The sequence below is a fragment of the Odocoileus virginianus genome, chromosome 4 (genome assembly GCF_023699985.2).
Source record: "Odocoileus virginianus isolate 20LAN1187 ecotype Illinois chromosome 4, Ovbor_1.2, whole genome shotgun sequence".
NCBI lineage: Eukaryota > Metazoa > Chordata > Mammalia > Artiodactyla > Cervidae > Odocoileus > Odocoileus virginianus.
In genome coordinates this window covers 65,765,116-65,985,010 of record NC_069677.1, presented here as the reverse complement: position 1 = coordinate 65,985,010, position 219,895 = coordinate 65,765,116, and the positions used below count along the sequence as shown (strand labels likewise).

Genomic DNA, 219,895 nt, shown 5'->3' with positions numbered 1-219,895 from the left:
CTTGTGGTAAGGAGCAGAATTGAGGGTAGGAAGCAATGGGAGGAAGACCAGGGCCCAGTCCTTCTTGTGCTGTCTTGTTCCAGCCTGAAACGATAAAGAAACAGGAACTGCTAATTCAAACCTGACCTTTCAGGTTGTTAGGAGAGTGTGTTTGTCAAGAGAAGAGAATAGAGTGTGTTTAATTAAGTGCTTGTTAGGTTGATTTATAACTTTAAATATTTTGATATGTAGACCTCCTTTAATTATTTCACAAAGACCCCCTTGAGTCTCTGGTTTTTCTGAAGGACCTTCTGGGGAAGCCAGCTCATCATGCAGCTTCCAGATGCCCTCACAAGGCATTTCATAGAGTCCACTCTCGGGAGCTGTGATAGTCTGACTGAGTCTTCCCAGCCCTCTCCCCATCCCCAACCCTCATCCCACATCTGTCCTTCAGGTGTGGTGGATGGCCTTTCCTGCTGAGTTCTTTTCTGTTTTTAGAGTTAAAGCGTCTGAATTTCCTTTAGAAACCACCCCTTAATCCCTCATTCCTCAATCCTGCATTCAAACCATGGGAGTGGGATGGGGTGAGGGGGGACATGGCCTGGATGGGTGGGAAACACAAGATTTGGTTTCTGGCACACTGTATTTCTGGACTTCCCAGGTGGTACTGATGGTAAAGAACCTGCCTGCCAATGCAGGGGACGAAAGAGATGTGCACTCAACCACTGGGTCAGGAAGATCCCCTGGAGAAGGGCATGGCAACCCACTCCAGTATTCTTGCCTGGAGAAGCTCATGGACAGAGGAGCCTGGTGGGCTACAGTAGTCTATAGGGTCTCAAAGAGTTGGACATGACTGAGCGACTTGGCATGCAGGCACACTGTATTTCTACATCTCAACATAAGAACAAGAAAACTGAGTCAACTGCCCTATCCAATTGCCAGTTGGATTTTCTCAATTGCCATAGACAGAATACTTGGCTTTAAGCAAAACTTGATCCAAGGGCTCAAGCGAAATGATATTCTTGCTCTTCCACTCCTCTCACTCTTTCCTGTTTCACCCTTTTCTCTCTGCTCTGCCTTCCTCTGGCTTTAGTCTCAGGCTGGTTCTCTGTGATTAATGGCAAAGATGTCCATGCTGAATGGAATAAGGTTTTCCTCCCCCTAAAAAAGTCTTCAAAAAGAACAAAGGCATTGAGGGGAGATGGAAGGGGCTGGAGTCATTTTGAGTACCAGCAAGTTGATATCCATCGGAGCTCCAGGAACTGCCAGCAATCTGGGTTCTCATGTTCTGTGTGGATTCTCATCACTCAGAGAGGTGACAGCTTTGGACTTGGACCTTTCAATTCAGTTCAGTCGCTCAGCCGTGTCTGACGCTTTGCGAACCCATGAACCGCAGCACTCCAGGCCTCCCTATCCTTCACCAACTTCTGGAGTCCACCCAAACCCATGTCCATTGAGTCAGTGATGCCATCCAACCATCTCATCCTCTGTTGTCCCCTTCTCCTCCTGCCCTCAATCTTTACCAGCATCAGGGTCTTTTCAAATGAGTCAGTTCTTCGTGTGAGGTGGCCATAGTTTTGGAGTTTAAGCTTCAGCATCAGTCCTTTCAATGAACACCCTGGACTGATCTCCTTTAGGATGGACTGGTTGGATCTCCTTGCAGTCCAAGGGACTCTCAAGAGTCTTCTCCAATATCACAGTTCAAAAGCATCAATTCTTCGGTGCTCAGCTTTCTTTATAGTCCAACTTTCACATCCATATATGACCACTGGAAAAACCATAGCCTTGACTAGATGGACCTTTGTTGGCAAAGTAATGTCTCTGCTTTTTAATATGCTGTCTAGGTTGGTCATAACTTTCCTTCCAAGGAGTAAGCATCTTTTAATTTCATTTCTGCAGTCACTGTCTGCAGAGATTTTGGTGACAGCTTTGGACTTGGACCTTTTGCATCTATTAAATGATGAAAAAATACCTTCTTTTCAGCTTCTTCTGAGGAATAGAGACGAAAGCATATGGCACAGTCACCAGCTCAGTCTTAGCTGAACGCTGTGTGTTTCATGGTCCTTTTGACTGACTCTTCTACAGTATGTCCTAGAAGGAGGTGCGTAGTCTCTACTAGTAGAGATTGAGTGTCAACCATGATGCTGGAAATTCCTGCTTTGAAACCAAGAGAAGCTACCACAATGAATGCTGACGCACCGCAACTCAAGAGTAGCCCCCACTTCCCACAATCAGAGAAAAGGCTGCACAGCAAGAAAAACCCAGGCCAGCCATAAATAAATAAATAAGTAAATGAAATTACTTAAAAAAAGAGAAGATTTTTAAATATATATATATATATCATGGAGAAACTTCCATGGGGGGACATACGGGTCTGTCTTATTCTTTTAAGGCCTGCATGGTACTCTTCCCCTACATGAATCCCTAACCAGTCTCCTGATAGACATTTAAGTTATTTCCAATCTTTTCTTTACACATGAATTTTAGGCAGATTTTTATAACAAAGGTTAGAGACACACAGAAAAGGAGTTTTTTGCTTACCTCTCATTTACCTGGAAAATCCAATTAATAAGAGACCTCATTCTGTCCTAAGGGTTCCTGGTAGTTTGAATCAACATAATTCAAATTCCGGGCTCTCAAGCAAAAGTTTTCAGAATTATTTTGCTCTGAATTGATTGCAAATTAAACAGAAGCGCACGTGTCTTACAGGTCTTTTGTTGTTTAAACAAAATGGTACGTGGGAGAAAGACAAAGGTATAAGACAAAGGTATAAGACAAAGGTATAAGACAGAATTGAAGGGAGGATGGATGAAAACTGTAATCAGGAAGTAGAAGCCTTCTCTCTCTCCTTGTCGCCCTGTATCTGTGCCTGCTTCAGTTCACCTTTATTAAGTCCTCTCTAAGCTGGCTGGCCTTCTCTGCCTCTCTCTGACTGGAGTGGCAGATGCTGGCCATCTATGCAGGACAGGCAGAGTCTCCATCAGAGACTGTCTGCTGTGCCTGTGTTCTCATTGCCAATTTCTGGAAATGGAATCTGATTCCAACCCTCCCCTGCTCCCCACTGAAGGGCTTGGTTCACCTCCTCAGTTAACTTTTGATGGAATGAACTCTGGTTAAAGGGATGGAGTTCTATTAGAAGATGGCTGCAGAGATCCAACCCTGAGAGTAAACCATGATCCGTAGTCAGAGAAAGTGGGCTGACTGGGAGGGGCCCTCAAGTGCCCAGCTTGTCCCGTGGGGACAAGAGCTGCTTACTCCATCACTGTATCAGTGTATCTCACAAAGACATATCATGGGGACCTCCCTGGTGGTCCAGAGGCTAAGGCTCCAAGGTCCCAGTGTAAATGGCCTGGGTTCAATCCTTGGTCAGGGAACTAGACCCTGCATGCCACAACTAAGACCCAGTGCAGCCAAATAAATAAATAATAATTTTTAAAAAAACTGTCATGATTGCTTCAACTTTGCTGCCCAGCTTTTTTTTTTTTTGCTAACAATTTTTTGTTGAGATATAATTGCTGTGTAAGATTGTATATGCTTAAGGTATACAATGTGTTAGTTTGATACATTTATATACTGCAATATGATCATCACTGTAGCATTAGCTAGCACCTCTATTATATTATTATATTTCTTTTTTGTGGTGAGAACAACTAAGACCTACTCTCTTGGCAACTTTGAGGTTTCTAATTCAGAATTGTCTATATAATCATTATACTGTGCATTAAATCTCCAGAACTTATCTATTAGTTGAAAGTTTGTACTCTAAACAACATCTCCCCACTTACTACCATCCCAATCCCTGGTGAACCCATTCTACTCTGTTTTTTATGTTAATTTATGAGACTGCATCGGGTCTTAGCATGCAGCACACAGGCTCATTATTGCTTTGGATCTTCTGTTGTGGCGTGGATTCTCTAGTTGTGGTGCACAGGCTCTGGAGCTCGAGGGCTCTGGAGAGCGCGGACTCAGTAGTTTTAGCATGCAGGCTTAGTTGCTCCACAGCATGTGAGATTTAGTTCCCTGACCAGAGATCAGACCTGCATCCCCTGCATCATGAGGCACATTCTTAACCTCTGGGCCACCAGAGAAGTCCTTCTACTCTCAAGTATGAGTTCTTATGAGTTTGCTGCCCAGCTCTCTACTCCAGTCTCCCAATATAGATATACAGTTATTAAAATGTCAGCTTGGCTAGAGGTAGGCTCAGGCCTCATCCAGCAGTAGCATTTCACAGGTCTTTGTGGGTGAGATGACACATGGCAAGGTGAAGTGTGGGATTTGATGGAGGTGTTTGTAAAAGATGCCTTTCTTTACCTAAAAAAGTGAACTTATTTTGACAAGAGTGTTTTCACCTCACTTTGTCAAATGCAAACATGTTATTCTTAAGACATTTTATACACTTTTTAATGTGGAACTTGTGTTTTTAATAGGTTGTTTTGGGGGAAGGTATTTTTTTAAACACAACACATCTTTTATTTGTCAATCAATAAATATGTATGCTACACCAAAATATTTAGACAATCAAGACTGCATTAGTAATGCATGTGTATGGTGAATGAAACTGCACCAATTTGAATGTTTTGCAAATAGCATAATCATTGAATAATACATCTTGAATGTACAGTTGTCCCTCATTATACATGGGGGATTGGTTCCAAGATTTCCCCCGCTCCACCCCTAGGATACCAAAATCTGCGGATGCTCAAGTCCCTTATATAAAATGGTATGGTTTTGCATATAACCTATGCATATCCTCCCACATACTTTAAATCTCTAGATTACTTATAATACCTGTGTATGCATTCTCAGTCACATCTGACTCTTTGTGACCCCATGGACTATACAGCCTGCCAGGCTCTACTGTCCCTGAGACTCTCCAAAAAAAATACTGGAGTGAGGAAAAGTATTTTACAAAAAGAAAACATGCTTATATCTGGAAAATGAGTTGTGTAAATAAGCCAACCTCATCAGAGAAAGTTGATGGAAGCAGGATAGGATCTGTGTTTAAATTCCTGACTGTGTCACCTCCGACCCACTAGTAAAAGTTTTAGCATGAAAGCCCAGTCTACCCTACCCACTCTAAGATCAATCTTGCAGCACCTCTTTGAACACTGAACCAGACACACAGACCTGAAGGAGATGCTAACACCGTGAGGACCAGAGAGGAAAATCCTACCAGCAGAGGTCACTGATGCTCCAGCTGCAACTCTGGCAAGACAGCACACTCCAATAATGCTGTGCCTGCCCCTCCTACAGCCCCTGTCCGTTAACCTGCTCCCTGCTTAGTCTATTGAAGGGAATAAATGTTGCTGGTGTGCCCCAAGTGTGTGCATGCTAGCAGCAACTTTTCTCAGTAGTACCTCCCTTGATATCCTGAATCTCAGAGGTTTTAGATTAACATTAATACAGTCTGCTTACCAGGTGGTGCAGTGGTAAAGAATTCACCTGCCAATGCAGAAGATGCAAGAGATGCGGGTTCTATATCTGAGTCAGGAAGATCCCCTGGAGAAGGAAATGGCAACCCACACCAGTACTGTTACCTGGAGAATCCCAGGGACAGAGGAGCCTGGCAGAATGAGACAAACAATAACAGGACATCAGGTTCCGCTTCAACCTTGGGTTGTACTTGACCAAGTGTTTCCCATTCTAGAAACAAGTTATACTTACTTCTTACCTGGAATACTGGGAGGTGACCCCACCGCACACATGCACATACACACACACACACACACACACACACACACACACACACACAGACATACACACACACAGGGTGAGGTTACATGCAAAAACCCCTATAGCAAGGCTAGACGCCATGGTGTGGTATGGCATGGTACTCCCAGAAGGGTAAAAAGAGAGGTGTTTGTGGATGGCCTGCAAAGAATGAGAAGCATCTATGAACCACATGTGGGCCAAAAGCTAGCCATGGACAGTTAGTTGCTACAGACCATGGACCAACTTGCCTGCATTCTTAAGTGGCCACCCATAGAACAAAGAGATGCTCCCAAGGTTCATCGACCCATAAAGGGTGGAAAGGAAGAAACTGTATCTGCAGGATCGGGGAGGAAGGAATGTAGCACCTGAAAACCACTGAATTGCTAAACGGTAGAACCTACTTTGCATACTGGGCTTCCCAGGTGGCGACAGAGTTAAAGAACTCCACCTGCCAATGCAGACAATGTAAGAGATGCAAGTTCAATCCCTGGTCAGGAAGATACCCTGGAAGAAAGCATAGCAACCCACTCCAGTATTCTTGCCTGGAGAATCCAATGGACAGAGGAGCCTGGCCTCCTATGGTCCATAGGGTCACGAAGAATCAGACATGCATGTTGCATACTGGCCAAGGGTAAGATGCTGCCAGCCTCTGAGGCCAGGTGAGAATACCAGCTTTGTAAGCCATTAAGATATGTGGTCTGTTTCCCATGCAGGCAGTCTGGTAATTGCACCTCACAGTCACTGGGCAATTGATGTGTGATGGTCCCATGAAGCCAGAAGGAAATATAGAGGTGCCTGTGGCAGTAGGAAGCCTTAAGGGAATGGGAGGAAGCTGTCCATTTGGAAAGAGTTCAAAGGAAGAAGCACATGAGCTAGGCCTATGCCAATCAATGCATTGCATTTTCATGGTCACAGTGATTGGATCAGCAATGTGCACACAACCCACTCAGAGCCAGTGAGACTTAGTGACTCCTGGAAATGCTGTAAATGAGAAGAGGTGATTCTCTCCTGACTGGACTTGGAGCTGAGGAGATAGAATCTGGAGATACTGCCTCCTCCTGGCCTGGAGCTGAGTGTGGCCACCTTGAGCTCCTGAGATCATGACTGTCTCAACGGAAGAACCTCAAGATGGAGGGAAATTGAGTCCTGATGACATTGTTTGAGCCCTGAGTCTAGCCACACCAGAAGTCAGTGCTACTCCTGGGTTTCCAGCGAGGCAATGAACTCCCCTTGTACCCATTAGGACTGCACTCCTGTTTCTCCTGGTGTGGGCAAGAGGAGACGGGTGTTCTCTGAGCAAGTTCTGACATCTAAGGATTCCTGATATGCAGGTGGAACTGAGATAAATCCAGGCAGCTGAGGCAAGCTGTTCAGGCTTGAAAAGTCACTGGAAGTTGTTCTCTTACAAACATCCATGCCATTCTCAATCTTGATCAATATCCCTGACCCCAGAGTGGGAGCCAGCAACTTCAAGGTATGAATTTGAACTCTAAGATCAATACCAAGATACCAGCATTTCTATTGAGTATCTCCCACAGAAAACAGCCTATATTTAGAAGCATCTCACTGAAACTGAAATGGAAACTTCAGCTCAAGATTTAGAAGAGCTTCCAGCTGGAGACAAATGATAAATTAATTGGATCACTCCCATGATTACTAATTTAAATGTGTAAAGTCTCACACATTTAAAAAAAATGTGTGAGGGAAAGTCTCTGGTTTTCCCATTATTCAAAATTCTGTCTTTATCCCTTTCTTTGAGTGGTGGTTAAAAAAAATACATATGGAGGGTCATTTTTTTCTTCTGTTCTTTTCTGCTTTTTTTTTTTTAAAAGAAAAAACATACAAAAACTAAAGTGCAAATTTCAAGTGTACAGTAGCTTGATGGATTTAACATGTAAAACAAGCAACTCCTCCTCTCTTGTTCTGTGTCCTCTTCTAGAGAAAGTGAGGGAGTGTTTCCTAAGTCTCTCCTCAGAGACCTCTTCCAAGCCAGTGACACCCGTTCTCCATGCAACAGCACCTCTATCTTGATGGCACTATGTCTTTCACCCCACACCTGATGCAGGGGCCCTGTGTGATTGGCCCCAGATAAATCTCTGTTACGGTGAGTTCCCCCCAAGGGCCACCTTGACACTCCCTCCAGAAGAGCCCAGCTTCGGGAGCAGGAGCCTGTTGACCAAAAAGCCCTTGGCCCATAGGACTGCCACACTTGTCATAGTGCACACAGCGCCTGGCTAAGGGGGGCCAGGTACCCCAGTCACAGCCACGCTAGCAAATGCTCACACACAAATTTAATAGATAATTACCAGGTGGATGGATGAATCTCTGTTCCAAATCCTTCAGGGAGAGGAAAAGGACTAAACAAAGAAGAAAGACCGTCCTGAGGTAAGCAGGCTGTTGTCTTGATAGGAAAGGGATTCCCTAGCCGTCTAACCTGATGTTTATTTTCAAATCAATTTCCAGTTCCTCTGCAGTTTGTAACTGTGCAATCAAACTCCCTGGAAATTCTCTGGAGTCCAGCATCTTGCTTTAAGCCATAATGAAACCAGAGTGTTTATAAATTGTTTGCTGAAGGGTTTGCTTTATGCCTAATAATGTTGGCTCTCTTGTGGTGGGGGGATATATGTCAGTTAAGATGCTTTGGAAAGCTATCTACAGAAAAACCAACTTAACAAGAAATTCTGAAACTTGGTTGTGTCAACAAGGACTCAGGTCTTGATTCACATCTGTCAGCACTGTAGTGTGTACCCTCACAGAGAGAAGACGGCCAAAGCCAGTGCAAGCATCGGGCCCTTACACCAAGAGCCAGAAGAAAGGGCAGCGTGACAGGGCCTTTCTCCCTTCTTCAAGTCTCTCAGTAGTCCACAAATTAGACTAATCCTTGGTAAAGAGGAAACAGATGGTTGTTATAAGTGTTATCCTGCAAACTGGACTCATGGTCACCAAATGGCTGCAGGAAACCTGGGCTCTTTGAGCACAGAAGGAGAAGAAATGAGTTATGAGTGAGCAACCAACCTGTTTGCCACAGCACAGCCACATGGCAGTTGTTGGCGATCATCCAGATCAAGCCAAATCGAACTAAATAAATTATTTTTTAACTTTAAATAATCCATTTCCATAGTAAAATTGGATAACAGCCAATGGACCAGGCATCCAAAGGCTCTGTGCAAAATGCCCTGGTGGCTTCTGAAGGCCTTCAGTGACAATGAGGGCCTTCTTGCTCTGTTTACCACAGATCGTCTCCAGCAAATGCAGAGACTCAGTAAGTGTGCTTGGCCTCTTCCTGGGTAAAGGTCACAACTCTGGGAGAAAGCCGCTCATTGTATGGCCTCACAGAACAGTCATCATTTGTTCCTTCTCAGTGAAACTCAGCAGCCTGGGAACAGAGTGGAGCGCCCTTCAACTTCCCTGGTGAGCTCTGCCTCAAGAGCACACCCACAGGAGCCGGGATAAATGGCCCCATGAAGGAGGCATGGGGGTGGGGTGGGCAATGACCCTGGGAGGGCCAGAGGTTGAGGGCAAGGGGTGATTTCCCGGGAAGTACCCAAAATGTCACCTAAGAGGCTCATGTAATAACAATTCGCCTTTTATTTCCACCGTTTCTCTGCAGTTATGGAGGCAGGACCAAGGCTACTCTGACTGCAGTGTGTGTGTGTGTGTGTGTGTGTGTGTGTGTGTGTCTTAGAGATCAGGAGCTGGGTATGTGTGTGTGAGTGGGAGGGAGGTAAGCAGGACCAGAGGGCCAGAGAGCAAGTGGCACCTGTTGTAATTAACCCACTCCACCCGCTGGGATCACCCTGGGTCCACAGGGTACCACACTTTATCCTGCTTCCCAGGGTTGGGAGGAGCCCATGAGATCATCTGGGCAGAAGAACAGGTACATGCAGGATCATGGATCATTGTTGTGTGCTCTCTGTGCCTCTTTTTAAACTTTGTCCACTTCCTGCTTCTACTCTCATCCTTTCTCCTTGTTTCTAGACATGGCTGCAGAAGTCAGGAGCCCACTTCCTCCAAAAACAGGATATAACCACTAGAGGCACCCAAGATTATTTCAGCATAAATGGACATTTTGTGGTTTAATAGACATGCATTTGTAAAACGTTTTCAGTCAGTTCAGTCACTCATTCATGTCTGACTCCACGATGCCAGGCTTCCCAGTCCATCACCAACTCCCAGAGCTTGCTCAAACTCATGTCCATCAAGTTGATGATGCCATCCAACCATCTCATCTGTCATCCCCTTCTCCTCCTGCCTTCAATCTTTCCCAGCATCAGGGTCTTTTCCAAGGAGTCAGTTCTTTGCATCAGGTGGCCAATGTATTGGAGCTTCAGCTTCAGCATCAGTCCTTCCAATGAATATTCAGGACTGATTTTTTTTAGGATCGATTGGTTTGCTCTCCTTGCAGTCCAAGGGACTCTCCAGAGTCTTCTCCAACACCTCAGTTCAAAAGGGTCAATTCTTCAGCACTCAGCTTTCTTTATGGTCCAACTCTCACATCCATACATGACTACTGGAAAACCATAGCTTTGACTAGATGGACCTCTGTTGGCAAAGTAAAAACTAAAACTTTTTACTACAAAAAAAAATTGTGAGTTGTATGGTGGTCATGAGATTTCCTTTGGTTCTTGAATTATTCCTTCAGGAAAAGAATGTTGAACTCCCCATAGTGCTAGAGGAAAATGAGACCTGGATGAAGGGACTTTGAATGGATGCCAACTTGGAAATAAAAGTAGTGATTTCAGTATTAAAAAATCAAGTCTTCAGGCTCCTCCATATCATATTCCTATTACATATATGTCTCATCTGGAGCACTTTCTCTTTGTACATTAACAAAAATCCTCCTGTAAATTACTCAATGGAAATAGCTGCTTTTTGGGGAACAATATAGGGAGTTGATAATTTTTTGATTGTACCCTGATTCCTTTTTTTTTAATCTCTCAAGTTTTTATAAAATGTGCAAAATACAAACCTCATTTGCCCACAGGCACAACTTACACCTGGTATTCACCGTTGCTAAGAGAGAAGAGATCTATACCCTACGTACTCACGCACACGTGCAATCGTACATAAGTGTACCCTGATTTCTAATTCTACTTTCATCTAAGTCTTTTAATAAACCTCTAAATATCTTTCTTTTTATTTCTTCATCTAGGAAATTATAGAACATTTCTGATGTTTCAATGAGTGTTTAGTTAAGAATTTTAAAGGTAATGACTATAGTCTTTCAAGGGCTTCTCTGGTGGCTCAATAGCAAAGAATCTGCCTGCCAAGCAGGAGACCTGAGTTCAATCCCTAGGTTGGGAAGATCACCTGGAGAAGGAAATGGCAGCCCACTCTAGTATTCTTGCCTGGGAAATGCCATGGACAGAGGAGCCTAGAGGGCTACAGTCTATGGGATCACAAGAGTTGGACATGACTTAGCAACTAAACAATAGCAATATAGTCTTTCAAAGAAAGTTTAACTGAAATTAAATTTCAGTACCCTAGAGTCTTCCCTGGTGGTTCAGTGGTTACTGCTCCACACTTCCATTGCCGAGGGCATGGGTTCAATCCCTGGTTGTGGGAACTAAGACCCCACATGACATGTGGCCAAAAAAAAATTTTAGTACCCCAAATAAGAAGCTACCTCATATACAAGATTACATAGCTCACATTTCTGTGCCATTCTTTTTAATAAATTCTTCTTTTCTTGTTACAGACTCAATGTAACTGAGACATCTCCTGTCCAATCCTAATAAAAAACAAATTTCAACTGATTTTGGGTTTAAAGAATTCACCTAGTCAGTTTTATACCTGTGAATAAAACTGTTTTTCCCCTACCCTGCCCTAATCTTGGAAAACCTCTTCATGGTGCTTCCTGGACTTAATACTTTCCCAGATGAAAAATATTTTCATATCACAGAAGCTCAAGAAATGTTTCCTATATTTAGTGTTCTTATTCTAATGAGTATTGCCATCTCCTCAGTCCCACTTCATTGTCCTCCCACTTTTAGGACAAATGTCTCAGATAGAAAATGCCTCTCAGGTGTTCCCTGGCAGTCCAGTAAGGACTCTTCCACTGTGGTGGTCCTGGGGCCTGGGTTCAATCCCTGGTCAGGGAAATAAGATCCCATAAGCCTCGTGCCTCAGCCTTTAAAAAAAAGAAAGAAAGAAAGAGACAAAGGAGAGAAAATGCCTATCTTCTTCAATGGAGTTTGAACCTAGGGTCACATCTTGTTTTCTGGACCTCCAGTCACTAAGAATGTGCATATAAGCTTAAGGTATTTAAATTACTGTACACAAACATACAAAACTAATATCTATTTTCATATCATGATAACTTTTTAAAATGAACTATATCTTAAATATGAGAGCAAAAGCAACAAAGGAGAAAAATAGATAAATTGGACATTATGAAAATGAAAAACTTTTTGCTTCAAAGGACATCATTTGAAAATGAAATACACCCCTCAAAATGGTAGAAAACATTTGAAAATCATTTATCTGGTAACAGACTTATATCCAGAATATATAAAATACAATGATAACTCAATAATAAAAAGATAAATAACCCAATTTAAAAATAGGAAAATGATCTAAATAGACATTTTCTCAAAGAAGGGACACAAATGGCTGGCAAGTACATGAAAAGATGCTCAATACCATTAATCATCAGGGAAATGCAAATCAAAACCACAATACAGTACCACTTCACACCCAGTAGAGTAGCTATTATAAAGAAAGAAAGATAACAGCAAGTGTTAGAAAGAAGGATGAGAAACTGGAACTCCCATACACAGTTTGTGACAGTGTGAAATGCTGCAGCCTCTTTGAAAGCAATCTGGTGATTCCTCAAAAGATTAAACATAGAACTACTATATAACCCAGTAATTCCACTCCTAGGTATGTACCCAAAGAAATGAAAGTATATGTCTACATAGACTTGTACACGAGTGTTCATAGCAGCATCTGGCCATTCATAATGTCCACAAGGTATAAACAACCTAAATATCCATCAACTGATGAAAGGATAACTAAAATGTGGTATATCCACACTGTGGAATATTATTTGGCCACAAGGAGGAATGAAGTACTAATACATACTACAACATGTATGAACCTTAAAAACATACTAATAAGTTTAAAAAAATCCAGACACAGAAGATCCCATGCTACATGACTCCATTTATATAAAATTTCCAGAATAGACAAATCTATAAAGATATAGATTATCCATAATCACTGAGGGCTGGCTGGAGGGAAGTGGAGAGTGACTCCTCATAGGCTTGGAGCTTCTTTTTGGGGTGAGGAAAATATGGTAAAATTAATTGTGATGATGGTTGTATGAGTCTGTGAATATATTAAAAACCATTGAGATGTACACTTTCAATGAGTGAATGGTATGATGTGTGAATTTCACTGTTACTAAAAAGTGAATTATAAGTAGTAACACATTTTAAATAATCAGTGAAAAGATTTTCCCCTCTTTACAGCTGCCTTAATTGTCTTGTGTTCAAGTATTCTGAAAGACCTTGATGAATAATATGAAAGGAGATACCCTTTAAAATATTTAAAGCATCTTGCAAACATATGGAAGTACACTTAAATGTTGATGCCATTGTTATTTCGCCAATATGTATCAGTTCCTTCATATCAATGCTCAATAAATACTCGTTGAATAGGATGGAAAGGGGTGGATCAAAGTTCTAAAGTTGTATTTGGGGAAAGAGGAAGATCATTTGAATAGTTCATTCGGAAGAGAAAACAAGAATAGGTAATCACAATTCCACAGGGAATAGTAATAGAGATTTAGATGTTGAAAGTTATTAGTTATTGGGAGTTAAATATGTGTGGTGTTGACATAATAATTGACAAACTGCTTGAAGAAACAGAAATAAGTCACAAACTGATTTTTACCTATAAGATTATGCAGTTTATAATAAAAGAAGGAACAGAAACCAATGAAAAGAAATTGGCCTGTTAAACAAATGGTGTTGAGATTATTGCCTATTTGGAAGAAATATGTAAAACTTGGCTCAAACGATACACTCAATGCAAATGAATTAAGGAGTGCAATGAAAAATATAAAATCAGAAAAAACAGGGCATCCCTGGTGGCTCAGTGGTAAAGAATCTGCCTGCCGATGCAGGAGACATGGGTTTGGTCCAGGAAGACCCCATATGCCATGGAGCAACTACGCGCATGTACCACCACTACTGAAGTCTGCATGCCCTAGAGCCTGTGCTCCACAACAAGAGAAGCCACTGCAATTAGAAGCCCACGCACTGCAACTAGTGAGTAGCCCCTGCTCGCTGCAACTAGAGAAAACCTGCGCACAGCAACGACAACCCAGCACAATCAAAAATAAATAAATAAAACTTTTAAAAAATAAATCAGAAAAACAAAATAAAAACTAAATGCATATATATCTAGTCTCTGGACAGGAAAGATATTCTGAGCACAAAAGTGGTGATAAAAATTATCACAAAGGAAAAGATTGAATTTGGATCCATAAAAATTGACAATTTCTATGAAAATGTTACAGAGAAGGCTATACACGCACTCATACACACGAACACACACACACACAGACTAGGAGAAAATAGCAGCACATCACATATACATATAAATGGTTCGTATTGTGGCAGTCCAAGCATTGGTTAGAAAAGAATTTCCAGACACAGAGTATTTCAGAAAAGGGTGAGTTTATTAAGAGCAGGGAGCAGAGATAATGAGGGCACTGCAAATGCAGCGGGCTGACCTCCTGATAGGCCAGGGAGAGCCAACCATTAAAACAGCAGGCTGGCTTAAGGGAGAGCCAGCCCCTTTTGTGTGTTTGTAGCCAATTTTTATAGCCTCCAGACAAAGAAAATTACTGCTGAAAGGATGGCATCAGGTGATTTGTTAGGGTGCTGTATGGTGAGTACCTGGGTGGGCATTTTTGCCCAATTTAGGGTCAGGAAACTGGCTGGTAAGGGTTGAGGGGCTTTTGGCCACAGTTACAATGGGGCTCAATCAGTTCCAGAGGTGACTGGGCTCTGCATCTGTGGCCTTAGTACAAGGGCTCACACCTGGGACCTTGGGATAGGACTCCACAGTTCTGTTGTATACATAGTTTAGATCTGTTGTATATAACTATTTTCTAGAAATCAGTGAGAAGAAAACATGCTTCTCCTCCCACCTCCCCAAATAAAAGAATCATAAGGAGGTTCCACTTCTGATATGGAACCTGGAAACAGGAAAGCAAATAAAAGATAAAATGTTGTTGTTCAGTTGCTCAGTCATGTCTGACTCTTTGCAACCCCACAGACTGCAGCATGCCAAGCTTCTCTGTCCATCACCAACTCCCGGAGCTTGCTCAAACTCATGTCCATTGAGGCGGTGATGCCATTCAACCATCTCATCCTCTGTTATCCCCTTCTCCTCCTGCCTTCAATCTTTCCCAGCATCAGGGGCCTTTTCCAATGAGTCAGCTCTTCACATCAGAGGGCCAAAGTATTGGAGCTTTGACTTCAGCATCAGTCTTCCCAGTGAATATCAGGGTTGATTTTCTTTAGATTGACTGCTTTGATCTCCTTGCAGACCAAGGGACTCTCAAGAGTCTTCTCCAGCATCAGTTCGAAGGCATCATTTCTTTGGTGCTCAGCCTCTTTTATTGTCCAGCTCTCACATCCATACATGACTACTGAAAAAACTTTGACTAGACAGACTTTTGTAGGAAAAGTAATGTCTCTGCTTTTTAATACACTGTCTAGGTTTAATACACTAATACAATGTCTAATACATTGCTTTCCTTCCAAGGAGCATCTTTTGATTTCATGGCTTCAGTCATCATCCACAGTGATTTTGGAGCCCAAGAAAATAAAGTCTGTCACTGTTTCCATTGTTTCCCCATCTATTTGCCATGAAGTGATGGGACCAGATGTCATGATCTTTGTTTTTTGAATGTTGAGTTTTAAGCTAACTTTTTCACTCTCCTCTTTCACCTTCATCAAGAAGCTCTTTAATTCCTCTTTAGTTTCTGCCATAAGTGTGATGTCATCTGCATACCTGAGGTTATTGATATTTCTCCCCACAAGTTTGATTCCAGTTTGTGCTCGGTCCATGGGAGAAGGGAATGGCAAAACATTTCAGCATTCTTCCCTTGAGAACCCTGTGAAAATTATGAAAAAGCAAAAGAAAAAGATAAAATATCAAATACCAAAACACTGGACTTTAAAAGAGAATTAGGATATCTGTCCAGACTGGCAAGTGAACATTTCCTCTTAAACACTGACGTGATAAAACCACTGACAGGAGACCCTGGGAACTCAGCATCATTTAAGTCATACATTTCTCCTAAAACGGACAAATAGGCCAAGATGTGCATATGTGTTTGACATATAATGTTTGAAAATATATGTATCCCTGTAAAGTATAATTAGTAACATCTTTGTTTGGAATTCCGTTAACTATTATGTTTGTGCTGTTCCAGTTTAATAACAGGTGTTTATAATAATGACCAAGGCACTGCATGTTCTTGAAGTTTCCTTTCAATAATCCTTCATCAACAAAAGTGCTGTCACACCATTGTCCTAGAATGTATTGCTATCACAGATATCTGTGTCTTAAAGTCACTAATGCATGCACTGTTTTTTCTACTATACACTCCTTATGTGTAGTGGAAATTTTACTATTTACTATAGAAGATTTCTTTCTCTGAAATGTGGTGAATGGAATTAAACAGAGCTACTATTTAATAGAGAAAGAGTTAAAAATGTTAAGTTTTGCTGAGGAAATGAAGCCAAATTTCTTAAATGTATAAGAAGAAAATGTAAATGACAGAGAAGATCCTCAATCAGCAATAATTAGATGAGACTTCAATGTGTTTATTTTAAAGAAATAAAATGATTGAGCAAAAAACTAGACTTTTTGTTTTCTCCAACAGGTGGCACTACTCTAGCACCCTGCCGCCTGAACGCAGGCTGGGGAAAGGCCACCAGAAACCACCAAGCCCATTTCCTGTAGCGGCGATCATGGGATCCATTATTTACGTTTGACTGTGGCCCTCAAGAACCTCCTTCTGTCATAAAGCATAACCTAGCACAGGCCCACACATAGCAAGTCTCTTCATAAGTGTATTTGTGTATTTGTGGAGGATGATTCCAATCATTCTTCCTAAATTCACTGATTTGTTCACTCATTTACATAGTGAATAAATATTTATTGTGTGCCTCTCAAATATCAGGTGGGCCCTATGCCTAGGGCTGGAGATATAATTATGAAGAAAATACATGGACCCTATTCCTATGGTTTCGTGGAGGACACAGACATTACTGAAATGCTCACTTTAATGAAATCATCACAATTATGATAAGTGATCCAAAGGAAAAGTACAAGTCATATAACAGTACAGACACCAGAATAAGACGAATTAAGGCAGAAAGGCTGCACAAATATGGATGAAATTCTGTACAGAATGAAACAGGAATTGTTTAAAATGTTCAAATCTATCCTGTGATGATCTATTAAGTTATATGAGTATAAATAGCACTCTTCAGAATCATCCACCACCCTTGCCATGGTAACCAGTAGACACAATAACCAACAGGCACAGAAAACTGTCCTGTTCATCTCCCACTAAAGACTGCACTTCAGCCAAAGTCTGGGATAGTTCCATATCAGTATCAGTTCAGTCACTCAGTCGTGTCCGACTCTTTACAACCCCATGAACCACAGCACCCCAGGCCTCCCTGTCCATCACAAACTCCCGGAGCCCACCCAAACCCATGTCCATCGAGTCAGTGATGCCATCCAAACATCTCATCCTCTGTTGTCCCCTTCTCCTCCTGCCCTCAATCTTTCCCAGCATCAGGGTCTTTTCAAAAGAGTTAGCTCTTCACATCAGGTGGCCAAAGTATTGGAGTTTCAGCTTCAGCATCAGTCCTCCCAATGAACACCCAGGACTGATCTCCTGTAGGATGGACTGATTGGATCTCCTTGCAGTCCAAGGGACTCTCAAGAGTCTTCTCCAGCACCACAGTTCAAAAGCATCAATTCCTCAGAGCTCAGCTTTCTTTATAGTCCAACTCTCACATCCATACATGACCACTGGAAAAACCATAGCCTTGACTAGATGGACCTCTGTTGGCAAAGTAATGTCTCTGCTTTTTAATATGCTGTCTAGGTTGGTCATAACTTTCCTTCCAAGGAGTAAGTGTCTTTTAATTTCATTGCTGCAATCACCAACTGCAGTGATTTTGGAGCCCAGAAAAATAAAGTCAGCCACTATTTCCACTGTTTCCCCATCTATTTGCCATAAAGTGATGGGACCAGATGCCATGATCTTAGTTTTCTGAGTGTTGAGCTTTAAGCCAATTTTTTCACTCTCCTCTTTCACTTTCATCAAGAGGCTCTTTAGTTCTTCTTCACCTTCTGCTATAAGGGTGGTATCATCTGCATATCTGAGGTTATTGATATTTCTCTGGGCAATCTTGATTCCAGCTTGTGCTTCCTCCAGCTCAACGTTTCTCATGAGTTCCATGTTTTCTCCTAAATGGCTTTCCTTCCTCTAGCTTCTCTCCTTTCAAATATAGTAATTCCATCAGAGGCTACGCATAACCTGCAACTTAAATTTCCCCAACGTGGTTTTCTTAATATTGGTTCTCTTCTCATGAAAGAGTCAAAAGCTCTGACTCCCTCAAAGCTGACATTCCAGTTTTTCATCACTTCACAGAAGGATCTCCATGACATGCTCTAACTTCCCATTGGTCTGCTTCCATTGGTCCCTCTACAAATCTTGTGGGCATTTCTTAGTATATCTACCACCGTGGAATAGACATTGCCTCTCTCTGTCCCCCACCTCTGTTCCATGCCTTTGCTCCATACCATTCCAGGCATCTCTGTAGTTTTCTTTCTTATCGATAAATGATGTCTTCCTTAAAATAAAACCACTGGCTTTTTAGGTGTTGAAAGTCCTTTTTAAAAAGAAATAAATAGACATTGGAGTAGAAAATGGCAACCCACTCCAATATTCTTGCCTGGACAATTACATGGACAAAAGAGCCTGGTGGGCTACAGTCCATGGGGTCACAAAGAGTCAAACACAACTTGGCAAGCACACAATGTACAATATATAATTTTTACTATTGTGTAAAGCAAATAAAGATCTTTCTCAAAATATTATAACTTAATACAAAATCTTGAACACACACACACAAAAAGAAGGAAAGAAGCATGATGATAGGAATAGGGGGTTTGTTTTAAACATACTTGCTTGGCAAAGAACAAGTTGATAACTCACATTGGAATCTAAATATGACACAAACAAACCTATCTATGAAACAGAAACAGACTTACAGATATAAAGAACAGAATTATGGTTGCCAAAGGGGAGGCAGAGAGGAAAGGGATGGATCGCAAGTTTGGGGTTAGCAGATGTAAATTTTTATATACAAGATGGATAAACAACAAGTTCCTACTGTATAACACAGGGAACTATATTCAATATCCTGTGATAAACAATAATGGAAAAGAACTTGAAAAAGAATGTGTATATATGTATACTTGAGTCACTTTTCTATACAGTAGAAATTAACCCAACATAATAAATCAACTATATTTCAACAAATATATTTTTTAATTGGTAACTCTATGCTAGTCCTCTCATTAAAAATATTTTATTACACTGATCTTTTGAATTGTAGAGTCTGGGAAGCACAGCCCGTTAAAGAAGTCTCCCTTGGCAGGCTCTGGCCCGATTTCATCTGGGAGAGAAAATCATCTCACACATGGGAGAACTGTCCTAGTCCTGAGGCCCTGTGATTCCAGGCCAAGAGAACTTACGGATGGTAAACAGATCTCCTTTCTGTTAAGATTTGCCCTCAGAGTTCTGGTTTCCTGTCTGAGGACCTACATCTTCTTCCCGCCACTCACTGGACAGACGCGGTCTACCCACAGGCTGCGGTCTTGGCCTTGCAGGCCTCTATGGAACAACCACATTAGAACATGACATGTGATAGAAAAAATTATCAAGTTCATAATGGTGATAATTCCATTTTGCAATATCCAAATATACTGATTCTTTTTTTTAAATTTCCTTACACTGCCCTTCCTCCTGCCTCATATTTCCAGTGGTTTGTACTTGCCTCAGGGAGGTTTAGGGTTGTTACAGGAGGGAACAAAGAGAAAGAGACAAAAAAAAAAAGTTAAGTATCAACTTCCAAATAGGATTTTAGGATTTTTCCACCAGATAATCTTGAAAGCTAGGTTTCATAAGAGAAAGAAAAGATGTTCTAGATTCCTCGATTTCTCTTGTTGGCATAGCTTGCAAGGCCTCCTCTGTCCGTGTAGGCTCTGAGGTCCTGAGAGCCACCTATCCCAAAGCCTTCTTGGGAATCAGCCCTGGGCCCCAGCCTGAGATGGGAATTCGCCAGTGCTGGTGGAGCCTGAGCGTTGAAGCTCTCAGGTGAAGAGAACAGATCTGTGCTGGTGCAGACAGTGCTGAAGCTCTCAGGGTGAGAGCAGATCTGAGGAAATGACCACTGTTGGCTGTTCAGATAGCACAGAGGAGACAGGAGTGAGGGGCTCCATGGCCAGGAATACCCCTAGAGGAAGCATGGTCTGCCTAGGAAATGAGGTTCCAGTGCTGAGTGACACATAAGGGGTGGGGCCGCCACCACCCCTGCACACCAGACCCTGCCTCCACAGGCTCTGGAAGGGGACTCCCACCAGAGCAAGCGAGCCCCAGGTTGCTGCAACTGCCTGCGGCTCTCTGCTGCCACAGACGCTTTGTGCATACCCCAGTGTGGCCACCGTACCCCTCCCTGGCCTGAGTGAGCAAGTGTGTCCCAGCCGGCCACTTCTTTTACTCCCTCTCGCCTGGGCAAAGAACAGATTCCTGAGGGTGGCACATACACAGAAGTGAGGCTGAAACCAAAGCCGAGCCCCAGGGGCAGTGCAACTAGGGAAGAGGAATGGAAATCTCTCTGCGCAGCTGCACACACTGTGGATTAAATCCCCGCCATCAGCATGCCAAGTCCTGCGTCTGGAATATCTGAATAGACAGCAAGCATTCCCACAACTGAGAATGGTCTAGCTTCAGCAGGAGTGGACTTTATGAGCAAGTACACACAGGAGTTGGACCAGCTCAGAGTCTGATCTGGCCCCACAGTGCCCACTTCAGGTCCAGATACCTACCTTGAGGGTCTTCTGGGGAGGCAGGGGTTGGCTATGACTCACTGTGGGAGCGTGGACACTGATAGCAGAGGCCCCAGGAAAATACTCTTATTACAATTCTTTTTGTTTTGTTTTGCTTTGCTTTGTTCAGTTGTTAATGTTGTTTTTATTATTTTGCTTTTATTTTTAAAATATTTTTTATTTTTCTATTTTAACTTTACTTTATGGCTGTTTTTGTTTTTATTCTTGTCTTTGCACTTTTTATTATTATTTTTATGAGTTTGTCTTATGTTTTGTTTGATTTTTTTTTTTTTGGTTTGCTTTCTGCTTTTGTTCTCTTTTTCATTTTTGTGTTTTTATTAGTTTAGTCTTTATTGATTATTTCCACTTTTTAAATTATTTGTTCTAGTGTTTTTCCTTTTTTAAATTTTCTTTGTGTGTTTTTGTTGTTTATTGTTTTTGCTATTTGTCTTGGGTTTTATTTGTTTGGGTTTTTTTTCCTCTTTTTTTTTTTTTTCTTTTTTCTCTGGCTGCACTGTGTAGTCTCTTGATTCCCCAGCCAGAAAGAGGTCAGGCCTGGGCCACTGGAGGGGGAGTGCCAAGTCCAGGACATTGGACTGCCAGAGAACTCCTAGATCCAGGGAATATTAACTGATGTGCACATTCCTGGAGGTATTCATCTCAGTACCAAGAACTGGCTCCTCCAAACTGACTACCGGCCCCAATGCTGGACATCTCATACCAAACAACTAGCAAGAAAGGAATACAGCCCCACTCATCAGCACACAGGCTGCCTAAAGTCATACTAAGCTCACAGACACCCCAAAATACCCAATCTGACACAGCCCTGCCCATCAGAAGGAAGACTCAGCTCTACCCACCAGAGCATAGGCACCAGTCCCTCTCACCAGAAATCCTACACAAGCCCCTGGACCAAATTCACTCACCAGAGGATAGACAACAAAAGCAAGAGGAACCATAGTTCCTGCAGCCTGGGGAAAGGAGATCATAAGCACAGTAAATTAGACAAAATGAGATGAAAGAACTATGCTGCAGATGAAGGAGCAAGGTGAAAAAAAACAAAACAAAACACACAAGACCAAATGAAAAGCAAATAGGTAAACTACCTGAAAATAATTCAGAGTAATGTTAGCAAAGATGATCCAAGATCTTGGAAATAGAATGGAGGCATAGACTGAGAAATACAAGAAATGTGTAACAAGGACATGGAAGAACTAAAGAACAAACAAGGAGTGATGGATGGCACACTAACTGGACTGAAAAACACCTTAGAAGAAACCAACAGTGGAATAACAGAGGCAGAAGAATGGATAAGTGAGCTAAAAGATAGAATGGTGGAAATAAATGCTGTGGAGCAGAATAAAGGGAAAAGAATTAAAAAAAAAAAAAAAAAAAGAGGACAACCCCAGAGACCTCTGGGGCAACATTAATGGTACCAATGCTCAAATTACAGAGGTCCCAGAAGCAGAAGGAGAGCAAGAGGAAGGGGTCTGAGAAAAAATTTGAAGAGATTATAGTCGAAAATTCCCCTAATACGGGAAAGGAAATAGTCAACCAAATCCAGGAAGTGCAGAGTCCGATACAGGATACACACAAGAAGAATCATGCCAAGACACATGTTAATCAAACTAACAAAAATTGAATACAAAGAAAAATATTAAAAAACAAAGGGAAAAGCAACAAATAATATAAAAGGGAATCCCCATAAGGTTATCTGCTGATTTTTCAGCAGAAACTCTGCATGCCAGGAGGAAGTGGCAGGATATATTTAAAATGATGAAAGGGGGAAACCTACAACCAAGATGACTCTTGCAAGGATCTCACTCAGATTTGACAGATAAATCAAAAGCCTTACAGAAAAGCAAAAGCTGCGAGAATTCAGCATCACCAAATCAGCTTTACAACAAATGCAAAGGGAATTTTTTTAGGCAGGAAGCACAAGAGAAGAAAAAGAAGTAAAAAAACAAACTCAAAACAATTAAACTGGTAATATGACATAACATATCAATAGTTACCTTAAATGTAAATGGATTGAATGTTCCAACCAAAAGACATAGACTGACTGAATGGATACAAAAACAATAACTTACATATGCTGCCTACCTAGGATACATACAGACTGAAAATGAGGGGATGGAAAAAGATACTTCATGCAGATGTAAATAAAAATAAAGCTGGAGCAGCAATAATTACATCAGACAAAATAAACTTAAAATAAACAAGAGACAAAGAAGGACACAACATAATGATCAAGGGATCAATCCAAGAAGAAGACACAACAATTGTAAATATTTATGCACCCAACATAGAAGCACCTGAATATGTCAGGTAAATGCTAACACCTGTAAAAGGGGAAATCAATAGTAACACAATAACACTCCACTTATACCAATGTATAAATAATCAAAAGAGAAAATTAATAAGGAAACACAAGCCTTAAATGACACATTGAACCAGAGAGACTTAATTGATATTTATAGGATATTCCATCTGAAAGCAACAGAATACACTTTCTTCTCAAGTGTACATAGAACATTCTCCAGGGTAGATCACATCTTTGGTCACAAATCAAACCTTGATAAATTTAAGAAAATTGAAATCATATCAAACATCTTTTCTGACCACAATGCTAAGAGGTTAGGCATCAGTTACAGGGGAAAAAAACTGTAAAAAAACCCACAAACACATGGAGGCTAAAAAATATGCTATTAAATAACCAACTGATTACTGAAGAAATCAACATGGAAATTTTAAAAAAACCTAGAGACAAATGACAATGAAAACACAGTGACCAAAAACCTATGGGATGCAGCAAAAGCAGTTCTAAAAGGGAACTTTATAGCAATAGAATCCTACCTTAAGAAACAAGAAAAATCTCAAACAAATAACCTCATCTTACACCTAAAGCAAATAGAGAAAGAACAAAGAAAATGCCAAAGTTAGTAGGAGGAAATAACTCATAAACATCAGAGCAGAAATAAATGAAATGGAAACAAAGAAAATAATAGCAAAGATCAGTGAAACTAAAAGCTGGTTCTTCGAGAAACTAAAATTGATAGACCTTTAGCCAGATTCATCAAGGAAAGAAGGAAGATGATTCAAATCAATAAAATTAAAAAGAAGTTACAACAGACATTGCAGAAATACAAAGGATCATAAGAAACTACTACAACCATATGCCAATAAAATGGAAAACCTGGAAGTACAGACTCAGAAAAGCACAAACTTCCAATACCGAACCAAGATGAAACAGAAAACATGAAGAGACCGATCAAAGTAATGAAAGTGAAATACAAAACCCCCATCAAACAAAAGGTCAGGACCAAATGGCTACACAAGTGAAGTCTATCAAACATTTAGTGACCAGCTAACACCTATCCTTCTCAAGCTCTTCCAAAAACCTGCAGAAGAAGGAACACTTCCAAGCTTATTTTAAGAAGCTACCATCACCTTGATATCAAAACCAAACAAAGATACTGCAAAAAAAGAAAATTACAGGCCAATATCACTGATGAAAATAGACACAAATATCCTCAACAAAATACCAGCAAACTGAATCCAGCAATACCTTAAAAGGATTATAATCAAGTGGGATTTATCCCAGGATTTATGCCAGGATTCTTCAATACATGCAAATCAGTCAATGTGATAGAACACCTCAACAAATTGAAGAATAAAAACCATATGATTGGGTCTTCCCTCGTGGTTCAGCGGTAGAGAATCCACCTGCCAATGCAGGGGACATGGGTTCAATCACTGGTCCAGGAAGATCCCACATGCCATGAAGCAACTAAGCCCATGTACCACAACTACTGAGCCTGTGCTCTAAAGCCCAGAAGCCACAACTACTGAAGGCCATGTGTGGAGTCCATGCCCTGCAAAAGAAAGGCCACTGAAATGAGAAGCCCACATGCCCCAGTTAGAGAGTAGGCTCCAGTGACTCCAACTAGAAAAAAGCCTACACAGCAACTAAGACCCAGCACGGCCAAAAATATAAGGTAAATCATTTTTTTAAGTGTATCTGTTTAAAAAACCATATGATCATCTCAGTAGATACAGAAAAGCTTTTGACAAAATTCAACACCCATTTATGGTAAAAACAAAAACAAACAAACAAAAAAAAACCCTCTCCAAAAAATGGGCACAGAGTATAATAAAGGTCATATATGACAAACCTACAGCAAATATCATTTTCAATGGTGAAAAACTGAAAGCATTTACTCTAAGATCAGGAGCAAGACAAGAGTGTCCTCTCTTAACACTATTATTCAACATAGTTTTGGAAGTCCTTGCCATGGTAATCAGAGAAGAAAAAGAAATAAAAGGAATCCAAATTGGAAAAGAAGTAAAGCTGTCACTGTTTTCAGATGACATGATACTATACATTGAAAATCCTAAAAAGGCCACCAGAAAACTAATCGATGAATTTAGTAAAGTTTCAGGATACAAAATTAATATACAGGAATCTCTTGCATTCTTATGCACTAACAACAAAAGATCAGAAAGAGAAATTAAGGAAACAATCTCATCGACCATTGCAACAAAAGGATAAAATACCTAAGAATAAACCTGTCTGAGGAAAAAGACCCATATGCAGAAAACTATAAGCTGCTGATGAAAGAAAATAAAGACAGCACAAACAGATGGAGAGATACACCATGCTCTTCGACAGGAAGAATCAATATTGTGAAAATGACTATATTACCAAAAGCAATCTACAGACTCAATGCAATCCCTAACAAATTACCAATGGCATTTTTCACAAAGTTAGAATAAACATTATACAATTTGTATGAAAACACAAAAGACCCTGAATAGCCAAAGCAATCTTGAGAAAGAAAAATGGAGCTGGAGGAAACAAGTTCCCTGGCTTCCAAATATACTACAAAACTACAGTAATCAAGACAGTATGGTACTGGCACAAATATAGAAATATAGATCAATGGAGCAGGATAGAAAGTTCTGAGATGAACCCACTCACCTATGGTCACCTAGTCTATGACAAAGTAGGCAAGAATATACAATGGAGAAAAGACAGTCTCTTCATTAAGAGGCATTGGGAAAACTGGATAGCTACATGTAAAAGAATGAAATTAGAACACTCCCTAACACCATACACAAAAATAAACTTGAAATGGATTAAAGACATAAATGTAAGGCCAGACACTATAAAACCCTTAAACAAAAACATAGGCAGAACACTCTTTAACATATATTGCAGCAAGATCCCTTTTTACTCACTTTCTAGACTAATAAATATAAAAACAAAAATTAACAAATGGGACCTAATTAAATTTAAAACTTTTGCACAGCAAAAGAAACCATAAACAATATAAGACAATTCTCAGAATGGGGGAAAATATTTGCAAACAAAATCACTGGTAAAAGGTTAGTCTCCAAAATATACAAACAGTCCATGCAGCTCAATACCAAAGAAACAAATAACCTAATCAAAAATGGGTGGAAGACCTAAATAGATATTTGTCCAAAGAATTCATACAGATGGCCAATGAACATAGGAAAAGATGCTCAGCATCACTAATTACCAAAGAAATGCAAATCAAAACTATAATGAGGTATTACCTCACCCCAGTCAGAATGGCCATTATCAAAAAATCTACAAACAATAAATACCGGACAGGGTGTGGAGAAAAGGGAACCCTCTTACACTGTTGATGGGAATGTAAATTGATACAGTCACTATGGAGAACAGTATGGAGTTTCCTTAAAAAACTAAAAATAGAACTACCATATGACCCAACAATTCCACTACTGGATATATGCCCAGTGAAAGTGAAAGTGAAAGTCGTTCAGTTGTGTCCGACTCTTTGCAACCTCATAGACTGAATAGTCCATGGAATTCTCCAGGCCAGAATACTGCAGTGGATAGCCTTTCCCTTTTCCAGGGGATCTTCCAAATCCTGAGACTGAACCCAGGTCTTCTGCATTGCAGGAAGATTCTTTACCAACTGAGCTATGAGGGAAGCCCAGAGTAAACAATAATTCAAAAAGATATATACACCCCAATGTTTATTGCAGCACCATTTACAACAGCCAGGACATGGAAGCAACCAAAATGTCCATTAACAAAGGAATAGATAAAGAAGATGTGGTGCATATATACAATGGAACATTACTCAGCCATAAAAAGGGACAAAAGTGTGTCATTTGCAGAGAAATGGATGGACCTAGAGACTGTCATACAGAGTAAAGTAAGTCAGAAAGAGGAAAACAAATAATCATATATTAGCTCGGTTGGTAAAGAATCTGCCTGCAATGCAGGAGACCCCAGTTCGATTCCTGGTTCTGCTGGAGAAGAGATCAGCTACCCACGTCCATATTCCTGGGCTTCCCTTGTGGCTCAGCTGGTAACGAATCCACCTGCAACATGTGAGAGACCTGGTTTCAATCCCTGGCTTGGGAAGATCCCCTGGAGAAGGGAAAGGCTACTCATTCTAACATTCTGGCCTGGAGAAATCCATGGACTGTATAGTCCATGGAGTCACAAAGAGTCAGACCCAACTGAGCAACTTTCACTTTCACTTCCACTTTTCAGTGCATGACTAATGTATTAATCTAGAAATCTAGAAAAATGTGGAATCTAGAAAAATGGTAAAGATGATCTTATTTGCAAAGCAGAAATAGAGACACAGAGGTAGAGAACAAACGTATGGATACCAAGTGGGAAAGGGTGGGGGGAATGAATTGGGAGATTGGAATTGACATATATACTACTATGGGGATTCCCAGGTGGTGAGTGGCAAAGAATTTGCCTGTCAATGCGGGAGATGCAGAAGACACGGGTTTGATCCCTGGGTCACGAAGATTCCCTAGAATGGCAAACAGCAATCCACTCCAGTATTCTAGTCTGGAAAATTCAATGGGCAGAGAAGCCTGGTGGGCTACATGGGGTCGAAAAGAATCAGACACAACTGAGCACACACACATATGTAGAACAGATAACCAGTGAGAACCTACTGTGGAGCACAGGGAACTCTGCTCGCTGCTCTGTGGTGGCCTAAATGGGAAGGAACAAAAAAAGGTGACACATGCATATGCATAGCTGATTCACTGCTGTGAATCAGAAATTGACACAACAGTGTAAAGCAACTATACTCCGATAAAAAAAAAACAAAGAAAAGTAAAGGGGACATGACTCATTCCCTATAAGATCATACAAAATTGAGTTGGTCAAATAAATAGGAATAGGCACAGAAAAAATGTCCTCTGATGCTTCACACATAACATGCCCAACTTTTTTGTACTTTGCATATTTCCTCTAGTGACATGGTGGCTTATTCCTTTAGCACATTTTTCTCTTGGAGTTTTGAATCTGTAAGTGACTGATACCATAAAGATATGTTTTTGCCTACCGGCTTAAAAAAAAAATAGACTTGTGGTTGTTAAGGGGGAGGGAGATGGGGGAGGGATAGAAAGGGACAGATTAGGAGTTGGGAATTAGCAGATGCAAACTATTACATATAGAATGGATAAACAAGGTCCCACAGGGAACTATATTCAATACCCTATGATAAACCATAATGGAAAAGAATATGAAAAAGAAAATATATATATATGTAAAACTGTGTCACTTTGCTGTGTAACAGAACCTAACACAACATTGTAAATCAACTTATACTTCATTAAAATAAATTAAATAAAACAAAACAAAAACAAAAGTCAACTTGATCATAGAGCTTTACTCGGGGAAGTAGAGAAGGAAAAGAAAGAGGAGCCCCTACCTCCCCACCCTCCACCCCATAAGTACTAGGTTGTCAGAGATGACTCTAATCTCCCTTTCCCTGATTTCACCCAAAGTGGGCAGGTTTGTTAAGTAGGTGGGGGAAAGGCTGAGGGCATCTGAAGTCTTCCTCTTTGGGGCTCTGGGAGGGGCTCACCTTGCATGTTGGCTGCTGCAAACCTGGGAGTGGCTACATCCCAAGTGAACTCAGTAGCATGGCATGATTCTGCAGGGAGAGAGGCAGAATCTAATTTCCTGGGCTGCCCCCAGGTATAAATTGGGTGAAGGAGCTTCTATCTGGTCCAGAGAAGAGGTCTGAGGAGTAACTGAGATGAGAGCCAAGAGACCACACCTCAACCCTCATGAAGGGAAGGTGAGTCAGCAGCAAGACCCAGGGTGAACATTCTCAGCAAGAGCCAGGTGGAGGATGAGGGGTCTGCAGCAGCAGCAGCCAGAGCAGAGACAGAGTCATCAGTGAGCTTCCAAGCCAGGAGGATTCAGACCACCGCTACTGTAAACACAGCCTCAGCAGCAAGTCCTCACTGAACTCCCAGGGATGGGTTAGATACAACCCAGGAAAGTCCAGACCCCTGCCCCCTACAATGGAAATCAGCAAGGAAGCAGAAGATGCTACATGGGTCTGAGGTTTCCATGTTCTTCTCTCTGTCTCTCCAGGGTTGTCGGCCATAATTCTACCCAAAACCCAGACACCATCTCAAAAAGAGAAAAAGGAAAATGCAGTTGCCTGAGAGACATGGCATTTTTTAACACCTTAAAAGATGATAATACCTGTAGGTAAATACCATGTACCTAAAATGTCGATTTAAATTGTGCCAGAATATTTCTCCTTCTACTTAGTGGTTGGAAGCTCGTAGGAAAGATGAGAACAATTTTGGAGAAATGAAATGCTACGTCTTCTTTGCACATTTGTGAGTAGGGTGAAAAACTCTGCAACTCTTCACACATGTGCATCCAGCCAGCTCTCCCTCTCCTCCTGGCTGCTAAATTTGGTACAGCCTGAGCCTCTCAGTCCCTCCCATCCACCCACATCCAACTGTGAAGAAGAGCTGGGAAGGTCCGGATTAGATCACTGGAGAATCAGGGGAAAGGCAGAGGGATAGAGTACAAGTCACAGGGGTGGATTCTAAGGGGGGATGGAGAGTGGGGGCATGACTGTTTATCAGAGGCAACAAGTGGAAGTGGGCGGGGGCCGCAGGCAGATGTAGAGAGAGAATGGGTGGGTGACAGCTGCTAATCTGGGGAGAGAGAGTGAGGAATGGAGAGTTGGATATTAGAGAAAAAGAAAGATATTTTAATAAAACTGCTCTAGATTCCATACTGGGGCCTCATTTATATTCCTTGTGATAGGGGCCTCCTTGGTGGGACAGTGGATAAGCATCCACCTGCCAATGCAGGAGACAGATTTGATCCCTGATTGGGAAAGATACCACAGGCTGTGGAGAAACTAAGCCCGTGTGCCTCAAGTACTGAGCCCACACTCTAGAGCCAAGGGGCTGCAACTACAGAGCTCACACTGCACCTACTGAAGGCTTGGTGCCCTAGAGCCCTCGCTGGGCAACAAGATAAGCCACACGATGAGAAAACTGTGTGCCACAATTAGAGAAAAAGGCCGTACAGTAACAAAGACCTCATGCAGCCATAAATATGAATACATGTATATTATATATATATATATATATATTGCTTAGTCGCTCAGTTGTCTCCTACTCTTTGCGACCCCATGGACTGCAGCCTTCCAGTCTCCTCTATACATGGGGATTTTCCAGGCAAGAATACTGGAGTGGGTTGCCGTGCCCTCCTCCAGGGAATCTTCCCAACCAAGGGATCAAACCCAGGTCTCCTGCATTGCAAGCAGATTCTTTACTGTCTGAGCCACCAGGACATATATATATATATATATATTCCTTGAGATGAAATGTGTAAATCCTATCAGGACTTTGCTTCCTGGAACCCCACCTACTTAGGGCCTAGATCATGTGGATATCTCAGTTTTGACAGGTCTCTGACTTACACACACAGTGACCCTGCTACTATATAAAAGATGCATTAATATAGAGCAGAGGATGATTTTGCCTCCCAAATGTCATTTGGTGACGTCTGAAGACATTTTTGACAATCACAACTGAGAAGATGCTAGTGGCATCTAGCCAGACATGCCATTAAACATCCTACAATGTGCAGGACAGTGCCCCCCTCCCCCAGCAAAAAATGCTCTCAGCCAAAATGTCAATAGAGCCACAGCTGAAAAAACCCAATACAGAAAAATGGAGGAAAGGGGCCATTGTTTCCTTTCCTCTTCTCTTCCCAAAGACCAAGTGAAAGACAGCTTTTCTTTTTCATTTTAAACATTTTGTGATATTAATTATTAACATGCACTATTTACTCACAGTTATGCCAGCCAAATCATAGAATTCAGGTTTATGAAATATTTAGGATGGGAGAGGGTCCACTGAAGAATTTCACACCCTATGGAAAAATAGAGTTGAATATAAAGGTTTCTAGAAAGTTCATGAAAAGTCTTTATACATTTTTTATTCTTTATATAAAAATATAAAACTAGCACACCAGATTAAATAACTATCACGTTTTAGATGTGATCAATATGAGTAGTCATGGTTACTCTCCATCTTTTGCTCACTACTAGTGAATCCTAAAGGTAATTAACCCTGAATATTCACTGGAAGGACTATTACTGAAGCTGAAACTCCAATACTTTGGCCACCTGATGGGGAGAGCTGACTCATTGGAAAAGACCCTGATGCTGGGAAAGACTGAAAGCAAAAGGAGAAGGAGGTGGCAGAGGATGAGATGGTTAGACAGCATCACTATTTAATGGACCTGAATTTGAGTAAACTCTGGGAGATAGTGGAGGACAGAGGAGCCTGGCATGCTATAGTCCATGAGGTCACAAAGAGTCAGACATGATTTAGTGACTGAACAACAACAAAACTGAATCCTCAGAATCTAGCTCTTCTCCCATCCCTCCCCTCAGGACACTCACTGAGATCCTAATAAATTTCTTTTATGTCATTGCAGATAAGACATCTATTAAAATGGATTATTGCGGGTAAGGAGGTAATCACAAGCTGATAAAGCCCTCTGGAGATCTGACCATAGTAACCAAGTATGAAAACAACTTGAAACTTTGAAATTAATTTTCCAGCTTCTACAACAATCCACAAAAAATAGAAGATGGTTAGATCTAGCCAACTACTAGACAACAGTTCATGACCCATGAGCTTCTGCTCTCCTCTGCTACCTCTACCAAAAATGAAAAAATTAGCTGCTTGTGAAATACACAGCCTCAGCTCAGGGGAAGGATTGCAAACCCCAGACCCTGCCTCCTTCCCTTCTGCCTTCCTCATCTGACTTCTGAGATGTTGCCTTTTCTTTGCACCTAAACTTTCTGCAAAGCTGCTCAGCCCAGCATGGTTATGTGGTCTGATTGGTTTCCTTTGTGGGCTTTAAATTCAGAATTTTAAGCTCATTTGTTAACAGCTTCTCTGAACAGACTATCTCATTCATTTGCTCATTCATTCATTCATTCATTCATTATTCAGCAATCATTGAATAACTGCCTTCAGTGTTGTCCCATGTTTTCTATGCTTAAAAGAGGCAAAGACAAATGAAATATTGTCCAGTCCTAATAGGAAAAAACAAACCTGACTCAATATTGGAACAGTTTCTTTAACTTTAACCTTTCTATTCTGTGTTCTTATAGTCTGAAATATACAGGATAGCCTATCTCAAGGCTCTGACCTTTAACAGTGTAACATTTTTCTATTCATACAGAGATGAAAGGCTGCAGAGCAGAGAATAACCTTTGTGTTGTTGCAGGTTTACAGGCACATCCTAGCCTAACCTCTGGTGGACAGCTGCAAGAACAAAGGAGACTGACACCAAAAAGCTTGCAACAACCAACTACACCTCCTCCCCTCTTAGTATAAAAGAAGCCTGGATTCAAACTCCAGTAATATGGAGTTTGGGACACTAGTCCACCTTATTCTCTGTCTGCTGGCTTTCTGAACAAAGTTGCTATTCTTTGCCCCAAACTTAGATGTGGTAACACACACACACACACTTAGATGTGGTAACACAAGTCTTTGAGAATCTTACATAGAGGTGAACAATAGGAAAGGTCAATGTGTTTTGGGCATTACAGTGAATGTACACAGTGTACTACAGTGGAACCAAGAAAGAAGAGGCCAGTTCTACAGGGCAATCCAGATGAATCCCAGGTTTCTATGTATTATAGAAATATTTTCAGTTGAACCTATTATTGAAAGATAAGTAGTTATGTTGGTATGATGCACAGAACTGGTTGCCTGTTCTGAGCCTATTTCTCCTCCTTATTTTGTCATAACACTGATTTTGTTCAGGTCTCGGGGTCTCAGGCAGAAATGAACTTCGGGAAGGAGAGTCCATCTCTAGATTCAGGGATATTACTGTTGACTAGACTAAGACAGTTATACATTCATCATGAGATGCTGAGAGAAGAAACCTGTTCAGCGTCCAAGGGAGTATGGTGGGGATGACTTTCAAAAACAAAAAAAAATCTGGGAAGGGTTTTCCCCTCTAATAAAAAATAAAAATTACACTTTAGGAGAAAATGCTCATTCCTGTCATTGGTTATGAGATTATCTGGGGCTGCAGCACTCATCTTGTGCCCATGAGCTGAAAGTAAGAAAAAGGCAAAGAAGATAACTCAGAACCTTGACATTGTTGTGTTGATAAATTAATCATCCTGAGGCTGTGTACCTGACTATCCCCCCACCCCAATTTTTATTGGAGTAAAATACACATAACATAAAATTTACCATAGATTTGATTGTACAATTCAGTGCTTTAAGTATAGTCACACTGATGTGCAACCGTCACCTCTATCCATCTCCCAAACTCCTTTCACCTTGCAAAACTGAAACTCTGTACCCATCAAACAATGACTCTCCATATCTCTCTCCCCTCAGTCCTTGGCAACCACCATTCTACTTTATGTCTCTAGGATTTTGACTACTCTTGGTTCCACATAAAAGTGGAATCATACAGTTTATGTATTCTTATGACCAGCTTATTTCACTTCACATAACAGCCTCAAGGTTCAGCCATGTTGTAACATGTCAGATTTATCTTCCTTTTTGAGACTGAATAGTATTCCATTATCTGTATATATCACATTTTGCTTATTCATTCACCAAATGTCCATTCATCAGTGGACATTTAGGTTGCTTCCACCTTTTCACTATTGTGACTAATGCTGCCATGAACATAGGTATACAGATCTCTTTGAGACTCTGCTTTCAGTTCTTTGGGGTATATACCCAGAAGTGGAATTGCTGGATCATGTAGTAATTCTCTTTTAAAATTTTTGAGGACCCATAGGACTCCTTTTTTATGGATAAAATAACCTGTAATTGTTTAAGCCATTTTCTGACAGTTTTTCTGTTACTTGCAGCCAAACACCTCCTACTTAGTCTGATGGAAGGAGGGAGGGAATACTGGACAAAGAGTGCAGTTGAGTACAGCAGATCTGCACAGAACCACCTGGCACATTTAGGAAACGGCAAAGAGTTTGACATATCAGCACATAAAGTGCAGGAATGTGTCAGATTTATTTGTTGTAGAAAAAAACAGAGCCCACTCTAGCTACTTTAAGCAGGAAACAAATGCATTGAAAGTACCTGGTAACTAAGAATCTCTTGCAGGGTCAAAGAGTAAAGCTGGAAAGCTTTTCACCTAATCACTCAATACCCAAGTAATCACAATCCCCAAGTCACACATCTGGTAAACACACACAGGCACTGTGGTTTGCACAGGATGCAGTAACCCAGGCTTCTACCTTTACTGCCTGAGGTCTTTTGCCACCTTCATCAGCAATGTCCTCTTCTTCCTCATATTTCTCTCCTCTGAATTAAATTCTCTCATGGCTAAAGCTTGGAGAAGGAAATGGCAAACCACTCCAGTATTCTTGCCTGGGGAACTCCATGGACAGAGGAACCTGGCAGGCTACAGTCCATGAGGTCACAAAGAGGGTTGGACAAGACTAAATGACTAACACACATGGCTAAAGCTCCCTGGGAGAAACTGCATCCCAGTTTCAAAGGAGACTTTGACTTTGAGAAGGTGGGACACAATGTTCTGAGCTCATTCAAATTCAGTAGGAAAGAGGGACTTCCCTGGTAGTCCAGTGGTTAAGACTCCACACTTCTACCTCAGGGAGGACAGGTTTGACCCCTGGTGGGGGAATTACAATCCCACAGGTCCCACAGGGCAGCCAAAATAACCCTCAACCAACAAAACAAAACAAAAAAACCAAAACACCAAATTCTATAGGAAAGAGTGCTCTGAATGAGTATGCCATGGGTATGAGAGAGGGAAATATGGGAGCTTATTATGGACTGAGAGTTTCCCAGGTGGCACAGTGGTAAAGAATCTGCCTGCCAATTTAGGAGACGCAAGAGATGCAGATTCGATCCCTGGGTCAGGAAGATCCCCTAGAGAAGGAAATGGCAACCCACTCCAATACTTTTGCTTGGAAAATCCCATGGACAGAAGAGCCCGGTGGGCTACAGTCTATGGGGTTGCAAAGAGTCGGACACAATTGAGCACACACATGCACATATGGATGGAACATCTGTGTCTCCCTGAAATTCATATTGAAGCTCTAACATATACATGATGGAGTGTGGCTATGTTTGGAGATGGGGCCTTTAAGGAAGTAATTAAGGTCAAATGAGGTCATAAGAGAAGGGTCCTGATCCAATAGGATTTGTGACTTCTAACAAGAAGGGACACCAGAAAGCTCATTCTGTTTCCCCATGTGCAAGCATCAAAGAAAGGCTATGTGAGGACAGAGCAAGAAGGCACCATCTGAAAGCCAGGAAGAGTGCTCTTGACAGAAATAGAGTTGACCACAATCTTGATCTTGAACTTCTGGCCTCCAGAACTGTGAGAAAATAAATTTGTGCTATTTAAGCCACCCAGTCTGTGGTATTTTGTTATGGTACAGAGTTGCAATACATGTGTCACATGGTTCCCATCAATGCCTGAAAACCTCCAGTTTGCGAGTACTTCGTTGAGGATTTTTAAGTAGGAAAATGCAAATTGGCATTTTTGAAAGACAGCTCTGGTGGTAAAGCAGGTAGGATGGGAGAGCGATAGGAAGTAAAGAGCCCACTTAGGGGTGTCTCAGTAACTGAAGGGAAAGATGATGAGAAGCTGAGCTAAACAGCTGCAGTGGAAATGGAAAAGACTACCAATTTGAGAGTAATTAAAGGGGCAGCTTCTACAGAATCTGGTTACTGAATACAAAAGACAAGGAAGAGGAAAGTGATGACTGTCTAGTTTCTAGCTTGGGCAGTTGGCCAAGTGAAGATGTAATTCATCCATGCAGAATATGTAAGGAGGAATATGTGTGGGGAGAAAAAGAAATTCACTTTTATTGAATCCCAAGTATCAACCCATCAGATACTTATTCATGACATGGAAACAGAGTGTCTCACAGAGGACAAACCTGGCAGACACCACCTTAACCAAGAGATCAAAAAGTTAATGTCACCAGTAGTGGGATGGGTAGTCACCAGGAGCTTCCCAAAAAGATGTACTGAAAAGAACTCAGCATTGCTTATGTAGTATTCCTGCCAAAAACGCATAGCACAAACCGGGGGAATAGTCTGTAAAGTAACTGACTGGCCTGTATTAATAAAAAAATGTCAAGGTTGTGAAAGACAAAGTAAAATCAAAGAACCTTCCCAGATTAAAGACATGTAACAGTTGAATGCAACTTGTGATCCAGGATTTTCTTTTTCTATAAAGATCATCATTTGGACAGTTGGTGAAATTTGAATGCATTAGTCACTCAGTCGTGTCTGACTCTTTGTGACCCCATGGACTTTAGCCCACCAGGCTCCTATGTCCTTGGAATTCTCCAAGCAAGAATACTGGATTGAGTTGCCATTTCCTTCTCCAATAACATATATATATGTGTGTGTGTGTGTGTGTGTGTGTGTGTGTATGGTATTGTTAATTTCCTGACTTTGATCATTGCACTAACTCATAGAAGAGAACCCTTGTGTTTTAGGGTATATACATGCAAATATTTAGGGGTAGAGGCACTACACATACTCCAAAATTGTTGCAAGAGATGGGGAAGAGGGAGGGAGGGATAGAAGAGAGGTGGGGAGAGAGAGATTCAGAGAGAATGGCAAAGCCAAAAAGCATATATTTTAAAATGGCTGGCCTGTATTAATGTTAACTGTATTAACATTTGGATGTATGCCCAGGTGGCTCAAGTCGTAAAGAATCCTGTTGCCAATGAAGGAGAGGCAGGAGACACAGGTTCAATCCCTGGGTCGGGAAGACCCCCTGGAGAAGGGAATGACTACCCATTCTAGTATTCTTGTGTGGAGAATTCCATGGACAGAGGAGCCTGGTGGGCCACAGTCCATGTGGTCACAAAGAGTCAGACATGACTGAATAACTTTCACCCTCACTTTCATCTATGAGCCTAAAATGATATCTAAAGACAAAGTGTTTTATAAGAATACATTTTTTGACTCAACAAATTAGATGTAGGTGCTTGCAGTTCAGAGTTTTGTGCATTTTTTATTGAGTAAGCATCCTTCATTCCTGGAGAGTGAGCCCTTAGCAAACCTTCACCTCCTGGGTTCACGTCATCTATCCTTCTCCCCCCACGCCCCTTTGCAGTTTCCCTGGAAGATATATACTTTCAGGCCTTCACTCTGCTTTCCCCAGGAACAGCCAGTCATTCAGATTCTGAAACTCCATGTGCCCTTGGGCTAAGAGTCCCCCGGACCTACAGCCTTCTGGAGGGAGCATCCTTTACCTGCTGTCTTCCTGGGTCAGTCTCAGAGTTCCAGCCTCATCAAGCTAATCATCCCTGTGTCCCATCCTTTCAGACTATCCTCCTCATAAGAAGTCAGAGAGAGTCTCTGGACCACTCCCTCACAAGAACTGGGAGACCATCCCCAGCCAGTACCCTTAAAGGCCCATCACTTTCTTTTGGGCCTTGGGGGTGATGAGTGGCATGATTAGTCTCTCTTATCTCACTTTCCTGGTGTGACAGAGCAATACTATGGGTACCTCCTCACATCCTTATATGAGAGGCCAGATCTGTGCAGGATCCACAAGTGTCTAGGAGACCCATTCATTCTGCAGGCAGGCCTTGGCTGTCTCCACATTCTAGCCTATAACAACAAGAGGTTGGAAAAGTCTACCAGAAAGAGTTGTTTCTGGCCTATGGCATTTCTCCATGCCCTTCTTGGGGGCAAAGATAAGGAGGGCATTTCTTATTAAGACAAGGGAAAGTGACCTCCAAGTGATGCCTCATTGCACCTGGGGGATGCAATGTGACAGATCTGAGAAATCTAAAGGCAAGAGGCTGAGGCTACTGCCCTAAGGTTGGAGAGCGAGAGAGAAGGAGGGAACTGGGATGAGGTGCAGTGGGAGGGAGCTTCTATCTACTGAGAGGGCACACGATTCCCAGGAGGGATTGACTGGAAACATCTCTTGAGGGATTCATCCAAGGTGGGGGGGTGCCAGAGGGATTGACCCAGCAGAGAGGGGGAATGAGAAAATCTAGGGGCCAAATGTTTGGAGTTGTCAGCTGGAGGAGACATGGCTAGAGTTGAGATTCAGAACAGAATCTCCAAGAAAGTCACCTAAGTGGTCCATGAAAAAAAGAGGCTGCTTTGAGCATCATCAGGCTCAGAGAGCCACAATGCCACATCATGTCAGGACAGGTCATCTAAGACTGTGTCATTCTCCATCCCCCTTCTCCTGGACCCTGCCTATCCCTAAGGAGTCAGCAACCACACTGAGTGCAGAAGGAGCTCAGGTAAAAGGCAAGAAGTCAAACTAATCTTCCCTCCTCTTGACAACCTTCTAGCCTGTTGTCATTCAGTCACTAGGCCAACTCTTTGCCACCTTGTAGACTGTAGCACACCAGGCTCTTTTGTCCTCTACCATCTCCCAGAGTTTGCTCAAATTCATGTCCATTGAGTCTGTGATGTTACCTAATCAACTCATTCTCTGTTGCCCCCTTCTCTTTTTGCCTTTAATCTTTCCCAGCATCCGGGTCTTTTCCAGTGAGTCCACTCTTCACATCCAGCATGGGGCAGGTCTAAATCAAGGCAGAGGAGAAGGCTTGATACTGAAGTGAGAAGTTTTGATTATTAGTTTGAACTAAACACTTAAATTACTGTCATGAGACATTTTGGGTCACTTAAAGTGACTAGACAAGCAACAGAACCTGTCTGACACTTCACCCAGGGCTGAAAGAGAAGGAGAACAGAGCAGGGAGAAAAAGCACTTGGAATCAGAAATAAAATTATTTTGTACACACAGTAGTCAGCTTATGCAATAAAATGGTCAGTGCAGGCAGGAATTGCTAGCTCCTATTCCTCCAGTCTGGAGAAGGAAATGGCAACCCACTCCAGTACTTTTATCTGGAAAATCCCATGGATGGAGAAGCCTGGTGGGCTACAGTCCTTGGGGGTCTCAAAGAGTTGGACACGACTGAGCGACGTCACATCACATCATATCACATTCTTGCACTTGGGCTTCCCAGGTGGCACTAGTGGTAAAGAACCTGCCTGCCGATGCAAAAGATATGAGATGCAGGTTCTTTCCCTGGGTTGGGAAAATCCTCTGGAAGAGGGCATGGCAACCCACTCCAATATTCTTGCTTGGAGAATCCCATGGACAAGAGAGTCTGGTGGGCTATGGTCCATAGGGTCACACAGAGTTGGACACGACTAAAGCAACTTAGCATGCATGCACTCCTCCAGTCAAGTCCTTTCTTTCTGGAGTCATTTTTGTCTCCTGTTCCCTTCTTTGTTCAGATAAGATTCTCCTAAGGGTTCTTTTCTGGAGCTGGTGTTGCTGCTTTGGGATTAGATGCCCAAATAGCTTTTTCACCTCCAAAACACATGGAAGCTGCTCACAAGTTACTCTCACCATCAGGAGTGACTGACTGCCTTTCAGAACCAGGGTCTCCCAAACTTTCACCACTGAGAAAACTGCCCAGTGGGAGATGTATCTTCTGCGGATGGCCCTGGAGTGGTGTGACTGGGAACGCGCACTGTGGTCAGAGCTGCATCAGTTCCTGCCCCAGGTATCCTATTTACTAGCTGTCTGACCTGCGGGACTTTTTAAACCATTCTGTGCTGAGAGATGCACAGTAACTACAACTACAAAAGCAATGATAAGCAACAATCATATCAACCTGTGTGGGTTCATATGAAGCGTCTGGCTCACTACAGGGCACTATTAGTTCCTGTGTTTTGCCAGAAGATAGAGATATTTTTCAGAAGAGTTCCTTTGTTATTGAATCTCTCCACCACCGAGCTTTGCTGCCAGAGGAAGCTTTGGGCCAGTTCTGTAGCCAGCTCCTTTCTGGGCATGCGTGCTCAGTCGCTTCAGTCATGCCCGCCTCTTTGTGATCCCATGGACTATAGCCCACCAGGCTCCTCGGTCCATGGGGATTCTCCAGGCAAGAATACTGGAGTGGGTTGCCAGGCTCTTCTCCACAGCTCCTTTCTATTGCCACCCAAGTCTCCTTTTCTCCTTTCTCAGGGTTTGGAAGAACTCAAGGGTATCATGTACCCAAGCTTCACTGCATTATTCTCCCACAGCCCTGGGGAGGGATGAGCCAGCAGGTGACATGTCGATCTTTAACCTGCCATGAGTAGAGACCAATGGGTCTCCAGCCATGTCCTTTTTGTGTTTTTTTTTAGTTTAAATGCATTTTATTTTTAAACAACCTACATGATATGAGTTTTTTCCCTTCAAAAACAGTGCCTCCTCTCCAAATAAATCAACTTTCAAAACAAATGAAGAGCTTAAGATGACATCAGTCTCCTTTGTCTAAGTCCTGGTGTTATGTGGATGAAAAGCAGCAGTCAGCCAGTTATGATCATGGTGAGAGATCCAAAGTCACTGTCAAATTTGTTAACATTTTCCATTTCTAGGCCATTTTTAAAGAAAATCATCTATGGGGTCACAGCATTCTCAGGGTAGTCCATCAGAGCAACCCTGCCATCTGGATCATTTTCACCAATAAAGAACTGATAGTGTTTGAAATCAGCAAGGATGTGCTTGACTTGTTCTGCAGTCCTTGTCATAAAAGGTTTTACTCCTTCTGGTCTCTGTTCTTCAAATTTCCCTTTGACTGACTTCATGTAATCTTTGATGGCCTTCTTGTAGGCTTCCTAGAAGCTGGTTTCCTAGAAGTGATGGCTCATGACAATCATTGACACCAGTGATTACTTACTGTATTTTTGGTTTTGTTGCCCTCTGGGCCTTCAGCAGAGGCATTTCCACCAATGAGTGAGTCATCAATGTTACCCTCTGTCCTACTCACCATCTTCCCCACCCCTCCAGACACAGCCTGTCCGTGACTTCCCAGATCTTGTAGATGTCTGGAAAACATCTTGTCATGGCTGATGAGGTCCTGGTAGATTGTCATGGTAGCAACTGGAGGGACACATCGGTGGTGCTAGCTTAGCAGGAGCACGGAGCTCAGAGCTAGCGCAGCGCTGCTGGAGAAACACTGGAGTGAGATGGGGGGCAGCAGCAGAGTGGGCGGAAAAGTCTTGTCCTTCTTTGATGACCACTGGAGGTACAAACTCAAATGTGTACCAAGCAGGCAAATGACAAAGTTCTTGGCCTCAGAAAACCTTAGCTATGTCTTCAGAGCATGAAAATCAGCTGGGCCCTGCTCTGGTTCCTGCCAACTGGATAGAGCATGCTTCCAGTGTTCAGAGTGAATGGACAAATACACCCAGACAAATATAGAAATTTCTTGAGTACAGAATAGGAGATGAGACAAGTGCATGATTGTCCAACTTTCCAGTTTTGTTTTCAGACCCATTATTGTATCAGTCTAAAGTCGGAAGGGACTTCCCTGGCAGTCCCATATTTAAGACTTGGCCTTCCAATGCCGGGGACTCAGGTTCGATCCTTGTTGGGAAGTTAAGATCCCACATGCCTCCTGGCCACAAAATCCAAAACATTAAAAAAAAAAAAAGAAGAAGATAATGTAAAAAATTCAGTAAAGACTTTGTAAAAGATAAAATGACAAGAAAAGTCACTGTCCACAGTTCAGGCGAAGTGGATATACCATCACAGTTTAAAAGGTAGGAGGCTAAGAAATGACTGAAGTCAGGCAGGCTTAAGGGCATAGACTGTGCCATGCTCCAACATTCTGACCTTCAAGGTCCTGTTCTGGAAGCTGGGCAAACACGAGAATATTTTTAATGGAGGAGCCAGAGGCTTTGGGATAAAAATTGGCATGTGTTTTTGAACATATCCCTGTTATGGCCCTGTTTGATCTTGAGGTAAACTGTTAAAAGTACATTTTGAATATTCTGCAAAATATTCTGAATGTTAAAGGTATTGCTTCACCTTTCACCACTGTAACTTATCAAAAAGAAAAAGGCCAGTTGCATTTAGAGGCAAGTTGTACAATGTAACCGAGTGCATAATACTTGAGATACAAGTGAGATGAATGGTAAAGCAAGTCATCAATGACCAAAGGAATTTGCCTCTCCACTAATTCTGCCTCATGAGCGTACAGCTCTATGGAAATGATCTACATTTCAATATTAAAAACAAGCACATTTCTCTTCCCCATGACTCACCAGAAAGAATGCAAATAAATAACTCAGGGCCAGCAGGTAACCCTTATATTGCTCTTATGGGTTGGTGGGTGCCGACTCAAAACATTCTTCTATTTGGAGACTAGTTCCTAGCTGCAGGGCATATTCTTAATGAGTTCCCCTACTTTAGCTACCATAATGCCAGCCAACTTATGGCGAAATGACTGAATGGGTTAAAAACTTGTGAAGAAATAGGAAAGGGCAGAGTAGTGAATGGAGGGGGTAGAGATAGGAGTGAGGGCCTTTAAACACATTCATTAATAATATGAGGAAGGAAGTGAAGGGCAAGTTTGTGTATGATGCAATATTGTTCCAGTTACTAAACATCATGAAGAAATGAGAGGAACTGTAGTTGAATTTAAAACACAATGCAAGGGCCATTAAGGGAGGGGGATACAACAGGCTTCTTGTCATAGTGAGTAAACCTTTTGAGTCTTGACAGAACCTTATTTCCCAAATATTTTACATTAAGGAAACACTGACTCTGCTAAAAATCTCTGCAAAAGAGATTTCCAGTGCTAGCAAAAGAATATTAAAGTCCTTAAATGTTTATTCAGAAATAGAGTAATTTAGGAATACTTCCAGATGGGGAAAAAAAAATGGAGTTTCTAAGTTTTAGTGAAATAGTATGATAATTCTGAAATCTGCAACAAGAAGTCTGCCTGGGAGGGAAAGAGGGTAATTGTACACTTTATGTAAAATTGTTTTCAAACAGTTTAGTGATAGAGCTATGCACTTGGGGTTAAACTAGAGGAAAGACAGAAAATTAAGAGAATCTGTACAGATAATATTTTTTTTTCATTTATTTTTATTAGTTGGAGGCTAATTACTTTACAATATTGTAGTGGTTTTTGTCATACATTGACATGAATTAGCCATGGAGTTACATGTATTCCCCATTCCGATCCCCCCTCCCACCTCCCTCTCGACCCAATCCCTTTGGCTCTTCCCAGTGCACCAGGTCCGAGCACTTGTCTCATGCATCCAACCTGGGCTGGTGATGTTTCACCCTAGATAATATACATGTTTCGATACTGTTCTCTTGAAACATCCCACCCTCGCCTTCTCCCACAGAGTCCAAAAATCTGTTCTGTACTTCTGTGTCTCTTTTTCTGTTTTGCATATAGGGTTATTGTTACCATCTTTCTAAATTCCATATATATGTGTTAGTATACTGTAATGGTCTTTATCTTTCTGGCTTACTTCACTCTGCATAATGGGCTCCAGTTTCATCCATCTCATTAGAACCGATTCAAATGAATTCTTTTTAATGACTGAGTAATATTCCATGGTGTATATGTACCACAGCTTCCTTATCCATTCATCTGCTGTTGGGCATCTAGGTTCCTTCCATGTCTTGGCTATTATAAACAGTGCTGCGATGAACATTGGGGTGCACGTGTCTCTTTCAGATCTGGTTTCCTCAGTGTGTATGCCCAGAAGTGGGATTGCTGGGTCATATGGCAGTTCTATTTCCAGTTTTTAAAGAAATCTCCACACTGTTTTCCATAGCAGCTGTACAGATAATATTTCAAAGAAAGGAAGAAACCCTGAAAAACTAGCCTTCAATTTAAAATTACAGGTTGTTATTAAGGTGTCCCATTCTTAACTATTTGGACAGGTATGAAAAGGAATAATAAATACAAATCAGAATTTCCCAAACAGGAACATTTCAAGTCTGCAGAGTGGAGGAATAAGTGAGCTAATATGATTCAAATCATTCATTCAAAAGATACTTATTGGGAGAGTTAAAAAAAATGAACCTAGAAGAAGAGATAAACAAGTACACAGGTAACAAAACACCAGGTAGAAAACGATCAATGCCACAGACAGGTACAAATCAGAACCTCTGTCCAAGAGAACCTCTTTCTGAGAGAAAAAAAGAGATAGATGGGGCAGCATTTGGTCGAGGAGGAGGAAGAACTGTACTAAAAGAGTCAGGCTGGTTGGAAAAGTGGCTCAGTGTGGTGAGAGATGCAGAGTCAGGTAGGCCAGGTCCAGGACCAACCCTGAAGACTCGCCCAAGGAATTTGAACTTTACTCTTCATCATTTCTAGTACTCTTTATGACCTGTAGTGTAGCTTGCTGCAGGCTGAAGGGATGAATAAAGCCACTGATGGTTTTTTGAGCAGACATGTGACAAACTCCAATTTTTGTTTTAAAAAGATTAAGAGGTGTGTAGGAGGGAGGAGAAGGATGGGAGATCAATTCTAAAAGTTTACTGAGTTAATCATACTTCGTGCCCAGCATTCCATTAGATGCTTCACACACACATTCTCAATAATGATTTAATCCTGAGAATCACCCTTTGAAGAAGGAAGAATAAGTATAGAAATTCCCATTTTACTGTTAAAAAACAGGTTCAGAAAGGTTGCATAACTTTCCAAATGTCGCATATGTAAAAGTGATAGAATTAATCTCCAACCCAAGTTTGTCTCATAAGCTCCTGCTTTTTGAAAACACACACAAACTCTGTAACACGTTGACACTACTCAAATGAGGACAGGATGGTTTTAATAAGGACAATGACAGGGAATGGAAAGGAAGGAAGAGAGAGAAGAGATTTCAGCAGAGTCAGAAGTATGTGGCAACTGCAAACTGTATGGGGACAGGGGAGTCAAAAAAGAGTCTTAGTTTCCAGTCCAGATAACACAATATGGCTGTGAACTCAGATCTGCAAATGAAGATAGGGAATTAAGTTTAGGGTCTATTGTTTGAAATGACAGAAAAACATTCATACAAGAGGAGGCAGGTTCATTTTCTCCAACATGCGTAAAAATCACATAGAGGCCACTGGGAACCCACGCAGAATTTAAAGTGTCACTCCTAGGCCACAGACGCATACCAAGGCCATTCTCTCTGGCTGTCCAGCCTTTGCACAGGTGGCCTCTGCTCCTTGGCAGCTTTCTGCCTCTCCCTGTCTTCAGTTCATCCCTCAGCCCATTTCCCAGGACAGCCTTCCCTGACTCCTCAGTTTAATCATCTTAATTCTTTTCTCTCAGTGCCTCTGCCCTTCTCTGTGTCTCCTCCCAGACTGAGCAGCTGGAGGGCTGGGGCTGTCTTCACCTTGACATTGTGCAGTCTCTGAAGGTATCTATTGTTAAAGTCTGACCCTCAAAAAATATTAGTTGGCAGCCTGACTGATTGCTATTGTTGCCCTAGAAAACAACCGTACCCTGCCCTGTTAAGTCACAGTTTCTTCCTTCTTAGGACAGTGGAGTTAACCTCAAGCCTAGGAAATTATCTTCCTCCTCACATACCAGGCTATTATTCATGCAGTTTACTCACTGCAAAAAAGTTCCCTTGGAAAAAAAGCTAACAACTAGTCAAAGATTTACGAGCTTCCTAGTGTCAGTCAACTTTTCAAACAGATCACTTCTGGGCTGGGGTGTGGGGAATGGAACCCTTCTTTGCTCTTTGTTTTCAAAATACCCAAGTGGTGGTAGAGGCTCTTCAAAATTCCTCTTTGGAAGGGTCTCAGGCGCTGCACTCAGGCTGTGATTGGGAGTATGTACCTGTTTTTGAATCAGTTTTCGCAGAGCAAACGTAAAAGTAAGAATTTCTCTCTGTGTAGTCTAGCTTGAGGTTGAGGGCATGTGGATATCACTGGGGAAGTGGCGGAGTCTCTAAGGCACCTCGGCTCCTTTTGAAAAAGGTAGCTTTGAGGTCCACTGGCAACTGTCAAATTCCATTGTGTTCCTTCCGCAGGGAGTTCCCTTGAGCGTTAGATGTATAAATCCGCTGATGGGGCGGAGGGGGGGCGGGGTACGGAAACTAATTCCCAGAAGGGTTTGGGAATCTTGGGAGGGCTGGGGTTTTCTCAGTAGGGTTTTAAGGTTGCTCACAGCCACGACTTGGAGCCACACTTGGCTAGAGTGTGGGCTTCTACAAGGCTAAGTCGAGGAAACGCACGAGGTGGGTTCGCGCCGAGCTGCCCGGGCTCGGCGGAGCGAGGGCGGTGACTGTGGGGCCGCGGGTGGGGCGGGGGCGGGGCGGGGCGGGGCTAACCAGGCCGAGGTCCGGGGCGGAGCCAGGCGCGCGGCTCGTCCTCGCGGAGACCGCGGGCTGGGCTCCGCCTCGCCGGGCTACGCAGGCGGCGGGGCTGCGGCACAGGCCGGGCGGCACCATGGCGGCGGCGGCGCCTGATGCTCCTGCGGGTTTTTCCGAGGCGCCGGCTCCGACTGCGACGGCAGAGCCAGAGGCCGGGGGCGAGGACAGTCGTGAGGTCCGAGTGCTGCAGAGCCTGCGGGGCAAGATCTGTAAGCGGGGGCTGGGGTGAGGGAACCGACCCGGCTGCGACGGCGGCCGTGGGGCTGAGGGGGCGGCGGACGCGCGGGGGTGGTGGCGCCGGGACCGCGGGGCCGAGAGGGGCCTGGCCGGGGCCGTCCGAGGCGCGCGGGGAGGGCCGGCACGAGAGTCTGGAAGTGAGGGTGTGTTGGAGGGAGGCGTCGCTCAGACGGGGCGGCGTGGGCTGAGGCTGCCCCTGTGCGGGGAATTTGCCGGGGACGGGATGGAGGGGGGCTGCTGGGGGCAGCGCCCGCGCGAGGGGCTTGGCTTTGGGGCGCGGCCTGGACATGGGGACGCCCCCGCCCGGGGTGCGGCCGGGGGCGCGGGCCGGGGGCGTGAGGAGCTTCCGGCTGTCCTCCGACGCAGGCCTCCAGGCGACTGAGGGCGTCGGGAGCCGCACCGTGGTGGGAGCCAGGCAGTAATTACCGGGGGGCGCGGCCGGAGGAGGGCGTGGAAGGGGGGCTGACCCGAGGGGAGGGGGCTGCCTGTTTTTCTGCGTTCTCGAGGTTGGAGAAGGCGCCCAGAGCTGGAGGAAGAGAGACGCCTCGGGACTCGAGCGGCCGCACGGCTGCTCGTGAGTGAGCGCGCCGGGAGGGGTTGGGGCCGGACACCTGTACTCGCCCCACCTCGCTGCGGCGGGGACTTGAATCGAGAGACAGCGTGACTGACAGGGACTTGAGGCAGGATGTAGTGGCTTCCTGTGAGCAGGTCTCAAAACACAGTCATCCAGCCCGCACTTAACCCACTTAATTCCTTTCTTTCTCATGCATTTAATTGTTTGTGAGTAAGCCAACCTACTTGCCTTCACATTTTTACTCAGAGGCCCCGAGTATTTCTATAGACAGACTATTTGAGTTCAGTCATTTGGACATTTATTTTTTTTTTTTTTAAATGACCCTTCGACTTTCGATTGCCATTTTTTTTTTCATAGACTACTATGAAATAATACTACTATTATTCAGAAGAAACGCTTTGGGGGGGGGCTATTTGTAATTTATATCAAATACAGCTTATTTTTGCTTTGGTCGATAATTAGCTTTGCTTCCTTGATTCTGTATCCTCAGATTGGAACATGCTTCATATTTCATGTAAATAGCCCTTAGTCATGAGTACTTTTTACCTTGAAGAAAATCAGATTGCTTTAATATGGTTAACAACGCTCTTTCTTGCACAGGGTGTAAAATTTTCCTCTTTCCTAATAGTGATACTATTAATTGAAATTAAATTACCCCACTTTCCTTTTTTCAAGTTGCTCCCCCTTTCAAGAATTTGGGATTTTATTAAACCTCAGAAGCAGACACCTCAAATTCTCTCACCTTTTTATTTCCACAAGTAGTCCTGGGGTTCTTAAGAGAGTACAGTTCTTAAAACCTGGAAAAAATGACAGCAGAGAAGATCTTGTCAGTATCCGAGTTCCCAACATAACCTTCTAGGATATAAAATGTTTTCAGTATTCAAATTAAGTATTATGCTTAATATTTCATAAATCTAATATTTGGGAAAACTATGAATGAGTAGAGCACCTCTCGATCTAGTTTTTCAGATTTTCACTGCTTTATCTTTTAGTGGCACTCAGTGTTAGGCAACATCTATTGGAGCCTTGCTGATTTATATAGCTGCTGGTTATACCGTGGAACTACATATACACATGTCTTGGAGTTGAGAGAGTTGGGCCCTTTTCCAGGAGTTAGCTTCCCCACACCCGATTCTCACCTTCTCCATGGCAAAGGTAGCACAGTAAATGATAACATTGTGAGTGAAACTGTAGCCTACAAATGAAAAAACACAACTTTGTTTCTATGAGAGAGAGCAGCTCCACTCCCCAGACTTGGAGATTGAACATCTTATTGCCCAGAATGCTATTACCTCTTTAGCCGTAGTTAAAGTATTACATCTGTTATCTCAAGTCAGTTTCTTGCTTTTTGAATTGCTCAGCTTATAGCTCAGGTCATGGAATGTCTGAAAAAGGTATTAAGATACTTATTTGCGAAGGTTCTCTTTATTTCCCTCTCTGTTTTCTTTGCCCTCTTTTTAGCTGGTCAGTTGACCTTCAGAACCTGTGAAGAGATGCAGTTTTCTGTTTCCCTGAAACTGACATGTGGGTTTTGCAGGTTGGGGGCTGGGGGGCTGGAAGAGTCATTATTAGCAGGTGCTAAAGTCACAGAAATGGGATGATAGTGGTTCTGACAATGCAGATATTAAGCGGCTTGGGGGTGGGGGCGAGCTTGTCAGCTCTCCTCTTCACAGTGCCGGGAGACCTTGGAGCCACTGGCCTGGAGATGTGCTGGCAGATTGCAAACTGCCTCTGACTTGGGGAATTAGAGATTCACAGGTCTGAAAGTGAGCCTGAAAGGAAATGTCCTGTTTTCTGGACTTGGACCCTTCAACTCCAAATTGTGCCAGCATAAAGTGAGGAGGAATGGGTTTATATATATATATATATATACATAAATATATACATAGGTATGTATATATTTATGGGGCTTCCCCGGTGACAGCAATTCCTGTGAATTGCTCCTGCAATTCAGGAGATGCTGGTTCCATCCCTGGGTCAGGAAGATCCCCTGGAGGAGGGCATGCTAACCTACTCCATTATTCTTGCCTGGAAAATTCCATGGATCTTTAGACATTTCATTCCAGTATTTATTAATTTTCCCACATCCCATATAATTTTCACATACATTTCCCACATATTCCTCAAGGTGAAATGACATTTTGTGGTCACTCCCCAACAGTCAACTTTTATTTGCAAATCCAGGGTTGCTATAGTATTTGAGCTTATATGCTGATCCCCAGTTCCCTGAGGTCATATTAGTGCAGTAGGAAACCACGGTAGCTCCAAATATTAATAATAAGGGGGCAGGTTTGATTGTTGGATGTCCAAGTTGTCGTATGAACCTTTGATACAGGAAAGTTAAGGTTGTACTCCATACTCCATCCTTTCATCTGAACTCCTGTGCAGTGAGTGTACTAGTATGTTAGACTTCTAGAACCACTTTGGCCCCAGCCCTCTAAAAACAGCATACATAAGTGAAAGATAGGGATTAGGGCTTTCTCCTTTATACTCTCAGGTTTCTTGCTCTTATTGTGTGATGTTCTCCTTTTTGGTTAGTGCTTTTTGTTAAGTTTGCTCTGATCCAGTTAAATCACGTTGTAAAAATGTTGCTCAAAGAGACCATGCTGCCTGATACATGGATTTACCTGCTCAAGGGAGACCAGATTGATAAGGGAGCCAATGAGGATTTGTGTGAATGTTGAGATGTGTGGTACAGTATGAGATCTGTGGGACCGTGATGTGTCCCAGAACTTACATGTTCTCCCTGGTATCTTCAGATGAAGAATGACCAAGACTGTTTGACAAAGTAGGATGTGTAGGGTCTGGTTAAGTGCTTGAGTTTTCTTGGTCAGGTGAGTCGCCTAGGTTTGATTCTTCACTTAATTTCTGACTTTTGTTAACTCTGTGTGTCTCTGTATTCTTGTGTGTAAAGTGGGGGTAATAAAACACCTCTATCTCACAGGGTTGATTTGAGGATTAAATAAAACCCCTTCTCTGATCATTTCTCTTTCTCCTCCCAAGGAGATGAATCAGACTTGGACCATCTCTTAGGAAGGAGTAAAGTAGTAAATAAAAACTAATGTTTGTATACTTGTCCAACATGTGCTGGCATTTCCTGGTGTACAAAGCTGATTAAAATCAATAGTCCTGAATTCTGTTTCATACATTGTTAATTATTATTCATGTGACTTTGGGCAGCTCACTTACCTTTGTCATCTTTAAAATGGGAATAAATGCCTCATCACTAGGCATTTTTACTTGTTGTTCCTTTTGCTTGGGAGTGCCTTTTCCTTTCTTCCATCCCATATTTATGTCAGGGAACCCCTGTTCATCTTTCAAAAGCTTTCTCCATGTGATCTCCTAACCAGAGCCTTTTGGGGGACCATTGGTACCTTCATTCCTGGAGAGACTGTGTTAGGCCTTTGTACTGCTGGGGGATCACAGTTTGTTGTTGATTTCCTTATTACAGCACATTTTATAGATATTATTTATTATACTGTGAATTCTTCCAAGATAGAATTCATCCTTGTTCATGTTCTTTTTTTTTTAAATATCCAGGTGTCAGCATGGTGCCTAGAACAAAATCAGCCTTTAGAAAATGCCTTACTTCTCTATATTATCCTGAGGGAGATTTTAGATACATGCTAGACGTGAAAGTGTTCTGTAAAGTTTACAGCTAAGCAAACTGGAAGATTATTGAAAGAAAACTACATGGACCTGTGACAGGAAGTTCATCCCTTTCAAAATCACAGTGCCAGGTGACCTTAGGTTTGAACTGTTGCCAAAGTAACCTCATTAGGAAAAGTATTAAATTTTTCTAAATGCTCAGATTGCTTGTTATTAGGGGGTTGAATATTGTTACCTGACTGTATTCCATGAATATTGTTACTAGTTGGTCCTGAGCCTGTAAAAGAAAAATCTCAGAATCCCACCTTACACATTAGATGTTTTTGTCATGGCAGGTTTAATTTTTTTGGTAATAAAATGCAAAACTAAGACAATTTATTGACCATGCAATAGAATTGAGGAGAGATTAAAAAGAGTATATTCATGCTGAGAATTTATTATTATCAGATATTTGAAATGAGATGAGTTATTTAATGTTAGTAGAGAGAGGTTAAAAAGGGTTTGTTCATGCCAAGAACTCATTATTGCCAGAAATTTGAAATGAGATGATGAGTTATTTACGATGGAGGAAGAATCCATCTTTCAGATGGATAGAAATGAGAGAAAAGGGTTCTTTGTAAAAGTTCACAGCGCAGTCTGCTAATCATTTGCTCTGAGGAAGACAGGAGGTAAACCTCAATGAGTTCATAGAATTTTTTTAGGACTCTTTGAATAGACTCGTAAGAGACTGTGGAACTAATGTAGCTAAAATAAAACTATTGCTTTATCCTTTAATCGTAGATGCTAATCCTATTTCTTGTTAATGTGCTTTACGAAATTATTTGACTATAATAGCAGATTATGTTTTACCTGCCCTACTAATGAAATTCTGTGTGCTTTTGAGAGCTGCTAACAGTTTTGTTGTAATGACTTAATGTAAATTAAGAAACTTTTATGTATATTAAGAAATTTCTGTGGTAATCTTTAGTTTTGTATGTCATTGTCACCAAAAATCCCTAGCTAAAATAATACACTTTATAAGGTTATACTGAGAGAAGGAAATGGCAACCCACTCCGGTATTCTTGCCTGGAGAATCCCAGGGACAGAGGAGCCTGGTGGGCTACTGTCTGTGGGGTCACACAGAGTCGGACACGACTGAAGTGACTTAGCAACAGCAGCATCATGAGGTTATACTAGCACAACTCATGCAAACATGAGTGTACAGTACTTGATAAATTTGTTACTGTGAACTTAGTTCTAAGAATATCATTAATGACAGAATGAGTTTGGGCAAATTCTTTAACTTTGCTGAGCTTCTGTTTTCTTACTTGTAAACTGAGAGGTCTGGATGTGGTCTTTCACGTTCCTTCCAGCACTGAGTCTTTGATTGTTGCATTTTAACTTGAACCAGTTAGTTTAAGGTAGCACATCAGGTGCTTTTATTTAAGTGCTTAAATGTATTTAGTATACTTACTGTGTATGATATGCAGTATTTTTTAAAACTTATTTAAGATTTACTAGATAAGATTGTTTGAATCCTAACAATTTTTTTTTTTCTGTGACTGTTACTTTACTCAGCAGTACTCAATGCATATCTGAGTTTCTTTGAGGACCCTAGCCTACTAGAATATGAAATGGGCCTGAGCGGTGAATGAGATGAAAAAAGGTTCTTACTAGTTTATCCTAAAGCGATAGTTTCTTTTAGGCACCTGTATTCTTAGAGAATTGTAGATGGTTAGGTGGGGGAAGTAGAGAACACACCTCCTTCAGTCCTCTCGCTTTACAAATGAAGAAGTTGACACTCAGAAACTCCATTAATGGCCTGCTGGGTGTTAGTCCACTGCTACCAGTTTTTGCTAAAATGCTACTTAGGATGAATTCATTAGTATGAGTGTTGCAAAGGTACTGTGTTTAGTGTATGAAGATTACACTGCCTATCTAATGATAATATCCAGAAGTAGTAATAGATTTTCAGTGTACCATCTACACACTCTCATCTGTTCCTTTTTAAGAACTGTGTGAAGTGGTTAGGGTTAGCAGTGAAACTGTGTAATTTAAGTATAGATTGAGCCTGTATATTTACCTGTTTGTGTCATGCTCTTAACTCAGTTGTTTTCAGACCTGACTGTCCATCAGTGTCACCTGTGAACTTAGAAAAATTCTGATGTGCAGGCTTTACTCCAGACCTACTAACTCAGAATCTCTGGGTGGTACTTGGACATCTGTAGGTTTAAAACATTCTGCAGGGGTGGGCAGCTAGAATGGTGAGCCTCTGCTTTTACCCATTGAACGGACTAGCCACCTACTACCGGAATGATAGCAACCTGCTGTGCATGACCATTTAAAAGATACCAGTAGAAATTTCAGTGTGATCACAGGGAGGTTTTCATTTGATTGTTTTTAAATGTTTTCCCTTCATTTGATTAGATAGTACAAATACTTGGTACCATATTCAAAAGGTAAGTAATGGTATCCATTAAAAACTTAACTCTTTTCACTTCTTTTATCCTCTAGTCATTCCCTTCCCAGAAGCAAGTGTTACCAGTTTCTTGTGTATCCGTACAGAGTTTATTTAGGCACTTACGCTTAAATGTATGAGTATTAGTATCTTTTTCACCAATATACACATCACAACAAAATATACACATGGTTTGCATCTTGCTTTTTTATACTTAATGGTAATCTGAAGATTTTTCACAAATAAGTGTGTGTGTGTGTATATGTATATGTATACATATATATGATTTGCTTTGCCTGTGTGCTCAGTCCTGTCCCACTCTTTGTGACCCATGGACTGTAGCCCACCATGCTCCTCTGAACTTGAGATTTCCCAGACAAGAATACTGTAAGAATTTCTGCTTTAGCGGATCTTCCCGACCCAGGAATCGAATCTGCATCTCTCATGTCTTCTACATTAGCAAGCAAGTTCTTTACTACTGAGTCACCTGGGAAGCCCCACATATATGTGAGATCTCTCTCTCTCTCTCTCTCTCTCTCTCTCTCACACACACACACACACACACACACACACACACACACGGGAGATGGGGGGTGTGAGGGAAACTACCTCATTTTTTAACAGCTGCATCAAATTTCATCATCTAAATACACCACAGTTTATATAGCCAGTCCCCTATTGATGGACATTTAGATTTTTTCTGATCTTTGCTATTACAAACTTTACTGAGTAAATAAATAGGTATGTTATTTTTAATGTTTTTTAAAAATATTAAAATTTATTAATATATAAATAAATGTTATTTTTAATATGATTGCATGTGTCTACAAGATAAATTCCTAGATACTAAGTTGATGAATTGAGTGGTGTGTGCTATTTTACTTTGGAAAGACAGTGCCAAATTGCTTTTCATAGAAACTATAACAATTTATGCTCCCATCAGCAATGTATGAATGCCTATTTCTTTATACCCCCATAGTGTGTATTTTAAAACTTCTTGATCTTTACTTGTCTGTAAGATGAAAAGGAACACTAATTTTTAGTTTTAATTTGTACTTCTAAAACAAAGTTGAGAGTCTCTTCATATTTTTAAGAGTTATTTTTATTTCCATTTTTTGGTGTTGATTTGGTTTGCCTTTTTTCCTGCTTAATTATCAGTCTTCTTACTAATTTGTGGGAATTATGCAGTAAGGAAGTTAGTTTTTTTTAGTGGAAAGATTTTTTAAATTTAGATGTTTTGACTGATGTCTGCTTGTATTCTTGAGGAGAGTTGGTTGTGAGAGCCAATGAGGGGAGTCTTGTTGGTTTCGTCTACTTAAATAAATTCTGATATTAGAATAGAGGTGGAGAAAGAACTGTTTGAGGAAAAGTAAGTGAAGAATTACTATAAATAGGAACTAAAACATAAACAATAGATTGGGAGAAGATATTTGCAGCAAATTTTACAGACAAAAAGAAAACTCCTATATAACACTTAAACTGTGTACCAAGCACTGTTTTAAAGCACTTTTAAGTATTTCAACTAACTTAACCCTCATGGTGACTGTAAGTACAGTTATTATCCCCATTTTTACAGATGAGGAAACTGAGGCATGGAATAGCTAAACTAAGTAACTTGCCAAGATCTGTCAGCTAGTGAGCCCTGGGCAGACTGGCTCTGTTACTCTTAACCTACTATCTATACTCTCTATTTGTTCATATCCAGAATATATAAAAAGTTCATCCAAATTTTTAAAAGGAAAAGGCCATTAGAAAAATAAAGGATATAAGTAGGCATTCCACGGAAAAGATACAAAAGGCCATTAACATAAAAAAATACTGGAAAGGTTTGACAAAAATTAATCAGGGAAATAAAATTTTAAGAAGTCATCAGTTTGTGAAAAAACAAAAGCTCGTTAATTTCAGTATTTAGTGAAAGTTTTTCTTTCTTCACTGTTGCTTGGGTTTAAATTGGAAAGCAATATTGGAGAGCATTTTTCCAATATCTGTTAAAAATTTAAATGTGTATTGGGCTTCCCTGGTAGCTCAGCTGGTAAAGAATCTGCCTGCAATGCAGGAGACCCTGGTTTGATTCCTGGGTCAGGAAGATCCAATGGAGAAGGCATAGGCTACCCACTCCAGTATTGGGCTTTCTTGGTGACTTAGATGGTAAAGAATCCACCTGCAATGCAGGAGACCTGGGTTCGATCCTCCTCCCACCCTCTGGAGGAGGGCATGCAACCCACTCCAGTATTATTGCCTGGAGAATCCTCATGGACAGAGGAGCGTCGGGGGCTACAGTCTGTGGGTTCACAAAGAGTTAGACATGACTGAGCAACTAAGCACAGCACAGCACACCCTAATCATTTCTACTTCTACATATCTGCCCTACAGAAACACTTACACATTTGTAGAAGAGGTATATACAAAGATGTTTATTGTTACCTTGTTGGTAAAACAAAACAGAGGCAACTTAAGTGTCCATCAGTAGGAAAATGACTAAATAGTATATTCATATATGTATTTTATAACAGCTAAAAAGAATGAGATGTATCTATAGTGTGAAAGAAAGAACTTCAAGAAGTATTATTGTGGAAAAAAGAAGCCTCATTAAGGTGATATGTATAGTTTATATGTATCTTATCTTCTTTATATGTGTGTGGAAAAATGGACAGAAAGATGTTTGAAAAGATGAACAACATTAGTTGTCAGTGGTGGACAAAGGGAATTGGCCTTATAATGATTTACTTTTCTAGGAAGTATATTTATGTATGAGCTATGTTATTGAAAAAATGACTATTTATATAAATGAATTTGATCCGGTATTAGTCTTACGCTGTAAGAGCCTCTCTTTAACTGTTGAAGAGTATTTTGTCTGCAAAAACAGTAACCACAGGTTAGGTTGGATAACATTTTGAGTGTACATAAAGACAATTTTCCTCTGAAGTTTTTGGGTAACTGATATAACTTCACACCCACAAAACTGTAAGAATAATATAGTGAATTCCTATTTGCTCTGCCTGCTTTCTTTTTTTTTTTTTTCTCCATTTATTTTTATTAGTTGGAGGCTAATTACTTTACAACATTGCAGTGGTTTTTGTCATACATTGAAATGAATTAGCCATGGATTTACATGTATTCTCCATCCCGGTCCCCCCTCCCACCTCCCTCTCCACCCCATCCCTCTGGGTCTTCCCAGTGCACCAGGCCTGAGCACTGTCTCATGCATCCAACCTGGGCTGGTGATCTGTTTCACCCTAGATATACATGTTTCGATGCTCTGCCTGCTTTCAACAGTTCTTTGCATTCAGAAAGTTGACTTTAAAAAAGTTCAGTGTTTCAGAGGAATGTAGTAAAAAGAATAATTCCAATCCCTTAAAATACTTTAACATGTGTGTGAGTGGTATAGAACCTTTTCATTATGAATTTGGACAGTTTTACTTTATTAAAAAATTTTCCTAGTGAATGGGGGAAGTGGACTAATATTTATCATTTACTCTTTTCCAGACACTTTCCAGGATATTTTGTAAATTTATTTCATTTAATTCAGTTTCATGAAGAAATTTGTGATTAATTCCAGTTTTAGCAAAGGAGCACACAGAAAGGTTATTTGCTTAGGGTTCAATGGGGCAGAGCCAGGTATTCAGAAGGTCTTTAAGACATCAAAGTCCATGTCTTTTTCCCTGTCAGGTTGCCTGTCATGGCATATTGGGAAGAGCTGATGACATTTCTTTTGTCAGGAAGTTGATAATTATCCCTAGATTGGTTCTGTCTAAAATAATGGATAGTCAATAAAGTTAAAATGTTGAAATGCTATAAAAATTTATATTTAGTTCTATTTTGAGGATTCACAAAAAAATGTTACTCTTCTATCGGCTTGACTATGCTCCTGTGAGTTTCTGCATGTTAATTGTTCCCTTAGAACACAGCACTCACATACATGCACCTGTGTGGTGCAACTTCTTCATATCTTTTACTTAAAAAAACAAAAAAACACTAGGTCACGACTGAATCCAGTTTTAGCTTCCTGAATGCTGTTACTAGAAATAGTAGCCTTATCCCATGTATGACTTGTCCAAGTAGCCCTTAGTTCTGCCACCACCTGGCTATGGTCTTTCATTTGCTTGCCATAGGAGGCTCTCTTGGTCAGCTCAAAAGCCTCTAAAGATTCATGTTGCCATAGGGACCACTGGTCTATCCTTGGAGAGCTTTCTACCATATGTGCTTCAGAGTTTGGGTTGCTACTCGAGAAGGGGGCTGCAGGAAGCTTCGGGATCAGCACACGTTCACAACTGAAACCAGAAGTGGGCAAGGCAAACCACAGGAAGATCCTGCCTGCAACTTGGTGACGTCTCTCTATAACCCATGGACATTTCCTGGCAGTACCTTGCGAAACTTGTCTTTTCATGTGCAGTAGTTTGTTCTGAATTGAGCTTCAGTCAGAGGTGATTAATATGATAGCAGTATAGATAAGTGTATGATTATTATGCACATGACTTGTGTAAAACAATCGGACTCTAATTACATTCTGTAGATTTTCACACTGAAGAGCTGCATCTTACCTTGTAGGACATTTTTGAGGAGTTTCCGTGGAATTCATGCTTTAACCTTGGCTTTCTGCCTTGTCAAGAATTGTTCAGGTATTAAAACCACCGAGCACTTCTTGGGTCACCACCTGAACTGTGCTGGATTCTGGGAGTCCTTTGCCTACTCAAGTGCTTGCTCAGTGCTGTTACCTTGTTTGTGTTTTACTAGTAATTGCACAGTACCTTATTTTCATGATGGAGCAGGAGTGCAGTATTAGTGACACTTTATTATTCTCTATTTGTTTAACCTCCAGGTCCCAGGTTAATATCAAATAATGGCCATTCTTAGGTAGAATCAGATTTCTGATAATAATTATGTAATGTGTTGATTTTTTTAAGGTTGCCTGTTGAATGGGATTATAGAATCTCAGATGACATTTTTTTTTTTAAATAATTTTTCATTTACTGGGAGTGAGAAAAGCTGCTTGACAATCCAGTTCTCTGATCTTGTTAATTTATACACTAGAAACCCTACTTACTAGATATTCCAGCAGTCTCTATATGCCTATTAGTGACTTATTCTCTGCCTGAATAATATCACAAATATAAATGTCTGTCTTTTCAGTGGTGCTTTTAAAATGACAACTCAAGATGAGGGAAGTAATAGCCATGTAACTTTGTCTCTCTTCAGTAGTTCTTAAGTGAGCTTCCAAGGTGGCTCAGTCATAAAAAAACTCACCTGCCAACGCAGGAGACTTGAGTTCAATCCCAAGGTTGGGAATATCCCCTGGAGAAGGAAATGTCAATCCACTCCAGTGTTCTTGCCTGGAGAATCCCATGGACAGAGAGGCCTGGTGGGCTACAGTCCATGGGGTCGCAAGTGTTGGACGTGGCTTAGCGACTAAACAACAGCAGCAGTTCTGGGACACCCCACCTCCTTTTTTGCTACTGTACATCTGGGGCAGTCTGACATACTCTGAAGAGGGTGACTGTGAAACCATTCGAAAGGTCTTTTTTGGTGGTTTTTCTCTTCTGTTCTCCTTTGAAAGCTGTAAAGAGAAGTGAATGAGAGAGCTCTTGTGTCAGATTTCTTTATTCTGTAGAAAGTATTTATTAGATTAGATATATAGAAATTGGTTGAATGATAAATGAAAATGTATTATGTTGAAAGTATGAATTTTCTGCTACTTTTCTAGTAATCTCCTAACCTCTCTGAGCTTCAGCTTCCTTTTGTATAAATTGGAGGTAGTAGTTATTCTGATCTTAAAGAGTGGTTATGAAAAGATTGGATGACTTGGCATACTGCCTAGCACATTGTGCTCAGTTAAGTGCTGGCTGTAATGTGAGCAGAAGTGATAATTGGTAAAATTTACGTTTATAGTTTTCTTGATGAACAATTTATTTAATATAAATGTGTATCTAGTTCTTGTAGTGTTTATCAGATTAAACTGGCCATAGGCAGCAATATCTAAAAACATTTGAAATCAGTGTTGCCATGTGCTCTTTTTACAACTTTTCAGGAAGTTAGAGCTAGGGGAACTTAGAAGATTAACTAGTTAAGGGGTTGCAAACTCCAGTCTACAGAGACCACCAGCCATAGTGAAGGAAAGCCAGGTGGGAATTGTTAGGATTTCAGAAGAGTGTCTATCTACAGTTTCCATTCAGAACCTCATTGCCAGGACTCTCAGTGTTAAAGAGAAACCAGAAATGTGGACTTATTTATTATTAACTCTTCCAGTTCTAGATGTTGGCTACATTTTTCCTAACACTGTGCAAACCAAACAAATCTCTGGCTGGCTGACCCCCAATTTTTGCCCTCCCCCTCCATCTGAAAGAATTCAGGCATCTCATTTTAGAGATTTGGAGCCTGAGATATAGAAAGGCTGGGAGTTTTTGCATCTATTTCCTCCAATAGAAATGTATTGTTTCTGTAATAAAAGTTTCATTAAAACAATGAGCTTCTCTGGTGTGTCTATCTTTGGTCAGACCTAATAGCTTGAGTGAAGGGAATTGTGTGCAGATGCTGTTTCTCAGGAGCCTGTAACCACGAAAGGGCACTACTAGTTACTGTTTACCAAGTGCTCATTTTGTTCTCGGCATTATGGTAAGTGCTTTACCTCAGCTGGGCTTCCCTGTGGCTCAGCTGGCAAAGAATCCGCCTGCAGTGCAGGAGACCTGGGATCTGTCCCTGGGTTGGGAAGATCCCCTGGAGAAAGGAATGGCTTCCCACTCCAGTATTCTGGCCTGGAGAATTCCATGGACTGTATAGTCCATGGGGTCACAAAGAGTTGGACACGACTGAGTGACTTTCACTTCACTTCACTTACCTCAGCTGATGGCCACAGTAGCCCTTGAAGCATTATAATGACTTCTTTTTACACAGGAGGTTGAGACTAGGACATGTAGAGTATTAAGTACAAAACTCACGCTGAAACTCCTGTCTCCAAAAGGAATTTGTTTAACTTGCTGTACTATGCCAGTACTGTAGATGTTTTCAGAATTATTTTCAACTTTTGTCTTACTGGAAAAGTTAAAATTAAACTTTATGTGAAAATTTGAAAGACCTTATATGTTAATATTACATAGGATTGTCTTGGGACATCCCTGCAGTCCATTGGTTAGGGCTCTGTGCTTCCACTGCAGGAGGCACAGGTTTGTTCCCTAGTTGGGGAACTAAGATCTCACATCCTGTATGGTGTGGCCAAAAAGAAAAAAAATTATATAGGATTGTCTTATGTATCTATAACTACATGGTATAATAGTGTTTTATTCTAAGCTTGTGTACACCGAAACTTAGGTTCTTAAGCATACATTTGATTCTTTCTCCTTCACTCCCTTTTTTGGTTGAGTACATACATGATAATGTTTGCATATTTTTCTATCTTTCCCCCATCTAAAGTTTTAATCATCTGTTTAGGTTGATACTCCGGTTATTAGAACATCATATCCTGAGTCTGGCCAAATTCTGAATTTTCCCTCTGTAGTACCTCTTCCATATTTCTTTTCCTCCTTTACCCCTTTGTTACCTTAGTTTAGGCCCTTGTAACTCTCAGTGATTTTCCTGAAGCATAGATTTGATCACACGGAAACTTCTAGTGACCCTGTTGCTTGCTGAATGAAATTAAAACTCTTTGGCTTGACATCACAGGGTCTGTGCAGTGCCACCTTTCTTTTACAGCTGCATCCTTTCTACTCCCCTTTCATCTCTCTCTGCTTGAGTCAGTTTGTACTATTAACTGCTTTCTTGAAGGTGCTTCTCCTGTTTCCACCTCCTGAACTTGTTCCTGTTATGTCTTACCCCTGCAGTGTTATCCCTCCGTCCCCAATTTCTCTATTTAAAAAAAAATTCCTTGGAAGAAGTTACTGTGAACATTAAGTGACATACATGTGAAGTCCCTAAAAAACATCTGCTCTGTGTGTGTAATGTAAGTATTTCATAAATGGAAACTATTATTATGATTCAGCTTTCCACCCACTGCAGATAGTCTTTTTCTTAGGATCATCTTGTCCAGGACCCTAGCCCTTGGCAGTTTCTCTAGGGAGTTATTCACACTCTGAACCTACATTGGCTCTTATTTCTGTGCTTAAGGTATCCTTTGAAATAGATTGGAGATCCTACAGGATCTCTTAGGATAGTTTCAGAAAGAAATAGCTGTCTTTTCCTCTAGGCACTTCTCTGTTTAGAAAGACATGAATAGGAATGGAAAGACTAGGCTTTGAAATTTTATTTTTGTCAATTCACTGTACTGCCAGAGTAACTTTTTTTTTAATTTATAAAAGAGAACAGTAATGCTTATGTCAAAGGTCGTTGTACCAACTGAATGGGATATTTTAGAAAATGTTTAGCATTGTCTTGGAGCATGCAACTACTTGAGAAATATTTGTCTTCTCTTCTTACTTATCACAATAATGTCTCCCCCTAGGACACAGAAACACACATACAAACCTACAGATGAAATGCATGCACATAGTCTCTGCAAAACATACACATAAACACATATGTGCATACTTTCATTCATGCCCAGAAGCATATACACTGGAATCTCTCCCAGTACCCTGATATTTGGAATTCTAGTTCTAGGTAAAATTATATGGTAGTATCTAGATTTATGCCCTTTGATGTTTGCGTAGAATCACTGATCTTGTACACATAGAGTTGGCCATCTTTCTATTTCTGTTAATCTAGGTTATCAGTTTTGATTTCCAGTGGTGTTTATCTTCTTGGTTTAAATTGTTTACTTTTTGCCAATGACTAAAAGCTATTTTCTATAAAATACTTGGCTTCCCTTTTTCTTCAGATATTTATGCAGAAGTTACCTTGTGGGTGGAGCCTTCCTTGGCACCCCTCCCTCTGCCATTTCATGTGGTACCTGTTCCTGCTTAATACTGACATACCATTTTATTTGTTTGTTATCTGTCCATCTGTGTTAACTCAGTGTGGACATGGTTTTTGTGTGTTTTTCGCACTCATGTATCCTTACTATCTTATGAGGCACTCAGTAAATGAATGTGTGCATCTCAGGAGTATTTTGTGTGTTTCCAATATGATGTCTCTGTTTTAGCACTATGGATGTTTTTCAATTTAGTGCTTTTGGTAACTGTATACAGGAGACATTTTCTTAAACCTTTGGAGCAATCGACATGGATCAACTGATATCAAACTTATAAAAACAAGTTTATTTGCAATTTTATAATTTGTGGTGTGATGTTAGAACCTCTTCTTTGCCCATGCTAAAGTTATAAACATACACATACTTAGTAGATATTTCATTATCTATCATAATCTAAGCATGGTGCTAAGAATTGGTTCGGTCAGTTTATATTCAGCGAAGAGACATACAGCAGTCTCATTTGCTGGTTCCTTAACTCTCCTAACACAAAATGATGGAGAACTCTGAGGCTCAGTCGTCAGATCTCTTCTCTTTTTTCCATATTTACTGTTCTTGTAATCCTGGATAATCTTATAGTTTGAGAAATACTATGTACTTGCTAATGATTCTCAGGTTCTATATCTAGCCAGCACTTCCTTGCCTGCTGTACATATGCACTTGGATATTTAAAGGCGTATCAGACTTAGCATACTCTCTTTCCCAACAAGAAGCTCTTTTCTCTGGAAGTGGCGTCTCTCTTCATCCCACTGCTCTGGCTGAAACTCTTTAAGAGGTGATCCTTGACCCCCTTTCCTCTTACACCCACATCCAAAATATCAATAATCCTGTTGGCTTTATCTTCAAATTATATGCCCAACTGACCACTTCTTTCCATGCCAAGACTGCCTGTCTGGTCTAAGTTAACTGTAATGGAAATTATTACAATAGCCTCCTGTCCAGCTTCCAGCTTCCACCCTTTTCCTTCTGCCATGATTCTTTAGAACAAAGTTAAATCATGCCATTCTTCTGCCCATAATCCTTCAATAGCTTCCCATCTCATTCAGAAAAGCCTAAGACTTTCCATTGGCCACAAGACCCTATTTAACCTGCTTCCTTCCCCACTCCTTTCATCTCTTACTGTTTCCTCCCTTTTCCTACCTTGTTTATTTTTTTACAGCTGTACTGGTCTCCTTGCTATTCCTTCAGTATCCCAACTTTTCCTCTGTCAGGGCCTTTGCATATTTTATTGTTTCTGCTTGTGTCTTTCCCTAGGTAGCTGTGTGACTCATTCCCTCATTGACCTCCTTCAAATATCTCCTCAAATATCTCCATATAAAGTCCTTCCTCGATTCCCTGTATAAAATAGCATTGCTGTCCTCCCTCTCTCTACCCTCTGGGCGTGGCACTCCCTAAGTCTCTTACCTTTATTTTCTTCCATAGCAATAAATATTATATACTTGGTTAAGAGTTTATGATGTTTGTTTCCACTGTCTAGATTGTACAGTGGTTCCATGTGAGCAAAGACCTATATTTTTTATTCATTATTATATTCCTGGTATTTAGAAAGGTGCCTGGCATCCTGTAGGCACTTAATAAATACTTGTTAAATGAAACAGAACAGGTGCAATACAATATGATCCTTATAGTAGAAGTACAGATACAATGCAGTAGGAAAAGATACAAAGAGAGGAAAAGGTGACATGACTACCTAGGAGCTGAGGGAAGATTGTACAAAGATGCCTTAAGCAGAGCTTTGTGGGGAAAAAGATCAGGTGAGAGCATCCCATGCAGTGAAACTAGCGTTGTAAATGTACATAGGCATGAGAGAATACAGTGTTTTCAAGAAACTAAAAGTGCAGTACTGCTGGAGCATATCTTGTGGGGTTATGATTAAATAGTAGATGGCGCCAGATCATGAAGCGTTTTTATGCCAGACTAAGGAATTTTAGATTTTATCCTGCAAGGCGGGCAGTGGTAGGTAGTGTGGAACCACTGAAGACTTGAGCAGGAGTGCTGTGTAGCATATTTACATATTTACAAAAAGGAACTAGCAACAGTGTGAAGGATGGGGTCCAAGCTAAATACACCATTTTATTATATACTCTGTATTTGATGTTATAAGATTTGAATGATGCAGAGAAACAAATTACTATCACATGAATGGGCAGGCATTATTTCATTTTATTCTTGGACAAAACCAGTGATGTATTTGTCATGTGAAGGTGTTCTTGGCATACTTGCAGCCCATCTGTGAGGGAGAAGAAGTAAATGCCCAGTGGAGAATTAGTTCATCTCTAAAACCCTTGCTTTAGGAGGGGTGTTTTTTTTTTTTTTTTTTTTTTTAAATTTCTTTTAATTATGGGCATACTTGCAGCCCATCTGTGAGGGAGAAGTAGTAAATGCCCAGTGGAGAATTAGTTCATCTCTAAAACCCTTACTTTAGGAGAGGTGGTTTTTTTTTTTTTAATTTGGTTAACAATTAAATTGTAAGGCATGTAGACTAGAAAAGTTCTTAAAGAGCTATTGTTGTTTAGTTGCTAGGCATGTCCTACTCTTTTGCAACCCCATGGACTGAATGTAGCCCACAAAACTCCTTCTGTCCATGAAATTTCCCAGGCAGGAATACTGGAGTGGGTAACCATTTCCTTCTCTAGGGGATCTGCCCGACCAAAGATCAGACTGTCATCTCCTGTATTAGCAGGCCAGTTCTTTACCACTGAGCCACCAGGAAAGCTCTCTTAAAGAGTACCAGTTATAAATTCAACAAGAAATGGTCTTGTTACAGAATAAAAGATGTTGTGCCTGAAGGCCAGGCTCCTTTCTTCATAGAGGAACAGTTGTTTTGTCAGTAATATGCCTCCTGATAATTGATTCTTTGTTGAAGGAAATAGCAACACTTCTAAATGTAATCAGATCTATACTGTTTGCTGTGGGGCCAATAATACATCTGCCTTTATAGGACAAGTTCCTACCTTTGCGTATGCACAAAATATTTAAAATGAAGACTAAGCTAAAAACATCTCCTACTTTCATTCAAATGCAGGTAAAAATTATTTCCATTATTTCAGCCATCTTGCTCAAGTGTTGTATCTTAGCAATTTATTGAATATCTTGAACACTTTAATCTTACTAGAGTTAAAATTTAAAGATTAAAGATTTTAAATTTAAAGATTAAAGGTGTAAATTTAAGGATAAGATGGAGGTATACAAAATAGTGCACATGGTTTAGATATTGAGAATTTGGGAGTTCCAAATTCATGGAGACATGATATCATATTATCAAGCATGTTTTAAAAATCACATTTTTTTCAAACTTTAGACTTTTTATTTCGTATTGGGATATAGCTGATTAACAATGTTGTGGTAGTTTTAGGTGAACAGCAAAGGGGCTCAGGCATACATATTCATGTACCCATTCTCCCCTGAATCCCCTCTCCCATCCATGCCAGCACATAATATTGAGTATAGTTCCATGTGCTATAAAGTAGGTCCTTGTTGGTTATCCATTTTGAACATAGCAGTGTGTCCATGACCTTCCCAGACCTCCCAGCTGTCCTTTCTCCCCAGGCAACCATAAGTTCATTTTCTAAGTCTGTGAGTCTCTTTCTCTGTTTTGTAAATAAGTTCATTTGCATCATTTCTTTTTTTTTTTTTTTGTAGTTTCTTTTTTTTATATATATATTTTTTTATTATTTTTTTTAATAGGCTAATTACTTTACATCATTACAGTAGTTTTTGTTATACATTGAAATGAATCAGCCATGGATTTACATGTATTCCCCATCCCAGTCCCCCCTCCCACCTCCCTCTCCACCCGATCCCTCTGGGTCTTCCCAGTGCACCAGGCCTGAGCACTTGTCTCATGCACCCAATCTGGGCTGGTGATCTGTTTCACCCTAGATAATATACATGTTTCAATGCTGTTCTCTTGAAACATCCCACCCTCGCCTTCTCCCAGAGTCCACAAGTCTGTTCTATATATCTGAGTCTCTTTTTCTGTTTTGCATATAGGGTTATCATTACCATCTTTCTAAAGTCCATATATATGTGTTAGTATACTGTAATGGTCTTTATCTTTCTGGCTTACTTCGCTCTGTATAATGGGCTCCAGTTTCATCCATCTCATTAGAACTGATTCAAATGAATTCTTTTTAATGGCTGAGTAATATTCCATGGTGTATATGTACCACAGCTTCCTCATCCATTCATCTGCTGATGGGCATCTGGGTTGCTTCCATGTCCTGGCTATTATAAACAGTGCTGCGATGAACATTGGGGTGCACGTGTCTCTTTCAGATCTGGTTTCCTTGGTGTGTATGCCCAGAAGTGGGATTGCTGGGTCATATGGCAGTTCTATTTCCAGCTTTTTAAGAAATCTCCACACTGTTTTCCATAGTGGCTGTACTAATTTGCATTCCCACCAACAGTGTAAGAGGGTTCCCTTTTCTCCACACCCTCTCCAGCATTTATTGCTTGTAGACTTTTGGATAGCAGCCATCCTGACTGGCGTGTAATGGTACCTCATTGTGGTTTTGATTTGCATTTCTCTGATAATGAGTGATGTTGAGCATCTTTTCATGTGTTTGTTAGCCATCTGTATGTCTTTTTTGGAGAAATGTCTGTTTAGTTCTTTGGCCCATTTTTTGATTGGGTCATTTATTTTTCTGGAGTTGAGCTGGAGGAGTTGCTTGTATATTTTTGAGATTAATCCTTTGTCTGTTGCTTCGTTTGCTATTATTTTCTCCCAATCTGAGGGCTGTCTTTTCACCTTGCTTATAGTTTCCTTTGTTGTGCAAAAGCTTTTAAGTTTCATTAGGGCATCATTTCTTTTTAGATTCCAAATATAAGGGATGTCATACGATATTTCTCCTTTTCTTTCTGACTTCACTCAGTATGACTGTCTCGGTCCATCCATGTTGCTGCAAATGGCATTATTTCATTCTTTTTAATGGTTGAGGCATTCTTTTTAATGGTTGAGGAATATGCCATTGTATATATGTACCACATCTTCTTTATCCATTCCTCTATTGATGGACATTTAGGTTGCTTCCATGTCTTGTCTGTTATAAACAATGATGCAGTGAACATTGGGATGCGTGTATCCTTTCGGATCATGCTTTTGTCTGGATATATGCCCAGGAGTGGGATTGCATATGGTCATATGGTAGCTCTATTTTTAGTTTTTTAAGGAACCTCCATACTGTTCTCCATAGTGGCGGTAGTAATTTACATTCCCACCAACAGTATAGGAGGGTTTCCTTCTCTCCACACCCTCTCCAGCATTTATTGTTTGTGGATTTTTTGCTGATAGCCATTCTGAGGTATTACCATTGTGAGGTATTACCTCATACCAGTTTGCACAAATCAAATGCAAATATTTGATTTGCATTTCTCTAATAACTAGCAATGTTGAACATCTTTTCATGTGCCTATTGGCCATTTGTATGTCCTCTTTGGAGAAATGTGTCTTCAGGTTTTCTGCCCATTTTTGAGTGGGCTGTTTATTTTGATACTGTTAAGCATCATAAGCTGTTTGTAAATTTTGGAGACTAATTCCTTATCAATCACATCATTTGCACATATTTTCTCCCAGTCTGTGGGATGTCTTTTCGCTTTGTTTATTGTTGCCTTTGTTGTGCAAAAGCTTTTGAGCTTAAGTAGGTCCTATTTGTTTATTTTTGTTTTTATTTCCATTATTCTGGGAGATGGATTGAAAAAGATATTGCTGTGATTTATGTCATACAGTGTCCTGCCTATGTTTTTCTCAAGGAGTTTTATATTGTCCATTTATGTCTTTAATCCATTTTGAGCTTATTTTTGTGTATAGAGATAAGGAATGATTTAATTTCACTTCTTTACATTTGGCTGTCCAGTTTTCCTAGCACCATTTGTTGAAGAGACTGTCTTTCCTACATTGGGTAGTCTTGCTTCCTTTGTCAGAGGTTAATTGGCAGTAGGTGCATGGGCTTATTTCTGGGTTTTCTGTCCTGTTCCACTGATACATATTTCTATTTTTGTGCTAGTACATACTGTTTAAAAACCACATCTAAATGCTACAATAGGAAATGCAGAAGTGTTTTCTGAAAGCAGATAGTAACAACCATGCAGAGAGTCAGGATCTATCTTTCTCCCGTTCCCAAGTTGACACTTTCACCTTTTGGGTGTGCTGTGCCGTTCAACTCACTGTCTCATGGAACACAGAAGTTGTTGTCAGTGAGGTATTACTTTATAATTTCTGAGTCCATGTTTGATCCAGATAGCCACATCTATTAATAGCTGAAAGATTTACCAAGCTCTGATGACCCTTAATGTGAAATGGGATTTTTAGATTTGTTAGGAAAGGTAGAAAGGATAAGAAAAAAGTCAGGATTAGGTTACAGAATCAACTCTAGCTAGTGTAAGCAGAAAGAGATTTAATAAAAGATTTTAAGTGACTTATATAGAATTGTTGGAAAGATTGAAGAAACAGACTTTAGTCAAACTTTTAAGTGCTCAGTCACTTTAGTTGTGTCCGACTCTTTGCGACCCTAAGGACTATAGCCTGCCAGGCTTCTCTGTCCGTGGGACTCTCCAGACAAGATTAGTGGAGTAGGTTGTCATTTCCTTCTCCAGGGAATCTTCTCAACCCAGGTATTGAACCCATATCTCTTAGGTCTCCTGCATTGGCAAGTAGGTTGCCATGAGCACCATCTGGGAAGCCCTTAAACTTTCAAAAATAATATTCAAAAGTCACATTGCATCAGGGCCATGAAGGGAGTTACTACCTCTTTTTGGATCAGAAAGGTGCCTGAAAAATTAGGAAATTGTAACTCTTAGCTGCTAGTCTTTAGAACCTTGTCACCTGTGCCATGATCAGAAATCTGCCACTGTTAGGAAACAGCCAGCAACAAGTAAACGGATGTCACTGCTGCTGGCTCATGCTGCTGTTGTCACGCACACGACCTGTGTGTCAGAATGGATACTTTATATTCTTCCTGATATCTGTGAAACCTGTGACTGGATACCAGGACTGCAGCAAGTGCTGCTGTAGAAAACCTAGGCATCTCCATGACGGTGCTTACTAGAAGAAGCAACCTAAATACCACCTCCATTGTCTTTTGTCCTCCAAATTTCTGGAGTGCATCTAATTGATGGAATTTAAATCATAGCCACAACCCTAACTGCATGAGAGGCTTGCTTTCCTATACACTAACAATGAGAAAACAGAAAGAGAAATTACGGAAACAATACCATTCACCATTGCAACAAAAAGAATAAAATACTTAGGAGTATATCTACCTAAAGAAACAAAAGACCTATGCATAGAAAACTATAAAACACTGATGAAAGAAATCAGAGGACACAAATAGATGGAGAAATATACCGTGTTCATGGATTGGAAGAATCAATATTGTGAAAATGAGTATACTACCCAAAGCAATCTATAGATTCAATGCAATCCCTATCAAGCTACCAACGGTATTTTTCACAGAACTAGAACAAATAATTTCACAATTTGTATGGAAATACAAAAAACCTCGATTAGCCAGAGCAATCTTAAGGAAGAAGAATGGAACTGGAGGAATCAACCTGCCTGACTTCAGGCTCTACTACAAAGCCATAGTCGTCAAGACACTATGGTACTGGCACAAAGACAGAAATATAGATCAATGGAACAAAATAGAAAGACCAGAGGTAAATCCACATACCTACGGACACCTTATCTTCAACAAAGGAGGCAAGAATATACAATGGGAAATGTAGTTTTTAGCTTTCTAGTCTCTGCAGTACAGGAAGTCATACTGACCTACCATATCTACCACAGATACAGACCCTGATTTTCCTGAAGGCCAGCCATCACCAAATAGGCTGCAGATAAATTGAGAAAGATTGCAAGTAATACCATGAAATAATGTTGAGAAGCTTACAAGTGTTTGTATTTTAGTATATTTTTATTGTTTTATAATGAAACATTTAAAAAATAGCTGAAATTGGTTCTCCACCTGTATGATGAATTTAATGGTCTTTGTATGCCCAGTGTTTCCTGACATTATTACCACAGAGTTGGCTCAGTGGTAAAGAATCTGCTGCCAATGTGGGAGTTGTGGGTTCAATCCCTGGGTCAAGAAGATCCCCTGGGGGAGGAAATGGCACCCCACTCGTATTCTTGTCTGGGAACTCCCATGGACAGAGGAGCCTGGTAGGCTACAGTCCATGGAGTCACAAAGAGTTGGACCCAACTGAGCGACTGAGCACACACATCCCACACACACAGTAATTAGTAGAGCTTCCCAGGTGGCTCAGTGGCAAAGAGTCGGACATGATTTAGTGACTAAACAACAACAAATATTATTAGTGTGCTTGGGAGTTATAGTAAAGAAATAGGTTCAGAAGCCAAATGGCAGATTCAGGCTGTGAGTAGGGAAGAATTGGAGCAGAGATTATAGAATAAGTTTTCCAGACGCTTGCCTTTTAAGGAGCAGTAGTTTTTTGTTTGTATACAATAATTTACTAGAACTAGTGAGGCCCTATGAAAATATCATATGCAGGACAGGTATAATCTCAAGTTCCTCATTTCTTTTTGTGTAGCTTAATATAAAGAGTGTGCTGTTAAAATAATCTTTTTGTTTAGAGATGTATGGAGTGCTACATTATTTTTGTGAATTCTCTAACCATTAGTTACTTCACTTTTGATTTTTTAAAATAATGTGGCAATTAATTATTTTGATTAATGTCAGTTAGTTACTGCTGTAGTTTGGAGGTACAGTTTAAAGACTTGAAAGCTGACTTAACATATTAGCGTGATCGATTGGTGATCTAGCCTTAATTAGATGATTTTACTTTATTTTGAACAGCAGTGACAGATATTCAAAGATTATAACAACTTTTCTAGGAAGTGATGTTGAGTGCATTTTATATTTTATGTATTCTGTAGAATTTGAATTTTTGCTTATTCTAAGTAAATATCTAATAATGTCACTTTCATTGGATTCTGCAGAGAAAATAATCCCGTTTCCCTCTTAAAAATGTGGGTGGCGGAATACGTGCACATTTATACAGTGTAGTTTCTCAAGTTGCGCTTGTGTGAATGAAATAGCAACATGTTCAAGGGCAGTGATTTTAGTATTCCAGATTCCCTTATTAGATATGGAGCATGTTTATTATGATTTAATTCCAAATTTGTTTACATTGCAAGCCCTTTATAGTGACCTAGGTGGATTTTCTCCTGAAAAAAAAAAACAAACCCTCAAACCCTCTGGATTGTACAGAGGGGAGATGGCAAAAAAGGAAAGACTTAAAGGAGAAGGTTGAAAATAATGAAAATGAAACTGTGGGGCAGTGTCCTAGAGTGAGAGGAAGGAAACGGGGAAGAGAGAACACAGGTAGAGGGATGAGCTGTGGATAATAGGGATGGACATGTAATCTTCTGAGGAAGAGGAGAATGGATGGATACAAATTCAGATACATTATTTTTGCCTTTTAGGAAACTAGTGAATTTGTAAAGGCCAACCCATATTGGGCAATTCAGGGGTCGTTTAAAAGATTAGATTCCTTCATCTTGACTTGAAATGAATATGTTTATTCTGTGACATGGTAACTTGATTTTTTTTCTAATCTGTCAGTGATGAACTAAATAACAGTACTTACTGGTGCTCTTCCATTGATTTTTCTAATTTTCCTTAATTTTACTTTTAATTAATGTTTTATTCAGTGGACTTACTCAGGACTTAAGCCAGAGAGACAGCTTCCCAGATGGCTCTGAGGAACTTTTCCCTGATTTTTCTAATTTTAATTTTAAAAAATCATTTGTGTATTGAGTTTTTCACAGGTACTTAAGTTTCTGATAGACTTCTTTAAAATAAATTGGTTCAAATGGTCTTTGGTTTTAAAGTTGGTAAGCAAAAAGACACCTGAGTTTATCCAGCTCAGACTTTTGTCAGGAAAACTTGTTCTTCCTAGGTTTGTCTGAAGCCATTTGGCCACTTAGTACCAAAGGTAATATGGAAAGCTTAGTTTCATGATTCTCAGGGAAATGCTCTTTCCCTAATGCCTACCACCTTTTTTTCCTAATTTAGTACACTGGTGTCCGATTTCAGCACCCGCTTCTCACAAGAACTTCAAAACTAGACTTAACTGATTCTTTAATATTCATTCAGCACATATTTCTCAATAGTTGACAGTCACTATTTGAGATCCTGAAGATCAGTTAAGTTCTCAGGCCTTGAATGAGGTAGCTGAGAACTCCCTAAGAATGAGGGAATCAGACATAAAAATGAAGAGTTTCAGATAGTTGTAAATGCTATCAAGAAAACAGAAATAGAATATAGTAGCAGGATTATTTATTATAGATAGAACAGTACAGAGGGGTTTCTCTGAGGAAGTGGCATTTGCACTGAGACCTGAATGAGAGGAAGAGACAGCCATACGAAGATGGATTAGAGGACTCCAGACAGAGGTCCTAAGCTTGAACAAGCTTGACATGGTTGATGAATGGGAAGAGGGTGAACACTGGGGAGAGTGGGAGGAGAAGAGGTCAAAGAGAGGACAGTCGGGTGGGGCTGGGTAGGACCAAGGGAATTTAGAAATGGACTGACTTCTGTTCTCTGTTTAGTTGCTCAGAAAGAATCTCTCTCTGATTCTTTGTGACCCTGTCCACAAGATTTTTCAGGCAAGAATGCTGGTGTGGGTTGCCGTTTCCTCCTCCAGGGGATCTTCCCAACCCAGGGAGCAAACCTGCATCTCCTGAATTGCTGGTGGATTCTTAACCCTCTCAGCCATTGAGGAAGCTCCAGTGAAGTCAGATGGTATTGGAGTAGGGGAGTGATTGATCTGAATGTTGTGTTTAAAAGATCACACTCCTTGATGAAGAATGGATTGTAGGATTATACTGATGAAGGCAAGGAGAAGTGATTTCATTTGGGATTTATTATGGAGTTCTGCTGGATTTACTGATGAACTAGATGTGGGAGTGGGAAGTATGGGGAGCAGGTGAGAGAAAGAGAGGAAGATGGTGGTAGACTGGGGAAAACAGTGGGTTTTTGGGGGGGGTAAATCAGATTGTTTGTCCGGGACTTATAAAATTTGAGAACTCTACTGGATATTCGAAGGGGCAGTTGAATATTCTAGTGTTGAGGAGGAGAAATCAGGCCTGGAAATGACCTCAGGCCTCTGAGAGGCATGGGCGTTAACACCATATACTGAAGGAATTTGCTTAGGGAAAGAAGAGAAGGTGGCCCAGAGCTGAGCCCTGAAGCACTGCAACATTTAGAGGTGAGGAGGGAAAGAAGTCATCAGAGGGCCAGTGATGTAGGAAGAAAGCCAGAAATACTGTGTTGTGGAAGCCAAGAAAAAAATGAGTTTTAAGGAGAGATGTTAGCCTTCACTTATATTAAACAGTGCTGCCAGATCAGATATGATGAGGACAGAGAAATGTCATTGGGTTTGGCAATATGAAAAGCATTGGTGACCTTGCCTAGAGAAGCTTCATTGTCATCATGGAGTTAAAAGCTCCATGGATGGAAGAATGAATGGAAGGTGCGGAATTAGAAACAGTGACTGTAGATGTTTGCTTTTGAGAAGTTTTGCTGTGAAAGGGAGTCTAGAAATGGAATGATGTCATGGGCGGGGGGAGGTGGAATCAAAGGAGATTTTTTTTCTTTTTTGTGCCGTTTTTACAATTGGGAAAGACCAGAGTTTATTTATGAGCTGATGGTAATGATCCAGTAGAGAGGACAGTTAATGATACAGGAAAGAGGGATTAGTTGTGGAGGCAAGTCCTTGGGGTGGTGCCGGTGGGATGGGATGAGAGCACAAGTTAGGGGCATTGCTCTTTCCTGGGACCAGGGATCCAGTGATACAACATGATCTCACGTGCCCGTTTACACACAGCTCCTCCCTTCCATCTCACCAGACTATTTTAGACCAAGTTTATTATCTTTCTGTAATCACTAATATTATTTTCTGTGCTGTATCTTATATGTTCTTTTTCATGTAATGCATCGCATATAAGGTTTAGCACGAAACAGCTGGTGATATTTAACACCAGTTTTAATTTTTGTGCCAACAGGTGAAGCGAAAAATTTATTGCCATATCTTGGACCCAACAAAATGAGAGATTGTTTCTGCACCATAAATTTGGACCAGGAAGAAGTTTATCGTACCCAAGTTGTTGAAAAATCTTTAAGGTTTGTAAAAAATTAGTAAGTTATCACTAATATGATATATACTGAATGATAACTTTTATATGTTTTCCTGACTGTTATCATCAAGAAGTCTTTCTTCATCTGGAACTTTTACTTTCCTTGTAGTTTCTGAATTTGTTTTTAGAATTACAGAATCCCAGAGTCTGGAGGAGCCCTGATGTTCACTGAGCTGGACTGAGCACCCTTCTGCTTAGTTCCTCCTGACAGTTACTCTTGACAAGTAGGCGTCTGGCATTTGCTTAATATTCCAGTGACCAAGGAGTTCACTGCCTCCTAAGCAGCCTGTTAGGTCTTAGAACTATTCTGACTCTTGCAAAGCTCTTAGATTTAGTTGATTAATGTCTATCAAAAGGAAAACCTACTGTATGCCAAGAACTTGCTGGGCGCTATTTATTCATACAGCCACGAGAACAAGATGGACACAGTACTTGCTTTCATGTGGCTTTTCATTGCCTCAAAAATGTATCTTCCTTTTAATTGTTCCTAATTCTGTCCCTTAGATATATGGGGAACAAGTTTAATCAATCTTTCACATGATAGCCTTTGAAGTTTTTGAAAACAACCACCAATACCTCAGTTTTTTTCTCTAGGCTAAATTTTGCCCACTTATTTGGACTTTCTCAAAGTGCATCATAATTTTATTTCTCTTGAGAATAAATTACCCCTTAACGTTCATACAAGTCACTTAAGTAGTGCATTGTAAGGGAACAAGCTCTTAGGTAGATTTCTCATTTTTTGGAAGTGTGGTAACTCTGCAGGAGTATCATAGTAAATTCTAATTCATAAAATTGAAATGTGCCACATCTTCCCTTTAATAGTGTTTGTGGATATAATTATAGTGCAGAGCTGTGCTGGAAGGATACAGTCTTGTCCAGAGATAAAAGTTAAAATAAGGGAATTAGGAGTTGTTGGAATGAACATACGATGGATGAAATATTTAGTAGCCCAAGGAGATTTGAATATACTTCACATCTTTAATCATAAATCACCTGCCCTGTTTCATTGGAATTCTGTTATTTACCTAAATGATGAAACTGAGTCACCAAGAGACTGAATAATTTGCACACTTAATAAGGGAAGTTAGAAGCAAAACTGAGATTGGAACCTGAAACTGTTTGTTTCCTAATGTATGTTCATTACATATCACATAAAAATCAGTGATATATAAAACTAGTAATTTTCAATAAGTTGAATACTTGTTTTAGTTTCTACTACATAGCCTCGCAAATGAGAAGCTAAAATTAGCTTGCTTTTTGTTTTAAACCCTTGCCTTTCCAGCTGTTGGTGTTGGGAAATGATAAAACCAATTATTTTTGCTGCTGCTGTTGCTTACTCGCTCAGTCATGCCCAACTTTTTGCCACCCCATGGACTGTAGCCCACCAGGCTCCTCTGTCCATGGGGATTCTCCAAGGCAAGAGTACTGGAGTAGGTTGCCATGCCCTTCTCCAGGGTATCTTCCCAACCCAGAGATCGAACCCAGGTCTCCACATCGCAGGTAGATTCTTTACTGACTGAGCCACCAGGGAAGCTCAAGGATACTGGAGTGGGTAGCCTATCCCTTTGCCAGGGGATCTTTCTGACCCAGAAATCAAACTGGGGTCTCTAGCATTGCAGGCTGAGCTACCTATCCACCTTAAGTTATTTTTCTAGATTCATAGCCACTTGGAAGCTGTTTTAAGGCTGTCAGTGGTTACCTTAGGTCATTTCAATACAATTAGACTAGATGTTTTTTGGATTCTAGGTGCCTCCTAGCATTCTTGCGGAACAGGGTGAAAGAATCTGTGGTATGAACCCTTGCTCACCTTGCTTTCATTTCAGTGTTTCTACTTTTCTGAATGTTGTGATAAGCTGTTAAGTCAAAAGACAGTAGATATCATTTAGATCTGTTATGGGTTCTGAATATTACAGTTTTTATAGGTAGTCTGGTTATAGAATTTTCATAGCAGGTAAGTAGGAGTCACATATGGAATCCATAGCTCCTAAATCTCTGTCTGAATCCTTTTGAGAAGTAGGAGATCTATAAACAAACTGAGCAGCAATACTTCTTGTACCTTGTGCTTTTCTTCCCCACACCAGGAATTTCCTCGGGAGTGATATGCATGATCATAGATCAGTGATAACAGTAGAGTATAAGTCTTGTCATTGCAACCTTGTTGAAAACTTTTCTCAAATGGATGATTAGTTAACTTACTTATTTATAAAATAAAGATGTGGGCACCCAGATGTGGGGATTAGGTTGTTGAGATTGTGATGATACAGTGATACAGGTGACTTAGTGAATAATTTTCATCTTTTTCTTATTTGGCTTTAGAATGTGCTTTAAAAATAATATTTGAGAGTGGATACATGATACAATTCTCAATTTTATAATTTTTTATAAAATGAAGCAAAGGAGAAAAAGACCTACACATCTTTGCCTAACAGTTGTTTTATATTAATTTCTATGTTGAGACTAACTAAAAAGACTATTTTGACAGACCAATTTTTAAAAGTTTATTTTGGTTGCAATTTGAAGTGCAGTTGTAGTGAAAAATTTGAAGTGAAAAATATATTGACAGAAGTTGAACAGGTTTTATAATAACTGAGAAGCTGAGTCAGCTGTTTGCTGGATAGGGTCAGAAATGACTTCTTTAAGAGTCATTTGGGCTTCCCTGGTAGCTCAGCTGGTCAAGAATCCGCCTGCAATGCCAGAGACTCCTGTTTGATTCCTGGGTTGGGAAGATCCCCTGGAGGAGGGCATGGCAACCCACTCCAGTATTCTTATCTGGAGAGTCCCCACGGACAGAGGAGCCTGGAGGGCTACAGTCCATGGGGTGGCAAAGAGTCGGACACGACTGAGCGACTAAGCACAGCACAGCACAAGAGACATTTAGTTTGCATTTCATCCTCTTTTTAAGTTGTGACATCCTGAAGAGATTGTATTTTATGGTGACATTTAAAAAATATCTTTTTAATTCTTTAAACATTACCAGGAAAGAGGTACTCTTGAGAAAGGATGTTGACTAGTGTTTCAGAGATTCATGTCTTCATAGGAGAATTTAAATATCAAAATAGCATTCTTACAGTGACCTTATAAGAAGCTGCTTCGTAGAAGAAAATCTTAGCAACTTGGGGGAAGGCAAAGATTTCTTTACTTAGGTGCCAAAAGCATCAGTCATAAAAGAGGAGAAATAATAAATTGGATTTTGTCAAAATCAGAGCCTTCTTCCCTTTAACAGATACTGTCAAGAAAATGAAATGGCAGGCCACACCTGGTAGAAAATGTTCCGACAAGGGACTTGTGTCCAGAATTTATTTAAAAAAAAAAACCCGATCAGAAAACGGACAAACCTTTTAAAACATGTGGGGGAGACTCCAACATTTCCTAAAATAAGATACACAAATGGGCAAGAAGCACATGAAAAGATATTCAGCATCCTTATTCATAAGGGAAATACAGTTTGTATATTTCTGTGTCTCTACAGTCTTGAATGTAATGTGTCATGATGGAAATCAGATCACTGGTTCCCGTGACAGTATGGAGGGAATGAGTACACATGGGAACTTTCTAGGGAGATGGAAATGTTCTTTATCTTGATTAGGGTAGAGATTACACAGGTGTAAGCATTTATCGTGTCATTCACTGGAATAGCTAATTTTTTTTCAAAATGACTTTTAATTGACATATAGTTGAATTATAATGTTGTAGAGTAGCTAATTTAAAAAACTTGCAGTAGCAAAAGTTGACAATGATGTGGAACAGCTGGAGCTGTTATACATTGCTGGTAGGAATGTGAAATAGTATAGCCACATTGGAAACAGTCTGACAGTTTCTCGTAAATTAAAAATTCACCTACCTTTTAACTCAGCAATTCTATTTTTAGTTACCTCTCTAAAAGAACTGAAAGCATTAAAGAGCTTTATAAAAATGTTCATAGCCGCCTTATTTTTGATAGCCTGAACTGGAAACAACTCAGATGACATCACTAGGAGAATAGACTGTGGAATATTCAACAGTCAATATTCAGCAATTCAATATTCTATTGTCCAACAGTTAGAGGAAAGAACTAAAGATATATGCAGCAAAACGGCAAAAAATCTCATAGGTGTTAAACTGAGTGAAAGAAGCTGGACGCAAGTGTACATATTATTTGATTCCATTTATAGGAAATCTTACAGTAGATCTTTAATGACGGAAATCAGATCACTGGTTGCCTGTGGCAGGTATGATGGAGTAACTGCAGAGAAACAACAGGGAACTTTGTGGGGGAGTTGGAATGTTCCTATATTTTGATTGGGATGGATGCCACACAGGTTTGTAAATTTATCACAAGTTAGTAACCTCTGTACTTTAAGTTAGATGTTATATGATTTATACCTCAATAAAGCTGATTAAAAATAACCTAATTTAGTTTTTCAAAATACGTTTTAATAACATTTTACATGACCACATTCATTTTAGGTATTATATATTATTGTGATTTACATATTTTGAGATAATGGTGTGAATGACATTGTCCTCAGCTCTCAACTGTGTCCACTTTAAGGTGAGCATGACCTCAGGCAATTACTGGATCTTCTGTCCATAGGACTCCAGCAAATCTGTTGGTTCCGAGCCCAACCTGGCAGTCAAGGTCCTTTCAGAAATTCAGAAATTTGTACAGGGCTTAATTGAAACTTAATATAGAGAATTATTTTTGAATTCTTGAAGTTTTTCTTTATGGTTTAATCTGCAATTTTATTTTATTGAAAATAAAATAATATATGAGGACACTGTTGAGTTTAAATTTAATGAGCGTTCCCTCTTTTCTCTCTAGCCCATTTTTTAGTGAAGAATTTTATTTTGAGATTCCAAGAACTTTCCAGTATTTGTCTTTCTATGTTTATGATAAGAATGTTTTACAAAGAGACCTCCGTATAGGTATGTACCATTCATAATTATCTTTTAATCACAACATTGGTGTTTATATTCATTCTTTTTCTAAGTATATTGAAAACAACAGAATAACATACTCTCAAACTTCTAATCTTTCCCTCTAGACTTCACGTTGATTTGCCGATCTGATTTTTAATTTGTATGCTCAACCTGGGCAACACTTCGTCAGGGAATTGACATGACCGTTTTCCCTCTAGTCATGATGCAGTATATTTCTATAGTGCCTGATGGGTCCCTTTGCTGTAGTATTCATTATACTTGTTCATCAGTTTGTTGTTTAATGTCTAGATGCTTTAGTTGAATATATATATTTATGAAGGCAGAGACTGTCACTCCCAGAGTGCCTTAAATTTGGTGAATGATCAGTACAAGAATTGTTGAATGATTCAAAGAATGTTTTTATACAAAGATCACAGTATTTGATCCCTACCAAAGAACATCTGTTTTTGAAGTTTTTCTAATAGAAGTAATAATTCACATTAATCTGATCACATGTTTTCTCTCTGGCTGTATTGGTGACCAGTAACTCTGTTTCTTAAATAACTTCCTGAGGTACGATCTGTGAGCATCAACTCGGACAAAACTAACTGACCACATATGTGTCACATTTATGGCTTTTGCACCACTGTCTTTGAATAACAGGTCAGTCAGTGAAGTCACTCAGTTGTGTCCGACTCTTTGCGACCCCATGGACTGTAGCCTCTCAGTCCATGGGATTTTCCAGGCAAGAATACTGGAGTGGGTTGCCATTTCCTTCTCCAGGGGATCTTCCCAGTCCAGGGATCGAACCCGGGTCTCCCACATTGTAGGCAGACGCTTTACCGTCTGAGCTACCAGGGAAGCCCCTAACAGGTAGAGGTCTTTAATTTACATGCATTACTCTCTCTTTAGTGTCCTGAATTTCATCATCTCCATCTCTCCTTTCCAGTTTCAGATATGCTCATCACCTGCAGTTTAAATGATTAAGCTTTATTTTACTTTGACCTCTTGACTACCATCTAATTTATTTCTGCTTTTGCTATTGAACTCCTGAACAAGTGATTTATATCATTCTGCTTACTACTTATTTATTTTTAAATCACTGTAATCTGACTTCATTTTTGAAGTTTACCACAATCATTTAAAAATACCTTTTTAAAAACTAATATTTTTTCTTAATCCTAAAATTATTACATGTTTTAAGGGACTTGTAATGATTCTGCCTAAGAATAGCTACAGTTAATGATTTGTGTCTTCTCATTCTTTACTTCATGCATTTATATTATTACACTATTGTTTATTCAGTTTTTTTTTTCCTCTTTCACTTAATTTACATTCCCTCAAACGATGTGGGCATAATCATTTCATTGTACCTTGGAAATTATCATTGAAAATTTGTTCTTGGATATTGAAAATTTTTTTTTTCTGACTTGATCGGTGAAAGTAATACTTGATTTTAACCTGTATTTTCTGATTACTAGTGAATTTGAGGAATTTTTGTATGTTTATTGGTCTTTTACATTTTTCTTCTGTGAATTAGTTCTTTTGCTTATTTTTCTTTTGGGTGGAATTTTATTTACTCTTATGCCTCCATATTTGATAAATATGTTTACTTTTGTCAACTATATGCATAGCAAATACTTTTCCCCCGTTGCAGAAGGCATTTCATAGTTTTCAGCCCTCATCTGCCTCTGTGTCACATTAGACTCTTTGGATTGCTTATTCAACTTGTTGAAAGTCAAGGAAAAGGCAGCTTAATAACATTGTGTTTTCCTGATTATCTTCCTTCTGACTGCTTCTTGTATGTAGACTTTGCTCTGTCCAGCAAATCCTTAATTATGGATTATCCCAAGGCTACATCCTTATACACTTGTCTATGTGGTGTACAGAAGGTGGGAATATTAAGGTGAATAAATTTCAAGTTGCTCCCAGGTTATCTGGCTGAATAATACTAATATATTTAATAGGGTCTGTGCTGGAGGTAGGAACAAAGTATTTGGAAGCATAGAGGAAAGAAGAGTTAATTTTGTTTGGTGGAGAATTAACAGAAACTACCTAGGTAGGAAAAGGAAGAAGTTTCAAGATAATAGGGATTAGCAGAAGCAGAGAAGAAAAAGTGAGTCATATTTGTGGTGTATCTGCTGATATATATAAATTACTTAGGCCAAGGTTGGTAGAAGGTGAATCTGGGAATGTAAATTGGACCAAGTTGTGATGGACACTTAAAGCCGTGCTAAGAAATTTGGACTTTACTCTGTACGCAGTTTAACCTTTTAAGAATCAGGAACCTTTTAAAAATTATGTGTAACTGTATATACGAATATACTTGTGTATTTTAACAGCTTCCTGTGGTCTGAACAATAATAAACTCAGTGTCCATAGATTACATATTTAAAATGTGTGTACATATATATAACTCTATATACGCATATTTTTAAAGTATGAAAAATCTGCTTTAAATATATCGTGTATGGTTTATGTTTTAGAATAGAGAGAGATTAGAGGCAGGGAGGCCATCAAGGAGGCTGTTATCAGATGAGATGAATAGGGCAATGGCAGTGGAAATGCAGATGAGAGAATGCCCTTCACAGGGGTAGCTTCACATGGGATTTAGGGACTGAGGAGATAAAGGGGGGATATAAGAAAGGAAAGAGTTAAAAACAATCTTGTTTTAATAGCTGTCATTAACTGAGATAAAGAGCATTCAGGATGAGAAAGGGAGAGGATGACTTTGGTTACAAACAGGTTAAACTTGCATTACCTGGGGAGCATCTTGGTGGACATGTTTGTTGATTGTTGGAAACACAGATCTGAAGCTCACAGAAAAGATCTGAATTTAATGTTTGGAGATGTGATATTGAATCTAATCTTATGTGAAACTTGAAGCCTCTGTTGGAATGAATGAAATTGCCCTAGGAGCACTTCTGAAGGCTTACAGGGGAAATGAAGCCTTAGTGAAGATTGATAAAGTATATCAGGAAGATTGGAAGAGAGAGAGAGGAGGGAAAGCAAGGAGATCTCTTAATGGAACGACAAGATTTGATAGAGGCTTTTGGTGATTATTAGCAACACTTGAGAGAGTGTGTATCTTTGATTGACTACTGTGACTTTTGAAGAAAATGTTTTGTAATTTTCATTATTTACTCATAGTCATCATACATATTTCTTGAAAAGGCCTTTAATTGAGGTTTATAATTACTTCCAAAAATTGCTTATTTATTTATTTATTTTTTAAAGTAAAAATCAGTCCTTTGTGGAGTGGTATCAGAAGGTCATAACTTGCTATAGGAACTGTAAAAAAAAAAAAATGTTTACTAAATGTAGAAATTTTTGTTTTTTCTTTTATTAAAGTAAACAAAGTACATATGTAGCCTTTAAAATTGGAAGGTAATCTTGATATTTTCACTTGTTTTATAAGTCTTTGCCCAGTTGTAAGCTAAATAGTACCATAGCATTTTCTGGGAATTAAATTTGAGCTAGAGTTGAGAGAACCATCTTTTAAACTTAAGAAGATCTAAGAATGTGTACTGGTTGGATAGCTTTAAGAGCTTGTTTGTTTTTTATTTTTAATTGTTGGATAACACATGGAGAACTTTCCTGATGGTCCAGTGTTTTTTATTAAGAACCTGCCTGCCAGTGCAGGGGACGTGGGTTCGATCCCTGGTCCTGGAAGATCCCACATGCCTCAGAGCAGCTAAGCATGTGTGCCACAACTGCTGAGCCCACAGAGTCTATAGCCCGTGCTCCAGCTTCACTACAGAAGCCAATGCACTGAGAAGCCTGTGCTCCATAACTAGAGAGTAGCCCCTGCTTGCTGCAACTAAAGTGAAAGAAAGCCTGTGTGCAGCAAAAGATCCAGTGCAGTCAAAAATAAATAAATAATTAACTAAAAAAAAGAAACTGGCATCTAAACCCTGATTATATGTTATTTTGAGATACTAGTCTGCCATCTTCCTGAAAAGTTGTTATTCTTTTAAAAAAAATATTTTTCTTTTTGTAAAAGAAAATTTTTAGTTATTACAGACAATCTTGGTCACTGACACCCCCCCCCCCCAGCCCCCTTCCTGGAAGTAATAACTGTTATTAATATGGGGCATAATTTTTTGTATTAGAAACCTTTATATGCAGAACAGTTAGGATGAAAACTGATTATAGATTAATTGAAAACTTGAGACCTAGGAACCATGTTACAAAAAGATAGGAAATTATAAAAGTAAGGCTTTGAAAGTCTTATTGTGTGATGTGTTGTCCTATGATATAGTGTCTTCTTCCCTTAAAAAGGGAGAAGAAGAGAAGAGAACAACTTTTTGTTAAGAAAAAATTTCATTTCCAGTAAGGGTCCTAGTAATATTAAACATATACATTTTACCTCCTAATGTGTATTTTCTAATTATTTTAGTTTTCTGAGGGATCTAGGCCCAAACAATTGAACCATGGTAGACTGGTTAACTTGTGTATCATACCTCTTGATTCAGACTGTTGGAAGAGAATTTCACTAGGATATTAGAGACCTGAATTCCATTTATGACTCTATCACTCACTGGCTTTGTGACCTTAAGCAAGTCACTCTACCTTCTTAGGCCTCGTTCACCTTTAAAATGAGGTTGGGTTTAAGACAGCTAATGTGTTTTTCAACATTAGAATTGTCATTTCTGCTGGCACTTACTTAGCTCTTAGGTCAACCCTACTGTTTAAATAGCTTAAGGCTACACTTTTATGTCTGTTTGCATAGGAACTGTATCAGTTGTCTATTGCTACATAACAAATCACCCTAATACTTAGTGGCTTAATTTAGCAGTCCTCTGTTTGCTCATGTTCCTGCAGATCATCAGTTTGGGCCACGCTCAGTGGACTGGTTCTTCTCCTGGTCTTACCTGGAGTCACTAATATGCAGTTACTTGGGAAATTGACTGGGCTGAGTGATCTGATCCATGTGTCTGATGGCTGATACTGGCCATGTGCTCCCCCTCCACATGATGTTGAGGGCAAGTCCTACTGCAGATGCTTAATAATACTTGCATTACATTTGCTGGTATCCATTGGCAAAAGTAAGTGGCATAGCCAAACCCAGAGTCAGTGCTAGAGACTACACAGTGGCATAGACCGGGGAAGTATGATTTTTTGAAAGCCATTGATATACCAGTCTGCCACAGAGACCAAAAGGAATCATTCTAAACCCTGTACACTAAGGTACCTAAGTGTTGCCTTTGACTGAATTGCTGTTATTGATACTGCCAGAGTTTGTTCAGTCCTCTGGTTCTTTTTCATCTTACATAGGCAGTCACACTTATCCCTACATTTATCTACCCTTTCAGCATTTCTACTAGTAATCAAGCAGGAACAAGGCCATCAAGATTTTGCCAGTTGGTGATCTGTATCAGGATGAAATTTTTAAGAATATGTTGTATCTAAAAATGGGACCCTAGTATAACACGGATTTTATGGATGGTAAGAAAATGCTGCCTAGAAGTGGTACTGGAAAGCTAAGAGTATATATAAATTTTTTTTACTTAGAGACCAACTAAGATGGTTTGTGTGTCCACAGTTCCTTCATTTCTCTTTGTGTTTCCTCTCCTTGTCTGATTTTAAGGAACTAATATAGCATCTGGTGTATATATGTGTGTATATGTGGTCTAAACTTTTTCTGTCTATAAGTTTGTCAGTATAGTGGGAAATGAAATAATACCTTTAAATAATGTGTTTAGTATTTGGTTCCTGGGTTGACCAGTTAATTATTTACTTGTTTATTTTTATTTTATTTTTTTGAGTTTTAGAGCCAAGCAAATGTTTAATCAAAAGTTCTAGTCCTGAGAGATTTTTCCCAGTTTAAGCAAACTGTTGAAATGACTACTCCATAATTTATACATGATTTTACCATATACTTCCTTAAGTAAACAGTGTTTCCCAAAGACATAAATTAGCTGTCAGAAAGAGAATAGGACTGGATAAAAGTTATTTTCAAAGAGCCGAGTTCCTCAAAGTTGTGTCAAGAAACATGGTTTTCAGACATATCTTGTGTGAAGCATTGGGGGGTTTTTTTTTTTTTTGATGTTGCTGATCTCATAGCTAGTGAAATAATGAGTTACCTTTGTTTTGGCTCTGACGGTAAAGCATTTGCCTACAATGCGGGAGACCCGGGTTCAATCCCTGGGTTGGGAAGATCTCCTGGAGAAGGAAATGGTAACCCACTCCAGTATTTTTGCCTGGAAAATTCCATGGACGGAGAAGCCTGGTAGGCTACAGGCCGTTGGGTTGCAAAGAGTTGGACACGACTGAGCGACTTCACTTCACTTGTTTAAAATAGTAAACATTAAAACACTGTTAGAGACCATAAGGATGCACAGAATAAGTCTTTAAGATCATTGGAACTGAAAGTTGTTACAGAGGAGGTAAATGAGATGTAGGGTTTAAATAAATCACCCAGGATCACACAGCTAATAAGTAACAGAATTGACAGTCGGCTGAGAATTAGTGTCTGTTGGAAGAAACCTGAACAGGAGTACCTTGGTTTTTGAAATCGGACTCTAGCACTCGTTAGTATGCAGGTTTTTAGTATCATTCAGCTTTCCTCATCTGTAATATACTGTCTACCCCCAAGATTGTTAACGAAGATTAAACAAAACGTGTAAGAATGTTTACTCCCTGGTAGATACTCAATAAATTTTGGCTTTTCTTTTCAGTTCGGTGCTCATTCCACTATAATCAGGCTGCCTACATTTTGTATTTAATAGCTGCGATATGACCTGTTTAACTAAGGATAGCTCACAACAAGAATGAGGAACTATTTTTGGGGTCTTACTTGTATTTCAGAAACTTGTTCCTCCCCTCCCTGTTCCTTTCTTCCTTCTCTGAGTTCCCTTCTTTACCCTCCAACCTTTCTCATTCATTCATTTATTTATTTACCCTCCCTCCTTCCCTTCATAACTCATCTCTATCCTGTTCGATTCCGTAGGGCTGATGACATTTCTTTTTCAAGTGATATATTGCCCGATAAAATGCTGAGTGTGTTGGCTGGTATCCTAATAGCTAATGACTTCAAACATTTTTCTTTGTTTTTCTCTGTCATGCTTTGTCAGTTTCTTTGACTTGTTGAGATCATGTGCTCTTCCCTGCTTCTTTGGACTGACTAGTCTCTTGCAACCAAATCTTTACATTTTACAAATTGATATCTTACAAAGAACTTGATATGAGTAAGAGCTGGCAATAAAATTGCAGGTTTTTCTCAACAACAAATGGCTTATTTATACAACTAGTCAGAAACGGATTTTTCTCACAGAGGATACGAACCGTTCAATTCTTTTGTGACAGTGAATACCATGGACACTTTAGACATGAAGAGAAGAGGGTCCTTGCTTCTGTGCTTTTTTTTTTAACCTTTGAACTAACTTTTGGTTAGGCACTTGTAACAAAGATGTGTTTCCAGTGATCTGTCTTGTGCAGTCATAAATAGAACAGGTATTTCTTGGATTTCGACTAGTTTTTAGACGAATTATTGGTTAAGTAGACTTTGGTTGAAGAATTCTGGAAATCAGCTTACCATTTAAAATACAGTGTCGTTGTGATGATTTGTTGAATGAGTAAAGGAATCCATCGAACCGGTACATTTCCCAAAAACAATTTTTTTTAATGGGCGTGGGTTGCTGTGCCCTCCTCCAGGGGATCTTCCCAATCTAGGGATCAAACCTGTGTCTTCCTGTGGCTCCTGCATTGCAGGTGGATTCTTTACTGCTGAGCCACTGGGGAAGCCCCTAAAAAACGTTTTTTTAAGTTGAGGGCTTGCTTTAGTGATGTTTGGATGTATTGTACATGCACACATATGTACACTTACATACATATTCATAAATTATGTATAAAACTAAAAATCCCGGAAATTGTCAAATAGAGTCTATATGATTACTTTTTAATTAATAGCTTTATTGATGTGCTGTATACATGCCATAGAACTTACCCTTTTAAAGCATGCAGTGCCATGGTTTTAAGTATATTCACAGAGTTGTGCAGCCATTACTACTAATCTAATTCCAAAATAAAATTTTAAAGAGTTTTTCTGTGTTTGCTTTCTTGTTACATCTTTTCTTTCCCCTTGGTACACTAAAATTGATATATCTTGACAGAAAACTTTTTTTTTTTTTTTTTACTGTTTTTCATAAGTTTTCAGATGTTGAACTGAAAGACCAAGCTAGGTCATAAATGAAAGGATATAAAGTATAATTTGGGCACTTAAAATGAAAATTTTTATTTGGTAAAATCAAAGAAAGTGAGCTATTTTTTACTTTAACGTACATCCTTTGTTGAAGTTTTTGTGTTGAATGTTGGAATAAATTGTCAGTCATATGCAAAACTATCTACTTCTTAAAACTTGAATTGAGGAAGGAAATGCTTTGTAACCAACATGGCAAATACTTCATTATAATAAGAACATTTCTGTTTCTTCCTCTCATATTACTTTGTTCATTGCTCTGTGTCTGTTTCTGAGACATAGAAACTCTTTAGGGAACTGCTTTGATTTTTTTTTTTTAAATGCATTGAAGCAACATAAGCAGTGTTTACAGTGTTTTGATAAAACCAAATTTTCAGTAAAATTATTTTAATCTCATAATTTCAAGTTAGTTTTAAAAATTATTAATGACCATATGATATTGTTATTTTCTGTTCTCTTAATTGGAGCTTATAAACTCTTATTAAGTGCAGATATGTCTATTTAGACAGAACACATGGTTTATTCATAGTATTAAAGAATTGGGAGGGTTAGTTTGCACTATCATTGTACAATCATTGTACATTGCTTTTACTCTGGGTAAAGATGTGAATCTGAATAAGTACTAAAAAGTGCAATTGCATATAAATACAACTACTAACACATATATATATGGACTTTAGAAAGATGGTAACGATAACCCTATATGCAAAACAGGAAAAGAGACTCAGATGTATAGAACAGACTTGTGGACTCTGGGAGAAGGCGAGGGTGGGATGTTTCAAGAGAACAGCATTGAAACATGTATATTACCTAGGGTGAAACAGATAACCAGCCCAGGTTGGGTACATGAGACAAGTACTCTGGCCTGGTGCACTGGGAAGACCCAGAGGGATCAGGTGGAGAGGGAGGTGGGAGGGGGGACTGGGATGGGGAATACATGTAAATCCATGGCTAATTCATTTCAATGTATAACAAAAACTACTGTAATGATGTAAAGTAATTAGCCTCCAACTAATAAAAATAAATGGAAAAAAAAAATAAATAAATACAACTGGGTTTTGGTCTAATCCTCTAATTCAGAATGGCTCAGAGAAGAGTCAGACAAGCGGTAGAGGAAAATGAGGCACCTTTTCATTCTTTAAAACTAGAAACTGCTTTATAAAAATGGATCTTGGTATCAGCAGATAAAAATTATTTTAAAATGTTTTTTTAAAAAGTATTATATGTAATGGTGTTGATGATTATAGAAAATATGTTTCCTCATTGTTTACTTATTTATTACAGGAAAAGTAGCCATCAAAAAAGAAGACTTGTGTAACCACAGTGGCAAAGAAACTTGGTTTTCGCTACAGCCTGTTGATTCCAATTCAGAGGTTCAGGTAAATGTTAAGGAATAAGTGATGGAAGAGATTGTCACACACAGAAAAGGAGTGAAAAATGAACTGATTATACTTGTTCATACAGAGAGAGCTTGTCATACTTACTTTAAATTCTGGCACCACGCATTATACCTCTCTGGGTAATATATAACTGGAAGAAAATGCCTTGCTACATGAAATCAAGAATAGTGTATGTGTTTGGGGGGTTTATATTAGGAGAACATTTGTTTCCCTGCCTTAGTTCTTTTTTTTGAATCACAGTAGCAAATTAGTAATTTTTTTAGATGAGGAAAAAGTTTTATCGAAAAAGATATCTTTTGTTAACTCAGAGGAGAAGAATCCTTAAAAGTGTGTGATTTCATCTGTTCTGATCAGGATGCTCCCTTTACTCTGGAATAAACTAGACTTGAGCCAGTGTTATTCATTCAAACTGTGCCTAAGCCCACCATGGAGAACCTTCATACCCACCATGTTTCCTGTTGTTCACCTTTCTTTTTATTTGAAAGGATATCATTACTCATTTCAAAGCTCTTGCTTTAAATAAGAGATCTTTCCTCTTGCCAAAATGAGAGATCTTAAGATTCTGTGTGTGAGTAAAGAAATATGTTTAACTGTGTAGCTTAACTTTGTATTTGTTTCTGAAAAGTGTGAGCTGCTCTTCGAAATTGTTATTTCTATCTAAAGGGAATCCTTTTTCTTTTTTTTTGGTAACCCTGCTTATTTATAAAATATGGTAAGGATTGTGAAATTGTTTCCCAAGGGCATAACTGCAAGCAGAATTCTTCCTCTCTTAAAAGAAGTTAGAATTTGCCACTGTGACTCAAACTGAAGTTTAAGGCAAGAAAAAAGTACTGCACGCACACCCACAGATGTTTGCAAATAAAGTGCCTGTGTCTCTGTTTCCTCATAACCTCTCAAGCATTCTGTTTGATTAAATTCTCAAAAAATTGAGTATTTGTTTGCCAAAACCCCTTCTTAAGTATAAAATAGAATTGAAACTTCTCCTTTTCTCACTCTATCCCATTTTAATGTTCTTTTCTTTACATTTGACAATAACTTTTATTCTTATACCAATTAGACTATTTGGTAAATGATCCAGGTGAGAGGCAATGTGATGATGTGGAAAGGGTTTTAAACTTGAAGTCTAAAAATTTAGGTCCTAATTTTCATATGTGGTTATTTTACTGACCTTGAATTTTATTTCTGTAAAATGGGAATGAAAGTTACCGTGTTGACTCAAATGATTGTGAGAATTAAGTGAAATACCTTTAAGAGTATTTCAAAAGCTGTTAATAGCTATACAAATGTAAAATGTCTGTTCACCACTAGTCAGTCAGGTGTTCATTTCCCTGATATGCCTTTACCAGAAAGTTTTGAAGTGCTTATTTTTCTCTTCAATAGTTGTAACAAAAAAGAAAGATGTGGAAAAGACTTTGAGAATTGGTCTAAAAGGAAGTTTGAAGATTATTTTAAAATATAGTTTATTAAAGTCCAGTGTTTTTCTTATGACTAATGTGATTTGTTAAAAGATTTAAGGGATGCAGCTCTCCAAAGTTAGTTATCTCTATAGAATACTCTTTATATAATTATTGGAGATGGTATTAGAGATCAGTACTGGGAAACAGACTTTTTGTTTGATGATGTATATTTGATGGAATGTCCAAAACATGAAAATCTGCAAATAGCATTTAACTGTTAGGTATTGTTATATGTTTTATTTGCTATGAATTATTTTCATGACCATGAGTTATTAACCTTTACAGTTCTTTTGTCTTAAATGATAGTTACTTTGTAAAATCCACTCACTATTTAAAATAAATTTTAGAAGGAAGAGTCCTTCAGTGGGTGGGAGGGATGCATAACACTGATCACGTTAATGTGCACATTGGAAATATTGTTTGGCCCCAAAACAGATCTTAGAATGTTAAATTAACCTTGTGAAGTCTGAGAAAGATAGAAAAGCAGCCTGATTCATACAAATTCTATTTTGTTAATAAATTTGTTTCTTGCATAAGTTTTATAAAATTTAATAAAAATGTCATGGAAATAAGAGCAATAGGTGGAGCCTTAGGAGAAAGTGATGAGATAGGTTGAGTTCAGCAGAAATTTAAGCTAATAATTACCATTAATAATTAGAACAGCATATACCATGCACAGTACTAAGGACTTAATATATATTATTTAACTTAATCTTCAGATTAGCATTATGAGTTGTACGTAGCATTATGTCCATTTTACAGATGTGGAAAATGGATTCATAGAGGTTAAATGATGTCTGCAAAGTTACAAAATTACTAAGTGATGGAGCCATGATTCCTATAAAGAGCTTATCTGATTCTTAAATTCCTAACCACACTGTTTTACTGCCTTTCACTTTTCTGTACTGTTGGTCAGAAAAAGACTCCAACAGATTATTAGGAGAATCGCTTAGGAAAATCTGAGTATAAGGCACAGAAGTGTACCAAATTAGCTCAAAGAAAAAGGGAAAGATGTTAGAAAGTTCGTAGGGAGCTCCTTGAAGTATGATTATGGGAACTTTAATATGATCAGTGAGAGCTAGAAAGGTGTCAGGCAGTTACAAAGGAGCTGCAGGTGCTTACTGTAACAGACCAGATATAGTTCACATAGTCAAAATTGTTTTTGAGATTTCTCATAAAGTACACGAAAATATTGTTTTTAATTTCTCATAAAGTACACTAAAATATTAGGTGGTTTATTTGTTTCTGGTTGACCACTGCATAAAATAGCTGGCTTGCATTTGGTGCCATGGAAAATAAAAAATAGACTTTCTCTCAATACAGCAGTAGGTACTGCAGAAGGGACATAGGAATGAAACCAACTGATGCATTTCTCCCTCCTCATGTGCTCATTGTGCTAATTGAGTATAGGTGCTTATTGTTTAAATAGTGTTTTTTTCCTTTCCCTTTTATTTTGTAAAGTGAATAGTTAATATTTTCTATTTCCCCTCTAGTTTTAATAACTATTCACTTTGCAAATGAAGGGAAAAGAGAAAAAAGTTGTTTAATGATGAGATTCCATTATATTCTTTTTATATGTCTGATGACATATCTCTCCCTTCTGCTTCTCTCCATAAACCCCCTCTAATTTCTTGTTGACAGCTAAAAAAATGCCATATCAATACAAACACAATCACCACAAACTCTTTAAGTATTTTTCCTTTCTTTATATTTCAGACACTGTGATTAAAAAGTATGTTTTTATATTGATATGACTGATTAAACCAAATCGGTATTCTCATTAATTAAAGGTGTTTGTCTCAACACAACTTGTACAAGCAGTAAATCCAGATGCAGTGTCAGTCACATCCTTTTGCTGTAATTGCTTAGTTAATAAGTCTTTACCAACAAGCTTATCTTGAATTTCTAGATCATGCCATAAGTTATTGATTGTTTTGTAAGTTTTTTTTGGTGTGTGTTGGGGTGGTAATATGGCTTCTGCCCTATCTATTTAAAGCAAGCATTAAAAAAAAATACAATAACACTGTATTCTTATTTGCAACTATGTGTATGTTTTTTGTTATGAATTTATAGAAAACATTTTAAAAAATAAATAAAAATTTAAAAGTACAGTGATTATAGTGAATAATGCATACATTAGGATTTTAAACATATCCAGTTAAGACATAATGAGTAGGTATTTTAAAAACTGCATCTGTAAATTTGTAAATATGGACTAATAAAGGAATGAGTTGTATAGATCATAATAAATAATTTTTAAAGAGAAAAATCCATCTGTAAATAAAAGATAATTAACTACAGCCTTTGTTTTTTCATCAGATAGGCAGCTGTGTCCAAAATGATTTATAGAATTAATTATTATATAAAAGAACATTGATCAGAAATCTAGAAGTTTCCTTCAGATGAAGAAAATTTTTCATCAGTTGAAAATTACTGAGTTCTGTGAGATTATTGTTAAAATTTAGTGTTTTGTGATTGAAAACTAAAAAAATGTTTAGACTCATGCAGTTTTTAAGTGCATGTATTGTGTTTTGCCCAAATACCTGTATTCATTTGACCTTCCCAAACTGTATGCAAAAATTCACATAATATCTACTATATGGTACTATAAAATTAAAATAATCCCAGATTTTTCTATGTGAAATTTTTGTAATAATATCTGAAATAAAGTTAGAATATAAACCCTCAGATAGTACCAGAGTAATATAAGCTTCTAAGTATGCTGCTTATACATATTAATGTGATATAGTTGTTTATATCAACCTACCATGATTAGTGCTCTGAAATATATATAGAATAATGCCCTCTAAGAATTTGATTTTTAAATGAGATTATAGAAGGTGGTCAGATATTTGATCTCCCATTATTTCCTCACATATAAAGGGTATATTATTTTGTTATTGAATCTTCCTTATGAGGATGGATGATAAGAAAGCTATTGTGGATCAAATCACACTGCACATTTATCACATTTATAGTTCCTTGTCAGCATCTTACAAGTACTTCTTTGTGAGTACCGTCCCTGTTTTTTTTAGTCACCTTAGGATTTTTTATCTTCTGTTTTCATCAGTTTTACTGTGCCCTGCCTACATGTGGTTTTCTTCATATCTATCCTACTTGGGTGTTCCTAGGGGCTCTTGGTTACTGTGCCTCTTTATGTCTGTCTTCAGTTTAGGAAAATTCCAGGCAGTTATCTTTCCATTTCTCCCCTCCTTGTTTGTTCCTTCTCTTCTCTTCTGGGGCTTCAGTTACATGAATGATAGACCATTTTACTATGTCTCACATGTCTCTTATACGCTCTCCCTGTCTGACTAATCTATCATCTATGTCACCAGTTCACTTTTCAGCTATGGCTAATCTGTGGTTAAATACATGTTCATTTTGGTTATTTTATTGCTTAATTCTAAGTTTTTCATTTGACATAGTTTATCATTTCCGAGTATTTGCTGAGTTTTTCATTTCACTTTCTATCTCAAAAAAACCCAAAACCAAACTCTGTCAGTTAAACCCATTGTCTATGTCTCCTATGAATGTGATCCTCTTTGTCAGGTTTTGATTTTTTAGGTTTCGTGGAGGAGGAGTTGGTGTTTGGTCTAATGGCATGTTTCATAATTTTTGATGGAATGCTAGATATTGAAATACGAAATATTTTGGAGATAACTTGTAAGCCCTGGATATTTTTTTCTCCCTCCAGAAAAGATTTTGCTTTTGGCATGTGGTTAGGCTAGAGGCTGATCACTTTAATCCAGTTAGGGATTTGGCTGATTCTAGGCTAGATTTCACTCATTGTAAGGCTGATCTATGTTGTTCACCTTTCCTACTCAAGCATAGGCCTTCAAAGATTCCAACAGAAAGCCTGGGTGTTTACAAGGGCCTCTCTATCTTGGTGGGCCCTGGGCTCCCACTTTTATCATTTCCAGCATGAGATTATAGAAAGTTTTGAGTAAGCTTTTTAGCCTCTCAGGCCACTGCTGAAGTTAGAAGCCTTTCAGCAGCTTCTTTGGTTGCTCTACACACTTCATTGGCCAGAACTGTATCTTATGGCTATCCTTAGCCACTGTCCCTGGCTTCAAGGGAAACTGGAAACTGTTTTGCTGAACTCAAGTTTTACTGAAACCTCCCCCCTCCCAGCCCCAAATAAACTTGTTTTAATACTCTCCAGATTTATAAAATGGTGACAAGTGTAAGTAAAACTGAACTTGCATGTGAATATAGTAGGGAATACCAGATTTTTCTTAAGTGATTTCAAATGTGGGTTTCTAACACTAAAAAGTACCTTCAAATAATTTTTAAAACTTTTTGTTCTTCTTTTTTTTTTTTTCACTAGAAAGCTAAACACGTTGGTAGTAGAAACTTTAAAAATCTAGGTGAACAGAAAAGAAAAAACTTGAGATCCTGCCAACCACAGTTTGATCAGTGTTTTGGTAGGGAGCTTTGTAGTGATTTTATATAGCAATACATGTAGTATGTTTTATTTTTACAAATTAACTTTGAATTATATACCCTATTTTGTGGTTTCTTTCTTTTACTAAGTATCATATATATATATTTCCATGTTAAAGTATATAATGAGAGTAGTACCTTACAGTTTAGAAATTAGTTTTCTTAATTTAACTCATAATGCTTTTTAATTTTAGTGTTCCACCCTAGTAGTACGTATCTTGTGTCTGCTTGTTCTCTCTCCACTCTTTTTTTGACCAGGTTAATACGTTATTATGTTATTGTTGACTAATACCAAAAGAATGTTCTGTTTAACAGACAGTGGAAGTAATGAACATATTAGGTAGGCTCTGACTCAGTGGCAATGATTCCTGGTAGAACCCCATTGAATATCTTTTTTATTTCTAGTCTTGACTTGATACAGTGTTTAATACATTTGATACAGTGCATGATACATTTTTTGTCAGTAAAATTATACTTTTTTCCTATTCTTTATTAATAGTTTTTATTGTTTTTAAAACAGAGTAGATCCTAGACATTTTCTGAGAAGCATTTGGGAGTGCCTTGTTAATATACAGTTTCTACCATAAAATACATACATGTTAAAATGGCACAACTGCTTTGAGATGTAAATGTTGATGCAGTTGGCTAGGCTCACTCATGAGTCAGGTGACACAGGTGCTGGTGTGACAGCACATAGGATTCAGAATTTTAGTTGAGTCATAAATTACTACGTATCATGGACCTTCTCGAGGTCACTCTTGAGTAGTAGGGTTGTGAATATTAAATACCTGATGAAATACCTATTTTACAAATTGCATATGATTTTATAAATAATTTCTGTCTAGGTTTTTAGTGGAAGGTTTGCTAGATCTAGTTCCAGTTCCACCTAACTTCTAATTTTATGGCAACTGATGCCTTTGTTTTTTAGAGCTTAACTTTCTTATGCAGACTTTTATGTTGAGATACATCAGTACTTACTGCTCAATCCCTTGAGCTTTATAGTTAGTGAACCTCAGAATCACTCTTGTATAAAATATGCCCGTTAAAAATAGGCTGATTCAGGTTAGATTTCTGCATATGTCTAAAGGCTTGTTTCAAAGAGGAATAGTAATTAGATAATAAACTTTCCATCCTCTGATGAAATTACTTACGTCATTTGTCTCTAGATATCACACCCTTGAAATCTTCACTTGGCAATGTGACAGTTTGTCGTGTCAGCTGGGTGGAGGTAATCTAGCACCAATTCTTAACCAGTTCTGAATTGCTCATAACCAGTTTAGAATTGCTCATCACTGGTGGCAGGGTAGAAATAATCAAGTCCTGGATTATATTGTTCCTAAGCCTTTGTTTCTTGAGAAGTTGATAGTTTGCTTTAAATTTACACTACTAAATTTTTTTAAAGTCCATTTATTAATGGCTTTTTAAGAAGGTAACCCTTTATTTTCGTTCTCAGCATCCTATGTTTTCATCAGTGTTCTTGGCCTGTTTATTGTCTATCCAACTAGATTGTAAGTTCTTACAAGCAGTGACTTTGTTTTACTTTTTTTTTTTTTTCTCCCCTCACCACATGGCTTTGGGCATCTTAGTTCCTGACCAGGGATTGAACCTGGGCCCTGAGCAGAGAGAGCATAGAGTCTTAACCACTGGCCTAACAGGGAATTCCCAATGACTTTGTTTTATACTTAACATAGATTCCTACCCACCCCTACAGTATCTCCTAAAATATAGTAAATATTCCATAATCTTAATTATTTGAGAAAAGTAAGTGTGACAAATTGAATCTTACCAGTTTTAAGTTACTTTTATTGTTTAGACTTATATGATACTATCTGTATACTTTTCTAGAGAAAGCATTCTGTGTCTTGAATTTGCTAAATTCAAACTTTCCTAAAATGTGTGTTATCTTTCTAATTCATGATAATTGAGATAAATAAGTATTTGTTGAATAGGGCATAGAATTCTTATATTTGAATACCATGTTTGATATAAGCATTTGGCTACTTATCCCTCAGATTTTGATCTGTATTGTTGGTTGTAAGTCATTTAACACGTACTTGATGTAGACAAAGCCATGTGCTAAGGATCACTAAAATTTAGTTAGTGGATAACTAAATATTATGACTGCCATTTGAAAAAGAACATACCTTTATAGCACATGGAACTCTGTTCAGTGTTATGTGCCAGCCTGGATGGGAAGGGATATAGGGGAGAATGGATACACGTTTATGTATGGCTGAATCCCTTTGCTGTTCCCCTGACACTATCACAACATTGTTTATCTGCTATACACCAATACAAAATAAAAAGTTAAAAAAAAAAGAATATACCTTAATATTTTGTCAGTAAAATAGACTTCTCAGTTTGTGATTTCTTTTTTTGTCTTTATAGGGTAAAGTTCACCTTGAATTAAAACTGAATGAACTGATAACAGAAAATGGAACTGTGTGCCAGCAGCTTGTTGTACAGTAAGCATATTTCTTTTGCCAAAATCAACTAGAAATAATTCTCCATTTTGTATTCTTTGACTCTTAAGGCAACTCCTTATTTTAAATACTTCAAAATCTTTTTTTAAGAAATGAACTCTGCTATGTTATCCCTTTATTAATTTGTTTTCCAGTTTATTTTCTCACATCTAATCTACTCAGGTTATATATGAGTCATTAATTTATTCAACCAACAGTTTATTTAATGTATATTAAATGATAGATGTAGGGTGTTTTCATAGGATCACAGATAAACATGTATGTATAGCCACCTAGCAGGAAGGAGTTGGAAAAGTTTCCTAGTAGATGGCCTCTAGAAACTCCAATAGATAAAACCCAGCAGGGCATTAGTGACTCTTAGGGCTAAAACTGAATGTGTACCTTGAGATTACCAGTATTGATTCTCACCTGCTTTGAATTTCTTTTTTACACTTTTGCTCTCAACTCATTTTTATCACCCATACTCTAATCTTCTCACTGTTCAGTAAATCTGTTCCAGCCTTTTCCCTCTGTCCAAAACCCTTCCTCTGGTTTGTCAATAAACAACTGAATATCCGTGACTTCTGAATGTTTTCTCTGTGCCTTAACTGATAGGTAGTGAATATCCCCTGAAGTACCATTCCCTCTGCTGCCTTCTTAGTTCATTTGCTCAGTCGTGCCTAACTCTTTGTGACCCCATGGACTGCAGCATGTCGGATTTCCCTGTCCATCACCAACTCCCCAAGCTTACTCAGACTCATGTCCATCGAGTTGGTGATGCCATCCAACCATCCATCCTCTGTCATCCCTTTCTCCTCTCACCTTCAATCTTTCCCAGCATCAGGGTCTTATTCAATGAGTCAGTTCTCATCAGGTGGCCAAAGTGTTGGAGTTTCAGCTTCAGCATCAGTCCTTCCAATGAACACCCAGGACTGATCTCCTTTCGGATGGACTGGTTGGATCTCCTTGCAGTCCAAGGGACTCTCAAGAGCCTTCTCCAACACCATAGTTCAAAAGCATCAATTCTTCGGTGCTCAGCTTTCTTTATAATCCAACTCTTCACATCCATACATGACTACTGGAAAAACCATAGCTTTGACTAGATGAACTTTTGTTGACAAAGTAATGTCTCTGGTTTTGGTTTTTAATATACTGTCTAAGTTGGTCATAGCTTTTCTTCCAAGGAGCAAGCATCTTTTAATTTCATGGCTGTAGTCACCATCTGCAGTGATTTTGGAGCCCCCCTCCCCAATATAAAGTCTCTCACTGTTTCCATTGTTTCCCCATCTCTTTGCCATGAAGTGATGGGACTGGATGCCATGATCTTAGTTTTCCAAATGTTGAGTTTTCAGCCAGCTTTTTTACTCTTCTTTCACTTTCATTAAGAGGCTCTTTAGTTCTTCACTTTCTGCCATAAGTGTGGTGTCATCTGCATATCTGAGGTTATTGCTGTTTCTCCCGGCAATCTTGATTCCAGCTTGTGCCTCATTCAGCCCGGCATTTTGCCTGATATACTCTGCATATAAGTTAAATAAACAGGGTGACAGTATACAACCTGAACGTACTCCTTTCCCTATTTGGAACCAGTCTGTTCCATGTCCAGTTCTAACTGTTGCTTCTTGACCTCCATACAGATTTCTTAAGAGACAGGTCAGGTGGTCTGGTATTCCCATCTCTTTAAGAATTTTCCACAGTTTGTTGTCATCCATACAGTAAAAGGTTTTGGCATAGTCAGTAAAGCAGAGTTGATGTTTTTCTGGAACTCTCTTGCCTTTTCAGTGATCTAGCAGATGTTGGCAATTTGATTTCTGATTCCTCTTGTCTTCTCAGTCTGAGGCTATGTATTCTAGGGGCCAGGAAGTTGGGTCGATAATAGTATCCTACTGCCGCTCCTAATGGGCTTCCCAAGTGGTGCAGTGGTAAAGAATCTACCAGCCAGTGCAGGACATGCAAGAGACTTGTGTTCCATCCCTGGGTCAGGAAGATACCCTGGAGGGGGAAATGGCAACCCCCTCCGATATTCTTGCCTGGAAAATCCCATGGACAGAGGAGCCTGGTGGGCTACAGTCCATGAAGTTGCAAAGAATCAGACACGACTGAGCCACACATATACTGCTGCTACAGAGTATATTCTCCTAAAAAAACCCCAGCTCCTTTGATGTATTCTCTTTCTGTATAAATATATATATTATGTGCTTACATATGTATACATGCACATAAAATAGTATATATATTACTTACTTAGTTAATTTCTTCTGAACTCTTTTAAAGAAGGTTGCATATACCATGATCCTTAATCTATCAGTATGTGTTTTCTAAGAATAATGATAGTATTATAAATATTATATTTATATAATCTACTACAGTTTTTGAATTTAGGAAATTTAACATTATTACAATAAAATTATCTAAAGGGGAAGATTCATAGCATTACAGGCCTACCTCAAGAAACAAGAAAAAAGTCAAATAAATAACCTAACTCTATACCTAAAGCAACTAGAGAAGGAAGAAATGAAGAACCCCACGGTTAGTAGAAGGAAAGAAATCTTAAAAATTAGGGCAGAAATAAATGCAAAAGAAACTAAAGAGACCATAGCAAAAATCAACAAAGCTAAAAGCTGTTTTTTTGAAAAAATAAACAAAATTGACAAACCATTAGCAAGACTCATTAAGAAACAAAGGGAGAAGAACCAAATTAACAAAATTAGAAATGAAAATGGAGAGATCACAACAGACAACATTGAAATACAGAGGATCATAAGAGACTACTACCAGCAGCTCTATGCCAATAAAATGGACAACTTGGAAGAAATGGACAAGTTCTTAGAGAAGTATAACTTTCCAAAACTGAACCAGGAGGAAATAGAAGATCTTAACAGAGCTATCACAAGCAAGGAAATCAAAACTGTAATCAGAAATCTTCCAGCAAACAAAAGCCCAGGACCAGATGGCTTCACAGCTGAATTCTACCAAAAATTTAGAGAAGAGCTAACACCTATCTTACTCAAACTCTTCCAGAAAATTGCAGAAGAAGGTAAACTTCCAAACTCATTCTATGAGGCCACCATCACCCTAATTCCAAAACCAGACAAAGATGCCATAAAAAAAGAAAACTACAGGCCAATATCACTGATGAACATAGATGCAAAAATCTTTAACAAAATTCTAGCAAACAGAATCCAACAACATATTAAAAAAAATCACACACCATGACCAAGTGGGCGTTATCCCAGGAATGCAAGGATTCTTTAATATCTGAAAATCAATCAATGTAATACACCACATTAACAAATTGAAAGATAAAAACCATATGATTATCTCAATAGATGCAGAAAAAGCCTTTGACAAAATTCAACATCCATTTATGATTAAAACTCTCCAGAAAGCAGGAATAGAAGGAACATACCTCAACATAATAAAAGCTATATATGACAAACCCACAGCAAGCATTACCCTCAATGGTGAAAAATTGAAAGCATTTCCCCTAAAATCAGGAACAAGACAAGGGTGCCCACTCTCACCACTACTATTCAACATAGTTTTGGAAGTGTTGGCCACAGCAATCAGGGCAGAAAAAGAAGTAAAAGGAATCCAGATAGGAAAAGAAGTGAAACTCTCTCTGTTTGCAGATGACACGATCCTCTACATAGAAAACCCTAAAGACTCTACCAGAAAATTAACTAGAGCTAATCAACGAATATAGCAAAGTTGCAGGATATAAAATTAACACACAGAAATCCCTTGTGTTCCTATACACTAACAATGAGAAAACAGAAATTACGGAAACAATACCATTCACCATTGCAACAAAAAGAATAAAATACTTAGGAGTATATCTACCTAAAGAAACAAAAGACCTATTCATAGAAAACTATAAAACACTGATGAAAGAAATCAAAGAGGACACAAACAGATGGAGAAATATACCGTGTTCATGGATTGGAAGAATCAATATTGTCAAAATGGCTATACTACCCAAAGCAATCTATAGATTCAATGCAATCCCTATCAAGCTACCAACGGTATTTTTCACAGAACTAGAACAAATAATTTCACAATTTGTATGGAAATACAAAAAACCTCGAATAGCCAAAGTAATCTTGAGAAAGAAGAATGGAACTGGAGGAATCAACCTGCCTGACTTCAGACTATACTACAAAGCCACAGTCATCAAGACACTATGGTACTGGCACAAAGACAGAAATATAGATCAATGGAACAGAATAGAAAGCCCAGAGATAAATCCACGAACCTATGGTCACCTTATCTTGGACAAAGGAGACAAGGATATACAATGGAAAAAAGACAACCTCTTTAGCAAGTGGTGCTGGGAAAACTGGTCAACCACCTGTGAAAGAATGAAACTAGAACACTTTCTAACACCATACACAAAAATAAACTCAAAATGGATTAAAGATCTAAACGTAAGACCAGAAACTATAAAATTCCTAGAGGAGAACATAGGCAAAACACTCTCCGACATAAATTACAGCAGGATCCTCTGTGATCCACATCTCAGAAAATTAGAAACAAAAGCAAAAATAAACAAATGAGACCTAATGAAACTTAAAAGCCTTTGCACAACAAAGGAAACTATAAGCAAGGTGAAAAGACAGCCCTCAGATTGGGAGAAAATAATAGCAAACGAAGCAACAGACAAAGGATTAATCTCAAAAATATACAAGCAACTCCTTCAGCTCAACTCCAGAAAAATAAATGACCCAATCAAAAAATGGGCCAAAGAACTAAACAGACATTTCTCCAAAGAAGACATACAGATGGCTAAAAAACACATGAAAAGATGCTCAACATCACTCATTATCAGAGAAATGCAAATCAAAACCACAGTGAGGTACCATTACACGCCAGTCAGGATGGCTGCTATCCAAAAGTCTACAAGCAATAAATGCTGGAGAGGGTGTGGAGAAAAGGGAACCCTCTTACACTGTTGGTGGGAATGCAAACTAGTACAGCCACTATGGAAAACAGTGTGGAGATTTCTTAAAAAACTGAAAATAGAACTGCCATATAACCCAGCAATCCCACTTCTGGGCATACACACCAAGGAAACCAGATCTGAAAGAGACACATGCACCCCAATGTTCATCGCAGCACTGTTTATAATAGCCAGGACATGGAAGGAACCTAGATGCCCATCAGCAGATGAATGAATAAGGAAGCTGTGGTACATATACACCATGGAATATTACTCAGCCATTAAAAAGAATTCATTGAATCAGTTCTAATGAGATAGATGAAACTGGAGCCCATTATACAGAGTGAAGTAAGCCAGAAAGATAAAGACCATTACAGTATACTAACACATATATATGGAATTTAGAAAGATGGTAATGATAACCCTATATGCAAAACAGAAAAAGAGACACAGATGTACAGAACAGACTTTTGGACTCTGTGGGAGAAGGCGAGGGTGGGATGTTTCAAGAGAACAGCATCGAAACATGTATATTATCTAGGGTGAAACAGATCACCAGCCCAGATTGGATGCATGAGACAAGTGCTCGGACCTGGTGCACTGGGAAGAGCCAAAGGGATTGGGTCGAGAGGGAGGTGGGAGGGGGGATCGGGATGGGGAATACATGTAACTCCATGGCTAATTCATGTCAATGTATGACAAAAACCACTACAATATTGTAAAGTAATTAGCCTCCAACTAATAAAAATAAATGAAAAAAAAAGTATTATCTATAGCTTTTATATTTCAGTACTTTACAGTTACTGCATTTTACTTCTGTCAACTGTTCCAATAATGTCCTTTAGACATCTTTTCCTCTCCAAAAAAGTATACAGTCTAAGATCATGTGTTACATTTAGTTGTAATGTCTCTAATCTCCTTAACCTATAGTAAGTAGTCTTTAGCTTTTTTTGGCTTTCATAGTATTGAAATTTTTGAAGATACAAGCCAGTTATTTTTTTTTAGATATTCCTCAATTTGGATTTGCCTACTGAAAACAAGTTGAAATTTGCTTGTAGTTTTTCTTCTAGACCGAGAGCATATAGTGAAGGTATTTGGATTAGTCCCCCTTCCACCATTCTCTCTACTCCGTTCAGTTTGGTTATGTTGTACATGTGAAATACAGTTAAGTGGATTGATTTGTATTTGTTTGTATTTAATGTTGTTTTACTTTTTTTTTTTGAATATGTAGAATATCTGGATGAGTTCAGAAGTCAAAACTATACCAAAGAGCATTACTCATAGATGTGTTAAATCCCCTCTCCTTATATCCAACTCTAGGCAACCATAGGGGCTTCCCTGATAGCTCAGTTGGTAAAGAATCCACCTGAAATGCAGGAGACCTGGGTTTGAGACCTGGGTTTGATCCCTGGGTTGGGAAGATACCCTGGAGAAGGAAAAGGCTACCCACTCCAGTGGGTATTCTGGCCTGGAGAATTCCATGAACTGTATAGTCCATGGGGTTGCAAAGAGTCAGACAAGGCTGAGTGACTTTCACTTTCAGGCAGCCATGATCTCCCTGTATTTCTTGCCTTTTACAGAATGTCATATGGACATATTTATAATAATATATAATCTCTTGTGTCTTTTACTTAGTATACTGCTTTTAAGATATAGTCACATTATATATCAGTAGTTCATCCTTTTTTTAAGGTATTTTTATTTCTTGTCATAACTCATTAGTAGGTACTATTGTCCTTGTTTTACAGGTGATGAAACAATGCACAGATTGGTTAAATAAGTCCAAGTTCATATAGGAAGAGTGGAGTCTGTTTTTTTTAGTTTTGAAATAAATCATAGATTACAGGAAGTTACAAAGTACAGGGAGGTCCTTGGTGCCCTTCACTTAGTCTCCCTCCGTGCTTTCCTCTTACATAACTATAAATACAGTGTCAAACCAGAACGTTGACTTTGCGGAGTATACATTTTATCATATGTAGATTTGTATAACCACCACCACAATCAAGATACGAAATGATTTTATCACTGTAAATATCTCCCTTATGCTAGCCCTTTAAAGTCACACCCACACTTCCCCAGCCACCATCCCTAATCTTGCAACATCTAATCTGTCTCCATATCTGAAATTTTATTATTTCAAAAATGTTATGTAAATGGACTCTTCTAATATGTAACCTTTTGAGGTTTGCTTTTTTCCCAGTCAGATCCAGCCAATTTTTGTGCACAGTTTTTAAAATCTGTTGCCAATTTCTGTCTTTTATTTAGTGAATTTATACCACTTACTTTTAATATAATTACTGATGTTAGGCTTCAGTTCTGTTCAATTCAGTCACTCAGTTGTGTCCGACTCTTTGTGACACCACGGACTGCAGCACACCAGGCCTCCCTGTCCATCACCAACTCCCGGAGTTTACCCAAACTCATGTCCATCGAATCGGTGATGCCATCAAACCAGCTCATTCTCTGTCGTCCCCTTCTCCTCCCGCCCTCAGTCTTTCCCAGCATCAGGGTCTTTTCCAGTGTCAGTTCGTCACATCAGGTGGCCGAAGTATTGGAGTTTCAGCTTCAACATCAGTCCTTCTAGTGGATATTCAGGACTGATCTCCTTTACGATGGACTGGTTGGATCTCCTTGCAGTCCAAGGGACTCTCAAGAGTCTTCTCCAACACCACAGTTCAAAAGCATCAATTCTTTGGTGCTTAAATCTACCATTTTATTTTTTATTTTCTGTCCCCTATTTTCTTTTTCCTGTGAGTTGCTTGAACATTTTTTGAATTTAATTTTAACTTATCTATAGTGTTTTCTTTAAATCTACAGTGTATCTCTTTGTTTAGTTTTTTTTTTTTTTAACTGGAACAGAAACACGATGTTTAGTTTTTTTTTAGTGTTTGCTTTAGGTTTTACATTGTACATGTGTAACTTGTAGTCTACTAGTGTTGACATTTTATCAGTGAGAATAAAATGTGGAAACCTTACCTTCTTTTAATCCTCCACCATTTGTAATATAATTGTGTGAAGTATTTCTTGTACAACAGTAAGAACCTCCATCAGTGTTACAGTCTTTTAGCCATCTAACACAATTTAGAAAAGAAGAGAATTCTAAATCTCTTGTATTTAGTTACATATTTGCTCTTTCTGTATTTTTTCTTTCCTGTCATTTCAGGATCCTTTCTTTTATCACTGTCTTTTATGTTTAGAGAATTTTCTCTTACCGTTATTTTTAGGATAGGTCTACTGGTTACACTTTCTTTTAGTTTTTCATTATGTGAAAATGTCTTGATTTTTTTCTTCATTCCTAAAGGATATTTCCACTGAATATAGAATTCTTGGTTGGTAGTTCTTTTTTTTCTCCTCAGCACATGAAAAATGTACTATTTCCTTTTGGCCTCCATGACTTTTGATGAGAAATCCACTGTCATTCAAATTGTCTTTCCTATGCAGATTTTCCTATGTTTCTCTCTGGATACTTCCAAGATTTTTTCTTTGTCTTTCATTGTCTAAGTGTTATAGTTTGACTACAGATTTGTTTGGGTTTATCCTGCTCATCTTCTTGAACCTACATGCTTGTATCTTTTGCCAGATTAGGAAATTTTTCACCATTTTTTCTTGTTACATTTATCAATCCTGCTAGATTTCCTCCTTGTCCTTTTGAGACTCCAGTGGCTTGAATGTTAGATGTGTTATTATCCCATACATACCTGAGGCTCTGCCCACTGCCCCCTCCCTTTTTTTTCTGGTCTATTTTCCCTCTGTTGTTCATATTAGATTATTTCCATTGTTTTTTCTTTAAGCTCACTGATTCTTTGTTCTGTCTGTTCTACTCTTGGACTCATTTGTGGAGTTATTTTTATTTTGGTTATGGTATTTTTAAGTCCTAAAATGTCCACTTGGTTCTTCTTTATTTCTTTGGTAAGACTTACTTTTTTTTTTTTTTTTTTGCTGTTTTCATTTATTTCAAATGTGTTCATAATTGCTCATTGAGTCATTTTTATGATGCCTGCTTTCACATTTTCTATCAGATAAGTTCAACATACATGTTTTCTCAGTGTTGTCATCCTACTGGTTGTCTTTTCTCGTTTAAGCTGGAGATTGTATGGTTTTCAGTTCTATCCTGTACATTTTGGGAATTATGTTAATGAGACTCTGAATCTTATTTAAATCTTCTGTTTTAGCCAGACTCTGACTCTCTGCTCGTGGGGGAAGAGGAGTTCCTATTCATTACTATCATGTAGAAATAGAAGCCCAGGTTTCTGAGTCAACTGCTGTTGATACCCCTGGAGGAAGAAGGAGAAGAGGTCCTTGTAACTGCTGAATGAGAGAGCTGGTTCAAGCTCCCCTTTGTTTCTTCCTGTTACCACTCTGACTGGGACAGGGAGGAGTACCTTATTACTGTTCCATGTGGCCTCCAGTGATACCCTGGTTGGGAGGAGTTAATTACACCTACAAAGTGGTGAAAGTCTAACCTTCCCACACAGCCTTCTCCGACGCCACCCTGACATGAAGGGGGGAGGAATGTCTCATCGTTAGACTTGGTGGCGATGGAAATACAGGCTCCTCACGTGGTCTCTACTGACTCCACGGGAAGAAGGGCTCATTACAACCCATCAGAGGTTGAAGTCTAGGTTCTCACCTCAACTTTAGGCCTTTGTTGATGGGGGTGTGAGGGTAGAGCCAGTGTTTTTCATGGTGTTTAATTGGAATAGATGGTTATTGTCTAAAAATGGCTTCTATCTTGCTAAGCTGGCTAGAGAAAATTGGCTTTTCTCTAAAGAGGGAGGTAGCATCTACTCCATCTTGTCCTAGAATTGGAAGCCAGTTCCTTTCTTTTTATTTAAGAATAGTATTCCTTTGTATGGAATTTGTTTACACATTCACCAGTTAATGGATATTTGAATTGTTTCCCATTTGAGGCTGTTATAGAGAAAACTGCTGTTAAGTATTCACAAACAGGTCTGTATGTGGACATATACTGATCTGCATTCTTCCTTGTCTTTTTCACCTAAGCCTTCACTGTCCATACTCAACGTCCATAGAACAATGGAACTCCAGTAGTAGCTTTGTGGAGTTTATTGCTGATTTCTCAGCTTTAGAGGTGTTATGAAGTTTGTAATAGTTTCTTTTTTTCAGTAATGTTCAAGCCATGGCTTTCTGTGTTCTTTGTGCTCCTTGCTGAACTTAACAGTTCTGGGGAGAGGTGTGTGGAAAGGTTCATATTCCAGTAGTTGCCGTTACTCTCCAGGCCTGGAAAGCTCCCCATTGTAGCATTTCTTGAACTTCAATAAAACTTCCATCCACTGATCTTTACCACATTCTTACCTTCTCCTATTTTACTTTCTTCTAGGCCTTTTTCCATGATCTGTCACTATAGCTATTTTCTTACAGGTTCCTTAAACTCCCCTGCCCTTCTCTTCATCCCTTTAATATGAATGAACTCAACCTCTTCCTTTGTATTCAGTGTGCACTTGAATATTGCTAGAGAAAAATCACACAGACTAATTTTACTTTAAATTCATGATCACAAACCTCACATGGGTACTTAACAATTAATGTGGAGTTTTACTGTGCTTCTTATTATATCTGTGAGATTCTCCATCTCTACAAACTGTAAATTGATCACAGCTTCCCGAATCCAAATCTGGAAACCTGGATTGGCCTCCATCTCTTTGTCTTTAACGCTTAGTAGATGCGGTGCCCCTTCTCTTGTTGTGAGTGAATTTTTCCATTTGAGCTCTGGTTTCTCTGTCTTTATCCTACTAAAGGACTTTGCTCCTTCATTTATCCCTTCTTCTGTTTCATCAGTGTTACCTGCTCTTTTAGGTTATTCTCAGTAGCATATAAACATGTTCTAGGATCTCCCATTCTAAAAGACATGAGTTCCCAGGCCTTGTCTCCAGTCCCCTCTCCCACTACCATCCCTGTTTATCTGCTCTCCTTTGAAGGCAGACTTCTCAAAGTAAGATTATCTAATAGAAATAGGGGGGGGGATGTGTGTGTATGTGTGCATGCATGCGTGTGCATGCATGCATGCATACTAGCTCTATTCACTGTAGGCAGTGTCATCCCAGTGGGAATGAATATGCTTACTTCCTATATACTTGATTTCTAAATAACATTCTCCAGTCAGGATTGTACACTAGATTTCTGTAATTATGAAAATGTCTTTTGTCTTAATTATTCATTTTGGTGGCCAGTAGCTGTGTGACTTATTGAAAACTTGAAATACGACTAGTGCAACTGAAGAACTAAATTTTAAGTTTTGTCTAATTGTAATTAATTAAAATTTAAATAGCCACATGTGGCTACTGGCTGCCTATTAGACATGCCCCAGTAAAAAGAAGGTGGATTTTTTTTTTTTTTAAGTAGTGACTTGTTTGAGAGTCACTGAAACAGAGAAAAATATAAAGGATGAGCCTAGAGCATCTTTGGAGTCAGAAAGTAAGGAATTGCTCAAAAAATAATGAAGGCATGTAGAAAGGATGTTGAAGTCAATTAGAAAGAGCACCAAATAACCAAGTCTGGGACAATTTGAGCATCAAAATGAATAATGATAATAATAGATTAAAGTCTGTAAAGTAAATATCAGTGAGCCAATGCTGATGTAGCAATTAAGTACATGGTAGAAAAAGGACTGCTTTACTTTATTTGTGAATATAGGACAAATGATAGAAATAAATCACTGTTATCAAGTACTACAATATTAGTGCAGGGACAGATTATCTATAGATGCTAAATAAGTGGGCATAAGTGTAATGACAAACAGCATATATGCATAGTCTCAAAGAACAACCCTGTAAGATGTCTGATAGGTCCGTACCATCTTAACTGGTGGTGGTACTCACTTGTTTCTGACACTTTGCAACCCCAGGCTCCTCTGTCCATGGAATTGTCCAGACAAGAATATTGGAGCTGGTTGCCTTTTCCTCCTCCAGGGTATCTTCCCAACCCAGGGATCAAACCTGCATCTCTTAGGTCTCCTGCTTGGCAGACAGATTCTTTCCTACTGCACCACCTGGGAATCCCCATCTTAACTGAGTGATCAAAACTAATGTCACCAATAATGAGACATTCAGTACCTCCTTGTAAGTTGCATTAAGAAGGATACCAAGATGCATAACCTTAGTCTAATCATAAGCAAACATCAGACAAATTCAATTTAAGGAATATTTTACAAAATAACTGGCCAGTACTGGCAAGATCATGGAGCAAAGAACCATTTTGGATAGAGGAGACTAAGTAGACATGACAACTAAATGCAGTTTGAGATCCCGTGTTGCATCATGCACCAGGAAGAAGGACATTGGTGAAATTTAAGTAAGGTCTGTAGACTAGTTAACTTTATTATTAACTAACATCATATCAGTGACTGTTTTCTGTTTTTATAATTCTGCTCTGATTACACAAAATGTTAACATTGGGTGATGGGTATACAGGAACTGTAAATATTTAACATCTGTTTGAAAGTAAAAAATTAATTCAAAATAAAATATTTTAAAAATTGTCTACAGCTTGTGCATCCAACCCAGATCTTTTTTCTAGCTCCAGACTCATTGTCCACCTGCCTTTTTGGCTAGTCTACTTTGATGTCTCACAGCGTTGCGAAGTACCACCATCCACCCGACTGATCAAGCCAGAAATCTGGAGTCACTTAAAATCTTTTCTCCTCTACCCCACCACAGATAGGATTGTTCTTATTGGCTCTATAAAATTTCTTGAATTTTCTGATTTTTAATAAACATCTACTGACATCTCCTTATTTCAAACCACCAATCATTTCTTACCTTGACTATTTCAATAATCTTTTAACTCTTCTTTCCAGTCAGCAATCCATTCTGTTTGTAAGCAGCCCATAGCAGTCTTTTGGAACATAAACTAGATCATGGCAGTCCCCTGCTCAAATACTGAGTTTGCAGTGCATTTTTTTAGAATGAAATTCAGGCTCCTTATCATGGCCCATGGATCCAGCGACCTCTCCTGCCTCTTTGATTTTGTTTTGTTGCATACTTCCTGTAAATATGCTTGTTGGCCTTCGCTCAGTTCTTTGAGTGTGAAATTATTCTTCTAGCTCAGAGATCTACATCTGCCTTTCCTTTTGCTGGGAATGTCCTTATGCCCATTCTTCTTCTAGTTGGTTCATTCTTGTTTTTTAAATTTCAACTTAAATGTCACTTATCCTAAAATAGGGTACCCTATTCTTTGTCTTCTATAGCACTTGCCACTATTTGTAGTTATTATTATTTTTATTTATTGCTTGTCGTCTCTTTCTTCAGGTAGACTCAGCTCCATGAAGGCAGAGGCTGTGTTTGTCTTACTCACTTCATGGCCCCAGCATCTGGCACTTAATTAGGCACTAAATAAATTTTAAAACAAATAAATGAAGAAAGGTTAACATTTGTCTTTTTTTTTCCATTTATTTTTATTAGTTGGAGGCTAATTACTTTACAATATTGTAGTGGTTTTTGCCATACATTGACATGAATCAGCCATGTATTTACATGTGTTCCCCATCCTGAACCTCCCTCCCACCTCCCTCCCTATCCCATCCCTCTGGGTTGTCCCAGTGCAACATTTGTCTTCTTAATGGATGAAGAGAAAGTAGCTTGTCTAGAAAAAGTGTTTATTTCTAAAAGGAAAAGAATAATACAAACAAAAATATGAAGTCAGGAAGTGGCATGGTATTTTGTGTGTTTGTGTGTGTATAATTACAAGCAGTTTGATGTTGCCTGATATATGAACATTGAGTCAGAGTTTGATCAGAAATTGGTGAAATAGACTGGAGCTAGTTCTTAGGGGCTCTTACATACCATATGAACTTATAAAACTTAGGAGCTTATGGAACTATTGGAAGGTTTTAGACAGTAGAGAATGGACAGATTTGTATCTGGTGCTGCCGAAGTGAGCACCAGATTTGCGTTTTAGAAAGATCAGATTTGTGACAGCAGTACGTATAGAAACTAGGAGGTGAACTTGAAGTATATTACGCTGATGCTGGAGAAGACTCTTGAGAATCCCTTTGACTGCAAAGAGATCAAACCAACCAGTCAGTCCTAAGAGAAATCAATCCTTAATACATGAAGCTGATACTGCAATACTTTAGTCACCTGATGCGAAGAGCCGACTCATTGGCAAAGACCCTCATGCTGGAAAAGATTGAAGACAAAAGGAGAAGGGAGCAGTAGAGGATGAGATGGTTAGACAGCATCACCAACTCAGAAGATAGGAATTTGAGCAAACTCCAGGAGATACTGGAGGACAGAGGAGCCTGGCATGCTGTAGGCCATCAAGTCACAAAGAGTTGAGCATAACTTAGCGACTGAACAATAACAATAAAGGGTTATTGGATTTACTTTGTGAGCTCTAAGAGTGAATTCTGTGCCAGAACAATAGTTGCAGATACGGGAAAAGAGGCCAGATGAAGTAATATTTAGAGAGTAGAATCACTGAAACTTATTGATTGATTAGATATAGAAAGTGAGGATGAAGGAAGAATTATTCCAATGTGGCTACTAGATTACTAGCTGTGTTATGGGGTGGTGGTGGTATATACAACAAAGAGAAAATACTGGAGGAGGAGCTGATTTAATCAATGGTAGTGAGTTGAGTTTTAACCACTCTTGAACATCTTCGTAGGGATTTCCATCAGACATTCAGATACAGAAATCTTTAACTCTGTGGTGAGATCTCATATACAAGTGTATGGTTGATAGTAGTTGTGGCTATAAGAATAGATATGATAGATTGTAGTAGGCTTAAGGGAGGTTATGTAGCATAAAGAGAGCAGTTGCTAGCAAATCCAGCAGTAGAGGGCTTCCCTGGTGGTTCAGATGGTAAAGAATCCACTTGCCAATGCCAGTGCAGGAGACCTGGGTTCAATCCCTGGGTCGAGATGATCTCCATCATCTTGAGAAAGGAATGGCAACTCACTGCAGTATTTGTGCCTGGGAAATCTCATAGACAGAGAAGCCTGACAGGCTGCAGTTCATGGGGTCACAGAGAGGCAGACACGACTGAGCAATTAACACTTTCATTTTTTTCCAGCAGTTAGAATTAGAAAAACGTGTGAAAAACCTGAAGAATACAGATAGGTGTTACAAAGGAAGTCACGGTGAAGGAAACCAAGAGAGAAGAGAGTTTCAAGGAGAGAGTGATCAGGAATATTGCATGCCACGAAGAAATCCAGTGAGAAAACCCCTGAAAAATATGGATAGCATTTGACACTCAGGGGACCTTAATGAGGAGAGTTTCCATGGAATGAAAAACAGAAAAAAACTGGATTTCAGTAGGGGGAGAAGTGAATAGGAGGTCAAGAAATTGGGAGAGAAAATAGAAAAATTAGATAGGTGCAAAGTGACTTGAGGTCCAGGCAGTAATTTTTATTTTAGAGAAATGGACTGAGGTAAAGAACCTCAGGAGAGACAAATTGAATATATGGTTGTTGTTAGTATATGGAAATTTTAAAAATTGTTTTATATCCTGCAACCTTTTTACATTCACTTCTTAGTTCTACTAGCTTTTTAAAAATAGATTCCATTCAGTGTTGTTCATAGACAGTTATGTCATCTGTGAATAGACGGCTTTACTTCTTCCTTTTCAGTCTGTTTCTTCCTTTATTAAACTCACCAGAAACTCCAGTACAGTGCTGAATAGAAGTTGTGAGAACAAACATTGTTGTCTTATTACTTATCTTAGGGGATAATTTTTCAATTTTTTACCACCAAGTACAATGTTAGCTATCCGTCGTCAGGTTGAGAAAGTTCCCCCTTTGTTCCTAGTTTGCTGAGAATTTTTATCAGAGATGGGTATTCAGATGATCTTAACACTTATTTTTTGTTATCATCTGTTAAAATGGTGAATTTTATTGACTGATTTTTGAATGTTAAATCGCATCCACTTGGTCATGTTAATATTGTTACATATTGCTGGCTTTGATTTGCTGAAATTTTGTTAAGGATTTTTGCTTCTCTACATGAAAGGTATTAGTCTGTAGTTTTCTCTTTTTTTTTTCTTTTTTTTTAATTTTATTTTTAAATTTTTTTTCCATTTATTTTTATTAGTTGGAGGCTAATTACTTTACAACATTGTAGTGAAATCAGCCATGGATTTACATGTATTCCCCATCCCGATCCCCCCTCCCACTTCCCTCTCCACACGATCCCTCTGGGTCTTCCCAGTGCACCAGGTCCGAGCACTTGTCTCATGCATCCAACCTGGGCTGGTGATCTGTTTCACCCTAGATAATATACATGTTTCGATGCTGTTCTCTCGAAACATCCCACCCTCGCCTTCTCCCACAGAGTCCAAAAGTCTGTTCTGTACATCTGTGTCTCTTTTTCTGTTTTGCATATAGGGTTATTGTTACCATCTTTCTAAATTCCATATATATGTGTTAGTATACTGTATTGGTCTTTATCTTTCTGGCTTACTTCACTCTGTATAATGGGCTCCAGTTTCATTTTCTTATAATGTCTTTGGTTTTGTAATCAGGATGTTAGTGGTCACTTTGGATGAATTGGGGAATAGTCTCTCCTCTTCGATTTTCCAAGTTTTTATAGAACTCATGTAATTGATTTTTTACATGATTAGTGTAAGAATTACCAGTGAAGCTGTCTGGGCCTGGAGTGTTTTTGTTTTGTTTGTTTTATATTGTATTTTTATGTCTGCTTGATAAATTGAACTCATTATTATGGAATATCCCTCTTTATTCTAATATTGGTAATATTCTTCATTGTGAAATCTACTTTGATATTAATATGCCCACTCTGGCTCCCTGGCTGGTTGGGTCACTTGCTTTCTTACTTTTTTCTTATTTGTAATTTAAATTGAACTGCTGCTGCTGCTGCTGCTGCTGCTGCTAAGTTGCTTCAGTCGTGTCTGACTCTGTGCGACCCCATAGACGGCAGCCCACCAGGCTCCCCTGTCCCTGGGATTCTCCAGGCAAGAACGCTGGAGTGGGTTGCCATTTCCTTCTCCAATGCATGAAAGTGGAAAGTGAAAGTGAAGTGGCTCAGCCGTGTCCTACTCTTAGCAACCCCATGGACTGCAGCCTACCAGGCTCCTCTGTCCATGGGATTTTCCAGGCAAGAGAACTAGAGTGGGTTGCCATTTCCTTCTCCATGTATTTCTTTCCTCATACATTGAAAATCTTAATCCCTAACATTACATACTTAACAATATGATTATTTATTTACATTATCTTATAAGAGACAGTTCATTCAAAATAATAATACCAGTATTACCACTGATGATTAGGTTACTGAATGAAGTTTTAGAGGTCTTAACTTCTATTTGTTCTAAGACTATATATCACTAAGGATTAGAATCAAATACTGTACTCTAGTCTTGAACTAATTCTAGTTCTCTCCTTTTTTTAGTGGTTTCTCAGGTTGGTTTTTACTTTTTAAGGGTTATTTCTCACGTTTATTTTCACTTTTGAAATGTAAAGGTTTTCCATGGTTGCAACTCAAAACTGTGTCAGATATATCTGAACAAGTCCCAAATTTTAGTCTTTTCAGTATTTTTACAAATACAAGCAAATAAATATATGCACATATATTGATATAAATAAAAATATACTGTTTTCCATTCTATTCTTATACAAAGTATAGAGTTCTGTAACTTCTTTCTTCACTTAAGAATATATCCTGAAGATCTCTCCGTAATCAATGTAATTAGAGAAGAGATATTTACTCCATTCTCTTGACAACTACGTAGAATTCCATTGTATAGATTTACCATTTTTTATTCGGCTAGACCCTTGCTAATGGATATTTGGGTTGTCATTACTCATTGACTCAGCTTTCCTTTAGTTAGCATTAGCATGGTATATATTTTTCTGTCTTTTACTTTTATTTTTAGCTTATATTTAAAAGAATTTCTTAAAGACAGAGTATACTTTTTTGTCCCATCTGAAAATTTCTGCTTTTTAGTTGACATGTTTAGACCATTTACATATCTGTATAATGCGTCTTGTTACTCTACCTTCACTTTTACTGATCTTTTCTCCTGCCATATCTAACCTTCTATTAATCCCACTCAGTATTTTTCATATCAGAACTTGTAGACTTTCAGATTTTAATGTCTTCTGTGTTTCTACCAAACATTTGAAATATAGTTATAATAAATTTTTCCATGTCCTCATCTACTAATTCTGTCATCTGTGTTATTTCCGGGTCTGTTACTATTGATTTGGCTTTCTTCCATCATGGGTTGTATTTTCTTGATTTCTTTTGTATTTCTAGTTATTTACTATTGGATGCTAGACATTATGAAATTGCTGGATACTTTTGTATTCTTATGAATATACTTGAAGACTTAAATTATTTAGAAACAGTTTGATCATTTATGGTTTGCATTTAAGCTTTGTTAGCTGGAACCAGAGTGGCCTTTAGCCTGTAGCTAGTATTTTCCCCCTACTGAGGCCAGCACCCATAAATTACCAGCTTTTTACCATGCCCATCTGATCTCTTGATAGTCATTTGTAGGCGTCAGGAATTGTACCCTCTGTTCTTTTCTAACTCCGCCCCCCCACCTCGGTGTATGTGCTTATCAGCACATACAGTTTCCTCACACGTATGTGCTTATCAGCGCTCAGCTGGAGACTCTGGGGCTGGGCAGGTGCTGTGGGTAACTTTGTAGCTCTCTGGTGATTTCTTCACTCTGTGCAGCTCTGCTTCCTCCAGTACTCGGTCCTGGGAACTCTAGTCACCTTGGCCTTCCACAGCTGACAGCCCCTCTCTTTCTTCTCAAGGAGACCATCTGGCAGTAAGCCGTGACGGTTAGAGGGCTCACTTTGCTTATTACCCCCTCAAGATTACTGTCCTGAACTGCTGGTAATTACCCTTTTTTTTGTTAAAGTTATTAAAGTGGGAGGATAAATCTATTCCCTGTTAACTCCCTGTACTACTACATACTGTTGTATACTCTTGTCTGACTCTCTGTGACACCATGGACTGCAGCACGCTAGGCCTCCTTGTCCATCACCAACTCCTGGCGCCTACTCAAACTCATGCCCATTGAGTTGGTGATGCCATCCAACCATCTCATCCTCTGTCATCCCCTTCTCCTCCTGCCTTCAATCTTTCCCAGTATCAGGGTCTTTTCCAATGAGTTAGTTCTTCGCATCAGGTGGCCAAAGTAATGGAGTTTCAGCTTTAGCATCAGTCCTTCCAGTGGATATTCAGGACTGATTTCCTGTTTTTAAATTTTATTGTAGTGGTTTTTGCCATACATTGACATGAATCAGCCATGGATCTACATGTGTTCCCCATCCCAATCCCCCTCCCGCCTCCCTCTCCATCCCATCCCTCTGGGTCTTCCCAGTGCACCAACCCTGAGCACTTGTCTCATGCATCCAACCTGGGCTGGCGATCTGTTTCACCCTTGATAGTATACTTGTTTCAGTGCTGTTCTCTCTGAACATCCCACCCTCGCCTTCTCCCACAGAGTCCAAAAGTCTGTTCTGTACATCTGTGTCTCTTTTTCTGTTTTGAATATAGGGTTATCATTATCATCTTTTTAAATTCCATATATATGCGTTAGTATACTGTATTGGTCTTTATCTTTCTGGCTTACTTCACTCTGTATAATGGGCTCCAGTTTCATCCATCTCATTAGAACTGATTCAAATGAATTCTTTTTAATGGCTGTGTAATATTCCATAGTGCATATGTACCACATCTTCCTTATCCATTCGTCTGCTGATGGGCATCTAGGTTGCTTCCATGTCCTGGCTACTCTAAACAGTGCTGCGATAAACATTGGGGTACATGTGTCTCTTTCAGATCTGGTTTCTTCGGATCTGATCCTGTATGCCCAGGAGTGGGATTGCTGGGTCATATGGCAGTTCTGTTTCCAGTTTTTAAAGGAATCTCCACACTGATTTCCTTTAGGATGGACTGGTTGGATCTCCTTGCAGTCCAAGGGACTCTCAAGAGTCTTCTCCAACACCACAGTTCAAAAGCATCAATTCTTCTGCGCTCAGCTTTCTTTATAGTCCAGCTCTCACATTCATACATAACTACTGGAAAAACCATAGCTTTGACTAGACAGATCTTTGTTGGCAAAGTAATGTCTCTGGTTTTTAATACGCTGTCTAAGTTGGTCATAGCTTTTCTTCCAAGGAGTAAGCGTCTTTTAATTTCATGGCTGCGATCACCATCTGCAGTGATTTTGGACCCCCTAAAATAAAGTCTCTCACTGTTTCCCCATCATTTGCCATGAAGTGATGGGACTGGATGCCATGCTGTTAGTTTGCTGAATGTTGAGTTTTAAGCCAGCTTTTTCACTCTCTTCTTTCACTTTCATTAAGAGGATCTTTAGTTTTTTTTCACTTTCTGCCATAAAGGTGGTGTCATCTGCACGTCTGAGCTTATTGATATTTCTCCCAGCATTCTTGATTTCAGCATGTGCTTCATCCAGCCCATCATTTCGTATGAGGTACTCTGCATATAAGTTAAGTAAGCAGAGTGACAGTATACAGCCTTGATATACTCCTTTCCCGATTTGGAACCAGTTCCATGTCCAGTTCTAACTGTTGCTTCCTGACCTGCACACAGATTTCTCAAGAGGCAGGCCAGGTCGTCTATTATTCCCATCATTTGAAGAATTTTCCCGTTTGTTGTAGTTCACACAGTCAAAGGCTTTGGCATAGTCAGCAAAGCAGAGCAGAAGTAGGATGTTTTTCTGGAACTCTCTTGCTTTTTCAATGATCCAGGGGATGTGGGCAATTTGATCTCTGGTTCCTCTGCCTTTTCTAAAACCAGCTTGAACATCTAAAAGTTCATGATTCATGTACTGTTGAAGCCTTCCTTGGAGAATTTTGAGCATTACTTTACTAGTATGTGAGATGAGTGCTATTGTGTGGTCGTTTGAGCATTCTCTGGCATTGCCTTTCTTTGGGACTGGAATGAAAACTGACCTTTTCCAGTCCTGTGGCCACTGCTGAGTTTTCCAAATTTGCTGGCATATTGAGTGCAGCACTTTCACAGCATCATCTTTTAGGATTTGAAACAGCTCAGCTGACTTGCATCACCTCCACTAGCTTTGTTCGTAGTGATGCTTCCTAAGGCCCACTTGACTTCACATTCCACAATGTCTGGCTCTAGGTTGGTGGTCACACCATCATAATTATCTGGGTTGTGAAGATCTTTTTTGTATAGTTCTTCTGTGTATTCTTGCCACCTCTTCTTAATATATGCAGAAGTTAATGTTTGTCTTTTAGCTTAAAAAAAAAATCCTAGGCAAAGAATCAAATCATTCTGTATTATAAATAAGTTTGGACTAAACTTATTTTCCTTTGTAATTTCTAGAAGATGTGTCATTATCTAATGCTTTATATGTCATATATAAATAAAATACAAGATAATTTGGTGTAGTAAGGTTATTTTAACTTTCATTTTTAGCTCATTCATGGTTTACAATGTGAAGTTGTTTGATTTACCAATTAGAAGAGTAATTAATTAGGAAAATATTTCATAATATATGTAGCAAATAAAATAACCTGTATTTAATACTACTAGTTTGTCAGAAAACCTAATTTTTATACTTATATTTTAAAATTATATAAGAGTACTTCTGATGGTTTTTATAGACTCTTGCTTTTGGGTTATGAGTGTTTTTTTGGTTTGTGAGTATTCTTATAGAAATCTATACTGAAAAGCATTTTCTCATTGTTTTCATACCTCATAAAATTATAATGACTTTTTAAAATTAAGATTTCTCATAATTAATGTTTACATCAGATAAATTTGGTATTATGAAGAAAGTAAGGGTTGCCCCAAGGTTCGTTCGGGTTTTTCTGTAGTATGTTATGGAAAAACCCAAATGAACTTTGTGGCCAACCAAATACAGTATATTCCGGCATAGTGGGGATGTAGGAGGACTTTGAAGTTTAGAAATGGAGTTAAGAAAGTAGAAGTTGAGTCTCAGCCCACTTCTTACAAGTTTTATTACCTCTTTAGCATTATTTTGTTATTTTCTTACATACATTTTTTAGCCTTACTTTCTTCTTTAAAATGACATGATTATACCTTTCTCAAAGGCAGTTGTGGGAATTAGGTGCATTCTGTGAAAATAAATAGTAAACTGCAAATATTATATAAAAGTCAGGTATCATTTTGAGATTTAGCCTAAGAAGTGTACATTTCAAACAATATGTACAGTGGGAAAATTTGACTATACCCAAGCCTGACATTAATAACCAGAATTGTTGCCTTGGCCTGTACTTTTCTTCAGTTAGTTTCAGAAATTTTTAAAATTTGATTTCTGATACCCAATTTAATAGAAATGAGTCATATTATCATTTCTTTCTTTACTAGGCAGCATACCATTTGCACTTCACCCACATATATGATCTGTGGGTTGTAGAGAGAAATTAGAATGTCATTCAGTAGCTCACATCTTTCAACCAAGAATGCTTTTCACAAACACTCATGAGTTTCTTGTAGGCACTGGGAAATGTACACCCTTATATGGTCAACTGAATTTGTGAACCTCAGTAAAGAGAAAATTTGAGGAGCAGGTCATTAAGTCAGATTCAGTGTTCTTTGTAAATACCAGTGACCATTATCCATGGGGTAGATGAGATCTCAGTTTTTATGGTCTAAAACATTTTCTGCAGAATGAGGCAGGAGCTGTTACTGAGAGTTAGAATAAAAGGCTGCAGGACTGTATGTGGCTTGCTCTTTATTTATGAATCAGATTTTAAGTGGAAACCACAGTTGTTTCCTTGTTTCTCATTCATGCTTTAGCAGAGGATATGATGCTACAGATTTGACTTGGTTTGTAGTTTCTCTAAGGTTCACACCCCTTTCTTTTCCTTTTTAGAAGCCACAGGCGTTTTAATGTGTTAGCAAACCACAGCACACACCTTGCTGGATATGCTTTGTGTGCTCAGTGTTAGTTCGTAGTCTGTCCTATTCTGGAAGTATAGCACGAGTCAGTGAGCACAGGGGGCTCAGCTCAGTGCTCTGTGATGACCGAGGGGGTGGGAGCTGGGGGCTGGTAGGTTCACGGGGGAGGGAGCATACGTATACATGCAGCCGACTGGTGCTGTTGTACAGCAGAAACGAACACAACATTGTAAAGCACTTACACTACAAAAAAAATCTAAAGAAATAAGTGCGTGCATACATATGTTTGGGATAGGTGGTATATAGGCATACAACTTCAGACATGTGGAAAACAGTTTTAATCCTTTGACTTTATTAACTTGTATTTAAAGATAATGTTTCATGTTGTTTAACTTCAGTATAATAAGGTTAATTTTTCATTATTCTTCCTTAGTGTCAAGGCGTGCCATGGGTTGCCTCTCATAAATGGACAAAGCTGTGACCCTTATGCAACAGTTTCTCTAGTGGGCCCTTCCAGGTAATGTTTATTGAATTAGTATTAGATTTTTAAGTTTAAAAATTACAAAATTAAGGTTCTGAGAGAGCATATTAAATATCTGTTTATGATATAGACTAATGAATGCTTTTTGAAAGTAATCTTCAGTTCTATTATATACTTGCAAATAGCCAACTCTTCTTTTATGAAGGAAAACAAGTGCCATTTCAAATCTGCCAGACTCTTAGGCTGTGGGGAGCAACCTCTGTTTTATAGTATTTAAAATGTACTTTAAAACATGAACTTGACCTTCTTTCATCATCAGCCTTCCTATTTTCAAATGTCTTAGACTTTATTGCAGGTAGAATTCTGTTTTAAGAAATGTTAGCTCAAAATAGCAAGGAAGTTTCAATATTTTTATCTAGAAAGCAACTCAGGACTAAAAATACCTTTTCTCCTTTTGCCATCTGTGCTGTTCAGAGAGAATTCCAAGCTGCAGATAAACTGCTAAAGTACCAGAACATGGTGAAGCACACTGTATCATTGATTTAAATTACTTACGATAATTTATGGAAAATCTATAGCAATTTTTAATATTTTCTATTTTGTAATTTCATTATGGTTTCTTTCAGAGCCTGACTAGTTGAAATTTGTCTACAACTTGAAGGCTTAGAATCAAGAAACAAAGAGCATAATAGTGCCACACAGAATAATATATATACACACACAGACATGTACTGCTTCTTCCCTCCCCCAAGCTCACTATGTATCTTATTTTTAAGAAAATAACCAGTTAGTCACTTTGAAAATGTATTTGTCCCTGTGGTATGTAAAGCACCATGCCTGGTACTTACTGGGTTCTCAAGCAGTAGTATCCTATTATTAGTATAGATGATTTTAAATTTAAAAGCAGATACTCACTCTTATAACATTCATGCTGTCAAAGGGATTTAGTTCTATGTGTTTCAAGTGTTCACCGGAATTGTTCTTGGTTTTTGTTCTTGTTTATAATCAGTACCCAACAGATTCTTTAGTGTAAATACTTAGTAATGTATAGATAGAAACTGTTTAGCATATGAATTTGTTTTAAAAAGTCACTATCGGTTTTGATACTGTGCTGTGGTTGTGGAGGATATTACTGTTGGGGAGCTGGTGAAAGGCTCCATGGGACTTCCGTGTACATTTCTTTGCAACCTCCTCTTCATCTCTAATTATTTCAAAGTAAAAAGTTTTTTTTAAAAAAGCCACATTGTAGCCAAAGTCCAAGAAGTAAAATTAGTTAAATGTGTTCCTGGGGTATTTTTCAACATAGAATAAGGTATTTGAATCTCATTGTCTTCCTTCTACCATTTATTTTGAGTTGCTTATATAATAGAATGTGTTACTTAAAAACCCCTGAAGGAGACCTGACAGTCAATCTAATATAGCCATGGAATAATAAAATCTTGGCATATATCACATATACAAAATTTGTGTATTCTTTGATTTGAGTTTTTAGAGACATGTCAGTTTTTTCCCCCAAGTAATGTTTAAAGCTACTCCCTTCCCTGAATCATCCTAACAGTTAAACAGAAAGAGGCCTGGCTCCCTGGTTGGAAATAGCATGTTTTATAATTGTGTACTGTTAAGTTCTACAAGGTAAAACTCTACCACATTGGAACAGGAATGACCAGAAGAAGACAAAAGTAAAGAAGAAAACAAGCAATCCGCAGTTTAATGAAATCTTTTATTTTGAGGTAACTTTTTGTTTTATTTAAATATTAATACAACTAAGCATTTCTTTCCTGAAAGCTGTGGGTCAGTGGTGTGACACAGTGGAGGCCCAGTGCAGAGCCTCTGCACTGGCAGAGCTCTGATTAATCTGAGGCAGGGGAGGTCTAGGGCCACACTCAGTCATCAGTCAGTCTTGGTATCACACCCCCCTTCTCTCAGAACCCCACCGTATCCAGCCCTCCAGGACTCTTTGGCAGAATACTACTTGAAAGCCATTAGTGAAATAAGTATGATATCCACTTGTTAGATCTGGGTTCTAGTCCCAGTTGAGTTTGGACAGATCACTACATGAGAGACTCAAATTTCCTGTGAAAGGATAATTTTGTAAGAGAGAACAATAGCATCCCAACCTAAGTCATAGAGTTTTTATGAGGTTCAAATGTGAAAATGCTTTGAGATTATAAAGTACAACATGATTAAGGCCTTGTTATTAACCTCCTTTTAGCTGAATCACTCTAAGGACATGTGCTTATTTTCATAGAGAACTTCAATTGCCTTGAATTTGCCCAAAATACAGTGTTTTGAAGTTCCTTCCTATGGAGCATTGTTAAATAAATCCTTTTTCATATTAGAAAACTACAGGAAAAAAACAAAAATAATTAAGCTCTATTCTAAAAAATTGTGTTCTACCCATAGAATATGTTGCAATTGTTGAAAATAGCATGTAGGAAAGTGTTTGTTTTTTTTTTTAAGTTACATTTTGTGCTTTTCCTTTTTTTTACATGGGTTTTTTTGATATTTCGAAGTAAAGAGAATGAGGGCACATCTAGCCATGCCTGATTACTGTGCTTTTAATAAAGGAACACAGTTGAAGAAATGCCAGAATTGAAGTAGGAAGAATTGTGGGGGTGGAGGCAAGGAAGAAAGAAAAACAAAAGAAAATGTACCAGTGTGAGATTTTTTCATTTCCCAGCCAAGGACTTATTTAATTCAATTGTTCCGTATTTAAAAATGGCTATTACATCTAGCCTGAAGAAAATCCAAGAAGGGGCAACTTGTAGCAACAACCAGATGGTCCTTTGAAAGTCAAGACCTGACCTGTTTGGTATATGCAAACATGCATATCAAGCCTCAAAACATTCATTCGAAGGGCCCTTTTGTTGAGCTGATTATAAAGATAAACGTTCAGTCTCTGTCCTCTAGCTGCAGTAAGAGACCCAAAGCATGCACACGCATGCAGACATGCAGCAGTAAAATGCAGTAGTTGATGCTGGGGAGCTCTGCGGCCACTGAGTTAAGCCAGAGGAAAAGAGTATTAAAAATGGAATCTTTTGAACAAAGACATAGAAAGTTATGTCCAAAGAGTAGCAAGTAGTGATTTGACTGAAAGGGAATAAAGGGAGTTAAGCTTAGAAAGATAAAGTAGGACCAACTAATGAAAGGCCTTGAGAGCAGGTTGGAGTATTGGACATTGAATATTGTTGAGCCCAGAGGTAACAAGAGTAATGAAGTATTTTGAGGACAGTTAACCATGATCTGTGGGCCAGATGGCTTCGAGAGAGAACAGAGATCAAGAGACTTGCAGTCTAGGTGTTTTTTTTTTTTTTTAAAGGAAAAAGCAAAAGCGGGGGAAGGGTCTGACTCAAGAGAGTAATATGGAAACAGGGCGGAAAAGAAAGATGAGAAACTACAAATGGCAAGATAACAAATTGGTTACAGAAGAAAAGATAAAAGGAGGAGTCAGATGTTGTCCTCATGATTTCAAATCTGGAAAAGTTAAGAAGGAAAACAAGTGGTTCAGTGTGGGGCATAATGAGCTTGAGCTCTGACATGTAAAATCCTCCCATAAGAAGTTCATGACTAAGATGGGTGATTACTGTAGATAAAGAATCAAGAATTGCTTACAGTGAGTCAAAAAAGCAAGCCAAGGGCATAGAGGTATGCAAGAAAGAAGAGAAGTGAACCAGCTAAGTTCTGCCACATGTTAAATATTTGACTTTGAACATGTTTCTTAATTTCTGTACTTTAGCTTCCTCATTTTCAAGATGAGGATAATAAATCTAGCCCTGCCTGCCCAGAGCACTGTTCTGATGAACACAGGAGATAATGAATATGAAAGCACTTCGTTCACCGTACAGCCCTGTGTAGCTTAGAGCAAAATAAGATATAAAACCCTGGAGAAAACCCATGTTTGTATGTTCTGAGGAAGAAGTAGTGGCAGAGGTAGAAGCAAGGAGAGCAGAAGGTAGCCAGGATCGTGCTGGGTAAACTCAGAGAAAAGAATATCTCTGGGAAAATGGAGGATGTTTGTATGGTCACTCATTCAGATAAAGGGGTCATGGAAGGTGAAAACTCAGAATTTCATCATCAGACTCGATGATTAAGAGAGGGGTTTTAGGAGGGTGATCTATGAGGAAGCCAGATTATAAGGAGTTACTGTAGTGAGTGGGTGGTGAGGAAGCGGAGGCTGTAAGGATGGGTAACAGTTTTGAGATACTTGTCTGTGAAAGGAAAGAGATAGGAAGACCATAATTTAAAGGGAGAATTTTTCTTAGACTAGAATGAGGTGAACAGTCTGGTCAAGAAAGCTGCAATTAAAATAGATCGAATGCTGACTGTGTGTTTACTGCATACCATGTGGGGGTGGAGCTGTCTCAGAAAAGAGGAGGATCATCTCACCCTCTTGATTCAGAAAAGGATGAGAAAAGTCATCCAGTAAACCGGCCTCTGTGGGAATGAACATGTTCAGGTGGACAATAGTTGAGGAAGTTCCTGCCAATGGCCTTGATGTTTTCAGTAAAAATGTGAGAAGGAAGTGTGAGGGTGGCATTGTTATCTTGAGAAATGTGGGAAAGTCTTCAAACAGTTCCTAGCTTATGCAGCTTCACTGAAATAGAACACTTTTACTCTGAGTCACCAACATATACGTATGAGCCAGAGAACCCAGTGTTCCTACATACTGAGTCGATGAGGAAGGGTATGGAGGTAAAGTTGATTCTGATGTTTTATTTACCACCTTATCTTTACCTCTCTCTGCTACTTCCATAGCTGTTTGTGTATTTAGATTCGGGGTCAGATATTACATAGGCATTTTCTTCTGTTTATAATAAACACAAACACTTTAGGGATGGTTTTTTAAAGTTTGTGTAGGAAAACGATATTATAAAAATTTTTTTACTAAAATTTTTTGTTTATAGGTGACGAGGTCCAGTAGTTACACCAGAAAGTCCCAGTTCCAGGTAGAAGAGGAGGACATTGAAAAGCTGGAGATTAGGTATGTGTCTTGGATTTTACAGGATTGCTGTTTTCTGTGCCAAAAGAGAAATCCTAAATTTAACTGAAAAAGGTGACTCAGGCTTAACAGAATTCTCTGTAGCAAGTTCATCAGTGAAACTTAGAGGAACGTGCATTTAAATTTAAATTATCTTCTAGTTTAAATCCAAATTATCTTCTCAAAGTCTGATTTCTTTGCAGGAGTAGTCAAGGAGTATTTATTTTAAAAATGAGCTAATTTTTACCCATTTTATTTTTACCTATTTATATTTTTAGTTTTTCCCAAATTTAATTGCTATTTAAATCATAGCATAATGGATGCAAAGAATATATAAAAAAGTAATTATATACTAGCCAATTTAGAAATAATTTTTTTATTCTTCTTAACATATCTGCTGTCTAACAGAAATTTCAGTGAGGTAAGAAGTCTTGTAAGATAACCCAACAGGTGCATGTGTTTGAAGTTTGTGCTATTTCCTAGGTCTTAAATACCTATGCTGTTTGGGAGGTGAAAATTTTGTAAATTGCATGTATAGGTGTGGTGTTAACAGTGTGTTCATCTGAAGGGTGTATTAATCACATGTTTGGAATGATCAGGTAATGTATTTTTTAAAATCACCTATCTTTACATATTAACTGGTTTTGAGAAAGAAACTGTAGTCTTGTGTTGGTTTCTTTTCTCAAATTCAAAAATGTAATTCTGTAGTTCTTATTTTTACAGGTTAAAATAAAACCTAGATTTTGGAACTAAGAAACTTAAGTACTTTCTTTTAAATTATTTAAGATAGTTACGTTCTGTACTTTTAAGTAAAACTACGGCAGTATTCTGCTTTCTTAGTTTAGCTAGTGAGGTGTATGACAGTGCTAACATCTGTCTCTTATTTTTAAGCATGTGAAATGACTTGTCTGGTACTTTCACCATAAGCATCTTTGCCGTAAGCACCTTTACCATAAACATCTTTGCCGCAAACATTTTCACCACATAACTAATTGGTGATAAGTCAACTTTGCTGTGAAAAATAAAATAACTGGTTGACAGTTTGGTTTCAACTGGTTGAACTGCATTAGTGTTTCTTCTGGTTATCGATATAATTGATAGCTTTATTGATCAGACAGGTGACACTGATTTGCCCCGGGAGTTGGTTTCTTATTTTGAAACACACCACATTGGAGGAGAATCTGAGGGCCTCAGAGGCACAGGGTTGAACCCACATTTCCCATAGAACTTTGAAACATCCGTCAGTAGACATGGGACACTGTGCCAAGAACGAACAACAGTGTGGATGGCTTTCCCAACGCAGTATAAAGCTCAGAAGCAAATATGCATCCTTGTGTTTGGAAATGGATACCTCTCTTAACGAAGGAAAAAATTTTAGCAGAAAAGTGTAATGCCAAATGAGACAAATCAATAAGCAAAACCAAAAATAATGTGTAAAATACTGTGAATGAAAGACTTAGAAGACAAGTGTTTAGGTACAGCCCACGAAGTAAAATCAGTTATTCGTGAATTATTGCCATGAATTTATATACATTTTGAATGTATTGAAATTTTGTATTTTGCAATGAAGTCTTTTTAATTTTATTTTCTATGTTTGTGTCTTTTTTAATGTCTCTCTTTTATTTATTTTACCTTTTTTATAACAGAATTGCCTTATAACCAGTTAGTTATGTGGTGAAAATGTTTGTGGCAAAAATGCTTGAGGAAAAGATGTCTGTGGCAAAGATGCTTATGGCAAAAGTACTCAGAACCTTAAATTAATGCTATAATACAAATGTAGTAGTTTGAAGCTGTTTGGTCATGTTTGTTCTCTTATACATTGTTTGCAAAAAATCAAGCCAATTTTAAAATTTTCAGGATCGACTTGTGGAACAATGGAAACCTGGTCCAAGATGTTTTCCTTGGTGAGATTAAGGTTCCTGTGAACGTATTAAGAAATGATGCCTCTCATCAAGCCTGGTAAGAAGACAGACACTGTAGTGAACTACACAGTAGGTCAACCCCTTTCATGCACTGTCTATGCAAATAAATGGTTCTTTTAAGCATATTTAAAATTTTTTTTTAATTTATTTTTTTTCCATTTATTTTTATTAGTTGGAGGCTAATTACTTTACAGTATTGTAGTGGTTTTTGCCATACATTGACATGAATCAGCCATGGATTTACATGTGTCCCCCATCCTGATCCCCCCTCCCACCTCCCATATTTTAAGTTTGAATGGATAAGCCCAAAGTCATTAACACTGATTTGGCCATTAATTTATTGTTGCAGAAATACAAGTACAATTTTTTTCTTGTTTTATGACTTGCCCTCTGGTACTGAGATAAAAGAACTGACTTGTCTGGAATATTTTCCTGTTCAAAAACTTAATCTTAACTCTGAAGAAAAAATGTAGAACCTTTCGAACATTACGTGAGAGTTGCTCTTGTGAGAGAAAGTTTGATCACAGATCAACATCTGTAGTTCGGAAACTTTATTAACAGGCATGGGAATTGTGAATGTTTGAAAGCAAAGGGTTTATTGTAGAGATTCAGCTGTTATGAAATCTCACCAGTAATTTTTCTTCCCCAAACCCTATTGAAATGTACTGTGAGTGACTCTGGTGTTATTATCTTAATGTCTGGGATCTAGATGTTGAGCTGATTCAGTTAATGAACTTTTCAGGGGTTCTGGTGGCTCAGTATTGGCCACAGTATTAAACTTTTTCTTGACTTCTTATAATGACATTAAATTCACGTTAATGTTCAGACATTAAACTGATGTTAGTTTCCTTGGCAAAATCAGTGTGAAACTATTGGTTGTTTTCCTGTCTACAGCACATAAAAGCATGTATGTCCTCTCCTCTCCAGTAGATTGCCCAGTAGCCCTCATGCTAAACTTGGGTTTCAACTGAGTATAAAACAACATGCCTTTCTCATTTGCCTTGTAAGGCCCCTTTTTAGTGCTCAGTTTCAGTTGCCTGGAAGAGGACTTGAAACCAAGTGTTCCGATGTTTCTTACTGTGGGCAGCAGTCTCATTTGTCTGCAGGATCCTGCCTCTCCTGAGTGCCATCAGGCATTCTTCACTTTGGTCTGTGTAGTCTCAAAATTTTTATTTTATTGTTTACCTTTTGCTAATGCGGATCTAAGATTAGTCTTTATGATGGCGTTTTATATGCTGTAACTTCCAAAATGTGTCCATGCTGCTACTACTGCTAAGTCACTTCAGTCGTGTCTGACTCTGTGCAACCCCATCCCTGGGATTCTCCAGGCAAGAACACTGGAGTGGGTTGCCATTTCCTTCTCCAAAATGTGTCCATGGGTGGGCGGGGGGGTGGAGAAACTTGGTCATTTTTTTGATTAACATTTGAGGCTTGTCATTCCCTCCTGCCAGACTTCTTCCACCTTACATAAAGTCAGCAAACATATTTTATTTTTTTCTCAGCTTAAAAAAAATTTTTTTTTTATTAGTTGGAGGCTAGTTACTTTACAATATTGTAGTGGTTTTTGTCATACATTGACATAAATCAGCCATGGATATACATGTATTCCCCATCCCAATCCTCCCTCCCACCTCCCTCTCCACCCGATCCCTCTGGGTCTTCCCAGTGCGCCAGGTCCAAGCACTTATCTCATGCATCCAACCTGGGCTGGTGATCTGTTTCACCCTAGATAATATACATGTTTCGATACTGTTCTCTTGAAACATCCCACCCTCGCCTTCTCCCACAGAGTCCAAATGTCTGTTCTATACATCTGTGTCTCTTTTTCTGTTTTGCATATAGGGTTATCGTTACCATCTTACTAAATTCCATCTATATGTCTTAGTATACTGTAATGGTCTTTATCTTTCTGGCTTACTTCACTCTGTATAATGGGCTCCGGTTTCATCCATCTCATTAGAACCGATTCAAATGAATTCTTTTTAATGGCTGAGTAATATTCCACGGTGTATATGTACCACAGCTTCCTTATCCATTTGTCTGCTGATGGGCATCTAGGTTCCTTCCATGTCCTGGCTATTATAAACAGTGCTGCGATGAACATTGGAGTGCACGTGTCTCTTTCAGATCTGGTTTCCTTGATGTGTATGCCCAGAAGTGGGATTGCTGGGTCATATGGCAGTTCTATTTCCAGTTTTTAAAGAAATCTCCACACTGTTTTCCATAGCGGCTGTACTAGTTTGCATTCCCACCAATAGTGTAAGAGGGTTCCCTTTTCTCCATACCCTCTCCAGCATTTATTGCTTGTAGACTTTTGGATAGCAGCCATCCTGACTGGCGTGTAATGGTACCTCATTGTGGTTTTGATTTGCATTTCTCTGATAATGAGTGATGTTGAGCATCTTTTCATGTGTTTTTTAGCCATCTGTATGTCTTCCTTAGAGAAATGTCTGTTTATTTCTTTGGCCCATTTTTTGATTGGGTCAGCAAACATTTTTTAAATGAAAATTTCTGAACTCAGTTCATTGTCTTTAAAGTGATAACAGCATGCGTGCATGTGTGACAAGTTGCTTCATTCGTGTCCGACTCTGTGTAACCCTATGGACTGTAGCCCACCAGGCTCCTCTGTCCATGGGATTCTCCAGGCAAAAATACTAGAATGGGTTGCCATGTCCTCCTCCAGGAGATCTCCTGACCTAGGGATTCTGTGGCTCCTGCATTGCAGACTTAACCATTGAGCCACTGAGGAAGTCTACTTGGTACATGCTACTTGGTACAAGATAACATGTAAATTGTTGTGCCTCCCAAGGCCCCTCCAAGTGAACTTGAAATGTGCCATTATAGCCTGTATTTTAAATAAGATTCTCCAAACAGGCCCTCCAAATTTGGCAACAGTTTGTCGAACTACCAAGTCAGGATGTATGAGCACTAACAAATTAATTTTATTCCTATAGATTTATTTTTTGCCAGTAATATGTTAAAGGTAACCTGCCAGAAGTATGTGTTAAAATTTATACAGCATGAAATAGAAACATCCTGCTCATTCATTTACACTTCCCTGTACGTGAGGAAATATAAAAATGTGAATGCAATTTCCTTTTAAGTCAAATTAAAACACATTCTCCTTTGTCAGTTGTAGAACTGCAGCGTCCCCTTGTGGGGTTGTTAGTAACTAAATGAAAACTTAAGAAAAGCTTTACCTTTGGGATTTCAAGCATATTTTTTCTTATCTTAGTAGTAGGAAAGAGAATAATTACCAATAATATAATTCTGTTGTTTGAGAAGTATTCGTTTGCTTTCCCTTTCCACATTATTTCTGTTTAGCGTTTACTATTAGAGTCTTTTCCTGAAAACTGATTAAAAAATTTTTTTAAATTATTTTCATTTATTTGGCTGTGCTGGATCTTGGTTGTGACATGTGGGTTCTAGTTCCCTGACCAGGTATGGAACCCAGGCCCCCTGCATTGGGAACATGGAGTCTTAGCCACTGGACCACCAGGGATGTCCCCTGAAAACTGATCTCTTGTGGTTCCAATTTTGTTCTCAAATTATGACATGATTCAGTTATTTTCCATTTCCTTTGTTAACTAGTCAGTTCCTTAGTGATGGTGTGTATTCTTTATTCTGAAACTTCTGTTAAAGTGTTAGGATTAGCTGTCAGTGTCGCTGTTAGCTAGTTTTAACTTTAACATGTGTAAATAACAGAACTCATTCACATGGTTCACAGTTTAGAAGATAAAGGTCTTATCTCCTGCCCCTGTCCCACAGCTAACCTCTTCTGAGGCAACCCTGTTTTGAGTTCCTGGAAATATTTTCTGTAAATATAGGCAAATATGGATATGTCCACCTTTCCTCTTCTTTACATGAATGAACACATGTTGTATCATGTTCTGTACCTTTTTTTCACTTAGCAATTTAGTATAACTTCATTAAGTGTTTGACTTTTTATAGTGGTTAAGAGTATGGACTCTAGAACCACACTACCGTGGTTTAAATCCCATCTCTGTCATTAACTACCTGGGTAATCCTAGACAAGGTGTTCCACCTGAATGCCTTTATTTTCTTTAGCTATGGAATGGGGGTGGTACACTTAATATTTGCCTCCCAACATTAGAGGATGAATTGGTTTCACATAAAATAAGTGCTGTGACCATGGGTATCTCTCACACTCATCATTATAGTTATTGCTGCTGTCATCACCATTATTCTGCATCAATACATACAGAATTTTTGCATCTTTTTTTTTCCTTTGGTACCAGTATTCCATTGGTTTGGAATGGTATAAATGAAGAGAACCTTAGTGCTAATATAGTTCTGTCTTATTTTACCAGTAACCTGGTGTCAGAGAACTTAATAGGTACAAAACCTTTGTGTGATTGTACATATTGATACAATAATTTCCTCCTAGGTGATCCAAAATAAACATTAAGAAAATTGATGCAAAGATCTTTTCATGTTACAATTTTTTAATTTTGGAAGTAAAATTTGAATAGAAATAAAGCACATGGCGGAGGGTTTTTTCAACATAAGCACTTTATACAAATTTAAAACTGGATTAATATTTACTTAAGATGAATTGATTTTCTCATTTGCTAGTTTTGGGACCTGTCTTTGGTAAAAAGATTATCTTTCTGGAACCAGAAGTGACATTCAAGTATTGGAAAAGCTGTCTCTGAACAGTTATTTTCCAGCTTAGGCAGCATTATTCACAAATAATGGTAGTCTTTGTCTGCATACCTCAATTTTAATTATACAGACCTTGTTAAAACTTTCAAATGCTGACTTTTTTTTTCTTTTAAGAGGCTGACTCTTGAGATCATTAGAATTGCTTTTATGCCTAAATATAAATTGAAAAAAAAAAATGTGAGCAACTGAGTGCCCTTTTCAGTTAATAACTTCTTTTTAATTCCTGTCCCTTATTCTTTCAAACTGAGAGTTCATTTAAAAACTGAAGAAAAATATACTTGAGTTTTTTTGTATCCCTAGACCTTAGACACACCAGATACCCTTGATGTAACAAATCTTGAGGTTTTTCTCTTTAATTCATACAAGATTGGTTAATTTGCAAGGGATCCTTCAGATGGTCGAAATTGAGCTTTTTGTAACAATATTTTAAAACAACTAATCACATTTACATAATTATGTAAATAACTTTATTTTTAGTTATTTAATCTATTTTAAGTGGTAACGGTTATATGTATATAAATGTTTTATAAATCACATTTACTGTGTGCAAAGCACTATTCTAAGTGCTCCGCTTATATAACCTCTTTAGGGTTTTTATAAGGATTAGTCATTTAGATACTATTTTTACCCCTTATGTAACAGATAAGGAAACAAGCACAGAGAGATTGAGCAATTTGCCCAAGGTTGCAGAGCTGGAATTTGGACCAAATTCTTTTGACGCCAAAAGTTTGTGCTCTTAACCAGTGTACTATAGTAAGTTAGTACTTTTCACCTAAATGCTGTTGAATATGTTTAAGACTCAAAAATATTGTCTGTTTTAAATTGTCAGCAAATATTTGAGTGTCCCTTTTAATGTTATTAAAAAAAAATCGAGTAAGTGATCCCTCCTCATTAAAAATTAAAAAAAAAAAAAAGATCTTTTCAAGGAATGGGTGGGACAGTTTTGCAACTCCATGTTTTCTTCCAGTAGATATGGATGAAATACTTTGTCCATAGGAATTTCCCATTCCTGCTGAAGAAACCCAAGGAGACAAGTTGAAAAAGAGTAGACGGAGAGAACCCTTCTGGAGTTCCTGAGCACCCTAAAACAGTGTATACATAAAAGTCAATAATTGGCATATCACTGCCTGAAGCCCCCTGCAAAGAATGTGTCATGTTAGGACTGTAGACCTATTTTTCAGATATTTTGTAGTTTTATGAGAATACCAGAGGGATAAGGCATTCCTTCTCCCAGTAATTTGGAGATAAGGGAATAATACACTCTGAGGATAATTTCTATAGAACAAACCAAAACAGAGTCTGTAAACCTGACTAGAGTGTGGGGATATTGTTTAGGGTGGGTAAGTGCAGTCCCTGGGAGGCAGAACCAGGTTTTAACTGTAATACAAGTAATCTTATTCTACCATATATGGAAAACAGGAGTTGAAGGGGCAGTTAATCTAGAACAGTAAAAAAAGGCTCCCAAAGAGGCAAATATGGGTGAGTACTGCCCATTCAGGCCTAGTCATGGGGTAAGAGCAATCTGTTCTAGAAGCGTTGTTCTTTCCTTGGCAAAGTTGTCTTAGCTGCGAGATTAAAAGTCCATAAATCTCTGTGTTATGTCCCTGTACTCACCACAACACACCTTCTGATAGATAATTTGGCTTTCCAAATAGCTTGCCAGTAGGTAAAAAAAATGTATTGACCAAACATAAAAAACTATATATTAACAGGTAAAAAATGTATTAGTTGAAACCACTACAATATTGTAATTAGCCTCCAACTAATAAAAATAAATGAACAAAAAATTTTTTTAATGTATTAGTTGAAATGAAAGATTTAGATGAAACACTGTGGAAAATGGTGATAATAGTTAAGCCATAAATGGTGATAAATGCATGGGGTTGATGGTGAGGGTGTTGCTTCCTAATAGTATCATTCTTCTCCCTACTTTTGTGAATTAACATTTCCATAATAAAATATATCAGTCACAAAAAGTACAGGTATCTTTGCCACTAGACTGCAATATAGTCTTACTTACAGTCTTCTCTCTGTATTCATGGGGGATTGGTTCCAGGAATTGTGTAGTTCAAACCCATGTTGTTCGAGTGTCAGCCGTATTTCTTTCCATAAATTTAGTAATTGGCCTTCTATTTTAAATATATTAGTCTCTGCTCCATCATTGTGATTTGGATTCACTTCTAGATGTGCTGATTGAACGAGATATCTCAATTTGCAGAGCTACAGAACATACTACACTACACTATGTAGTGTATGTATGTACACATATATACTACACTGTGGGAAATTGACCAAAGTGATGCCCATGTCAGGATGATTGGGGATTTGCCACCTAGACTTCCATTAGAGGCACTTCAGAGTCACCTTTGCTGACAGGCTTATTTCCATAGGCAAATTATTTATACCATTATTTCTCAAATCAGAGAGTAAAAGTTCTGAAGCTTGGTTTTCTGAGACAGGAGTTCCTTTTCTGTGGGTAGTGCTATAATTTCTATATCATTTCCTCTCCTTATATTACCATTCCTTCATCTTTTAAATGTTGCTTGGTTAATTCTTTAGTTCTCATTTATCTTTATCATATCTTTCTCAAAGTTAGTATTCTGTTAAAACCTCCTCTCTTCTATTTTTAATCAAGTTAGTGTATTAAGGGAGGACATAAGTGGTAGATGTGAGAAGTAAATATCAGAACTACTGACTTCTTTATAAAAAGCATTGTGGCTAAAGATTGAAGGAGGAATGATAGAATTATAGTTATCATTTTGAAACCTGTGCAGATTAGTGACTCTTGGCAGTGACCATCAATAATTGCAAATATCACAAAAAGGAGAAAACAGTGACATTAGTGCCTCCTGGTGTAGCTACACAATACTGTCAATGTATTCCTACCAGAATATCAAATCTCAATCTAACCAAGCCCCTGGATATACTCCAGTATCCAGTATATTCCAGTATACAGGAAATAAGAGGAAGAATATGTTAAGTGATACCATGGAGATAGAGTTAACATAGTCCCAAGACTGGAAAATTCTATAAATAAATTATCTGATTTTTTAATTGGTTGAATCCATCAACCAATTACAATCTGTGAACTTGGATTTGAATAGACTATAGAAAACTGTTAAGTTTGGGAGAATTTGAATACGGACTGGATAATGGTAAATTTGAGAAGTTTTTAATGTATATAGTTATATATACTGAAATATTTATAGATGAAATTAGAAAACACCTGTACATTGCTTTAAAATAATGTATAAATGGGATGAGAGGAGTGAGTAGAGATGTGGCTAAAACAATAATGGCTTTGAACTGATAATCAGTTATGTTAGATGATGAGTACATGGAAGTTCAGTATTCTGCTCTTCTTACTTTTGTATAATTTTAAAATTTCCATGACAGTCTTTAAAATTAACTTAGATTTCTCATTTTGGTCCTACAAATTCATATGAATCCGATTTTTGCAGCTGAAATCATTTTCAGTATAGTTGCAGTGCTAATCCTTTAATAATATAAAAAACTTTTTATAAACCTCCAACCACTTACTCTTAAAAAATAAGTTCAAATTTTTACAATATAGGATTCACTTTAAAATGAGATCACTTACATCTTCTTATAGTATGTCTTATCTATTTTAGCCAAATGTATCTTTCTTAAATTTAGTTAGTAAAAAGTTATTTTTGATAATACATTGGATTTTAAATCTTTTATAATTTTTTTCCTAACCTGCAGGCTAATCAAACTCTTACTCAGTCCTTTTGAGATCTTGACTTTTGTATTATCTATTCTTTTTTTGTTTCCTGGATAAAAATCTATTTTTAGTTTTCTTCACAGCCACTACTTAGCCTCTGAAAATTAATACTCTGCTACTTATGAATTATCCTAACATTAAATATTGACTTTTTAAATTTTTTTTTATAGCTTAGCTGTTTAATTATCTCATTAGCTTTGATGCACATTATCATTGCATAGAATTGATTGTATTTTTACTTTAGGTACTTGCTACAACCAAGAGACAATGGAAACAAGTCATCTAAAACTGATGACCTGGGGTCCCTTCGATTAAATATATGTTATACAGAAGACTATGTACTTCCTTCAGAGTACTATGGTCCTTTGAAAACACTGCTGCTAAAATCACCAGATGTTCAGGTACTTTAAAAATCTTGTGTGTTACTTAATAGTCAAGTGAAAGTCGCTCAGTTGTGTCCAACTCTTTGTGACCCCATGGACTTGACTATAGGGAGGTCCATGGAATTCTCCAGGCCAGATTATTGGAGTGGGTTGCCATTCCATTCTCCAGGGGATCTTCCCAACCCAGGGAACAAACCCAGGTCTCCCACATTGCAGGCAGATTCTTTACCAGCTGAGCCTCCTGTGAAGGCCAATATGAAAAGGCTAAAATAATTCCATAAATGATGAAGAAAAGATTTCAGAGTATCAAATTTCATTAAAACCATATATATGTGAGATAAGAAAGCCTTCTTCAGCAATCAGTGCAAAGAAATAGAAGAAAACAATAGAATGGGAAGGATTAGAGATCTCTTCAAGAAAATTAGAGATACCAAGGGGACATTTCATGCAAAGATGGGCTCAATAAAGGACAGAAATGGACCTAACAGAAACAGAAAATATTAAGAACAGGTGGCAAGAATACACAGAAGAACTGTACAAAAAAGATCTTCATGACCCAGATAATCACGATGGTGTGATCACTCACCTAGAGCCAGACATCCTGGAATGCAAAGTCAAGTGGGCCTTAGGAAGCATCACTATGAACAAAGCTAGTGCAGGTGATGGAATTCCAGTTGAGCTGTTTCAAGTCCTAAAAGATGATGCTGTGAAAGTGCTGCACTCAATATGCCAGCAAATTTGGAAAACTCAGCAGTGGCCGCAGGACTGGAAAAGGGTCAGTTTTCATTCCAGTCCCAAAGAAAGGCAATGCCAAAGAATCTCAAACTACCACACAATTGCACTCATCTCACATGCTAGCAAAGTAATGCTCAAAGTTCTCCAAGCTAGGCTTCAGCAATACATGAACATGAACATCCAGATGTTCAAGCTGGTTTTAGAAAAGGCAGAGGAACCAGAGATCAAATTGACAATGTCTTTTGGATCATCAAAAAAACAAGAGAGTTCCAGAAAAACATCTATTTATGCTTTATTGACAGTGCCAAAGCCTCTGACTATGTGGATCACAATAAGCTGTGGAAAATTCTTTAAGAGATGGGAATACCAGACCACCTGGCCTGCCTCTTGAGAAATCTGTGTGCAGGTCAAGAAGCAACAGTTAGAATTGGACATGGAACAACAGATTGGTTCCAAGTAGGAAAAGGAGTATGTCAAGGCTGTGTATTGTCACCCTGCTTATTTAACTTCTATGCAGAGTACATCATGAGAAATGCTGGGCTGGATGAAGCACAAGCTGGAATCAAGGTTGCTGGGAGAAATATCAATAACCTCAGATATGCAGATGACACCACCCTTCTGGCAGAAAGTGAAGAGGAACTAAAAAGCCTCTTGAAGAAAGTGAAAGAGGAGAGTGAAAAAGTTGGCTTAAAGCTCAACATTCAGAAAACTAAGATCATGGCATCTGGTCCCATCACTTAATGGCAAATAGATGGGGAAATAGTGGCTGACTTTATTTTGGGGGGGCTCCAAAATCACTGCAGATGGTGACTACAGCCATGAAATTAAAAAATGCTTGCTCCTTGGAAGGAAAGTTATGACCAACCTAGACAGCATATTAAAAAGCAGAAATATTACTTTCCCAACAAAGGTCCATCTATTCAAAGCTATGGTTTTTCCAGTAGTCTTGCATGGATATGAGAGTTGGACTATATATAAAGCAAGCTGAGCACCAAAGAATCGGTGCTTTTGAACTGTGGTATTGGAGAAGACTCTCGAGAGTCCCTTGGACTACAGGGAGATCCAACCAGTCCATCCTAAAGGAGATCAGTCCTGGGTGTTCATTGGAAGGACTGTATTGGACTGAAACTCCAGTACTATGGCCACCTGATACAAAGAACTGACTCACTGAGTCATTTCATTGAAGGCAGGAGGAGAACAGGACGACAGAGGATGAGATAGTTGAATGGCATCACCGACTCAATGGACATGAATTTGGGTATATACTCTGGGAGTTGGTGATAGACAGGGAGGCCTGGTGTGCTGCAGTCCATGGGGTCGCAGAGTTGGACACAGCTGAGCAACTGAACTGAACTGATATGTGTGTCTAGATATACACGCACATACTCTACGTGTATGTGTGTTTGTGTGTGTTTTATTTGAACCAGAGTACTCTATACCAATATCTGCTCCAAATTTCATCTCTGATAAAAAGTTAGAAAATTATTTTGGTCAATGTTATGTGCCAGCCTGGATGGGAGAGGAGTTTGAGGGAGAATGGATACATGTATATGTATGGCTGAGTCCCTTTGCTGTTCCCCTGTCACTATCACAACATTGTTTGTTAATCAGCTATACCCCTATACAAAATAAAAAGTTTTGTTAAAAAAAGTTTAAAAATTAAAGATTATTCTATATAATTATTATAGTTAATGAGCATATTTGAATTACTTTTTAATGGATAGTGATTGAACATTTAATCATGCTTCTCTGATTTTGTGCTTGTTTTTCATCTTTCTGTATTCTAGCCAATATCTGCCTCAGCTGCTTACATTTTGGGTGAAATATGTCGAGATAAAAATGATGCTGTTTTGCCCCTTGTGCGACTGCTGCTCCACCATGATAAACTTGTTCCTTTTGCCGCTGCAGTGGCGGAATTAGACTTGAAGGAAACACAGTAAGAGTTTTCTTTTGTTAAGTGTTAATTATGCGCCACTGAAATTGGGCCTTAATTTAACAAAATTTTTCACAATCTCAGTTCTTTTATAATTGACCAACCTTTCTGTAGAGAGGTCTAAAAGGACTACATAGCAAGTAATAAAAGGCAGTTCTTTAAGTTAACAAGCAGTGTCCGCCAACAGTAAAGTTAATAATTAATGATTTTTTTTTTCCACTTAGTGTCAAAATTTCCTGTTCCTAATCTTTGCTTTGTCATTGTAATGATTCATGTGTCACAAATAAAACACCAGGACAGAAGGTTTTTTTCCCCTTATCCATTATATATATATCACCCTGATATGCACATGTGATATTAAAAGCAATCAGATGGCTTCCCGTTCCTATCAAGTCTAACACTTGTTTTAGAGACACACACTACTTTTGTAGTTCAAATACAGGTTGCTTTTCTTGTTAGCTTGTTTTTTTATATTTTTGTTAAGGGATTTTCCTAGGTGTGAAAATCCTTAGAGTAGAAAACTTTTAAATGGTTGGTAAAAATTACTAAAATTTATACATGATCAAAGTCAAATACCTTGTTATTGATTTTACAGCCTTTGTTTATTGCACTTGGTTTTACCTTATTTCTGTTTGTATTTCAGAGATGCAAACACAATTTTTAGAGGAAACTCCTTGGCTACCCGATGCCTGGATGAGATGATGAAAATAGTGGGAGGGCACTACCTGAAAGTAACATTAAAACCTATTCTAGATGAGGTACAGAATATACCTCAGATAATAATATTTTGTTATTATTATAGTGTCTCTTCCATCAAGTGATCTGGTGGTATGAATGACATATCCATTCATACATTACTGAAAACATAAGGCTGAACACTAAAGTAAAATAAATGATATACTTTTCCTTTAATGTATTTTTAGTTGAATGCACATTATAATGTACTCTACATAATTATTTATTCCTTACAGGATTTATTGTAGCTAGAGTTTCAAATATGTGCCAGTTTTTTTGATACAGTTCTTTAGGTGTATATATTATCTCTGGAAGAGGGTTTTAAACTTGATTACAGTTTAAATTTTTATAATTAATTTGTATGATCAGAAAAATAATAGTTATTGGGTTTGCCAGAAAGTTTCCTTATGCTGTTAATTGAAAACCCAAAAAAACTTTTTGGCCACTCTGAATTTTTTATTTTTCCAAATTAATTAGAAAAATGCATTAAATGAAAATTTAACTATTTTCCAGATATGTGAATCCTCAAAATCCTGTGAAATTGATCCTATTAAATTGAAAGAGGGAGATAATGTAGAAAATAATAAGGTAAGCCTTTGCTATATTTATAACTGTGTTAAAATTGGTTTTAATGGTGTATCTATCTCTCACTTGTGTTGTAGTAATGCTATTTGGAGGGAAGCAGTGCTTTTACTTACATGATACCCATACTATTAGCAGCATTCCCTCTGTCTAGTTTTCAGAATGCTATTTCCCTGATTTCTGTTTGTATCGTTTTATTCTCTGTTGCTTCCTGTGAATTTTCTTCTATACATTCACCTCTTGTATCTAACTAGTCTAAATCTAAGTTATTAAATGAGGTCAGGATGCAAATTGTCTTTTCACTGAATGAATTTAGAGAAGGGAAGCAAAGCTTTAGAATACTAAATAGACTAGTATATCTCATTTTCACTGCATTTTTTTCCATAAAGGGTATTGAAGATATGTAAAAGTCAAAATCTTAATTTTCACCTTTTTAAACCCTGCAGGAGAATCTGCGCTACTATGTAGACAAGTTGTTCAGTACAATTGTCAAATCAAGTATGAGCTGCCCCACTGTAATGTGTGATATCTTCTATTCTCTAAGGCAAATGGCTACTCAAAGATTTCCTAGTAAGTGCCTTGTTTTACTAAAATATGCCGTTCCTTTTAAGTGTATGATTTTCTGTAGACTTATGTATTTGGTTTATGTAAAAGGTTTAAGGTTTTAAGTACAGTCTTTTTTGTTATTAAAAATAGTTCTAGCTTATTAATGAAATGGATGATTTAATGGCAACTTTTTACATGCCAATCAAAATCACCACTGTTTTTAAGAAAGGCAGAGATTTCAAACTACATATTATATAAGTAAACATTTATACTGGGTGTTTGTAAGACTAATAAATATGATAAATAAAAACACCTTTGTCGTTTGTGCCAGCTGTATTTTCCACTTGCCTGCATTCAAAATAGAATTTTTAGTTCCATACAACTGACTAGATTTGACAGTTTGAGAATGCTAAGGTTTTATTGGTGAGGGGGTTTTACAGAAATGACTTTAGACATTAGAAACATCTCTGTTGCAATATACCTAGAATTTTGAGGTACATATATCAATAACTGGCCTGCTTTAATTTTGCAAGAGCAGCTGTGTCCAAGCTTTGCTTAGAAACATTTCATAAAATTAATAGTTGCTACCTCTGGTTGTCAATACTTGGAATTATTCTGTTTATATGCATCTCTGATAAGTAAATAAACTTATTTACTATGGCTCTTTCCTGATCTGCTTGTAATGGGGGGAGGGTAAAGGAGATAAGGCAGATAAGACTTAAATTATCAGTCTTACCCAGCTATGTGAAACTGTAAGTTTATTTCTGTAACCATCTGAAGAGATTTTGCTACTTTATCATGTTTTTCAAGTGTGCATGTGCACACAGGTATTTGCAGTTATCTGCCCCTCCACTAAATTATCTAAAGCTAAAGTGAGCCTGAGTTCTTTACCTAACAGGTAGATAAATTCAGCCCTAGATGTCTTTGCTAATTACAGTGAGGCTGTAAACAGTTGACTTGAAATAAGCATACTAAACCCAGACTTTGTAACAAATATTGGGGGGCGAGGGGGACAAAGACATTAAAATATAGGAGGGTGAAGTGCTGAGATTTTATTTTTAAATAGTGAGTTTTAGACCATAATAACCTTATTGAGGGCTTAGTGAGCAGGACAGAGCTAGCCTGAATTAGCTCCTCTCTCTCACCTGCACACCACCACATGAGGCAGGTATGTTCTCCTTCACCAGTTAATGAAATGTAGGTTTAGGGAAGTCAAGTGATTTGCCAAATGGCCTGTGACATGGCCAGCAGTCATGCTGGGTCTCAAACCTGGGCCCAACCCACTCCAGTGTGTTACTAATCACTGTAGTCTACCCAGGGATTTTAACCTTCAATGTGCATTAGCTGTTTAATTCTTGTTTATATGGATAATCTAAAATATATTTTATGATTTTTTTTAATAAACGTAAATTTATTTCCTTAACTGTTGGTCTGAAATATTAACGTGTCTTCATATTCTCTGTAGACCCCAGTAGTAATAATTTTGTTCTCATAAAGTATTTGCATTATTTTCTCATTTGTACTTAACTATCCTGGAAAGATGGGTGGGGAGTGAGGAGGAAGCAGTCACGGAAGCAAACGTTATTGCATTACTATAAAGTATATTGTACTTAGTCGCTCAGTCATGTCCAACTCTTTGTGACCCCATGGACTGTAGCCCACCAGGCTCCTGTGTCCTTGGGGATTCTCCTGGCATGCGTACTGAAGTGGGTTGCCATGCCCTCCTCCAGGGGATATCTTCCCAACCCAGGGATCAAACCCAGGTCTCCTGCATTTCAAGTGAATTCTTTACCAATGAGCCACCAGGGAAGCCCATAAAGTATATTAGTATATTATTATATAAAGAACTACACAGTAAATGACTTGGTGGCTACGCACGCTGAGTGGCTCAGAAGAGTTACTCAAACCAAATGCAGACATTGTTTCCCTCACCGCCTGCTTCTCTGCCACCTGATTGTTATGTTAAGTGTTGACTCCAGTCTGAAAGGAAAGCTGTAACTGAGTGATCAAAGCCACAGGTTGTCTTCAGCTCATCTGCATTTTTATAGGTAATATTGGCAGATTTTTACAAGTAAAGATTTCTAATTGTTTTTGTTATACAACCTTTGATATTACCAAGATTTCTGAGGGAGAACTGAAACAATATCCTGAAACTGAAAACAATCTCCTGTCCTAGTTTTAGGGGGTTCAGTATTACCACTGGATAATACTAGATACTCCTTTTATTTTTGTTGTAATTTCAGGAGTCTCTTCTTACAGATGAGGGAAGAGGTATTTTTCCAAATTAAAAGTATTTCTCACAACCTAGCAGCTTTGCCTTTCATTTTCTTTGTTATTTCTTACTATTTTTTTTTTCAGGTTTCATTTTTTTAGTCATAGGATTTTTTCCCTTTAATTTGGTCATAACCATTACTATCATTTCATCAACTCAATTTTTACTAGCCAGGTTATATTTATCTCCTATTAAGTTTACATGCTTTCTTCCAATACTTTTTGTCATCTTCGTTTTGTAATTCAGTGTTTTGTGCATGACATTTCACCATTTTTTTCCTGCAGATGACCCTCATGTTCAGTATTCTGCAGTGAGCAGCTTTGTATTTCTTCGTTTCTTTGCTGTAGCAGTAGTATCACCTCATACTTTTCATTTGCGACCTCATCATCCAGTAAGTGTTGTTCTTTTCAAAGCTTTGTTCCATTTTTGTTTATTTTTATTAAAATAAGAAAAGACAAATAACAGGCCAGTTGTATTTGGCTGTGTTTTCTTATAACCAGTACTTAAATTTAACTGGTTATTTTCCTTAGCCATTTCATTCTTTCAGAAAAGGCTGAAAGTCCCATTATTTTTGTTGTTAAAAGATACTTACAAGTGAGTAATAAAATGTTTGTACTAGTTGTAGCTTGGTGATGGGTAGGAAGAGAGCTCATCATCTTTTCCCTCTGCTGTTGTGTACATTTGTAAATTTCTTTACAACAGGGTTGTCTTGTTTTTCTTTCATTAGTTGTAGGTTTAATCTTGCAGCTATCTTTAAATCTCACAGACATTTGAGGAGGCTCATTTCTGAAAGGTGTAGAAACTTTCATTGGAATGTAATTTGGTGTCTCCATATTTACTTTTTATTCACCTGAGATATTATAAATATGAGATTTAAAACTTAAGGCATATAATCTTTTTGTTCTAAAGTCATATTTACTTAAATCTGAATCTACACTACATAGATTGACATGTTTCTTAACATTTTGTTGTTTAGTCACTAAGTCGTGTCCAACTCTTTGCAGACCCATGGATTGCAGCACGCCAGGTTCCCCATCCTTAAATTTAAAACTCCTTATTTTTGCTGTTTCTTTTTCCTTCTCATACAGCATATTTTTTCTAAGTCTATAACCTTTTATATTCCAAACATTTTATAATCTTACCTAATTGTTTTTTTGCTGATTTTTGTAGCAAGTAGTAATAATAAAAGCCAATATTTATTTAGTGGTTGCTTTGCACTACACCTTGATCTAAGTACTTTACATGTTCTAACTTAGTTCTCCCAGTAACCTTATGAGGTAGGTTCTATTATAATCTTCATTTATAAAGTGAAAGTTGCTCAGTCATGTCTGACTCTTTGTGACTCCATGGACTGTATAGTCCATGGGATTCTCCAGGCCAGAATACTGGAGTGAGTAGCTTTTCCCTTCTCCAGGGGATCTTCTCAACCCAGGGATTGAATCTAGGTCTCCCACATTGCAGGTGGATTTTTTGCCAGCTGAGTCACAAGGAAAGCCCCATTTATAGATGAGAAAATCACAATTCAAGAACTTCTTTAGGGTCATACAATTAAAATATGACGATTTGATCTCGCTCAGTTTGAACTGGGTTAAATGAGAATTCTGACCCACTTAGTCCTCCCAGACTATAAGCTCACTCCTGTTCCTTACTGCCTCTTAGCAGTCAGGTGTGTGAACACCTGCAGTATATTCAGTGCTCTGCTCAGCCCTGGAGAGGCATTGATGAGGAAGACACACCTTCCCCTAAGGAAACTTGCTAATACAGTGTAGGGGAGACACATAGGTTTTGTGTTAAACTTGGCTCTGAAGGCCACCTCTCCTCTTCGCAACTACACATTGGCCACTGATTTAACTTGAGAATTGAGTTAAACCACACTGCTGTGGTGGTAACACACCTTTTCTTGTCAAAGAACGAATGATCTGTGAGTAGCTGCAGTGGACCAGTGTCCTTTCGTTCATAGGGCTGTCTTTTCTGTGGCTCTGTTACTGAAGCTGTACAGAGCTCTGGAGCAGCGAAAGCGTGATATCATTCTGGACATAAACAGAACTCCTACCTCTGAACTTGTGACCTTGCCTTGTATTCAGGCTTGAATTTGCACATCCCTGTAACAGATGGGTTGCAGTAAAATCCTTCTAATCACAGACTCTGTATTTTAGGTCACCTTTCCAATCAGTATACTGAAGGACTGCTTCATACTGTCATATAACTTTATTGTTTGTTTTTAAATGAACCTTTCCTTCTAATTGGGGAAATAAGGCAAACACATAAGACACAGTCTAAAACTGCAAACATAAATCTAGCACCTGATTAGTACCAGGTGAGCAGTACAGACAGTTCATACTATAGAAAATGAGAGCAAGGAATAATCCTGGTGACCTGAGAGTGATGACATTGTCAGGACCAGTAATGAAAGTTAAAGAGTGATTGAAGAGGAGAACTGCCATTTAGAAGTTCTTTGAATTTTGAGAAGTCAATTTTAGTAGAGGAGAAAAGAAGAAAATCCAATTGAAAAAGATTAAGGAATAAGTAGATGAATGCAGTTTTACCCAAACTTGAGCAGGAAGTCTTGATGAAATTCACTTCAAATTCAGCTTGTTAGCAGATTGTTGAGAATTATATATTCTTCAAAAGCAGAGAATTGGAGGGATCTTTTATAGATATAATGGAGTCCTGGATGTTGTAGCTAAAATCTTTTCTGAATAACCATAATTAAGGTGTGTAACTGTTTCATAAGTGTATCATAACTCATATCTCAGATATTCCTTCTTTTTCAGAATTGCCTTACATCCTTAGCCATCTCTTCACTTCACAGTCACTGTCTATTTTCAGTGTGATGATACTAAAATATTAAGGAATATCAACCACTTCAGTTTTCTAAAGCATTTCTGTATCTAAATTTTCTTGAATATGTCTTGATGGCAGATATTGTTTATCTGAATCTCCAGAACAAAAAAGATGTTTTATATAGTGATAGATGAATTAGTTATACAAAATATATGGATGGGTGAAAACTCATCAGACTATATACATTTAAAATTTGTTCATTTCACAGTATGTAAATTATACCTCAATTTAAAAAAAAAAAGCAGCAAAGATTTGTTAGAGAACACTATTTGGTCAGTTTTATTTATATTTACTTCTTTCTACAGACAGCCCTGGAAAACACCTTGGATTGTAGACTCAAATAGTTACTTTCTGCTAAAATCCTACATGAACTGAATGATTTCTCATTTCCTAAGCTGAAGTTAGGTCTTTGCTTCCGTGGTAAAAACAATTGATTGCAGAAGCCATAACATTATTGAATATGCTTACAAGTGGGTTGAGTACAAAAAATTTGGAAACTACCATTTTAAGTCATAAAATAGAAAGAAGTAGATGCCATTGACATTCCAAAAGTAAATTCAATTTTTTTAGGTAGTCCCATCTACCATACTGTTCAGTTCAGTTCAGTTTAGTCGCTCAGTTGTGTCCGACTCTGCAACCCCATGAATCGCAGCACGCCAGGCCTCCCTGTCTATCACCAACTCTCAGAGTTTATTCAAACTCATGTCCTTCGAGTCGGTGCTGCCATCCAACCATCTCTTCCTCTGTCGTCCCTTTCTCTTCTTGCCCCCAATCCCTCCCAGCATCAGGGTCTTTTCCAATAAGTCAGTTCTTCGCATGAGGTGGCCAAAGTATTGGAGTTTCAGCTTCAGCATCGGTCCTTCCAATGAACACTCAGGACTGATCTCCTTTAGGATGGACTGACTGGATCTCCTTGCAGTCCAAGGGACTCTCAAGAGTCTTCTCCAACACCACAGTTCATAAGCATCAGTTTTTTGGTGCTCAGCTTGCTTCACAGTCCAGCTCTCACATCCATACATGACCACTGGAAAAACCATACTGTACTCCTCCCTAAAAAATAATATTGATTAACTTATGATTTTCAAAAGTAAATGTCATTAGATATATTTACTTCAGGGGGATTGTCAATTACATACGGCTTCTTTAGTCTTTTAATTCCTTAGTCCAGTGAGTTGTGCCCATCTTTTGCTATGTTTTAACTGGTTTGAATGAACATTTTTGAGTCACTGTTTTAGAGCAATGTAGCCCATTCACTCTGTTATACTTTTTACACAAATTCTATTCCTTGAAAACCTAACAAGACTCTTTGTGTCTTTTCTGTGTTCTTTAGGATCCACAGACAATCAGAACATTAACTCTCATCTCAAAAACTATTCAGACTTTGGGAAGCTGGGGGAGTCTGTCCAAAAGCAAGGTGAGTGTTACTTTGTATTGCTTTGTTTTCACACTTCTAAATGTTGTTAAACCCTATAATCCCTGCTCCCTCACTGCTCACTCCTTTCCAAATTAAAAACAAAGCAAAATCAAAAAAACTATATTTACATAGAGAGAGATGCGATAGTTGTCTTTTAAACGTCTTGTCTTAGTCACCTGTTAAAGAAGACAGTTTCATTTAAACTAATGTGTCTAAGATGGGGTAAAGAATCTAGTTAACAGATGTAAGAGTCTTGTCTTTATCTTTTTATGCCATAATCACCTGGCAGCTCGTGAGAGAAATCTTCAGCTCCAACCCCATAACTCTCTTGAAATATATGATTGAACCCCTTTAGGCCTTAATCCTAAACTTAAAAATACAGCCCATTATATTCTGTATTCTTAGTTCTCTACTTAACATATATAAGTTCTGTGTGTGTGTGTGTTTTTTTTTAGTCAAGTTTCAAAGAGACATTCATGTGTGAATTTTTCAAAATGTTTCAAGAAGAAGGATATATTATGGCAGTTAAAAAGGTAATGATTGTTTTACTCTGGAAATATTAACTTCTTATCAAATAGCATTAGGGAAATAACATTTTATATTGTTCCTAGGAATCAATCCCCAGTTTAGAAAAATACATTTAAACTATCTGTCAAATATAAAAAGACTATCTTTTTCTGCCTTTCTCCCTCCATGGGTTTTCTAGCTATAGAAATACCTAAATGAGTTTTAGCAACAGCTACTATTGCCAGTGTTTTTAGTAACACAAATTATAAATATCTAGAGTTAAGATTTATTAACAGCAGCACCGTTGACAATTTGGTTGGGTAATTCCTGACTATGAGGGGCTTTTTTGTGCACTGTAAAGTGTTCAGCAGCCTGGCCTCTACTATTAGATGCAAGTAGCATAGTCCCAGTCTTTACAACTAAAAATGTCTGTCTGTAAGCACTGCCAGAAGTCCCCTGAGGAACAAAATTGCCTCTGATTGAGGATCTCTGGTCTAGGGAGAAAGGCTTAATGGTACCTGGTATAAAGTGGGCACTTAATTGACACGGGAAAAAATATATAAATTATTGAATATCTCATATACAGTATAGGCTTGTGGTTAGTAATCTGAAGAAAGTTATTATGTATGAAAGCCTTCAGTATATAATATCCTAACAAAAGGCCTACAACAAACCAAAGTTGCTATACTTAGAAGCTGAGAATGTTTTGAGAAGATTTTTAGTTTCTTAAGTCTTTAGTTCTGAGTCATCCCAAACAAAATATGGCATTGTTATAAAACCCTAAAAATTTGTAAAGGAAAGTTATTTTGAAGTATATCTAAGCTTAGCTTGAAGAAAGTACTGTCTTCTTTTTCACAATTCTCGCTTAATGAATCCAAACTAACGAGGTCAGATTTTAAAGATTGCATTCAGGTTCTGTAGTGTAATTCACTGGTGACTGTCAAGAGTGTATTTTGTTGAAGAGCACATTTTGTTTGTATTTTTGTGTGTGCACTTTAAAAATTCTTACAAGGACTCATCAATGAAGATGATCAATTTAAAAAATTAAAGACAGTTGGAACTTTTTCATCTAGAATAACAATGTAAGTTCAACCAAAAAAAAAATTTAAGCAGTGATTGAATGCTTTTCAGGAAGAAGTCTTTGAAAAGAATATGCAGAGTGGTACAGTGGGTGAGAATCTGCCTCCCAGTGTGGGGGACACAGGTTCAGTCCCTGGTCTGGGAAAATTCCGTGTGCTGCGGAACAGCTGAGCTCACATGACACAACTCCTGACGCCTGCACGCACTATAGCCCACAAGCCATAACTGCTTTTCTGTGTGCTGTAGCTACTAATGCCCATGTGCCTGGAGCCTGTTCTCCGCCACAAGAGGAGTCACTGCCACGAGAAGGCCACACACCACAACCAAAGAGAGCACACATGCCGCAGTAAAGACCCAGCACATCCAAAAAGGAAAATAAGGAAATGATTTAAAAAATTTTTTAAAAAGTAACTCACATGTCCCCTTAAAAAAAAACACACACTAAAAAACATGCAAAAAAGAATATGCAAAGAACAAGCTGCCTTTTTTATTTTTAGGACATTGTTGAAACAGTTGTGAGACTGTGTAGGCAGTCTTCTGTTGGCAAGATTATAATGTACTATCTTTTGTTTGGGGGCTGTTTTTCCATTTCCATGACCTAGGCTCTGGCAGCATCTGATTTCTTTTTCCTGATACAATCATCAGAATGTGTGTAGTGGGTAATGTCAGTGGAGAAAGTATTTAAGGGTGCCAGGAATATAGTCTGCCCCTGATCTGCTCTCAGTCACCCACTCAAGTTCCCATGAACTATCACTGTGGTACATCTCCTGTGTCAGATTTCTATAGGATATTTTGCCTTAACATATGAATTTTCTGTATTATTTACTGGCTAAATCTAGATATGTACAGCACTAGGAATTGCAAAAGCTTATGAAACCCAATTTTTCATTTAATTAGCAGTGCTCTCACTAGTGACATTGGTCACTGCTCCAGAAGAGAATAGTTTATAACTCTGAATCCTATACTTAATTTCCACAAAGTCTAGGAGGAATACCAGAATAGGTCTATAAACAGGTTGACCATATAATTTAGTGTCCAAACCTACAAAGTTTTCAAGAATAAAAATAAGTACTTTGATTATGCCAGGACCAAAGTTGTAAACAGAATGGCCCTGAGCAAATTGAGGCCTATATTCACCCTGCCTAGAGTCCATCTTAATTATTATGTTTCCTTTCGCTTTATATAACTAGGTTTACCTCATATTCCTTAAGAGTATTAACAAATAAATAATAAATTTAATAACTATAAATAATAAATATCAAATAAGAAAATTAGTGCCCACAGGCAAACACTAAGAAATAAAATATTCAAGTAATTCTTTCTCACTCCGTTAGTGGATGGTCCATTTATGACAACTGAAGATGTAACAGGACACTTCTGTAACAGGACACTTCTTTAGTTCCCTTGAATACTTGTTCTTTGTCACCCACATAGGATTCAAAAGAAACTTCGTCCTTATTCTTTCACTTACTAAGGTTTCTTCCATTGAACTTGAAGTAAACATTATACTGAAAAATACCACAAATGGAGATTCTCATGGGCAATCTATAGCCAGCCTTAGGAGAAAATGACTGTGCCCACAAATTCTACCTTAGATTATTCACTGCCATCCTTACTGGAATGTACTTTGTTTTTGTTTTAAACCCTAAGCGGGTCAACACAGAAAAATATAAAGGAAGAAACAAGGACTAAACAAATAGTTCACTTATGGGGCAAAATAGGAGTCTTTTCTAAGAACAGGAATTGTCCGTGAACCCTGAAATTTCCTCTCCTATAAAAAGAAGGCCACACGTCAGGAATCTCTTGACCAGTTGAGGTAACATATTCATGAAGCTGAATGCTCATCATTGGGTGGTTTGCCATTGCTGGATTTGGGTACTCCAGATTTTCTTGAGCCATCACATTCTCACATTTTTCCATAGGAGGTTTCTAAATGGTTATTAGATTTCCAGGTTATTCCAGAGAACCCAAATTATACTTTAGTCATAACTGAAATATTAGCTCTGAGGGCTGAAGTCAATTATGTATAACAAAAGTCAGCAAACTTTTCTGAAAGGGCCAGTGAGTAAATACTTCAGACTGATGGCCATGTAAAGGCACTGCCGCATATTTTTCTATGATTTTACAACCCTTTAAAAATTTTTAAAATGTTCTTTTTTTTTCCATTTATTTTTATTAGTTGGAGGCTAATTACTTTACAATATTATAGTGGTTTGTCATACATTGACATGAATCAGCCATGGATTTACATGTATTCCCCATCCCAATCCCCCTCCCACCTCCCTCTCCACATGATTCCTCGGGGTCTTCCCAGTGCACCAGGCCCGAGCACTTGTCTCATGCATCCAACCTGGGCTGGTGATCTGTTTCACCCTAGATAATATACATGTTTTGATGCTGTTCTCTCGAAACATCCCACCCTCACCTTCTCCCACAGAGTCCAAAAGTCTGTTCTGTACATCTGTGTCTCTTTTTCTGTTTTGCATATAGAGTTATCGTTACCATCTTTCTAAATTCCATATATATGCGTTAGTATACTGTGTTGGATTAAAGATCTAAATGTAAGACCAGAAACTATAAAACTCCTAGAGGAGAACATAGGCAAAACACTCTCCGACATAAATCACAGCAGGATCCTCTATGACCCACCTCCCAGAATATTGGAAATAAAAGCAAAAATAAACAAATGGGACCTAATTAAACTTAAAAGCTTTTGCACAACAAAGGTGCAAGGTGAAAAGATACCCTTCAGAATGCGAGAAAATAATAGCAAACGAAGCAACAGACAAAGGATTAATCTCAAAAATATACAAGCAACTCCTGCAGCTCAACTCCAGAAAAATAAATGACCCAATCAAAAAATGGGCCAAAGAACTAAACAGACATTTCTCCAAAGAAGACATACAGATGGCTAACAAACACATGAAAAGATGCTCAACATCACTCATTATCAGAGAAATGCAAATCAAAACCACAATGAGGTACCATTACACACCAGTTAGGATGACTGCTATCCAAAAGTCTACAAGCAATAAATGCTGGAGAGGGTGTGGAAAAAAGGGAACCCTCTTACACTGTTGGTGGGAATGCAAACTAGTACAGCCGCTATGGAGAACAGTGTGGAGGTTCCTTAAAAAACTGGAATTAGAACTGCCATATGACCCAGCAATCCCACTTCTGGGCATACACACCGAAGAAACCAGATCTGAAAGAGACACGTGCACCCCAATGTTCATCGCAGCACTGTTTATAATAGCCAGGACATGGAAGCAACCTAGATGCCCATCAGCAGATGAATGGATAAGGAAGCTGTGGTACATATACACAATGGAATATTACTCAGCCATTAAAATGAATTCATTTGAATCAGTTCTAATGAGATGGATGAAACTGGAGCCCATTATACAGAGTGAAGTAAGCCAGAAAGATAAAAATGTTCTTAACTTGTGGGCCAGTTGAATTTGGCCTGCTGAGCTATAGTTTGATGGTTTGATTCCTTGACCCACAATATAGGTTCACAACCTGTATCAAAAATCTTTGATAACAGAAGTATTTCATAATTCAGTTTTTCAGAGTTTTGAAAGATAATAGGTATATGCTATATATTATAGGTGGTCACAGGATAACACCCCATAATCAAACACATGAATGTTTACGTAGCATATGAGTGAATATCTACCCTGAGCAGGATAAATACAGGCTTTAAATAGCCTTTCCCCAGTTCACATTAAGTTACTGTAAGTGAGTTTACTGTAAATCAGAAGCAAAAAGGTCTGTGTACTCAGAACTTTATAGGTTTCAGAGTTGCAGTTAAGGGATTGTGGGTTGAGTTATTTCTGTAGGGACACATATTCTGGATTTTAAGCAACTTTAAGGATAAGCTTTTTAGAATACCTGTTGTATGTATTTTGGGGACTTCCTTTACAATTAAATATGTGTTTTGCTTTGTTCCTTAATGAAGAACTTCACTATATTATCTATCTGTGACACTGATAAACTGGATTTATGATGTACCTTATCACAAAGTGTAACATTTGCCCCTTTCTTCATTTAGTTCTTGGATGAAATTTCATCTACTGAAACTAAAGAGTCCAGTGGTACAAGTGAGCCTGTGCACCTGAAAGAAGGGTAATTTAATGAAATTAGATATTAAAGTCGTATTTCAGTATAGACAGTAAGTAAGTACAGAGAGCATGGGTGCAGAAGTGAAGAAGAATGGGTTTTGTTCTGTGCTAAAACTGCCCATAACATCAGTCAGGTAATTCACCCTCACTATCCTATTAACTTCATGCCATACGGACATGACTTTCCATACAGTGCGAGAGTTGTTTTCAAAAATAGTGAGAATGTGGGTGTTAGAGCACTTTGAAAAAAAGTAACAGCATTGTTCAGTGTTAGTGTTTTCATTGGAAGTTAAAGGGGAAAATTACTCATTTGGCCTTTTTAGTTCTGGGTAGTGCAGTTGTAAATATTAAGTTATTTGAAGATTTTATTCCCTTAGTATGGCCAAAATAAATGTAGCAGTTATAGATGGCAGACATTTCATATACTTAATATGGTCTTTGATAACTGTTCATGTCATTTAAAATTAAAAGAGGAAAAATAAAAGAGGAAATGACTGTGCCCATTTTTTTTTGTTTTGGATTAACTCTTAACATTTGTAGCTAAGTGTTTTACATCTGTTGTTTTGGCAGTGAGATGTATAAAAGGGCTCAGGGAAGAACACGGATTGGAAAAAAGAACTTCAAGAAACGGTGGTTCTGCTTAACAAGCAGAGAGCTCACCTACCACAAGCAGCCAGGTAGTTGTGTTTACGCTCTTTTGCGGGGTCTGTTCCTGGTTCTCAGTGAAGATGTCTTTTTCCGCTGCTTAATGTGACTAGTGAACCTTTTTACTAACGTTCATAGTTTATGCTTTCTCACAGTGATGCATACACACTAAAAATATAATAAATATGTGACTAGTGACACCATGTAAATAACATTTTTTTCTCTTACATTGACTGTCTTGTGTTACTAAAAATGATGTTCCTACAGTATGCTCTGTTTTCTAAGAATCCATGGTAAATCCGTTGTTTTTTTTTTTTTAATTAGTATATAAGAAACAACGGTTGGATATTTTAGAACTTAGAGGTTTCTTTAACTTCCAGAATCAGATTGGTAAGAATCAGTTTCTAATAAATGAGAGTGTTTCAGTAGTTTTCCAGAAATTCCCACAGTTATACCATAGATGGTGTTTCCTATTCAGTTAAAACATTCCTTCATTTATATTAGCCTGGCTAACTCTTAAGATGAAAATTCTAGTAATTTGCCTCCTGAAAAGGTACAAATTGTCTTTCTGGGTAAAGAAAGCCATCTTCCTATAGTGTGATTTGAGAGTTTCAGAGAGGCAAAGTTTGTCCCTCAGTGGACTGACATAATGCTTATCATCTCTGCCTTTTGAGTGTATTCTTTTGGGGTAAAGCATTATCCATAGAAGGCCACTAGCCTCTTGATATCTTGGCGAGAACTTAGTATCTTGATCATAGGTAACATACAGTAAAATCCCTTCTATTTAAAGTGATCAGGACCCAAAGCGTCACTTAACCAAAAAGGTCAGTTAAAGCAAGAATCACTTTTAAACAACAACAACAAAAGATGCATGCATAGCTTAAGTAGTTATGTGTTTGTTTATCAGCCTTTTGATAGAGAGCCAAGATCTTTTCTTGGTTGATTTCTCCAAAGTGAAGCTGGAAATTATTAATAAATACTTGAAATGTAATCCAATTATAGAATCCTTTTAGAGTCAACGATGGTTACTCTGAGCTTTTGCCACTGCCTCACACCCATATAAATCAACTTGATTTGTGTGGGTGCTGGTCTCCTTTTTTGAAAAGCTCTTCAGAGTGCCTGATTTTCAGATAAATATATGCCTCATGGTATCACTTCCTGTGTGACACTTACTGTGTCACTTACTTACCATGTCACTTTACATAATGTTAAGTAGATTATAATTACAGCATGGAAGAATGGCATAAATAAGTCTGGGAACAAACCTAGTGGACTCTGTAATCAAAACAGCCTAACCAGTGGAAATCAAAGGGTACAAGCTTAGTAGAACCCTAGCTACAAGGATTTGGTGTTGCATGAGCATCACTCAGGATGTTTCACAGAGGAAATGGAGTCTTGGTTAATCTGTCAAATCTGTTAGGTAAAGAGTGCCTGGTATAAATTCTGAAATGATAAAACAAACACCAGACATAAGATACTTTCAAGAGAATGTCCTTTCAGTTAACTATGGGTGCTTCAGTGGAGATTGTTAAGGAGGAAAGTGAAAAGAAATTTTGTTTCATAATTCCTTAGAATCTTTAGCCAGAGTGACCGAATATGTCCAAATGCATATGCATAAGACATATGAAGCCAGATGCACTATATTTTTAGGCACCTAGAAATTTTGTTGTGGAATATGAATATTCTAATGATTAAAGATCAGCAGGCTGCATCCCTGCACTTTCAGACAGCATTCTTTAAGCTACACATGTTTCTTAAAGTTTTAGTGGTTGTAGTTTATGTTGAATACTATATAAATGCTCTCACATATATAGTAACATTTTAATAATAGCTGGCATAATATGCTGATTATGTTTTCATAAGTTACTCATTCTCTATGAATAAATTGGCTATTCTCTCCTCATTTAAAGTATTTTCTAATCTAAACCAATATTCTGAAGTCTTCTTTGCTTTAAGACTTTAGGAATCAGATGATAGTTTAGGACCTTTTTCCTCTAGAAAAAAATGCATGTACACACAGAGACTCAAAGTCTCACATATAATTTCAGGAAGTTCATAATTCCAGAGGCCAGTGCACAGTTCTCAGGAACTTCTGTTCTATCCAGTGATCGTATGAGGATAAAATTCTGTAGAATGATTAGGTTGGTCTAAGCTATAGAATAGACACATTAGAAGTTCCATTATTTTCAGGCCTTAAGAAATTTAACATGTTGGAATGGCATTGGTGGAATGAGCTGTGTTACATGAAGTTTCGAGATTATTTACCAAAGCTACAGTTTTAAGCACCCATGCTTTTTGTTTTTAACTGTTTTGTTGGATTTTTCCAAAATGTATTACATGCCTCCCTGCCTTCTAAAAAAGAGTTCATTGAACGTAAGTTAACATTTTCTAGATGACTTGGGGCTCTCATTGATAGTATTAATTATCATTTAGTACTCTGATTTAGTGATGTTTTCAGGGCTGCTTATGGATGTGTGCAGCTGTTTACTTCCCAGCTACATGCCTTGGACTGCTGTGCTTTTTTGTGTTCCTGTGTTTGCTTTATACAGTTTTTCATTATCCCCTTTATGTTTAAGCTGTCACCTTAAATTTCTTGTGCTGTCAGTGAATGGTAATGTAACATCTCACTCCCATCTAATACCCCCAATTCCATTTTTACTGCTAATATACTGTGAGTAAGGATGTAGGTACTGTGTTAAAATTATGCATATGATTAAAAGGCTTTGATTGAACATTTCAGGACTTTCCTCTGTGAATAAAATACATAGGCTTTGGATTCTCCCTTTGGTTGCTCAGCGAATGTTTTGCTTACTTCCTGGTTCCTTGCAATTTTCTGCATAGCTAAGACTGCTAGTTAGGTAGTTTCTTATTACACTTTATGACTTTGGTGTTTCAAAGAGTGCCTCCCAGATATTCTGTAACATAGCTTTAAATCATTGACTCTTCCACTGTTTGCTCCTACTGGACACTAATATTCTGAATGAAGTATTTCTGTCACTTAGAATCAAATAATAAGATTATTTTTCCAGTTTACTAGAAAAATAATTAGAATTTTCTCAGTTTTAAGGGTTTTTCTCAAATAAGTTAAATTTTGATGCCCACTTAGTAATAGTAAGCAACTCATCTTCAACATCACAAAACTAACATGTGGTAAATGAATATCACAGGGCATTCATCCAGCTATTGCCGTGATTACCTTGACAGTTTTTGATGGATCTGTATGCCTGTGATTATGGTTTTATATTGCTCTGCTGTAATGTGGTCATCTTCTACAGATAGTTCTTCTAGTTGTATGCTGTAATCGAATGTTGTCCATGTTGCAGCCTTTTCCCATCTCATCGGTGCAGCCTCATCTTTTGCATTGTCCATATGTCGCTTTACCAGGTTGACTCTTGAAGTTCCTTTTATTTGTGCTCTTTTACATTCATGCTTTTGCATTTGCTCTGTCTAGAAATCGCTTTCTTTCCTTCCTTACCTGTGTAATTTATTGTCCTTGAAGCCTCAGATCAAATGTCAGCTCTTTATGGATGTCATTTTCATAAAGCTCTAGCTACTTCAGTTGGATATTCTTTTACTATATTTCTTTAGCATATTAGTGATAACTTTTGTCACACTGTGTGGTCATTACTTTTATGTCTTTCACCCTAGTCTTTTACGATCCTCAGTCGGTGAGGACCATGTTTTTACTACTGTCATTAAGGCATTTATTAATTTGTAATAAATGGTATTCTTCAGAGAACACCATGTCTTCCAGATATGCTGTTTTCTGAATTAAGAACCACTTTCTAAAATTTCCACCAAGCTTACTAATAGTATATGATGAACAAATTCATCTCTGAAATCCCATATGTGTTTTCCAAACTTGATTAGATCTTGTCTACTTGGGGATGACCTTTTATACACAGATATGTATGTAGAGCCTACACAGCTTCCATATGCTGTCTATGTTCTAGCTCATATAATCTATGGACAATATAAAAGAAGTTTTCTTGATGTTTTAAACATAAATCTCAATATTTGGTTTTTACCTGCTCCCATCTTGACAAACGGGGCTTCCCAGATGTCTCAGTGGTAAAGAATCCGCCTGCCAATGCAGGACTTGCAGGTTCGATCCCTGGGTCAGGAAGATCCCCTGGAGGAGGAAATGGCAACCCTCTCCAGTATTCTTGCCTGAAGAATCCCACGGACAGAGAGGAGTCTGGTGGGCTACAGTCCATGGGGTCTTGAAAGAGTTGGACACAGCTCAGGGACTGAGCACACATTTTGATACACAGGGCTCTGAAGTATTTTTTTCTTTAATATGTCATGTTTGTGGATTTGAAGGTTCAATATTTTTTAAGAACTCACTTCTCAAATTCATCTTGATTTTAACACTGTCCCACTACAAATCACAAGTTTTTTTGGTAAAAATTGACAAATTGATTCTAAAATTGATGTCGGTGGGGGAACAGAGGACTTACAATGGCTGAAGCAGTGTTGAAAAAAATGAACAAAAAGTCTGAGATTTTGACATAAAAGCTAAGCTGAACAAACAGTCAAGAGTCCAGAAAGACACACACACATATGGTCATTTAGTTTTGACAGAAGTGTCAAGACAGTTCAATTGGGAAAGGAATGTATTTTCAACAAATGCTGTAGGAACAACTGGGTAAACACAGAAAGTGAACTTCATCTTATGTCATAGTACACACAAAATTTAATTCAAGATAAGAGGATCAGTGAAAGCATAAGAGAATATCTTTGCAACCATGGAGTATGGCAGTGATTTCTTAGGCTATTAAATGCACTGAACATTTTTTAAGATAAATTGAACTTCATTAAAGTAAGACTTTTCCATATTTCCCCTTCCATATTGCTCCTCCTTTCTTTTTTGTTCTAATAATGGGCATAAAATGTATTGCTTGGCAGTTGAAATTTTTCATTAGGTTGTTGGAATTTGAGTTTCTTTAAACTATAAGCTATGGGTTTTCACCAGCTTAAAAAATTTTTTTTACTTATTTCTGTCCATTTTCTCTCCTTCATAGGACTCAGGTTATACTTATCCAGGCATGCTTGAGACTGTTACAGATCTCTGTGAAACTCCCTTCATTTGTCTTCATTCTTTATCTTTGTTCTTTAGCTTGGATAATTTCTATTTACATTCGTTGATTTATTTATCATCGCAAGTCTTTTTAGCTAAATGTGATGAGTTTGTCATTCCATTTATTGTGCTTTTCAGCTCTAAAATTTGTTTGATTCTTTTTATAGTTTCTGTTCTCCACACATTTGTTCAGTCTTCATTAGCATATTTTCCTTAAATTATTTAAACATTTATAATAATGGCTTTGCTTGCTAATAAAAAATTCAGCGTTTGAGCCCACTCAGACTCAGGTTGTTGGCTACTTTCTTTCCCAAGTATGGGTCACACTTTTCTGTTTTTCACATCTAATTTTTTTGTTTAAAAACTGAGTGTTGCTTGTAATAAATTATAGTGTGTCTGGATTCTGTTTGTTCTTCTGAAGGCTTGCCTAGATTCAAACTGCAGTGTCTGTTTTGTGTGACTGTCTGTCTGTCTCTCATCCTCTCCCTCTCACTGTATAACTGCTATTGTCTTTACTCAGATTTTGTTTTATTCCCTAATCATAGCTGCCTCCCTAGGGGTCTCACCTGAGCTTTCTGAGCTTAGTGGTCAGCCAGTGATTTGAACATAGAGCTCAAATGCCTGAAGTCAGTAAGTATTTTACCTTTTATCACCTGTGCTGTTTTTTAATCGGAACACATTCAAAGGCATAGCAAATTCACAAGTCTTCCCAAGCTTTCCACTTTTGCCAGACTCTGGGATGATCCACATACAGGCATCTTTGGCAGTCAGCCAGAGATGTGGTGTGTTTATGATCTCAGCCTTTCTATAGCTCTATTGTTTCTAAAATCTCACCCTTAGACTGAATCTGTAACCTTCAGCCAGTAAAGCTGTGAGTTTTCACTGAACTGAGGAGTTATGGAAACACCCCCTCCTTGGAAGACAGTAAATCCACAGTTTTTAACCTATGCTATAGCAGTTGTTCATGGATAAACACTTCTCAGATTTTTACTTGCATTTGGTTATTTTCCAGCACCCTGAAGTGGTTGTTTTTAATAATTTTCCCAGTCTTGTACTTATTTTCTGAGGAATAGAAATACTCAACCTCAGTATACTACTATCAAAAAAAAGATTCACAGTTACTTTATTTCAGCTGTGTTCCTTAGGACCTAGCTGGACTTCTGTTTTTCTTGGGGTAGTAATTTCTTTTAATGGAAATAGAATTCACATGCCATAAAATTCACCTGTTGAAAGTATACAATTCATTTTCGTATATTCACAAAGTTACGCAGTCACCACTGGTTACAGAACATTTCATCCCCCCAGAAAGAAAACCTGTACCCATTAATAGTCACTGCCCCGTCCTTCCTTCTCCCAGCCCCTGGCAAACACAAATCTGCTTTTTGTCTCTGTGGATTTGCCTGTTCTGGACATTTCATGTAAATGAACTTAAACAGTAACCTTTTGGGCTTCCAAGATTTTAGACTTTCCCATCTTCTTAGTGGGAAAGAACTTTCCCGCCAACGCAGGAGACTTAAGAGACGTGGGTTAGATCCCTGGGTTGGAAAGATCCCCTGGAGAAGGGCATGGCAACCCACTCCAGTATTCTTGCCTGGAGAATTCCATGGACAGAGGAGCCTGGAGGACTACAGTCTATAGAGGCCTACAGTGTCAGACATGACTGAAGTGACTTAGCACATACTAGCATGCAGCCTTTTGTGACTGCCTTCTTTCACTTAGCATGATGTTTTCAAAGTTCATCTGTGATATGGCATGAATCAGTACTTCATGGCTGAATAATATTTCTTTGGATATATTCCAGATTTTACCAGTTTATCAGTTGATGTACTTTTAAATTGTTTCCAGTTTTTTCTTATTACAAACAATGCTACTGTAAACATTCACATACACGTTTTTGTGTGGACATATATTTTCACTTCTCTTGGGTCTGTATCTAGGAGTGAAATCAGTGACTCATATAGTAACTAACTTTATGTTTAACTTTTTGAGAAGGTGATGGTGATTTTTAACTAAAACTGGATTTGGCATTTAATAGGGAAACTTAATACCCTCACATTTATTGTGATTACTGTAACCAATATTTTGTTTTGTGTTTTCTGTTTATTAAGCTCTTCTGTTTGTTGGGATTGTTTTTTTTTCCCTGCATTTTTATTGGAATAATCAGTCCCACATATATTCACTCTGTCTTATCTAGTGAGGGAATTTGGGCATTTTGTTTTTACTTTTTTGTTTGTTTGTTTGTTTTTGTTTTTACTTTTATATTGTTAACAGATAGGTTTAAACTTACATGTTCATCTTATTGTCTGCAGTTAATCACCATCTCCATTCAACCTGAGAAGGAACATAGCATGCTTTCAAATTTATTTTTCCTCACACTATCTAATGAAGTCATCTTAAATTTTAGTACTAGGTTCTGTTTCTTTTACCTTTTTATGTTTTCATCATTTTTTTCTAACCATGCATGTGTGCTAAGTCGCTTCAGTCGTATCCAACTCTTTGCAAAAACCCTGTGGACCATGCTGTCCATGTAATTTGCAACCAGGCTCCTCGGTCCATGGCAAGAATACTGAAGTGGGTTGCCATGCCCTCCTCCAAGGAATATTCCCAACCCAGGGATCGAACCCATGTCTCTTACATCTCCTGCATTGGCAGGCAGGTTGTTTACCACTAGTGCCACCTGAGAAGCCCTTTTCTAACCATTCTTGTCAGTTTTTCTGATGTCTTTGCCCAACACTATTTCTTATATCAACATACTTGTCTTTTTCCTGGATTCTTACTTATTTTGCAGGAGTTATGTCCTCAGGAATTATTCCATATAGCTTTAGGGCTGATAAATTTTCAGAGTTCTTACATATTAGAAAAAGTATCTTACCCATACACTTGAATGATAAGTTATACTGGATTTAAAATCATTTCCTATAAGATTTTTAAGATATTTCTTCACGATTTACTAGTTTCCATTGTTGGTGGTAAGGATTTTGATGTCATTCTTAGTCTTGATTCTTCTCCTTGGAAACCCTCTGGACTTTCTTTTACCTTCAAGCTCTAATATTCTACTGCCCAGTGTCTGAGTATTACTTTTCTTTCTTCCTACACTTTCATTCTTTCATCAGCACTTGATGGGTCCTTTCAGTCTAAAGATTTCTATCTTTATTCGTGGACATTTTCATTGGTAATTTTCTTCTGAACAACTCAGTTGTTTCTGGAATGCTTCTTACAGCTGATCTCAAAACTTCTAAATTCATCCATCGTGGCTCTTAATATCTTTACTTTGTTTCTTTGTCCTTTTGTACTGTATATTTGGAGAGTCCTCAGTACAATCTTCTGTTTTACTAATTCACTTTACAATTCATTCAAGTTAACATTAGCAACTTCAGTTAACTCTAATAATAATAACGTCATGTGTGCCTGGGAACAATGCATTTTCTCTCTGTATGCTGTGATATAATTTGTCCAGAAATGAAAAAGCACAGCAATTCTAGGATGTGGGCGTGCTTTGTGTTTTCAACAAATCTAAAGAGTTGTTGAAAATCTACAAAATCTACTTCCTGCACAATTTTTAAATTCTCTGGACTCTCTGTGGTGCCCCATGTAGGTCAGTATCCAAAGGCATGTCTCCTCTGCCCCCTCATTTGTTACACCCCTGATCTCCTCCGATGTTATTCTCTGTGTTGTACGTGTTTCCTTCAGAGTGTTGCTTTTCCTCATCTGTTTAGTGGTTCTTTTGGCAGTTTGCTCATTTTTGTGTTACAGTGCATTCACCTGCCTGAGGGTCCAGTAGCTCATGGCCAGTGGTTTTGAGGGAGGGACAGGATGAGCTGCTGACGGGCAGGAGTGCTGGTGCTCGTCCCCTGTCATGGGCACCGTCAGCAGCCTGTGGCTCTCCTGCTTTCCAGCCAGTATGCATTTTCACTGCTTCAACCTGGGACTGTGCCTCTATGGACTGCTGCTTAGTACAAGTGGGTTGAGGGGGGCAGTATGTGAGGACCTAATTGACTCAGCTGCTCCAAATGCAGCTTACCACGTAGTCATCCTGATAGACCTCTAAGTATGCTCCCCCCTCACCCCCCAGCTCTCTGTGTCCAGTGACTCTGGCTTGAAGCTCTTCTGACCAGCCCTCCTTTTGCAAATGTGTCTTTTCCTCCATGTGGCTCAGGCTGTGGCTTCTTTGAGTTTCCTCCCTCCTCGCCTCCCCTCACCCCTTCATAAATTTGATCTTGTCTGCTTCCAGGAGACTGCTGATAGTCTTTTCCTATTCTCCCATGTATATGTAATTTGTAATTGTTGAATTTAAATGTCGTTTCCTCAGAAAAGTTTTCCCTAACTGCCCGACTTAAAGTAACTTCCCAATTACTTCCTGTCACATCACTTTATGTTGCTATCTTTATTGCATTTATCTCTACCTAATATTTGTCCTTCATCAGTCTTTCCAGACCTAAATGAAGACTTCATTAGGGGCCTTATATGTTCTATTCACTGCTCTATCCCAAGTGGTTAAGACAGTGTCTGGTATAGGATAAAGGTTATAGCTAAATTAAGTGATTTTAAAATGTATATCACATATCTGCTTGAATTACATGTTTTCGATTTTACAGCAGGAACTAAGCTAGCAAATACCCTTTGTTAATCTCTCTGTTCAATAAAGAAAACATTTTTAGTGTCTTTAACCCAAAAGCTGTACATTAATCCATGAATATTATAAAAGATCTTCACCTTCAGCACTTCAGCCCACAAGTCATTAAACTGAAGTTTGTTGGGAGGAGGGAGGCAAAGCTTTCATTTTCTAAGAACCACATTTTATAATGTAAATGACCAGAAAAGTTCATGATTATATTTGCTTAGTTCTATGACTATATGAATGTAGTTTATTCAAGTAAATTTTAAGTTGAAATGCATCGTGGCCTCATGCTATTATGGAGCCCCTTTAGCAAACAAATTTCCAAATTCTTAAATTAGGTTAATGATTCGCTCTACCAAATAAAATTTTTATTTTCATTCCCTGTACCTCTTAAAGTAAATTTGGTAGCTCTAGTCAGCTGACCAGACAGTATGCAATATAAATGAACAATTTTTCAGTTTCAAATAATTGTTTTGAGGGTTAGTGCGTTAATTAAATATTAGATTGGAGAAGCAGAAAAATCCACTTAGGTACAGTCAGATTTTTGTTTATGTAATAACTCCATGAAAGAAAATTCCATGTCTCAGCAAGTTTTGAGTAGGCCTTTTATTGTTAGTTACGTATTTTTTCAGTCTCCATATAATTAATGTTACAAAATACAATAACATTTTTATTTTCTACAGAGATCAAATTTATTCCCTTATTTTTCCATGAAAATGTTTTCAGTTCAGTTCAGTTCAGTCGCTCAGTTGTGTCTGACTCTTTGCGACCCCATGAATCGCAACACGCCAGGCCTCCCTATCCATCACCAACTCCGGAGTTTACTCAAACTCATGCCCATTGAGTCGGTGATGCCATCCAGCCATCTCATTCTCTGTCGTCCCCTTCTCCTCCTGCCCCCAATCCCTCCCAGCATCAGGGTCTTTTCCAGTGAGTCAACTCTTCGCATGAGGTGGCCAAAGTACTGGAGTTTCAGCTTCGGCATCAGTCCTTTCAGTGAACACCCAGGACTGATCTCCTTTAGGATGGACTGGTTGGATCTCCTTGCAGTCCAAGGAAAATGTTTTAATTTTAATTAAATAAAGAGGAAGTCACATCATGGAAAACAATGAAAATTCATTTGGTCCATACAACATTTATTATGCACCATTTATTATGCACCATTTGGAAATCTGTAGGTTACTTACAACACCCACTGTCAAGAGAATGATCTTAAACCATATAGAGTTAACCTTTCGCCTTTATCCTGATGAAAATTATTTTAATTTTATCTTCTTTTATAATTTAGGCAAAGATGCAATTTACACAATTCCAGTGAAAAACATTCTTGCAGTGGAAAAACTGGAAGAGAGCTCTTTCAACAAGAAAAATGTAAGTTATACAATTTAAAGTTTTTTAAACTGCATATATTAGCTGAAAATTTTAAAAGAGGTTTGGTATTTGTTTTTAATCATTAATATCTTATAATTGGTAGCTGAAACTCTTTAAAATTGTCCATCACTGTTGATGCTTTGTATAGTCCACCTCACCTATTAAGTGAAAGGTACTTTTTTCAGTTAAGAATTCTTTACTCAATGGGCTTAGTGGTAAAGAATTCGCCTGCCAGTGCAGTAGATGCAGGTTCGATCCCTGGGTTGGGAAGATCCCCTGGAGAAGGGAATGGCAACCATCTCCAGTATCCTTGCCTGGGAAATCCCATGGACAGAGGAGCCTGGTGGGCTGCAGTCCATGGGGTCACAAGAGTCGGAAACAACTGAGTGACTAAACAACTTCTCTCAATATTTGAGTTTTATCAGATTTCTCAGCTTGACCTTCAGAATATAGTCCCAGCCTGTCCATGCAGCCTAATCCTCTGCTGCCCTTCAGTACATACCAATAGATATCAGTGCACTCAAGTAACCAAAATGATTTCCTTGTTTCTATTTTCCCACTGCTCTCTTTACCCATAGGTTTTCCTCTATCTGAAATTCTCTCCCTTTATTCCTATTTGTATGAAAGCCCCTTCCGTAGGACTTGTGTGGTTTCTAAAAATTATTATACTGTTTAGTACCATGTAACTCAAACAGTCCTGAGGACGTAACAGTTTATGGTATACCTGAGCTACACTTACCTAGCCATGCAAACTATATTTCTGTTATGTACCTTTTTGTGTTTTGCACTGTTTGATTTTTAGACTAACTTTTTGTCTTAATTGTCTGTGAAGATGTTCCAAGTGATACACACGGAGAAACCACTCTATGTCCAGGCAAATAATTGTGTAGAAGCTAATGAATGGATAGATGTGCTCTGCAGGGTGAGCCGATGCAATCAGAACAGACTCAGCTCTTACCACCCCTCCGCATATCTAAACGGAAACTGGCTCTGCTGTCTGGAGACCAGTGAAAATGCGCTCGGCTGCAAGCCATGTACTGCGTAAGTTTCTTTTTGATTAAAAAGGCAGTGTCTTAAATGTACTGTATTCATACAATGGAATATTATTCATCCGTAAGTCGGAATGATGTCCTGATACATGCATGGATGCACCTTGAAAACATGCTGAAAAGAAGCCAGAAAAACATGCTAAAAGAAGCCCGACACAAAGGCCATGTACTTTAGGGTAACACTTACATGAAGTATCCAGAATAGGTAAATTTATGGAGACAGAGTAGATTAGCAGTTGTGAGGAATTAGAGGGAGGGGGCAGTGGGGAGTACTTAATGAATACAGAGATTCTTTTGGGGTGATGAAAATGTTCTCAATAAATTGTGGTTTCACAAGTCAAAAAAAGGAGGGCAGTGTTTAAATAGATGTGCAAACTTGAGCAAGGTATTGAGGAAGAAGGGCCTAGCATTCTTGTTCTAATTGTGTGGAACAGCCATGGTAGCTTTACAGACTTATGAAGTAATATGATGAAGCATAGGTAATGAAAATGATTACACTTTAAAATCCTCTTCCTTTTAAGTATAGTCACATAATGACCAAACCTAAGGATCTCATTCTATGTTATTATCCAGGTAGACTAGATTCCTAAGGTTCCTTTTACAAAATTCTGTGTTTCTGTTTTCAGTCTCAAACCGTCAGAAGTCTTTAGCATGTTAACAAAATGATACTTTTCCAATGTCTTTTATTTCATTTTTACATAGAGGTGTCCCTGCAGACATCCAAATAGATATTGATGAAGACAGAGAAACAGAAAGAATTTACTCCCTTTTTACCCTCAGTTTACTTAAGCTGCAGAAAATGGAAGGTAACTATATAATTAAATTCTTTTATATAACCATGATCCTTTGTTACCAGTTCCTGAAGTGTTGCTTTGGCATTACTTTAAAGTCAAAAGATACTCATAGATTTATCAAAATGTTACCTGATGGAAGCTGACAAACTTCCAAAGGGAGTTCTTTAAGTAAAAATATTGTTGTTGCATAAATGTAATTATCATAATTAATAAAATGTATGGATTTTGGTTGTCTATGCATTTCCAAGGCAGCTTTTCCCAGCTTGAGCCCATCTTGAAAAGTTCTTATTTATATTACAGATTATCTTTGATGGATTTAGTTGTCTGATCAGAGATTTCATTTCTTCTTGTAGAGGCTTGTGGAACTATAGCAGTCTATCAAGGACCACAGAAAGAGCCTGATGACTATTCCAACTTTGTAATCGAGGATTCTGTAACAACCTTCAAGACAATTCAACAAATAAAAAGTGTCATAGAGAAGCTAGATGAACCTCATGAAAAGTATAGGAAGAAAAGATCAAGTAGTGCAAAATACGGCAGCAAGTAAGTACTGTTAAGATACTTTAGACATTTTTGAATATAGTTTGAGCTTTCCTCTGCTACCCTCTACTCACACCTGAAGTGCAGGTCTCCTGCATACCTTCATCTCTCAAGACCAACTTAGAACCTTTCTCTTGTGCAGGAATCTTCTGAGTCACTCCTGCAGGGATCTTTTTCAATTCTAGCATCATTTCATTGTGTTGGGGCAGTACTTTTATCTTCATTTTCAGTGTTATATTTCAATTTAATCATTGAATTGAATACTTAGTAGTTTCTTATTTTTATTTTTACTGATCCTCTTCTTTACCTGTCACAGTACCTTTATACATCCTAAGTACAAAAAAATTAGCTTTGAAAGTGCTAGAAGTATTTTATAATTGATGCTTTGGATCCATCTCAGAGGCAGATGGACACTGATAGAAACAGCAACAACAGTTAATATTTATTAAGGATGTTCCTCCTTACCACTCGACACTGTGCAAAGTACTTTACATTCCATCAGTTAGATTTTTTGTGCAGCAAGTAACAGAAAATCCCAATGACTTAAATAATAGGAAAATGTTTAATCTCACAAGTTAAAAGTCCCGATTTCTACATTTAGCTAGTTCAGCTCAACACTATCATCAGGGATGATCCAGCCACTCAGCCACCTTCAACAAGGTGATTTCTGTCTTCCTCAGGCTGGTGCCCTTATGGTCACAGCTGGGTTGCAATAGTTCACATTTATAATATAGTGTCTAGAGGCAGAAAGAGCTGTTTCTTCCTCTAAAGGAAAGAAACCTTGTCTAAAGTTACCCTAGGTTCCCCTGAACCATGGGGGCTGCCCAGCACCAGCACTAGAATCAGGCTTCTGTTTTCACAGAGGTAGATAGGAAGGGGTGGTTCTTGGACCGGCAGATAAATGTTTGCCATGATGCATACCCTCTCATTGATCCTCACACCAGCCCAACGGTTATATTCCCATTTCATAGCTAGAGAAGCTAAGGCCCAGGGAAGTTAAGTGCCTTGCCCAAGGTAATTTTTTTTTTTTAATTGCTCAGTCATATCTGACTCTTTGTTCTCCAGGCCAGAATACTGGGGTGGGTTGCCTTTCTCTTCTCTAGGGGATTTTCCCAACCCAGGAATTGAACCCAGGTGTCCCGCATTGCAGGCAGATTCTTTACCAACTGAGCTATCAGGGAAGCCATAGAGCTGATTAATAAGGGGGCTTTGAATCTTGGCCCCAACCATTTTAAGTATTTTTTTTAACTTACGTGGATTGATCATTTTAATTGTGTTTTATAAACAATGAAAATCAGTTTGACTGGTATAAATATTTGTGTTGTGCCTAGATGGAAGGCTCAGTACATTAAAAAGGTTATTGTAAGCATCCTGTAACTGTCTTTTCTACATTAGTATATTTTGTTCTCTTCCAACAGTAAAGTAATCCAGTTTTCTTGGAGCCATGGCAGGTTTCCATATGAGGTTCTAGCCAGTGCTTGGCATCCTTCCTAAATAGTATTCTCCCCCACTATACCCACACACACTATACCCCTTCCAGTTGTATTTTTCTCTCTTAAAACCTACCACTCTTTCTTGTGCTTAATATTATATTTATCTTATTTTCTCTGTACCAGAATATAGGCTCCACAGGGCCAAGGGTTTTGTCATTTTTCTTCACCTCTGTGTCCATAGTTTCTAAAATAGCGCCTGACATTTACCCACTAAAACTTGCTAAATCAGTGAAATAGGACTTGGCATGAGAGATTGTCAGGAGAGAATTACAGACACTGGATACTATGAGATATTTGTTACTTTTTACAATTTTTTTCAACATTTGAAAATTTTTTTTTATTGTTTTCTAGGGAAAATCCAATCGGGAAAATATTTTAGAGTTTGGCCAATTGATTCAGAAGACTGGAAAATATTTTTATTGGAGTTTCTCAATTCATCGTGTATTTTGTTCATAGTATTTAAGAATGAACATCGGCTTCACTGTCATCTGCATTCACATTGTATTTAATATTTAATAATTGAAACTAACTGTTTGGAAATTCTGGTGTGATGTTTCACTAGAGAATTTAAAACCCAGGATTCGCTTCATATCTTATGTGTCAAAAGCCATGTTTCTGCAACTTCTTTTTAATAGAAAGACTCTTCCTAAAGAAGCTTTATAACAAAAGGAGAACTCCTCCATAGCAAGAAACCATCTCTTCTTGTAACACTCCATGTTCTGTGGACTTTTCACTACCATTAGTGCCTGCTCTATACTGCCAACATTGTGTTTTACTAGAAAATTTCAATCCATGACTATTCAGAGCTTTCCGTTTAGTTCATCTAGACCTTTCCTCTTCAAAAAAAAAAAAAAAACAGAAAAGATTTCCTTTGGCCCATCGGTCATTACAGGTTACATTAGGGACAGTGACAAACTTTAGAAAACTACCACAGCATTCTTGAAAGTTGGTGGACCCTTTTACCTATTTAGAGATGCAAACAGCTCAGACAGGAGAAATCAGGGAACATGTACTGTTGTCTGCATCTTGTTTTCATGTGGGATGAGTGATGGCAGATGAAATAAAACCAGACCACTAAATTTTTTTCACCATTTAAACATCAGGTACTCATTTTTGATTTGAGAGTTCAGGTTTGTTGTGACTTCTAAGGACTTCACTTCTGAAAAAGAAGAGAAAGTAAACAATGGGGACAGGTGGTGGTACAATCACTCGACTCCACTCGTTACTCCATTATTATAAGGGCCACCACCATGGGACGCCCTCCTCCCCACGTGAGGGTGAGATCCGACTCGAGGACAGTCACTCGGCGCACTTTACTCATCTGGGCGACCCCAGATTATACTTCAGATACTCCATGGTATCTAACCTTTATGATCAGTTGAATGATCAGTGTTGAAGTCTAGAAATAATGCTTTCTTGGAAATGTTTATATTTCACTGCTGTTTCCTTATTGCCTGCTAGCCAAATGGAATTGGGCAAGCAACTGTTTGAATCCTGTTTTTCCCTAATGATTTACCTTTATCCTAAAAATCATAACTGTAAATAAGCAATCGAAGCAAGTTGCCACCTTGAAGTTAAGAGGGATACACTGTGCTTCGTCAGTATTAAAAACCATGGTACTCTTATTATGTGTTTTTAAATCCAAAACATTTTCTAAATGTGGTACTTTGAACCTTGGAGTATTTTACATGTTTCTGTTAAAAACTGTGACTTATTAATGTAAGTCTAGCTAGTAGTGCTTTTTTGTTTCCCTGAGCATAAGCTATATTTCAAGATACACTTTGCCAGTTATGTTATTGGTGAGTAATTGTTTTTAAATTATAATGTTACTGGGTAATTATTTTTAAAGACCATTGGCAAACAATCAAAGTTCCATAAATGATTATAACTAAGCAATGTATTTCTCTTAAGGACTTGTAAAAATCAGTTTTATTTAAGGATCAGTCCTAGTCTGCATTAAGTTATTCCTGGCCCATTTTAAAGACAAGTTTGAAAAAATCTTTTAAATTTTATGAGCTTGTAGATTCCATAAACCCCACTGATTGATCAGTGTGAAAGAATTTTACCGTTTAGTCCATTTCTCACTGTTGAATTTTATTCAGATTGAAATTTCCTTTTCAGAGTCTCTGCCGGTCTGCCTGGAAAGGCCATGTGAGCACTGCCAGGCACCACTCACTGCTCTCTAGTGGCTCCTTGACTTATATTCTGACATTTCTAATATCAAGCCCTTGGTAACATAATACCAAGTTATGACTGTTTTTAAAGATCACAGTGTTCTCAAGGGGACCAAGGCTGTCTGAATATGTAACTCAGAATTTGAAAAGAATTCAGTTACTAGTTCTTTTCTTCACTCTTAAATAGCCAGTTTGACTGGAATTAACCACCTTGGCACAGCCTAAGAAGAAGTAATGTGAAATGAAATTTTCTTTGAAAGTCTTCTGAAATAAGAGACCATGTCAGTGGGACCCAAAGATAACCGAGGTACTTTCACTTGCTTCCAAGGGCCTCATTCCTCCACTGTTACTTATGAGTACTTTGATTTTTACTACCTGATCTGCTTTCTCTCCCTTTTCCAAACTTGGAAAAATACATGGCAGCTCACTCTACCCTAAAGCCCTGAAAACCCTGAGAAAGAAAGATATAGAGAAACTCTTGCCATAAATGCCAATTTGGTTCTTAGTTTAGCCATTTCCATCATTTGAAATTATGGTGGTGTGTCACTTGTTTTGTTGTTGTTGTTTCTTTGTTTAGCTTTGTTTTTTAATATTCATTTAATATGATAATGGGCAATAGCAACATTTTTTCACTCCCAGGAATATAATTTATCAAATTGAACTATTTTCTTTGCCAAAGAAATATGTTTATAATATCACGGGTAATGATTTAAGTGTCAAAACAAGACTTTGCTTATTGTACAAAAAAAAAAGGGGGTGATGAATGATGTAGCTTTTGTTCTGTTTCTGAAGCCTAATTTCATTCAGTTTTCAGAAAGGCTTATTCATGCCAGGTTTTAGAAGACAGATGTCATTTTAAGTAAAAGCACCTTTAATTTGTTCTAACGGTACATCCTGTAAAGACAAAAAGCTACAAAGCCTTTTATGTGTCCTTACAGTATGTGAAAACTACAGAACTCATTCTAGAGTTAAATTACCAGTCTCAATTGATATTATCTGCTTCCATTTTTATTAACTTGGAAATTAATATGTTGCTAGTAAATATTGGTTTTTACAGTGTCCAGTTTGAAAATGTAAGTTATCAAAACTTAATGTAGTGAATTTGTGTAACCATGTTGTATTGTTGAGAATGTATTTTTATTTAAATTTTATTTTCTTATCAAGAGTATTATAAAAATTAAAAACTTTTGTAGCTGTCGCTTGGAAATAACAAATAAATTACAAGACGCCTGTTCACTCTCTGTGTGATGTCACTTTCTCACTGATGTGAGAATTTCTGCTCATTTAGAATGACTGTAACTCACCTATTAGGAAGGGAATAGCAAGTGAGGAATCCCAATAACAGAAGAGCAAGCCATCTGAAAAGGGTGCGGAAATCTGTGGCATTTATCTGGGCTGGTTGTTTGGACCGAGGTCCTTGTTTATTCCTTCAGCAGACTTGTCTTGAGGACCTGCCAAGTACAGGTGCTGTGCAGGACCCTTCATTCCCGAGAGCCATGCATGTCCAGTATGTGGGAGTATATTCCACACATCTGAGTCCATAGTTTAGAGCTGACTTGTGCCACCAGTGAAAGGAGCCAGGATCTTCCCCATTACTACCCTCAGCAGCCTCTTATTATTTCTAAACAAACCTTGATAAGACCTAACCCCTGCAACGCCAGAGGAATTGAAGGTTGGTAAAGATGAAGGAATAGGGTTCTGAATCTCCTAAGCATCTTATTTTTGTTGAAATACCAGACTCGCACGTGAGCCCATGTATTAGAACAGACCTTAGAAAAGTTAGTAAGGACATTGTTGAACTCAACATCAGTCAGCTGGATATAATGGGCATCTATAGACTCATCATTTAAAAAAAAATAAAAAAGACCTTAGAATAGAAACATCAAGAGGTTCTATGCAAGTTTTATTCATGATACAAGCTAGTTCTTCTGACAGAAGAGACCATATTTTTGGTGGGTTTCCCTTTTCAAGTTTCATGATTCCAAAATAAGAGCCCCCTGAGGCCAAGCAGAGTCCCTTCCTGTTGCAGTTCCGGTGTGAGTTTCCCCACTACCCTGAGTCTCAGTGGCCAGTGTGGTCCTTCAGAGAATTCCTGCCTTAGGTGTACATGACGTACTGTAGAAATAAACTGACCCATGTCCAGAGACCGTGGGTCTTCATTCCTCATTCACATCCTCACCTGAGGTTTAGTCTCTTGTGGCTGAAAGTCTCACTCTTTGGCTTGTCATTTTTCCATGTGACATCTTAGTTTGGTGAGCCATTTGCTGCCATGTTTTAAGCTTATGTCTAGGTATTACATTAACAGCAGAAAAGGTGTAACCTACTTAAAGCCCTATTTGGATTCATTTAGTTTTCTGCGTTGTGTCAAATTCTCTTTATTTCATTCTATCAAAGTCTTTGTGCTTTCTTTGTGTTGATCTACTTTTTGACATGGTCTTAAATACATGGGAGTTTTTGCTCATCAAAAAAAGTTCTGTCTAGAGTAGACAACACTGTTTTCCAAATTTAACACATATTCTCAACTCCACCCAGAGCTGAGAAGGCCACACTGCACTGTTAAAAAAACCACCCATCATTTTAGACAGACTTGGCACAGGGCGGACTGAGGGATGCCTCAAGAGGCATGTCAGACTCTCCCTGAGGAGAGGGAGGGCTCAGACATAGTTTGAAAAGGCATAGTCAATAAAATTTGTACACTTGAAAGTGCAAACACCTGTTTTTGTAGTTAATACTACAGAAAAATCTCAACACATATCCAACTTCATTTTCTACTAACTCCTCATGTTAAAATTAGACTGATTAATCTTATATACTGTTAGTTTCTTTCTCTACAGTGTGTTCATATTGTTGCTTCTGCCTTGAATGCCCTCCCCTGTCATGTCTCCAGGGTCCTCATTCTCCCCAGAGCCCCACCTACATGGCTGCTGCCATGCCAGTTTATACAGACCTCAGTCATCTCCTAACAAAGGGTTCTTTTATTACAAAGACAGTGGGTTGAATGGTGGCCCCAAAAGGTGTGTCCCCCAGAACATATGAAGGGACCTTACCTGAAACAAAGGGTCATTGCAGACTTAGTGAAGAAGCTGAGAAGAGGTCATCCTGGATGAGGGTGGCCCAAAGCCAATGGCAGTGTCCTTATATGAGATGGAAGAGGAGAGCCCAAGAGAGAAGCCACAAGAAGATGGAGTTGGGAGGGAGGTCACCACAAGTCCAGAGATGCCCAGAGCCCCCAGAATCTGGTAGAGGCTAGAAGGAACATCCCCTGGAGCCTCCTGAGAAAGCACAGCCTGGCCCACACCTTGATTCAGATGTCTGGTCTCCAGAGCTGGGGGAGGATGAATTCCTTTTGTTTTAAAAACCCCAGCTTGTTTTCATTTGTCATAAAAGCCACAGGATAGCCACATACACAGACCCTGCCCTATAGACTTCTGGAAACATTTCAGTCTCCTGATAGAGAACCTTCAATGTCACCATTCAGATCACTAATTAAGAAGCAGGCAGGACTTCCCTGGTGGTCCAGTAGCTGAGACTCCATGTTCCCAATGAGGGGGACCCTGTTCAATCCCTGGTTGGGGAACTGGATCCCATATGTCACGACTTAAGAGTTTGCATGCCACAATTCAAGATCCCGCATGCCACAACTAAGACCTGGTGCAGCATGAATATTTTTTTAAAAGAATAAGCAGGCAGTTACACAGATGAAAACTCAATTGGGATACTCGTTATGCTGAGGAGAAGAATTCTGCAGTTGGTCAGAGTTCTGGTTCTTTCTCTCACATCGGCCAGCAGCCCCCCACAGAGAGCGTCTTCATTGGAAAGCTGGTGCACTCTGTGGAGGTGTCCCTGAGTAAACATTACCTGACCCCCAAATTAGTGGCTCCTGAAGTTTATCCCCCCTTTCTGGTAAAACACCCGAATATGTGCAAGGACCTTAAAGGCTGGAGGAAGGGGCTTGGAGCAACATCAGTGACAGCTCACATGCTGAATCGCAGGCCACATGGATGGTCCTGGCCTGGGTATTCTCCTGGAAATTTTCCATTTACCTATCTGGGCTACCCCTCCTTTCTTGGCCCCCCGCCCTCACTGCTTTTTTTCTTTCCCCACCTCTGTCTGTCGAGAACTTCCAGTAGCAGGTGCAGGTGATACATCCTCTTCCTTGGCAGGTGGCAGCCGGGCAACTCCTGAGAGGCCCTCTCAGACAGGCCACACTCACAGTCACGGTCCCTTACCACCCCCATCCAGGGGCAGCAAGTACGGCTTGAAGTGCCCCCAGAGGTGCTCTTGCTGCCTGGAGGCGGTGTTCACAGTCCTGGGGAGGCGCACCTGGGCAAGGCTGGCCGGTCCAGTCAGGCTGCCCAAGTTGGCCCACTGTCACCCATCAGGGGCTCACGGTTGCAGAAAATGGGTTTTGCTGTGCTGGCCTACTCCAAGGAATGAGTGTGGGTTTCTGAGGGTCAGGATGAACATGGGCTGCAGCTCTGGCTTGTTTTCTAATCGTTTTACCTGGCCCACAAGTGGGAGGCGACTTCCAGAATACCCACTCCTCGCCAGAGAATCCCAGGAGTCAAGAGAGGAAGGGGGCTGGGCAGAAACAGAGGCCTGGTGCCCCAGGGCAGTGAAAGCCTCTGGAAGAGCCGGAGGAGGGAGGCCGCCCAGAGTGAAGCGCAGGATCACAGACCTTCCCAGGAGCTGCTGCTTCTTAGTTCGGGCCCTGCTCTGAGGTGCTCAGGGTCAGTGCTGATCAGCTAGGGGTGCTCTGCAGAAGGGCTCTGAGTATGGTCCCTCTGCGCCGACCCAGGCCAAGGTGCCCACCCAGGAGGGCCCCGGGCCCTGGGAGGGGCCTGCCCAGAAGAGCCCCGTGATCTGCCCAGGTGAGTCCCAGCCTCTGGAAGGGGCCTGCCCACTGGAGCCCCGTGGGCAGCTGGGTGCCGGCCCAGGTGAGCTCCATATCCTGGGAGACGCCTGCCCAAGACAGCCCTGTACGCGGGAGGGGCATGTGTACGAGCAGCCTCTCTTTGCACCGGCACAGAGTTGCTTAGTGCCTCACCTGTGGGCAGTGCTGGGATGGGATGAGAACCAGGAGATCCTGCAGGCCTTGAGAACCCCTGGGCCTATCTAGATAAACAAGGACAATAGGTGAGACCTGGCGGCTGTGAGACATGAGGGAGGCCCCACAGGTACCTCTTGTTTCATCCACTTGACACCACGGAAGCCTCCCAAGGACAGAACGGACAGCCTGCCCCAGGCTGGTGGGAGCTCCTGGTGACCCTGCAGTGGACATGGGAAGGAGGGGCCAGGCAGGAGGGGAGTGGGCGCCCAGGCAGAGCCACAGGGCTCAGGGGGCGAGACTTTCTGGGTCGGAGCTGGGAGTAGATGAACACGCGGGGACTGTGGCCCAGGAAAGCTGCCCTGGTGACAGGATGCTGAACCCACATCAGGACGACAGGTCTCGCAGGTGACTCCCAAAATAGGACTGTACGACGAATCCTGTTAAAAGAAGGTTTTATAACATGAACTTGAAAAAACAAAAACAAACATGAACTTGCTGAAGGAGAGGTTTTGCAAAGCTAATCCCCCTAACAGGAGTCTCTGGTCCCCTCAGAGGGGAACAAGGAAACAGCTGGGAGTCGGCAGCACGCTGGATGGGTGGCGGGTGCAGACCCCACACTCTGGCCCCATGTCTTCGTTTCTGGGTGTGTTACTTGGCTTTTCAGAGAGTCAGCTGTGTTCATGTTAGGAAGAGCTGAAAGCCGGTCCATTCAAATCACTTAGTAAGTACAGCACATAGTTTATGTATGTATTGCATCTTCCTCACTAGATGGTCAGTGATTCCAAGGATAGGGAGGACCTCCATTGTACCCACAGCTTCTTGCCCTTTAGGTGAGGAAGACCGAATACATACTCCGTGAATGAATGATGTTCTGTGGTTGATGGAGAAGCAAGGGCTGTGGTAGAAAGTCAACGAGTCAACTGGAAACAACCTTCATGATCTTGGTCAGATAACTGCATGAGGTTTTGGTTTCCCTACACATGTAAAATGTAAAAGTATCTTCAAGAACAAAGTATTGGGCCCTTGCTATGCACTAAGCCCTCTGCTAAACCCAGGAGCCCCTGGGATACTGCCCTCCAATCAAGACAAAGATGGGAGTAGAGTCACCTGAGGTTTTTCTACAAGTTCAATACCCAGGCAACCCCTGGGGTCCCTCCAACACATCCACTATCTCAACTAATTGTCAGTAATTCAGTTTCTTCATAGCCCTTTCCTGGCAGAATGTTCCCAGCTCTCACCCAAAGTGCCATGATTATGAACCAAACCAGCAGCACAGACCCTATTGGACCCTATATTTGTATTGTCATACTTTAAGGAATTAATGGACTTCCCAGGTATCTAAGTGGTAAAGAATCCTCCTACCAATGCAGGAGATGCAGGTTTGATCCCTGGGTTGGGAAGATCCCCTGGAGGAGGGAATGGCAACCCACTCCAGTACTCTTGCCTGGAGAATCCCATGGACAGAGGAGTCTGGTGGGCTACAGTCCATAGGGTGGTGCAGAGTTGGACAGGACTGAAGCGACTTAGCATGCATGCATGCAAGCATTATTGAAACAGCTGACTTACAAATGAAACAGTCTGGTGTAGGAAATGACCACCAAGGTGTTAATTAAATGAGGAGTCTGTTATATTTAGGTGACTCCAGTGCCGTGGCACCGACGTAAGCAAATCAAAATCCAAGACTGTAAATGCCTCAGCATCCTGACAATGCTAAGGACAACGAATCAGAAACAGCCAACCAGGCTTTCAGTGATCACAAATCAATGTCCTTTCTTCGCTTCTGCACTTGACATGAAAGTTTTTCCCGGCTCCCACCTGCAGAGCCATCTTAAACCTCTTCTGGTTTGGTGCAGCCCCATCTGAATTGATTTTTGCTTAAATAAATTCTTAAAATTATTAATATACCACACAGGTCAGCTCAGGGGGGTCTGTGCAATTGTATCCTCTGCTGAACTAGGCACACAATACATTTCTAAACAAATGTCATTATTAAGACTGAGAAGTCTGAGACTGAGAAGCCTCAGTCTCAAGAGAGTGGCCCCAAACCCTGATGACACTTCCTTCAACCCCTCAGGTTCTCTCTGAAGGGGATATCACCTTGTTCTGTCTGAACTATAAACCCCTCATGTTAACAGATCAGGACATCAGGCAACCCCCACCTCCCCACTGCCCCAACCAAGTGCCTGGAGCTCTCCTCCCAGACTTCAGCCTTGCAGGTACCGCTGATGATGCTCTTGTCCACAGGCAGCAGCATTTGAGACCCAAAGGTCCTGACCCATGCTACCAAGAAGGCCTGTTCCTTCCACGGGGACACAAAAGGTGGGGGCTAGAAGATGCCATGTGAGTGGTACCTGCAATTATTGTGGTGCTACCTGTGTCCCCCTCCCCCAGCTGCCCTATGGAAGAGCCCTGGCAGCCTCCTAGGATGCCCCTGAAGATGCTTCCGACCAAGTGACAGAGAAGGCTCCTTTGTCCTTTGAGTCAGGCTTCTGTCCTTGAGGGTCCAGAGGAAACCTCCCTGGATCACTGATGCTGATGACAGGGACTCAGTTAGTGGTGCAGGTGATGCCCTCCCCCAGGGCATGGGGGCTTCTGTCTCTGCACTCACTGCCGTGGGCTCATGGCCCAGAGCCTCCCAGCTCACGTAGGTGCAGACCCAAGTGCCTACCAGAGTTCTCCAACAACAAGATGTTCAGCAAGGAGGGGACAGAAGGAGGGAGGGAGCAGAGAAAAGACAGGAAATCCATGTTGGGATTTTAGAGAAACTACAATGAATTTTTTAGTGTAACTCGGTACCACACAGTATTTCCATATTTTATGTGGCAGCCCCGGCTTCTCCATATGCCTCTAGAAGACAGTCCACAGGAAGAAGTGCTCTTCCCTCGGCAGCTCCCGGGGTGGAGGGCTCTGAAAGCACAGAAGATGCAAGATGATGCCTCCTGGGGGCGGTCCTGTGAGTGACAACTAGGGGGATCATCACAGTTCCTATTTTCAAGTCTATGGCTGAAGAGACCCGCTCAGCCAGCCCTCACTCTGATGATGGAATCCGTATTCTTCCTGAGATGAAGGAGCACGGGAATAGAAATCCAGGCTGCTGTGGGTGCATCCCAGAGCCTGGCTCCTTTGCTTGCCAGCCTGTGCCCTTAAGGCAGGTCCTCAGCTGCCATCAGCCTCCATTCCTTCCCCCAGAGACTGGAGACCAAGTGTGCTGCTTCCGTCAGGGGGGTGTGTGGGGCCAAAAGTCTGTGGCCAGTGGTAAAGGATGACACTTGTGTCAGGATGGCTACTGTCCTCTGGGTCCCTAAATCCAATCCATGCATGGGGCCACCCGCTTACTCTTTTTGTTCTTCCCCATTTGAAACATAAAGCATCGGTGCAGGTGGTGCTAGTGGTAAAGAACCTGCCTGCCAATGAAGAAGACGCAAGAGGTCCAGGTTCAATCCCTGAGTTGGGAAGATTGCCTGGAGGAGGACATGGCATTCCAGTCCTGTATTCTTGCCTGAAAAATTCCATGGACAACAGGAGCCTGGCAAACTACAGTCCATAGAGTCATAAAGAGTCAGACACAACCAAGCAACTGAGCATGCACATATATACACACAAAGAATCGATGCAGTATGAGGCTCCATAGCTGAGGGAGAGGCTCAGGACCCTCTTAAACTCTAAGGGAAAAGATGATCTTCCTGGGGGTGTGTGTCACAGGAATTAGTGCTTCCTCAGAGTAGAACGGCCCCCTTAGTCCCCTGGTTCCTTCTAGTCTAAGAGCACTCTCTGTGGAGTCTTCATATCCAGGAATTGTATTTTCAGAGCATCTCCTACCATTTTTCAGATTCCCGCATCATCTGAACTTTTACAACCAGAGGGAGAGAGCCCTGACCACCCTTTCAGCCTCACTGGGTTCTGTCTCGATGCCCACGTCTCCCTGGCATCCAGCCCATGCTCCAGATTGCCAAACAGGGGGCAAGGTTTAGTACTGGATACCAGGGTCAAAGTGGACCACAGTGCTATAAGTGGGGGCAGAGACCAAGGAGGCCCTATCATGCATGTTCTGAGCAGTCTCTTAGGGAATCCTCACAACAGTCCTGACACCACGGCAGAGTCTGCATCCTGAGAGGCTGCGGGACCTGCCCAGGGAGGAAAGTGCGGGCCCAGAGCTGTCCTGCTCACTAGACCAGTGGGTGGACCTGGAACTCAAGGCTTCAGGACTTGAAAACAGGTGGATGAGAGCGTCAGTGGCAGCAACCAAGAAGCAAGAGGCAGGATGTGACCCAGCTCACTGCCCAGCCTTTGAGTGGGAGGGACCCAGAGGGTCACCAGGGACCAAGAATCTGGAAGCCAGACGAAGAGACACAGAAGCAGCCAGGGTCCGCCTCCGGGGTGTCTGACTTCAGACAGACGAGGAGTGTGTCCATCAGAGGTTTGTGTGCAGCTGGGGGAGTGTGGACCACAGCCAAGATAAAGAGATGCTATCAAAATCTGCGGTCAGGAGCCTGGGTCAGAACCCAGGGAGATAGGTGGGCCAAGGTGGCAGCCCTGGGACCTAGAGCACTTAGGTCAACACGGCACCCTAAGGCCTAGACGCACACCTCATTTGCGGAGCCCAGACACAGGGCCCTGAGCTGAGATGGGGCCTGAGTCACCCCTACCCTCAAGCTATGTTTCCCCACACCTGCCTGCCAGCTCCTCAGTGAGCCCACCTGGCAAGCCTCTTACCACCGCACGAACACATATCTCAGGGGGGCTGGGCTCCCCAACACGACACGTTCCCAATGTATATATGCATTGGCTGGCTCACTGACGGAGCATCCTGCCCAGTCCGTGGACACACTCTGGGGCAGACGGACAGACCAGGGCCCAAGGCTCAGGCCTCAGGCTCCCTCTTCTCTCTGGCTCAGACTGCACTTCAGATGACCAGAGAGAGTCCAGGACAAACCTCTCCTCAGGGAGTGACCATTTCTGGGGACCTTCTAGAACACGGTCAGGGACCAGTCAGACTCTTGAGCCCCTTCAGACAACCCCCCTTTATCCAGGCCTGGGAACCAGCTTCTTACCCCTCCCTACTAAACCTCTCACTTAAGCACAAATCCCTAGGGGAGGGAGGAACGCCTCTTCTCGGGGCTCTGCGAGTCAGTTCCCCAGCTGTGAGTTAACATTTTGGGAAACTTTGGAAAGAAAGAGAAACATTAGACTAGTGGTTTTCAAAGTGAGGACCTAGGACCAGTAGCATCAATATCACCTGGAAACTTAATAGAAATATAAATGCTTAGACCCTTCCCCACCAGACCTGCTGAGTCAGAGCTCTGGGGCAGAGCCCAGCCATCTGGTCAACCTGCCTTGCAGGGGATTCTGACAGTCACTCAATTTGGAGAGTCTCTGCTTTAGCCATCAGGAGCTGCTCTGCACAGGTTCAAGTGCTGTCAACTCCATGTAGAGGGGAAACCAGCCTCCATGTCTGGGGGCAGAAGATATTCCTAGAAGCACCAGGTGATACCCCAATGCTCTCTGACTTACTTAGGTGTTAACACTGGGGGGAAAAGCCTGAAGCTGAATCAAATTGGCATGGAGCCACCGGAGATAAAAAATTAAAGTTTCCTAAATATTATTGTTGGGAGTACTTAGGAAGGCGCTAGTGTGGTGCCTTTTACACAAATATTGTGAGTCACAATAACTGTGTTTATCTTCTTTTTCCTTTAGCAAATAAGGAAACATCAGTGGGGGTGCTGATATTTATTTATTTTTGTATGAGCATCTGTGATAGTGGAAATATTTCGTACGTGATTATAGAACCCTGGAGCTAAATCAATGCCCCCAAGGAGGAGCAAGGAGTTAATTGGTAAATAATGTAGACATTTTCTTCTGGTTAAAAAGATCCCAATGTGTCCCATTTGTTTCTAAGTCATGTCACTCTAGGCATCTTGCTTCTCAATAAAAAGCAAGATCAGGTCAGTGGCGGGAGTCAAGCAGTCCTGACAGAGGGTGCCTGGCCCAGCAATCTCAAATCACACTGCCTTCTCTGTGCTCAGTTTTCCCTTGTTTCTTGGCCTCATGGTGGAGTTGAGAAGCCAGATGCACTGCAGACTCAGACCTCAGACCTTGTCTGAAGCCAGGCTCTTGGGAGAATCCTTGAGTATGGATCCCTACAGTGATCGCCATAAACCTCCTGCCTAAAATTCCTGCTGACCCACAGGGGTCATGCACTAAAGGTAAGAGAAAATGGGGCCCCTGCATCCTGTGATGATGGAGGCCTGTTAAACACATGAGTAAATTCAAACCCAAAGACAAGGTGCCTCCTCTGACTCTATATCCTTGAAAATAAGGCTGGACATGAGTGGCATTTGCAGATAAGAATGATTTTTAAGATTGGATTGAGAGAAAAAAAAAAAAAACATGTTTACCCAAAGATGTGTCAGTTCAGTTCAGTCACTGAGCTGTGTCTGACTCTTTGCAACCCCATGGACTGCAGCACACCAGGCTTCCCTGTCCATCACCAACTCCCAGAGCCTACTCAAACTCATGTCCATCGCATCAGTGATGCCATCCAACCATCTCATCCTCTGTCATCCCCTTCTCTTCCCGCCTTCAATCTTTCCCAGTATCAGGGTCTTTTCCAATGAGTCGGTTCTTCCCATCAGATGGCCAAAGTATTGCAATTTCAGCTTCAGCACCAGTCCTTCCAATGAATAGTCAGGACTGATTTCCTTTAGGATGGACTGGTTGGATCTCCTTGAAGTCCAAGGGACTCTCAAGAGTCTTCTCCAACACCACAGTTCAAAAGCGTCAATTCTTTGGTGCTCAGCTTTCTTTATAGTCCAACTCTTACATCCATACATCCATACTACTGGAAAAACCATAGCTTTGACTAGATGGACCTTTGTTGGCAAAGTAATGTCTCTGCTTTTTAATATGTTGTCTTGGTTAGTCATAACTTTCCTTCCAAGGAGCAAGCACCTTTTAATTTCATGGCTGCAGTCACCATCTCCAGTGATTTTGGAGCCCCCCAAAATATAGTAAGCCACTGTTTCCACTGTTTCCCCATCTATTTGCCATGAAGTGATGGAACTGGATGCCATGATCTTAGTTTTCTGAATGTTGAGTTTTAAGGCAACTTTTTTACTCTCCTCTTTCACTTTCATCAAGAGACTCTACTTCTTCTTCACTTTCTGCCATAAGGGTGGTGTCATCTGCCTATCTAAGGTTATTGATATTTCTCCCAGCAATCTTGATTCCAGCTTGTGCTTCATCCAGAGCAGCATTTCACATGATGTACTCTGCATATAAGTTAAATAAGCAGGGTGACAGCATACAGCCTTGATGTACTCCTTTCCTGATTTGGAACCAGTCTGTTGTTCCATGTCCAGTTCTAACTGTTGCTTCTTGACCTGCACACAGATTTCTCAAGAGGCAGGTCAGGTGGTCTGGCATTCCCATCTCTTTAAGAATTTTCCACAGTTTATTGTGATCCACACAGTCAAAGGCTTTTGGCATAGTCAATAAAGCAGAAGTAGATAGTTTTCTGGAACTCTCGTTTTTTCGATGATCTAATGGATGTTTGCAATTTGAATCTCTGGTTTCTCTGCCTCTTCCTAAATCTAGCTTGAACACCTGGAGGTTCATGGTTCATGTACTGTTGAAGTCTGGCTTGGAAAATTTTGAGCATTACTTTGCTAGCATTTGAGATAAGTGCAATCATGCAGTAATTGGAGCATTCTTTGGCATTGCCTTTCTTTGAGATTGGAATGCTTTATGTGTAATAGCCAAAAAATGGAGACAACTGAAATGTCCATTAACAGGCAAATGGAAAACAAAGCTGTGATATGTCTGTCCCAAAGATGGAGTACTCGTTGCTCAGCAAAATGAAGACATAAACAACCAACACAGCCAACAAGGGGTGAATCTCAAAGTTGCCATCTTGCGCGAATGAAGCCAGGCATAAGAGATAATGTGCTGTGTGATATATGTGTATACAATTCTAGAAAGTGCGAACTAATCTACAGTGACAAAACAGAGACTCGTGGTTATCTGGGGGAGGGAAGGGGACTGGGGAGGGTCACAAGGCCACAAGGACGTGTTGGTGAGGGCTGGATCCCCTCACCCTCTCCACTGGGTGCTGGTCTCATGAGCAATTTACATATGTCAAAATTTATCAAATTATATGCTTGAAGATATACTGTTTATTATATGCCAGTTATATGTCAGTGAGATTTTAAAATATATGGGTTGGAAATTGTCACTGTTTCTTGGAGAAACTGGTCTCATTTCTGCTAGAGTCCTTCCTCTTTCTGGCTAAACTGGCAACAGATTCTTGTCGACATCAAGAGAAATAGTGAGGTGCCCTTCCTGGTGGTGCAGTGGCTAAGACTCCACGCTCCCAGTGAGGGGGCCCCAAGTTCCACCCCTGCTCAGGGAACTAGATCCCAGATGCCGCCACTAAGAGTTCACATGCTGAAGACTGAAGATCCTACATGCTGCAACCAAGAACTGATGCAGCCAAATAAACTAAATAAATAGATATTTTTTAAAGAGAGAGAGAGTAGGTATTTCAGGACAAATGGAACAAGTGTTTATGAGTCTGTGGTGCAGGGGAATGAAGAAATATATCTCTTTCATAGCAACTGTGCTATTAATCATCAACAATCTGAGCATTTTTTGTCTGCCAGGCTGATCATTGTACATTACCTTATTTAATGCTCATGCAACCTTGACAATAGATGTCATTGGACTCAATTTACAGAAGAGCAGACTAAGGGAGATACCTGACATCCTAAGGAGTGGCAAGCAGAATCAGGATTTGAAACAGATATTTATTTATTTATGTGTACTTCTTAAACTTTCTATAAGGAAAATAAACTACTATTGATCAGAAATCTTTCAGCCTTTAAAATTATTATAATCACTTGGTAACAACACTTGAAAATTTCTTCTCCTGTAAAGACAATTCCTACTGCTTATAGAACTTATTAGGTACCACGGACTTAATTGTTCCTTTCTTTTTTTAGTAATTTATTTTTTAATATTTATTTTTATTTATTTATTTGGCCACACCAGGTCTTAGTTGTGGCACATGGGATCTTCAATCTTTGTTGCAGCATGCAGGGTCTTTTTTAGTTGCGGTATGTGGGATCTAGTTCCCTGACCAGGGATAGAACCTGGGCCCCCTGCATTGAAAGCATGGAATCATAGCCTCTGGACCACCAGGGAAGTCCCTAATTATTCCTCTTCTCTGAGGTTGAGACTCAAGAGTAGGTGAGCTTATATCCCAAATGACAAAGCTAAGAAGTGTAAGAGCCAGAATGTGAACTCAGAACACTTTGTGTGTGGAACACTTGTTCTTTTCATATTCATGGACCCAAATTTCATATCCACCAAAAGCTTGCATGGCTGTTTTAACTCCCTGAGTCCCTTCCAGTCCAGGAGGTGTGTGTACAGATTTAACATAGCTGGAGCCATTCTGTCCATCTGTCACTGACTGTTCTATTCTCTATTTAGACCAGTGGAGCAATGTTTTCCATACTGTTACATAGACCTCTCATTTATTCTTTAAAGAGATATGTAATATTTCATGCAGTTGATGTACTATAGTCACTTGCTTAGCCATCACTTTATATTGGTCTGCAATGAGCTTTTTATGGAAAACCATGCTATCTGTCAAGGAACCAAAAAATAGCTGATAATTTATACTGGCCTTCAAAAATAGCAGAGAGAGAACCAGAAGAGGAAAGATGCTCTGATGATTTGAGGCAGATCATGCACATTCCAGCTCAGAACAGGGAAAGGCTCGACAGCCTTACCTTTTTCATCCTTGAGGAGGAAGGCCACCGGGTTTAGGGAAAAGTTCGTAAGGATCTTCTCCATGGTGATGTTTGCAGAGCATGTATCGAAGTTTATTTCTGCTTTTCAATAAAATAGCACATTTTTCTTTCACTCACTATGAAATAAAGATTATCCATCTACCCTCTTCCTTATAGATGGGATTTTAAATTATTTGCCATATGGGATTTTTGATCTGAATTAGGGAGGAGTGGCTCAGACAGTAAAGAACCACCTTCAATGCAGGAGACCCAGGTTCAATCCCTGCGTTGGGAAGATCCTCTGGAGAAGGGTATGGCTACCCATTCAAGTATTCTTGCCTGGTAAATCCCCATGGACAGAGGAGCCTGGCAGGCTACAGTCAATAGGGTCACAGAGAATCAGACACAGCTGAGCAACTAAGCACAGCACAGCACCTGTTTCAGTATTCTGGCCAAGAAAATTCTGTAAACAGGGGAGCCTGGCAGGCTACAGCCCATGGGGTAGCGAAGAGTCAGACACAACGGAGTGACTGAGCACGCGCATGCACACACACACATACACACACACGTATGTGTATGTAATTCTATTTTTAATTTTTTAAGGAACCACCATATTGTTTTCCTTAGTGGCTCACCATTTTATGTGTTTACTTACATTGAAATATAATTGACATATAATGTTATATTGTTTCAAGTGTATAACTTGAATTATTCAATATACACACTACAAAATGATCATCATAATAAGTCTAGCTAACTTCTGTAACCATGTGTAGTCACAAATTTTTTTTCTTATGAGTACCTTTAGATCTATTCTCTTAGCAGCTGTCAAATATGTAGTACAGTATTATCCACTACAGTCACCAGGCTGTACTTTACATCTCTATGCATGTGTGATCAGTCACTCAGTCATGTCTGATTCTTTGTGACCCTATGGACTGTAGCCTGCCAGGCTGCTTTGTCTACGGGGATTCTCCAGGCAAGAATACTGGAATGGGTTGCCATGCCCCTCTACAGGGTATCTTCCCAACCCAGGTATCAAACCCAGGTTTCCCGCATTGCAGGTAGATTCTTTACCATCTGAGCCACCAGGGAAGCACATCTCTATGACTTACTTATTTTATAACTGGACCCCCTTTACCCATTTCTCCCTCCTCTCACCCCCTGCCTCTGGCAACTTCCAATTGTTCTGCATGAGCTTGAGTTTGGTTTTTTCTTCTAGATGCCACATGTAAGTGAGATCATACAGTATTTGTCTCTGTTTGACTTATTTCATTTAGCATAATGCCCTTAAGTTTCATTCTTGTTGCTGAATTTTCAGCAAGATATCATTCTTTTTTATAGCTAAATATTATTCTATTGTGTATATATAGATAACTGTATATAAATATCACATTTTCTTTACCCATTCATTCATCAGTGGACACATTATTTCCATGTCTTGGCTGTTATAAATAATGCTTCAGTGACCATGGGGGTGCATACATTTTTTGAATTAGTATTTTCATTTTTTTTAGATAAATACCTGAAAGTTGATTACTGTATTAGATATATGATAGCTCTACTTCTAATTTTTTGAGGAAGCTCCAAACTGTTTTCTGAAGTGGCTGCACCAATTTACATTCTCACCAACAGTGCTCACAGGTTTCAATGTTTCCACATCTTTGCTGACACGTATGTTCTGTTTTTGTTGATAGTAGCTTTCCTATACATTTTAAAATGGTTTTAAAAAGTTAAAAGAAGAATAATATTTCATGACATATAAGTTGAATTTCAGTGTCATAAAGAAAGTTTTCTTAGAGCACATGCATGTTTGTTCATTTTTGTATCTATGGTTGCTGCTTTCACACTCCAATGGCTGAGTTGAGTAGTTTCAACAGAGATGATGGCCTGCAAGCCTAAAATATTTACTGTCTGGCTTTTTACAGAAAAAGTTTGCCAACTCCTGCTGTAGGAGCTTCTCCCTGGGATGATGGTGGGTCAACTTGGACTGAAACTTGAAAGCCACACATTAATATACTGATGGCCACGAATGTATGAAGTTCATGCTTCCCGCCTGCCTTCTTGGCCCTCAGTTGCTTTCTCAGTAAAGACCTCAGCCACACTGTTGTCACCTCATCTCAGCTCCAGCATGCAGGCTGTTCTCTGGCTTAGCCTTGTTCAACCCAGGATGCCAGAACCCCCTGAGACTCTACACCTCCACCCCCTCTCACCTCAGATGACATACTTGCTTCAGAGCCTGGGATCTGCTCCCGAGGAACCGCTGCCCTGAGAGCCACTACCTAAAAGCATGGGGGACCAAAAAACTGATTCTTAGAGCTGACAGTTGAATTTCCTGGCTCCTCCCCGACAGTTCTTGGGCCATCAACATCCACAGAACTGCACTGCTCAGGATGGCACCGCTTTGCACTCGGTCTTCATCCCTGTAGGCCTTTTCCCTCACACTAGCTGCAACGGGTTTGCCTTCCATGAGAGCCTGACTATGACACCCATAAAAGTCCTTTGTTGGATGTAGTAATTTCCCCAAGGATTCGTACACTTCGACTATTATACAGCCTTAAAAACATGCCTCTATGCCTACGAAAAGTATCTTATGAAATTACTGAGTGGTAGATTTGTTTGTTGGTATGTTCTAGATTTTCCTAAAAGGTACCATATTGTTTTTGTTGTAGAGGGAAAACAACAACACATGGCATATGTTATATTTGATCACAATTAATACAACAGAAATTGCTTTGAAAAATTAGTTCAGTACACATTTTGGGGAGTATCTGGTATCTGCCAAAGGTTTGCTAATTACTCAGAATAAAAATATTCCATCTCCCCTGATATATAATGAACTTCTAGAAATCAATATAAACACCAATATAAGAAAAATATTGAAAAAATAATAAAAAATATGTACAGTAGGTTCACAGAATGGGAAATATGGCTTTTTTGTATATGAAGAAATGCTAAATCTCACATGTAATAAAAAATACAAATTAAAACTTGATGAGGAATACCATAAATTTTCTAGGGCAGGATGATCAAAGAAAGAAAGGGGAAAAAAATGACATGCTCCTTTTGTGGTAGGCCATTTCCGATGCTCAATGAGCATCTACATTATTTATATATTAACCAGACCTCCTCAAAGCAGGAGAATGAAATCAGCCTTTGAGAAAAAGTTGGCCCCTTTCTTCAGGTGCCAGCATTATAATTCTATGATTAATGTATTTCTTTTTCATCTGAAATATGGGGTTGCATTGCCCAAATGCTTGTCTGTAGATGCATTATTGACAAAGAAAAAAAAATTGATGAACTGTGTACATAATGCTAACCTGTCAGTATGACACATAATTTCTTCATTTCAAATATGTATAAAACTGCATCTCTAACTCTTGATCCATGGAACAGTTCTCAGAACTTCTGAGAACCTGTTTCCTGGGTTGGAATCCTCAGTTTGGCTCAAAATTCTCTTTCCTTTTTCATAGCTTGATTGTTATTTGATTTTTCCTCAAGGTACATTTTTTACTACAAGGTACCATATTCCACCTACCAGTTTGAAAAAGAACTTTAAAGTCTTATACCATATTCACTAGAGTGTGAAGAAATAATTACTTTTAGAAATTGCTATAAGAATTATTTGATACAGAGGGTAATTCAGCAATGTCAATCAAATAATGAATATACATCCCCACTGACGAAGCAAGTTTCACTCAGACATTTGTCCTATGAATGTACAGATAGACATGAGCATGAAATCTTACGTACAAGGTTTTTCTCTGCAGCCCCACGTGAAATGGCAAAAGACGATGCACATCCTAAATATCCACCAGGTCTATTCAAAAAAGTGCTATTGAATGAAGAACAAGATGGCAGAGGAGTAGGTGGACGAGGAGTACATCTCTCTCCACGGAGACATCAGGAACACACCTTCCGACACAAAAGTACATGCAGAACACCAGTTGAAAGTGGACAGGAGTACCTGACCAGTGGAAAAGAATATAGAGAACCATGCAAAACTCGGTAGGACAAGGGAACTAGTGGGAAAAACAGGAGTGTTAGTAGGACTGGATCTTCCCTCGGTGGGTGGGGGAACTGAAGCAGGGGTCTGATCCCCACATGAGGCAATTGTCTGAGTCAGAGGAGAAACACTTAAAGCTGAGAGTGAGACAACTGATCTGTAGCAGCCTAAATGGAACGAGAATCAGACAGCCCTTGCTGCAGCCATACATACCCGGGACAGGAATGCTGGTCCCCTGGAAGGTGCAGCAGTTGGGAGCTGGAGTTTCAGGATTATGAAGAAATCCCAGGGCAAGAGCTGCTGTTGACTGTGGAGAGACAGATCGAGGGGGAGGTGAGGGAGGAGATCATGACGGGAAATGCAGGTGGAGAAAAGCCAGGCAGCCATGGAAGCAAGGCGATACTGCTAGTCACACATAGAAGGTGGAGCCATCACCATAGCCCCTCTCACCCCACATGCCAGCAAAGGCAGCTGAACAATAGAGAGGATGGTCCATCAAATGCCTGATGCACTGAACTACAGCATAGGACCTCACCCAGGATGCCCCTGTAAATGCCTGACCCAGATCTACAGAGTAGGGCCCCAGCCAGGGGTGCCCCTCTATGTGCCTGATGTGCCGAACAACAGAGAAGGACCCCAGGCAAGGGAGCCCTGTAAGTGCCTGAACGGGTGGAGCTATGGAGAAAGACTGGCCAAAGAGGCCTTCTGAACACCAGCTACAAGATGCTAAAAAAAGACTCTATCCAACTAATAAAAATAATTGGGAAAAAAAAAAAAAAGAAAAGAAAATTAATTCAAAGGAAAAAAAAAAAGACTCTGATAGGGCCATAGCTCCTGCAGTGGAGACGTGTCTGTGTCCTTACACACTTGGCACCACCAAGGTCGCCACAAACCAAGCAGCTGAGCCACTTTCATGCTCAGCACTCACTGGGGTAGAGCTGCCACAGGCAAAGACAGTCTTATGTCTATGCATGCAGAGTCGCTTTGGTCATGTCCGACTCTTTGCAATCCTGTAGACTGTGGCCTGCCAGCCTTCTCTGTCAGGAAGAGCAGTTCTCCAGGCAAAAATACTGGAGTGCTTTGGCCAAGCTTCCCTGGTGGCTCAGACGGTAAAGCATCTCCCTACAATGCGGGAGACCCGGGTTCAATCCCTGGGTTAGGAAGATCCTCTGGAGAAGGACATGGCAACCCACTCCAGTACTCTTGCCTGGAAAATCCTATGGATGGAGGCGCATGGTAGGCTATAGTCCATGGACTCGCAAAGAGTCGGACAGACTGAGCGACTTCACTTTCATTTTCAGACTGTGGCCTGCCAGGCTTCTCTGTCAGGGAGGGGGCTTCTCCAGGCAAGAATACTGGAGTGTATTGGCCAATACTGGTTGACATACCCTTCTAGAGCACTATATTTCCTGCTGCCCTAGCCACCAACTCCCCTGAGTACCTGGTGCTGCCAGAAACCCTGTGACCCAAGCAGTTGCACCACCTCCACACCTGGCCCTCACAGGGGCAAACCCAAGCCCTCCAGGGCAGCTGCAGGAGCTAACCCCAGTGGACGACCCACATGCAGAGGTGGAAATGAAACCACAATTGAAACCCAGGGGCCGTGTGGCTAAGGAAGAAGACCAAACCTTCCCACCACCTATACAAATGGCAGGTTAAATCCACACGATCAACTAGGCAGACTCTGTGTCTATGGAATACATCAAAGGTCATTGAGAGCTCCCATAAAAGAAAACACACTAGTTCTGGCAGCTGTGGACTTTGGAAGCAAGAACACACAGGAGTAGGACCAGATTAGAATCTGAGCTGCCCCCACAGCAGGGCTGCCCCCTCTGGACCCACAGCAGGCCCAGAGACCAGCACAGTGCTGGAGGGCCTCCTGGGGAGGTGAGGTGGACTGTGACTCCCAGCCAGGGAAAGGACTCTGACAGCAGTGACTCAAGAAAAATATTCATTATTCTTAGGTTTTGACTTGTTCTGTAGATTCTTTTGGATTTTTTTTTCTTTTTTCCCCCTCTGTTGCAGTTGTCAATTTTATTGGCACTATGAAATCCAATTAAACTTTTGAGCTTTTTTTTTTCTCAGTACATTTTTTATTGTTGTTATAAGCATCTACCTCTATGCTGGGCTTTTGCAGTTCTGTGGAATTTTCCTTTCTTTTCCTCTTTTTTTAATTTTAATTTTTCAAAACTAGTATTATTTTTCTACATTTTTTCCTTCGTTTGCTTTCCCTACTGTTCTTTTCTCCTTGCAGTTAATCTTTAACATATATAAATCTTTGCCTACCACTATTTAACTTTGCATATTTATTCTTTTTTTCCTTTGCTTTCTCTCCTTTCCTCTCAACATATTTGTTAGTTTTATTTTCATTGCTTTATTCCCCAGTTGGCACCTTGCTTTAGTTTTGTTTGCAGTTTATGCTTTAGTTAGTTTTGTTCTGGTAGATGTAATTTGTGGTTTCCTTTGTTCACTGGCTCAATCTATTGTACTGTGTTTTTGCTGGGACGTTTTGATTTTGCTTGTGGATGTATATGTATATGTGTATATATAGCCACAATTTTTATTGTTATGAATCTCTGCCTCTGAGAACAGCATCGAAACATGTATATTATCTAGGGTGAAACAGATCATCAGCCCAGGTTGGATGCATGAGACAAGTGCTCAGACCTGGTGCACTGGGAAGACCCAGAGGGATCGGGTGGAGAAGGAGGTGGGAGGGGGGATCGGGATGGGGAATACATGTAAATCCATGGCTGATTCATGTCAATGTATGACAAAACCCACTGAAATGTTGTGAAGTAATTAGCCTCCAACTAATAAAAATAAATGAAAAAAAAAAATCTCTGCCTCTATGTTGGGCTTTTGCAGTTCTGAGTTTTTCCTTTTTTCCCATTTTTTCTTTCATCTCCTTCTTCTTCTTTTTTTCTTCTCTTTTTTATAATTTCAATTTTTTAAAACCTATTATATTTTTATACATATATTCCTTTGTTTGCCTTTCCTACTGTTCTTTTCCCCTTCCATTTAATCTTTAATATATATAATCTCCTTCATATACCTATATTTAACTTTGCATATCTATTCTTTCTTTCTTTCCTTTTCTTTCCAAGAAAATTAGAGATACCAAGGGAACATTCCATGCAAAGATGGGCTCAGTAAGCACTGTTTATAATAGCCAGGACATGGAAGCAACCTAGATGCCCATCAGCAGATGAATGGATAAGGAAGCTGTGGTACATATACACCATGGAATATTACTCAGCTGTTAAAAAGAATTCATTTGAATCGGTTCTAATGAGATGGATGAAACTGGAGCCCATTATACAGAGTGAAGTAAGCCAGAAAGATAAAGAACATTACCGCATACTAACACATATATATGGAATTTAGAAAGATGGTAATGATAACCCTATATGCAAAACAGAAAAAGAGACACAGATGTACAGAACAGACTTTTGGACTCTGTGGGAGAAGGTGAGGGTGGGATGTTTCGAAAGAACACCATGTATATCATCTATAGTGAAACAGATCACCAGCCCAGGTGGGATGCATGAGACAAGTGCTCCGGCCTGGTGCACTGGGAAGACCCAGAGGAATCGTGTGGAGAGGGAGGTGGGAGGGGGGATCGGGATGGGGAATACATGTAAATCCATGGCTGATTCATGTCAATGTATGACAAAACCCACTGAAATGTTGTGAAGTAATTAGCCTCCAACTAATAAAAATAAATGAAAAAAAAATTAAAAAAAAAAGATGGGCTCAATAAAGGACAGAAATGGATCCAACAGAAGCAGAAGATATTAAGAAGAGGTGGCAAGAATACACGGAAGAACTATACAAAAAAGATCTCCACGGCCCAGATAATCTCAATGGTGTGATCACTCACCTAGAGCCAGACATTCTGGAATGCAAAGTCAAGTGGGCCTTAGGAAGCATCACTATGAACAAAGCTAGTGGAGGTGATGGAATTCCAGTTGAGCTGTTTCAAGTCCTAAAAGATGATGTTGTGAAAGTGCTGCACTCAATATGCCAGCAAATTTGGAAAACTCAGCAGTGGCCACAGGACTGGAAAAGGTCAGTTGTCATTCCAATCCCAAAGAAAGACAATGCCAAAGAATGCTCAAACTACCACACAATTGCACTCATCTCACATGCTAGCAAAGTAATGCTCAAAATTCTTCAAGCCAGACTTCAACGGTACGTGAACCATGAATTTCCAGATGTTCAAGCTGGATTTAGAAAAGGCAGAGGAACCAGAGATCAAATTGCCAACTTCCGTTGGATCATAGAAAAAGCAAGAGAGTTCCAGAAAAACATCTACTTCTGCTTTATTGACTATGCCAAAAGCTTTTGTGTGGATCACAAAAAACTGTGGAAAATTCTTTAGGAGATGGGAATACCAGACCACCTGACCTGCCTCTTGAGAAATCTGTGTGCAGGTCAGGATGCAACAGTTAGAACTGGACATAGAACAACAGACTGGTTCCAAATCAGGAAAGGAGTACATCAAGGCTGTATGCTGTCACCCTGCTTATTTAACTTATATGCAGAGTACATCATGAGAAACACCAGTCTGGATGAGGCACAAGCTAGAATCAAGATTGTCAGGAGAAATATCAATAACATCAGATATGCATATGACACAATCCTTATGGCAGAAAGCAAAGAAGAACTAAAGAGCCTCTTGATGAAAGTGAAAGAGAAGAGTTAAAACGGTGGCTTAAAACTCAACATTCAGGAAACTAAGATCATGGCATCTGGTCCCATCACTTCATGGGAAATAGATGGGGAAACAGTGGAAACAGTGAGAGATTTTATTTTGGGGGGCTCCAAAATCACTACAGATGGTGACTGCAGCCATTAAATTAAAAAACACTTGTTTCTTGAAAGAAGTTATGACCAACCTAGACAACATATTAAAAAGCAGAGATATTACTTTGCCAACAAAGGTCCGTCTAGTCAAAGCCATGGTTTTTCCAGTAGTCATGTATGGATGTGAGATTTGGACTATAAAGAAAGCTGAGTTTCGAAGAATTGATGCTTTTGAACTGTGGTGTTGGAGAAGACTCTAGAGAGTCCCTTGGACTGCAAGGAGATCCAACCAGTCAATCCTAAAGGAAATCAGTCCTGAATATTCATTGGAAGGGTTGGTGCTGAAGCTGAAACTCCAATACTTTGGCCACCTGTTGTGAAGAGCTGACTCTATTGAAAAGACCCTGATGCTGGGAAAGATTGAGGGCAGGAGGAGAAGGGAACAACAGAAGATGAGATGGTTAGATGGCATCACCGATGAGATGGACATGAGTTTGAGTAGACTCCAGGAGTTGGTGATGGACAGGGAGGCCTGGCGTGCTGCAGTCCATGAGGTCGCAAAGAGTTGGACACAACTGAGACTGAACTGAACTGAACAACATATTTGTTTTGTTTTCATTGCTTTATTCTCCTCTTGGAACCTTGCTTTAGTTTTGTTTTCCAGTCTGTGCTTTAGTTAGTTTTGTTCTTAACTGGTAAATATAATTTTTTATTTCCTTTGTTTGCTGGGTCAATCTACTGTACTTTATTTTTGCTGGACTGTTTTGACTTTGTTCATGGGTGTATATGTGTATGTGTATATTCCATTATTTTAATTATTATTTGCCTGACTTATTTTGCCACTTGTCTGGGGTTCATATTTGGCTTCTTGTTTTTGAATATTTACTTTAATCTCACTTAATACCACTTGTGGGATTTTTGTTTCTGACCAGCGATCAAGCCCTGAGCCACTGGAGTGGGAGCGCTGATTCCAAGACTCTAGAATACCACAGAGCTAATCCTGGGGAGTATCAAATAGTGTGAACTCACACAAATGAAACCACTTGAGTACAAGACCAACATCAGCCAACCACCAGTAGGAGCACTTTGTGCAGAACACCTCAGCTAAACAACAGACAAAACAGCAATACAAACCCAGTCATCAGCAGACAGGATTCCCTCCTCACTCAGCCTTGCCATCAGAGGAAAAACAAAAAACAAACAAAAACTCGGCACAAATCTCACCTTATACAAAGCTTACACAAACCACTGGACCAACCTTAGGAGGGCAGAAACCAAAAGGAAGAAAGAATTCAACCTTCTTCAAGGTAAGAATTCAACTTTCCTTGAAGCCTGGGAAAAGGAGACCTCAAACACAATAAGTTAAAAAAAAAAATGAAAAGGCAGAGAAATACTACACAAATGAAAGAACAAACTAGAAACACAGAAGTCCAAATAAATGAAGAAGAAATAGGCAAACTACCTGAAAAAGAATTCAGAATACTGAAAGCAAAGATGACCAAAAACCCTGAAAACAAAATGGAGAAAATGCAAGAACCAATTAACAAAGACCTAGAAAAATTAAAGAATAAATATGCAGGGTCAAACAACAGAATTACTGAAATTAAAAATACTCTAGAAGGAATCAATAGCAGAATATCTGAAGCAGAAGAACGATTCAGTGAACTGGAGGATAAAATGGTGGAAATAACTTCTGAAGAGCAGTATACACTAAAAAGAATGAAAATAACTGAGTATAGTCTCAGAGACCTCTGGGACAATATCAAACACGCCAACATTTGAATTATAGGGGTACCAGAAGAAGAGAAAAAGAAAGGGTGTGAGAAAATTTTTGAAGAGATTATAGTTGAAAATTTCCCCAACATAGAAAAGGAAATAGTCAATCAAGTCGAAGAGGAACAAAGAGTTCCATACAGAATAAACCCAAGGAGAAACACACCAAGACACATACTAATCAAACTAACAAACACTAAACAGAAAGAAAGAATATAAAAGCAGCAAGAGAGAAACAACAAGTAACATACGCTTAACAGCTGATCTTTCAGCAGAAACTCTGCAGGCCAGAAGGGAATGGCAGGATATATTTAAAGTGCTGAAAGGGAAAAATCTACAACCAAGATTACTGTACCCGGCAAGGATCTCATTCAAAATTGATGGAGAAATCAAAAGCTTTTCAGACAAGCAAAAGTTAAGAGAATTTAGTACCACCAAACCAGCTTTACAACAAATGTTAAAGGGACTTAAATAGTCAAGAAATACAAGAGAAGAAAAAAGATCTACAAAATCAACCCAAACAATTAAGAAAATGGCAATAGGAACATATATATCAATAATTACTCTCAATATAAATGGATTAAATGCTCCAACCAAAAGACACAGACTGGCTGAATGGATACAAAAACAGGATCCATATATATATACTGTCTACAAAAAACCCACTTGAGACCTCAAAATACATATAGACTGAAAGTGAGAGGATGGAAAAATATATTCCATGAAAATGGGAAATGTCCCATTTGTTGCATGCACATTTGTTATTGTTTAAAGGTAGACGAGGGGTGAGGGAAGGATGGGAGAAACTGCTGTGAGAGTTGCTAAAAGTAGGCAAACTTTAGCTTGTTGGCTCCCTCGGTCTTGCTGATAGGCTTTTTTCTTTTTCTTTTCTTAGAAAAAAAAAAAATAGAAAATGGCAAGCAAAACAAAGCTGGAGTATCAATCCTCATATCAGACAAAATAGACCTTAGAATAAAGAAGATTACAAAAGATAAGGAAGGACATTACATAAATCAAGGGATCAATCCAAGAGGAAGACGTAACAATTGTAAATATCTATGCACCCAACATAGCAGCACCTCAATACATAAAACAAACACTAACAGATGTAAAAGGGGAAATTGACAGTAATACAGTAATAGTAGGAGACTTTAACACCCCACTCACACCAATGGACAGATAATCAAAACAGAAAATTAATAAGGAAACACAGCCTTAAATTATGCATTAGATGAGACAGATCTCATTGATATCTTCAGGACGTTCCATCCAAATGCAGAAGAATACACAAGTGCACATGGAATATTTCAAGTGCACATGGAATATGACCCAGACCACATCTTGGGTCACAAATCAAGCCTCAGTAAATTTAAGAAAATTGAAATCATATCAAGCATCTTCTCTGATCACAACATTATGAGACTAGATATCAATTATAAGAAAAAAACTGTGAGAAACACAAACACATGGAGATTAAACAACATGCTTCTAAATAACCAACAAGTTACTGAAGAAATCAAAAACGAAATAAAAAAATTTCTAGAAACAAATGACAATGAAAACAGGACAACTCAAAACCTAAGGGATACAGCAAAAGCAGTTCTAAGAGGAAAGTTTATAGCAACACAATCCTACCTCAAGAAACAAGAAAAACATCGAATAGACAACCTAACTTTACACTAAACCAACTGGAAAAAGAAGAAGACGAACAACAACAACAACAAAAAAAAATTAGTAGAAGGGAAGAAATCATAAAGAGCTGAGCAGAAATAAATGAAAAAGAAATGAAAGAAACAATACTAAAGATCAATAAAACTAAAAACTGGTCTTTTGAGAAGATAAACAAAATTGACAAACCTTTAGCCAGACTCTTCAAGAAAAAAAGAGAGATGAATCAAATCAACAAAATTAGAAATGAAAAAGGAGAGGTTACAAAAGACAATGCAGAAATAGAAAGGATTATAAGAGACTATTATGAACAACTATATGGCAATAAAATAGATAACCCATAAGAAATGGCCAGATTCTTAGAAAAGTTCAATCTTCCAAGACTGAACCAGCAAGAAATAAAAATTATGAACAACCCAATTACAAGCACTGAAATTGAAGCTGTGATCAAAAATCTCCCAAAAAACAAAAGCCCAGGACCAAATGGCTTCACAGGAGAATTCTATCAAACATTTAGAGACAAGCTAAGGCCTATCCTTCTAAAACTCTTTCAAAAAATTGTAGAGGAAGGAACATTTACAAACTCATTCTATGAGGCCACCATCACCCTGATACCAAACCCAGACAAAGGCAACACAAAAAAAGAAAACTACAGGCCAATATCACTGATGAACATAGATGCAAAAATCCTCAACAAAATTTTAGCAAACAGAATTCAGCAACACATCAAAAAGCTCATACACCATGATCAAGTTAGGTTAATTCCAGGGATGCAAGTGTTCTTTGATATATGCAAATCAATCAGTGTGATATACCATATTAACAAATTGAAAGATTAAAACCATATGATAATCTCAATAGATGCAGAAAAAGCCTTTGACAAAATTCAGCACCCATTTATGATTAAAACTCTTCAAAAAATGGGCATAGAAGGAACCTACCTCAACATAGTATGATAAGCCTACAGCAAACATTATTCTCAATGGTGAAAAACTGAAAGTATTCACCTAAGATTAGCAACAAGACAAGGGTGTCCACTTTCACCACTATTATTCAACATAGTTCTGGAAGTCCTAGCTACAGCAGCCAGAGAAGAAAAAGAAATAAAAGGAATCCAGATTGGAAAAGAAGTAAAGCTCTCACTGTTTGCTGATGACATGATTCTGTACATAGAAAACCCTAAAGATAGTATCACAAAATTACTAGAGCTAATCAGTGAATTTAGCAAAGTTGCAGCATACAAAATCAATACACAGAAATCACTTGCATTTCTATATACTAACAATGAAAAATCAGAAAGAGAAGTTAAGGAATCAATCCCATTCACCATTGCAACAAAAAGAATTAAATATCTAGGAATAGACTTACCTAAGGAGACAAAAGAACTGTGCACAGAAAATTATAAGACACTGATGAAAGAAGTCAAAGATGATATAAACAGACAGAGAGATATTCCATGTTCCTGGATAGAAAGGCTCAATACTGTGAAAATGACTATACTACCAAACATGATCTACAGATTCAATGCGATCCCTATCAAATTATCACATTTTTCACAGAACTAGAACAAAAAATTTCACAATTCATATGGAAACACAAAAGACCCCAAACAGCCAAAGTAGCCTTGAGAAAGAAGAATGGAGCTGGAGGAATCAACCTTCCTGACTTCAGATTATACAGCAAAGCTACAATCATCAAGACAGTATGGTACTGCCACAAAAGCAAAACTCTAGATCAATGGAACAAGATAGAAAGCCTAGAAATAAACCCATACCCTTATGGGTACCTTATTTTTGACAAAGGAGGCAAGAATATACAATGGGGGAAAAGACAGTCTCTTCAATAAGTGGTGCTGGGAAAACTGGACAGCTACATGTAAAAGAATGAAATTAGAACACTTCCTAACACCCACAAAGATAAACTCAAAATGGATTAAAGACCTAAATGTAAGACTAGAAACTATAAAACTCTTAGAGGAAAACATAGGCAGACCATTCATTGACATAAATCAAAGCAAGATCCTTTATGACCCACCTCCTAGAGTAATGGAGATAAAAACAAAAGTAAACAAGTGGGACCTGATTAAATTTAATAGCTTTTACACAGCAAAGGAAACTCTAAGCAAGGTGAAAAGACAACCCTCAAAATGGGAGAAAATAACAGCAAATGAAAAAACTGACAAAGGATTAATTTCCAAAATATACAAGCAGCTCATACAACTCAATACCAGAAAAACAAACAACCCAATCAAAAAGTGGGGAAGAGACCTAAACAGACATTTCTCTGAAGAAGACATACAGATGGCTAACAAGCACATGAAAAGATGCTCAACATTGCTCGTTATTAGAGAAATGCAAATCAAAACTACAATGAGATATCACCTCACACTGGTCAGAATGGTCATCATCAAAGAGTCTACAAACAATAAATGCTGGAGAGGGTGTGGAGAAAAGGGAATGCTCTTGCCCTGTTGGCGGGAATGTAAATTGATAGAGCCACTATGGAAGACAGTATGGAGAGTCCTTAAAAAACTAGGAATAAAACCACCACATGACCCAGCGATCCCAATCCTAGGCATATACCCTGAGGAAACCAAAATTGAAAAAGACACATGTATCCCATTGTTCACTGCAGCACTATTTATAGTAGCTAGAACATGGAAGCAACCTAGATGTCCATCAATAGATAAACGGATAAAGAATTAGTGATACATATAGACAATGGAATATTACTTAGCCATAAAAAGGAATGCATTTGAGTCAGTTCTAATGAAGTGGATGAACCTAGAGCCTATTATACAGAGTGAAGTCAGTCAGAAAGAGAAAGATAACTATCGTAGTCTAATGCATATATACGGAATGTAGTAAAAGGGTACTGAAGAATTTATTTACAGGGCAGCAATGGAGAAACAGACTTAGAGAATAGACTTAGGAACATTGGGAGAGGGTGAGATGTATGGAAAGAGTAACATGGAAACTTACATTACCATATGTAAAATACATAGCCAACGGGAATTTGCTGTACGGCTCAGGAAACTCAAACAGGGGCTCTGTATCAACCTAGAGGGGTGGGATGGGGAGGAAGGTTCAAAAAGGAGGGGATATATGACAGTCCTGGGTGTTCATTGGGAGAACTGATGCTGAAGCTGAAACTCCAATACTTTGCCACCTCATGTGAAGAGCTGACTCATTGGAAAAGACCCTGATGCTGGGAGGGATTGGGGGCAGGAGGAGAAGGGGACGACAAAGGATGAGATGGCTGGATGGCATGACCGACTCGATGGACATGAGCTTGAGTAAACTCCAGGAGTTTGTGATGGACAGGGAGGCCTGGTGTGCTGTGATTCACGGGGCCGCAAGGAGTCAGACATGACTGAGTGAACTGAACTGAACTGAACTGAACTGATATGTATACCTATTGTTGATTCATGTTGAGGTTTGACCAAAAACAACAAAATTCTGTAAATCAATTATTATTTAATAAAAAATAAATAAAGTTTTTAAAAAGTGTTACGTCTACATAAGAATTTTAATGGGAAAGACTTTTATGTAGTATGACATTGAAAGGTTGAAGTTGCAAGCCTTGTGCTACACCAGGATTCATGACCTCCAGAGGAGGGGATTTCAATCTCGGGCCAGAACCTCCAGAGGAGGGGATTTCAATCTCGGGCCAGAACCTCCAGAGGAGGGGATTTCAATCTCGGGCCAGAACCTCCAGAGGAGGGGATTTCAATCTCGGGCCAGAACCTCCAGAGGAGGGGATTTCAATCTCGGGCCAGAACCTCCAGAGGAGGGGATTTCAATCTCGGGCCAGAACCTCCAGAGGAGGGGATTTCAATCTCGGGCCAGAACCTCCAGAGGAGGGGATTTCAATCTCGGGCCAGAACCTCCAGAGGAGGGGATTTCAATCTCGGGCCAGAGACAAGACTTGACTACTCAGAGTTTTTTGTATAGCAAAGTTTTATTAAAGTATAAAAGAGACACGGAAATCTTCTGACAAGGACATCAGAAGGGGACAGAAAGAATGCCCCTTTGTTAGTTTTTACCAAGGCATTTTAGGTCTGTTAGAAAGCTGCTAATCAGATAAGGGAAACATCTCAAGGCTGAGGGAGTTTCACCAGGCCCTTCTCCCAGAATATGCATTTTTGAGATAGAATGGCACAAGGTGTGTCACCCGCCAGCCATAAAACAATTCACAGGAATACTGGTTTGTTGAGCCATTATCAGCCCAAGATTTGAGAAAAGAAAAAAGGTTAGTCTTAGGTAGAACAAAAGGCAGATTTCAAAGCAAATACATAGTTCCATAAGAAAAACACTTTGGTTCACTCAAGGTTTGAGAAAAGTCCAAGCCAGGCTTCAGCAATACGTGAACCGAGAACTTCCAGATGTTCAAGCTGGCTTTAGAAAAGGCAGAGGAACCAGAGATCAAATTGCCAACATCCGCTGGATCATCGAAAAAGCAAGAGAGTTCCAGAAAAACATCTATGTCTGCTTTATTGACTATGCCAGAGCCTTCAACTGTGTGGATCACAATAAACTGTGGAAAATTCTGAAAGAGATGGACCACCTGATCTGCCTCTTGAGAAACCTATATGCAGGTCAGGAAGCAACAGTTAGAACTAGACATGGAACAACAGACTGGTTCCAAATAGGAAAAGGAGTACGTCAAGGCTGTATATTGTCACCCTGCTTGTTTAACTTATATGCAGAGTACATCATGAGAAACGCTGGGCTGGAAGAAGCACAACTGGAATCAAGGTTGCTGGGAGGAATATCAATAACCTCAGATATGCAGATGACACCACCCTTATGGCAGAGAGTGAAAAGGAACTAAAAAGCTTCTTGATGAAAGTGAAAGAGGAGAGTGAAAAAGTTGGCTTAAAGCTCAACATTCAGAAAACTAAGATCATAGCATCCGGTACCATCATTTCATGGGAAATAGATGGGGAAACGGTGGAAACAGTGTCTGACTTTATTTTTTGGGGCTCCAAAATCACTGCAGATGGTGATTGCAACCATGAAATTAAAAGACGCTTACTCCTTGGAAGGAACGTTATGACCAAGCTAGACAGCATATTAAAAAGCAGAGACATTACTTTGCCAACAAAGGTCCATCTAGTCAAAGCTATGGTTTTTCCAGTGGTCATGTATGGATGTGAGAGTTGGACTGTGAAGAAAGCTGAGCACCGAAAAATTTATGCTTTTGAACTGTGATGTTGGAGAAGACTCTTGAGAGTCCCTTGGATTGCAAGGAGATCCAACCAGTCCATCCTAAAGGAGATCAGTCCTGGGTGTTCATTGGAAGGACTGATGTTGAAGCTGATACTTTGGCCACCTGATGTGAAGAGTTGACTCATTGGAAAATACCCTGATGCTGGGAGGGATTGGGGGCAGGAGGAGAAGGGGATGACAGAGGATGAGATGGCTGTATGGCATCACGGACTCAATGGACATGAGTTTGAGTAAACTCCAGGAGTTGGTGATGGACAGGGAGGCCTGGCGTGCTGCGATTCATGGGGTCACAAAGAATTGGACATGACTGAGCGACTGAACTGAACTGAACTGAAGTTTAGGCGGAACCACGTGTCATCAACACAGAATTAAAAGAAGCCTCTTTTAATTTTGTGTAGAGAAGAGGCGAGGAGAATGTCTGCCACTTGCAGTTTATTTACTCCTCCTGCCTGAGGACTTTGGGTCTTCCTACCTGTTAACCTTCTCAAAACTAAGATTTAATATTAGGTTAAAGAAAAAGCAACACATAGAACAGTGGGTTCAGTATGTTATCATTTGTATAAACATATTTGTTTCTCTATGCATAGAATTTCTTTGAAAGACTATGTAAGAAAAATTTAACTCTGGCTGGAGAAAACTGGGGGAAGCAAAGGGTGAGACTGACTTTTCACTATACACTCTTTTGTACCTTTGAATTTTGAAATATGTGATTATATTACCTAGGCTTCAAAAAATTGTTTTTAAAAATTAATTTAAAAAAACCCTCCCACATAGAGCAATATGGTAGACTGGATAACACCAAACCTTCCCACCGTAAAACACCTAATACTCTGGGAACATAAATATTTTTTTAATACTTTAAAATTCATGACTAAGTTGACATGAAATTAAGAGAAAACCTCAAAAGTCAGAATTATAAGAGAATACAAAACTAAGAAAGCCAACAATGCTAAAGCATGACTGCACTAAGGCATCGGTAAAATCCTCTACAGAAGGACTTGGTGTTCAAGACTTGCTCTCACAAAGGTATCCGCGTCACACGTTCATTTTTGCTGTTAGACTGAAGGCAAAATGGTTGTTGCTATTGTTCTTGCTGTGGTTTTCCAAGCCATCCACAGGCCTGGCACCTATAAATGGAAAATTGAATCTCTGAAATAAATGAGACTGTGAAACAAGTGTGAAATGGTCAAGTAACCATGACAAGTGCGGGTCTGTCCGTCCGTCCTCAAGGTGGTGAGATTCCCCCATCCCATCAGACTGCAGGTCTCACTGTGTGCCCTTCTTACAAAGCAAACAGAATGAGCTTGTGACGGCCTTTGCAAAGCCCAAGAAAAATGTTGTGGTTATTCTGTGTAAACATAACGGTGGCTTTGAGAGGAAAAGACATTGTGAATTTTGGGATCTGCCTAGATTTTTGATACTTCACATCTAACGACATCATAGTGCCAAAGAAAGGTAGCAATTTTTCTTCCCCAGCAAAAATATAGCCAGACCTATTAATTAACAAAATAACTAAATTGGCATCTAGCTTTCCCTTGACACCCCTTTCTGTTCTCTGATAGAAAAACTAAAAGAGGGAAGGGAGACAGCACAGTGCTGGAAGGCAAGTACCAGGCCAGTAGGGTTTGCCACATTCACAACCAGTTGGTCCATGTAGAACAGAATGGGCAGACCCACCCAGAGAGAGGGCCTGAGTCAAAGATCCACAAGAATCCCTTCAACTTTGACAATTATCTTCCATTATTGTTAGAAAACCTTGTTACCATTATCTAAATCCCCCAGTAATTCCTTTTCTTTAATCAGTCGTTTTCACATACCCTGGGCTTGACTGAAGGTCTTTGGTGTTTGAATTACATTATAAGCTACCCAGTAAGGCTGGCGGAAGCGATGGAAACATAAGCTGACATTTTTTTAACATTTATCTGTTTTTGGTCTCTCAGCAGGAATCAGGCAAAGAATTTCAGAAGAGTCTACTAATCTCTTCAAACTGACAGTTGGGCTAAGGATGTCAGGAACCCCTTGGCTAAACCTCACCCTTGAAGAATAGGGGTATCATATTGCATGGGCTGTTTTTTTTTTTATTAAGAAACCTAATATATTTTGGAAGATTTTCTATTGCTTTTGCTTCTATTGTTGTGAATGCTTTTGTTAAACCCAAGGAGGAAGTAGCAGCTGACAAAGTGGGTTTGAAGTCAAACAGAAATGATTAGAAGCCAGCTTTTATGCCTTAGTTGTAGCAGTTCCTTCATCCAAATACATTGTAATTTCATAACCCCACAGCTTCCATTTCTTAATATTTATGAATAACACTATGTCAAACATGTTATATGAAAATTTTAATTTCCAGCACTCACCCTCCTTCTTTTCCAAAAGTACCCTGATGTTGGGTAGGCAGGTACATCCATCATGGCGACCTCAGTCCCTTTGTTAATGATATGTCTGAGGGGCAGGCATGTTGTCCTATTTTGAGCAATGAAATGAGAAGGTAAGTGTTGCAGAGGCTTCTGGGAATGCATTTCTTAAAGAAGGTCTGTTTTTCCCCTTCTCTTCTTTTCTGCTTGGCCACTGTCACGTAAGAACAGGACACTTTGAGTTGCAAACAGCTGATAGCGCCACCATCAGGAGAGACGACAAACTGTGGGTTGCAGAATGGGAAAAGAAAACTCTGAGGTCCTTCCTTATATCATGGATACACCAAACCACCTCTGGGACTTCTTACCACCAGACTTTTTGTTGCCTGAGTGCCAAGTCGCTTCAGTTGTGTCTGACTGTATGATGTAATGGACTGTAGTCTGCAGGGATCCTCTGTCCATGGGATTCTCCAGGCAAGAATATTCGAGTGGGTTGTCATGCCCTCTTCCAGGGAACCTTATTTCTCCTGCGTTAGCAGGCAGGTTCTTCACCACTAGTGCCACCTGGGAAGCCCAGACTTCTCGTTACATGATCAATAAATATCTGACTCCTGCTGCTATATTAATTGAATTTTCGGCTGCTGGCAGCTGAAAGCATTCGATTAGAATTACCTACAATCTAAATAGAAATGATTTCCTAGAGTAGGATCCTAAGTGGGGAATTTCTAAATTATTGATACATACACACAAATCTCACTCCAGAAGAGATCCAATTTACACTCCTATGACCATAGTGAGACACACTCTCACTGCAACCTTCTCAATACTGAGTCACCCAAGGAGTAAGAGCTTTTTTAGAAAAATCACTGCTGATTTGAAGGCAAACTGACAACTCGAAACTGGTATTTGTTCATCTACATTTGGTGAAGCAAGGCATGACCAGACTTGGTGTAAGACAGCCTAGTGGCATCCCACCCAGGAAAGGAGGGGTGTGGTTGGTCTCGAGCTTTGAGAAGTATTCCTTTACACTCACCGTTCAGACTTTCTAAGAGTGAAGATGCCTAGAGCTGATAGGACAAAAGAGTTGGTAAATATTACACAAAGAGAGAAAGTGGCACAAAAGGAACTTCCTGGGGCTTCTTATTGTCTCGTAGGTTGATGGATTCTAACATGATTGGTCTGGGGTAGGGTCCCAGGCATGGGCATTCTTTTGACCCTCCAGCTGATTCTAACATGTAGACGATGTTGAGAGGCACTGATATAGCCCATATTGAAGACTTAGTTTTTTAAATCATTATCCTATTCACCTTCAAAAACTATCTGAAGTCTCCATGGAGTCTCTCATTGGAAAATATTCCTTGACCCTTTTAGTTACAATCTTCATCTGGGATTTTTTTCCGATCAGATGATCGGAAACACCTGCAAACAACTGCAAGTCCAGTGCTCAGTGAACCTCCTATATCTAATGGTGATGAACTTCAGGCCTGCCCAACCCCAGGAAAACCTCCTCTTCCTAAGAAACTCCCAGCTTCCCAGCCTGGTGCAAAGGCCTCACCGTTTCTCCCCTGAACATTTTGTCTTTTTTTCCGCATGGACCCAGTCAGGACTGACTGACAAGAACGAACAGGAGAGGGCAGCTTCCCAAGAACTCTGGAGGAGGCAAGTGCTGGGGAGGGTGTGGTGGCTGTCTCTGCTCTTTTTCTTATGCCTCCAGTCAGTGCTGGAAGAACACACGGGTGTGGAGACAAAGTTACAACAGCTCCAGTCCCAAGAATGCTGCGGGAGCTCTTGGCACCCATTCCTGAACCTCTCTAGAACCACACTAGAGGGGGTGTGTGTGTGTGTGTGTGCGTGCACGCTCAGTCATTCAGTCATGTCTGACTCTTTGCAACCCCATGGACTGCAGCCCACCATGCTCCTCTGTCCACAAGATTTTTCAGGCAAGAATACTAGAGTGGGTTGCCATTTCCTCCTCCAGGGGATCTTCCTGACCCACGGATCGAACCTGTGTCTCCTGCACTTCCTGCATTGATAGGTGGGTTCTTTACCACTGAGCCACCTGGGAAGCCCTACTAGAGGTGGTAGGGACTTATAACTTTGGCGTTCAGGTATTCTATTAAAGTCAGCTGACCAAAGATTATCAGGTCAAAGATTACCTGCAGTCAAAGATAAAGATAGTAGATTTACTGGGCTTGCAGGAGAGGATGGGCCCAGAGGCTCAGGAGAGGGGAGCTGGGAGGGACTTCTCACAGGACCACCCAGTGTTGAGTGATTCTCAGATGGCATGAGGAAGGTGGGGGGCAGTCCTAGCCAGATGCTGTCAAGAACAGAACATTTTGGTAACTGGACATCTAATGTTATCTAGAAACCAAGAGGCACTAGACTTGGTTATAACTGATGGAGAGGTAGTAGTCAGATTTATCAGAAGAGGGGTGTCAGTCAGTCACTCTTGTGTTTAGAGAATGGCCTTGCTCAGTCTCCTTCTGAATGTTTTGGAGGGTGGGGGACTTGCCTGAACATCGCTGCCATGCAGGTGGGAAAGCCAACGGTCTGGCTGCCAGCAGGTCTGGCTTGGCTTTCACGTTTTTGGTTTGAAACCCCATGTTCTTCTTGAGAACTCAAAGAGATTATGTCATTATTTCTTGCCTCTGCAATCCCTGTTCTCTTCACAACAGTGACTATGTGCTTTCAGAGGGGGGTCAACAATAAAACTTCTAAATAAAATGATCCCAATCAAAACTGTGAAACCTGCTCACTGCACCCTTTTTTCATCATGTAATTGAATGTCTTCACATTCTCTGAAGATGCATCAGTCAAGGAGTTCCTGTTTCCAGAAATCCCCACTGTGCTTGGGGGTAACAGAAATCTGATCTGCTTTGCCTTAACTAAACCAGGGGTCCCTTTCCTTATGTAATGAGAACCCAGAGATGGTCAACCTGGATGGGTTCAGTGGCTCCACGATGCTATCAGAGACTTGACTCTTTCCATCCATCTTCTCAGCCATCCAGGCTGCAGTTGATGTCTGGGGGTGATGTACAAGACAGCAGCTTCACCTTCATTGTGATGATTGTATTCTGAGTGAGAAGAAATGGAAGAACAAAAGACAAGCACTCATATGACTTGAATCTGCCTGTTTGAAGAGCTTTCTGGGAAGCCTCATCTATTAACTTCTCCTTCTGTCTTATCCAGCATTGCAATGTCACATGGTTACCCCATATGCAAGTAATGCCAGGGATGTTGTTTTCCTAGCCTGGCTTTACTCGTTCAGTTCAGTTCAGTTGCTCAGTTTTGTCTGACTCTTTGTGACCCCATGGACTGCAGCATGCCAGGCTTCGCTGTCCCTCACCAACTCCAAGAGCTTGCTCAAACTCATGTCCATTGAGTCGGTGATGTCATCCAATCATCTCATCCTCTGCCATCCCCTTCTCCTCCCGCCCTCAATCTTTCTGATCTGGAAAGCATCAGGGTCTTTTCCAGTGAGTCACTTCTTTGCATCAGGTGACCAAAGTACTGGAGTTTCAGCTTCAGCATCAGTCCTTCCAATGAATATTCAGGACTGATTTCCTTTAGGATTGACTGGATCTCCTTGCCATCCAAGGGACTCTCAAGAGTCTTCTCCAACACCACAGTTCAAAAGCATCAATTCTTTGACACTCAGCTTTCTTTATGGTCCAACTCTCATCATCCATACATGACTATTGGAAAAACCATAGCTTTGACTAGATGGACCATTGTTGACAAAGTAATGTCTCTGCTTTTTAATATGCTGTCTAGGTTGGTCATAGCTTCACTTCCAAGGAGGAAATGTGTTTTAAATTCATGGCTGCAGTCACCATCTGCAGTGATTTTGCAACCCAAGAAAATAAAGTCTCTCACTGTTTCCATTGTGTCCCCATCTATTTACTGTGAAGTGATGGGACCAGATACCATGATCTTAGCTTTCTGAATGTTGACTTTTAAGCCAGCTTTTTCACCCACCTCTTTCACTTTCATCAAGAGGCTCTTTAGTTCCTCTTCACTTTCTGCCATAAGGGTGATGTCATCTGCGTGTCTGAGGTTATTGATATATCTCTGGCCAATCTTGATTCTAGCTTGTGCTTCATCCAGCCTGGCATTTCACATGATGCACTCTGCATATAAATTAAATAAGCAGGGTGACAATATACAGCTTTCATTACCCCTACCATAGTTTGGCCTCAAGCCAAACAACAGGGAGGGAACACAGCTCCACCCATCAACAGAAAATTGAATTAAAGATTTACTGAGCATGGCACCGCCCATCAGAACAAGACCCAGTTTCCTCCACAGTCAGCCTCTCCCATCAGGAAGCTTCCATAAGCCTCTTATCCTTATCCATCAGGGGGCAGATAGAAGGAAAACCACAATCACAGAAAACTAACCAAACTGATCACATGGATCACAGCCTAGTCTAACTCAGTGAAACTATGAGTCACGCTGTATAGAGCCACCCAAGACAGATGGGCCATGGTGGAGAGTTCTGACAAAATGTGGTCCACTGGAGAAGAGAATGGCAAAACACTTCAGTATTCTTGCCTTGAAGATCCCATGAACAGTATGAAAAGGAAAAAAGATATGACATTGAGAAATGAACTCTCCAGGTTTGTAGGTGCCCAATATGCTACTGGAGATCAGTGGAGAAATAACTCCAGAAAGAATGATGAGATGGGGCCAAAGCGAAAACAAAGCCCAGTTGTGGATGTGACTGGTGATGGAAGTAAAATCTGATGCTGTAAAGAACAATATTACATAGGAACCTGGAATCTTAGGTCCATGAATCAAGGTAAATTAGAAGTGGTCAAACAGGATATAGCAAAAGTGAACGTCAACATTTTAGGAATCAGTGAACTAAAATGGACTGGAATGGGTGAATTTAATTCAGATGACCATGATATCTACTACTGTGGGCAAGAATCCCATAGAAGAAATGGAGTAGCCCTCATAGTCAACAAAAGAGTCCAAAATGCAGTACTTGGGTGCAAATAACAGAATGACCTCTGTTCGTATCCAAGGCAGACCACTCACTATCACAGTAATCCAAGTCTATGCCCCAATCAGGAATGCTGAAGAAGCTGAAGTTGAATGGTTCTATGATGACCTACAAGACCTTCTAGAACTAACACCCAAAAAAGATGTCCTTTTCATTAGAGGGAACTGGAATGCAAAAGTAGGAAGTCAAGACATACCTGGAATAACAGGCAAATTTGGCCTTGGAGTACAAAATGAAGCAGGGCAAAGGCTAACAGAGTTTTGCCAAGAGAACTCACTGGTCATAGCAAGCACTCTCCTCTAACAACACGAGAGATGATGACCCTACACATGAACATCATCAGATAGTCAATACTGAAATCAGATTGTTTATATTCTTTGCAGCCAAAGATGGAGAAGCTCTAAACAGTCAGCAAAAATAAGACTGGGAGCTAACTGTGGCTCAAATCATGAACTCCTTATTTCTAAATTCAGACTTAAATTTAAGAAAGTAAGGAAAACCACTAGACCATTCAGGTATGACCTAAATCAAATACTTTACAATTATACACTGGAAGTGACAAATAGATTCAAGGGATTAGATCTGATAGAGTGCTTGAAGAACTGTGTATGGAGGTTCATGACATTGTATGGGAGACAGTGATCAAGACCATCCCCAATAAAAAGAAATGCAAAAAGGCAAAATGGTTGTCTGAGGAGGTCTTACAAATAGCTAAGAAAAGAAGGGATGCCTGGCTTACTAATCCCTAGGCCAAAATCGAGTTCAGTCAGCAAGGTGGAAGTAAAGAGTGGATGTTCCCCACTCACCAGTGGCTGAGTCATGTACCCTGTAAACCATCCTTTATTGAGAAGTCCTTAGGTGTGTTAGTTATATATTGGAGGTGGAGGAAATTACTCCAGAATGTAATGGCTTAATACAAGAAATGTTTATGGTTACACACAATCTCTGAGAGTTGAGATTCTGGGAGCAGCTTAGCTGGGTGTTTCTGGCTCAGAGTTGCTCATAAGGCTACAGGACTTGAAGGTTAAATGGGCTTGAAGGATCCACTTTCAGGATGTCTCATTCACACAGCCCTAGGTTGGGGCCTCAATTCCTCACCCCGGGTGCCTTTCCCAGGGCTGCTTGGGTGACCTTACCAAGTGGTAACTGGCTTCTTCCAGAGAAGACAAGGAAGAGACAAGGAGGGTGTCATGATGCCTTTTATGACCTGGTCGCACACAATCGCTTCCATCATATTTTATTTGGTAGAAGCCAAGTCGCTAACTTCAACTCACACTCAAGGAAAGAGTGATTAGGTTTTGCCTTTTGAAGGGAGAAGTAGATACAGTTGTGGAGACATTTATAAACCACTTCCTCTGGGGTGGGCTGCCCCTGAGCTGTTCTGCCCCCTCTCACCTCACACACTCCTTTGCATCTCTTCCTTCCTCTGCTCACTCTCCCTCTTTCTTTCTCCTTTTCTTTTCTTTTTCTTTTCCATCATCAGGTCTCCTGGGTTTCCTCCTCTATGTCAAAACAGCCTCTCTCCCCCAAAAGCCAAATTCATCTCAAAGCCCTTCTAAGACTCTAGTTGCCAGATGCAATGGGGAGCAAATAATGATTATGGGGTGATTCTTTTTTGTAGTTTTGGGGGGTTTTAGTATTTATTTTCATTTATTTATTTGGCTGCAAGATCTTTTTTTAGTTGCGGCACATGTGATCTTTAGTTATGGCATATGGAATCAGTTCCCTGACCACAGATCAAACCAGGGCCCCCTGCCTTGGGACCACAGAGTCTTAGCTATTGGACCACTAGGGAAGTCCCTCAGTGTTGATTCTTAAGGTCTGATCAGGGCTCTGAGAACCAAAAAGATCATGAACATCTACCCTGTTCCTATGTATAAACAGAAAACCAAAATAATACACTGCAAAAGACAGATAATGAAGTTCAACAAAGTTCTGACTTTTCCCAAAACTATTTTGATAGGATTTTTCTTAAAACATGAAATATCAAATTCTGTCCTTGCATTTTCTGTTGTTGTCTCCCAGCTTTGCAGGAGCTCAAAACACATGTTTAGCATGTCCTGTAATTCAGCTCTGGTGAGTCACATGCTAAAATGTTAACAACTGTGAAATGAGCTCTGGGCTGCCCTGACTCATAGATGCTGGATGTATGAGGAATCCATATAATATTCTCAAACTGGTGCCCATCACACACACTGCCCCAGCCATCCTTGTGGTCCTGGCAGCTAATAGCTGCTGTGACTCAGGTTGCTAGTTATATCCTATTATCTGTCTTTCCCTTCTTCTGTAAATAACAGAAGTTCTCATTTTTCACTGGGCTCATGTCTGCCTGGAACAAAGACCATCTTTCCCAGCCTCCTTTGCCGTAGGTATGAGCCTGGTGGGCTATGGTCCATAGGGTCTCAAAGAGTTGGACACGACTGAAGCGACTGAGACACCGCAGCACAGGATCGTGTCCATAGGTCTGGCTAGTGGAATAGAAGCAAAGGTATTACAGTCGATATCTGGGAAATGTCCTTAAAGGGAAAAAAAGTGCCCTTCTTTGCCCAGTCTTCCTTCCTTTTATCTAAAATAGGAGCAAAATTGCCTGGAGCTCACCATCCATTTGGGGCCATGTGGGTCCACTGAAGATGGCAGAATAACAAAGTAGAAAGAGCCTGGATTCTTCATGATCTTGGGCCTTCAGTAGCAGCTCAGGACTGTTTATCCAATGAGTTTCATTAACATGAAAGGGAAATTAACTTCTATATTTTTCCAACCAGTGTTAATGGGTTTCTGACACTTGCAGCCGATCCTATTCCTAGTGTTACATTTCCTTTACAAACCTGCCCACTGTGCATAGGGACTCCTCATCTCCTCTCTGATGGTCTGTCTAGTTTCTGACTTTGCACTTTCCCTGTCCTCACGGGCTCTGACCTTCCTGATCATTCTCTGTTTCCTAAGCATCTCCTTTTGAGTCCTGGTCTGGGAAGTAAGTGTACTTTCTCACCCCACTCCAGACTCCTCCTCTCTCACTGTCCTTCTGGTTACATTGTAGGAAGCCTGGACTAGGGCCCAGCAGGGGAAAGGAAGAGGCTGCACAAAGCAGAAATGACCTGGGGTGACAACTTTTAGGGGACAGCTCACCGGACAGTCCAGTCTGTCCAAGCAGGATCCCTCCCTGCCCTTCTTGACCTTCCCCACAGCTTCAGTTTACTTTTGGATTTAAATTATACACTTAAAAAACTACAGTCAGTGTGGAGGAGTTGCGGGACTATTTTCCATTTGCAGTTTACTGTGAATTTGTTTAAATCCAATTTATTTCATTATTCATTGTTTCATTAAACATTTACTAAGAGCCTATTCTATACCCTACGAGAGAGACACAGACACACAGATAGATAGATACAGATAACTTATTATCTGATAGTTCTGGAGGTCAAAGTCCCAGACGGGTGTCACTGGACTAGAAGCGAGGTGTCAGGACAGCTGAGTTCTTTTATGCAGGTTTGAAAGAATTCATTTCCACTCCTTCTGAGCCCCTAGAAACTGCCCACATTCCTTGGCTCTTTTGCCATCTTTAAAGCCAGCAACAGCTTCTCATTGCATCTCTCTGATGCTTCTCATTGCATCTCTCTGACCTTTCTTTTCATCACTCATCTCTAGCACAGCAGCGACAGTCTCCCTACTTCAAGTTCACAGACTTAGATGGGCCCCACCCAGGGAATCAAGGATAGCAGTCCCATCTCAAGGTCTATAACTTTAATCACATCTACAAAGTCCCTTTTGCCATGTAAGGTACCATATTCATAGGTTTCCAGGATTGGGGCATATATATCTTTGGGGGCTTTAAATTTGCAAGCCCTAAAGCCACTGCCCACAGCAAGATTTCTTAAAAACCTCTTTTTGGGGACTTTCCTGGCAGTCCAGTGGTTAGGATTCCATGCTTCTAGTGCAGAGAGCATGGGTTCAATCCCTGGTAGGGGAAGATACCGCAAGTCATACAGCACGACCAAAAAGAAAAAAAAAAAATCTTAAAAAAAAAATCCCTTTTCCTCCCCCAACCACTTCTTCCCAAAGCTCCCAACTGCTTTGCACCTCTGTCCTCCATTTTCCCCAGGAAAACTTCCAGGCCCAGCCCCTGAGCGGCCTCCTTTATCCTGGCGCCCCCTTCCTCTTGGGAGTGGGGAGACAAAAAGTCGCAAAGGAAACCTCCCTAGTGCGCAGGCGAGTCCTCTCACCTTGGTTTCCGCTTATTGCTGTGGGCTGTAACCACCATTTATAACTCGGTTTCTTTGAAAAACCCAGTTAGGGGCTTGGGTGCGGTCCACAGCTGACATCGCGTGGGCGGGAAATAGGCCGAGGCATCTACTCTTTGGAGACCTCTGCTCCTCGCCCCCAATGCCCCACTGATAACCAGGGACACGGGTCCCCAGCTCTGTCCCCTCCTAGACCTCGTCCCTCGCAGCGCCATCAGCTGCGAGGACCCAGATCCGCAGCAAGGGCACCTGGAGTTCTCCCGGCCCCGGGCAGAGCCCCAGCGAACCCTGGAACGCTATTTCTTGCTGCTCCTCCTTCTTCCCGCTGTTCCTCCTCTCCTCCCGGCGCTCTGGCCCCCGCGGGTCACCGACCTCCCCCGGCCTCGCCCCTAGCCGCTACCGCCCCCTGGCAGCCGTCTCCATGGTGCACACCGGACGCAGGAAGCCAGCCGGCGGCGGTGGAGGGAGGCAGGGACCGGGTGCATGAGTGAGTGCGGGGCGCGGGCCAGGGGCCAGGAGCGTGCGGGGTGAGGGCGAGGTTGTTCCGGAACTCCGAACTATGATGAGATGCTCCAGACACGCTGAGACCTGGGCTCGGTGGAGGTCGTGCTTGGTTTGCGCCTCCCCGGTCCTAGGGACACAGGACTCCCCACCCAGACATCCCCAGGGTAGGGATTTACGGCATCGGTGGGTAGTGGGAATTCTTTCCGGAATCTTTCGAAACTTGTGTGCATCAGGGGTTTTGAAGAAGGCAGCAAAAGGCAGCCCCCCCCCCCCCCCCCGCCCCCAGGCCTCCCATGTAGTTGCCCTCTGGGAGCCAGCCGCTGTTGGAGGCGGACGGGCAGGGCACTCAGAACTCAGGGCAGGGGCACTTCTCCCCTCACCGCTTCTCCAGACGGCAGGACCCTCAGGCCCCTACTGTCACCTGCTCACCCCCCACCCCCACCTTCCATTTCCAGGAAAATCACAACCAGACAAGATGAGAAAATCTAGCATCCGTGGGGGTCACTCTCAAAACCTCCAATAAATATTAACTTACCAGCCAATTACCTAGATAGTTGCTAACCTGGGCCACACACTTACAGAAATGACAGAAGGAAATACTCATGCTAAAATAGTAAGTGAAAAACTCAAGATTTAAGAGGATCTAAGTAGAATATTTATAGAATATATGTGTATATACCCAGAAGAGCTCTTGAGAAATACTTGATATTGTGAACAGTAATACTGTATAGTGGGGTTCTCATGGTAAGTATACTGGAGTGGTTTGCCGTTCCCTCCCCTAGTTACAAGCTTGAATCAAGATTGCCTCAGGAAATAAAAACGACCTCAGGTATGAGATGAAACCACTCTAATAGCAGAAGAGAAACTAAAGAGCCTTTTGATGAGGGTGAAAGAATAGGGTAAAAAAAAAATCAGCTTAAAACTTGATATAAAAAAAACTAAGATCATGGCACCCAGTCTCATCACTTCATGACAAATAGAAGGGGAAAAGGTGGAAGCAGTGACAGATTTCCTCGTCTTAGTCTCTGAAATCACTGCAGATGGTGATCACAGCCATGAAATTAGAAGATGATTGCTTCTTGGCAGGAAAGCTATGACAAACCTAGAGAGTGTGTTAAGCAGACATTACTTTACCGACAAAATCCAGATAGTCAAGGCTAGTCATGTACAGATGTGAGAGCTGGCCCATAAAGAAGGCTGAATGCCGAAGAATTGATGCTTTCAAACTGTGGTGCTGGAGAAGACTTTTCAGAATCCCGTGGACACCAAGCAGATCAAACCTGCTTGGATCAGTCAGTCTTAAAGGAAATCAATTCTGAATACTTATTGGAAAGACTAATGCTAAAGCTGAAGCTCTAGCACTTTGGCCACCTGATGTAAAGAGTGGACTCATTAGAAAAGACCCTGATGCTGAGAAAGATTGAAGACAGAAGAAGAAGAAGAGGATGACAGAGGATGAGATGGTTGGATGGCATCATTGATTAAATGGACATGAACTTGGGCAAACTCTGTAAATGGTAAGGGCCAGGCAAGTCTGGCATGCTGCAGTCCATGGGGTCACAAAGAGTCAGACATGACTTGGCGACTGAACAAACAATATTGGATAGTACCATCTTAGTCAGCTTGGGCTGCCATGATAAAATACCAACAACAGAAATCTGTTTTTCACAGTTCTAGAGGCTGGGAAATCCAAGATGAAAATACTAGTAAGATAGATTTCATTTTGAAGCCTTTTCTCTTGGCTTGTAAGGGAAAGAAAGTATTAGTCGCCCAATTGTGTCTGACTCTTTGTGACCCATGGTCCTCTGTCCATGGAATTCTCCAGGCAAGAATACTGGAGTGAATAGCCATTCCCTTCTCCAGGGGATCTTCCCAACTGAGGGATCGAACCCAGGTCTTCTGCACTGCAGGCAGATTCTTAACCATCTGAGCCACCAGGGCAGCCCCCCTTGGTTTGTAGGTGACTGTAGGTGTAGGTGATTCAACAGCTTGGGGGTGGAAGTGAGCTCTGGTGTCTCTTCTTAATCATTAGGGCCCCACCCTCATGACCTTGTCTAACCGTAATTACCTTCCAAAGGACCCATATCATCACACTGGGGATTCAGCATTTGAATTTGGGGGGAGGGGTGGTGCAAACATTCAATTCATAACAGTTTCTAACAAATGGTACCTTAGAGTGGTTACAAACTGGGGCTGTGGATCTAGATTGTCTAAATTTGAATCCCAGCTACACAATTTACCAGTGTCTGCCCTTAGGCAAATCACATAAACTCAGTATGCCTCAGGTTCCCTCCTTAGCATTTACTATGTGTCAGGTTCTGTTCTCAGCATTTATCATATACTAACTCATTATTCCTTATAACACTTCTTTGTCACCATCATCTCCATCTTACTGATGAGAAAAACCTTTACATTTGTTATCTCATATAATCCTCACAAATGTCAAAGAGTAAATATTCCCACCATGTTTACAGATGAAGAAAATCAGGTTCAAGGAAGTGAAGTTGATTACCCATGATCACCCTGCTAATAATGGACAGAAACAGGATTCAAACCTGTTCTGCTTGACCCAAAACCTGGGCCACCCCCTCCCCACCCACACAGTCTCCCATGGTGCTATGCAGTGTTTGCCAATTGCTTGATAATAAGCAGCACTCGAGATGCTTTCCAAAAATGGTCTTAGCATGGATGGACCTAGAGACTGTCATCCAGAGTGAAGTAAGTCAGAAAGAGAAAAACAAATATCATGTATTTATGCATGGGGAATTAGAAAAAATTGTTGTAAATAGTGTAGATACCAAGGGGGAAAAGGGAGGTGGGATGAATTGGGAGATTGGGGTTGACATAAATACACTGCGTGCATGCTAAGTCACTCAGTCATGTCTGACTCTTGTGACCCCATGGACTATACCCTGCCAGGCTCCTCTGTCCATGGGATTCTCCAGGCAAGAATACTGGTATGGGTAGCCATGCCCTCCTCCAGGGGAGCTTCCCAACCCAGGGATTGAACCCCAGTCTCCTGCAGCTCTTGCACTGCAGGCAGATAGTTTACTGCTGAATCACTGGGGGAGCCCGAGATATATACACTAAGAAAGAAAGGAAGAAAGAAAGTGAAGTCGCTCAGTCATGTCCAACTCTTTGTGACCCCGTGGACTGTAGCCTGCCAGGCTCCTCTGTCCCTGGGATTCTCCAGGCAAGAATACTGGAGTGGGTTGCCATTTCCTTCTCCAGGGGATCTTCCCAACCCAGGGATCGAACCCAGGTCTCCCACTTTGCAGGCAGATGCTTTAATCCTCTGAGCCACCAGGGAAGCCCCATATATACACTACTATGTATAAAATACCTGGAAAAGGAAATGGCAGCCTACTCCAGTACTCTTGCCTGGAAGATGCCAGGGACAGAGGAACCTGGGAGGCTACAGTCCATGGGGTCACAAAGAGTCAGACGTGACTGAGCGAAAACTAACGAGAACCCACTGTATAGCACAGGGAACTCTGCTCAGTGCTTGGCGGTATACTGTATGGGAAGGAAATCCAAAAAAAAGGGGATATATATATAGATAGATAGGTGATTGAAAGTGACTCACTGATTCACTTTGCTGTACAGTAGAAACTACCACAACACTGTAAAGCAGCTATATGCCAATAAATTTTTCTAATGGTCTTGGGAATCGGTACGCTCAGTTCTGTTTTCAGCCAGAGCAAATCCCTTCTCTCCCTTCCTAGGCCTCATTTTTGTTCCATGTAAAAGAAGTTAGACCAGCCCCAAGATGAAAAATAGGTTTTGGGTAGCTGCCAAGTCTGGTTGCTCTGCAGGAGCTGCTGGAACAGAGCTATGAACAGAATGCTGGAGCTACAGCTGGGTGCTGGCCATGGGTCGGGTGAGTGGTAGGGTGAAGAGCCATTTTGGTTTGCCCAGTATTTTCATGGTTTTAGCACTTAAAGTCCTGAGACAGTTGGTAATCCCAGTGATGGCTTACTTGGATTAGATAAAGTCCCAACCAGAGCTATTAAGAATATGATTTTCCCTCACCCCAATACCTGTGTCTCTACATTCTGCTGGGTTTACTCTCCCTTTTTAGAATGTTTTTCACTTGTGATGGGCTCATTTCCAGCAATAGGATACTAATGCAAGTGTGACCTAAATTGAAAATGTGAACTACCCTCGGTAGTTCATGTGGCATCTAACGATGATGCTAGCTTTCCCTTGAAAAGTTAAAATATCCCCAAGTGCCCTGTTGAAGAAGGAAATGGCAACCCACTCCAGTATTCTTGCCTGGAGAATCCCAGGGATGGAGGAGCCTGGTAGGCTGCCATCCATGGAGTCACACAGAGTTGGACACGACTGAAGCGACTTAGCAGCAGCCCTGTAAGTGTGCAGTGCCTCCACGCATTTCGTACATTTTGGGATCTGTGACTCTGCGACATGAAGCATTTCTAGAGACAAAAAGGGATGCTAAATAATGTCAAAAGAGTACATCTCCTCGGAAAATTTATCAGTTCTAAATTTGTAAATACCTAGTATTAATACCATAGTGCCAAAATATATAAAACAAAAATTTGTGCCACAAATTAATAAGTGATAGAGAAGGTGTGGAGAAAAGGGAACCCTCCTGCACTGTTGGTGGGAATGTAAATTAGTGCAGCCACTATGGAGAACAGCATAGAGGTTCCTTAAAAAACTAAAACTTCTGATTGATCCAGCAATCCCACTGACAAAAATTAGAACTGATTCTTGCAGCCAGCAGAATAAAAATACATCAGTAATAATAATAACATCAATAATAATAAAAAAGTTTCCTTATCACTACATGCCAGGTATTATGCAGTGCTTTATAAACTCATCTCAT

General features: G+C 39.5%; 1 protein-coding gene and 1 pseudogene across 3 annotated transcripts; one reads left to right on the top strand and one right to left on the bottom strand.

Moving 5' to 3' along the window:
• Positions 1-40,527: 40,527 nt before the first annotated feature.
• Positions 40,528-41,093, bottom strand: LOC110128485 (translationally-controlled tumor protein pseudogene; annotated as a pseudogene).
• Positions 41,094-46,330: 5,237 nt separating this feature from the next.
• RASA2 (RAS p21 protein activator 2) lies at positions 46,331-171,856 on the top strand. 3 transcript variants are annotated; one of them, XM_070466663.1, is made up of 24 exons: positions 46,331-46,544; positions 74,115-74,232; positions 79,048-79,151; positions 88,630-88,724; positions 97,034-97,110; positions 120,323-120,406; positions 122,028-122,100; positions 125,275-125,351; positions 127,206-127,307; positions 135,946-136,102; positions 138,607-138,755; positions 139,396-139,510; positions 140,001-140,075; positions 140,516-140,639; positions 143,172-143,278; positions 147,062-147,145; positions 147,601-147,678; positions 152,787-152,860; positions 153,427-153,533; positions 164,488-164,570; positions 165,403-165,611; positions 166,322-166,425; positions 166,767-166,956; positions 168,798-171,856. In XM_070466663.1, the coding sequence occupies exons 1-24, from the start codon at positions 46,412-46,414 to the stop codon at positions 168,823-168,825; spliced, it is 2,547 nt and encodes an 848-aa protein (XP_070322764.1). In that variant the 5' UTR covers positions 46,331-46,411; the 3' UTR covers positions 168,826-171,856. The 3 variants fall into 3 exon arrangements, with proteins under 3 accessions (XP_070322764.1, XP_070322763.1, XP_070322765.1); XM_070466662.1 differs by having other exon boundaries at positions 153,427-153,536; XM_070466664.1 differs by having other exon boundaries at positions 46,492-46,510; positions 153,427-153,536.
• The last annotated feature ends 48,039 nt before the right edge of the window (positions 171,857-219,895 follow it).

Excerpts from the sequence above, each read along its gene's own strand:
- RASA2 (XM_070466662.1), top strand. The coding sequence starts at position 46,412 with ATGGCGGCGGCGGCGCCTGATGCTCCTGCGGGTTTTTCCGAGGCGCCG. Across the intron at positions 120,407-122,027 it reads TCTCTAGTGGGCCCTTCCAG|GAATGACCAGAAGAAGACAA; the intron begins GTAATGTTTATT and ends ACATTGGAACAG. Across the intron at positions 122,101-125,274 it reads ATGAAATCTTTTATTTTGAG|GTGACGAGGTCCAGTAGTTA; the intron begins GTAACTTTTTGT and ends TTTTGTTTATAG.